This window comes from Lonchura striata, chromosome 6 (genome assembly GCF_046129695.1).
Source record: "Lonchura striata isolate bLonStr1 chromosome 6, bLonStr1.mat, whole genome shotgun sequence".
Taxonomy (NCBI): Eukaryota; Metazoa; Chordata; class Aves; order Passeriformes; family Estrildidae; genus Lonchura; species Lonchura striata.
In genome coordinates this window covers 36484759-36722290 of record NC_134608.1, presented here as the reverse complement: position 1 = coordinate 36722290, position 237532 = coordinate 36484759, and the positions used below count along the sequence as shown (strand labels likewise).

Genomic DNA, 237532 nt, shown 5'->3' with positions numbered 1-237532 from the left:
AACCAATAACAACAGTGAACCAGCAACGGCAGCCACTGTAAAGGGGAAAGCCCTTACCTGATAGGTTTCCATGCTCTGATTAGTACTAAAAACACTTGCTATTTTACAATATTAAGAGATGTGGAAAGTGCAGAAGCAGTGACTTCTTTCTGCATTTTTTTTTATATTTCTTTTTGGGGCAGATATTTCTTAACCCTCAGAGCCTGACTTCCTCAGAACAGGGACAGCAGTGAAGTCTGGTGGTTCAGCAACCACACAGGGAATGGTTATAACTGTAGATGAAAGCCTAATGAAAAGAAAAATTTAGCAAAATCTGAAATGGGATTATGGAGAACATTCTCTCTACATTTTCTTATCTTGTGGGCTAGTTCAGCACTGCCTACTTTCTCCATTTGAAGAGCAGATATTCAAAGAATTGCCTTTCCCTGCTGGAGAGGTGATATTAACTCTCTCCCATGTAATAACCCATCTCATAATGCCATTTCTGAGTTTGCCAAATGCTTCTTAGAACACCTGCAGGCTTCTTTTTTTTTTTTTTTTTTTACGGATTCCTATCCAAACACTGCAGACACCCTGAATAATGACAGAACTGGTTTCATTTAAGTACAAAGGAAGATTATTTGTTGAGCTACTGCCTCACGTAACAGCTCATCTGTTTCATCAAGTTAGAAATGCTCTCTGGATGGGTAGACGGTTATCTAAAGACACATCTATTATAGATTACCTGCACTTGCAGAATGCATAAACAGTGCTAGGAACAAAAACTAGTCATAGTGGTACATTACAAGAAAAGAAAATATCAAAGAACATGAAAAAAATGGACTTACCCAGTTTTGGAGGAAGTCCTTTCTGACATCCAGCAGCTGGTTTTCCTGAAGAATGACTTCCACTGGATCCACTCTTACATTCACCTCATTGCTTTAATGCAGTGACCTTTGCTTTCAGGAACAGAGATCGAGTATTTATGATCTACCTATGAACCTCTCACCTGATCTGAAAGAAATTAACCCATCAGGACACAATGGGAAAAGGTTGTCACTAGCCTTGTCCAATTCTTATGCTAAAAAATAATATATGAAAGTCACCAAAATTGCTATAAACCAGTTGAAAAGTCATACATAGTTCTGAGGCTCAGGTAAATAGCATCTTGCACAATTAAACTGGAGGTTCTGACCTTCTAAAGAAATTCTTACCTTGAAAATTGAACCTGACAATGGACTCAGGAAATAAAGCATAGCAGAGAGTACAAAGATTATACTCTCAAAGATTGTAAAGAGAGTACAAAGATCAGAGCAGTAGCCAAGTGGTTAAACTGGGACACAGCAAATTAGAAGGTGAAACTGTGAAGTGTTAGGAATTTGCTCAGCACTGCTTTGAGGACACTTTTGTGCACAGATACCTGCTGCTGGCAGGGCAACTGGAGTCAAGCTGGCAGTGCCAGCTGATTCCAAAGTTTACTATCCATGGGCTTCTCATTAATAACAAAAGGGAAAATAATTCTGGTGACATATAGATAGCAGTGAGTCCCTTCTGGCCTTTACAAGGTCACAAGTGCACAGGTCACATTTACCTGGCATCATTGCCAGGAATCAGAAAGCTGCTGCTGGGAAGATGGGCAAGCATCTGAAATCAGAGGCTGTAAGGAAAGACATCAAGCTCAGAGATGAGGTAAGGGAATAGCAGTGTTTTCCCTTTAAGCAAGTGTAGTGTATCTAGCCTCCAAAAGACACAGGTGGAAACAGAAGAAGAAATTAGGAATCCACCCAAGCTCAGGATAGATAAAACTTTATCAGTAGATTCTGTGTCTTCATATACACATTAGAAAAATATCATACATAATGTGCACATAAAACATAAAACTACTAAAAATAAAAGAGTTGCACATTTATATTACAGGTATTTCTCAAAATATTCCTTCCAAATTCCTGGACTTGTGTCCTGGACTAGCCAGCTAATACTGTTGTGTCCTGACTAGCCAACTAAGGTGTTGGTTTAAATTTGGCACAGGTTGGCACGGTTGTGTGTGTTGAGAATATGTCCTTGCTCCTTTCAAATAGAAGGCAGAGGACCAGTGGGTGAATGGGCCCTGGATGCAGGTATTTATCCCTATTGCAAGTTAATTATTATCTATATAGTTAAATGTGCAAATCACTGTCTTTGCTTTTTATGATAACACAAGGCAATCAAAGATATGGTATAAAATTTTGCTAAATCCTGAATATCTATCTAAAGTTCAAAGTTAAATGGTGGACACTTATCTGACAGTGATAAATAAAGCCATTTCCTCAGTTATTTATATCCTAACAAAGCAAGAGGAAGGGCACAACAATATTTGCGTGCAGTTTCCTGGAGGGATCAGGAAAAAATCGCCCATCTAGGCTAATTATGGGCCCTCTCTTGCTGCCTTTGTAGAGAAGGAAAGCCTTTCCACCGACCTCAGGAAGAAGGGCCCAGAGTACCCTTCCCTTGCCTTGTTTCCAGCCTGAAGTGGTTTTCCATGATGGCAACGTGTTTCTTTGTTTCTTAACAGGAAGGATTCTGCTGCCAGATATCCCTCTACAAAATAGCCACCAGTAAGACATGTTAGGATTTCTTACCACCCTTTCTTATCTGCCCACATCTTGTCCTGCTTAAGAGGAAAATGGAGACTATGGAGATCAAACAGACCTAATGCACAAGCAGCCTGTCCCCAAAACTCCACAGTTCCCAGCCCATCCCCCACTGCTCCTCCCCTCCTGGCAACACCACATAAATCAAAGAAGGACATGACACTTATTTCTACTTGAATTCTTTTTCTTATATGTCATCATTGTCCTCCTCTCATAACAAGCATGTGAATTCTCATCTCCTCTCTCAGATGGGAAGAAATGTTTCATTCCCTTGCCATAAAAAACATAGAAGTGGCAGTCACAGGGACGCAGGTGCTGAATTTCCTGCTACCACTCCCACCCCTGATCTCAAGAGAGGGCTGATCACCATGAGCTTCCCCAGGGCAGCAGAGGCTGTGCTCTCCAGGCAGCAGCACTGCCTTCCCCTCCTCATTGCCCTTGCCCACGGGGATGGAGGAGTCTGCCAGAGAGGAACACACATACACGGTTGGATGCAGATGCCTTCCTGGGCTAAAGCATCCCCATCAAGGTCATTTGTAGCTGACAAAAGTCCTGTAACTTAATGAGCCTCTCATTGTACCAAGCTCCTACAGCCAAGCTCTGTGCTGCCACTGAGCAAAGCCAGCTCCGATTTCACAGCCGTGTGACCACACGCATGCCTGGGGAGCCCAGTCTATTCACAGGGCTCAGGTGAAAGGTTTGCCACAATCCATCACCCTCCAGTTACGTAGGCTGGGCTTATGCACCTTTCTGAAGGTACAAGAAAATCCTGTCTGATCCCTGCTAAGTTGAGGGTTCCCCAAATCTCAAAGAAAATAAGCATGTTAAATGAAAATACGTTCATGACAGCTTGGCCCTTTATCCCCCGCTGTGTCTACAGTCATGTTAGTTCCACAAGTAAGAGTCTCAGGACATTGGACTCCATGGGGTATAAAGGCAGCCCCCTCCCAGGGCTACAGTCTTGTAGCTCACAGTGTGCCAAGCAAGCAGAGAAATTATCCTGCTGCCTGGGGCCAGCAATCTCAGTCCCACAGGTGGTCCTTTCCCTCTGCCACCCTCCCCAGCACCAGCAAACAGCTGATGTTCAGTTTCATCAACATAGTGTGGACACAGGCGAGCTCAACCATGATCCCAGAATGTTTCTCAACCCCATCTAAGCACATTCCTAACCACCCACTACATGTAACTTTAGACCTCATTGCGGCACAGTGGAACTATACTTTGGATATCGAGAACACCGGAGAGGAGCAGACAGCAAGTTATTGCAAGAAGCTGTTCACTCATTTGGGAATGGAATACTGGAGCTGAAGAAAAGTTGGGAGGAGTTAGTCAAAAGCAGCTGAGGAGAGGCATGACAACCTCCAGCTCAGTCTGCAGAGACTCCCTGCTTTCAGAGGCCTCTCAGCTGAACTTCTGTCCCAAAATAGCCATGTATTTCTCTCAGCTTCTTTCCCCGAAGGACCTCAGCACACCACCCCCAGACACCCCCCTTGCCCTGGCCCCTACATACCTGCTGTGCCAGCACTGCTGTCACCAGCCACCCTGGGGTGCCACCCACCTGCAGGCAGGGGGGTCCACAGTGGATGAAGCCTCTCTTAAAGCTGGGCTCTGCCTGGGAGGATCTAACCCGGCATGCTGGGTGATGCTGGGTTGTTATAAACCTCAGCCTCCTCGTGCTCTAGTCTAAACTAGAAGTTGCTTTTCTCTTTGAATAGTTGGCTAGCAGCGACATGACATCAACAGGGAGCAGAACTCAAGCAGAACAGTTGAATTACATCATCCAAAGGAACTGGAGCCCCTCATTGCATTTGAAAAAGAGGACAGCTTAAAGCAAAATCAGATGGATTTATTTTTCCTGGCATGAAAAAGTTCAGTCATCTTTTTGAAACGGAAAATATATGTTTGCTTGTTTAGTCATGAGTTAAAGACATTTTCTGCTTGGAGCTGTTTATATTATCTGGAAATTTCCCTTCTGTTTCTGAACTTCAAATAGTTAACATAAGAGCTTCAAAGGCTTTTTGAGATGAACACATGGGACAAAGGACTTTCAGTCTCTTTCCACTTCATACAAACATAGATAAAAGGTTTCAAGTGACAGAATAGCCTTAATATTTTGAACATGAAACTGAAACTGGGCCTTAGAAATCACCATGTTGGCACTGCCAGATCCAACTAGCCGTTTTTATAATTTAATCAGGTATTTCCATTTTTTTCATTGCTAGTAATGAAGACTGTTGCATGAGAGTGAAACTTCTTATTCATAGCTGTATTTTCTGGAGTTGTTAAAGCACTCAGCTCCATTTGTTGATGGAAGAAAACTGTGGGATTCATATATGGAAGTGGCTCCCAGCACCCTTAGTGGCAGAGCACTGCACCTCCCCCCAGGGACAGTGCACACCATGGTGTGCTCTCAGGTTTTGGTCCCTCACTGCCCTGACCAGCAGATTACTGACTACAAACCAGCCCAGCAATCTCCATTTCCTTGTGAAGGTGTCCAGCCATGTGGAATGGTTGAAGGTCATTGGCAAAAACACTGTATAAAGGTTTAACAAAAGTGTATAAACAGTTAACATTAAAGGTCCAAATTTTAGCAGATGCGAGCTAAGACACGGTAATACAACATGAATAAAAATGGCAATTACTCTCCACTGTAGGCAAAAATTGCCAAACCTTGAGCTTACTGGTTATACTTACAGTTTGTTAAATTCTTACTTTCAGACTAGACACAAAATAATGCATTTTGAGAGAAAAAACTCACAGACTTGTCAGAAAAGAGAATCACTAAGTATGAACAGCATGTTTCAGCAGTTCCTTGTTTAAAAAAATTGAAAAATGGTGAATATAGAAATCTTACAGAATATCTGAAATACAGCACCTGGTGAGTGATACATACCATTCATGAGCTATTTTCACTACAATGAAATCTTCAGAGCTCCAGACTGAGGTGGAATATGGGTTGCTGAGCTAGCAAGACTTTGGAAAGATCATGGACAAACTCCATCTCAGAGAAAAGAATAGGTGGGAAAACAAGTTAGATGTGGCATTAGTGAGCTTCCAGTATTCACTGGACCAGAAACTGAGTCCATAGTCTATCAGCAGGTACAAATCTGTGCTAGCATGAAGTCCTCCAATGGGAAAAGGGAGAGGAATCTGCCTCAAAACTATGGCTTCCATCCATATTTCCCCCATAGGTCAGAAAAGCTGCATAGATCAAGAACTTCTGAACATACCTGTGAAAAACCACTTCATCTTCCTGATTGTGTTTTGATCACAACAGCTGTTTATTTGGTATGGATATTTATTTCCAGCTCATTGCTGTGATCCCTGAGTGAAGGAAGGCACTTTTAAGAGATGCATTTGTTCAACTGTCTGAGCAGGGCAGGGCAGCCAACCTTTTCTCCTGTGTTTTCCTTGCCAAGTCAGGCAGGCAAGCCCAGGGGCCAAGCTTTCAAAAGGTCCTCTGCACTCACAGTTAGTACTTGCAGCATGGCAAAATCAGAGAAACACAGAGCAGTGTCTGCTCCAAAGGCCCTACAAACGCATCAAACATGGGAGCAAATAAGGTTTGGAGAAACTAAGTGGCACCCCAGTACTCTTATTTTTCAAGGTTAGTACTACCACAGGAGTTAAAACAGAAATGTTTCACAGTTTAAGAGTGCAAAATATTAGAAGCAACAATTACTGCAAAACTTACAAACTGGTAGCATGGACAGTTGCCTACTTTTCCTATTATCCAAGTACAAATTGTGGATTAGAGAGAACAACTGCTGAAGTGTACTGTAAATTTTTCAAAGTCTGAAATGTATTATATGCGGAGCATGTAAAACAACATTCTATTAAAAATAAAACCCCAAAGAACAACCCTCCCACCTTTAAACACCACTAAAACCTCCCCTTCTTCAGATTATTTTTTATTTTTGTAAGGAGCAGATCTAGCAAGTCACCGCAGTTTAAGCTCTACGGAGCCTCCAGTCAAACATGTTGTTTGCATGTGAAACATTTGCTTTCATGTGACATATGGCACCAACACTGCTACACAGGAACTTCACAGCAGCTGAAACCTGACCACAGCAGGAGCAATGGCTAAACAGTAGCATCCTGATGGCACAGATATACCTTTGGAAATGTCTCAAGATGTGCACATAGAGGAGAAAGAAGGGGCTGGAGGATTAATTTCAGCACAATGATACAATGAATGTTCTATTGATGCCATGGGTTATTCTCAAGTAGTAGGCAGCATGGTGTGGACGATGTCTTTGGATTTTTTAGGACAAACACATTAAAGTGATAAGCTGCTATTCAATCAACTCTTACTTTTCAAGGTCAGTACTCCCACTGAAGTTAAAAGTACCACCTTTCAGATCAAGTTTAAAACTTTCAATCCACACAGGAAGTTTTAGATTTATGTTCCACACTTGGACTTTTCAGAACTTCCACATTTAGACATTAGGAAGTTCCAAAATTACATTCTGCTATAACATGCTAATTACAGAGAGGTTCTGAAGGTTTGTGGAAGTTTTTAAAATTTTTTACACATAAATTTAATTCTGGAACCAAGCAGTAATTTCAGCAACAAGTTCAAGGGCACAGAAAAGAAATAACCAAAATCTATTATGCATACATAAACTGAGGTGGGAAAATCAGCAGCTTGCCAAATAGCTACTCTGCCTATGAGCCTTAAGTAGAAGGATTACAAAATATGAGTCACTGAAAGATTATCTTCCAGAAAGAAGCATACAAACCAGAATCTCAGGTAATTCCATATTAGTTTATTAAATCAGCAATTTTTATCACTGCTTTCTAAAAATGATTACAAAGCATATTAAAATATATTACAGTATCTGCAAAGAATTTACTGTGTAATAAAAGTGCAACAATAATGAACTTACAACTTTGTTTGCCTAGTTGGACAAACTGAAGCACACTGCACAGATCAAGCCTTTCCTCAAAAGTCAGAGTGCCTTTTAAGTGAAAACAGTGTTTAACAAAAATATTAGAAAAGGTGAGCATGTGAAATAGAAAATGAAGTTTATGATCATTCCTCAGTGCTAAGTTACACATATCCATCAAACCATACACTTCAAACTCTGCTTGAGATCCAACAATTTAAAGAGCCACTAAAATGAGTGCACATATTGAAGGGAAGGAAGTGATGGAAAGAAAAAGAGGGTGCATTTCAAGTGCTGGCAATCAACAATGTTGAAAGCCAGGGACCACATACCTGCTGCTTTGAGACCAGGTCCCACAAAAATCCACACCACACTCAACTGACAAATGGGACCTCACCCTGACTTAAAATTTGGAAACTCTCCAATTTCAAGCTGCCACAGCTTTTAAGCCTCTCAGTGTCCTCACAGTGTACTGTGGTTATGAACCATAGCCCCACATTTTCTGTTCCAATCTACAACAAAAACTGGTAATTTCTGAAGGAACAGAACTAGACTTGCAAATTAAAACAGCAATGTGGAATAGTTGGAGAAAAGGTAAAAGCAGCAGTTTCTACTTTAGTTTAAGACAGTAGGCTACATCAGTGGGCACAGATTTCACAGACAGCTTTGGATGATCTTGCAGAAAGTGTTATCAAAATCCTAGGCATAAAATATCGAACCAACTCAACATCTTCACCTTTCTTCAGCAGACATTAGTAACAAACTGAACACCGAAGATTGCCTCGTACTGCAGTTATGAATAACTACATAGAGCATACTATCCAGAGAGAAGGCAAGCCTGCTCACTTCTCATGCTTCTAACACACAGATTCACTAACTCCACAGAACATTACCCAAACACTTGTGTGGGGCTGGTTTAACTGAACAGATTTGCAGACAGCCAGCAAGGCAAATGGGGGAGGCCCATGGACCTGTGAGGATGTAGTGAGAAGAGAACCCCTCCCCTGAGCAACAGCAACCTACTCCATCACTTTAGTTGTGCAAGAAACTGCTGTTTAAAGCTCCCATGAAATGTATTTTACTCCTATCATCTAAGTGTGATGCTAGTTCACTGTACCACATACCTAGAAATAGATTTATGTAGCTGTGGATGCCAACCATTAAACACTTCTATTTCTCCAGACAGCCTGAGAAAATCCACCTCTACTCCTATACATGCTTCATGCATTCAACTTCCAAATTCTACAGGAACACAAAGAAAAATACTACAACCCCATCTAGGCAAAACGTTTTAACATCTCAAAAGGATGTATTTAAATTTGTCTGCCTTAAGACAAAGCTTGTATATTGTCACAAAGACTGAAGAAAAGGCTGTGTTCTCCCTTTTACTACCAACAAAACTAGAAAAACAGAATAAAACCACTGAAACTATCCTGCTCTTCTCACTGAAGGAGGATATTTCTAATGGCACGGGATCACATGGCTCCAGTATGTCTGGAGCATCACCCCTGGAAGCTCCATGTGGTGGGAACTCAAGCAGGAGTCCACTGCTGCAGCCCTGCGCTGCTGAAAAGCGAGGTAAGGCAGAGTCGGAAAATCAGCAGCTTTCCACATCCTCTCAGCTTTGCCTACACTCCAGTAGTCACAATACACAAACTTGCATTCTTTCTCCTGGTGGCTTTCCTGATTAAGCTAGTCACTAGTACTAAGATGGTCAGTAGTGTATAAGTGGTACTGACTGCAGACACTACCCACAAACAAACACACATTACTACTTCTGCAGCCTTTTTCTTTTTCTTAAAACCTGCAATGTCTATAGACCACTTTTTTTTCAATCAAAAATAAATTACATAGAAAATAGTTACTCTGCAGATGTAGAGTCACACAGGTCGACTCAGCGTCAAGTTTCATAGCTCTACTACAGTGCACAAAGATGCACTAAAGTTAATTTGGCTCCTAATTTAGGTCTAACAGAAATAAAGTTGGTATGCTTGAATGATAGGAAAAACACCTAAAAATTAAAAAAAAAAATAAAAAAAAAAATAAAGTCCTCAGAATAATTCAATTATGCCAGGACATCCTTGCTACAGGCCCAGAAACCTGGCAAGGTAAAGGTGGTGTTCTGCCATTACTTAAAATAGCATCATTGTTTTCCCATGGAAGAGCCCTGACAAAGTTCATGGAAATTGCACCTCAGAATAGAACGGATGCAGAAAGATGAGAGGTCCAGACAGATGTGAAACCTGACAACTGACAAATACATGACTTGAAGAAAGAAGCTGAGGCTTTTCTTAGATCACCCACAAAACTGAACATGGAAGTGTGACTAAAATCTTAACTGGGAGACAATATCCAAAGTATTCCTCTCCCCACCCCTACTGCAAGGACTTTAAAGCACTTTTTGGCTTGCTCTGTCCCAGAGGGCATTAGTGCTGCCACTTACTGAGACTTAACAAGAAAGTGCTCAAAACTACAATACCTTGCATGTGTAGGGTCTTTCTTATTACAAATGGAATACAAGTCAATTCCTGTTCATACACATAGACCAGAACTGACTGCCAAATTTGATTTTATGAAAGAACTGGCCCTCCTTGAAAGACTCAAGCTCCCAGGGCCAAAGACTTGCCTTCTTTTAAGGTACTGATAAAAATCAGTTGTAAGGAGACATTATGTTCAACTTTGATTGTGTGTTGTTGGAAAATAAATGTTTATTAAGCATCCATTCCTTTCATGGATTATTTTCAATAAAGGAGTAATATTTGGAGGGATGAGTCTATAATTTATTACAGTCAATATAACAGTTCCTGTTAGCCTCCCCATCCTTCAAATCTGAGAATTGAATCTCTCTTTTGTGGTTGTCAGCTACCTGTTGGCAAAAGAGTTAAAAACTTCTCTTAAATATATTATATATTAAAAAATACACAGACATAACTGTATAATTAGCTGTAAATATAAATTAAATACCAATGAAAATATCCCGAGACAATCTGATGTGCTTTGAGGAGGCTGAATTTGAGCAATACACCTTTTCTGAACAGAAAGTGAGGCTTAATTTCAATGCAAACATGGTTTTTTCAGCTTAAGAAACCATTCTGCTGTCACTTTGAACCATTCAGAAATTCATTGTCTGCAGAGAAGCTAAGCTTCAACTGCAAAGAAAACTATAAATCCAAGGAACAAAGGAGATCTCAGTTCTTCTAATGATAATACTGAATATATAGAATCTGAAGTTTTAAAACAAGTTTGCTCATATACTGAGCACTTACAAGACTCTCCTCATCATTCTTCTATCTTTTTCTAACTCCAACTAAACAATAAAAATAAAGGATTTCCTTTTATATCAGCCTGTTCTTAGACTATAGAAATGCTTATATTCACTCAACGTCTTAAATATGTTTTTAGCATCTAAATATTCCTTGCATATGCAGGTGAATTTAACATTTTGAGCTTCAGCGTGCTATTTAGAATAGTTTTGAGACAGGGTTGGTAAGTATTTAGGTTTGACGAAGGTCAGCAATTTTTATGCATGGTCTTTTCTGCTTTATGGTTGTAAAGGCAGCAAGACACGGACACAGGACTACAAGAATATTTTCACCTTATGACAGAGCTATAATAAGGCACTTGTGATAAGCATGTCTGAGTGAAGGTCAGCAGGGACAGTGACACAAATGTTTCCCTGCTGCCATGCTTATAACTTCAGTAGCTTGCGTGAAATGTGCTGTGAGGTTTAAGTATTTAAGCTTAACTTCAAATTTTGGTATTTTCAACACATTTCCTGTGGGAATTTCAAAATCTTCACTCTTCTCCTTGTATTGTTCATTCTGCTGTCTGGAAAAGTTTCCTGTGAGATGGTGGCACCAGGTGGGAAGGTAGCGTGCCAGGCAGTTCATATCCATCCAGTTTAATCTTGATGAGATGTTTTGCTAATGCAAACTCTTCATCATCCAACATCCCATCGCCATCACAGTCTGCAAGTTTCCAGATCTTCCCCAAGACGCTATTGGGTAGTTTAGAAGTCACCATCTCCTTCTTTGCACTAATCCCAGATATTTTGCCATTGATTGGTGACAGAGTGTAGAAAATCTCATCATAAGCAGGTTTATCTTTGGCAACAACCCACTCCTCTTCATCAGCTCCTTCCTTAGCACCTTCCCCGTATCCATGGCCAAAAGGTCCTGCCATGGTGCCATCAAATGCTCCACCATGTACCATCTCTGTGGGCATGTTGCTCTCTTCCTGTCTGATAAGGTTCATCAGGGAGGCAATTTTGTTGGCCAGCATGTTATCCACAGTTTCAATTAGCTTTGGTTTCAAAGAATGAAATTTAGTGAAATCACAATTCTCCAACTGCTCCTGTGAATGACACAGAGAAAGTAGTTAAAAACAATTCCAATACATTGAAAAGTTTAAAGAACGGGCTTAAAATAAAAATAAGTATCTTTTGAAGCTGTTTCTATAGCTGAAACTCCTCTTGATAGAGAAACAAAACACATGTACTATACAGCCAATATATCTGATCAAATACACTAAGACAATTTTGCAACAGTGTATGAGTTTATTTATTAAATTACATTTACAATACAAATTTCAAAGTGCAGTGGATAAAACCACAGCAGTTGATTAATGTTACCCAGCAACTTTCCATTTGATGATTTTTTTCCGGGCATCAAAGAAAGCATGCAAGTAAGTCTTCAGTCCTGCTAGCATTTAGGCAAGTGTTTAGAGTTAAAAATAAAACCAAATATTTTGCAGGACTGATCTGATTTTATAGATTAGATTTCTTGGCTGTGGTTAGGTCAGGAAAAGGTGTCCTTTTAGCAATAAAAAAAAAGCTGAATTGAGATAACAGCAGCAGTGTTTTATAGCAGTGCTGCCAGAACTCATGAAGTCAGATGCTCCCTGCAGAATTTGTGGAGTTTTCATCCTACACAAGCCCAAGCATGTTTTACACCACAGCATCAGAAAATTAAAAATGCTTTAGGCAATTATTAAATTTTTTCTACATGCAAAATGCTTGCCGGGAAGAGAAAGTTACAGTGGAAAAGGTTAAAAAACTCAAATATCACCATCACCAACACCTCCCACCTTCTGTAAAATGATGTTAAACTGCTTTAACAAATCCCATCTATCACCTCAAGGAGCTGCTCCTATACATATCAAAATGATCATGACATAAACCCAAGAAACCTGAAACACGGGGTAAAAACAGCCAACCAAAAAACTCTGTTCAGGTGACATTTATACACAGTCACCTGATTTACAGTACCTGATCAGAATATATGTATGTAGCACAACAAATATCAAGCAGCAAAGATCAACTTGCTATCGGTTTTGGCACAATTTTGTTTTCACAAAATTCTGTTCCTCATTACAGAAGTGACTGATCTCCTGTACATATTTGCTGCCATCTGCTGCTGAGGCCTAACTGACATGTACTGTAAGTTTGAAAGAGTTTCATTCAAATTTTTTGTTTCAATATTCAGATCTCTCACTCTCTTACTCTGCATCACAAGCAAAAGCAGCAAGGGAAGAGTCAACTTTTGCCACAAAATCCCCTTTCAAAGCCTTAACTCATGAAACCCTTCCAACAATCCTGCCTGTGAAAACTTAGCTAAAATACATCTTGTGTTTCATCTGTGATTTGCTATCTCATGCCGATAGCTGACTCCCAGGTGAAATACTTTAGTTTATGAAAGAAACTTGTGCCTTCCTATAGACAATCAGCCAACCATCACTCCTGATGATGGCTGTGCAAGTGCACCACACGTACTGTCAGAATGATACATCTGGAAAACATCCTCCATCATACTCATTACTAGCCCACGGTCAGAACAAACTGCAGGCTCTTGATCTCTTGTTCTTCAGCTTTCAAGCTGAATTATCCTCTAATTCAAAGGTCATTTAAGAAGCCTATGATCCGAGATACAAAAATTGCCAATTGATGCTTGAAATCACTACTAACACAACATTAGCTGTTTTTCCCTGGGATATTTTCTAACTCATCTCAAATCAGAGAACAGAAATAAATAGGCAAGAAAGTGACAGAAAATTGGTTGAAATAATGCAGAAAGCCCAAAAGAGGAAGAGACAAGAGGTATTTAAAAATAAACTGTGAGCATAAACCAAGAACTTCTCTCTCTCTCCTTCACAGAATACAATCTTAACAGGACAGGAAAGGAGCCAAAGACTATTTTCAGAAGCAAGAGGTTTTAAGCTGGACTTTTCAAGTAACACACTGCCTTTATTACTCACTGGGAAAACAGTACCAGTAAGAACAGGTAGAGTAAAAATGAACTTATGACTAAAGATATCTTCACTTACACATATATTTGATACCATCACAAAAATGATAAATATAACCATATTTAGGATTCAAAAGAAGCCCCTTAACCTGAGAGTGTCCACTGCCATTTTATAGACAAAGCCTTTAGTACTTCCTGCAGTAGAGATCAAGTACTGACTAAAAGGACAGAAGGTCAGTCATATTCTTTATTCTTTATTTTCTTAGTCTTTATATAGTTCTGTATCAGTGAATGCACACTAAACAAGTTACCATTATTTTTTGGTCTGTACCACTTCCAAGTCACTCTAATATAATATCAGTCAAATGACTTATTTCAACTGCTCTACTGCCAAATGCTGACATACTCTGTTCTAACTTTTTCAATTTGGAAATTCTGCTACAAAGTTAAGAGATATTTCACTGGAATGGTGATCTACCATCTTACCTGCATTTTCTTGACTTCAGGGAAGTCCCCTGCTGAAATATGGTATTCCCTTTGCAGCTGGATGTAGATCTCAGGCAACTTGTTGATCAGTTCTTTCTTCTTATTCTCTTTCCCAAAGACAGAGGGCATCTCTTTTTTCAGATAGCTGATGATATAAGCATGAACCTAAAAAGAAGCAAAACTTAAATCAAAACTACTGTTTACTGACACTTAGTAGCGTTCCTCACCTTGGTCATAAAAATAAACAGAAATACGTTTCCCTAAGGAAAGATATTATCAACTACTGTTTCTGGAACTTTGTGTTTACATGAACAGTTAGCTATCTGTTAGTTATTATTAGCTTTTGCTGCTTTCAGCATTCCTTTGAGGGGCAGAGAGAAAGTAAACAAATTTCAAAGAAATACAGATACACACTTGCTCTTTTAAGGAGAAGCCTAGTACAGCATTCTATGAGTACCAACAGCAAGAGAAAAGGCAAGACCCCAAACCCCACGTCCTGACACTATACACAGAGCTCCAGCCATACTGGTCCATCTGTATGATTTGTAGCTCAATTGCCAGAACAGCCATTGTGGGCATCAATTATCAATGTGATAATTCCTCCAGTAATTCAAGTATGCTAAGTGGTAGGGCTATCTATTTGAAGTGACACTGCTTTCCTACCTATTTTCTCACAGAAAAGTGAGTACCTATTACCTATATTTATGCAGCAACCTATGCAGGTGACAGAGCAGCCAGTGCCAAGAGGAGCAGCATGCCATGGCTGCCTTGTGAAGCCCTAGGGAGAGAAGTAGAGCCTTTCCAGCTTATAAGGAAAGACATTAATTTAGGGTGTCTTTAAACACATTGATTCTTGCATTGCTGTCAAAATATCCATCCTGCCCACCTTCTTTATGCCTTTATTCTGAACTATTAATCTCTTCCCCCTTGCCACTCTCCCCACTACCTTTCCCCACCGAAAGGATCTACTTGGCCACAGAACAAGTGATCAGATCCGGAACAGAAACAGCGGCTGCACTGCCCAACTGAGGTGAGCTCACCTATCCAGGACATTGATACTCACTTTGCACACAAGAGGGAAGGCACCAGGGCAGAGCCTTCTTTTAGAAGTAATGCTGCCCTAAGCTCTGAGCTGGCCATGACCACGGCAGACAAATGACCTCCACAACAGGATGTCTTTACAGAACTCAGGTCTGAGTTCATTTAAAAAGAACCTAGCTGTCCACAAATCAGAAATTAGTTATAATTTTCACACACACACACACAAAAAAGAGTTAAAAATTAGGTATGTCTAACAAACTGTTGAGCAATAAACAGATGAAATTTTGAAGACTGGGGGAAGACAAACTGCCACTAAAAAGCATCAGTAAAACAAGTGATTGCCTTGGTGTTGTGCAAGTATAATATTTAATACCTACCAAACCATGACAGAATGTGTATTATAGCATTCTACACAGACCTTACACAATCTGCAGAGGGCAACTACCCATTCATTTCCTTACTTGTCAAGGAAGAAAAAGAAAAAAAAAATATTTGCTTTTAAAAGAAAAATTATGTAGCCAATTTTTACGTGCATATCTTAAGTTCGTGAATTTCACATAACAACACTTCCTTCTATCTAGAAAGAGTATATGCATTTTAATGGTAAATAAATTTACATTTTTGTAGAGGAGGAAAAAACTCCAGTATAAAGAAGCATAAACCCATAAACCCATTACATTTTCTAAGAGTACAGATACAAGTATTTCTCCAGAATTACAAAATTGATTCAGTAAGGGTATTTTTAAGAGCATTCCTAAATAATTGTGAGTAATTTTATGTATCTTGTGTCTAAAATAACATTTCTATTAAACTCAGAAAAGTATGTTTATAATTCATAAGTACTAACATTTTCACATGCGTATTTTAAGTGGTTTAAGGTCTGCCAGTATGCACATGTGTTTTGTGTAGATAAGAACAGTCCTCATCTTCAAAACGGGATAGTGAGTCACAGGACTTAGGGAAAAAAAAAAGAAAAAGAAAAAAGCCTAATGCCCAAATCTGACAGCATGTTAAGAGTTCGCTTTTGTTTCTATTTACTGTAAACGTGTTAGAAAACATAAAGAAGAGAGTAGCACAGAAATAGGGTAAAAGAAAACCCACACTCAATGCTGTAAAAAGCAAATTTTGACTGTCAATACTTCGAGAGCAGCTTGGAAGGCAGAAAAATGACACTGGATTACACTGCTGCTTTCCTGCAGATATACAGTTTATTCCCCTTCCAGGACTGTCTAACATATCCCTAAGACCACTATGTACTGTGTTTACCTTTATCAATTTTTATTTTACATCTCATAGAGATATCTAAAAATTACCCAACTGACACTCCTTCAATGCCAAAATGATTGTAACAAATGAAAACAAAATGCTGCCAACATTAACAAAACAGACTGGATCTGTTTTGTAAATGTTGGCAGTTTGTAAAAGTTGCTCTGGGATCAGAGAAACTTTAAACACAACATCATTGCAATTTTAAATGGAATTTTCAAAGAAGCAACTTCTACAGGGTGTCTAAAGCTCAGGCCACAAAACCCCCCCAAACCAAAAGCCCCCCTCATTCCCTCTTCCAACCCCCCAAAATAACCCCACCAAAAACTCCTGAAAGTCTATCTTCATATTCAGAAATTTAAATTAGCCAACACAGGAAGTGGTACACATCCCCAAACAACTATTCATATACTGATGGGCTTGCTAGGCCTCTTCATTTTTGATTAGTAGTTCACATTAAAATGAGTTTGAAGGAAAATGCATTTGGTTTGATAACTGCACAGGAAATTAGAGTTCCCGTCTTCTACCAATAGCTTTCTCCTCAAGTAACTATCTTTTCCTTGAAAAAGTGACAATTCAATCCAAGATTAAAAACTGCGCTAAAAAGACACATTTTATAGCAAGAGAAAAACTGGCAAGGTTGAGAAAGGACACACTGACAGCAGCCGAGACTGCTCATTCAATTTTGTTTTCTTCTCTTTTCTTACCTTTGCAAGTCTTGCCCTTTTAATGAGATCATTGAGTTTCCTCACAGCAGCCTTCTGCGGGAGACTCTGGATATCCTTGAAAAGATCCTGTGCCTCGGCTTCAAAGAGTTTTCGATTGTCCGTGTTTCGGAGAGGATGGGCCCAGAAGGAGCCAATGTAGACCCGCAGGACCTCTGGCGTGTCGATCACCTTTCCCAGGGACCACATGAGTGCACCATAGACCCTCATCAGCTGCTGGGTGTCCACTTGGTCAGCCTTATTAAGCACCACTCGGATCTTGTCATCCTGGCCCCGGAATGACTTAATGGCCTCTGAAAACTCATCAGATATATCCAGCTTATGGGCATCAAAAAGAAGGATGATTCGATCAACCCTCTCAGCAAACCACTGGAGGACTTGGCAGAAGTCATAGCCTGGAGGAAGAACACAGTTAGAGTCTTACCATTCAGAAAAGCGAGTCTTGAAGAACATAAGGCTGGGGATAGAGAACAAGAGGATAACAGCCTCTACCCAGGGGCAAAAATGAGATTTATTACTCAAGAGGACAGTATCTGTGGACAGTGAGGTCAGGACAACTGTATCCTGCATTTCCTTGAACCAGTCTCACTATTACCACCTTTTGCTTTCATCACTGCCCTTTTTTCTGTCTAATACCCACATTTGCCTCTTTCCAGGAGTCTGGTTCCAGCACAGCATCCAAGCTAAACAAGACTGTAAGGCTCTGATCACAATATTTCTTCATCACTGCCAATACTGGTCACTTTGGTAGCACTGCTTATCTGAATTAACAATGGAAAATGGTTCAAACGCAGCATTTAAAGCCATTTTCAAACTCATCTCTCCTTACCTTGTAACACTTGGTTGTTATTTTTACCACAGCAGCCTAAAAAGTACAATTTACAAGTAACATGATTACATTGCTGATGGCTTTGAGGACATGACAGGTTACAGAACGTGAGCAGTGACCTTACTGATAACCTGAAACAAGCTTTATCATGTTCTGAAGGAAAGTCTATTCATAGTACCTGCCTAAATGCTTTTAAAGGTTCAGCTGGTACCTAATCTACACAATAAACAGTATTCAGGAACTCCTTATTCAGAAGTGACACATCTAATCCTCCGAGTCACCACTGGTGATGCGGGTTTGGGTTTGGCATGGACGTGACTCATCTAGTATGAGTAAGGAACAGCTAAGTATGTACTGGGAGCTTCTTGCTTTTTTAAAAAACCAGTGTATGTTTTCCCCTGAACTCTTTCCCCATACTCTTTGAAACACTTGCCTTCACACCACTCAGTCATGAACGAAGCACCCCCTCCCTTCCTAAAAGGGGTTCCTCCCTACATCTTGCCAGACACTCATTTTTCCTTCCAAATCTTGCAGCCCACACAGACATTTCTGTCTGCAAGGGCGTGAACATCAGCAGCAACGCCGCGGGAGCAGCACAGGGACGGGCATTGTCTGCCCAGAGGACAATGCTGGCAGGCATCTGCACATTCTCCTCCAGCCACTTACACTGCCCCTGAACTGACAGGCAGGAAGCTTCTGGCACATCCTCCTGCTGACAACAGGAGTGGGAAAGGTGTGTCTTGAGACATCTTTGAAAGTTGCCCTCTGTTGACCCTTCAAGAAATCAGCTCCTTTATCTGTGGCCTGGATGCTTTCCAGACTTAAAAATGGAGCATACTGGGAAATAGTACATGTCCTCTAATTTTACATAGTCCCTTTACTGTTTTCCTGCATGTTAAAATGAAAGCTAATATTTGAGTCCTCTCTTAGTCTCAGAAGACTTCAACTTATTCCTAGTAATATCTGTGAAATTTTAATATTATACAGATGTTACATTCATTCATAGGTAAATAGTTAGGCAGTAGCTAGTGAGATGGGAAAAAAACACCAACAGCAAAGAGACACTGTGGCCCTGTAATGTTATTCTTCCATCAAATATTTTAAATAACAAAAGCTGCAGCTTACCAACCTTAGACACTAGCTAAACTTCTAGAAAGCAGAACCCTCTCTGACAGAGACACATTCAGGGATAGCAGAAAACACCTTGTACAACCCTGCTTACATTTACACACAATAATTTAGAAAGTCAACAAAGCAACTCAAACTTCAAAATGTTCTAAAGTAGACTTATAAATATATTCAAGTCCGACCAACTCCTTCAGGAAGCAGGTCAGACAAACTTTGCTATGTGCAGCATCACAGGACAAGTCAAGTTTGTGCTTGACTATATGCAAACTGCATAAGCAGCCCAAAAGCCATTTACAGGAAACAGATTTGACTGTGCAGTACTTCAGCCAAGGTTGAGTGTAATAATTTCTGATCATGATAGTGTGGAATATGCGCATGCAATAAATGCAGAGGCACTTTTAGATAACTTATTTTATGGTGATGCCTAAGTGTATGAAACCTTTATTTAACCTGCCCTCAAAGCCTGGGAGACTGAGAGAACAGTGCTCTAAAACCAACTCCCAAAACCTCGTATTTGGTACAACCACACTTTAAACATGATTAAATCTAACAGCATAGAGGAGAACCACACTTTGATAAAAGAACTATGACAAGGGACGCATTCAGGACAATCTTTATCACATGTAAAAAAAATTAATGGAATGCAATCTAATCAAGTTAAAGCCTGTGAAGCAGGTTAAGAGTTTGAGGTAATTACTGAACTACGTCAAATTAGGTGGAAGTCTTTCATATCAAAGGGCAGGCCAGCTAGGCTGTAACAATTGATAAGACACCATCAAGACAAGGAGTTTCTGAACAATAAGGGAACAAGAGCCATGTTTTGTTAAATCACAGGAGCAATTCCAAATGGTAGTGAAGAATCATGGTCCTTCAGGCAACACAGGACTACCAGTGAAACACAACTCTGTCCTGCACTTGGAAGTCTGGGACTTCCAAGCATTACCTAATGGTCTTAAATTTGGTTACACAGTTGCTCACTTTTCCAGTGGCATATATTAATATAACACTCTAGTTTTCTGCTTATTTCATGTTCCCTTCCATACTACTACAAAAGTGGCAACAGATACTTCAATGATGCCAAACAAAATTTTCTACTGATTTAACAAGCAAAGAAGGGGTAAGATGCAGTTTAACTTGAGCATTTAAGATACTAGTCTTAACTTGAGGAGGAAAAAGGGAGCTGGAATCTGCAATGGAAAAGCAGACCACTGCTGATTTTATCAGACTGTCTAAACTGGGATCTAAATATTTTGTGGACATTTTATAAGAAGTTTTTTTTCAGGACTAAAAAGCATTAGACAGAAAAAAAAAATTGTGTGTATAACTAAAGTAAGAGTGCCAACATGCAGTATTTGTTTTATTTCTGGTTTCACAACATTCAAGTCTTTGCTTGCAGAGATGTAGAGCTCTCATGCTCTTCATCATTATCTCACTAACATATCACATAAACGAAAGTCCAGCACTCTCCCCATGATGAATGCTTTACATGACTATGAGTAATAAAGAGGACAAAACATCACTGAACAAAAAAATCCAGAAGTATCTGGTAGATTGGTTTATTAGGTAAGCATAATTTAGTTTATAGTCCTAAGAAGTTAGTCCCTTATTCTGTCAGTTTATTATAACAACAAGACTATTGTTGCACAGCTCCATATATTGTGGTTGCTCCAGGATTTCCTCGAAAAATCCCAGGTGCAATACGTTAAATATTTGTTTATTTCCCCTGACAGAGACATGAAACACAAGTTTCCATCTCTTAGCAAAGGCCTGAAAACAGAGGGCAGCGTAAGCCACACCCTGCATCACTACCATTTACAATTCCACAGAAAAGGGACAGGCAGCTGAAGAATGCAAGGAAGAAAGTTGTTTACATTATGCAGTTCTGTTTAAATACTTTCTCAAGACAGGCTAATGTTTAAAACAGATTGGTAAACAGTGTCCAGTTCTCTGCAGAATTTTCATATTACTAAAAATATTCTCATTTGCTCTTTCTCCTTCTACCATTTGACTTCCTCTTTTGACTGTATTATATTATGGCATGACTGAGCAACCTTAAGAAGCACCTCTAGCAGCTGTGCCCATAAAAATCCACCTTATTTATAGCCCCACCCCTGAATTTTTCAGACATGACCAACCTACAGCTATTTCTGTAAACATTTCTTCAGTCATGAACTTCAATAGTGTGTATATATAAGAGTCATTATTACTTCATGGAAAGCAATTTAAATGATCAAAATAAGGCTTTTTCTTGGAAGTGACAAAGCACTAATTAGTTAACAGACCATGCAACTGTAGCCATTTGCAGCTATAGCAGCAGCATAACAGAAATACCAACCCCCACCAGCTTTCAAGAGAAAAAAATTCCAAAGCCAACATCCAGCCTTAAAATATGGGTTGTACAGGGCTTGCAGTACAAAAGTATGGGACAGACCACCATACAGTACCACTAAAACAGGCTCCCCAGAGATTAGGATGCTGATTTGTCCAGTAGAGCAGAAAAAAATTAGTGAGCTTGGTGCCTAAAAAGCTCTGCGACTCACCTCTGCTGATGCGCTGCTTCTCTCCAGAGAGAATGCCAGGGCTGTCAATGATACTGATGCTCTTCAGGACCTCATTGGGTAGTTGAGAACACATGAACCTGCAGGAAAGGAGGGGAAAAAACCATTAACAATAGCTGTAGCTCACATACAGATTGTTTCTTGAGAGCTCTCCATGATATATCTGATTTTAGAAAGACTCAAGCGAGACTGAAAACAGTTTCTGAATCCTGGCAAACCTCTATGTTTCACAGTCATACATGTTTAAGAAAAAATATGAAGAGAGCTTCTCCAAAGAAACCTGACAGGAAAACCTTGTTAAACTATATGTCTAAGTGCTGGTAAGACTTCAAATTTTGCAACAGCTAACAACCTGGGCTGTAAATGCAACATCAGAAAGACTCCATCAAACCCATTTTGCTAGGACCAAATTAGTACACACAAGAGAAAATTCTTCCATGTTCTCCAGCTTATGCCCAGACTCAAAGACTGAAAAGGGGAGCAAGCAGGAAGCCATACTGACAATATGTTTATGGTCCAGTCCCTGCCACATCTCCCCCTTGCCTGATTTAGCAAATGTTCGAGTGATCCCTACTCCTTAACCCACTGCTCTCCCCAGCTGGGGCTCCAGTGAAAAACACCAGTATTTCTCCCACAAACTCCCAGCCAAAACTATCACACTGTCAGAAGCAGGAGTTCAAATTACACACAGTATACTCTAAACAATAACCTCCTGCCTCTGCAACAGGAGGCAAATTCAATGGTGGTATTACAGAAGAATAAATAATTGACAAGGACTCTGAGAGCTGTGCAGAACACTTGGTGCATTACTTGCAAGCTACAGTGATGCTTCTGTGATAGTTAATGACTGAAGAACTTCACTGCCCTTCATCATAACCTGCCTTAAAGAGATTTGCATAAGAGTTTAATCTTCTTATCAGGGAGCAGCTGAAGATGCTAACAAGCACACAGAGTAACCCACCCTCCTCCCATGAGGCTGCCACACACAGGGTTAAGCTGCAGCCTCAGGCTCCAAGATGGGGCTGCCCTGCATCCACCTATGGCTTCACAAAGCACGCTGCCTCAAAAAACAGGGCACCACAGACAGGAAATTGTAGCTGTGCTGAGGTCAAACAAGACCTTTAAGGCCTTAGCTAATCTGAGTTAGGAAGAGTTCAACCAGTCAATATCAGATACAAAATGTAAATTATAGCAAAGTCTAGATGGTATTTTATACAATACAAATTCTTCAAAGGAAATTGGAAAGAAAAGAAGTCCTAACACCTCACTTCACCTTGCTCTGCAAGAGACCTTCTAGCAATGAACCTTTAACAAAAGCACACAGTGTGCCTTCTTGGATAAAACAGAAATGACAGCATCACCTGTACCTCCCCCTGAAACCCAAAAGGGCATGAGGAAACAGCAGCCATCTAAGCCTGATAAAACCTGAGGGTATGTAAACATAATGCAAAATGAATTGTTTGTTTTAGTGGGACACCAGGTATAAAAAATACCTCATACCTGAAGCAAACTCTTGCATTAGAAAGTTTTCTACTAGCTTAATAAATATTTTTGAAAGTGCAGAGAGGTACTATTTGGGAAAATTACATTTGAACTTGCCAAAATCTAAAGGCAGTGCTATGCCAAAGCAAACACATTATGTGGAAGCATAATGGATGTGCATAAGTGACAAAGAAAACATATTTAATCATGTGAACCATTACAAAAATACATATATCACTAGTATGTACAGCATGAAGTAGCTTTCATATATATTTGAAGACTGAATTTGCAAGTATATTTCATCCAACCTCAGAAACGCCAGTGCTTGGTATCATCAAGATGTTTCTAGACCTATCTTATGGGAAGAAAGGCACTGTTATGCCAGCTGAACAATACAGCAGTGTCTTGACTCAGGCACCACCCAAACTGGGACAGCTGTAAAAGACCATGCAATAAAATAGAGAATTACAGGCCTCAGAAATGCAGACACTGCCATCTTTGCAGCAATGGGAGGAGAAAAGTAAATACATGGGTAAACACATATGAAATAGAAGCATGAACTCAGAATGAACTGCTTGTTAGCTTTTACAGTATGTCCATAAGATAAAGATAAAAGATGGGTTAAAAGTCTTGCCTCAAACTAGCATTTTAGACGACTTAAAACTGTAATGATAGTGGTACTTGAGTATCTCTTTTCAACACTGAGACTTATTTCTTCACATAGGTCATTTAAGTGCTACATCATAAAAAACAGAACTACATACTATCCACCTGAATGAGAGATTTAAAAAAGAAGTGTTACAAAAACAACTGTATGAATGAGATGATTGTAATTTCTTATGACACATCAAAATAGACCCGGACCATGCATTTCTTCTCAGCAGCACTAATTTATTTACATGCTTTTCTGGTATAATGCAGTATTTTTCCCTCACCAGCTTCTAAGGGTACACTTGGTCCTGTCCCTCTTTGGTTTCTGACCCAGCTTTTCTTAAAAGTATACAGGATAAGTAAGAGATTAATAGAAGAACATCTCCTACAAGTAGTGAGTTTCAGGGGACAATTAGAAGAGGTCATGGAAAAAGACAAAAGCAAGGTAACATCAATAAATGAATGCAGCTGATTACCAAGTACAAGCCTTGATTGTGATACTGTGTTCTTGTTTGCTTCATTTTTTCCATTACCTCAGTCCCTGTTTCCTGTTATTTGGATTGTTAGACTTGAATGAAAAGGATACTCAACTTCATAGTCAAGTGTTCATAGCCTTAAGTTCCTCCATAAAACAAAACACTAGGGTTGGGAAAGCATTTAAAAAATAAAATTGGGGGGGATGGGACAGGGTGGGGGGAAGTAGAGAGAAGTCTATTAAGGCAGCTGTGAAAAATGTAATATCAGATAAAAAGAACTGTCAGCATGGCAAATGAGAGAAGGCAAAGTAAAATATGTGCTACGATTACAGGTAACCTGGTAGGGATTCAAAGACACTGAGGCCTAAGACAATTTCATCTAAGTGAAGTCATAAAGAGAAAGGAATTGGTGAGTTTTGAAAAATGCTAGGGAAAGATAAGCGCCTAGATCTCTGCTGAATTACTAATGAGTAAGTGTAACTGTTGGGGAAGATGAGTGCTCACAGCACTTCAATACTACAATATCACATTCACCAAAATAACTGGAATAATTCAGTTACTTTTAAAGTACATCTTTTTAACTAGCCAATAATTTTGCTTGCACAACAGTCAGAGCCTGACATAACTAGTTAGATGATTTAGGCAAAAAATTACATTGCCACTCATCTGAAAAAACACATACCATTATTAAATGTTCTGTGTAAATATTTAAATGTTATGCAAAATACTAGTTATATAATTTTTATTATAAGCATATTCATTTTTTGCAGAGAGAGCACAATGAGGAAAGAGAGAAACAGAATAGTGATCTGGAAGACAGAATTTAGCCAATCATCTCAAAATTGTTATTCAAAATGGGACTTGACTACGGTTTCCCACAGCACATATTCTTATCTCTGCAAAGTGATAACCAAGCCAACTGTAAGCAGCTACAAACTTTCTTCTTTGAATAAGCACAGCAATAGATAAAATTGTACATGATGAACTTTTAACACGCATGCCAATATTTATCAGCCAAACAGGAAAGTTTATTGTTAAAAAGAACCAATTTAGATTAATTGGCCTGCAAAGTGAGGTCTCTATGTCAAGCTACCATCAAATACAGGAAGAAAACAAGGTGATTGCTCAGACAATAAGAACGGAGTTATTAGTAACTAACTTTCAACTGGAAATACTCAGCATGCTACTTAAGTTTACTATCAAAATGTTCTCAGCCCCAGAACAACTCTCCCCTTTTTACAAATACACAGCAGAAGCTAACACTATATCCCTGGTCTATGGAAATACCTGAACACCCAGGTAGTTAATATTAAACACTTAACAGCTTGAGTTTTTATTTTATCCATGGAGTACATGGTAATCTTTTCCTTTTTGTATGTCTTTTTACATATCCCAGCAATTCACAATTTTAAATTGCTATATCCAGTGATATCAGTGGAAAGGGACAAGACAGGACCAAAGGGAAAATATTTTTTTAATGGTAGTTTTAAAAAATAGTACTAACCTATTAGTTTTATTGAGTAGAATTTTTCCATAAACTTATCCCGAGTTCCACCTAGTGTCATGCCTCACAAACAAGTCACCCAGTGGATAATTTCTACAGTTTTCTGTGAACTGGCTTTAACAACAATTTTCTATTCAGATAACTGAATATCTCTATTGTAATGCCACCCTACCTAGTGCTGCCTTTTTCCATTTAATTCACCTGAAATGCCACCACTCCTGCTTGTATTTCAGTATTTATTCCATGCTGTTCAAAACAGAACATGGCAAAATTTAAATGTAATCATCAGAAGACAGAAAGCAAGATGATCTCACCTGTTCAGGAACGCATTTCCAAAACGGCCGAGTTTCCGGAATGGCTTCTTAGGATCAACAACTAGGGCATTTCCAGGAACGTTTCCTTCTGTTTCTCCATACATTACAGCAATAAAGGAATCTGTGGTAGGCTCTGGACCAATCCTCATGCCTGGAAAGTCTTGCTCAAGCAGGTATCTGGAGGTGGAGAACATATAAATACAAAATAGCTATATTTGTACTTAAATATTCAAAGAAAATGAATGATTGGGATCCATGGCAAAAGCAAATACCTACAATTTGTTTGAAAATTCCAAAGGATATGCATATTCTATAAGAATACTATTACATTTTTCCTGCATTTCATTATTTCTGTTAACTGGGGAAGGAGGACAAGAACTGAATTAGTTTTTCACAATATCTAGGTAGAAGGATAAAGTAAATTCCTTTACAAAGAGTGTGGAAAGCACTTCCTCAACTGCAACACCTCAACCATTTAAGTGGATGTTTCTACCAAAGATCTGAGTGCTGTAGGCTGGCTGCTTTTCTGAGTGTTTCCAAGCCTATACCAGTGCTGCTGGTACAAAAAGGGAATGGTTTGAAGCTGCATGTGAGCAGATTCAGTTGGCTGACAGATCCAGCCCTTTAATCAACTCGGTATGATCTCACTAACTTTAACTCATCCTATCAGAAGCAAAGAGAACCATTACGAGACAATAAAATTTTATCTCTTTGGGAATTAGCAAATTTTTATTTTCTTTTGACCTGCATATCAAAAATTAATTGTTAACTAAGTGAGATCTGCAGATATTTAAGCCTAACACTAAAGTACTTCCAAAAGGCACCAAATCAGGCAGTGCTCTACCACCAGAAACCATTGTGCACCTCCCTTTGAGTAGTCCACTGACAGAAGACACAGCACATACTCCAAGGGCCTTGACTTTCCAGACAACAAGGTATGAAATAAATTAAGTGTGTATTTAAGTATTAAAACTTAATGGAACCAGGGAGTTTATTTACATAAAAAGCCTGTCTGCATCCCTTCATGGAAGGCAAGTGTGAAGTAAAAGCAGCCCCAAGTCCTTTGAGCAAATCTCCCTCTAGCACACGTTCTTTGACAACTGCCATCCTTCTCAGAGACACAGACAACACTGCTTAACTTTAAAGCAAGAGTGTTATTGTCCTCAGTCACAACAGCACCATCTTGGCGCTCAAGACTAAAACAAAATGTCTTCAATGTCACCCTGCAGTTCTTAAAAAAAAAAAAAACAAAAACAAAAAAAAAAACCACCACAATTTTAATCAACTACACTTCAACTATTTATACAATCAAAATTGGATTTACATGAGAATTCTTCTTCAGGCACGGCTGGTAGTCTTGCATGCAACAACAGCACTAGTTATGCTTTAGTGCATCTATATTAATGCTGCTCTTTTAATAAAGGTTTATTCTGGATTTAATCCAACAGTGCTATGCCTATTCTGCTATAGCTTCCTAAATCAATAGTGACTTGAGAGGACTTGATGGCTGCTTTTTCTGCAAAAAACATTTTACTTGCTGAACAATCTCTGTCTTCAAATAAAGTACCCAAGCATTCAAAAACTATAGATCAGTGGACAGAAGCTGAATTTAAGGAACTAAATATATGTTACATATTTCAAGGACTGTTTTCCACTAGCCTTAGCAAACTGGCTCCAATTAGCTCAACCTATGACAGGGAGCATGGAACAGTTATTTACATGAGATTTTCTGTAGCTTTCTGCTTCCAAAAAAAGAAATTTAAAAAATGCCAATACTAAAACTTGTGAGGAAGAAGGAACGTAAGAACAATCATGCCATAACACACAAATCTGTTTTATCTCTAGAATAAGCTGTACCTAACTCACAGTAACAGCAAAATAAAACTGACCCCTCTCCAAAAGCAAATGAAACACTCAAACCTCTCTGGCCACACAGGTTTTTAAAATGGAGCAGATTCCCCACAGTACAAATTAAATCATGACATTTTCTAAATGAAGTGAAGACAAAACTCCTTTAATTGCTCACCAGTTGAAGCCCTCATGGAAATCGAGGATTTTCAAGCATTGTGGCAAACAGCGGAACACCTGAAACACGAAAGTGTGTTGCCAGCTCTTCACAGAACATACACCATGCACACCAGAGTTCTTTAAAACAGGATGCCAAGGCTAACTCACAAGAGTCACTAAAATTTTCCAGATTGGACTTATCCATGGATTTGATTTTGAAAGATCAATTATACTTTTGTCTTCTAAAATAAAGTTTTTAACTTGCCATGATAAAATGTTTGATTTGAAACACTGCTCTTCCTCATTGTCCGTCTTTCAAAAGACAAAGGGTCTCTAATAGACTTGTAAATAAGCTTTTCTCTTGATACAAAGGGTCATTCCCAGGCTTCTGCTGACAGAGGTAGCAACTCATAAGGTGACAGACAACATATCCAAGAAGATGTTCCAAGAGCAGCAGTAAAGAACATACATATATGGAATCAAATGCACAGGAATGAAGTCCCACACCCCAGGTCAAGGAAATCTACATGGTGGGATCTAAATGCAGCAGAAGATGCCTCCAGGATAACAGGATAATTGCCATCTATCATAAGCTCATAAATGACAGCATGATTACAGAAATTCAGTGGTGACAATCTTTTAGATGCATAAAGAAGTAATTTCATGTCCTGTTCATGAATTTGTTGCACGTTTAAAGAGTTAAAAGCATAGAATACCTTTCATGATTTCCAACATCTCTTTTTGCTGCTCTGAACTTGATAGTGCAAATTCCAATTAGCAGTTTATTGAAATGACCAAACCAGAATAAAGTGCTGCTGAATTGCAATGATACTCCCAAGTTAATATTATAATGGCAGCTCTAAAAAACAGGCTCTTATAGCGATAACAATCCAGGAAGGCAAGACCTCCTTCCAAATACCAAACCCCACCCAACAGTCACAATGCTCTGCCTGGTACAACTATTAACAGACACAGAAATCACTTTGCAGCACAGGTATTTTCCATTAAGATTGGCTCATAATTGCAGATCGAGAATTAGTACAGACTAAAATAAACCTCTTCTTGAGCACTGTCTGTGCTCAAGTGTGATGGGTTTGGCTTGGACAACAACTACTATGTGACTGTGTTTTAGATCAGTGCTGAAAAGTGTTGACAATACAGGAATGTCTTCATTACTGCTGAGTAGCACTTACACTCAAGGCCTTAAGAATGAAGGCTTTTTCTGCTTCTCACCCCATCCTGTGAACAAAGAGTTAAGAGGGGACACAGCTGGGATAGCTGGTCCCACTGACCCAAGGGATGTCCTGTACCATATGGCATCATGCTAAGCATATAAAGCTAGGGGAAGAAGCAGACACTTGGAATGATAGCATTTTCTCTTCCCAACTCACTGTTATGTATGATAGAGCCCTGCTTTCCTGGGAATACCTGAACATCTGCCTGCCGATGGAAAGTAGTGAATGAATTCCTTGCTTTGCCTTGCTTGTGATGTTTTTACTGTACCTACTAAGCAGTCTTTATCTTAAGCCATGAGTTTTCTCAGTTTTACCATTCTGATTCTCTCCCCCATCCCACTGTGCAGGGTGTGAGTGGCTGTGTGGTGCTTGGTCACAAGCTGGAGCTGTGGGGTGGGCTAAGCCACAACACACTTATCACACTTCTCAGTTGAAAGAACAGTTTTATTTACCCACACAAAATGTAAGAGCAGTCTCCTGTAAATTGAAGAGCTACCAATGCTTCTGTACCAAATGCTTCATTAGCAAAGGAAAATACCTGCATTTTCAGCATCTGCAACTACATGCTCTTCTCATAAATTTTCAGCAGAGAAGCAGTTCAAAAAGGTTCACAGGAAGAATACTTAAAATAGCCAATGCCCCAAAGACAGTCTAGATCAAACAACAGACATCCTGTTGATTCTTCTCTCTTTGTTTTTACCTGGGCTATAACCTTTCAGCTTTGCCAATAAACATTCATCTAGGTTCCTCTGCAAGATGTATAGCCACACTATGGGGAACTAGTTTATAAAGTTCCCAGAGATAGAAAAGATTAATCACAGTTGCAGATACCCATTGTCATCTGAAGTCTAAATGCATTAGCTAGGCCACACTAATGCACAAAAGCAAGTGAGCTGGACAGAGCAGCACTGAACAGGGATACCCTGTGATGCACTGCAAATAAACTCATGGCTCCTTTATAGGGTTGCTCACCTCCATACCACATACTGCACAAAGCATTCCACTTTTCTTTTTTAACACAGAAAAACTAGCAGATATTTACTTTTGTGTAAGAATTCTACTCTAAATAATCCAAAGTTTTCATGTCAAGCTAGTGAAGAAATCCAAAGAAATTAAGAGGGACCTTCCTCCCATTTAATCCCCAAAGAAATAGATCCAGCTGCACAAGTTGCAGACTCCAGACATTATTCATACAAAAAGGTCCTTTCACAAAAGTCAGCTCTGGCTAAGTTAGATAGCAGGAAGTTTACAATTTTTAACCTCTGAGTAATACCTGTGAGCAAAGTAAAAGCACAGCCTGGCAATCTGAGGAATTTACTTCTGGTTTGTCTCATGTTGATAAGTTCTTTAAAAAAAAAAACAACAAAAAAAAAACAGTCTCCTACACTTCTAAAACAGAATGAAAGAAACTACCTATTTGCATTGACCACCTCTTATCTCTTTTTCATACAAGTCTCCTCTCCTGTCCCCACTTTCCCCACATTTTTTTTCCTAAAACAGGCACGAGAAATTGAGACAATTACAGAAACTGCAAGGCCAAGAGCTCACATGTAAGAACAACTGGCTCTCCCCATACTCCCACTTCATTAAACACAACTGGACAAGTATTAACATTTTGACATATTTGTTTGAATTGTCAGCATTGTCTAATATGTGAATAAAACTATCACCACACTACACTTTAGACAGCAAAACTGACTGGTTTCACTGCATTGTTCCAAGTGCCAAAGCGGATAAACAGCACTGAGTGAAAAAACACAAGAGCTGTTAGAAACCTGGAAGTGTTTGTTTCCATATCTTAATCCCCAGGGACATTCAGTCACTGGTACATCAGTGTTTTCCATAAAGACTAAGTGGAAGGAACTGGGTGGATATGGATGTGTCAGAGGTATGAAAATGTGAAGTTCTCACGATAACGTCTCACTCAAAGTAAATCCCAAATGTGTATTTGACAGCTAAACAGAAGTGTTATGTTCACTCCTAAACCCAACAGTAAACACTTAGGTAGACCTAATATGCCTTCCTGGCTATGAAGTCAAGAAATATGAACAAAAACTAGTTTTAATTTTTTTAAGCAATTTTAAATTATTTATTTAAAATTTAAAATAATGTTTGCTTATTAAAGGTTTGGAGGAAAAAATCCCCTATAATGCTACTTCATCATAGAACAAATAAAGGATTATAACAATCTTGAGAGGGTATGACATTTTTTCATGGGAGATTCAGCCTATAAGAGGCTGAATTTATTTCTGGCTGACCTGGACACTATAATACTTTCTCAAGTCTTCTTCTAAGTCTTGCACACAGCAGACAAAAACTTCTTTTTTTTTTTTTTTCCCTTCTTTTTCTTCTCTAAATTGGATTTTGAGTAACAGTCACTGTGACAGTATGGTCTAAGTTACTGCCCATATTCAGAGGACCATTTTTTCATGCTGAGTCAGCCAATCACTATCTGCTATAGAAAACACTGAGGTAATGAATGCTGGTCATAGTGAGAGCCTTTAGAAGCAATAAAAGACATTATGCTACAGATTTGGACTCTGCAGTCAATGCCTGTCTTCTCCAATACCTTGTAGAAGATTAAACTGCACTGCAAGCTACCTAAAACGGGCACAGCAGAAAGGGGTAAGAGAATAAAAAGAAGGATCACAGTAGAAGCCACCTCTTGCATCAAGTCAGGATTTTAATAAAACACATAAGAAACCATCTTTGAAAACTTCATCTCTGTCAAAATTGTCTAGGCATCTTCATCTAGCACTGACAAATGCTGAAAAAAGCTGGCAAGAGCTATAATAAAGCATAGGTCTTTTCTCATTCAGACTGTACATTAGTATCAATCAATCCTTTTGCTCAGCATTTTATTGTTACAGTGATAACAAGTTACTCACAAAGTAACTTGTTATCAGTAGCAAAAACACACATAGTAACTTGTTAACAGTAGCAAAAATACACATAAGGCACTGCAAGGAATACTAATGTTTCTAAGCACAATACTGACTTGCACTTCAGTCGAATATGGGCAGCTATAAAGGACAGAAAAGCTGAATGTCCATAAACCAAGAACCTGTGTTCTCAGCCAAGACAAACTTACAGGAGGGTAGACACAGAATTTTCCATGCATTGCAAATAACAGAACAATGCTGCTGACAGGCAGCAAGTTCTGGTATGCACATATCTGTGACAATTCTGCCTCCTTCTCTATTACCTGTGCTCTCCCCATCCCTTGTCCATAAGCCAAGTAACAACACTTACCTGGAAATATATACAGACTAACGAAGCAACTGTAATTTTAAAGAAGAAAATGAATTAATATGCCGAGAGAAACATTGGAAAAAATTCATCTCAACAACCCTTCCCCCCACTCACAACCTGTGACTGTCTGTGGAGATCCTGAAACAAAGTTTTTCTTTTAATTACAGACCTATTTCTATTTTTAAAATATTCCTCCGAGCAGCATTTCTTTCTGTGTTTGTGGGAGTTCAGTAACAATCAATAAAGAAACCATGTTCGACTTCAAGCTTTCAATTAGCTAGTTGTAAGATCTGAAAAGACATATTATTAGTTCTGTAAACATATGAAAAGCTCTCAGGTGATTAAAGGTAAACATTGATCTTCAGCGGAGAGGGGAGATAGGTATTTTGCCGTGGAAAAAGAAAACAGTGTTATGGAAAGGCTGCCTGTAATCTTTGGAACTAAAAGATAAATACTTGTAAATTTTACAGAAGGACTATAATGAACTTCAGATACAAGCAGGTCAAAATGTGACCCCTCAGTGTCTCTTGCAGAGTTGGGCAAAACATTAGACGGATTTTTAAGGGGCATGTGAGAGGGACAAACATATGCAAAATAGTTACAGATTCATAGCATTGTGCTTATCTGAGATATGCTCCAGCTTCCTAAAAATGAGTCACTAAGAAACCTAGAAATAAGGATACAGGAAAGACAGAAAATACTACAACATGAACAACACTGTTAAGCTGCCTTAGTAGTGATACTGCTTCTTCAATGTAATCGATCAAAATAAACACACATGGAAGGGAAGACTTTCCAGATACCACGTGATTTTTGCCCAAAACTCTTGTCACCTTACTCCTCTATGATCACATCCGATTTGTGCATTAAACTACTTTTGGGAAAGAAAGGGGAGGAGATAAAGTTAAGTGATCCTCATGGCCAGCGCAGTCATACAGTTTTACCACGAAGTCCCTGGTTTTCCTTTGAAATAACTTAGGGATTAAAAGAACTACGAGGAAGTAGACAACGGGGTTGCACTTTCTCAGCAGAACACGAACTAGGGATAATATTCTCGAACAGGAAGCAAGCAGCGAGCTAGAGAGCGTGTAACAGGGTCGGCAGCGGCGCCACCCTCGCCAGAGCACGGAGGCTCTCGGTAAGCCCCGCTCGTTGCGGGGTCACCGGCCGCGGGCAGGCGCCAGCGCTGCCGTGTCACCGCACGGCGCTGCCCGGCCTCGGCCCGCAGCCGCGGGGTGCTCGGCCAGGGCGTGGGAGGGATTGACCGCCGGCAGCACCACCCGGGCAGGGTGAGCCAGGATGACCGAGCGGCCGGCGGCGGCCGCGCACGCCGGGGGTCACCTACCGGATGAAGGTGGTCTTGCCGGTGCTGTACTGCCCCACCAGCAGCACCATGGGCTTGTTCTCGAAGTCGGCCTCCTCCAGGGCGGGCGAGTGGAACTCATGGAAGCGGTAGTGCTCCTCCAGCGGCAGCAGCTTGCGCAGGTAGAGGTCCCGCAGCCCGCCGGTCACCGTCTGCACCACGTCGGTGCCGCCGCCGCGCTCCCGCCCGCCGCCCTGCTTCCCCAGCCAGCTGAACATCCCGCCGCTGCCGTCCCGCCGCGCTGCCGCTGCCGCTGCCGCCGCCGCCGCCGCCGCCGCGCCTCCCGCGCACGCAGCCGCCGCCGCGGACCCGCCCGGCCCCGGCGGAGGCGGTGCCACGGCACTGCGCGCTCCGCTCCGCGGCGCGGCCGGGCGGGGCCCCTCTCCCTGCAGCACACACCCTGGGAACCGGGGGGGTTTGGGGTGCTACTGAAGGGGAAGTTCGTCTGGTGGGTTTTTTTTTAACCCTATTTTTTTTTTTTTTTTTTTGCCAAAAGTACCCCTCTGGATGTTAATTGTGCCTGCTGCTCTTCTGCGCTAAACTCTCAGCCCCTTGCGATGAAATCCGGAAACGCTTTGACAGCTCCGATCTGGACGTAGAATCGCCCAAATGCTTTTCGTGTTTTTCTGATGATGGTTGCTGTCTTTGGATGCAAAAGAAATGTGTGACTAAGGGCCGTGGTGTTTAGCTACGACATCGGGCAACTGCTTTAAGCACAGTGAAAAATCTTAGTATAAAATTGAAATCTTTCTGTGAGACGTGTGTAGAAGATACGGCCATTAGTTCTAACTTAGGTCCTGTTGTGTCAAGCTACCTTGCCCATTGATTTTACAGGAGATTTTAGTGGAGTAACACCAGATTCACTACAACGTTGGGGAAATCAATAAGACAAGTACTTTTTGTCCTTTGACATTAAAGTTTGTGCTCAGTAAATAAAATAAAACAACCAACAAACAAACAAACAAACAAAAAAAAGAAACCAACAAAAAACCCCCCACAAATAAAAAAAAAACCAAAAAAACCCCAAACAAACAAACAAAAGAAAACCAACTTGGGATCTCAGTTAAAAGAAAAGGAGTGGAAATTTTTGCTGAAACAGTGTTTAAACACTCTATTACAACTATGCCTTTTGTGTGACAACTTATGGCTCCTTCAGAGCATCCATATAATTTAAATCCCCTTTTGCTGGTCCAGTACATCTACCGTTTCACATTTTTATCCATGTACCTTTCCTCATCCTCATTTCCATATTGAATGCTGTGTTTACTCGATATGCTCTGGGATATGCTTTATCACATCAGCAGGTTTAGATAAGCTCTTTTCATCTCCTTCCTCTCTATCCTGTTCCTCAAAGAGCAGATGTTAGACTTTAGCAATGCTCAGTTCTAGGCATTTAACCACTTTGCTTTTTTTTGGTTCCTTGATTTGCATTTTATTTAGGGCTGTGCATATATTTTGCAATTCTCTTGTTGCAATTTCCATGCTGAGTCAAAAGATTTTATACCATTTCACACAGGGTCTTGCTGACTGGTTTCCTCAGTTTTTAAAATTTCCTTTTCATAATTTATTTTTGCATTCCTTTAATTGCCATTCATTTTCTCTATGGCTTAATTAATATGTAATTAAGTTATCCTTGTAGTTACTTACACCTTCTCTATTTTACTTCAGTAATTTCTTTTAAATTAGTCTTGTATCAGCACATCTTTAGAGGTCTGACTGCTCCTAATTATTCAGTATCTGAAAAAAATATCTGAGCTGTGGAAAACCTAAGTACTGCAGTATGGAGTGAGGTTCCTTTCCCCCTCATCTGTGGTGCTAAATCCAGTATTTAGTGACTGGAGAAGCTTACATAGCTCACATAGCTCACAGGGCAGGTATGATACTGCCTCAGACTATCATCCAAGTCTCTGGGAATTCATGATTCAGTGCAGGACTGAGGCAGTTGCAGAGCCATTGTATTTTTCAGCCCCTAAAATTTTTCTAGTGAATGCCTCAATCAGTTTTTTGAATGCATAATATTTTATCAATGAGAAAACTTTAATTGCATGTGTGCAGAACCACCTCACTTTGTTTAAACCTGCTGTTTGCTAGTTTTGTCTGATCCTCTCTAGGTCATGTGGTAGAAGAGACGTGCACAGACTTTGTACCTCTCTCTTCTCTGCGCTTCACTCCTCCAGTTTTTTCTAGGTTGCAGATTCCTCAGCTATTTGTACCTCGTGTGGAAGCAGTTCCACCTCCTCGATCAGGCCTGACATTTCCCTCTGTATTCTTGTTGCACATATAGTAATTATTCCACATGAGATTTCTGAAATGGGGTAAGTGCTCATTGTTCTCCATGACCATTTCATGTCTGCTGGAAAGCAGCAGGAAGGGCAGGGAAGTGTCTGCACTCACACACCTCATTCTGCTTGTCTTCAGACTTCCTGCCTAGATGCTTCCTGCTCTTGGTGAAATAATTTTTGCCCTTCAGACAATAAAGCTCTAACTGTATATGGGAACCTGGGAGTGCTTCCAAATTCCCAGGTCTGGCTGTGCCCTCTGGCTACATCCCATCCCACACTATGATGAGATCCAGCATTCATCAGCATGACTGCTGTCTTTGCTCTCTCGTTTCCATGGGAGATAAACTCTGGGCATACCCCCCAGGAGCTGTATGGGCTCCTGTAGCATGCTCACCAGGTAAGTGTTCATTGACCTAAGTGGCAAACAGAGGGGTTACATCTCTGTGCACCACCTAGGAGGAGACCCTCGACCTTGAGAGCAAAGGAACCTGTAAGACTTCCATTTCTGGCCCACAATAACAGGATTTCTTGACAAAGAGTACTACTGCAGAATTCAGGAGTGGAGAAGCCTGTAGGAAACATGGGCTTGTGGATACAAGATGTCTAATAAATAAAATCATAGCATTGAATTTAAAAAATTTGAAGAAGAATGAATGTAGACTTTTACAGATTCCATCGTCAAAAACCCAGACTGCTTGCTGGAAAAGAGGCATATTAGTCTCACAACCAAAGCATCAGAAAATTGAAAGTTGATTCTCTGTTAACTTCACTTGCTATACTCTAAAGCAAGTTTAAAAAATCACATTCGCATGAGTGATATTAGGTACACAATTTCTGTTTTGCTTTGTCTGTGTTTCTTGTGTTTTTGATGTAATAGTCTCAAACATTTTAATATTATCAATATTAAAAGACATTTGTTATTATCAATAGCATTTAAATTCAGCTTGCTAAAACAAATGAATATGAATTGATTCTTGTATAGATGGGTCTTAGTTGTAATCCTAAACTCAAGGGGTCCCAGAACCTTGAACTAGCTTACATCTAGGTCTGGAGCAGGTATACATTCTTCTTCAATGATTTTTTCAGCAGCTATGAAATATCTGTATGTTTTCTTTGTCTTGCTAGTTGAGGAAGAAGCACCTAAAATAAATGGCTGAAACGTGTATTTGATAGGAAAACTATTTATTTGCTGTAACTCCTACTCAGAAGTAGTGGTTTATTATATAAATTTAATATTTATTTACATTCACATAAAGATTTCTTAGTTCACAAATGGCTTCCTTGATATTTTTTTTTCGAGACAATGCGTTTTGTTCTCTGCTGCATTTCTGGCCCGGCAATCCTTGGTTTCTATAGCACAGCTAGAGCACAAACAGTCAGTGTAAACTTCCTCACACTTCCTTGTGCACGCAGTTTGGCCCTGGCCTGGAAGGTCGCTTCTGCAAGTATGGTGGAGCAGAGCTTCATCTAGCCATGCTTCTGAGGTTGTCAATGAGGGAAGCAAATGAGTTCATTAAGGAAAAGCTGTTTTTTTGAGTTTATTCCCTCCACTGACAGACAGGCTTAACATTTTTTGATGACAAATGAAGTGCTATTCTTAGCGTTCATTGGCTTTTCTTCACTTCCTAATAAAATTCCTTTTCTTCTTCACCAACAGGATGATGGTTTATTTCGTATGCCCTGGTGCTGGGCAGTCAGCCAAGTGCTGGGTTCCCTCTCTGGCAGGCACACGCGTGCTGCAGCCACCGGGTGGTTTTTGCAGCGCTTGCTCTTTCTTATGCTGCTTTTTCCGCTCCACAGCGGTACGCAAGGCCTGAAGAATCAAATCTTTGTTGTTCTGGACATTGTAGTAACTTAGATTCACCAGTTTGTCGAAATTTTCCTCTGAATAGCTCAGATTGTTTATGTAATATGGGCCACAGGCATTGTCCACATCAACCTCACCCTCTGCCATCTCTGAGGGACTACGCTTCACACCTAACAGACAAGCAATGGCTTGGTTAATTTGCAAAAAACAATTAGGGTCTGGGTGTTTCTCAGGCATGCACAAACAATGGATCACAAACCTAAACTAAATCAGTTTTTTGCTCGGCCCTGCACCGATGGGACATGGCATAGGAGCAGGCTGAGCTTCTATCTATCCACTAATACATGGAATAAATAGGTTCTTGGAAGGGAAGAGGTAAATTAATTTTGTTGGATTTTGAAGATTACTGGATTTCAGTACGTGCCTTTGACTGCTAAAGGACAGCTGAAGATCCCACCCATGGGCAGAGACTTGAGGAGGTGGAGATCCACTGCTGTGTCCTGTAATCTCACGCCATGGATTCACCCCAGCCAGCTCCTAAGCAACACAGCTGCTTGCTCAGTACCCCCTGACCACTGGGGGAGGAGAGAATCAGAAGAGCAAAGGGAGAAAATGTGGGTGGAGATAAAGGCGGTTTAATGGGACAGAAAAGGAAGAGCAACACAATTCTCATTCCAGATCCCAAACAAGCACTATACCAGCTGCTGGGAGGAAAATTAACTCTTTCCCAGATCAAACCAGGTTCACATATGTTTTTATGCTTCCTCATCACTTCCACAGACCCTTTTGTTTTCTGACAGCTGGCGTGAGGGAAAGAGAGCATTGGCAACCCAGAAATGGTAGGTAATACTGTCAGAGAGAGTATCAGAAACATAAGAATTTTTCTGTCAGCGTCCAGTGAGACCATCACATTGCCAAGAGGGCATTACTGTAGGAAACAAGCACCCTCCACAGTCACAATACCTGTGCACCTGAGCCATGGCAGGGGAGTAGGCACTGGGAAAAGTCAGCATCTCCCTGACAGGACCTCATGCATTTGGGGAATCTTCTCATGTATCTAACAACATCAGTCAAAGGGTTCTGATTTTCTTTGAGGGGCTTGTTGGAGTCCAATAGATGTACTCCTCTCAGCTTTGCAGACAGAGTTACAGTGAACTGGTGCCACTCAGCTGAAACAGTCTAAGGTCTCACACAGAGACCCTTTATACTTGATTATGGAATAGACTAATAGTAAGAAGTTAACCAGTTTGAATATGTCTGGTTTACTTGTTTACTACCCAGACTCTAAATTCCCCTTCAGAACAAGGTGATGGATGAACTGCCTATGGAAAAACTGCCTGTTCATGTGATTGTACTAAAACCTTGCATGTTGTACAATTTAGATCTGGGCTAGGGCATGCTACTGAAGCCCTATAAGTTACACTGATCTCTGCCTGTCACTAACAAAAGGCAGACATCCTTTTCCAGCCTCACAGAACCATCTGCAACATCCATCCTGCTGCTATGGAGGTCAAGTCTCAGGTGCAAGGTGTCAGTCCTCCCAAAAAAAATCTGCCTGCACAGAGCCCTTTCATGCCAGCTCAGCTGACATTCTGCTCAAGGGAGCATGAGAGGACCTCTTCTTTCTCTTCCTGTTTAGTCTCATCTTGCAGCTACCAGCTGAACCGGTTGGGCAACACAAGCTTGCCTCAAGTGTATGCAATATATAGATATTGTGCAGGTCTTCAAATTCATTTTCTTCATACCTAGAAACACCCCTTTTTAGACTCACTGATGATATATGTTGACATTTAACATCTGCACATCATCAGATGTACACCGGATAGTAGATAACTGACTTAGGCTAGACATCCCTCATTTCTGGAAATTATTGAGGGGAAGAAGGTAAGCAAACCCTGTCACAGAGAAATATAAAAGAGCAGTTCAGTATAGAAGAGCAGTACAGAAATCAAATCTCAGCTCTCCTTCTACTTCTTTCTTCATTTTCCCTCTCTTTAGTTCTGTCTACAAAAGGCAACTGCAGAAACCAACCTTTGGGCTATCTCATCTTTGGTGAGAGCTGGAGTAGAATGGTGTGTGTACAAGCATAAATGTCTTTAGTCTATTTGAATCCTGTTTAAAACCCCGGTTGTACACCTCGAATGTGCAATGAACTCAATTGACAAAACAAAAGTACCATATTATTTTTTACAACTTACTTAATATAAAAGGATAAGGATTGATACAGCTGGGCCAATAGTTTCTGCATTTGTTTTGGTTTTAAATTGAATGTACCATGTACTAACCTAGAACTTCTGGCTTTCAAGTATACTGTGGGGCTTTGAAGTGAACTCACAATCTGAGTTAGGAATTTTAGCATCTGGAGAAGGAGTAACCAAGGCTTTGGTAGCAAGAGAATATTATGGCATGTGGGATATGGTACCAGAACTTAGAATTCATCAGTTTAAAAGTCTGGCAATGTTGCTATTGAAACTCTTTCCATTTCAAAGGGAACAGACACTGTTGGAATGGCTCAGTGTTGTACTTTCATCATGTCATTATGCTTCACTGTTACATTTTCATCACTTTGCTAGCTCATAGTTTTGTTTTCAAGGTTATCTGCCTAACTGTAAGCCTAGAAATTATATTAAACAATGAAATCCTTGGACTCCTTGGAGCATTCTCTAACAGAAGAGGATGACAAGTATGAGAGGAAATTACCCCTGGTAATTTCTGCTACTGCAGATAAACAAAATATTGTTTTCCTCAAATAACTGCAATCTGCTTATGAAAAGCCAAAAAAATCTGAAGAGGAAAATATGTGCCAAAGGCTAATGCCACATGCTTCTCTACTTGTCCTGTAAAAATCACATATTTTAAGTTTCTTGATATGGTTCAGATCTAAGCAAAGAGAGTTCAAGTTTATTATTACAGTGTGATCTGAAAAAAGATATTATACAGTAAAAAAGAGGAAGAAAGTGGCCACTGGCTGTAATGTGATGGGTAACTGTTAACTTACCAGGTGCTTTGTATTCCCTGAAGGTGTCATTTACTAGAGGGAAAAATATCACAATAGGTGTTTCTGGGCTCTCTTTATCACCAACTATGTAGCATTCCTTCAGATGTGGAGTTTCCTGATCGTCTGGCACCTTTGTAGGGAAAGGAATTCCCTGTTTCGCAAAGTATTTAGAGGCATCTTTCAGGGGCTTGTTGCCACAATAGGAAAACAAAACAAAAGAAAACATCAGAACATATGGGAAGAACTTTAGATTTGACCAAAATCTAATCTCACTGGGAATATTTGTGGGGCAAGGGATAGGTCCTGACAGATTATGGTACATATCCAATTTAGGTGTTGGCTGTTTATGGAACCAAGCCTTGGAAGGCCAGAGTTAAGTGAGATGGATCTGAGTCCACATGCCTGTATCTGAAAATCTACATTGGCTGTGTTTCACATTTGGCTATGAAAAAATTGCCTTTAAACAACTTTTTATTCCTAAGGAATTTAACATTCCTAAATGCAAACTGTTCTTGCATTTATTTGCATATCTTGTCTTCTACATCAAACCCTTCTATTGTTGCAGTTATATTGTCCTGATGGTACATGTATCCTTGTATAGGAATATGTATGGTTGCATTGAGAAATATTAGAAAATGTTTAAAGGCAATTAGCTTTATTCATTCTACTTTTGACAGCCTTCAAACCATCTAAAACCACTTACATGTAATAAGGGGCAGGTACAGTTTACTAAATTATTACTTTCTGATAACATTTTTACTGTTCCATAAAGATAGGTGACCCTCAGTTAACAGTAAACTGTTAAGTTATCAACACTTCCCAGATGTGGGGAAAACCAAAAGTTTCTATGAGTAGAGGATCAGCCATTCTGGGGACTCAGTGATGAAACAGAGAAAACAGTGAAGAACAATCTGCAAGACTCACCCCTGTCTGTGAGCCTGAGCTGTAGTTGAAATGCAAAATGACATCCACTTTCCTTTCTGGCCTCATAAGGGGTGGGTAACTGGTAGCAAAGGCAAATGCAGTATCAATCAGGATGAGGTAGTCTGTTGCTGTTGTCAGGTGGTTGGGCTGGGAGTCCAGCTCACAGTCTAGGAAATGAGCATGTTTTTTCAGAGAAGGTGCCCAATGCAAGGGAAGTGCTGAGGGAATTCTACTGTTGACAAAAAGGGCCTTCAACTTTTCTTGGGTCCTAGACCTGCTTATATAGCTGGTGGCTGCAGTTCAGTAATTTCTCAGTTCCTCATATGGCTTCCTGTTTTCACTCTTTACTCTGCAATTTCTTTGGTTTTCCTCTGACTACAAGGCATTAACTTAGGGCCCAGGAGAATAGACTTAATTCACCTTGTGTGTGTGACTCTGATCAGGTTCGTGTGGTTTTTTGTTTCCTTTTTTTTTCTTTTCTGTTAATCTGAAACAAATTAAAATGGCACCTTGCTCTCTCAACACAGTAAAAAGACTAAATATGTTGGCTGCCTTGCTCACTATGAGAAGCAGCACACAGCTACAATGAATATTTAGTGCCAGACTGAACAAAAAAATTCCCTACCTGGATGACAGGGAATACTGTGATAAAGATTATATCTTACTTAGAAGTAAAATTGTAACAGGAAACTAAGCTTTCTGCCACATCCCTTGAGCATGGGTGACTTGGGATTCTTCTCACCTATCAGTCGTGAGACTTTATGAATTTTTTAAAAGAACTTATTTTGAAGCCTCTCCTGCTACATATTCTTAGCTTTCAGTGACAGCTTCAAATTCTATCAGAACAAAACAAAAAAGCAGCTTGATAACTTTTAAAGGATTGTTTCTTTTTCACAAGGATGGTTTAAACTATAACTCAAAGCAGGGTGTTGTTACCATACCTTTCCACTTGGAAAACTCGCTCTCTAGGTAGTTGTTGTTTATCTGGAGGCCTTTCAGGAAGTTATGGATTTCTGAGGCTGCTGGACGTAACATTGCAACATCTCGGAATATTTCTGAAAAGCTGTCAGGAGGACAAACCACTCGAGTATCCAGCTCATTTGGTCTTGTGGGGAATATGGCTTCATCATCTGCAGAATAAAGAATAACAGATTATATATGTGGTTCCACTGTTGAAGTCAATCTATGCAGTCATCCTTTGGTTTAATATATTTGGAAAACTTGGACTTCTTTATCTGTTTACTTCCAGGATTTTCACAAATCTCTCTCTTTTTTTTTTTAACTAAGCTTTGAAAAATCCCTTTCTTCTTTTCATATCACAGTGATAAATTCTTTATTTGTACTGCAAAAGACTCCATCTCACCTACTAGAAATTTCTTTCCTTTGCTATGATTTTATCCATTAAATATCTTGTACTTTGTCTTCCTTTGCTACCCCATGCCACATTTTCTCTCTCAGACACATAAAAGGCCACACAATAACAATCTCTCAGCCAAACAAACATAATTAATGTTTCTCACTAGCAAATACAGAATCCTTGATTTAACAACCAGAAATTACTCCCTTACAAGTACTAGAAGATAAAATATGTAAGCCTTTTTGAAATTCTTCTCTTCCTTGTAATCTTTTCTTTGTAATGTGTTTATCTTGTGTATTTGTCCTTGAAATCTGATCCTGCAGATATTTCTTAATTTTGTATCATGTTTTGCAAATCTTATCCATATGCTAGTTTGGAATGACTGCCAATAATACTGAAGTTTGTGTCAATGTTTTGTAGAATTCAGAGATGCAAGGATGTTGTTTACTCTCATTTCTCTGATGCTTCAGCTTCTGAGAGACGAGCTGGAAGGTTGTGGAATGCTATGTGAACATCTCCCATCTACAGGGATATTTTCCTCTAGGTGTACCCTCGTGCTGAGAAAACATAAGAGGGCCATTGTCTCTCTTATTTTTCTGTGATGGATCCTATGGGTACTTTTCACATACAACTGAAATAATTGCTATACATGGCATGAATTTCCTTCTGGTTTGCATGTGGATAATTGAAATTCCTGAAGAGAACATTCTAAAAGGGATTTGAAAAATTCAGGAAGAGAGTAGCAGCACAGAGGGGAAAAGAAAGATAAAACAAGAGTCACATAAGAATAACCCACCTATGTCAGTAATTTTGTCTCGTGTCCATTTGTGCCAGAAGTCTTCTGAATTAACAGATATATACCAAGCATCCATGAGATTCAAGGAAAATACACTGCTCCAGATCCCTGTGGCACAGGATGTATTTGACAGAAAATAAATGGAGTGCAAAGAAATTTGATGTAAACCTTTCAAATAACTGTGTCACTAGACACTTCAGGAAACTGGGGCAGAAATGTCCCCGCATCATTCTAGAGAAGGTAGGAAGAAAGGTGTAGAAAGGGGTTGGTGACCTGAGAGCATTTCTGATCACAGAAGGGAAGACCTGGGTCCTTACCAGAAACTGCAGCCAGGGACAGAGAGATTCTAAGTTGCTTCCTTACACCTCACCATTAGCTGTAGTGAAATCTCCACACAAGCAAAAAGTTTCAGCTTCTCAAAAAAACCCCTGAAACTTCCTTTTTCCTTTATGCAATAGGTGGAAGTAGAAAGAACAATGAGGCAAGAGATTGCTTTTGCAAAGGGAAGAAAGATTTCCTTACTGCTTTCACTTTTTTATGCAAGAGGGGAAAAAAGATAAATATTATGACCTATTTGCACTCTGAAATGAAAATTTTTATCTTAAGAATTAATCAGAGCTAGATGTGGCAGGAACTTTGTAGATATAAAGGTATATTTTAGAGACTCAGGCTGCAGGAAAAAACAATTATTTTATTTAGCAGCAATGATGCATAACTTTTGTTGCTGACAAATATATATAGGTGAAGGTCTCCTGTCAGTAAGCATAACTAATGATTAAATCAATAAATCTGTTAAGATGAATAAGATCACAGAGAAAATGAAAAATCCTGCAGATTGTGACCTGTTATGAGTTCTGGTATTTTACCACATCTGCTATTTATATCTGCTATTTATCTGCTCCTGGCAGATAAAAACGCACTAATTGTTTAATTTCAGAAGAGAGGTTTGTGCATTAGCAGATTATATTATACTAATTTTCCCCAGAACAACAAATCACCTTCCAAAAAGCAGATTCTGGATTCTGGGACTTTCTTCATCAGGCGGCCCATGAAGAACTCGCTGCCAAAATCTTCTGCAGGAATGAAGGCGCCATATTTTGGAAATCCTACCTCATAAGGGGTGAATTCCACCCATTCTAAAAGAAAAGGCATAAGACAGACTTATTACAACAGCAGAGACACAATTATTTGAATAAAACATTATATTGGCCATGTTAAGGCAGACTGGTTTCTAATTAATGCCCTTTGCAAGCAGGCATGTATTCACTGTACATTTCACAGTGGTGAGCATGCAGAACAAATTGTCCTCTTACATCTGTATGTCTTTAGAAACTTTTTTATAGTTTCTACAGAAGGGCATAATGTCTTCTATTGTCCTGCTTTTGATCCTGAATACTGAATTATACTAAGGTCTTCAAAATATTAACTATTAAATTGCTCCTCTGAGGTGTATTCGCCTGTTAGAGTATTTGTGCATTGAATTGATATCCTTATCTAATCCTAAATTGACCCCAATTGGGATTAAATGTTGAATGCAATTCTGGAGTATTGTTACCTCTAAAATCCTGGTCGCTGATTTTATCTTTCACATTGAGAGAGAGGTAGATGGGCAGGGGGTTTTGACCCTGATTTAGTGCCTGCTGCTGATCTGTGAGCTTATGGCAGTCCTCCTGTTTGGAAGAATGACAGTAGCTGAGGACAATTGGATGACATAAAGAGCCTCTCACTTCATCTAAAACTGGTTTCTGACAATGAAGTGCATATATGACTCCAACAAGGATGCTCCCTGGTTTCTTAGTTCAGAAGGGTGATGTCAACCCTATCCCTGCCCCAACGCTTCTGCACACAAATAATCCTAAATTCATATGTTGAAAGAATATTGTAAGGAGAAAATGCTGTTACCCACATTTTTTATTTCAGAAAAATGTCTGGGAATATTTGGAAAGCACTCTTGACAGGAAATATTTCATTATGAAAGAGTAAAGCACTCTGTGACTGCCCAGAAAAACACCTTTTCCTCAGACCTGTGACAGAGACAAGGCTCATGCAGAGTTAGTGTTCCACAAGCCTTAGCCCTTCTGCTGCAGAGCTCAGGCAGGGTGGAAAGGGTGGGATGGTTTGGGAGCAGAACCAAGGTTTCTGAGTGTGCTCCTACAAGCAGAGCTGCAGGTGCTCCCCCTCAGTAGAGCAGCCCATGGAAGGATGGCTGTGTCACCAATGCCACCAGGCTTCCCTTGGGCTATAGTTGGTCAGGGGACAGGGCTGGGGGGACACTCTCAGCTCCCTGCTGAACACAATCCCAGGGAGTCTCTACCACTGTGCTGTGACCAGGCAGTAGAAATGTGGATGTGTGTGGAGTTAATCATATTACAGGGGGAATGTTTTCTCATTCTAAAGTATAAATGGCCTAGTGGGAAAGAAATATTAATGAAGATTAAAATAGAGCCTGAACACAGCTCTTGATGGAAATGTTTGCAGGGTGATGTCTTACTAACAGCTCAGAGATACTGTCTTCAGACTTGTGAATTTCCTTTGCCTTGCCTTATTGTGCAGCTCTTTTAAAAGAACGGCAGGATTTTCATTCAAATATTTACATGTGAATTCACAAAATCACAGAATAGTTGGGGTTGGAAGGGCCCTTAAAAGTCACTTAGCTCCAATCCTATGGCCATAGGCAGGGACACCTTCCACAAGACCAGTTTTTTATTCATCCAACCTGATCTTAAAGACTTCCAGGGATGGGGGTCCACAACCTCTCTGGGAACCTGTTCCAGTGCCTCACTACCCTCATAGTGATGAATTCTTCATAATACCTAATCTAAATCTACCCTCCTTGACCTTAAGGCCATTTCTCCCTTGTTCTATCACTACATGCCCTTGTGAATTGTCCCTTTTAGATTCTGTGAGGAATAAATTAAAAGATGTTCATACTGTAAGTTTCCTGTTATTTCTTTTCATTCCCATCCTTTCTGTACCAGAAGAGGTACCTTCTGTGAGGTTAAGATCTGTATAATACAGCTAACAAACATAATGAATGCCAAGGCACATGCTTTAGGCATCTATATGAAAAACAAACAAACAAGCAAAAAAACCTATTTTGAATAAGAGTGAAAAAACATTGGCATGTCTTGCCGAGAGAATTTGTGGAGTCTTCAGCTGTGGAGTTATCAAAAGCCCATAGTTCAGGGTAGCTGTCCCTTCCTAACCCTGCTTGGACAAGATGAACTCCAGAGGTTACTTCCAACCTCAACTAGCTTTTATTTACTGTCTTTCCCCACTGCTGTATTCACTAGACATTCAAATCTGAAAAGTGTTGTTACTGTACCTTATCATGTAACATGGTTTCAATGATGAGTCCCCATAGATCCGTGAAACACAGCTGATGTCCTTCCTGTTTCCTCTGGCGCAATTCTTCCAAATAGTATTTCAGACGATCAGGGGCAAAACAAGTAACAAACTTATTTTTAAGTACATGCATTCGGGCGTCATTGAGGGTTTCCTTGAGATCCTTTTGGGACCAGTCAGGATCTTCATACAAGTTTGACATGGTCCTAAAAAACAAACAAAAAACCCACAAGGAAAAGTATGAATTGTGAAGCAGAGCTTTGGGAAGTTATGGATGTTTGTGTATTATGTCTTCACTTATATGAAAAAACAACATGTGTTTGGTACTATCCACATATTTAATTAATTGCAAATGTTGTAAAATATCCACTGAAAAAAACAACAACAAAAAAGCCACAGCAGAAAAAGAAAGCCTTTTCTTGATAGTCAATCTCATATAATTCAATATCACTCCTTTATGTCAATTATGGAAAATTCCTGTGTTCTTATCTTGGTCTTACCATGTTGTTCCAGACAGACCAGTGATATATGAGACACAGTTCAAGACATTCATTTCCTGCACACTGAGGAGGTGAGCATACAGGGCTGTCAGAGCTCTGGTTCCACCTCCTGTTGTCATGATTGCCACCACAGGTACCTGTTCAATCCCAAAATACACACGTTTAGTGACAGATATGAGAAGGGGCAGAGACATCTCTGATTAGAAGGAGAAATTTACAGCACTGATAAAAGTAGTGAAACCATGCCGCCAGTCCAACATGAAGAAAAACCTGAATTAATAATGAGGCATGAAAGGAGTAAGAAATACTTCATATTTTCTTCTATCAAGCAGCTATGCAATGGAACATGAAATCCATTATCACATTATTAGTGCTCTGTTTGAAAGCCCTTAACACAGAGCAGCAAAAAATTAGAGGAAGTGGTACCTTCTTTCATCTGAATTAGATTATTATCAGACCAGAATATATCAGTGGTGTCTCACAGATTCCATGTCAGCAATAATAATTTCTCTTTCCCTGAAGTTTGCTGAAATTATTGTACAGTTATTCCACAGGCCATACTAGAAATGTCATGATTGATGGATTTAAGAGCACAGGCAGTTCAGAACCCCTGAAACCAGGGGCTGGTGACACCATTCCCTTTTAAAGTTTCTGGAGGGACAGAGAAACCATGCTCACTCCACCTACCACATATGTATATACAGTACTAGATATGCAATGAGCTGCAATTACTTGCTTCTGTGATTATACAGAAATCCATGGACTGGCAGTCTTAGAAACAGAATTGATTAATAAACATGAATTGGCTTCTTTAACAGTAAAGACAGCTAATGTGCGTTGGAGTGAATGAATGTCGCATACAAATCAGAAGAATATAGAGAGATTGCATGTTCTGCAGGGAAGAATGGGCTTTACATCTGAGGGGACTGGAATGGCCCATATGTCTTAGTGCTGGCATTGAAGGGCAGAGTCTTGTGTCTGAAAGGTCCAGCTGTGCAAGAAAAGCTGAACTCAGTTTAGGTCAAAACAAGAAAAATATATCATGTCTGCATTTGAGTTTAGGCTTCACACTCCAGTCATTTGTGCATAATTAAAAAGAAGAGAAACATGATTTTTCCCTGCCTTAAAATTTCTGTTAACAATCCTGTTTGCTGAGCAAGAACATGCTGAGCAGATGAAGTCAGACTGGCTGCGTGCTATGTTCACACAACAGGAACCTAAATGGTGGCACAAAGGATACACAAAATAAAATCCAGTTTTAACTATGAGGGAATGAAGTGCTGACTCCACTGTTCAGATTTGGCCAAAAAAAAGAAACTTTGGCCTTGGTTCTGAGAGCAGCAAGCCCTTCTCTACAGTTGTGGGGCAGACTGCTACTGAACACAAGGCTAGATTCTCTAGCTTCAGGGCTAAGCTTTTTATTCTTGTTTATGATGAGTACTCATTTCTTCCCTAGAACAGAGAAAAGAAGTCAGCCACTGAGAAAAGAACTCAGCTGTAGCTTGTACATGAAACTACAGGGTTTCCAAATAAATGTGCTCATCAATGCTATGTTTTGACACTTATCTGTGCAGAAAGCAGAGAACAATTATGTCTCAGATACCTCATCATCCTGCAAGTCCTCCTCCAGGTGGAGAATGTCCTTCAAAGCAGCTGCAACCACCTTCTTCCTCTTGCAGATGAAATCCTGTTCCTGGGCACACAGATCAAACCCCAGGCGTACGTCTAGGTCTTCCTGGCTGGAGCAAGGATCAGGTATCATACATCACATTTGGAGTCTAAGCCAGCATTTTAATTGCTTTACTTCAAAAATAGACATGCCTTCACTACAGGTCTATATAAAGCAAAGGAGGACGATATTAAATTTTCTGTTTTTTTCTTGGAGAAAAACAGTCCATCTGCCTTTGAACTGAAAGGATTTTTTTTTTCTCTCTGACAAAGATGCCTGGAATTAAATATAGCTATAAATAACAGGCGTTTCTTTTCAGACATAAATCCAGAAACCTGAAGAGGGCAGTGTTACGAAGGTGGCTTTTAAAAGTTGTGCGAACTTCCACTGATATCTGTGGAAGTGTTCTACTGAACTTGTATATTTGCATGACCAGATGTTATTTTGATACTTATAAGCACTACAATTGTGCTTTGAAAGCTGCTATGAAAATCCTTAGTCTTCTAAGGAAGAAGTTTTTAAATGATACCTGTAAAGTGCATTTATTATTTCATAGCATATTTACTGAAAATTAACAGCATGATGGAAAAAGCATATGCTTTTCTGGAAGTTCTCATCTATTACAATATGGATCATAATGTAACAAATCCATCTTATAGATTTTACTAAGGCCTGAACAATATTCCAAAACACACAGTGTGTTTCCTTGGTTTAGAAATAAGCAATCACTTCACTGAATTTATTTGCACTTATCTCATTGAGTAGACATTAAAACAATAAACACAGGTACATTTATTATTTCAATTTTTTTCCACATCTTAGAGTACATGTATGTATACCATATACCTGTATATACATAATACACAGTATGAATAGAAAATTGGTGTGTTCTTTATAAAACCTTTTCTTGGCTCCCTGTCCCACTACAAAATCTCCATTGCTAAAAATCTTTGCATTCTGTACTGAGTGTATTTTATTTAATAGTCTGAAATGAGGATGGACCAGCATCCAGGACAAAGGCAATAACAAAGGGATTGGAACTTGATTTACAACTATCTAAATACAAAGAACCAAGGGGAAAACCACAGGTGTCTTACCATTTTTTCACCTTAAGGAGCAAATCAAATTTTCTGTGCTGAAAATTGAAAAGGTAAAATGATGAAAATTGATCTTTTGTTTAAAAGAGTTCATTTCCCCCACTCAGACTGAGACATAGATATTTTGAGTCATCATTATACCTACAAAAGTCTGAATCCTAAATAACCCAGATCTCTTGTCAATTTTTCAATAGTAACCAGAGATGTGCACTGATTTAATACACTGTCATCTGTCATCCACATGTTATCTCTCTCATAAAACTCAGTGTAGCTTGCCTGGTACTGGTCAGCTACACAAATGAATACTAGAGGAGCTGCAGTGCTACAGCTCACCTCCCTGGAAGGATCCCCCACTGAAGATGGGTGTTGAAACCAGAGCTTCTCACATAACAATGTCAGATACAAGGGGAAGCCCAAGAGGCTGAGCATCCCACATTTGTGGCTCAGGTTTGCTTCCTGGGGCAGTGAGCCTGGCTGCAGCCTTGCCACTCTGCCCCAGTGGCACCCAGTCACCTCCAGCTTGGTGAAGTACATGGACAGTATAAGGAGCATGTACAACAGCTTAGATATTTTTCTTCTTCCTCCTTTTCCCATGGATTTTCCATTTTATTTTGTTCCAAATAATTCACTTCACTATGCATTGCCCTAGGTTTGGAGGGAGGTTACAAAACAACTGTCTCTGTAAGAAGAGAACTGGCCCTTGGTTTCTGCTTCATGCAAATCAGAAAGAATTCTAAAAAGCTTGCAAAGGATTTTCCATGGCCAGCAGACACTCACCTCACCAACTACTTCCTGCTCGGAGGGGAGTGACTTCAGAGGGATTGTCAAGGGGACACTTCTCCTTGGTCCACATGACATGCAAGCACACTGAAAAGGAACATGGAGTGCTTGTTGGTTAAAAGAGAAATTTTCCTCTTGCTTTCTCTTTACTCACACATAAATGTCAGGTCATAGAACTGTGTCTACCATGTTCTGGGGTAACGTACAAAGGTGGGAAGCTTCCTCTTCTTTCTGAGTGCAACATCCAAGGAGGGTTGCTTGTATCTGGCATAGTGGAAGAAAGTGGGATCTAGGAGAGGGGAGCGAGAGTCACAGCCCACTGAAACTGTCTGAGTTTCTTCAAAGGATCCTCTCACTGTAAATGTTAGCTCATTCTCTAAAACAATGAGATAAAATGCATAGACAAAGTTACTTATAATTGTAAATTAAAGAGAGAGGAGAAAAAAAGAAGCAAAATGTAGCTTTGAACAAATTCCTTCTCCTCTTCCTTTGTATTTGGAAAACTATCTTCTAAAAGTGATCCAAACCCCAAACATTTCAGGTGACTGTATCATTATAAGGTGCTGAGCAAGAAGTCAGATGGGAACGTGACATGAATAGCACTGAAATTTAGATTGCTGCTTTTCTGTTGCAGTTTCATCAAGACACAGTGAGTACAACCAGGTACTTTGCATAGTAAATCATCCTCATCCCAGGTGAAATAATGAGCTGAAGAAGTTCTCAGTCCCCTAAAATAAGATCTGACTCTTATGAGCAGCAGATGACCCTATTTATATGAATAGTTCAGCTAATCCTGCCAGTGTGCATTATGCATGCTCTGAGATTGCCTACCAGATCCAGCCCCTCAGGAGATGTGGGCAGAGGAGCTTCTAGATTCTGAATCTTGACCAGGGTCAGGCAGGAGCCAGCTGCTGAGTGGCTAACGCCTGCAAAAAATGAGGTGTTTCTGTGCACATGTGTAAGTTGAAGTGACAGAGATCCTGAGCACAGTTAATGCTATAATATAACCATAACACTTTAAAAAGGAATTAAGCTTCTTCAGGGTTTAGCAGTAATGCAGCAGAGGTTTGCAGAATCTCAACTTGGGTTTTAGATGCCTTCTATATAATCATCTGATTCTAGTTGTTTCTAGTCTGGCACAAGACTCCCCATTAAGTCAGAACCTTGAACCTATACCTGCTGCAGGACTGGTGACATTCCCTATTGCACATTTTGCACAGATCACCTTAAATGATCAATTGAAGCCTTAGTATTTTGCTGATGTAATGTCCAGGCCTTGTTAAGAGGCAGTAATATCACCAATATTTATTTTAAGATGTAATAATCTTACCTGAAAAACGCTTCTTTTGCCTCCTGCTGTCCAAGTGAACTTCTAAACAGGCTTCTTCACGACACTGCGGTAGGTGTGATGAGGACAGAGAATTAGGTAATTCATCCAGCTATCTCACCACCAGTACTGGTAGATGTTGAAAGGATCATTGTAGGAAAGGTCATTGTTTGAATGGGGCAGAGGCAGCTGTGTTGGACACTTTTGCCAGACACAGTGAATGTGAGAATTAATTTATTGTCACATGGGAAGATGGTGCTATGCTAAACACATTGTCATTTTCAATGACAATGCAGACAATGGATGCAGACAAAATTAGGGAAAATTATAATAGTCAGAAGACTCCTCTAAGATCATGCTGTTCTCCTTAAAGATAAAACTCCTAAGAGAAAATATCACTAAAGAATGAAGACTTGCAATGTTTCCCTCACTGACATTATAGCCAGCTATAGTAAGGAATGATGTGGGAAAGAAGACAAAAAACCAAAACATTATTTTACCACTATTGCCCCATTTGTGATGATGGTTTCAGGAGGACCCTGTCTGGAAAACAAGAACAAATAATATATATTTATAAACAATACATTCTGGATACTGTCCTGAATAGGACACATTAGTTTCTCTGAATTTTTTATTACTATTATTTTATTTGCTCCTTGTTATTTCTGTAAGTATACTCCCTTGACACTAGATGCCACATAATGACCCAGCAGAAATTATTACATTCCTGTAGGGCACCTGGAAAATACTTGCAACAGCCTTAGTAGCACAGGCATGACACAAGTTGGGTAGCAACATTCTTCTCACCCAGGATTTTCTCAGAGAACACTGTCCAGTAAATCTGCAGACTTACTGCAGTGGGGCTTGCCAGCCAACTGTGAACTACATAAGTCAAAAATCTTAAGAGAAAGCCACAGAACTAAAAATTCTCAACTCTTCTCCACATCATGGAATTTTCCCTTTCATATAATGATTTTTTTAATGCACATGTTAAGTCTGGAAAAACTTGTATCTGGCTATTAAGGTGGTACTGGATCTATGGAAGGTTTCCCTGCACTAATGCATAACTCCAAGCTACCAACAGTAATGGGGTTTTACTCACATGGTCTCCAATACAAACTCAACTTCCAGCTTCTCCTTCCCCTGAAAATAAAAAAAAAGAGAAGCTGTCTCAAGTAGCATGTATAGAGATTTTCAAAGTGACTTTAATTTTTGCAGGCACCGTGTCCTTTAAATTTAATAAGTAAAAATATCCTGTTTTGTACTTGCTATTATCAGCATAAAAGGACAGAGGCAGCTTTTTCTTCCCCAAGGAGCTCAACTGTACTTGAAGAACAAAGGGTGTTTGATGCTTAAAATCTCCCTTACAAATGTATTTCACACTTTTTTCTCTGCCAGCTTCCATGTGCTGAACATGGTATTCTAAGGCTTAGTGTTTAGAAAAATATTGTGGAAACAGGCCATTTCCCTGTGCTTGCATTCTTTTTGTTTTTATAGTCTTCGTGATTATTATTTTCTATCAGATTATTGAAAGTGCAAAGCTTCCCTAAAATTGCATCTACTCTGCAGCTTGCAAATTTGGCTGTGACCTGTGCCAAAGGAAACTAACAGGAATTTGAGAAGGCCATCTATTTTGCACTGATGTGCAGTTTCCAGGATGCTAATAAATTTTGCTACATCTTTACCACCAAGCTGTTCCTGGTGGTAAAACCAGAAGAGAGAGTGCATCTCTTTAACAGAGGGGACAGAATGGACATCAAGCTGTACTAAATGTCTCACCAAGCTCTTACCTCTGGGGTTAGTGGGAATGCTGTAAAAACTCTTTCCCCAAGGGGGATTTTAGCTACATCAAAAAGCACAATTGCTCGGTCATCATCATGAATGATATCATCATCAGAAACAGTAATTTCCAGAACATTCTAGGAAAAGAAATTAAAAATATCCAATTCACTAGCATGTATGACATACAAGAAATATGACAATCTGCAGCTCTTCCAGGCTTAGTGTCTGCTTTACATAGAGGAAATAGAGAAGAATTAATGAAAAGGTGTGAGAAGGAAGAGTAAGAAAGCAAGTAGAAAGAACCAGATCTTAGTCTTATCAATTAAAGCTGAACTGACATCTTGTTTGGGTCAGCTGTTATGCTTTTAAGTAGATTTCATAAAAAATGCAATCTTCTAGGGAAGAATATGGATGACCAGAAGTCCTATATTGCTTCATATCAGCAGGGGCAGCAGAGATTAATTATTTCATATCAATAATCACTCTTCTAGGTACTTGGACATTCTGCTTTCAGCCACCTGTTCACAGGTATTTGAATGTAGTTCAATTATCAGGAGCAAACTGAGTAAAGATTTTAATCATACTAGAATTTGGCATCATCCCCTGCCATTACTTTATGTCCTTTCAGAAGAACATGTGGTTTTCTGTTACAGTGTAATTTTATATTTTAATTTCAGTTTCTCTGTGTTGTCACAGTCATGGGTCCCATCAGCCTTCCCCAAGGAGGTCAGACTATCATTACCCATACATAAATAACAACTATCTGTTAGGAGTAAATTGGATTCCAGCAAAGCCAGAATTGCTTTGCTTCAGCTTGTATGGGGAATTTTAAGTAAATTCAGAAATGCACTAGAAGATATTTCTAGTTTAGGGGTTTTGGGATAAACTGAGAGACATTGTGCAGAGATTAGATAAAAAAGAGAGGTTTTGGGTTGTTTACCTTGACTTTTCTCTGTATCCGGAAGTAGAAAGTTTCGTTCCACACAGGATTTCTGCAGTTTTTGATGGTTTTGGTGTGGAATATTTCATCTGAAGCTGTTGGCAACCAGAGCCTCACATAGCAATCAGATTGGCTCACTGCAGAAACACAAGCACAAAGTATCAGGCAGAGGAGGCACGATACAAGCAGTGGAGACATTGAAGCGGTCTATAGCTCAAACATGGGTGAGAGATGACCAGCTCTTTCTGATAAACATTGGCCAAACCAATAGTAGATGTCTGACATACCTGGTTATTAACTCCTTATGACAGAAAATTAATTACTCCAGTGACCTTGATCCTGGTCTCCCTAGGCGGGGTAGGGAGGGAGAGGCCTACCAGCAATTCAAGAGCCCAGCAGGAGCTGGGACCATTTCCTGGTGTTTGCTGATGCTTGAAGGACCAAGAGTCTAATTCCTACTTCACATCTCTTCCCAGGAAAAGTGAAGTGGCAGAAAGGATTTGCATCTTGTGGATGGAGGGAGTGGAGTAAGGCTGTGCTTGCTCTCTGTTGCCATCTCCCACAGATCCTGAACCAAGTGAGCACCAAGGAGATTCTCAGACCTTGGGCATGAACTTTTCCAGTGGCAGCTAGAAGGGCTGATCCATCCTGCTCTGTAAACACAGGCTTTTGCCAGAAAAGAGGAGGAGCCTGGTGTCGTGGCAGTCAACAGAGAGGGCCACCTCCTGAAGAAGAAGAAGAGGAGAGCACCTACTATCTGTAAGCATGGTACAGGTCTTGAGTCAGCTCCTCAGGGCTAGAAGTGAGCTCATCCCTATGTCCTTCTTCAGGATACATTGCTTTGGGATATTTTGCCTAAAAATAAGGTGTTGCCTGAAATCTAGAGACCCTGTGACATTCTTAGGGGAGGGTGCCTGTCAATTAGGGAGATCCCCATGTAACACTTTGTGCTGAATTTTGAAGGAATTTCTTGACACTGCCAGGAGTTTTATCTCTAGAAAGCAGTAAATTGCCTGTCTTTGAAATTATTTCCACTGACAATATTTCAGAGTCTCAGAATTTACATAATGATGCTGACAGGATAATATGTTGACTTTGGCAATTACCAGTACAATACTTAATTTACTAGGAGTGGGAGGGCTATGCTTGCTGATCTCTCTGATAACTGAAAGTCCTGCTCTCACTGTGCTGCCTGACAGCCTGCTGAGCTGTGGTGTACTTATCCTGATAAATGGTATCACTGCCTCTGATCTAGAGCCAAGAACTAAATGTAGCTTCAGGGCATCTGGACCATCCCTCCTCTCATTAATGCTCACACAACTGCCAATCTCAAGTGTACCAAAAACATGAATCCAGCATCTCCAAAGATGCCAAAGTGGATGAGGGGGGATGTAATTCAGAAATTAACATTTCTGAACTGATTCAAGACATAATTTCTCTCCCTTTAATTTCTAGATGTCATAGAGTACAGAAAGGTCACATTTCTATATTTTTGCTGCACTTCCAAAGGCACATTCTTTTCCTTTCTCTTTCTTCCAGAAAACCAAAATGGTCTTGAAAACCAAAATATTATTATTTTATTTTAAATCTCATTTTTTCATCACACACTGTATAAAATAAGATTTGTGATAGAACTGAGAAAGCTGGCAGTACAAAAGCTCTGAGACAACCATGAATGGACAGCTGCAGGATTTATTAATGTCATTTGTTACTGTTTTATCTGGAATTTACTGATTTTCTGGAGTGTTTTCTTTGGCAAAATATCTTCATGATGCTACTCCCTAAAATTACTGTTCAGTATGTGTCTTGATTTCATAAATATTTATGTCAAATCAGCAATTGAAAATTCTTTGTCAAACTGATGAAGTACAGGATAGATACATAAAAAGTGAGGTGGATTAAAAACTGGTTTAACCAGCAGGGTCACGTAATTGTGGTTGGCAGCACAAAGTACAGTTGGAGGCCAGTGTCTGCTGGTGCACCCCAGAGGCTGATAGTGGAGCCAGGGCTGTTTAACATCTGTATTAACAATGTGAGCGATGAGACAGAGGTCAGCTTCAGCACATCTGCAGGTGGAACAACACCTGGGGGAGCAGCTGACACCCCAGAAGGCTGTGCTGCCATTCAGAAGGACCTGTGCAGGTGGGAGGCCAGGCCAACATGAGCCTCATGAAGTCCACTGAGGGAAATGCAAAGTCCTTCACAGGAGGAAGCAAAACCCCAGCACCAGGATGGGCTGGGGCTGAGCACCTGCACAGCAGCTCTGCAGAGAGGCATCTGTGCGTGTTAGTGGACAGCAGACTCAACATAGAGTCTGAGCTGTCCCTGGGGCAAGTGAGGCCAAGTGTTGCCAGCATCTGGAAAGGTGGGCCTTCCTCTCTGCTCAGCACTGACAAGGCCACATCTCTGGGTTCCCCAGTACAAGAGAGGTAAGGATGTGCTGAAGTGAGCTGAAGAAAGAAGTCCATAAAGAGAATGGGGGAATGGATCATCTGCTCTGTGGGGAGAAGCTGAGAGAGCTGAGACTCTTCAGCCTGACACAGAGAAGGCTTATGGGGTCTTATCAATTTCTGTAAATACCTGATCAGGGGAGAGGAAAATAAATAAGTCTGAGTCAGACCCTCTCCGTGGTGCCCAGTGAAAGGTAAAAGGACACAAACCAATATGCAGGGAATCCCACTGAAACATAAGTAAAATTTTGATTTTTACCTTGACATTGTAAACACCAACACACACTGTCACAGACTGCCCAGAAAGGTTGTGAAATCTCTGCCCTTGGAAATGTTCAAAACCCAAATGAATATGGCTCTGAACAACCTACTGAAGACAAACCTGTTTATGGCAGCAGTCTGGACTACACAATCTCCAGAAGTGCCTTCACACCTCAGCCACTTTGTGTGATTCTGCTGTAACAAGGCTAGTTGGTCACAGACAAATATATTACATAATAGTGTTAGTAACTCCTATATAGAAAATTTGACCTTGAAGGTGGGGTGAGATGATACCACTAGGACAAAGTACATTCTCTTCCTGTGAAGAAAGGGGACTATGACACAACTGGTTTTGCCACAATTCATCAACAGTCCCTACCAATGTGGAGAGGTTATTGTTTTCCATAGGATTCCTGTGATTTTCTATGTTTTCCTTTAATTTTACAGACAGTATTCCCATGCTATGGTTCTGACTGAGCTTATGTATTTCTGTAAAAGTGGCAGTTCACTAGAACTGAGGCTAAACTATGAGGCAAACAGTGAGATAAAAAATTACTGGATAGTTGAATGACTGCTGAATACTATGATGATCATGATACCATTATTTTATAGGAGCTCTTGAAATTACTAATCATCTTACATTGCTCTCTCTTATCCCTGAAAAAAGTGTACAGGAGAGCTACTGAAAATGTTCCAGTTTATTCATTGCTACCTGAGAGCTAATGCTTAAAAATTCTATTTACATTTTCTTCATGTTCCAGTTATAATGCAGTTGCTGGGCTTCATTAGAAGTTTCATGCCATGCCAGGCCCTTACTTCAGTGCACGTGTTGCAACTTCCCTGATGACATAATGTCACCTCATGTGAATGCTGAGACATCTGAACTTACAGTCTCTTTGAAAGTCAGCACTATGACCCTGGTGTCCTTTTCCAATTTGTAGCTTCTGATTCAATTTTTATGATTATGAGACCGCTTCTGAACTCTGTCTTAGAGCTAAAGATCAGTTAAAAATACAAGACCAGAAGAAGTAGTTCAGAACTGCACTATGTGTGCTGCTCTGTGAGAGTACAGTCCTGTGAGCTGTACTTGAGATGAACCATCACGTGCTAAAATCACTCATCTCCATCACAGGTAAGGAGAAAATTACAGCACTGAAAAGCAAAGCATATAAGAAAAACAAGTCTCATAGGAGCAATGAATGTAAACTACTAAATCCCATCTGTCCTGTTACTGCATTTTGCAACACCAAAACAAAGAAATCATTTTCTTCTAGTGAAATATTCTTCACCTGCACAGACAGGTTCTCCTTGAATTCTAGTTTACTACAGTTCACCTAAGAGGAGGAGGAGGAGAACTGCTCCCATTTCTCAATTGCTGGACATGGTCTTTGGGAACATTTTCTCAGTACAATACAAAAAGGATTAAGGATTTACCTCCCACTGCTATCTGAGAGGAGATTTGGGCATGGCTAAGAGCTCTACCACTATCCTGGTGCAACATTCTTTTGTAAGCACAATATTGCTCTCTGTGGCTTACTTATGGAAATAACAAAAGCTCATTGATGAACTGTGCTTAATCAGTGATGTCTTTGACCAGGGATGAGCAGAGTCCCTAAGTGAATGAGCCCTTTACCCAGTCTAGCCACTTAAGTCAAGTGGCAAAGTAGGATTTTCTCCCTGGAGCAGATTCAGTGGGTGCAGTCCCAGCTCAAAGTTTCATACCCTGGGTCACCTCTCCCTCCTGCACCACTGTGCTCCCACTTGGCACCCTGCTTTCCTGGGACAGGGCCATTAGTACCACCTGTACTAGCTGTAATCTCTCTAATTTTTTTTTGCACTTATTTTCTGTAGCAAAAACAACCCTTAATATCACTGGAGAATGACTGATTTGCAAAGGTTCCAAGTGTACTGTTGCAGAACTGACTCATTTCTTCTGAAGTGATAATATAAAAGCTTCCACAAAATAATTTCATAAGGACATAATTTCTTAGAGGACAAAGTCTCTGAGCTCCTCTTTTATAAATATGCAAGGTCTCTTCATTCAAGGATGAAAACCCAAAAGAAGATCTGAAAACAGAAGGAAAGTTGAGGAAGAGGACTGATTGTTCTGATATTCCAGCTAAGACTAACAGGTTTGTTTCCACAAGCTGAGAAGGTTTCCACATATGTCAGTTTTCTACAGTAGAAAATATACCAGAGTGCAGTCACATTTTGACCCAAGAATAACTTTCCTACCTCATTTCCAACAGCCCCTTGATCTGGCAAGACTTCTCTCAGAAAAGTTACTGTGTCCCAGAAAAAAAGCACCTGTCAACCTGAAGCTCACTCCAGGTAACTTCTTATTGGGGCACAGAGCTCAAATTCACCTCTGCAGTCCAGGAAAAGCGTCGCAAACACTCAGTACCAGTGAGGTTAAATGTGTCAAGCCAGACCTGACACCACCACTCTTCACCTCATCTGTGTTAATGAGCCAGAATGTGCACTCCAGCAGGAAAGGTCATCTCCTGGAGTGTGGAATCAGCTGGTACCCATGGAGGCTGCCACAGTTTCAGAGAGCAGTACTGTCACAGAGACCTCTTTACTCAGATCTTCAGGATTAGGTGAGATCCAGTGGAGTTTTGCTCTTTCACATGGCACTAAGTAGGGGGGCAGAAATGATGTAACTGCAAGTCTGTTCACCTGCTAAGAATCTGGAAGAGGTTTGCTTCCACTTCTGTTGCCTCAGCACAAGTCCCCTCCCTTGGTGCCTGAACTTCAGGCATGCCACATGAGGCAGATCCCTCACTCATCCTCTGTTTGTCTGTGGAGCAGGCACAGGATGCCAACTTCAGCCACGGGGTTTAGGGGCTGCCATAAAATGAGTAAGCACTAATGATGGTGAAAATGGGCCAGGCTGGGAGCTTGGTGCAGCTCTGTATGGCCACCTAATAACTCACTTGTTTAAGGAGAGCTGCCAGAAGGCATCGGAGAGTCTGTGCCACCATGGTCCTCCTCTCCCATCACCCAGCTCCTTTTCCATTCTTTTGAGAAATGCTGGGTGTCATTAGCAAGAAAAGAAGCTAATACACCATTTCCCTGCCATCTCATCCTGACCAGATATTCCTCCCAGACATGGGGAGTTCTGTAGAAGAAGTGACACCATTAACAAAGTTAAGAAACGTGAGTTTTTGTAAAAGCACCAGCACTGACTTTCAGCTGAGAAGGAGCAAATGAACACACCAATGACCTAAAAAGTCATTCTTTTACCAAAGTCTGCACTCACTCTTGGACTGAGGAGGGGAATACCACTGCAAAATAGGCACCAGACTGCAAGAGACTCAAACTTTAATGGAATTTATTCCTTTCTAGTCCCCCCACAACCTTCACAGCCAAGCTGCATAGAGCACCGGAGCCGGTGATGACACAGTTCCTGCAGGGCAGCAGGATGAGTGCAAGTGATCTTATCTGGGTGCCTTTCTCTCCCTTGCCCACAGTGAGATCAGGGAGTGCCAGAAATGTTTGAGTCTGACCCATGATTAGTAATTGGCATAAAGGTTAGTTAGGAGTACAGTGCAAAATAATTAGCCCAGGTCTGTCAAGAGCATTTGCATGCTAAGATAAGACAGAAACCAATTATATGTAGCATGAAGCAGATGTTGGAAAGGAACATCACTCAAGTATAGAGGACACTGCAAAAAAGGTGAGGGGACAGCAGGGATATGAAAGGGGCCGATTGACCCATTCAGGAGGAGTGAACTTGCGGTGGTGTGTTTTTCTTTCATTTGATATTTGTTTAATATCTGTTTCCCCCCCCCAACCCCCCTTTCCCTGCCCCTTTCCCTAGAACCTTCCCTGTCATTCATTCTAGCCCCCTCCTCAGCTTCCAGATGTTAGTTCTGCCCTAAACTCCTCCCCTGCTATTCCCTCATTGGTTACTGTTCCTACACCCGTCCTCCTGAGTTCTGTATAAAACCTTTGCCCCCCCGCCCGCCGGGGTCTTGGGGCTCATGGAATAAAACCATCTCGTTTCCCCCCAAGTCCCGTGTCGCCTTCGTCTGTCCCTGCGCGCCACGAACTGAAACTGCAGAGCTTGCGGGGGAAAGCGGCCGCCCGTTCTCTTCCCTCACCGCCCAGCACGGCTCGGAGTGCCGCGGCGAGGAGCGCATGCCGCGCCTCAACATATGGTAGCAGAGGATGGTTCCCTCCTTCGTCTTGTAAAAAAAACGGGCAAATTTGTGGGGGCGCCCGCCTCACAGAAGAAGAAGGAAGGAAGAGGAACATCTACGGCCGTAAAAGCTCTGCCTGATGCTATGAGGAGCTGAGCGCCGAGCGAAAAAGATTGAGGCTCCGGGACCTCTTTGTTCTCGCCATCTTCCCGCCCGGGAGCAGCCGCGCTGCACGGGCAGCCGGGCTGCAGAGCTTTTTGGCGGGCAGACTTACCCGAGAACACAGAGGGCGGTTTTGGCAGCGGCTCGGGGGAGCCTGAAGAGGGGCTGACCGAGAAGAGGTTCATTCCTCGGTCAGCATCTGCAGCGAGACCACCGGAGGCTGATAGTGGCCGAAACCAAGGCTTCGGGGACGAGTCTTGGTTTAACGGGAACACCCAGGCTTCCGGAAGGGCCAAACCGAAAGAGAAGGAACATCCCCAGTTTTCAGCGCGACTTTTCCATCGAGTCGAGGAGAAGATTCAAGCCATCTCCGTCCGAGCCTGCAAGGTAAGGTAGGCTACACGGGGTGGGGGTCGCCCCGACGGGCGGCTGGGTCTGTCACTTTTTTTTTCTCGCGTTTTAACCCCCGTCTGCGCCCAGACTGGGGCTGTAGCCGTGCATGTCCCTGGCAAGCGGGTGGGTTTTCTTTTTCTGGGAGAAGCTAGCACTGAGTGCTATCCTTCGCCTAGTCTTCTGTGGGGACCTAGATTAGATCGCTTTTTCTTCTCCTCGAAAAAGTTGTCTTCTCTATCCTCCCCTCCCCATTCTGGGCTGGACGGAGGGGGTAGAAAAGACACCAGTAGGGATCAGCTAAGAAGACGACACGTTAGCTATAGGAGAGTTGTTAAAAGGGGCCCTTTACACCCACGCATTGCGCCGACATCCAGCTGCGTCGGGCGGCCCCCCCCCCCTCCTATAAATTTCCCCTTTTTGCTTCTGTGAAGCTCCCTATGCCCCCATCCCCTCGGACTTTCCTAAAACCCTTTCCTATCCTCCCTTGGGGATTGCTGTGGCCGAGCCGCCCCAAGTGCCCTGCCGGACACCGCTCAGGCCAAGTGCAGTGTGCCCGGCACCCCTCTCAAGATGGCGCTGGCCACGCCGCTCGGGACCCATTTCCCGCCTTGACCCTTCTTTTCCGCCCCTGGTTTCCCGCCAGTCCCATCTCTCCCCCAATAGCCCTGCACCGTCCCTGCACGAGGCTAGTCCCTGTTGGGGGAGGCGGGGTTGGATATTCCCCATCCTTCTTCGGGCTCGTCCTCCGGGGGGAGGGTCGGGAGGGATCTTCTCCCGAGGAAATGGAGCCGAAACCCGGGACTGAGGATCCGTCATTTTGTCTTCCCCCTGAAATGGCGGCGCCCCGGTCCACCCCTTACCGATACCCCCTGTTAATCATGGCAATCACTAATTAAGTGATTGTCTGATTCCCCTATCCTATTCCTTAATGTACCCTACCCAATACTCCTTTTTATTTAACTACGAATTCCTCTTTTTGCTTTTGATTATTTTTGAATAATCTGTTTGTTGAGTTATATTTTATAGAAAAAAAAAAAAATCATCCCAGTTAATTATTACTCAAGATATTATGCCCACCTCTCAAACGGACATTCAAATTGAACAAACCACATCGCTATCCGCTGACTCTGCTTTAAAACAAGCGCCGTTATCCGCTGACTCTGCTTTAAGAATTTAAGAAGCTGAACATCGCAAACGCCGCGACGCAGCAAATTCTAAATCAGATGAAGTCACAAATCCTGCTGTGCTTTGTACCCTTAATTTAGACTCTCATTTAGGACAATTTTATATATTCCAGATGAAGTTTTTATATGTTTCATATGTTATAATCACAATTAGTTTATCATTTTTTAATGTCTTTCAATTTATGTTTTTTTAATAATATATAATGTTACAATTTGATTTTATATTAAGTTGTTTTGTTATAATTATAATTAATTCAGTCTTTTCTGATATTTTTTAACTTAAAGGCTGTGTTTAACCATTATTGCTACAGGAATCACTCAGCTACTATATCGCTTCAGGCTTGCTGCATTGCTGCGAAATTTAAAAATTTATTAGTTATATTTAGTTGATCTTTTATTATATTTAATTCCAATAATTCCATTTAATTATTTTATTCAAATTAGATAGTTATAATTTTAATCATTCTAATTAAATTTTTTAGTTTAATTTCTGTCAATTATTTCATTCTATTTCAATTATTTACATTATTTACATTATTTTAAATTGTTACTCAGAACAGCAAAACAGCAAGTTTTGTGCAGTCTTGTGTCTAATTTAAGCTGTTACTACTCTTCCTGCCCTATAAATGCAATAATGTGTCTTTCATGTCCTTTAAGTAATTTACAATGTTATCATATGATTTTATATTATTTGCATGTTTTATTAATTTGCTTAAACCACAAAATTCTCCTTCTTTTTGTAAAGTAAAAGAGGGAGATGCGGTGGTGTGTTTTTCTTTCATTTGATATTTGTTTAATATCTGTTTCCCCCCCCCAACCCCCCTTTCCCTGCCCCTTTCCCTAGAACCTTCCCTGTCATTCATTCTAGCCCCCTCCTCAGCTTCCAGATGTTAGTTCTGCCCTAAACTCCTCCCCTGCTATTCCCTCATTGGTTACTGTTCCTACACCCGTCCTCCTGAGTTCTGTATAAAACCTTTGCCCCCCCGCCCGCCGGGGTCTTGGGGCTCATGGAATAAAACCATCTCGTTTCCCCCCAAGTCCCGTGTCGCCTTCGTCTGTCCCTGCGCCACGAACTGAAACTGCAGAGCTTGCGGGGGAAAGCGGCCGCCCGTTCTCTTCCCTCACCGCCCAGCACGGCTCGGAGTGCCGCGGCGAGGAGCGCATGCCGCGCCTCAACATGAACTGTCTTCGTTTCAGTTTAATTTTTTCTGTGCCAAACTCCATCAGCATGTGTTGTCTACAGGCAAAGGTGTAACATCAGATTTCAGGATAAAGTTGGATTTCATCCCAGGCTTTTGAAACACACATCCCATGGATCTTGAGGTGCGTATTTTAAGAAAACAGCCAAGATTAAGTTGGGTGCATGTGTCAGTGAGGACTATCAGTGGAAATATACAGAAGTCAGGATCTGGCAAGTAAGCCAAATTAAAATGTAGAAACTCTATGACCAAACGACCTGATGTGACTGCACTTGCAACAAACAGAGAAAAATCATGGAATGGAGCACTGCACATGCTGAAAAAGATGGGAAGATAGCATGCAGGTAGAAAAAACAAGTCAGAAGTCGTTGCTCTTGATTGAAAAGGCGGATTGATACAGGGAAACTGAAAATCTAGGGAAATTTGAGAAATGTTATTACAAAAATTGTCAGTCTTCTACAGATATCTCACAGTCAGATAGCATCTGACTGTACCAGATGCTTCTGATGACTTTTCCAGGGGAAAGATCATATTGCTGAGAAAAGGCTAGGTAAATATAATTTTATTATTCACACACAATAGCATGTGTAGTTATTTTAGTTTTCTGATACTTCACACACATTCAAATGTTAAAATAAAAACCCTAAGCTGAAAGAACATCAATAGCAGTGCAAAATCAAGCACTTGAAAGCTACAATATATATTTTTTGAATTGTACTTAAGTTTTAAAATTCCAGAGTATCATGTTATTTTTCCTGTGAGATTTCAATTTCTTTGAAAGTAGAGATAGCTCTTTGTTGTCTAAGTAACAGCCTATCTGATGTTTGTTTATCTTCCTTGTTCAACAGCATCCTGGTCTACAGTGCTTCATTCTACAACACCCTTAAGAAACTGGCTCAGTCTCGCAGAGTAGCTGGGGAATTACTGACAGAAAGAAATGACAATTTTCTTCACCAACTGGTCCCCAAGCCTAATTTACTGACAATTAGCAAAAGAATCTTAAAATACTTCCCACTGTCTCTAGTTACCTAACATCTTAAATTAAAATCTCTCTACAATAGTAGGAGATCCAAAATGAGCATGTTGCCTAAATAGATAAGAGACAAACAAAATGTGTTGGAGAAGATACTCTATATTTTGTAGACAGGGCAACAGAGTCACAGAATGTTTTGATATGTAAATTTATCTAAACTTCTTATGCAACAAGTCCGTGAACAGACCTAAGAACTGAGCCCACATGTTTTGAGCTCTACTACAGCAGTGTACATGTTGGTGATAACAGGAATTTTCAAAATTCCTAAGTGACACCTCTCAGAAATCTCCCTGTCCTCAGGATGGAGGACAAGGTCACAACTTTAACACTGTTTTCTGAGAATGCAGCATCATTTTACTTTGTGCAATTCCTTTGCATAAGCAGCTGAATCATGGTTCTTATCTGGTTCAATTTTCATTCTAGGTCAAAGGTGGTATTAAGAGAAATTAAATCAACAGTTCAAAGGAATGAAGGTGAAGTCTTGCACATACATGCAGTGTTTCATAGCTCTCAAAAGGAATAAAAAATTAATTTGACCTTTTCTTCTATACCATAATATTTCTTCTATTTTCTGCAGCCTGATATTACAGACAATGTGAACAGAGCACTTCTCTTCACTTGATTGGAAAATTGACAAGGGTGACATCCATGCTCTTAAAACACTGAAGTGAGTGAAATACAAAGAGATGGTGAGAAATTTTATCTCTAGGATTTTATGGCTTCAGCAACCTTCATCATGATCTCCCAAAAAGGAAAGAAAATGCAAAACAAGTGAAGGAAGAACAGTATGGTAAAGGGATATGTAAAACTGTGATATTAGTGGTGTGCCAAGTTCATGAGACACATGTAGGAATGGCAGGACAAAATTCTCAGAGAAAAATCTGGGAATGTGAACCACAGGCAAAGGCTGTCCAAATGTCACACATTTTCAAAACACTTTGCATGACAGATGAAATGTACCATGTACCACAGTCCCCAAAATATTTCTGTCCAACATCTTTCACTGGGGGGCAAGAGTCAGCTGATGTCATGATGCTCAGGATAACCCAAGACTGAAGAGAGACTGGTGTGTAAGTATTTCAGCTCTATAATCTATGCATTTTTCATGAACATGTTATATAAACATCTGTGTGTTAAAACTGGTGTTAAGGCATTTTCAAGCCCCTGAAACAGCCAACTTGTTAAATAAATAATATGGTAAAAAACCCAATAACCAAATAAATCTCTGAGATTGCAAATAGATATTCTGTGGCATAAATTACCTTCAACTGTGTTTTCTTAGCTAGTATGACTTTAGTGTTTTGCATTTGCGCAATATCTAGCAGAAGCAGGGGCTGATACAGTAATTTGAGAATGATGTAACATCAATAAAACAATCTGGTACTTACAAAAATCTGCCTGATGAGCATTTTTCAACTTTATGATTCTTACAGTAAGCAAGGAGTAAGGTGTCATTTCCTCCTGCTGAAAAAAATAACAAAGGAGATGTATCTTAAAGTTTTTAATATATGTATTGACTGTAAAACAACCAAACAATGAAAAGAACCAAGGTTCTGCTAAAGTTGTCTCTTCCAGTTGGCATCACAGCAAAAATATAATAGGCAGCAAATTCACTTTCTTCACAAACTTCATTGACTCCTAAATCCTGTAGCTATCTAAGCAAGAAGAAAAAGTGTGGAAAGAGAGGATGAATAGGAAAGTTAAGATGGTATAAATAAGCTGAAAAAGTTCATTTAGCTAGTAATGTTAAATTGTACACAGGACCATCAGCAGCCAATATGAAGAAAAAATTCAGTGAATCCGGAAATCAGAGACGCTTCAAATTTGGCTTGCTATTGACCAACAGCCTGTGTTGTGCTGTAGGTAGAATCAAGGCCTATGCAAAAAATTTCTTCTTTTAATGCAGTGCTTGGATAATTGGAGAGAAGGTGTGTGGGGGGGGTCTTTTTATGTTTTCTTGCTTGTTTTTAAAGCAATCATTTTCATGAGAGAGGGATGACTGAGTGTTAGCACCTTAGGGAATGTCTCAGGACTACGCAACACATGGCTTTGGACAAACTCTCCTAGTCTGCTTTGTGGGAACAGAGGTTTTCCTTTCCAAGGATGGTTATCTGATTGATAGACATGGAATAGTTTTGACTACAGTCCTTAATTTCAAAGAAGGCTATCTGCAATTCCTTGTTGAAGGTGCCAGGCCTGGTCATCTGAGTCTATAAAAGTTGTGACAATCATGTATGCCTGATGGATTTTACACCTTCAGAGAACATTCTCATCATGTCCCCTAGCAGCAGCTAGAGCAAGCAGGATACCAGCAAAAAGAAGGAGAAAACAGACAATGCTTACTATGGCTGCAGCACAGGTGGTTGCATTGATTTTTCTTACTGTGGGAACAGTTGGGGAATATTTATCAAAACAGCTCAAGTTTATAGAAAGCAAAGAGAGTAGAATCATGATTGTACTAAAGAGACTGAATGCAAAGGGTAAATCAGCACTGGGGATGGCTCCCTCTCTCACTGTTTAGGAACTGAAGCAGAAGAAAAGAAGGAATTTCAGATTTTATTGAGTAGCCAGTTCTGCAGTTGATGTCTCATTATAATAGTAACAGGTCTTATTATATAGAAGTAACATAAAATGACTGCAGTGAATGTCTGAGGATGAGGCTTTGCAGGGGAAAGAAAATGCAAACAGTCAAATCCTGAGGTCTGACTGCTACTGCTACATGAAGAGCTTTAATCTGCATACAAATATGTTATCAGCAGATCCTGAATTGGGTATCTCCAACAAAAGGGGAGGTATAAATAGTATATCTATATATAATATGCATTTTAAAAAGTCACCTTGAGTTAGTCAGGCTATGAAATAATAAAGAATGTTTTAAGGACTTCTGAGCAAAGCATTAGTGAAATAAAATACTATAGCATTAAAATGAGGCAGATTTAGGAGCAGGGCAGTGCAGTTCTAGTAGCATGGATCTGTGTAAGTTATAAAATGGCTAAACTTATTATGATGCCACTTGTATATTTGCAAAAAGACAAATAATACTGAAGGCACAGGATATAGTAGGTCAAGGAATAGGTGGCAACTTCAGTGACCAGTAGGTAGGTGGCCACTGATATTCAGAAAGAGCTCAAGGAGAAGTTCAGATAATGGCAGAAGACTAATAGATCAGTAATTCTTAGTAAAGTCACAACCTGAAACATCATCAACAAGAAGGGGTGGCCAAAGAAAGAAGCTATTATGAAAGCTAATGACCAAAATTTGGAAAAGACAATCTGAAGTGAAATAGAGCAGAGCTGGTTGAAGATTATGAAATAATTAGGATATGTTATCTATTTTATGAGACTTCAATTAAAATAACAGGGAGTAACTCTTGAGTGAAATAAGAGTAAGAACATACAAACATGCTGCTACTGTGACAAAAGTCAAAGACTGATAAAAAGGTCAAAGTATAAGAAATTAGTAAGACAAGACAGTACATCAGATGAAGTGTGCAAAGCATTGGACCACAGGGAATCCATCATGATACAATTTAGCTTAACCTCTCAAATAATTTCCATCTCTATAAGAATGAAAGACATGAAGGTTATCAAGGGAAATTGCCCAAAAAATGCAGTAATTTCCAGGCTATGAAGTTGTCCCAAAAAATGGCAAGATTGATATCTTTATAAAACACTGGGTAATTGAAAGGCATGTTAAATAGAAGCCAGTGCCTGATATAACCATCAGGTTTGCCCATGAGCTCAAGCTTATGACCAGGAATCATACCAGAATGTCTTCAGTGAGCTGACTGGTTAAAATGCTAACACTTTTTGCTGTGAGCAGCATATCCAAAACAACAAATGGGCTAAGTTCCAAAAAATACATTATCTTCATCAGACTACAGAGAATAGAACTGAAAAATAAATCAATCTTCGTTGTCAAAGTCATATGTAAGGCACATGATATTTTATGTGGCTGTGTTCTAAACAGGGGAGGTAAGATCTCAGCATTACCAGAACACAGGCTGAGCCAGCTCCACACAATTGTGAATTGTTGTTTCATTTTCCTGAAAATTTAGCAGTGGAGTATATTTGACTTTGCACTACAGGTAGGGAATAGCTAAATTCCATGCACAGCCCCAGGCATGTTTTCCTAACCAAATCCAGTAATTATTTGGTTTATCACACAGCTGTGTAAAGTCTTCTCAAATTGAAACAAGTGCTTAGGCAAATATTTGAGCTTTTGTATTAAGGAAAGTTTATACTTGTTTACATCTCTTAGAAGTCAAGGTCTGCTACAAGAATGTAATCCTTTCTAATAACTCTCTACTAATGATTATCCTCCTGCTGAGGATGGCAAGCTATGACTTACAAAAATTGAGGCAATTACCGAAAGCTACCCAGGAAACTCAATACCTGTAGGAGGCAGAAACTGGCCAGTTTAGACAAGTCTGTGCCTTTAGTGCCAGTTTTTTGCTAAGATTAATTACAGAGAAGACATTAAAAATCAGGAGGTAAATAAAGAATGTCTGAGAATGCCTTTGTTGTTAAATGCCTGTACACAGTAAACAGAACTTTCAGAAGTTCATTTGGCAGGAAGAAATTATGGCATGAATAATGAATTGAAGCTTTGGGAAGGGTCCCATATCCCCCTATACACTGGAGATTATGGCCACAGGATCACCTTTTTGTATTACTTCATGTATTTTCTAAAGTGCATGCTGGATTCTTACAGTCTTTATGTAAATGTAACTATGTTACTGGTAAAGAGGAGTTGGTTGCTTTTAGCTATGGATATTCTAAACCAAAACAGAACTTCACTATGAATACATTAAATCATTACAAAACTGCTAAGGTGATTGGGTCATCATTTCCCCCAACAGCTGCTTTTCCTGCTTTAGTACATTCTGTTGCTGAGCTTCAGCACACACACACACAGAACAAATTAGGAACACCTAAATGCCATGTCAGTTTTGGTTATGCTGCTTTGTCCTTTACAGCAAGTTTCACTCCCTACTGGTAGTTTGTACCTTTTGTACACTCATACTCATCTGTAGGAGCTGCCAGCATGCTGTTAACAAGAGATCAGTTTGATCAATCAGTTTGATATGGTTATGACATACACAGGCAAAACAATGTTTGTAGTTTTCTGTTCATTTGGTAGTTTGGTTACACGAAAAAAAACCAATCAAACATATATAACCTATATATGTTTGAATCACACATCATTTAAAATGTCATCAAAAGTAAGTTTTCTTTTCATTTGGAGCCCCCATGTTTTACTTTGAGGCAGCTTGGCACAATGCCAGCAGCAAAAATCATCACTGATCAAGCTGCTATGTGTTTGATGCTACTCTATCTCTGCCAGAGGCCCTGCAAACATGCCCAGAGCTGTTCTTTCATTGTGAGTAAGTGCACAGGGATCAAAGTGGGCATTTGTTCTGAAAATTTGCAATAATGACCAAACCCCAAAGGTTAACCAACAACTATGCTCTGACTTTCTGACTCTGACAGCATTCTCCATTCATTCTGGGCCAAAGCTCCATGAAGTCAATAGATAGCATTAGAAGAAAGCCAAAGTCAGTCTCATTTTAACAGCAAATCAAGTGCATTTTCACCAAGAGATTTCTGTAAGGAAAAAAACCATGGAAATAACACATTCTATGTTATTAATGCTATGCAGATACTGCATCTAAAGAAAATTTTCTTTCATTAAATATTCCTATTTCTACATAACCATGTGAATTTTTACTAACCAAATTGGGGGATGGGGGGGGAATACCCTACCCTCCTCAAAAAAGTATTGGTTTAGTCCCCCATATTTTTAGTTTGTAGAAATATGATACCTTAGCATCATCACTTGGGGCTACATAGTGCATCATCCATTTTCTTTCTTCATTTTCCAAGTGGCTTGATTTTCTGCTTGAATGCTGCTGAGGGAAGAAGAACAGGGGATGAAGAAGAGAATAAAGATCAGATTTTTAATTAATTCAAACCCCCACTGTAACATTCCAATATGGAACAGGCAATTTGCACCTCCTCATTGTGGCAAATAAAATGAACATACCAGTTTTGTGCTATATGGAATGATTCTGACTCCAGGTCCTGGTAACTGCAAGTACCCAAGAAAGAATAATCTTTTTTCCTGGAAATTTATGTCCTATAGATAACAGGGGACTAGACCTGTTGTAGTTCAGGGACAAATCTGAATCAAAAATCCAAGATTCCTGCCAGGGTTGTTCTGTTTTCCACTTACCTGGGATAAGGCAGAGGTTGATGCCATTGAGATCGCTGCTACATTAAAAGCAGCTGCTGTGAGTGGCACCTTAGTACTGGGCTCCACAGGTGCCAGTGCCTCCTGAAACAAATTTACAATCTTGACGGAGTCTCAGAAGTTGCTGAACGGGTGTTTTATTGCACTGAGTCAGAGCTCCACGCCTCCAGCTTTCTGAAACAGGGAAATTTCCCACCCACATTATTTGTCAGAGAGCAGCTGCTGTAAGGTGTGAACCTTCCCATCTGCAGGTCTTGTGGCTGAGTGTGCTGAGGGACCAAAATCATTCCCACCTGGGGCTCAAGGAAATGCAGTAGCTGCTGTAACCTGGCTGATGATATGATAGAGATCATCCATGCGAGACAGCCTTACAGTGATATTCTAAAAGTGAGGACAGCAATAGCCTAGTAAACACATCAACATATTTTCTCCATGCAAACACCTGAATTCAATACATTATTATATCCATAATAAAAAATAAATTTAAAAACAGCTATGGAGATGATTGTTAGAATGAAGACATTTACATAGGAAGATAATAAGAATTCTTTTGAAGGAATATTTTTCCCTGAAAAGTGCTGTTGCATCATGATTTCTGTGTACATGCTCATTTTTCTTGTAGTGTTCTATCTCAAAAGAAATAAAAAAGTTATGATGAACAACATTTCTCTGCATCCTAAACCACATTGTATAATTTTTCCATTTGAAATGTCTTTCTTATTTCTGGGCTTCACATTTAATACAGCATGCAACTTAACAAATTTAAATGAGATTCGAACATTTCACCTTGAAAAATCATTAAATGTTTCTACAAACTACATTATCAATTTCTGCTGCAAAAAAGCTCCAGATTCTTAGCAATTGTATTGAAATTGTCACCCGGCTGGATGCTATTAGCAGATTATTGGAATTTAATGGACTGATCCAACAATTTTTTTGTTGGAATTCTTTTAATCTAATGAGGATCTGCATGTGTTCAGCACACCTCTAGGAAGCTCAGTCATTACATTTTCTAAGACATTATGCAAGCATTATTAGGCACACATACATTTGCACTGAAAGTCCTCCTGAATGATTAAACGTAATGCTTATGAAAGAATTTGAGATTAATAGGATGACAAAGCATCCTGCTTCCTCTTAGAGATGGGCATACGTGTGAAATCACTGCCACTCTGACTGTGGATATGAGTTTGTACTAGGACCTTGACTAACAGAAAATAGAAACAAACCCAATGACTTCTAGAAGTCTCATTACATACTTTTCTCATGTGAACACAGGAAACAATATGAAAAGTTGTTCTTACAAGAAGAACAAGTTGAGACAATCTGATCATCTTACATGGAGTATTCCATCCTTCCAAAAGTTCAACTTATTAGGTTTAATTTTATATCTACATTATCTTTTTTTTGTTCCGCTTCTTGAAATAAGCACACTTATTTTATCATGAAATGCAAGTGCTAAGTTTGCTTTCAACTTCCTTTCTCACCTTCAATGTATTGAAACTTTCTGGAACTGCTTAACTGAAGCCAGAATTAGAAAACCTACCCAGTAGGTAAAGGAGAGTCACAAGTCTCTCCCAATCCTTGGCTGATACTATAATTAATGTGAGTACCTGCATTTCTGTAAAAAATTTGGAATATTTTTTCTGTGAGAATGGTGACAAGAAACAATTTAGACAAAAGTAACTATGCACAAAAGCACACACATGTTCTCTTTCTTCTGCTACAATCTCCAATCTACCTGTGTCCCTGGCTGAAGTGCCTAGAAGAGTTTCAATACCTCAACCGAGGAATGGGAACATTTGTTACAACTTCTTTGTAATTGTGCCACACAAAGGCTGTCAGATAGAGGTAATGTTTCTGAAATGTATGGAAGCTAATGGGTGTGATATTTTTGCATGGGATCCTGTTTTCATTTACCTTCTCATATGGCACCTTTGCTTTTAAGACAAAAGGAAATGAGGTGGGGAAGAAGCCTACAGCATCTCTTAGGAAGCTGACTGAGCTGCTTGTTGTCTGACAACTAACTTTTCTTTCCTGAATTAAGCCTTCCCTATATGAAGTATCTGTTCTTTAAGCTCAAGCCAGAGGTAGCCAAAAGTACCTTTGACTCAAAGCTGGCACTGGTATTAAATTTCCTAAATTAGTTCAAAGTTCAAATCTGCTTTTTACTATGAAGCGCTGTTCCTTTTGAGACAAACTCATCCTTTTCACAAGGTGTGTACTTAGGATACGCTTGACCATTAAGTCATCTGAAAGTTAAATTCATAGTAGAAGCTGGTTGTGTTTTCTTTGTATTAAGTGTATGAAAAAAAGAGTGGCAACTGCAAGTAGTGACTAAACACCTCTACCCTGGATTCTTCTGGAGAAGCCTAAACGTCCAGATGACACTTGACACCTAACTCTGAATGTCTGAAAGTAGCTGAGATGGATCTCACCCTGGGTAATCAGCATGTCTTCTTTAGTAATTTATTTCTGAAGTTACTGATGCTGAGGGAACCTGACATTGAGGAACCTGGTTTTGTTGTTAGCACGTGATTCACCCTGTTGCAAAACACCCTTGGGCAAAAGCTCTATTAGCATATAAATGAAAAATCCTCTCTGGTATCCAGTCAAATAACAAAGAAGAGGTTTTGTGATTACCAAAGTGGCAGAGAATGCAAAATTCAACGAGGCTAATACCAATACAAACTTCCAGCCATATTCAGGTTAAGGATCACCAAAGCCCCCCCGTGGTGGTAAAGCAGACAGCCTGACTTGGGAATGCTGTCCATAAAGCACAGGCTGTGCAGTGGTAGTTTATGGTCTCTTATTGCATTAAGGGAGCAATATCAAGCTGGGTTTTCTGTGAAACCTCAGGCTGCAATCTGCAGAAGTTCAGCAGCAGCTTTATAAGCATCTGGGACAAGTTTGGGACAAATAGGAAATGTCAGAGGGAAAGACCGACAGGAGAGGGCTGTGACAACTCTGAAGAAATGCACTTCTGACTTGTGGGGCAGAGCCCCAGTGGCCAAATGATACATTCAGTGCAGCTCAAGGAACAGAGGAACATGATGGACCATCCCAAGATACTACACTTATGGCAATTTTGGGGTCTCTCTGCTGATGAGCAGTGGTGGGATGCAGTTCACCCAAAATTGCTGCGCCTTGAAACTATTTTCATTTCAGGTTTTTTTCTGCAATGATTTTTTTCCCCCTGACTAGTCTGATGGTGTCTAAGACCACAATAAACACATCCTAAAACTACAACTGCAACTAAGTTAGGAATTCAATATTAATGCTCAAAGACATGCCTTGGATCAGATTTAATTATTAAAAGATTCATTAAAGTGACTGCTTAGGACAAATAAAAGATCAGATAGATTTTGTGTTTTCTTTCCACTTTTGTCAATCATTCTTCATGATTGCTCTCTTCAGACTTTCCCATCCTTTACAGCTTCTCTGCAGCCTACAGAACTCTTCATTATGTCTCATCCCTATACCATGGGCTTTTGATATTAGATGCTTCAGCACATGTTTGTCTCAGATTTTTCAGACCACCTTTCTGAACACAGGAGAAAGAAAGCTTCACTGAAATCCCTTCTGGTTTATTCCTGATTACTATCTTTACTAGAAACAGCCATGTTCTATTCATGGATATAAGTAAATGCAACTGATGTACATCAGTGTGATGCTTCAGACATTCAAAGTATTATTACATTGTGGCCCATCTGAATAAAAGCAAAAATGTTCAAGTCCAAGTCAGAAATCAAGAGATCATAAGAATCTCCATGAGTGCAAAGCTGAATATCACTCACAAAAATCAGGCTTTAATAGGGTAGTTCAGTGAAACTGTGCTTAATCCACACAACAGCTTCCATATGGTGACCCATATGGTCTTTATTTGAATAAGATAAATATATATATGTCATAATGAGAAAGGTATACATAAATACATTTATCTGTAATTCAAATATAGATTAAGAGAATCTTTTAGGTTGGAAAAGACCTCTAAGACCATTGAGACCAACTGTTAATCTAACACTGCTGAGTCTACCACTAAACCATGAAGGCATTAGGATAGAAAAACTGAAATGGCTTGAGAAAATTTGAACCATAAGGTAAAAATCAGCAGAAAAAGAAGTGTTTCTATCTACTAGAAATATTAACTTGTTTTTAAAAGGTCTCTGTATGCTCCTTCCCATGACAAATAGGGAGTATCGATATGCTACATATATGCTAACTTTATTCAGACTCAGAAAAAAATGTGTATTCAGAAAAGATTTCAGAAACTCTCTAAGAAGTACCTAATGTCCTGGGCAAATACTCATAGTACCTCATGGTTGCAGGGTTATTTGGTCTGTTTATTCTTTCATAGAACATAATCTCTCTTCTGATTTGACTCATAGAAGACCTGTACATATGCACCTCTTTATTGTAGAGCTTATATGTCTATTTCTTAAATTAGTCTTTCTTTGTAAGGCACTCCCTGCCTCAAGTATTATAGTTCTTGCCAGCATCACTGCAATATCCCATCAAACACTAAAAGACATTGGGACTTCTAAAGCAACTTATCCAGAAATAACTGGCCTCTAAATCTTTTCAGCTGTAGTAGGTTAATGGTATCTTCTTGTTTCAATAAAATCAGCAAATGCTGGAGAGCTATGCCTTTGGGTTTACTATCCTTGTCTAACATATGTGGCATCATATGCTAACATCAGCTTTAAATTTCCAGTGTTCATTGCAGTTAGCTCCAAGGGATAAAGTACATTACAAAAAACTAGTTGATGCATAAATCTGTTGGTTACCAGAGTGCATTTCCTGACTATAGAGAGAAAAATGCCATTTCCCATGAGAACTTGAGAGTTCCAGGCAAGATCAAGGGAAACTCAATGCAGGCGACAGGTTCAGCCCTGATTCTGGCAGTTCCTCCAAGCCTTCCCCATTATTAAGCAGAATCTCTTTTACCTCCTCAGTGTAAAACTAGCCACAGCACCTTTCTGAGTGCATTGCCTTTCCAGCCAAAAGATGTATAGCCAGCGTGTTTCAGCACACATCAGGACACTGCTTTTCTCAACACGGCAATGACTCAGGATTTGGTATAATGAAATTCATATTTTTTTTGTCGTTTTCTATGTTACAGAAGATACTAGAACGTTGCATTATGAGACCACAGCTCACATCTGATGCAGATGTCTCCAGTGTGAGAGCCCTGGTGAGGAAACACAAGCTATGGGAAGAGGACATCCTTAGGAAGGCATACCCAGATGAGGACAGGCTGCCAGCCACTGTGGGCATTTCCCACCCCATTTGCCAGCTGAAGAGGAAAAGGAAGCACAGGGTTAGGTGATGTACTCAGTCCAGCTCATCTTGCAGTGCTGAAATTCCTTGTGCCTCTTCCTTGTATGAGAAAGGCCTGGCTGTTGCAGAAGCTCTCATATCCAGTATCTCCCTGTGTGCTGTTCATTCATTGAGCAATTTGAGCTGGTGTGCATGGCAGCCAATCTTGCCCCATATACAACATGTTGTCACTGGGAAGATGGAATGATAGCCTTTCCAGGGCACCTGGTAGGTCATGTAAGCAGTGCTTAACAAACCCAGGCTCTGTTGTTCCATCTGAGCTATCACCGTGCCTTGTGCCAGCTGCCCATGGGTTGGAGTCTCAGTGATGCTACAGCACATGGGTATTAACAAAACAATGCCATTTCTCTGAGACTCCACATGGCTTCACAGTTGTCTGTGGAGCCAAGTATGGGAGAATTTGGGACTAGTAAGCAAAGGAGTCTCACCATCATTTCAAATGCTCCAGCTGAATAAAATACAAAACTGTGCAGGAATCTAGTGTGGCCACTTACTCACAAAAGGGCTGATCACAAAGATTAAACTATGTCGACAGCTCTGTATGGAACAACTTTAAAGAAACCATTGCAAAACATCTTAAGGAAGTGTTTCAGAAATGCGTAAGGAAAGAAACATTCTCCAGATCGAGATAGGCAACTTTGTAAGTACATCCTATTACATGTGAAATTAGATCAGCATTACAACATTAGACAATGCTAAAACTCGTAGACATCAAAGTCAAGCATGACTCCTAGGTCAGGTCAAGAAAACAGATTAAAGAAGAGCAAATTCTTAGTGGCAAACATTGCTGAATATCCATTATAAGAAATGCAAGGGAGCTAAACGTTACTAAAGCATGTGGAAACCTGTCTAAATAGCTCTTGCATAAACTATCACATGTGTTTGATATTTTGACCCTATGTGATGTAACAACTAAAACCTACTCATTTAGATCACATTGCACAGATACGACACAAAAGGAAAATTAATTATTTGCTGTATTTCCACAAGTCCAAGAAAATAATAAGTTCATATGTGCAAATAAAAAGGAAATGTTTCTGAAAAGAAAGCAAAATGCTATCAAAAGTATGGACTTATTACTTCACATAAAAAGCTAAATAGTTACTAATTATGCAGCTAAATCGGGAATGATAATAAAACACTTGTATTCTCTGTTCAAAAAGAAGACACTTTACTTGTTTCATCAGTGAATAATGAAAATTATCACATAGTCATACAACACATAATAAGACAGAACAGAGATCTTTCTTACCAATTAGTTTCTAAAACATAGTCTAGGACTCTTGACTACCTATGCTTCAGCTATTTTAATTCTTGGTATTGCAGAACTACCAAACAAATGTGAATATTGTACAAATTCTAAAAAGTATCAAGGGGGATGTAGTAATGTGCCAGTAGTTTGTTTACCCTGGCTGCCATTGCCATAATGAACACAATATCTAACAAATTGAAAATCAATTTTCATATATTACCATTCTGGGTTCTCTTGCTATTCCTCAAAATGTGGGATAGTAGTCGTGCATGCCAAATGCTCCATCATCCCTAAAGTAGTTGATAGAAATACCTGTGTTAAATGGAGAGTTGGTTTCAAGTTGCTTACATTCCGTACATTTATGCTTCATACATTTTGTACAGCATTTGTTAATGTATGCATGTTTATATGATATATAACTTTCAGCATACAAAGCAATTATACGCTGAATACTGCACTCCACCACACAAGGGAGTGTTTCACCAAAAAAAGATTGTTGATGGGTAATTAGGTGGCCTTAGGACAGTCATTAACTAGCACAATTTGCTGTCTGGACAGCAGATGGTTCCACCCAATCAAATTCCATATATATGTGTGTGTGCGTGTGTGTGTGTGTATAAAAACACCAGGGGAGATTTGGAGTAAAAAATTATCTCTGGAGCACTTTGCATGAAAACAGAAGCAAGAGACCTACCTCCCTTGCATGTGAACTGAATGCCTAGCCATATGGTTCAGTAAAGAGCTTAAGAACCATGTAGCTGTGAAATAAAAGAACAGGGTAAAAGTGTAGGAAAGATGGTGGAAATTGATACTAATAAAGAGATAGAGCTGTCCTTTTCCTTTTCCTTTTTCCTTGTTAAAATTTGCAGTATTACTTATATTTGGACTATGTACAGAAATTCTTCTTTAATGTATTTATTTTAGGTATGTTATAGAGGTGATGCCACTGTGAGACCAAAACACGTGCTGTCCTATGTGTCTTGCAAGGCAGGTTACTGAAGCTGTCTTTAAGTGACCAGAGTGCACCAAGGCCACAAAGGATGTCAAAGCTATTACAGGATGTCCTCCCAGAAAAGTTCATGGCATAGCAAAATGGCGATGCCAGGTAATGGCATGGAAAAGAGATCCTTCTGGGGTTAGCATTAGCCAGAAGTTCCCCGTAAGGTGATGAGCAGTTTTGGTAAGCCCTGAGCTGCCTCTGGTAGCCAGTCAGTAGGAAATAGTGTTTTTCAATAAATCTGAAGAAACAGATTTTATTCTATCCTGAAATATCACTTTTTTTTAGTCTATTGTGCAAAGATATTTTAATGCAAAGACTAATGAAAAGAAAGTATATATTAGGAAGGTAAAGAATATTTTGTCTGATTTCAGAAGTAGTCCTCGATGACAAATATCACTGAAAAGTTTTCTTTTGAGGAATTTTTAAGAGTTTAACAGTTTCAAACTCTATTGAACATTTTCACGAGTGCTTTGGAAGTAAACAAGGCACCCTGACTGGCCAGATTTGCAGAAGAACAAAGATCGAGGGAGTAATACTAAGGACAGGGCAATCAAAAAGAATGATCTGACCTGCTTGATAGACTGGCCTGTTTAACCATGGTAAAATCTAATACACTGGAGTGTGAGCTATGATTAAAGAACTGCTGAATGTATGGTTCAGTTTACACCCCCATGCAAAAGAGAAGACTGGAGTGTGGAAAAATCTAAGTGATCAGCTTATGGAAGACAAACAACTGGTGAGAAGCCTTTAAAGGCAAATGAGGACAACTGGATTCTATATATAGGAATTGGGAACTCATCTACATATAAGAATATAAGAATAACAAAGCAATGTTAATGTCTCAATGTCTAGCAGAAGTGGGGAGGGTACTGGAGTCTGCTTTTGATAAAGGGACAATGAAGAATTGGAGGGAGTGCAAGAGCAGAGAAACAGCTGGATACATCAAATAAAGGGGGTTTTATAATCAGAATCTGAAGGGTTGCATCTACTGGTTTGACAAAAAGAAGGCTGTGATGGAAACTATTTATAAAATTGATCCTAATAAAGAAACAGTGGTTATGTAATGTGCTAGTATCTGGGCTCTGGCCAAAATAAATGAGGCTGGAAATAAGGTGCATAACCATTGCTGGAAGATGATCAGTGACCACAACATAGCTCCATGAAATGTGGTGACTTCATCGTTCCTGATACCTATAATAGAAGAGGGATCATTTTATTTCAAGACAGACTTTGGTCAGCCACAGGTCATCAAGACTGACATTTCAGTATGCATGGTTTCAACTGCATGGTTGGTAACAGTCTGACATCTATCAGGTCCAACAAGATGATCTGATGACACTTCTGGCTTTTATAAGCCATGGAAAATAAATCAGATTATTAATCTAGTACAATATAAAGCTCATTTGTTATTTTACTTGTTCTTCCACAGCCTAATAGCAATTCACCAGAGTTACACAATTGAATACCTCTGTACAGTGCTATAAAATGGACTTACCAAAGAAGTGCAAGCTGGTAGGACCATTTAGCAAGCAAAAGTGGGAAGGCCCAGAAAACTGTCCCCCAACATGCTGCTAAAGGCTTATTATATACTTGCAAACAAGGATTGCAAAGGCAAAGCATGCAATCAAGCTAGGTATCCCTCCAGGTTTTGCTTTAACATCCATCTACCAGACTGATGATACTGCTTTGAAGCTTCAGAGTAACACAATTCAGCCAAGCACACTGAATATATTTATCTACTTGTTTGGAAAGCAGAGATAAAATCCTCCACATTAGCCTTGAAATGCACCTGGCAGACAGAGGCCACCCCAGCAGCAGCCCACCCTGCTACCAGCACTTTGCCAATGGTGTAAACCCAATCCAGGAAGACACACGATACTTCAGAGACAAGTATAAATCAGGAGGGGAGTGGCTGGAGAGCAGCCCTGTAGAACAGGGATCTGGGAGTGCTGGTCAGCAACAGGCTCAGTATGCCCTGGCATCCTGGAATGCATCAAGCATGGCATTTCTTATTCTAGTCTGTATAATCTGCATTCCCAACAATTTTAAATGTTACCACAGGTGGTTTCAGTAGGCAACAAATTGTAGATAGCCTACTGTAACATACAATGAGAAACTCAACTCAACCTAAGTTTAACCTTTCAATGAAACCCCCAAAATCCACAAACCCACCAAAAAAAAAAAAAAAAAAAAAAAAAAAAATCCAACCAAACAAAAAAAACCAACCCAAAACCTGACAAACCAACAAGACATTAAGACATTTACACTGCAGACCGCAATGAGGTCTCCATTCAGCTTCCTCTTCTCCAGGCTGAACAGACCAAGTGACCTCAGTCACTCTCACTCAGCTTCCCCTCAAGGCTTTTCATGGTTTCAATGCCCTTGTTTGGACACTTTCTTACAGCTTAATATCTTTCTCGTCACTGTAGTATCAAAAACCACACAGAGGACTAGAGATGAGGTTGCCCCAGCGCAGAGCTGAGTGGGACAATCCCCTCCCTTGCCTGGCTGGTGATGCTGGGCCCAATGTACCCCAGGACAAGCTTGGCCCTCCTGGCTGCCAGAGCACTGCTGACTCACATTCAACTTGCCACAGACCCACAGGTCGCTTTGTCCCTTTCCACAGTGCTATTCTCCATACTACATGTGCTTTTCTCTAAGTATGCAGTGTGCCATGATCCCAGTCACAAACCTGTCCCAAAGGTTGCTGCTTATCTGAACATCACCTTGGAAATACAAAACACAAGCCAAGTTAATAAAATATGCTTTTAATATGGTCTGCCCTGTCAGGCTTAAACACTCAACGCTCTCAGTGCAACAAGCACCATATTTATTATCATTTTAGCACCTTTTTCTTTGTGGCTGCCCATCCTCTGTACCATACAATGATTCATACTCCATGGTTGTAACTGAATTACAATGATTTCTGCAGTGAAATTCTTTGGAGAAAAAGTTTTTCTTCAGTCTTTTTTGTTCACCTGAGATGACTATTTAGTGGGATTGAGCAGAAATGTTTGAAGCCTGCTGGCTAATAGTAAGAGACCTTCAGATTCTTAGCAGGTTAAGGGACTTAAAAGCACCCTCTCTTGTCTGACATTATTTCTTCATCTGCCTTTTCCGTGCCACTGCTGTGCGCAAGGCCTGTATAATGAGGTCTTCATTATTGAGGATGTTGTATTCAGCCAGCTGAACCAGGCAGTCATACGCCTTCTCAGTGTACTGAAGGGAATATGTTGAATATGGGGAACAGCAGCCATAGAGATCAACTTTGCCATCTTCCATCTCTGCCTCTGAGCGCTTCTGACCTACAAGGAAGGGTGAGAAATCACTGCTGAGAGAAATCACTCTGGTCATAAACAAGCAAGCTCTTAAGAGAGGAAGGAAAAGAGGTGTCTCTCCACAAAGTGAGTTCACAATGTAAATTACTTGTTTAGCTTTAATTAAAAAAAAAAAATCAAAAAACCAAATAATTGTTATTCAAACTGGCAGTTCAGTCCTTGGCTCAAGTGCATACCAGTGGCTTCACAGGATGAGGGGACAAAAAAGGGTGATTATTCTTACATGGGTCTGTATTCTAGTTCTTATCTGTACCTGAAGGTACCTACAGTATGTATCTATGGATGTACACATTAGTAGATACATCAAAGTTAACTAAAAGCTAATTATCTGCAAGATAATTAGCTTTGGGATTGAAACAGCACAGCCCTGGCACCAAATCTCACGGTTAAAAAAAAAAAATTTCATTACTAAAATAATTAACTTTAAACAACAAACATTTGATGTACTGGAAAGAGTCAACAGTGAAGTTCAAGTGTTGAAATATTAAATACATTCATTTTAATAGGCTGTCCATGATGTAAACCTTCTTTTTAATATATTTGAGTACTTGCCTGGTGCTTTGTATTTTTGGAAGGTATCATTAACTAGTGGGAAAAACAGCAGTACTGGTGCTCCTGGAGTCTCAGCACCATCAAAGAGGTAACACTCCTTCAGATTTTTCCTGTCTTCTTCGCTCAAGTCCACCCTGGGAAAAACGATTCCCTGCTCAGAGCAGTACTTGCAGGTCTGGTCCAAAGCCTGGATAATGGAACAGAGCAGTACTAAGACTTCAAATAGGATTTTAAGGCTCAGGATTTCTTGGAGTCCAGTAATAAAGTAGATGCTTTCTAAGTTGCTTGTGCAAAAGCTCTTAACCCCTAATCAAATGCACTGTGACACTGGACAGTGGTTTTGTGTTTTTCTTTTGTTTGCTTTCCTGAGTCTTAGCACAATACAGTTTATCATACAAGAAAAACAAATGAGACTATGTGCAGCTTATAAAAGATGTACTGCACTTCATCATTAAGCTAAAAATGCTAAAAATTAAGACTTTTAGTAGGGCCAATATAAAAAGCACCTAAGTGTTAAAAAATTATAGTTATACACATATTGAAGAAGACATAAAGACTTTTTCAATTACTCTCACCTGGACCTGGGATCCTGCACTGTAATTTAAATGCAGGATGACGTCCACCTTTCTCTCTGGTTTTAAAAGTGGCATGATGCTTGTATTGATGAAAAATCCAGTGTCTACCAGAGACAGGAATTCATCTGATTGTGTCAGCTGGTTGGGGAATGTGTCTAACACAGTATCTGGAAGAAAAAAAAATTCTTGCTGTAAGTGCAATACCATAAAACTTGGCCTGGTTTTCCACCCTTACACCATGTCCACGGAGCCTTAACTGGTTACAGTCCTTGGGGAAGGGAGATTTGCCATATCCCTTCTCCGTCTCAGCTGCAGTCATATGCAGTTTCGGACCTGCAGTAAGAACATTGATGAAGGGGGTTTACCGTGCCTCCCCACCGAGTGTGTCTGGGAAGAGAGGCAGGACCCAGCGGCCCAGAGATGAGTGCCACTGACACCGCTCAGCACCACGCCATGCTACATCCTGCAGCATGATCAATTATAGCCTGATCTAATAGAGATTCTGCCCAAACCTGCCCCCCAGTCCCAGTACCATCAAAGTGGGGGTTTGTTTTGTTCCGCTTGTTATTGTCCCCCAGGCCCACAGGTGCCGTGTTACCTTTCCACCTGCAGAAGTGGGCGTTCTCCAGGTAGCGGCAGTGCAGCTGGAGGCCCCTGAGGAAGCTGTGCTCGCGGGCGATGCAGGCGCGCTCGGTGAGCGCGGCGCGCAGGGCGCAGCCGAGCGGCCCGGGCGGGGCGAGCAGCCGCGTCCGCAGCTCCCGCGGCGTGCCGCGCAGCGCCGGCTCCTCCTCTGCCGGGGAAAAGATGATAAATTCCAGCGCCCAGAGCAGCGCCAGCCCTCAAGAAGTCAAGGTAAGTGATAAACTCTGATGCTTCTCTTTTTTAAAGGACCGACAAGCGTTAAGTGACCAAACAAAATAGAAAATGAGAAGCTACTCTCACTAGACAAATACCATCCTTACACAGTCTGGGCTTGGATAAAAGCCCCCAAAATACAGTGTCAAACAGCAATAAAACTCTACTCCAGACACACGCATTTGTTGAACAGACTGAATGCAGGCTTTGGGAAAGGACAGATGTTGAGCTTCTTTGTATTACTGTAGCTCCCACTTGAAGCAGTCAAAATAATTTTGCTTTATTAATAATTTACAGATCAATCTTATTACTTCTGAACATTTTAATAATCTACCAGCATCAGTGTTGACCCCTGATAGATCACAGGACCAGAGATTTTTTAATTATTTATTTGTACTTTGCAGCATGAAACATATAAATCCATTTAACAATAAATACACAGAGAAAAAGAAGTATGGCCGTTTACCTATATTGTCAATATGGTCCCGGGTCCACCTGTGCCAGAAATCTTCTGATGAATGGGACAAATTCCAGATATATAACACATTGAATGAAAATAAACTACTCCACATGCCTGTAAAAGAAAAGTCAAACATTCACATATCATGAATCTCAAACTGTTATGATGAGATTAAATTTATGAAGTTTGTTTTTGCTACTTTGTTTTAAAAGCATGACATGTCATTTTTATTTGGCTGCTGGTTTTTAGACCTTATTTTTGGTATCCACTTTTTGTCTTATAGGTATTTAGGGATGGAGATCTTTGTGAATTAATATGGAGTTTGTATTTTTAAGGGTAAAAAACCTCAAGTACCATGAAGCTTGTATAAAAAGAAAATATTAAAGTTTGCAATCCAAGAGATTTGACGTGGAATTACATTGATAAGAGCATAACTACAACATAATCTTACAGTCTCTGCTTTTGTAGGATTCCCTTTTGAGAATAAGCCTGTTAACACACCAAGGATTCAGTTTTGACCATGAATTTTTGAGCTTGAAAAGCAATTTCTTTGGTTATCCATTAGGGCACAAGTTCTCACTTTTTTTCATTCAGGGAGTGCAAATATGTGACAATCCAGCACAGTCGGAGGCTGAAATTGTACAGTGTCTCCTTCCTGCTCAGTGAGATTGCCAGTCAAATAGAAGTTTGCTTGTGAAATCAGCCACAAGCTGACAGCTTGTCTATTTGTCAGGAGAACACACAGCCATGCTCTGCTGCAGTCAACAGCAAAAAGGTTTCAAGGATGGCTGTGTTGTTTTCCCCCCAGCCTTGCCCAGGCAGTTTGGAAATTGGAGCCAGTGACATGTGGCCTGCTCCTCTGGAGCAGGAGGGTCTGGCATGCTCAAATGCATGTTCAAATGCTCCCTGATGTACTGGAGAATCAGCATGAAGGCTCATGTAAAATGTTTATAGGGAGCAGACAAAATACTGACTACCCGTGAGTCAGGCAATAAGCTCGGAAGTTCATCCTTCTGGGGTAGCATGGGCTGAACCACGGATTCCCAGGGACTTCAATGTTATTGTTTTACTGGAGCCATACTATATTTTAATTCAAAACTAGGTTTAAAAGTGTAAATAACTATTTGATGGTCCCTTTGAATTTTCTTCTTTACTGTAAACTGAATCCATTATAATAAATATTAATTCAGCAAAGAGATATTTATTCTCTCTGGTGAAACTGCCATGTTAGTCCTGCATCAATATTTTATTAGAGTGTCGTTTATATAGCTCATATTAAAAAAAAAACAAACAAACAAAAAAAAAAAAACCCAAACAACCAAAATAAAAAAAACACCCAAACCAAAAACCCCAAAACAAAACAAGCAATAAAATAATGTTTTGTTTTTAATATCTTACCTTCCAAGAAGCAAATCCTGGATTCAGGGACCTTCTTCATCAATCGTCCCATGAAGAACTCACTGCCAAAATCCTCAGTGCGAACAAAAACTCCGTATTTTTGCAATCCCACCTCATATGGGGTGAACTCCACCCATTCTGCAAAAAAGAACCCAGAGAACAATGTTATTATAGCCCTCAAAATAATTTTTGGGTCTAATATTTTGGACTAATAAGAATGAGTTATAAGCATGCCATAACTGAAAGCTCATGAACATGGAAAGGCTTTGGAATATTTTTGAGTCTGTTGCATAGACAAACAAATTTTTACCTGACCACAAAGATATTGTATGAATACACATTAGCTGGTCTTCAAATAAGAGGAGGTTTTTAGGCTGTCTAAAAAGACTGTTCCACCTTAAATATATTTACCACCTTAAATATCAAGATAAATGACTCTCAGAAGTCTCATAATTACCTTTGAAATCCAGAGTGCTGTAGTTGTTCTTGACATTGATTGCAGTGTATATAGGAAGTGGGTTCTGACCACGATCAATAGCCCGTTGCTGATCAGAGAGTCTGTGGTTGTCTTTCTGTGATTCCAGAAATATGGTTACTGAGACAAAAATTAGCATGGCAATATTCTCTGCATCTAAGCTTACAGGGCAGAAAAATTCCTGTCTCTAATGTATGATGTGTGCTCAACTTATCTTCTGAAATGTTCCATATTTTTCAAAATTCCCATAAGTGTTCTGTTACTGAAATACCTGCAGCCATCCAATCTGATGCCAGATTATTTGATGATGCATTAAGATGAAAATGGAAATAAATAAAGAAGAGCAGAAAGCAGTACTTTTGATATAAAACACATTACTGCATTGTGCTGCAGCTTTATGGAAGACCTCACAGCTTTCAAAAGTCTGCAGGTCCTTTTGTTAACATCTCTCATGGGAATGCATAATGTCTGCAGTTTTATTATTTCTAAACAAGTAACTTGCAGAATATGAAAAACAATTCTTAAACTGCAATAATGTTTCAAAATATTAGTCTTGAAGTTTTCTCAGAAAAATATATTCAAAATCTCACAAGCAAACTGCTGATTTTCACCATGGATGAGTATCTATAAGGCTGGCACCGCATGTTTTGGAAATGGTTGTGCATTTGCTTGCACAGTCTTGTAACAAACTGCTTTTCTCAGAGCCAACAGAAAAATATCCTCTCCAGAAATAAATGTTCAGAAAATGATAAGCCACAGTAAATGCTGCTTTATGATATACTGTACCCCATCATGCAAAAAAGATTCCAGGACAAGCCCCCAGAGATCTATAAAAGACGTTTTGCGGCCCTCTCTTTTCCGCTGGCACAGCTGCTTTTTGTAATACTTCAAATATTCCAAAGAAAAGGAATTTATTTTGCATTTTGTCATATGTTTTCGAGCCTCACTGATTTGCTTGTCGAGATCCTTTCGTGACCAGTCAGCATCTCTGTATAAGTTTGACATGGTCCTAGAAAGAGGAAGTACATATTGAAGAGGGATAAAAAGCACACCAAATCTTGAGATAGGCAATAGCTACATTTAATGTTTCTGGTTTAAGTTCTAGATTAATGTTTCCTTTCTTTAATTCCCTATGAAACTGTCATGTTCCCTTTGAAGTCACAGTCATTATCCCTGTCAAAACAGCTCCAACAACTTTCCATACACCATTCTTAGAAAAACACTTGTTTTCATGTAGTTGCAAATTATGTGACTTTCCTCCATGAAAAGACTTTATTCTGTCAATTTTGGAAAAAGATTGAGAAGTAGGACTGCTGAGAAGTCGTTATAGGTAAACTAGAGTACATCAGCCCCAGCCTCCTTCAGCACTTTGGTGTCATGAGGGAGCTGCAGCCAAGGGCTGCCCAGTCCCACTCACCATGTAGTACCAGACAAGCCAGTCAGGTAGGTGGCACAGTCCAAGACATTGAGCTTCTTGAGCCCCCTCAGGCTGCCATACAGTGCAGTCAAGGATCTCATCCCTCCTCCTGTGGTCATGATGGCCACCACCGGGGTCTGTGCAGGGACAGAAAGGGCCAGCGTCATATGGCGGCTGCACCTGACCGCAGAGTTATACAAAAAAGCCTGGCACCACCATGTGTGCCCAGCCACAGACTCCTTTCTAAATGATTTCTACTCAAATATAACCTACCATATATTTTATAAAGAAGAACAAGAATAGAAGCAATGACTGTTTTTGCTTAGATATCTGACACTTGTCTCCAATGTGTTCAACAGAGATGTTCGGTATGAAACAAATAAAAGTGCAGTAATTCAAACTAAAAGAGACAGTAAGAGAGAAAAAGATAAGTTGTAAAATCAGGAATTAAAAAGAAAACTCACAGGCTGAAGAGAGGAGGGACTATCAAAAAGGATAACAATAGTAGAATAAAGAGTGTGGAAGAAGCCATTCCTATATAAGGAATATCTGGTCTGTCTTCCAGGAAAGGTGTAGCAAGAAAAGTGTTAAACTCAGAATAGCAACTGCAAAGGACAAAAACAGCAGGGTGAATTTAGAGGTATGGGGCAGTACTGGAGTTATATATAAGTTTTAAGATGAAGAAAGATCAGAAAACATTTTAACGATGAAGAAAAATAGGTTGTATTATACCATTAAGCTCTCACTGCTAGGTACTGGTGAGATGTTTTAAATATTTTCCCTACAGACCTCATGGTCCAGCAGATCCTGTTCCAGCTGCAGAACCTTCTTCAGAGCAGGAATAACATAATTCTTCCTTTTGCAGAGAAAGTCTTGCTCCTGTATACAGAGGTCAAATCCTAAACGCACATCAAGGCGGTCTGGGCTGAAGCAGAGATCAGGAAAAAAGAATATTCCATTTTATTGTTGGTAGAGAAACTCAGAGTTTCCAATGCAATAAAATGAACTGGATCCACAAAATACTACATTTACAGGAGATCCCTTTCCTACACTTCCAAGCAAGTATACAATGCTGCATGAAAGAAGGACAGAAAAAAGTCCTGATAATTTCTAAGCAGCTATCAAAATAAAACCTAAGGAAAGACATTCCTGCAGCTAATTTCTGAGATATATTCTGTCTGGATTCTCTCATATTTTAGTGAACTGAGAGCTATAGGAAAAACTGCTCATACTTTCTTGAATTAGGGAGAAATTTTTCTTACTTCATTATAAACAATGCCATGTGATTGGCTGTGTTTTAGCCTAAGGCTAAAGAAAAGGTAAAAGACTGTGCTGAGCATAACACTGGGTAGCATAATCAACATGCAATACTATTTTTTTCTATTCATGTCTCAGTATATGTTATCACCATGCATTACACTACACTACATGCAGTTGCCTCCAGCTCATGTGAATGCCACATGACCTGGTGACACCACCTACACTTCTGCTGTGAGTGCCTCCTCCCCAGTAAAGAGCCTAGGGTAAAATGATTTCAGCTTAGTAAAAATTAACCTCCAAGAGTGGCCAAGTCTCTTACCAGTCTTCTGCCTTCACATATAAATCGAATCTTTTATCCTGGAAAGCAAGAATGTGAACAATGTGAGTGCTGACAACGTGCTTCTTCCCTGCAGCCTGAGGAGGAATTTTATCTTGTGCTGTCCTAGCAATGTGGGTACAAATCAGGAGCTCCAAATAATGAATAACAAGCTCGAATAATCCAGCAGCCTATGCAAATTGACTGTAGTGTTTTACTGAAAGGGAAGGTGTTCAATAATTTTTAATGTTGTCTAGTAAATGTAACATCTGAGCATAACTGCTGTTTACAGAATCATGACAATGTACACCCTACCCATCTCTACTACTCTTAGGCAGACAGCTGGACTATGATTCTATACAGCATTTTCTTTCTGTGGCTTATACCCCACAACAGTCATGATCCTTTCATTCTACGTGGATTTTTTAAACCATGGATCTAAAAGTGCTTTGTAAAGCACTGTCAGCATCAGCAGGAGTCTGACGCTACCTCAGCCAGTTCAGGTGCCCCGCTGGTATGTGAGAAGGGGAAGTGCAACATTAATGTGAAGTAAGATCAAGATGGAGTAGCAAGATACCCTATATCTATTCAAACAGAACAAGACACAACCTGGCCTAATTGCTGAAAGACCTACCACTGTTAGGCTGTGGTATTTTTGTCTGCAGGCTTTCATTGTCAGAAAGTACCATGGTAATCATCAGAGTGATGCAGACTTCCACATCCAGGTTTCTCAGCCTCTCCCACTAAAAAAGGAGGCACTCACCTCTGCTAAAATCATGTTTTTTCCACTTGGAATGTAATGAAGTTCCACATTTGGAAAGCCTGTATTACACACACGTGAATTCTGAAAAAATACAAATAAACGGAGGTTTATATTGTAAGGACTGTTACTCTCTGCCCATAATGCAAATTAATCTTACTATTTATGGTGTCTAGTATTTTACATGCCATTATTATGTTTTTTAAAGCTGACTTATAACATACTGAAGAGGAAGGCAGTTTCTTCCCTGGTAGTGTAACATCCAGCATTGGCTGCTTGTATCTGGCATAATGGAATTTGGCAGGAGACGAGGAACTGAAGACCAGATTAGATCCCAGCACAATGTCCTGGGTGCCTTCATAAGAGCCTTGCACTTTAAAGGAGAATTCTTTTTCTAAAGAAATGACACAAAAGCAGACACAGATTAGTTTTCTCATCAAAACTGCTAACAAAAATTCTTACAGTCTATCACAAGGCTGTTCTCATATTTTATATTTGTTGGGTTTTTTTAATTCTTACATTAAGCCAATTGTGATCAATATTAGCACATCAGTTAAAAATAGCTGATGGAGAAATAACCTTACTTGACTTCTTTTCTTTTTTCTTCTTTTTCTTCTCAACCACCTGAACTTCTAAGCAGCAGATTTTGCGAGACTGTAAGATGTGAACAGTAAAATACATCATGGCAGGTAATTTTCCAATATGACATTCTGTTTGCTAATCTAAATGGGACACAACCGGGGCAAGGCAGGAGTGCAGTGTGGATGAACAGGGTTTGCAGAAGGGAGAAGATGACAAAGTGAAAAACAGTACTTTCAGGATCCCAGAGATGCGAGCATGAACAAGCAAAGATAATTTTCTCAAAGCAGAGAAAATTTCAGGGATGGGAAGCCCCGGCATAAAAAGCACAGTTATGAATGTGGAAAATTATATGTGCATGGGACAGGACAAACTCTCTCACTTCAGCAATATGGGAATTTGGAAGGAGTGATGTCTAAGGAAGAATTCACTACTGCACTGATGTCTCAGACCTAAACCACTTCCATGAATTGGGCTGGGGGTCCCCATGCTGTTCCATCTACAGCATCTCCAGAGGTGCCATCCACAAAGATGTGTCATAATGAAGTGGGAAATGACAATGTTTCAGTGCTAGCTGTCTCAGTCAAGGGGTATGTTGTCCTATGACCGTGAGTCAAGTGAAACAAGTGTGGCAACAGGACAAGAAAGATGATGAAATACAACACTTACCACTAGCACTCCATTAGTAATTATGGTTTCAGGAGGGCCTGAACTAGGAAACAGAAAGACAAATGCATTTACAATAACAGTATAGTTAATGAGCCCCACCCTTCTCCTGATTTTCCTCCTGCATATTGGATTTGAAATAAAAGTACCAGGAGACTTGTTGTACAAGTTTCCTCACTCTACTGTGTCAAGGCACAATTGTCATCCTACTGGCTCATCCAATCCTGGAGCTCAGCAAAAAAAAAAAAAAAAAGCCAAAGGTGCTCTGAGGTCAAACCATACAGCAATTTTATGCTGAATCCCAAGCTGAGGCCAAGGATGGTTTAATGGAATCCACTTTTTTTAAAAAAAAGAAATCATACTTTGTTGAATGATGGAGCAATAAAGGCTCTGGATCAGAAATCCAGTGTGCGTTATTCCATGTTGTGTTTTGAAGGGAGGTGGACCCTGTTGCTGATCTTAAACACAAGTGCATAACAAGTCAGCAATATTCTGGTCTTAAAAAATGTTCACTACATTAGACAAAGAAAATGTTTTCGGGTGTTCTCCCTGTTTGCCTGAAGTTCATGGGAGGTCATGCTGGCATTCACCCATTTGTCGACACAGCTCATAGCACAGATTCCTTGGGAATGATGCACTCTGAACAATCAGACTAGATTATTACATGCCTCTGAATTGCTGTTTCTTTTTGTTCCAGGTAATGTTGCATTTCATATTTACTCACATATTATCCAAGGCAAATCCCACCTCCAACTCCTCTTGTCTCTGGAAAATTAAGAAACAAAAATTATTTTGGTATTAATTTACTGACAGTTCTCATTCTCACAATCTGGCTATGCATGCACTGTTTGTGACCAGCAGAGCATTTAAAATAGAGGCACACACCACCTCACATCTGTGTGCCTTGAGCCTCAAGATTCTCTACTGATAGGAAATTTGTGAATGGCTGTCATAGCAGTTTTTAACACAGACATTGATTGGCTTGCCTGCTTCTGCTGGGGCCTATGGGACAGACCTAGGAAGAGATGTTGTCTCATTCTGAGTCTGCCAGCAGAAGGAAAGGAGATCTGCTGAAGGGGAGAGCCAAAGCCTTCTGGTGTTGGGAAGAGAAATGGTGACATGCAAAGAGGTAAATCTGACATTAAGGCCTGGTCTGTGAAGTGGTGAAAAGAGTATAATCCTCAGGGAAAAGAAAGCACAGGCAAGAGAAAAACAAAAGTGGAGACAGAAGGGATGATGAACAGCAAAGTGAGATCATGCTGTAGGCTACTTAGTTGCTCAAATTACCCACTGAATTAAAGACACCAAGAAGTTAATAATATAGGACAAAAAGGTTTACAAAGGCTTGAAGACTATGAGCTCTAACTGATGTAGCTGTGCAAACACAAAAAGAGACTGCTTGGATATGGCATCTGTAAGCACTCAAAGTGATCAGCTGGGTACAACTACCCAAAGTTTTAATTTCATCACCTGTGGTATTTTGCAAGGAACAAAATCGTCATTTAAAGACAAAGAAGTGCACTGTGGAGCTCAGGTGTGTGTAGATAAGGTAATTCCTCAACTGAGTGGCACACAACAGATGCACCAGAAACTGGAAGGGAACTGGAAAAGGAGAATGATAGACAGAACATACTGGGAGATAGGATGTACAACTTTCAGTTTCCCTGAACATTCAAGATAGGATTATTTCTTGCTGCCAAGCTGGGTGGCATGACTTAGACTTTATTTAAATGCCCATGCCACATTCCATAATTAGCAACTAGCCTGGTTTGACATTTACCTCTGATCACAGAGTTTTTACTTCCTAATTATTAGGCTAATCAATAGGTTATGACAAAATCATCAGCTACTGGCATGGACACCCTCCTTGGCCCTTGATGGGGACAGGCTCAGAAAAATGACAATTTTGCCAAATATACCTGAAATTGGTGAGTCTCTGTGGCTAACACCAAACCTTTCCATGTGCCTACATATCCAGGTGTAAAGAGGTTTTCCCACATCAGAGTGAAAACCAACCTATTTTTATGTGGCTATGTAGCTGACACACAACAAAGAAAAAAGGCAAAATTTTACAAATAATATTTTAGACAGAAAAGCTAACAAACACATTCTTGCAAAGCTATTTCATTTCTTATTTCTGACCTCACCTGTGAATCACACTTGAAGTGCATGAAGACTTCCTCTCCCAGGGAAAGTTTGGCTATGTCAAAGTACACTGTGAAGAGGTGGTCATCCTGAGTAACCACATCCTTATCGTAGAGTGCCAGCTCCAGCACATTCTGGGAAAGGAAGGAAAGGACTTTAGAAATGTGTCAGGTTTTATTCAAAACAAGAGATCCTAGGGATAACTGTTTTGAGCAGCTTTTGTGAGCAATGGGAGGACAAAAAGAAAAAGAACAGGAAGGGAAGGAAGTGGAGAGGAAATAAAGTCCATGTCAGCACCTATGAGGTGGAATGAGAGGAAATCACAGAAATTTCAAATGCCATATTCTACCTATGGCTGAGAGAGACAAACATCTTTTATGGCATGGAAACCATCATGAGGATATGAGTTATTCTCACACCTTTCTGCTTATTTCCTTGCCTCTTGAGAAAATTGCTTATGTCCCTTTACAAAAGTATAAAAATTCTCAGTAACTCCTTTGGTCAGTTACCAGAAAAGTCCCAGTTCAGTACCTTGACCTGACTCTGGATCCTGAAGTAGAAGGTTTCATTCCAGACTGGATCTTTGCAATTCTTGATGGCTTTAGTTTGAAATTTGTCGTTGGAAGAAGTTGGCAGCCACAGGCTCACGTAGCAATCAGTTTGGCTCACTGTATTAAAAACACAAACACATCTGTCACGGTTTGATGCTGGCATGATGCCAGTGTCCCCATGAAAATACACCTTCCCAAATAAGTGCTGTGAGATGTGATCAGGAACAGAGCAGAGCAGGCCCAGCTTAGAAATAAAGGAAAAAGAATTTCATTAAGCTACTACTATGATAAAAGACACACTAAATCCAGAATTAAAACCTTCCAAAACATTTCTCCTTCCCCCACCCCAACTCCAACAAACCACAATGAGACACAACTTGGACCCTCAATCAAGTCATCACCCTTCAGATACTCAATACTCAGTCCATCAAGGGAGAGAGGAGTCTCTCTTGCACCACAGACCCGCAGGAAACACAATTGACACTTCTTGTGTTTCCATGTCACACATGGCACTGCCTGGAGAAAATCTGCCAGTGTGACACTCTCCTTTCCATGTCACAGTGCTCTCACCACTGTGCATGGACAGACTGCTCATAGGGCTCTTTAAGGATGGTTTGCCAAGGACTAAGAGAAACAACAGTTCAGTTTCTCATTTTGGGACCACAGTCTCCCCCATTTTCCTCCTCCCCTGGGGCCGAGGGTGCAAACAGAGATCTTCATCTTCCTGAAGACAGAGGGCACCAACACACCCTCCTCAGCTTTTCTCTGTTCATTCCATTCCTGCACTGGTAGTTGCTGAAGCAGGTCTCTTGTCTCACCATTGCATCCCCCTAAAAATGCAGTCTCTGTTGCAGGAGAAATTGGTTCAGTCTATGGCTAACAAGAAAAGTCCAGCCAAAAGCCACTCCATCATCTCCTCCCACATAGGATTCTTTCCGTAACATCTCAGGCCCCAGACTGTCTCTCTTTCAAATCGAGGAGGAGTAATATTTCATAAAGCTTTCATTCCCCAGGAAAGGGTTAAAAGTCCTGGACTCCCCGGACAGCTAAAATCTCGGCCCAGGACTCCACCTCCCACGCTGGATACCTTCCCCCACTTCTCCTCCTCTACCAAATTTCCAGGTGTCTGCAGGCTCTCTGTCTCTTTCCCTCTGGGTGGTGGTGGGGTGAACAAGGACATCTCAGATGTCCTCCACCCTTCTGTCCACAGAAGCTGGCTCGGCTCCAGACCCTTCACCCCCTGGCCTACCTCTCCAGGCCGCATGGCTGGGCAGAAGAGGTCTGCACCCTCCAATGACCAGAACCAAAGAGACAGTTCTCCTGGGAGTTCTTGCTTTTAACCCCCTGTGTTCTCAGAGGTGTGTCCAGCCTTCAGTGGTCACTTCAGGTGCCAATATCCAAACCTGTCTGCTGACTGGTTTGACCCCAACTTCCTGAGAAAATTCCCTTCTGTGTCAAACCACGACACTATCAAACATGAGCATTTGCTCTAGAAGAAAGAATTAATTGAAGAATAGGAAGTTCTGCTTTCAAAGAGAGACATTATGATACAAAATAGTGTATTTGTTCAACCTAAACAGTACCATTTAGATAGGAGGAATGAAGAAAAAGGAAGGGTGACATGACTCTTTTCTAAATAAATGTGATTAGAAATATAAAAAATACATTCAACATGAAGGGTTTTATTCTCCTTCTATGTCATCAAACAGTAAGTTTAGCCAAGGATAAAAAAATCCAGGACAAATGAAGCAAGCATTAAGGAGACAAAGTGATATCTTCTCATTTATCCAAACAGAACATTAAGAAAAAGCTTTCTGCATAAGTAAAGATACAATCTTCTATTATATTTTGTTTCCAGGCCAGCAGAAGCCAGAGGAGCTACAAAATGTAACAACACTTCATGGACTTTTATCTGAGAATGCTGGCACACAGAGAATTAGGGTATGGTACTTTGGATTACTTAGCATTGAGAAAACTTTGAATACAATCTAAATTTGAGACAAGTCTTCTCATCTTTCAGTATTTACTCAATTAATGCAATAATTTTGTGTTCTTTGTCACAAAAATATACTACAGAGGAAAACATGGGCGGTCTTTCCACATTTTTTTTTGCTTTCAACAGATGGCAGAGCTTTTATTGCTCTTTCTGGGGATACAAGGAAATGTGTGTGATAGGCACAGCTGTGACCTTATGGAGTTACCTCAGCTCAGAACAAGGGCTGTTGGAAAGAAGAGCAACACACTGTATGTTCACTGCTGGAACCAGCACACAAACAACAGAACTGTCTCCATTCATGGAAAACATCTAGAAAGCACCTTTTCTTGGAGCAGGACAGCTCTTAGCCCACGGAGGTGAGAGTGACCTCCATGAGCTCCTCTACAGAGCACTACAGATACTTACAGACATCTGCCTGGTGGATATTTCTTGCTCTTATGATTCTCACAGTCAGTAAGTAACACAGAGAGGATTCTATCTACAAGGAAAAAAAACCAAATATACAGAAGACAGAAATGAATATTAAAGTTATAATAGAATATTTAGAAGACAGAAGTGATCAAGAGAGATAAACTCCCAACTCAGGAACAATTTAGTTAAATTTTCTATTTGATTATGAAACAGCCAATACATTTGTTTTCCTGCTAACATCTAAATCAAGTACTAGACTGAAATACTTCTTTTCTTCTGTAGCATGAGATGAGGATTTATCTTATTAGAGCATTTATTTGTTTCTTATCTAAAATATGGCTGCACAAAGTGCTAAGATTCAGTCCCAGCTTGGGAGAAGATTTCTTTTTTAAATTTCCAAGGTAGAAAAGACATGCTTTATACCTTCTTCAAGTGATAGAACTACTATTGTGGTGGTTACCTTCTATCTAGTCATTACATATATTCAGTGTCCTGGGCTATGAGATTGGATTTTCTCATATTCCTGCTCTTTTAAATGCTGACGTCTGATCTCCAAACTGATTTTAAGATCTGAGAAAGAGATTGCTGCTTTGCACTTCCAGCATGCTACTTACTATACATGAGTTTTTCATTTACAGGGATATAGCTGCCCTCTTGAGCTAAGGTCAACTCTGAGTTCTTGTGAGAAATTTCTCTCTAATTTTGAAGTATGTAAACTCTTCACATCTGGAGCTTCTTTGCACTGTTTTGCTTAAGAAATGTAAGCAGTGTTTCACACCTGATAAGAAACTCTTGTTTTTTTCTTGCGGCTTCTCTCTTTTGTATTAGACCATGTTTCTGACCTCATGAATGACTTCTTACCCTCTCACATAGCTATTCTGGTCTCATATTGGAGATATGAGTTCATATCTTCTCCCCCTTTACCATAAAATAAACAAATAAATACCTACCACATAATTTATTATTTCTACTGTCATGGAGGATGGGGGGAAAGACACCACATACCAGAATATAATTCCACAGGAAAATTTTGCTCCAAAATACCTGGAAGGCATTTAGCACAACTATGGGGCCATGGACAGGTGAGACTTCACCTATACTGCAAAATGATTATAAAAGACCATTGCCAGCCCTGAAGTGGCATCAGCATGACTCTGACCTCATTAGACCCACTGAGAAAGAAGGGTGACGCAGTGCAGGAAAGGAGAGCAAGACTTTTAGCTGGACTGTCTGAGCAGAACAATTTGTTATGTGCTCTGTTAATAATGTCCATTCACAAAAAGGGAAGTACATCAGTGTTCATGGGCTTAATGGAATATACATCCATGAGAAGTCTCTCCGAATGTTTAGCCTGAGTGTATTAATGCAGGCAGCCAGGGCTAATGAATACAATGATGTTGAGATTGGGGTCAGTTAGCAAGTATTCCAATGAAGAAACAGGTAAAATCAGCCTTCAAGTAACCAACGTATTCTGCTCTGGGAAAAGACACCAAAAATATTTGTGCTATGCATCTGCACACCAGGTCACTGGGTGTGCAACCCAAGGGTGTCAAACCACTGCTAAAGGTCCCAAGAGTAGCTGTGGATCAGACTACCAAGGGCACTTGAATTCATGTTTAAAACCTAACTCCTCAAGGCACAGAAATGAGGCAGGTACAGAAAATGCTCAGTAGTTACAGAACCAATAAGTGATGCTGCCAGTGGCTGGCTTTGGAGAAGGCAATTCCTGGAAAGGCTCAACTCAGTTTCATGGATCAGATCCCCTGGAGCCTCCTTCATGGTAATCCCAATGTGTCAAGAAAGCAATGCAGATTGATTAAAATATTCAGGCATGTCGATGTGCCTGTCATGACCAAGGAGCTTTGGCTTAGACATTACAGAGCTATAAATAACAAATAACCAATATCCTGTCAGCTTTGTGAGTTTTGCCTAAAAAAATTTGAGGTGTTTGGTGTGTTCTTCTGAAACTGCTGCAACCCCTGAAGTGTAGAGAGTTGTATTGTAGGGTGTATTTTCTCATCTTTGGGTTTTCCATTCAGCTAATCAAGAAAAGGTTAGCTGTTCCTTAAACTGTGAGCACAGCACCTGCTGCTCAGCAACTTTACTCATCACAAAACAGAACAAGGAAGAGTTCCTAATTATTACTAAATGGCCTCAAACTAGAGAGAGCAAAGGTAAAAATCTTTTCTAGCACATCTATACATCTAGTCCTCTCATTTCCTAGAGGAGAGATTTCATGTCTGAAAGCTCCTGGAAATCTATTAGTTTTTACTAAAGGCCAGAAGAGGGGTTAATTCAGGAAATTAGGTGTTGAAAATCCAGTTTAAGATTCTGCCATACTATTATTAGAATAAATGGCAAATTTTCCAGCTCTTGCTATCTACACTGTCAGGAAACTTGCCCTTGTGCTTTAGCAAGATATGTAGAAAAAGCCTCTTGAAACCCATCCTTTTAAAGATATTAAACAGGCATTGATTGTCTAAACAGGCATTGATCCCCATGTACCAAGGACAAGAAGCCACACTAGGAATTTAACATGAAGCAAGACTATGTAAGTGGAATGATCAAAGCGATAAGTGGGACAGTGTCTCATTGAGGGAACTGAACGGGTTACAGTAGCTAATTACATTGTTTGGCATATGCTGAACACTGTCTGTTTTCACCCAGCCTCCACCCAGCAGGAAAGTCCCCTTTACAGTTTTCTTTTGAAATTCTTCTTTGTAGTACCTTTGTAAGAGAAGTCCACTGTTTCTCATCAGGATTCAGCTGCATAGTTCTGTCTCCTTGTTGACAGGTTTGAGTGATCAGCTCCTGGAACAAGAAGAGCCAACATTATCCCTGAAAAAAACATCATTTCTCTTAAAGGCAATCCTCTTTGGGAATTGAGAACTTCAGAGCCACAGGGACATGGAGCCCATGGTCAGTGCTGGCTGTAGAGCCTTGGCAGGCACTGGGGTTTCCTGTGGCGCCCGGTGCCACTGCCTGGGCTGTGCTTGCCCCACTAAGCCCGAGGAGAGGCGTAGCAGCCAGGTAAGGTCCGCCCTTCATGACACACGGGGAGGGGAAGCAGCTCCTGGCCCTGGCTGTTAAAGGAACAGCAAATCTGCCTCACACAAACACACCCTATTATTAATCTTTCATCTTGAAGTACACCTCTGTGTTACTTAATACTTCTTCTAAAATTGCATGTATGGTGTCTCTCAAACTAATAAAACCATAAATATTTAAAATGCTCCCCTTGTAAACAAGCTCTTACTCTGCAAGTAGCTTTGTTTTTCTTTCTGTGGTTTACTATAACTTTAAAAGTTTTTACATTAAGGTCTTGAAGCCTTGTCTTTCTTCACCCTGCCTAGAGTCATTACAGTCAATGGTAGGTCAGGACAGTAGTATCATCTTTGCACTACATGCAGCACAAGCACTTCAGATCCCAGATGTCTTGCTTTGCTCTGCACCCTTCTTACCTGAGACAAAATGCCATCTTGGTCCATTGTAGTCACGTTCACACACACGTCCAGTGTTATCTGTGGCAATGCAATCTCACATCTCCCAGCTTCTACAGACACCAATTCTTAAAATGTCCCAGGTGCAGGTGAGCAACTATTTTATAAACTGACTCAGAGGCCCCACCTCTGACTGGTTTCTTAAAACCAGTCACTCTCCTCCCATCCCATTTTCTTATGGTAGGAAGCTGAATCCTGTGATCAAATAAGTAGGAAAAAATACCTTTGCCTATATAACAGGTGGAAGTTTTGTGTTTGAGTCACTTTGCTCTATACTGGCCAATAGCAAGTTTAAAACTAAACATAAGAGAAGGATGCCCTCTTACCTGAGCACTGAACTTTCAACTTAGCAAGACCTCAAAGCCCACAGAAATATATACTGTGCAATAAGATATAGTAAGAATACATACATTGAATTTAGGTTATTTGTGACAGTAAGCAGATACAAAAAAAACAGTTAATGAGAAAAAAAAAAAAAAAAAAGAGAACACTTGCTCTCAGACTAAAAAAAAAAAAAAAACAGTTTAAGGCTTTCTGAACCACATGTCCCTACAATCCCAGGTCTAGGCATACAAAGAAGCACACTCATATAGTGGTTTATATCTACTCAGCCAAGGTCCAGCAGAGCTGGTTCTCTCCTCGAGTCACTGTATTCCTTCCCTTTCCTTTTCTATGGCTTGTCGTTATTATTTTTGTGCTTAGATATAGAGTCCTGAAGCAATGACTTTCCTTAGCTTAGCTCCACACCCATGAATACTTCTGCACTGTTTTCTAGCTCAGACTGACTCTGGCTGCAAACTAACTGCATTTAAGTGCCTGTGTCTGATCCAATGAAACCTGCCAGCCAGATGCAAAATTCAGCCCTGACCCCACACTGCCCTCCCCAAAGTCCTTGACACAACTGTGACACCACTGGTGGGGCAGGACACCTGCCCCTGCCCACACACAGCTGATCCTTTGCCATTGAAACTGGCATGGCTCACAGTTCACTGGCAGAGGATTAGAAAAGGCAGCCAAAGACTGTTGCATCATCAGTGGATCATAACATATCAAACTTTCTGGGGAAAGGGATTCTCTTGGCTTCCCTGCTTCCCCAGTACATCATCTCTGAGCAAAAAGATGCTCATTTCCTGAGCATTCTTGAGCTTACTGGTCAAACATTGCCACCAGCCAGCACAGGTCCCCTTTGCACATTCCCATGCAAAATAATATCAACAGTCATCACAGCCCACTTGGTAGAATACATTTTTGCCATAGGGTACAGTATTTTGTGATGCCATGAAGGATTGTTGTGCCTACACACATGGCATGTTTCCTTCTGGGTGCCAGCTCAATGCTGTAGCTTGATGAAATGCATTTTTCATTAGGTCACAGAAAACTGGCAGCATTAGCATGTCAGTCATGTTTAAAGACAGTGCTTTACTATAACATCTCCATGGAGGGTAAAACTATTAATCAGATTGTTTAGCAGGACTGGACTTCTGAGGCTTTCACTCCCATTGTGCCAGTGGCCAAAAAACTCTAATTTTCATGAACAGCATTTGCAATCCACATCAAAGATAGCCCTTGCACAAGGGAGGTGCCATGGTTCACTCCATAATCCTGCAATCTGTCTCTAAAGGAGACATTCCTTTATCCATGATGCTCAAAGCAAGTATTTGGTGTCCTCTTTGCAGAGACAAAACCAGTTTTGTTTTCCAGGAACAAGGAATGTTCACACTCTGAACCTGAAGCATATTAATGAAATGCCTGAATATGTGCAGCAAGGCAGAATTTTCATTTTGCAAACAAGCCTTTATTGTCTTGTACTGTATACACAAAATTTTTGCATGTAAATAACATTTGTTCAGAACTGGAGGCAGGAAGAGTTTACAGCTAAAACCTGTGTTTACTTTTTCACAACAGGGTTTTCAGGTAAAAATGGAGACAATTCCCATTATTATATGCAGAGCACATAGCATTGTATTTTTGTATTTCTGAAGTGCGTATTTGTTCAAAACCTGACAAGTTTCAAATGTTAATATTTATGCTGTGATCTTTAGGCTGGCAATATTAGGCTACAGTTGCACAAAAATGTAAGTTTTGTTTTGACATAATAGATGACTAAAATGTTGGAAAAGTAATTGTGAACCAATTTGTAAAGATAATTTGTCATCACTCCTTGCTAAAATGAAACTCCTCAGAGTGTCATTTTGTAACAAGCCAAACATGTGAATGAGCCCTGTTATTTTCAGGTTGGGTTCCCTGGGCTGATGAGGTAGGCAGTCTATTAAAAAGAAGTTATGTTTCAAAACAAAGATGTTTTGTAAAATATTAACATGAAATGTTTCAACTTACCCAAGCATTTTCCCTGGTTTATTTTAGTCCAACATTATAATATGTAGTTGATAAGATTTTTTTTCTGACTGAATAGACTCTTTGTTCAAAAGCTTCCCAGCTGTCTTTAGGACACAAAACTTATTAATAAAGTGTATTTTCAATTTGACTTGCTCCTGCAATGCAAAAGTTGTTATGGATTTGTAATTTTTACAGCTCACCCTCAGCACAGTTTAAAACAGTTTAAAAAAAGCACTTTCAATAAAAGGGAAAAGGAAGGAAGTTTAAAAATGTAAGCCCACAACAAATGGAATTGTTGGTTTTGTGCTAGATCCCATGCATGGTCTTCAGATTGTTTTAAGATGGTCTTAGTTGTTTCAGACTTCTGACTCCTACTCAGTATGTACAGGCAGAACTAAACAAATAAGAGGTTTTTTTAATAGACATATGACCTAAACTGCTACATTGAGTAACACGGCAAAGTTTTCATTGTCTATTGGAAGTAAAATATTTTCAAGTACTTTCTCTTTTTAATTTAAGAATGGTATTTTATTATGAGAAGTAACTCAATAGGGAAAACAAGATCCAGGGTGTTTTATTTTGAAAGCTTCAAATTGAAGTGTTAAGGTTTTATATATAGTCTCAATACAAACCAATTAAAACTGACATAAATCAACAGGGAATTTTGATGTGCCCAAATTACACCCTTTGCTTTAAAAAAAAACTATGTGAAAAGTCGTACGCCACTTCCTCTAAGTTGCTCCTTCCCATCACTTATGATTCATTCACCGCCCAAGAGAACCCAGGATGTGGATGCAAATCATGGGGCTGGTTGTGTACACACACTTGTCCCTCTTTGTGTTTCCAGCCTCTGTGGCTGCTCTTTGGGATACTTGTAATACAGAGTTGACCCAGGGATCAAATACCAGCTTCCAGTTGTGTCCCAGGTTCTCCTTGTTTTCCAGAGCTGGTCGCACCTTGTGTTCCGCAGAGCAGAATTGTGGGAGCAGAAGTTCATACTCCCTTCTTACGGCCTGTAGGTGTGTTGCCTGTGTTGTATAGCTGTAGCACTGTGGCGATAAAAAATTATTTTCCTTTATGTCATATATTATAATAAGTTAGGCTTAAAATCACACTATTTAAAAAATCTAAAAAGTATTTTAGGCTAAGAGTGTTCTACAGACAACCTTAATTTATGGAACAAAATGTAAGTAAAAATTCCCCACACAATGTCTTTGCTTATATAGACCACTTCTTGGGAATGGAAAAATCCCAGCAAACCATTGCACCAGCTGGGGTGGTTTCTGTAGTGCAGAACTGCCAGTGTTTGAAAAAGCTATGTCCCTTCTGGGTCCTAGAGCATGAAAAACTCCTCTGAGAAGATAAGGGCAGTTGAACAGGCAATCAGCACATTTTCTGCCTTCTCCTTTGCATCGCTGTCTGCAAGGCCTGCATAATCATCTGAGAGTTGTTGAGGATGTTGTACTCGCTGAGATTCAGCAGCTTGCGGTAGTTCTCATCGGTGTATCTGACCGAGAACATGCAGTAGGGGGAGCAGGAGCTGGTCAAATCAAGCTGGCCCTCCTCCATCTCTGAGCAACAGCGCTTGACACCTGGAGAGAAAGAGTTGTTGTTGCTGTGACATGATGTTTATCTTAACCAGTGTCAAACTGTCCATAAAATGTCAAAGAGCAAGACTCTTCTCCTGAAGAAAATTCATAGGGTTTAAATGCAAACAATGCAGGTCACGTATCGCCACCCTAGTCAAGAGAACATTGTGAGTCTGAAGTAAGGATGGGCACAAGGGAGAAGGGAGGGATGGCACCACAATGTTCAGCTACAGCTTACACATCTGTCTCATTAAAGCCATGGATCAGGCAAGGATGTCAGCCTGAAACGGCACTCCAAAAGCCCCTGTCCATGCACTGCAGCTGGGATTTCTATGAACCTCAGTCGAGGAAGATTAATTACTAGTAAAATAATAGAATTTAAGTGAGAAAGGAGCAATAGAAACATGTGGAAACTGAGAGCTCCTGCAATGCTGAATAAGGTCCAGGGCACCTGCCACCAGAATCTATCTCTGCCTCTGATTTTTATGTCACAAAAATTCCACAACAGTAGTATTTTGGGTTTAACCACCCTGCTACCAAGGAGCAGAGCAAATGCACCCTAGTAACCTGCAGTAAAGAAGAGGAGTACAGAACATATGACCTGACAGAAAATGAGTGGCAGGCCCTGAATACAGCAGAGTCAGTAAAATGATCCCTGGACTGATCTTAAAATTACCGGAATTCAGCCTGAAAGTCAGGTTCTTTCTCCCCCACCACTCATATGTGACACTATAGTTGCTCAAGTGTAGAATTAAAACCTGAACAATAGGCAATATATGCAGTGTGAAATAATCTGAGAGCTGTACCTTTCACAGAAAAAAGCTTTTGCAATTAGGTAGGACTACTTCAAGTAACAAATGGGAGAGAGGTGAAGGTAGACACCATCCAGAAGACACAGGCTGTGTTGATTCTCTTAAGGCCGCAATGAAGACATGAGTGAATATAATAGCTTTGACAGGGATAGGGAAGACAAATTTAATTACCTAAAGTGCTCCCCCATGAACCCGGTGAGCAAAGACAGCCAGCAGTAAAGAAGTCTGAGTCAGGGAAGCAGTGGTGTCTTTTGTTTAATGCTTTGCCACTACTTGTAACTTACCAGGTGCTTTGTACTCTCGGAAGGTATCATTCACAAGGGGAAGAAAAATCACAATTGGACATCCTGGCAAATCTGAATCTTGGAAGATGTAGCACTCCTTCAGATTTTTCTTATCTTCATCAGTCAAAGAAATTGTTGGGAATGGGATTTTCTGCTCTGAGTAGTATTTACATGCCTTATCTAGAGCCTGGAAAATCACAAAAATGGTCAGCACTGGAAGTCAACTTCATTGTCCAAAGGCCCCAGTTTCTCATCTACTATTAAGGTTTAGTGACTCAGATCCATAGGGCAAGTTCTGTCTTATCAAGGGTTACTCTATATATAATTACCACACATAGTGACCACATTGCTAATCACAAGCTGTAAACACAATTTCAGAATTAAAGAATTCACCCAGCACACTGCTTTTTTTAAAAAATAATTGAAGCAATTTGCAGAAGTTGAGGGTAAAGCATTAGTTTTAGCAAATGAAAGAGCCTGTGTTAATACATTGTATTGAATTAACTAGAGAAGGAAATCCCAGCAAAAAATATTTAAGGTATCTTATGTGCTTTGAAGCCAGGAGATAAGAAAGTTAAGTTTGAATGTGTGAATATATCTCTGCCTGTGCAGTCATTATGGCACAGTGTTAATGGAGATTAATATTTTACTGAGAAAATCTGAAGTGTTAGGCTATGCTACATCTTTTCCCTGAAATGTTTAATAAAATATCATGTACTAATATGCACTGTATTACTTACTCTGCACCATCTAATAGCAAACACTGTCAAGCAGAAAAAGGTAGGTTTCTACTAAAGTACATAAAAATTTTTGTAAGTTTTATCTAGGTAATGAATGAGGCTGAAATAAAACTTCATTGCATCCAACATACAGATTATTAGCAGTAGCACAGCTGTTCTTGCTCTCAAAATGAAATTCTACTTAGGAAGGCCAAAGTGCTTAACAGTGAGTTTTTAACTAACCTCAGTTTCTGACATAAGAAGATCCAAACTTCTTTTCTACCAGCTCTTATAGACAGCTGATTAGCTTTATCTCCACAAAATGGGTTTTCTGCAGGAAGATGCTCATCACTGAATTTTACTCGTAGCGTCTTATTTGTCAGCCCAGAAACTATCTGCTGCCAATATTCAATTAACTCTTTTTAAATTCTGTCTTAAGTCAGAAGAAATAACTTCCTCATCTTTATGAATATTCTTGTACACGGTCTGGAAGCCTGCTTGATTCAGCATAAACCAGAAGAGGCTCCTCCCATTATTGTGGAAAAGACTATGCTGATACCCTCTTGAATAATTCAACATGTTCATAAACCAGTAAGAAAGAGTCCAGGAATGGCAGGAAGAAATAGGAACAGTATTGATTACTACAGTGAAAAATATAGGGCAATGCAGATAAAGTGAACAGCTGATAAAACCAGCAGTTCTGGATGCTACAGGCTGAGCATTTACAAATAAAAGGAGACACTACACATGGTAACAAGAACATCCTCACCGATGTATGTGATCCAGTAGTATAACTTAGATAGATGATGACATCCACTTCCCTCTGTGGCCTTAAAAGTGGTGCACTGCTGGTATTGATGAAAAACCCAGCATCTATCATGCCCAACTGATCAGGATTTTGCATCAGCTGGTTGGGACGTGAGTCTAACACAGTGTCTAAAAGGAAAACATTTTTTTAATAAGAATAGGTCTGTGGGTATTTTGACTAGAAAAAGAAGTGTAAGGTGCAACCGACAATTCCAGAGGCCTGGCCTTTAATTGCCACACTACAAAATTATCAAACATGCATGAGAAGGACTGCAAAACATCTAAGTTCTTGTTCTGAAATGACTGTGTTGAGTTTCCAGGCAATATACAGCATTGTCATGGCACACCTATTAGTGCCAAGAAGCTATGTCTAATAATTAACTTAAATCTGCCTTGCTTCATTTCAGTCATTGTTTCATCTTTTATCTGTCACTGTTTGGAGAAAAAAGTATTATCAATCCTTTATATGTTTGGACTTATGCTTCCTACTCAGTCTCCTCTCCTTTGGACTAGAAAGCCCCATTCCTTTCCAGTTTACTCTTATAGGCAAAATTTTCATGGCTATTTCAGTTGCATCTGACATTAGAGCTATAATCTTGCCAAATTAAGCTTTCTCCCATGTTCACTCTGCTCTCTGCCATTTTAAATTTTGTTCTGCGAGCTTTGAGTCTACCCTCTCAGTCTGAACTGCAGAGGTCTCAGCTGAAGCAAACAAATACAAAGATGAAATCCTCAATACCTGGCAACACTGAGGTCTTAGTGTTTTCTCTCTCTTTAGAAAATAAATGTTCTCTTGGGAGGTTTTTATGCCCTGCCAAGTCTGACAGGTTTCTTTCCTAAATTCCCCACCCCAAAACTCCCTGAAACAATGCCAGTTAAATATTAGTTGCCATCACCTTTCCACCGACAGAAGTGCTCGTTCTCCATGTAGTTGTTATGCAGCTGGTAGCCCTTCAGGAAATTGTGGTGCTGGGCAACAGAGAAGCGGTCAGTCAGTGCTCCCCGAAGGGCGCTGGACAGGGGGCCAGGGGGGGTGTACATGCGAGTCCTCAGCTCGTGGGGTCTTGTGGGCAACACCGGGTCTTCATCTAGAGGAGGGGAGAAAAACTGGTGAACTGCTTGGTACCTTATGTAGCTTTCTGGCTGCCCTGGTGCAAAGAAGCTCTCAGGGGCTCTTCTGGGATGGTTCACTTAACATGCAAAAGCTCTTCTGAGAGAACAAGAGATGGCTGCTAGACAAAGCTCTGCTGATGGTCTTAAGCTTTGGCCTGAAGACAGTTCATCAGAAGCAATCTTTAGTCATGGAAAAAGGACACCTTAAGGAAATTAAGCAATTCAGAAAATGTTCTGTCAGAACTTAAATATCCTTATAGGAAGATAACATGAAACAGAGGCAAGCATGGAGAAAATGGGGCTGATGAATATGCTACTGCTCAGTCAGATGGGCAGCAACAGCAATCACGGGGTCCATTGCAACAGTGATAGCTGCTACCCAATAATCACTCATGGCTACATGAGCACATGCTTAATCAGCAGAGTGAGAGCACCCCAGGAAAACCTGGGGCATACATTCATATTCAGAAACTATGGCTATTTTAGGGGGTGGGTAGATGGCATATGGGTGAAAAGCAGAAATATGGCACAAAGTGTGGTTTCTAGAAATGACAGTGTACTTTGCCAGCCCGAGAGGCTGACAGTGAAGCAGGAGAGACTTGGTGGTTTCCACAATTACACATTGTATTTCTGTGTTTTTCAGGATGTCTGCAATAATAGTTACAATCATATCAAGTGATTTAGCAATAAAATTACAGTTTCTGTATTGCTTCAGAAAATACCCTCTGGGCTTCATTTATCTTTGTGTCAGTATGAATAAATGCAGTAATTACTGTACTGAGTAATTAAATAAAAACCCAAGAAACATTGATTAACCAGTTGATATTAAGGTGCATTCTCCTCATAGGCAGTAAAAAGTACCATACTCTCTGCTGTTGGTTCTTGGTTTTGTATGGCTAAGTGAGAGCGGTAATGCCAGAACGCTTCCTGAGAAATGTCTGACCCCTCTAAAACTTCCTCTGAAGGAACCAGTAGAGTTTTAGTAAATGTTGTAATTATAGCAGCTTTTCCCTGATTACCCACTTCCTCTTACTCTATTCAGTGTGAGAAGTCACTATCTCTTAGTAAGATCCTATAATGCCAGCTTCAGCAAAGTTGACAAGATTATGCCAAAAGTCACATAGGAAAAGAAATAAGCATAAATGAAAGGCTTAGTAATTTCTCACCAACTTCATCTATTCTGTCTTGTGTCCATCTCTTCCAGAAGTCCTCTGAACTGTGGGACAGTCCCCATATTTGTAAAAGATTCACAGAAAATATACTGCTCCACATACCTGTAAAAGGAGTTAGTGAACAGAAGGACGTATTTTAATAAGCAAATGCCCTTTTCCTTCTATCTCGACCTCCTGGCTTAATTTTTAAATGGGTTTAATGCAAATATTTCTAAACTTCCATGCTGTTAAATTCCTCTTAACACTCTATGTCATTGATTCAAGTAATGCTACTATCAACTTTGTGCTTAAACTACTACATGGCTCTGCCACATGGCAAAGAGAGCAAAGAATGTGAAACAAGGAGAAAAAAGCCACACTTGTTCAAGAGGCAAAATAAAGAATTCAGGTAACATATACACCACAAACACATAATTTCCATCCACATCGTCCTTTCTCCAGCTTGTCTTTTTCTGCACTTACTCTGATCAGTAACTCTTTCAAACACCTTGAATTGTTTCACAAGGGGATGACCTGGCTTTTCAGGTGTTTGTTTGTAAGACAAGATCTCACATCACAGCTAGTAAAGGCTCACACATGCAGTGGGCTCCAGCTCCACTGTGCACTTTTTCTCCATCCAGGATTACCCCTCTCTGCCTCACCACAGGGGCACTGGTGACTTTGTTGACAAAACAGAATGCCACTATATCACCAGTCATTGTAAATTTAAATCTGACTATCTCAATTGGACTTAGGCTGGAGTGCATTCAGAGAGGAATCAGAAGAATAATCAAAAAAGTGGGAGCTATTGCTTACAATGAAAGAATTAAGGATCTTCATCTATTCCATCTCTAAGATACAGACAACTCATCTACCAAGACAGTGATAAGAAACTGAAAAAATATGTGTGTTTTTTTACTGTATTCTTTTGGATAAACTACCACTCCCATTTCCCAGCAGGGTGTATTCAGTATGTTAGGACAGAACTATCTACCCACTGTTTAACAGCATTACACACTCCAAAGTGCCTCTGTGCCAGGACAACACTATACATCACCTTGAAGGTAGCAGATGCGGGATTCAGGGAGCTTTTTTAACATGCGGCCCATGAAGAACTCGCTTCCGAAATGCTCCGTGCGGACAAACGCGCCGTACTTCAGCAGTCCCACCTCATAGGGAGTGAACTCCACCCACTCTGCAAAACAGCCACAGGAGGACACTTAGAGGGCTCCCAGAGAGGTGTGGGGAGAGAGGAAATTAGAGCATACATTGGTCTGAGTTATGTTTAATATGTTGCCTTTGCAAAGCCTCACTCTTAAACGCAGATTTCCAGGGAGGTGTCTGAGCTTGGGCATGGTGGTGATAAGGAGGCAGGAGCGGTTGTGCTGGTCATGGCAGTGCTGCTGGTGGCACAAGTGGCACACTGGGGACATGGCAAGGCTCCAGGCCTTGCACACCCCATGTGCACACACCAGCCCAGGGTTTTCCAGCACCTATGTAGTTTTGTTCTGCCCTTCCATACACCATGGCCAGGTGACCAGTACTTCACCAATACAGTTAATTTATCTTCCCTAAATAATTGTTTATGTACAAAGATGGGTACTCAGCTCCTCAGAAATTATTTTTTATAGTCTCTCTGTGTGGTACTAATGGAAACAGAACCAGTTCTTAACTTTCTTGGATATCCTATCAAAGTGAAGTGCAGTTGTCTGATGTAACTGCAGCATGAGTGAAAATTGGGGCAGAAATGTCATGGATTGTAATTTCATTTTCATTTCAGAAAGGGTTCATTTTCTTGCCTCAACAATAAAAAATTTGATCTGAATTTTTCTCTTCCCCTTCTCCTCCTTCTGATCCTCCATAGGAAAGAAACACAAACAAACAAAACAATGAGAAAAGCAACAGATTCAGTTGGGAGCCTTCCCAAACTCTACCATAACTATGTGGTCATTCTTCATACTGAAACAATAACTAGCCATTAAGAAAAAGCAATTATTGGATAATTCCAATATTTCTCAAAATGGCCTCTCTGGCAGAATTTCTACTGTATATGTTGAGAGAGCAAAATGCTGCTCCCCAAAACCCTTGTACTAAAATGGTAAGGCATGGAGGTGACGGTTATTTCTCCAAAAAGCAATTAACACATTGGATTGTTTTCTCCAAGTGGTACCAAGAAGAGTGATGACAGGAATTCAGCTGCCAATTTTAGCCTCAGAAGGTTCGATACAACATCCTTACCTTTGAAATCATTGGTGCTGTAGCTGTCCCGGACGCAGACTGACACATAGATGGGCAGTGGGTTCTGGCCATCACATAGTGCTTCTTGCTGATCTGAAAGCCTGTGGGGATCTTTCTAGTTTTGAAGAAAAAGTGTTACATGAGAGGAGATGGACAGGGCACATGGTGAATTCATTGTCCCTGACATGGGAAGAGCCAGGCGGCTCCATCCCCAGTACACAGGATGTGCCCCAGCAACTCCACCACACAGAGCACTGCAGGTACCCCCACCAACCATCACAGACCAGGCTCTCAGACTCAGCCTGGCTTTGTGCATGGATTCACAAAAAGATAAAGAGGGAGACAACTATTTCTGCACACGTCTATGATTGGGTGAACCAAAACCATTACAATATGTTCTTTTGTTAACACAGAGAATACCCCTCTGCTTCGAGATACATTCTCTGAAATGATGGACTAGTTTCCCTCTAGGGAAAAACATATGGTTCTTTAAGATACGGAATAGACATCATACCCCATCATTTAATAAGTACTCAATCATGAGACCCCAAAGATCTATAAATGATGTCCTGTATCCCTCTTCTTTCCGCTGGCAAAGCTGCTTGTTGTAGTATTTCATGCGATCCATAGAGAAACAGCCCATCTTGCATTTTGTTGCTTGTTTTTGGGCTTCACCAATATGTGAGTCCAGGTCCCTCTGTGACCAGTAGGCATCTCTGTATAAGTTGGCCATGGTCCTGGAAAAAGACAATACAGACAGCAAAAGTTAAAAGGAGCAAAAAAAGACTGGAAATTTTGTGTTTTCAGAACAGAGGTTTACATTTAAGGATTCCCTTCTGCTCACACATACTTTGGTTTAGTTGCTCCATCCAGCAGAATGAACACTTTGAGTGCCTATGACTGTTTTAAAAAATGGCCCTGAAGAATGAGGTTGGGTTTTTATGTTCTTAACCTTTTTTATATTTTTTTTAAGCAGAACAGGCATAAGCTTAAGAGGTAAAACTGCAGGTGTGAACATAGATATATTTGTGAATCACAAATTAGGCAGTAAATGATAATAAATTTCCTTTGTTTTTCAGAACCTTAAATTCATTCATATTAGTTGCTGTCTCTTGCCTTGATTCACCTATTGTTAATCTTATGATATCACTATGTTTTATTTTAACATCAGCCTCTATTTTACCAACCTCCTCTGCATGGGACAATCAGATGTTAGGCAGCTGTAGGTCCTGTGAGCAGGGAATAACACTGCCCAGGGAAACGCAAAGCTGGCAGGTTGCAGGGGTCAGTGTGCACTGTCCAGCAGTTTTTTCCAGCTAGAAATCACAGCCAGTATCAGAAGCTAATGGGACCACAATAGCTGGGATTCAGTGGAGAAAGGAAGAGGGATGATGCTATGGGCATCCACAGTTACATCCACAGTAACTGCTTACCTAGAAAGCATCTTGATGAGTGAAATTGTCATATGAACACTTAACTGCTGCACATGTGGAGCTGATAAGCACAGTAAAACACTGCTTATAGAAAAAGTGTGCACCAAATCAAGCTAGTATTTAATGGCCTGTTACTGAGAAACTTTGGTATATGATGTTTGAAGAAAATTTCCTGATCTTGTCTGCTTTTAGAAGCTACTCTCTGCAGCAGTGTGACCCTCAGAAGGCCTGGTCAGGCCTCCTGCTCAAGCTGGCTTACCACGTGGTGCCAGACAGCCCGCTGATGTACGTTATACAGTCCAGGAGATTTAACTTCTTGAGTCCCATGAGGCTGCCATACAACCCTGTCATTGACTTCAGTCCTCCGCCTGTTGTGATGATAGCCACAACGGGGACCTGTTGGGCAGAGGGAGGATGGGACATTCACAATGACAGCATTCAACATTTCGTCCCACATTGCAATGGGGTCTGGTCACCACAGCCAGCCCAAGTCCTGACCTCAGATCCAAGGTCTCTTTTTAGAAGGAAAGACTCCAAAACCCAGCAACAACTGCTACTGCCACTTATTTCCCTTTGGATAGACATGGGCTCAGAGATTAACCCAAACTTGGATTCTTGCCCATCTCTAGGGCAAATACAGGCACAGATGAACAAGAAGAAACCTTCCGTGGAAGCAACAATGTATTTTCTATGCATTTCTCACTCCACCATTCCTTTTATTTCATTACTTCTGTATGAAAACCTGCATGCCAATCCTATGAAGAAATATACTCATTTCATAGCTACTGGTAAGCTAGCCTCAGCTGCTATTCTTCAGTATCTTGAGGTTATCTTAAAATAAATTTCATCTACTTTAAGGAATTTCAAAACCACAAGAAACAGAATATGTAAGAAATACTCAAAGATGTTTGTCCTAAACTCTCACAAAGTAGTGAAACTGAAATAAGGGAAAAAAAAAACTTTACTGTGTAATGTATTCAGTATTTCTGAACCAAGGCAGTGACAGCTCAGCCTGGCAGGAATGAACAAACCTCAGCTATGAAAAATTCCAAATTGATAGTAATGAAAGATGGTGACTGCAACTAGTGTTTTCAATAACAAACCTTGGCAGCAGAAGCAAATGTAGTTGAGACACATGGACCAGCTGGTACCTGCACAACAGATAGGTGTGGCCTATTTTGCTGACCACTCATTTACAGGAGTACATAAAAGCACTAGAGATTCAAGTCCTATCCCCTCAGCACACACGTACTTCTTGATCCTGCAGATCATGTGGTAGGTGAAAAACATTTTTGAGAGCACTTGCTACATATCTCTTTCTTTTCCCCAGGAAAGTCATCTCTTCAGAACATAAGTTAAAGCCAAAGCGCATGTCCAGGTCTTGGTGGCATGAACAATTACTAAGATAAAAACAGACACATATATTAACACACCGATATCAATTTTAGGATGTTGATCTACATCCTAAGATAATCTACAGCACCCTTCCCTGATGCAACATGACAGGAGCAAGAAAATAATTTTACTATTTTTAAAAGTATGAAACTTATCTCAGTTAGTAATACTAACTAGTGGCATTATTCCTAATTATTGCTAATTGGAAGAAATAATGTACAGTATTTACAAATAAAAATATTTAAATAAATATTCTACAATTAAAAGATTGACAAGTTTAGAAAATCCATGGAAATGGTCAAAAGTGAAAGTATTGATTCCTATTTCACAAGTTATTTTCTCATTCAAAATCTGAAGTAACACCCAATTTTCAAAGGCTGGCATATTCAATGTGGCTGAAAACTCTCCCTTGGAGCAACTGGAGTGGGAAAGCATCCCCCTCTAGCGGTGAGCACCGCCAGGGAGGGTGGCCGTGGAACCCAGCTTGCTGGAGGGACCTCGGTGACATCCAGCCCCTGGAGGGGCAGAATGGGTCACCGGGCAGGATTCCAGCCCTGCTGCTCTGTTGTGTCTACACGTGCACAGGCTGTTTCAGGGCTCAACGCTGGAAGTTCTATTCCACATCAGTCTTGACTCAAAAATTGTAAGGCACATCTTCTCCCAGAGGAAGATTTCACTGGAGTCTACTTTGAAATTGAGTAAGCCTTTGCTTAGTTTATTTCCCTGGGCATTTTTGCTCTTCTGCTCACTAATCTCCCTCCTGGTTCTTCCTGCCCTGCTCCTACAAGACATCAATAGGCAAGAGATGGTCATGGTCAGGTCAGAGCTACATTGCTAAATGCCAGGGGTTTGCTTTTTCTTCCAGTGACAAAACCTCTCTCTTCTACTGGTTCATAATTTCTATGAAACCAGAAAATAAATGTAATTATGAGCTTTCTCCACCACCAAATTTGGATAAACTATTATTACCTGATTTGTAAATGAATTCACACAATGGAATCGAATTAGATGGAGCTGAAAAAGCCTGTTTCTATTGTAAATCAAGATCCAAACAAACTGTTTCTAAAGTTCTCTGGAAGTAAAATAAATAAGTAGGAAGTGTTTTTCCTGTTGTGGAATAACACTGATTTTCCTGTTATCATTGACCACTTGATGTTTTGAAATGAATTACAGAAAACTCCATTTAAATTCAAAATTATTCTTTTCCTTTTATTTCTTAGCCAGACACACACACAAATGCCAGTTTGCCCAGTTCTGTGTAGTCCATATAGCTATGGATAACCTGAAGTATCTCCATGTTTACTGATGAGTATTAAGGAGCATGTCTACAGATGTCAAACAACAAGTTTACTTGTTTACCTTAGTTTCTATTCAATATATAGTGTAACTGGACTTAACAGAATACAAGGTTCATCACCACTGAATATTGAAAGTAACACAAAAGATAATGCTTAATTCCTTTTTAAACAAAATGTTTACATTTTTTAAAACTACTGACTACTCTTTTTTTGTCATTGTCAGCTAGCTTTGTTCTTCTTGTGAATTTCAGGGACTGACATTGACCAAAGAAAATATTCTGTGGTCTGAAGGAAAGGGATAATGCTGAAATAAACACATGTTTATTTTAATGCTTTATCAACTGATTAAAGCCAAATCTTCCTAAGGCTAATTATGTATTATATATTATGCATGTATTTTATGTTTTATTATAAGCATATTATAGTTTTCTGACTGAGAATGCTTGCTTGTGTCATTTTCATGTGGCTACAACAATATAAAAATCAATGAATCAAGTATAAAGGAACAGAAGAAAGTCTCTTACCAAGTTTTTGCTGTCACATTCAAGTCAAATCTTTTCTCCTGGAAAACAAGAATATGTAATTTTTAAATTTTAAATTTTCTATTTTCCCTTTCTGTGTTGGGATCAGAGCTTTGATTTATAACCCAGCAAGGTCTGGCAATCAAAAACTTAAATGTCTGAGATCTTGGCATATATTTCCAAAAGCATTCACTTATTATTAGTGGAACATCCCTACCTAAATCCTTCCAGGCTGCAGAAATCATTAAGCATCCTGGTATAAGAGGTTTCTGAGACTCACACAGTAGATCCCATTTCCTGTATGACTCATAAGCTTCCTGCAGCATCCTGAATTACCATTTTTGTGTGTTTTCCATTCTTTACACTCTAGTACACAGCACATCTTTGACATCCTGGCCACAATCTCAGTGAAGAGACTGCAAAGTCTGCATTTGCTTCTGCCCACACTTTATCCTCTCTTAAAAATCATTATTTCAATCTTCATATTAAGTTACAAAATGTGCTTTGTTCTGAGAGGCTATCTTAATGGTTCTTTTAAATCAATATTCTCATTATATTATTTAAAATACATACCCTATGACTAATATTTTCAGCATATTTCAATATATTGTCCTCTAAAATATATGATTGACTAAGGACAGGTTTATTGATGTTTTCCTTTTCTGTGTTCGAGGAGCAACTTTCAATTTGTACCCTAAGCAAAGAGAGAGTCAGAGTCTTTGGGTAAACAGGGGGAGATGTTCTGAAGGAAGTATTTCTTAAATCCTTGTAGGTCTCTGTCTCCACTACTGGCATATAATGGAGATTAACACAGGGACAACCTGCCTCTGTGGAGAAAACATCTGGAGGAACAAAGGTCCTGTTTTTTCTCAAAGTGTATTAGAAAATCAGAACACTTCTGACTCTCTTAGCGGCCATCTGGGACAACCTTATGAGGAATGGTTTCTATTTGAGCAACCCTTTACTACCAACGCCTGGAATGGATGCTTACCTCTGCAATGGTCGTCTTCCTTCCCATGGGCAGTGAGTTCAGCATCACGACTGGGGAGCCCGTCTCTGTACTGTACCTACAGGACCACTGGGAAAACAACATGCTTTAGGACACAACCAGGAACAGGTTTACCCTCTCTTCTTCCTTCCACTCCCTCTCTTTCTTGAGAGCCACTCAAAATCCCTCCATCACTGAGGCCACCCCAACATACAGGGTGGTAGCGCCTCTTCTTCGGCAGCATGACATCCAGCGTTGGCTCTGCGTACTTGATGTAGTGGAACTCGGTGGGACATGATGGGCTGACAACTCCATTGGGGCCCAGCACGATATCCTGTGTCCCCTCAAAGGAGCCCTTCACAGTGAGGGAAAGCTCTTTCTCTAAAGCAGCAAAACAAAGATCATGACAAATGTTAATATCATTAACCAGAAAAATATGCTAGCTTGATTAAAACGGGGTGCAGGTGGTATAGCTTTGCCCAGGACAAAGTGCTGGCACTTCAATGAAAAGAGCAAAGTGGATGCTTTTCTGATAGAAAGGGGACTCTGAATATTTCTGTTGTGATATAGAACTGGGATTTCAACTTTATTGTGCATTTAATAGGCCTTATTAACATACATCTACATGAGGTCATTGGAGTCTATAACAACCTGATGTGTTTAGCTGACATTAACTTCACTGAATACTGTAACACATTATATGGAAGGGGAATCTTCTCATAAGTGAGCATGCAATTACTGGTAAATCAACGATGAAACAGTAACCTTACTTGATTTTTGCTTCGTCTTCTCTGCCACTTCAACTTCCAAGCAGCAAAGTTCACGACACTGTCAAAGACAGATTGCAGGATTTTGTGAGAAAGATCATCACATCCCATCCCCATTATAGGAAGCTGTGGACCCCTCAGCTTGGAGTCACTTGGAGTTCTGAATTCCCTGGCATCTCTGGGCTTTTTCCCATTAGCTTCTGACTAAAGAAAAGGATAAGCTTTAGAGGGAGTTGTAGGGATCACATGTGTGACAATGACTTAAAATTGAGTACAGTGAGAAGAATATACAAAGGAAGAAACTCAGGACCATTTTCATGATAGTAGCATAAACACAAAGGGTTAGACTAGGAAATAAATGAAGATACGTCACTGAGAGATCAAGAATCAGTAGTAGGAAGGGTTTTGTGAAAAAGCATTGCTTTTAGCATTTGGGGGGTTGATTTTTTTTTTTTTTTTTAATGGTGCTAACTCTTCTTCAACATAACGTTTTTGACAAGTCAGTATTTCATACAGAACTCACCCACAGAGCATGGCTCATCTCCAGGGGAAGGAAAGGGCTGGGTAGATTACAATGTGAGTTCTCAGCCTTTTTATATTTTTGTCTTCTATAAACAGCAGTACACTTCTTTAAGTACTAATACCAGAAAAAAATTCTCTGTGTGTGTGTGAGTGTGGTGTGGTGAACTATAGGAAAAATCAGAAATAGGGAAGTATAGGATAAATGGGATATCTCCAATGAACAGGTAAATAAAATATCCCGTTCTGAATGTATCTAAATAGGAAAGGTAGATAGGAAAGAAAGATAAAGAACTGGCCTACTGGCTTCTTTAACCCCTACCCTCCCTTTCCCTTTACATTAAGGAATCACTTATAGAAAATATCTCGGGAAAGACACATACCACCAGCACGCCATTGCTAGCAATCGTTTCATGAGGACCAGGTCTGGGAAAAAATTAAAAACATGGATTTTTTTAAAGTTAAACAAATCCTACTCATCTGTACCTAGGATGTTGCCCTTTCTTTCCACTTAAAAAAGACCACAGTCTGAGGGGACCCCAGCAAGCATGTTTCCTTTCATTGCTTGCATGGATTGAGCACTGCTCTGAGGAGCCTCATCTTTGTACCAAAGCTGAGCAACGTGTAACATGGTTATTTTTTTACAGTGCAATTTCATGATCATCTAAAATGGAATCATCTGTTAGACAGTCAAATTGTTCTCACTGTAACATGTGAAATAAATGTATTTCAGCTGATACACCAGCATGTCCTTTTTGGGAAAACAATTATATGTATTTGCTGGCATGCAAATATTATGAGTTGTAAGGGACCCATGAGGATCACTAAGTCCAACTCCTGGCCTGGCACAGGAGTACCCCAAGAATCACACCACGTGCCCAAGAGCATTGTCCAAATGCTTCCTGAACTCTGGCAGTCTTGGTGCTGTAACCACTTCCCTGGGGAGCCCATTTCAAAGTGGCACAGGGCAGCCAGTACCAATTATATGGGAGAAAAACCCAAAAGCTTTCCAGATCATTCAGGTGAAGTCAGGAGATGGTGTGGAGTGACTTGACTTCTGGCCTTGGCTCTCCAATAGCATGAGAGCTGGCCTCAGACTAGTCGCTTTATTTCTGTCATGCCTTAGTTACCTTGTGGCAACACAGAAACAAAAATGGTGATTCATGAGTTCCCATCCCATTGTGATTGTGTTAGGCAGAAAGAAAACACAATTACTAGGATTCAAAGAATACTGCAAGGGAAAACTGAAGGAATTGGAGATACACTGAAAACCTAGCTAGTATGTTTCAACACTAAAACTGTGTCCAATACATAACCTGAAACAGGCAAGGAAAAATTGATAGGCAGGAATGCTTGCACACTCAGCATTCTAGAATGTCCCCAGGTAGATAAATCATAGAACAGTTTTGGTTGGAAGGGATCTTAAAGGTAATCTAGTTGCAATCCCCTGCCATGGGTAGGAACGACTTCCTTTACACAGGTTGCTCAAAGCTCCATCCAGCATGACCTTGAACAGTTCCAGGGATGGGGCACCCACACAATTCTCTGTGTAACTGGTAGCTCTCTTGTTGAGAGCAGCTAAGCTAGAGAACAAGCTAATCCATCAGGTGTTGGGGACTGCAGCAATAATGTAGGAGAAGGCTGTAACTTTTTTTACAGAAATACCCAAAGCATGACTTCTAATACTGTTTTTTTTGTTTCATCATTAATGCTTTTAGCGTTTTTAAAATAATCTCTGTATCACTTACGCAACCTCCAATTTGAATTCAACCTCTAGCTCTTCCTTGGCCTGAAAGCAAGAAGAAGATATTAAATTAAGTAACTACATAATGCTTTATTCCTAGTCTAAACCCAAGTCCCTGATAGGCAATATTGAAGTTATTGGTTACAATGAGTACCCTGTGAAAAATACTTCAGGCTGGGTGGTCTGAATCAACACTTCAGCCAGATGATTAAATGATTCCTTCCTCATCTCCTTCTGACTTCATAATATCACCAAAACAACCTATACTTAGAGTGAAGCTGCTGCAGAAAAATGATTTGTAACTTCCTTTATTTTCTGAATTACACCCTTTTCTTCCAAGTATTCCTGGCACTGTCCCGCCATGACTTACTGTACTGGCTAATATCTTGGAAATTAAACATACTTTACACCCATTACTATAATAGACAGAGAACAGTACAAATGAGTGATTCAGAATTCGTGTTATGCAACCCTGAGTAAGGAAGTGTTGATGTGTACAAGCTGATTGTGAACGACCTAGTTTGGATACCAGAATCTGTCCCTGGCAGCAAGAAGCTGTATGTGAGCTATTTGGCTGATCTCATCCTTAGATCTCAAATGGAATCAAGATTATTTTTCCCATTTTATAGATGGGAAACAGAAACAGAGTGAATAGTCATCCATTCATAGTGGGATACACACAGGGTCAACTTGATCTTTGCCTTTTGGGGTGAAAGTAGACACAAGCAAAGGAGCAGGGGTTTATGAATTATGGAAATTACTCAGGATATGAATTACATGGAGAAAAAAAAATGTAGATTATTCACCCTGCAACAGCTGTATGGCCTTGGTGTTGCTCAGAGGTAGCTCACAATTAGATCCCTCCCCTACTTACTGCACTGTTTCAGTCCTATGGTCTTTAATAATTTATAAAATATTGCAAAGAAGAGTTCAGACTCTCAAATTCAGATTATAACCACATTTTTGTGGTTATAATTTGAATAGCAATTAATGTACTCATTATTGGGATAAGTAATCCATGGCAGGTTCTGAAAGATTTTGAAACTGTTCTGTAACTCTCCACTAGTTTCTTAGCTGCTTTAGTTGCTTAGTTGCTCTTACATCTGCACTAGGCTTGAAGCACAGGATCACTGTTCTTTCAAGTGGAAGTTTAGCAGTATCAAAGAGAGCACAGAGGAGATGGTCATCTGGAGTAGCAAAATCCTCATCATACACTGTGAGCTCCAGCACATTCTGGAAAAAGAGAGAGAAGAATTTGTTATAGTTTCTCAGGCTGGACATCATTAGCTCCAGGCAAAAAGTATTGCTGAGGATGAGCTTGAGAAGAAAAGCTGAGAAATTAAACATCATCCCCCTTTAGAAAAACATACTTGAACTGCATATTAATTCTTGCCTAGTTCATTTTAATTGCTGTGAAAAAATATATTTGCTATAGGTATACAACAGCTTGGGTAACTCCCAGATTCTGTATCCATCTTGTAAGAGTCTCTTGTTTCCTTAAAACTTCAAAACTCAGCTCGTTTTCTGGCCCGCTGGCACCACTGAACAGACACAAGAACTCTGTCATCTCTGCTGTTAAATGCTTTGAGCAGTCCTTTATCATGTGCCACCTCTTAAACAATTCCTGGGCACAATTCAGGAGACACATACACAAAATCTTTAGGCTGCTTCAAGCAGAAAACTTTGGCTCCTTACCTTGACCTGACTCTGGATCCTGAAGTAGAAGGTTTCGTTCCACACCGGATTGTCAGAGTTTCTCACAGTTTTAGTACGTGACCTCTCACACGTTGCAGTCGGCAGCCACAAGGACACATAGCAATCAGCCTGGCTTACTGGGCAGGGGAGAGGCAAAACAATTGCTAATTGGCAAAGGCAGCAGAGCTGCAGGACACTGGGGAGGCTACTGCAGCAACTGGTACCAAAACCAAGACTAAGTTATTTAAAGATAGAAAAGTCTGATGCAGTGTAACTATTCAAGATTCCCTTCTGAGAGGGATAAAGCACTGGCCACAAGATGACCTAGAAGAGGAGGTGGCTTCTGTTCTTCCTTGCATGAGTTACAGACAACAGTGATCTTGTGTATTAAAAAAAAGGTTGAGAATTTTTTCTTCTAGTCAGCCACTTCAGTTTCTCAGCCAACAAGTTTTCCTGTGCTCATCTGTGCATGCACACACGCACACACACGCACACAAATCCTGAGCTGCTGTCTGATAAGAGGGGTTGGGATCCTCCACCACTTTTTGAGAACAACTGCAAAAGGTCTTCATCTCTGCCTTGACCTCAGTGATGTTCTTTGCGAGAGTTTGTGAAAGGAGCTGCAGAGCTACACCTGCTGTATGAGATGGCAGCAACTTCCTGCAGAAGGAGCTCACTGAATTAGACACTGAAATTTAAATAATTGCCACCTACAGGAAGAGAGGGACCAAGCTTCTCTCCCAAAAGGTACCAGGAGAAAGTTAGTGAAGGACTTTACATCTCCTTTCTCACAGGCACCTAAATTAAGGTATATCTCAAACAGCTACAGACAAAAAATGCCATTTACTGTGTTTCTTCTTGGAGGTTATACAAGGTACTTTGGCACCTTGAAAACCTCTCTGATGCAGTTCTCAACAATAAAATGATCAGCTATTATGTAATGCAAAAGGTAACTAGCTTTGAGAATGGATGTCCTGTGACATATTCCTACTCAGTAAAAAAAAAAAAAAATCTTCTGATGGAAAAGCTTGTTTGGAAAATATTGAGGAGGCCCTAGCCTTCTGCTGGCCTGCTCTATTTCACATTTCATATCTTAGTTTGGATTTAAAAATTAGATTCTGCAATTTCACTGTCCTTGTCTAGACTCATATCATCTGCTTTAATTCTATCTTCCCACCACTCTTGTTTCTTAGCCTCCTTGTGAAAAATGACTCCTTATTCAACTTCTTTGCCTCTTCCTTTTTGTAGCAAAATCTTCCATGTCCTCCCCAAAAATTTCACTTTCACTCTTAATGACTGTAGCCTATTCAGTCCCTCTGGATGCAAAAATTATTTCAAGTTATTCTGATTCCTCGAGTGTTTTTATTCATTTATTTTAATCTGGGAAATTTCATGCAGATAATAATGTTTTGATTAATTTTGAAACTGCAAAAATATGTATTTGAATATATTTGGATAATCTAGAAGTAATGCTACTATTTTAAAATGCATTAAAAGTGATTTTTTGTAACTACTATATGACTTTGGTTTTATCATTTGAGATCAATGACTGATGGCTGGCTGGCAAGTACTTTATTCTGCTGATGTTATTCATCATTCCTGTATATCTTAACTGTACTTTGAGATACAAACATATCAAGCAATCCTTAATTATATGAGTAGATGCAGTCAAATTAGTCAGCTGTGTATTTAATGCAAAATGTTGCCTCAGTTCTGCTTGCACAATCTCTTTCTACAACCTCATTATTTACCTTGTTGCCTGACACGCAGAAGATGAGTCTCTGATGAGACCTCTTTGTATTCTTGCTTCACCACACATGTGCCACAGCCATGGACCAGGTGGGAGGTGCAGAGCGTGCAGCCCAGTGATGTGACCTAGGATACAGCTGCTGTCTCCCTAACTCAGAGCTGTGACACAGGGAAGTCCTCTGATACATCTTCCAGAAAAACATGTGACAAGCACAAGGTAAGTCCAGATCTTTGTGTCTCAGAAGATCTTTCCTGACTCTTCATGTGCAAGACATTATAGAGCAAATCACTGCTGCTCACAGGAAAACAGGAGAATCAAGAGAATCATGAGGGCTACATATCAAACTAATTTCAGCATCCTTTCACATAGCTCCATTTACTCAAACAAAATAAACTGTTAACTTGTCTGTTTTGTGTGGAACACCTGTCCACAGTGCACATGCTCTTTTAAGAAGAACATAGTCCATGTTCTTTTATGAAACAGCGGTGTTTTCCTTTCTAACTTACTCCCTTTCCACCACTTTCCTGCCATGTGATTCACACTCTTGCTCAACTGCAAGACTGCTGCAGAAGCCTTAGAAAGGATCAAGCATCCAGCCCTCAGTTAGTGTTTTTTTAACTGTCCTCAGGGTAATTAATGATGGCATTAGCCTGGTCATAATGATTGTAGAAAGCTTTTTCCTGTTCAGTTCCTCTTTGTCAAAACCAAGACTGAGGATGTTGAAAAGGTTTACTCCTCCCAGCCACATTTCCCAAGGTGCTACAACCCATCTGCAGAATTACTGCTTGTTTTTGAAAACATGGAATGGAGTCTTTCAACTACCTCTGTCAGAAACTCTCCTTTCTTTGACAGAAAGTACTTATTCCCAAAAACACATTCAAGTCTTGAAACCAGTCAAGACAGAAAGCACAGGGAGAACAATGAAACAGCAGCAAGGACTGATCTGGTTCATAACAATTAATTTACATAAAGAATGGGTTATTTCAGAAACACTAAGAAAAAGTTGTTAAAAAATTATAAAAGACATAATTTGCCCGTTTCCTGAGTTACCATTAAGAATGGGGATACTTACAGGCATCCACTCTCTGGAGATTTCTCATCCGGATGATTCTTACAGTCAACAGAAAGCAAGGAGAGGATTCTATCTAGAGAGGAACAGTAAAACGGGGTTCTGAATAAGCTTTTGGTGGGAAAAAATTTCAAACGTTCAAACTAACTGGGTGCCACAAAGCACAAATACAGTTAGTAAAGCTTAGGTCAATTATCTCACTATTTTGCAGAATGAGCTTCTGCTGTTAAAAATGTCTTAACCTTTTATATATTTCACTCTATTTGCTTTATTACTTTGACATTCCAGATTGCTCATCAGAGCAGAAAAGACTCTGAATTCCAAACAGGAATAAATTCCTGACAATTTACACAGCCTATGGGATGCTTGCAAAACCTTTCACTCTGGAATTGCTGAATATTGTCTACAACAAAACTACAGTAAGTCTCTGGAACAGATTAAATGCACTGGTGGGCACCATGATGAAGTTGCCAAAATGCCATCAGTCTTAATCAGAGTTACAGTCAATCCCCCTAGTAACCACCCATATGATCCTGCAGCATTGAAAAAAATGCTGTGGAGAATATCTGTTGTTGTGGACTCCCATGGGATAAACCCAAAGTACCACTTTTTAAGAGGTGTTTTTCCACTTTAAAAACATAGATTTATTGCAATTTACAATTGTACAAGAAAAAGAGTAATAGTAATGTAAGCTTTTGTAAATCACAACTATGAGATAAGCCAATGACTGCAAATTATTTCCAGAGGATTTAGGATCCAAAGATTTAGGTATGGGTTGCCTTTGGATAAAAATAAAGCATACTACCTTCCTCCAAAAAAAACCCCTGAAGACTGAAAGTGCTAAACTTCCTTTGTTCCCTTTAAATATCTTGGCCTTAATCTTCTATAAAACAAGTCTCTCCAGGTTTCGTGGCAGGGACCTCTTCCTATTTATTATTAGAAGATAAATGTGAATTCCTTCTTCTATGGAACACAATTTCCTGCTGGCTCATTCCATAAACCTGTCTCTGGCTCAGAGCTATCTGCAAAAGGTTATTTTGACCAAGCCAATAAATAAATCAGCATTTCCTGTGGCTATGACACATGGTTATTTCCTCACACTCCTAGAAAGATTTCCACCTGCATAAGTGGTTACAGCCCCACAAATCATTCTTTTTGACAATTGCTATTTTTATCAAAGGGTTTCCTCTAATTTAGGAGCATTCTTGTATTTCTATAGCCCTTGAGAGACTTCCTATGACCATTATAAACAACCAGACAAAATAGATGTTAAGACAGAAGCTGGAAGAATCTCACTTAAACCAATTTTTTTTCTCAAGAGAACAGAGCAAAAGTATCTTATTTACAGATAGAAAGATAATTATGCCTCTTTCATCACAAGAAATAACTTTTCCAATATGTGATTAGAATCCTCTATTCTCTCCTCTAACGTATCATGTTATACTAAAATCTTATTACAGTGTTCTTAAAAACCATTGCTGTTTCCACCCCTTTTATATGCATCTCAAGAAATTGATGGCTTTTTTTCTTTTTTTTAGTACTTCTTCTTGAAATTCAACCTACAAAATCTGTTTACCTTCTATTTCAATTGTTCTCAAAAGAGAATTACAGAAGCTGCAAAATTTGCAGACAATAGGTGGAAGGATATGTCCTCACAGCTACCCCATGCAAAGACACTGGTCCAGATTTTAGAAACAGTATAGCCCTGCTAATATAGTTCTACACCCTGTTAATTTACCCTTCTCCTCAGCTGGGTAATTAGCAAAGTGGATTACCACACTCACATGTTAGGAATGAGCTTAGGCACCTCAGCATATGCCCTAGAAGGCAGAAACTCATTGTTCATTAGGTTCTGCATAAACATGGGGGAATTGTAGCAGGCATTTATCTCCAAATATTGTGTAAGGTGCTGCCAGCTCCTGGATCAGCTCTGGCAACACTTCCTCTGACAAGTGGAATTGCTTGAGTGAGAACTTTGCAAAGCAATTTGTGATTTTTATATAGGAGAAAACTTGTGGTTTTTTTTTTTCTTTAAGGAACATTAGATGCTTTCTGCCATCTGATCACCTTCTTCCTGGTTCCCATGCAATGGCTTTCTAACAGGTTAGCCAGGTTTCCCCTATCTAGCATGGGGAAATAATTCTCTGAGATTCACAAAAGGATTTACTGAAATTTGACTGAAAAAAAAACTCAAAAAAAAAAACCCAGTTGCTTAACAGAAGCTACAGAAATCAGGGCCTATCTGCGGGGAGGCAGATACCACCAGCCAGGTACCCGAGGAAAAGGCAGGAGCCAGGCACCAATCCTGGCAGCCCTGGTACCTGCCAGTGGAGTAGCAAAGAGAATAGGGAGGGTACAACTGACCCAGTGATCAGGTCTTGCCAGTTCTTCTGCTCCCAGGAGGATTTGATATTTTAATTAATTCTGGTAACATCTTAAACAAAAGAAATGTATTTAAATAGCAGCTGTGACAACTATAACATTATGTACCAGGGACCAGGGTCTAGTTATAGAGACAAAGAAAACAGCAGTCATGCATGTATAAAACAAAAGATAGAGATTCTGTTATTCTGTTTACTTAACCAACAGAATATCAAACAGTTATTCTGTTTACTTTAACCAACAGGTATCTTTACCAAAAAAAACCAAAAAACAAACTACTGCTTAGTAATGAGGTTCCATATACAGAGAAGTTTCCACCACAGCAGATTATCAACTTGTCCAACTTGTCTTCAATTTGGTGTTTCCCAACTTGTGCTCATGCATGTGTAGCACAGCTGCATGCAGTACAGCACTCTGATGTGCTAGTGAATGAGTAAGGTGTACAGTGCTAGTTTCTCTGAAGTCCAGGGAAATGAAGTTTTACTGGGATTCTCCAAATAGCAGCTCCATGTAATGCAAAACAGACCTCATAGTCTCTTCTTCCAATTGTATTGCTCTTCTCATGAAAAAAAACAACGTGGTATGATACTTGGCACTAAGTTACTACATTTGTGTAAGTAAGGGACTTTCTGTCATGTGAATGATGCCCACTTTCTCCCAGCTGAGGAGTAAGGATTTGAAAACAGAAATTTCTCTGTCATAAGCACACTGGTGATGCAGGCTGTCTGCATTCCTGGAACATTTGTGCCTCTGCAGCCCTCTTTAAAGTCATGCTTATATTCAGATGTAGGTATGTGTGGCATCTCAAGAAGCACTGCTGTAGATTACTCCACTAGTTTAGCTGTGTAATACATCCTGTCACAAGTGGCTGTGGAGCTCTAAAATGGCAGGACACCTTAATGAGGCAAGATTCCATGAGGCCAGAGGACGACTCTACTTCTTTACCTTTTTTTTTTTAAACTTGCTTTTCTCTCAGTAGCTTTCTTTCTTCAGCCTTTAGGCTTCTTTATCGAACAGCGTCTGTCAGCACGACTGCTAGCTACCTCTTTCCAGCTTGTGATATCAATAGTATGAACATTCATCCCTTCCCTTATTGTAACTACACCAGTCACACAATTCCATAACAATACAGTCAAATGTGTGCTGAGTGAATGCTTTTAAGGTTTTTTTAGTGTTGGGTGCTTGATTTAGCATAGATGTTCCATTAGATAGCAGAATATTGTAGCTGCCTTCCCAGAACAAAGATCAGTCACCCAACAACACTGATCCAGAGAAAAGAATTTACTTTTGAACCTTAGGAGCAGTCACATTCTCAGACTTGATTGTTGCTCTTTTTAGATTGGTATTTCTTCCAAAGCAGTTATAAACTAACAGAAGAATAATGCAGAGATCCTGAAATTCATATTCAGTTTGTGTGTGTGAAAACTGTATCATCATCAATAAGCAGATAGCTTCCAACTAGATATTCAGCTGCTGATTTTCTACATGAAATGTGGAATGTGCTCCGCCTGGTCTCATGAATAGGTGGTCTTTGTCATGCTAGGTGCAAAACTGTGATGAGGAAGCAAAGAAAACTGTGTGCAACAGTGTGGTGGTACTATTACCTATTCCAGTGAAACTGCACTGCACACTATTCCAACAACCATCCTGCAAAGATCAGACAAGATTTAAAAATACCTCTAGCACAATCAATTTACTTTTACAATGGTTGAAAAAGCCATTTTTACACACCAATCTGAAAAAACAGGTGTCATCTATGGAACCCATGAAAAAAGACTTTCCTCTCTATCCACACATAGTTCCTGCAATCACCCAGTAATAATCCCTCTATGTGTTTCTATGTCATCTACTAGCTCAGCAGCCTTTCCTGGCAAAGATCAATTCATTGCCTTGTCTAAGGTATTCCTGCATTACTGGCCCGGAGAAGCATTCTGCTGAGATGAAATCATTCCCAGGATGTTGCAGGGCACTCCTTTCTTCATCTCCAAGTGCTTATTTAACTAGATGGTAGCCAGGGACCAAATCATTCCTTGCTGATGGTGCACCTAGAGCTGGTGGTGTGTGAAAGTCTATCTTGAGCTGTCTGAGAGTCAGATCTCCTCTAAGAGAGTGTGTGAGTTTTTTACACTTGCAGTCAGGATGCTTCAGGCTGTGAACATCACTCACTAATCCCTGCCCCAGCTTGCTACAGCCATGGCATGCTGTGGGATGTGCTGGGATCCCCCATGGCATGCTGCCCAGACCTGCTGCTCTTGGCCACCTCTCTGAAGTTCTTCCTCATTCTTGACAAAATCAGGCTCCACAATGGAAAGATGATCTAATTGCTTCCTTCCTTCACCTCCTCCAGGCTGGGGAGGACACTTCAGCTGAGGGCTATGGGGCTGTGCATGGGCATGCTGGTGATGCTGATGATCACTGCTGCCACAGCAGTGCTTTTCACAAGCTGTGTGTTTCATGGGTTTAATTAGTAACATTTCTTCTTCTTCTGATCAGACCACCTTTTCATCAGGAGTAGCAGAAGTCTTGGCTGGATACCAGTGAATTTAAAATGTCAGCACCCAGATGGAAAAGTCCCTTTCAGGCATACAGTCACAGTAACCCTGGTTCCAGCAGGAAAATTTTTTTCACATCCACAGGAGCATGACAGGTATATGCAAGGTCATAAGAATTGTATCCTTCAGATGATTGCTTCCTCAAACATATATCCATCATGGTAGTCAGAAAACTTTGGAGGAATGAGACTATGTACATTATACTATGCTTGAAAGACATTTCCAAAAACCAGAACTTCAAATACTGATCAACACAAGATGGATACTCTCACTGCAAATTGATCCCATAAATACAGAGATGCATAATTATATTTAATAAATATAAGCATTATTTATTATTTCTGTTCCTTATTATATAAATCTGCAGAGATGTTTTATTTGATTGATAACTCAGGCGAGTTGCATAGTCCTTTCAGTACTGTTAACATTACCTTCACCTTTTAGTGTTTGCAGATGTTTAACAATCAGCCTCCTTCAGATTTGAAAAATAGGTCTATTTGAAAACTTCAACTGTTCAACTGCATGTTCAAAATTATTTCCATATGTAAAATCATATCCAGAGCAGTAGAATAGTGTATCCATAAAAAAAAAAAAAAGCCAGTGTCCTTCTACAGTGCTCTGCCCTCCCTAAGTAGAACAAATATGACAGAAAGAAACTAGGCTGAGCATGAACCATCTCAGGGTTAAGACTCTTTACACCTAATTCCAGATAGTTGTAAAATTAGTGTTTACGTCTCACAGTTGTTGAACATCTCTGGATTCCCATCCTAAGGTAGACATTACCACAGGACATGCCTCACACTCTGAAAATCTCTTTCTGACTACCGATTCTCAAGGGCTTTTATAGGGCTATCTCAGGTACAGATGTTTTACATTTTTAGATGTCAAATATGGATTAGACAAACAATATTTCAAAGTTTTGAGCTGTGGGAAGTGGCTCCATTTGATTCTGTGGGGTTCAGTTTTGAAGTGGGAGGTGTGCTGGAATGTGTAATTTCAGCAGTCTGCATTTTAGGCAAGCCCACACCAACACTTAGGGAGGCAGAGGAGGCACCTGGGCTCAGACCAGCTTCTGCAGCTGAGCAGAGCTGCTGCTGGACCCATGGTGCTGCAAGCACTGTGGCTCAGGAGCAGACTTCTGCCTTTCCAGTTGATGCTGAGCCTGGGGCTGGAGCTGCTCCTGACAGCAGGGTCTGACCCCTGTGGGAATGGAGGAGCCCATGCCAAGGAGCCTGGTCCCAGCCCTCCTGCCTGCCGCAGCTCCTGTTCACATTTCCAAGCCCAACCTGCACCAGAAGTAGATGTCACAACTTGCTCCACATCTTACTCTGCAGTGTGGCAGCTCCCCATTCTTCCCATGATCTCAAGATCTGCTTCCAACTTCCAAAACCCAGCAGGAACCAGAGCTCCTGCTTTGCACAAGGGTGAGAGCTTAACCTAACCCTCTTCTGTTTAAGGGCTGCAGCTGTCCCAGCTGCACAGCCCTGAAAGAACAAGTAGCCCATGTCTGGCAGGGAAATGAGGTATGACTTGATCTGAGATATGATACATCTTAGCCTTATTAAAACATAGCTCATGGTGAATTTAGAACTATGCATCCAATTGTTCCCCTCCCCTTCCCTCACACACACTATTATATGACATCTGCTGCAATCTTCAAATATTTTGGTATAAACGCTGATGTCTGAACTACCAGAGGTGGCTCTGCCTGTTACTTTAGCATGGGTCTAAGTACCAGCCAAAGCCCAAATTGATTTCTTAATGCAGATTAAAATCAGCATGTTGGTATAAAGAAACATGCAGTTGCTGGCAAATGCTGTCATAGGTTTCTCACAGACAATCCCTCTTGAGCAGGCAGAGACCCTCATATTTAAGTTTTCTGGTAGTTTCAGTGTTGGAAAATTAATACTTGAGAAAAAATTAGGCCAAGAGAAAAATATATATGCATCCTTTACATGAACAAATGGTTGTTGGTGTAGCCATTGTAGCATGCAAGTGCATAGGATGGAGTGAGGAATTCTGAATACAAGCGAAAACAGTGCCTCTGTAACCACATGCAAAAACAACTCAGTCCATCACCAATGCATTGGCATGAATTTTATAATTTGATAATGTAATTCAGTGTGAGACAGGACCAATATAGTGGTCTAGAAGAAGGTTATGAATATATCAGATGATTCTTTTCGTCTGCCACTGTCACATCTGTCCTTGAAATTTCATGACCCTTAAATGTCTTTGATGTAAGTCTATATCCTGAGCATTCAATGGAAAAACAAACACATCACTGTGTGGGATTAAGAAATGGAGACAAGAAGTTACTTGTCCTATGTATAATTATCGTAAGTAATTATAACCCAGGAGCTCAAATCTTTTTATTTCTCTCACTGTGCTTTTAAGTTCCTAACCCCTTGTAAGGAACACGTATTATACCAAAAATTGATCAATAATTTTTGAATTTTTTACACCTGTTTTTACTATCTACAGAATTCTTCATCCTAGATATGGTCCAGAATATTAGTATCTCCCCAGGCTGGAGATACCAGACATTGTAACCTAAATATTTGCAAGATGAAATGCCACAAAGACCCTAGACTTATTATATAATATATTCTGTGAAAATACAGTATAATCTTTTAACATCACTGTTTTTTTTAATAGTAATAATCCTAATACTGGGAAAACACGATAGCTAGATTTTGAAGAGTGCATGTGAAAAAAAAACAAAAAATACTGTGAATATGAATAAGAATTTGTTTAAATTTGTGAGCACCCAAATTGCAGCAGAACCACACAGCTTATCACAAAGCTCACCTGTCTGCTCGTTCACTGTATGATTTCAACTTTCAGACAAAGTTCCTTTTCAGCTTCATTTTGCCTCAGTAGAACTTGTCTGCATGGACAATAGTGCAAATTTTCACAGCATTATCTGCCTCAGAAGCAGACACTTCATAAAACAAAATTGTTATGTGAATCACTCAAACTTCTCCATTGACAGATGGAAAATAATGTCCAGACTCACCTCACAGTAGCAGAATGAGAACTCCCATCAAAACCAGTAATTTCTAACTGAAAAAAAGTCTTTGACTGACACTCATGCCCAAGAAATAGTCCTAGCACATTCAAGCATCATTCCTTTTACAGAATCCCTCTAGTTTCTTTCCCAATGGAGCACAGAAGTTGTGAAATTTCAGCGTTCAGTATCCAGGACTCCCTCATAAATTACAAGGATGGACATAATGCTACCAAAGCCATTGCAGCAGAGCACATTTCACTGTTATTTTTGGTCCTTTCAGTTACAAAAAGTATTGTGGAACAGAAAGCTCACCAGTAGATTTCTTGTACAAGTAAGTGAGACATTTAAATACTAAATATTCAGCCTGCTTTAAAGAAAATGTAACAGAGGAATAAAACAAGCAATTATGGAAATTGAGCCACTTGGTCTACTTGAAGGTGTCTCTGCTCATTGCAGGAATTTGGAACAAGATGACTTTTAAAGGTGCCTTCAGCCCAAACCATTCTATATTCTATGGAAATTATAAACATAAGAGGAATAAAATGGTTTAAGCAATAAATTTAGGGGCATTTTCCTTGTAACACTCAAGCTGTTGCCATCACTCTTTATCTACCTGAGCCTTCTCCCTTTTTGAGAAAAACAAAATTATTAGCACTCTTTGATTCTAACTTCTCCTATTCTTAATACCTTGAAATCACCTTGGTCTGGCCCAGTACCATCATCTTTCCATTTTTGCCATTCACCATCTCCCAAGGAACCGAGGCCTGAGTTTCCATCCTGAAGAAAGGAAGAAAGAAACAATTAATTACAATGTTAAAACAACAGCAGCAGTATTATCAGGATAGATAATTAATTTCTATTTGCAACTGTTTATGATGAAACCTTGATTAGAAGGGCTGTTGGTTACACCCAGCTGTGTTAATTGGACTCAAATTAATGAACAAACCACCACATATTTTGGTGCACACTGGCACAAAAATCCATCACAGCTGTAAGATACCTAAAAGGTGTCTCTATCCAGTAAAAAAGGTTTGCTTCTTGTTTTGAATGTGATCTTTTGGCAATCTACTCTTACCAATATTAAACTTCAGCTTAAAATATCCCAGAATATCTTCTGTGATTTTGAAGAGAGAATGTGAAACACTGCTGTTGCAAAATTTTAAGTCTAATGTTTCAATATTTTTCAGGAAAAAGAACTTCCAAGATACTTCTACAATGTAGGGTGCCCCCTTTTAAAGCACACTTTATGAGCACCATTAAAGGACAGTTTCTACTAAAAAAATGTTGAAAATATTCTGCTTCTATTTCCAAAACTCTAAGTGATGTGCCATCATCCAGTCAAGGAGCACACAGAACAATGCATAAGGTACTACAGTTAAAATTAAATGCAAATCTTGAAACAATGCAGAGAACGCAAAGCAAAATGAAAAGAAATCAGAACCAAAAATGCAATGTGTAAGTGAAATTCAATTCTCTATTCATGGTCTCTAGCCTGTCCTTAACCCATTTTCAACAACAAAAACATGGGTTTGACACATTATTATACATGTTAAAATCTTGTTATTTATACAGAAATACGAGCTTTTTAATAAAAGTAGCATTTAATTGTAGAAGAAAAAAGGCTGACAATTCAGTCCCCTGAAGAAAGTTTCTCCCCCTATTCATTTTTTCCCACTTCTTATCTTTTTCTGTCCCTATACTTCTCTGGCTTCTCTCATTTTGTCTATGAAGATGAGATCTTTGGCTCCAGTGGATTCAGAAGTTTTTCCACTGACAGCATTGAATAGAAAATTTCACCTTGAACATCTTCAGGCAGAGGAACTACTGTATAGTCCCATCAGACAGCAAATCTACACACTAGCTTGAATACACTCACAAAGCAGGATTTTGTTTTCTGTCAAATGCAGAGGACCTTAAGTGAAACTTTAAAGCTGTTCTCTTACCTCTAGTGCATTTGATGGTATCCTGGTCCTCCCTTTATTCATGTAATAGAGTGTTTCTGGCACCTCCATGGGCTGCAGTTCTTGAGACATATTTTCAGGATATACTCCTGGCTCCTCCATAGGCAGGAATCCTTTAGACATATTTTCAGGATATAGTCCTGGCTCCTCCATGGGCAGCAATCCTTTACACATGTTTTCAGGATATAGTCCTGGCTCCTCCATGGGTAGGAATCCTTTACACATGTTTTCAGGATGTAGTCCTGGCTCCTCCATGGGCAGGAATCCTTTAGACATGTTTTCAGGATATAGTCTTGGTTCCTCCAGGGGCTGGAAGCCTTTAGACATGTTTTCAGGATACACTCCTGGCTTCTCCATGGTCAAGAATCCTTTAGACATGTTTTCAGGATCTACCCCTGGCACCTCCACAGGCAGCAATTCGAGAGATATATTTTCAGGTTCAACTCCTGGCACCTCCGTGGGCAGTGGTTCTAGAGACATATTTTCAGGATTTACTCCTGGCACCTCTGTGGGCAGTGGCTCTAGAGACAAGTTTTCAATATCTACTTCTGGTACCTCCACTGGCAGCACTTCCCAAGACATGTTTGCAGGATGTACTCCTGTGGGAGTCAATGACTTGTTATTTTATAAAATTACCTGAGGCCCCACCCATCTCATCTAAGTAAAGGGCTCCCCTCCCACTTCGAAGGCAGTGGAGCACCAAGGATAGACTGCTCCAGGGAAGGACCTTACAGCCCAAGCACCACAGCCAAAAGGAATGTGGTACCTTCCTCTGGCTGGGAACCTCTCCCAGCCTGCGCCTGCCCCACAGGTCCTGACTGCTGCCACCCTTTTGTGTGTGAGCAGAGACCCAGCATGGAGGGTGCTGCCACCGAGGCCTGCTCCTTCAAACCCACTTCTTCCCTGAGCAGAGACGCCTTCTGTGTGGGGGAAGCTGGACCCTGGAGAAGGCCCGTGCATCTAAGTAGCTGCCAGTGGCTTCCCTGCATGCTGGCACAGCCCTGTGCCTTTGGTCCGTGTCTCCCCACAGGTGGGGACCCGAGTCAGTGCCTGCAGAGGGGCAGAGCCCTGTGCCACAGGCAGCCCCTGGAGGTTCCCCACCGCTGGCAGATCCCTGCGCAGGCACACAGCTCCCAGCTCCTCCTGGGCTGCTCCCGTTCCTTCTTCCCAGAGGCCATGGGGTGGGTGCAGGGCCTCGGCTTCATTTTGCAGAGGTGAGCTGTAAGTTGAGGAGGTGATTAACAGACTGGGAGCACCACACTGGGGTGTGACAGGACAGCAGGGGAGAAGGACACTTGCAGGGCATAGCAGAGATCTTGAAGTCAATGCCTATGGCTTCAGGCATGACCCAGGACCCCTGCTGAACCCAGCAGTACCTTAAATATAGCAAAAAAGGCACCAGGAAATATGTAATAGCTGTGCAAAGCAGATAAGAGTCATGCTTTTCTACTACATTTTCCAGAGAAAGGCAGTTGAACTTTACAACTGTGGGAAACTCATGTCAAGATGAATGGAATACAGTATCCAGTGGTTAAGTTTTATCACTTTTATTTTACAGAGATTTGTTCAATCAAAGAACATGAACAAAAGAGCAGATGAACATCTCCAGGCCTACCCAATGGAAATTACCATTTTCAAATACAGAAAAACAAATGAATAACAAACTAGAAGCTCCAGTAACAGTAGGCTGTGTCATAGCATCTGCATTCCCAGCATGAAAAGTAGCTCTGCCCACACTGGAAGTACAAGAGCATCTTTTGGCCTCAGGTCACAGACACTCTGAGCTGCATCCTGGAGAACTCCTTTTGCAGCTTAATTTAGAGAACAACAGTAATTTGGCGGGGTTTTTGGTGTTTGTTGGTTTTTTGTTTGTTTGGGGGTTTTTGTTGTTCTTGTTTTAGTTGTTTTGTTTGATCTTTTTTTTTTGTTGTTGTTGTTGTTGTTTTTTAATCTGGCCAGAAACAAAAACCTGGTTGACCTTGGAAAACCTGCCATGGGATACTAAAAATACCAGGATACCCATTATAGCATAACAACTTTCCCAAGGCTGGTTAGTTCAGAGAACCATTAGCATAACTGATGATAGGTGATAGAAATCCCTCTAAAGTTGGTGAACCTTAAGAAAGCTGAGATTCTCTGTCCTCAAGGAAGCCTGTGGAGAAGAAAGATGGATTCTATGTACAGACTTCCATGTCTGCAGAGTGAATTCCCCATTACAGGCACACTTGGCTATCTATAATGATCTGGACAGCCTTCAGCTAAATCAAGGTACTCTACTCCTATCTGAGTCACTCCATAGGGAGCAACATAAAGAAAGAAAACTGCAAGGTTCTCATTAACAACTGAACCAGTGCCATCTCATTTAAAATCTGAATGTACAAAGCTGGATGGTTTTCAACTTGGAGAATGAAAAGCAGACGCTTCAAGTGGAAATGTTTTATGTCTTTACATTGCATATTTCAGTAATTTAAGGATAGATGAAGGAAAATAACCCACCTGTTTCAAAGATCTAAATGTAGTCGCCCTGGCAGCAAATTGCACACTACTCTTTTAGCATAGTGATATCACAGCCTTATCTGTTTATCACACAATGTGCCAAACCCAGAACAAGCTTGTACTTCCTCTACTGCTTAGGTTTCTTATTCATCCTGCAATGCATTTTGCAGAAGTGTCACTCACTTGGCAAAGGTACCTGTACTACATCCGACTGCAGAGACAAGCTGTGGAGAAATGGAACTACATGAAAAATTTTCAACAAGTTCAAATGTAGCTTTGCAATTCCTTTTAATCACAGTCTTGGACTGGACCAAAACCACAGACAGTCAGTGTCCTCCTAAATGCCTTGCAACAATATCTGCTTGCCCAGCCTCAAACAGGCCAGGCAAAATGAGACTGAGATTATTCTAACAAGACAGAAGCACAACCAGGACTGGCTGTGTCCACCTCACCACTCTCAGATATACAAATACTTCTATACAAAAAAACAGTACCGGAGAGCAGAGCCAGACAGGAGGTCTGGCTCAGCTACATGCTCTTCATGCAGGAGAGAAGGGGTGTCTTAGGCCATCACTTGTGCAGTTAGTGAAGGAAGGAGATTCGGAATAGAAGAGAAAATTCACAGTGGCATTACTGCTGTTTGCTATCTTACCATTGCAACAGGTTAAAATTAATCTTCTGGGAAATAAATTTTAAACTAAAAAGTTTAAATGTACTAGAATGCATTCTTATTAAGATCATAACTGAGAAAAGTATGGCACCTTGTATCCACTGTATAGATGCATCAGCATTTGTATGCAACTAGCATATAACTAGAACAAACCTCTGATACTGAGAGGTATTCCTTTCCCAGTAGAGAGGCTACCATCATTAATGACTCTGTATATCACTGCACTTACAGTTAAATACCTGTATACATTACTTTCATGTTACAGTTACTGATGCACTGAATAAAGCTCAAAACTTACCATACCAGTCTTTGAGCTGCCTAATTGAAGTGTAAATTTGTACTCTGTTCTATCTCTCTCAGATTTTATGCATGTTACAAATGCACAATCCTCAGTTGTTACCTGTAAAGTGAGTAAGTCATCTGTGCCTGGAGTTCTCTTACTTTGGCATGACTTACTTTCTGTACTTGAAGAAAGTTTTCAGGACATCAGTTCTATGAGAGCAGTTCCCAAAGTTTTTTGAATCACTGTTAATTCTCCACATTTCTGCAGACTACATGCAAGTTTATCATATGCCCATGAGCTGAAAACCAGCACAAGTGCAGTATGACCAGCACAGTTCTTCCTCCCTGTGCCCAAACCCAGCAGTGGGTTACAGGCCATCAACTCCTGCATCAGCAGAGATCATGGACTAGAGATTATGAGTGATCAGAAAAGGTGCTTGTTAAACACCTGTGAAGGATTTTCTGAATTATTTTCTGTATATGGGACCAAAGCATTTAATCTTAAACAATTTCTAGACTATCATATAGTCTGTTAAATGTCAAAATTGAGTTATAGTCTATATTTACAAAGTAGCTATTAAGTTAAAAAACATGCAACTCAATGAGGAATTTGGAGCTTGAATTGCTTTTAAGGCTGGCTGTCATCGAGCTGAATAGCAGAAATTGCAAAATTGAAGAAACAACTTGCTCAAGGTTTAAAAGTACATATTAATATGTGTAGAAGCTTGCAGCTCCTTATCTGATAGGTATCAGTCTCTAAGGATGCTCCATTTCTTCAGCAGAAGAAAGGAAATAGGGAGGGAGCAAACTAATAAACAAATTATTAGCTGTGAGAGAGGAGGCTGCAATAAGCACTGGTTGGCAGGAAAAGTCAGACTGCTAGGGGCCAAGGAACCATCTTTTCCCAGTGTTTAAGGACAGGAAAAAGTAAGAGAGCTGGGAGAACTCAAAGGGTGCGTATCAGGTGAGCCCAGATGGTCAGAACCTCATCAGTAAGATTTAGTCCCATGAAATTTTCCAGATTAGAGATATTTAGTTGCTTTTCTTTTTAAAGGACCAGACTATTGAGACTGCTTTGAAAAAAACAGAAGAGTGGTATACCTTTATCTCTGTTTTAAATGTTTGTATCCACCACCTTCTAATTTCTGATTTCCTCTTTCTTTTCCTCTTTCCATTCCCTGCCATATTTTCTTTACAATTGACTTCTTGGATTGCAAAGTATGTGTTTTCTTTCTTCGTCCATCTCAATACTTCATAGCTAAAATGACATTTTTTCAATTTTTGTTGGGTATTATAATTTGCTTTTTCTTCTATCCTCCCTCCTCATATTTTATACCATCATAACCGTACTTAATCATTCTTAATCTGTCCCCTTTGTCTCATATCTCCTCTGTACTGTAATTGTTTCTCCAGAAGCTTCAGGTTTGAGTGATGGAGGTTTGGTCATGTTTGGAACAAGCATGAATACTACAAGCATTAGGGCAGCTGAGATCAGGCTGTGACATCAGGATGAGATGTACAGCTGCATGGAGAAAAAGAGATAAAGGAGAACAGGTTGGAGGGAGTGCAAAGACCTCAAGATGTGGCATTCACATTCTCTGGACAGACAGACTGACATAATTCTGTCTCTCAGGAGAAGCACAGAGAGAAGAAGAGAAAAGAGTTTTTACCTCTGCTCCTTTGTTTTCCCCATGTGGAATTTGGTATGGAGATTGTTTACCTGAAGTGATTGCATGGTTGGATTCTGGTGAAGGTTGTTTGGGTTCAATGACCAATTGGATCCAGCTGTGTCTTGGACTCTCAGCAGAGAAGTCACAAGTTGTTAGCTGATAGATAGGTAAGTAAGATGTATGTAGAACAGGAAAGTATCTCTTTAAATAGTGTATTACTGTATTATAGTATAGTTTTAATAAAGCAGATCCTTTAGCCTTCTGATCTGGAGCCAGACATCATAATTTCTTCCCATCAGGGGTGCCCCGATTTCCAATACTCGGGACCCAAGGAGGAAAAAACATGAGATATTACAAGATGTCACATCACAGAATTTTGATATAATGAGCTGGAGGTGTGGGAGGAGTGCTGGAGAAGTACTTTATGAAGACTGCAGGAATGATGGGCTTCAGCAGGAGCCCTACAAGGGAGAGATTTTCAGGAGAATTCAAAGCTACAAAGCTTCAGTGGCATGAATGACACAGCCATTTTAACTGTCGACCAGCATAGCATGACCAGGGTATGAGGAAATAAGGCCCTGATGGCCTCCTCTGCAGTGTTATCATTCTAGTGGGATATTGCACACACACAGCAGAGCTTTAAGTGGGAGCAGGTTTTAGCACCAGTTTTCTAAGACGGGAGTCCTGTCCTGCCACCCACATTCTCCTACATCTGCTATGGCAAACACATTTGCCATCACTCACCTGGTGCAACCTGTAAGTCTCACAAATTACTTGTTCACTCAGAATGTTTGCAATAACCTCTTGTTTGATCACTCCTTGCACTACAGAACAGCACAAAATCCTGCTGCAAACCATCCCATTAGGTCCTATTTCTACAGTAGCACTCACCAAGTAGGACTGCCCAAGTTTTCACTTGCCTTGTGAGGAGTTAGAAGAATCCCATTGCTGTTTTCCTTAGGTTCCTGTGGTCTGAGTCACCTCACTGAGCTGCCCAGTTCTTCATGCACCTTTGTGATAATCAGAAGGGCTGGGGCACAGCTGCAATTGCATGCTAATCCCTTCACTTACTATAGATAATGAATAGGTAAGAATTAAAAGGCAGACACAGAAAAGATTCAAAACATATTAATTACAACTAAGGAGGTCAGCGTGTTAGTGTTTGTAGTTCCTATACCCACATATACCAAGAGCTCTACCTATTAAAACATTTAGGAAAAATCAAGTTAACTCCTGCTGGTATTAACTATGATACAGCATGGGCCTAGATTTTTGCAGCGCTTCTCTCCCCTCTAGTTAGTTTTCTTCCTCAAAGGGATAATTCCATGAAGTCATTCCTCTTTCCTGTATAAAGGAACACCCCCAAACTGCAAAACCAAAAAGTGCTTTTAAATGCCCACATCTGCAGCTGTTACCTACATTCCTGTAATGCTTCAGTACAGCCCAGACTCAGAGCATAGGAAACCTACCCCATTAATTGCAGAACCAGAACAAAACAATGCCAGTAGACAAAGTCACACAAAACCTCCCTGCTGGCCTGCAAGGACAGATGACAAGCATCTTCTGCAGGTGTTCTGCTGGGAGGTGGAGCAAACCCACCCTGGCAGGTGCAGCAGAGAGTACCTCAGTGACACACTGAGAGTAAATGGGGCTTCCCACTGTTAAACCAGCAAACAAGAGAACATCAAGGGAAGCAAAGGGGTATAGTTAAAGGCAGGAATGGGAAGAGAGAAGCAGGGTTCTTGAAATTTGGTGTCATCAGAGACTTGGATGGCAGGGGTAGGAACTCCATTTGCAGCTCTTGAAGGTGCCTGAAACCTCAGCTGTAAGATGGGCAGCTGGGAGAAGTAGCAAACACATGTGTCACACCAAATGGGGTTGTCATAATGATAACCAGGGAAGCCTGGGAGGGAAGTAGAGCTGGGACAGAGGAGAGGCAATGCCGAGAGGGACCAGATGATTCAGCAACAGAGATCACAAAGAGGGGAGCCCTTGATGAGCACCAACAAGTAAACAGCCATTTCAGCACACCAGAGGTTTGAACCCAGGCTGCAAATTGGATGAAGGTGTGAGGGCCTGGAAAAGCAGCTGGGGTAAGGACACAGCACCCCTAAGGGGGGTGAGGTCATCAGAGGTGAGCATGTGAGACTTAAGACAGCAAAAGATAAGAGGAAAGACAAGCCATAAAGGAATGATTGAAGGAAGAGAGATAGATCATGATAACGAGAAGGAGGAGAAATTTTCAGCCTTTTAGAAGTTCATATTTCATTTTAAATTAAAAAATAATTTTCTGGTTTTGCTATGATACATTATTCATAGCTCTGGGTTTGCCAATTACTTCAGTGCACAGACAAGCTGCTGCATTTTATTTAAATTTTAAGTAATTAAGGGCAACTGATACTGACTGAATCATTATATCTTTTTATTTTAGATTAGTATCTTTGTTATAATGAAATCAGGTTTACAATGTATTTGTCATATAAAATTTTTCCTAAAGCAAATAATTGTTTTGGTCTTCATCTCAAAAATAAGCAGTTTCAACAAATTACTTTGTGCTATTTATAGTAGTCACATATATCCTAACTTTTAGACAAGCAGGGACTCACAAAGTTATGTGATTACCCATGAATTATGCATGGATATCAGGGTAAAACACTTAGCTTGCCTCTGACTGCAAAACCTCTCAGTTTGTGATATTTTAATTCTCAGAGCATCCCATCTTATAATAACAAGAAACACTATGAAAATTGCTGAAATTAACAGGATGTGGCTGCTGAGCTGGATCATCTAAATACCATGAAAGTTCAGTGGAAAGTAGAACTGTGGATTAAATAGCTATAACTGCACTGGAAGAGGTGATCCTGACTTACAAAATGGTTTGAAAGAGTAGTTTCCAAGAGATTTTCAAAAGCTGAATACTACTGGTGTAATAAAACTTATAAATTCAAAAGTATAGAAAATGTGTATTTTTTACGTGAAGTCCCAGATAATCTTTTATGTTTAGCTTGGCATGTTATTTCTAGCAAAAATTCCTTGCTGACATTATAGGAAAATATAGTTTTCATGTTCTTTGAAATTGTCCACATTTATCACGTATTTTTCTGTTGCACTAGATTTGGAATAAATTAAATATCCATAGCTCATTTGTGTTCACATACAATTTCCATCAGTATAACAAATTTTGAAAGAATTTTCACTGACATCCCAGATTCATGTATTTCAAAAACTTTTCAATAAATCAAATATTTTTTGACCTTCAATTTACTGCATATACATATATATGCAGGAAAAAGAAGTTCAGCCGCAGTGAAATCCAACATAAATAAAGCGCAAGTCTAATCATTATTTTGTTTGATTGGTTGATCTAAGATCACCATGTGGTAGAGAGGAACCACAGCCTGAGACAAGTCCTTACTTTCCAAAGTCTACTATGCTCATTTGAAGACAGTTCTTGATTCCTCTCCAGAGAAAAATTTAAAAAAAAAAAAAAAATCATGCAGATATCTTCCTGAAACTCGGGCGAGTGCTTATTTTTTGTGCTGTCGTTTCTGCTCTATAGCTGAATTCAAAGCCTGAAGGATCAGATGTTGGTTGTTCTGAATGTTGTAGCTGGTCAGGTCTATCAGCTTGTCAAACTCCTCCCCTGTGTAGGTAAAGCTGTTTAAGCAGTAGGGGGAAGAAATGGTGGAAACATCGACGTTGCCGTGAGCCATCTCAGCAGGGCTGCGCTCCACACCTGGCAAATAAAGAAACGTCATCAGTGGGGTAGAGAGATGGTTCCAGTGGGGCACAACATTACTCTTTGCCCCTTGGAATTTGTGTTTCTCTCCCATAGGAGGCACAGCAGGGGAGGGAGGAGACCATGCTACACCATGTCTCCCATTCCACAGCCAAAGCGCTGCCAGGTGGTGGGAGAGCCATCCCATGGCTTACCAGGCTCTTTGTATTTTCTGAAGGAGTCATTCACCAGAGGGAAAAACACCACGGTCGGTGCCTCTGGGGTCTCTGTATCTTCAAAGATGTAGCACTCCTTTAGATTTTTCTTCTCTTCTTCACTCATTTGGATTTTGGGAAATGGGATTCCCTGCTTTTGAAAGTATTTTGATGCTTCTTCCAAAGGCTGAATTCAGACAGAAAAGAGGAAAATGTCAGAAATTCTGCCACAATCTACCACTTTTCCTAATGCAACCATCAAATGACCTTCACAAAGATTTAGGAGAAGGGTTTGTTGCTAATATTTCTTCTGTCTTTGTCTCTTACATGAGATATTAATTACTACTAACAGAACAATTCAACACTCGGCCTCCAATTTGCACTCCTGATTGGTGTTCTACCTTCTCCTTCTCCTCATTAGCCTTTATCTCTACAAGATAGGAAAAATTTACATGACTATGGGAAGGGTGGCCTAGCAGCTTAGGTTACAGAAAGATGCCTCTTCTGGAGAAGTTCCTGAAACAAGTAGAATGGGCAAATAGAATCTGAAATAGTACAGTTTTAAAATGCAAAATTACAAATTTTTTTGACTTAGCATAAAGTATTTAAAAGCCTCTGTCTTAGATGCCTTATGATGGTTCTAAAAAGGGATTTAAGTAAACAGGGATCTGGGAGCAAATATGATCTTAACTAAAATGTTATTCTCGCAGGTGTGTTAGCAATTTTTGAAAGTAGCATTTTGCTTCCCGAGTCCGGCTGACATGTATGAAAATTTTAGTCCTCAAGAATTTCTATCTTATCCATATCTAGTAACAAGAATTATTACCAGGTTATTAGATGATATTTGAAAGAGCATATGTTGTTAAAGGACAACTATTTTCCACAATCTCCAGCAACAACAACAAAAAAATCCAGTTATTGTTCCAAAGACAACTGGACAAAATATTTCTAATTATACTGCATGTGGGTAACTTTATATAAACATCACAACACAACCATGAGTCCATCAGTGGTGGTAACTAGTACCAGATAAACACTCCATGTGAGTGAAATCTAGATAGCCAAAGGGAGATTACAGGGCTAGGTAGCTACTAGAGGGTAAATTCAAATAAAATATGCAGAAATCTGATATTAATCCTGTTTTCAGAGGCTTTACCAGCATCACTTTGAAGACCTAAGCATCTGCACAGGGAACTGTAGACCAAGGATTCTTTTCTCCCAGAATTAGTTTATTCTACATAAATTATTCTGAAACTTTAGGAGTTAAGGAGTTGTTTATCAAAGAAAAGAGAGCATTTTCCACACCAAGGTCTGTGATCCAGAAGAATAGTTTAAGTGCAGGACAACATCCACTTTCCTCTCTGGCCTCATGAGTGGTGGGTAGCTAATGTCAATGTATCCCGCCGTGTCTGCCAGGCACATGAACTCTGCTGTTTCTGTCAGCTGGTTGGGGAAATGCTCTAGTACAGTATCTAAAAGGAAATATTTGTTATGATGAGTGATTCACTGAAGAAAAAGTACATCTGTTGTTTGACTAATAAGGAAAAATTGGGGTAAATGCCCCTTGGCTATCCATTATATTTACTTTTTCCAAACGACCCTGAAACACTACAGATGTTCAGCCTTCACACGTGAAAGAAAGACCTGTTCAAGGTAAAAAGAGAGTTCTTTCACCTCTCATGTTGCTGTTCTTCCACACCAGACAAGCAGTAATTTTCTTTCCCTGGAGTCAAGAAAATTTCTGAAATTGATTTGACTGTATGAAACTTAAATAGTTATCTAGAATATTCATTTCCAAATGTTCATCATCTGCCTTCTCTTCACTGATGAAAACACCAACTATCTAAGAAGGTAAATAATATTCAAGGATGTTTACCTTTCCATATACAGAAGTTTTTGTTCCAAAGGTATTCATTGTGCAGCTGGAATCCCTTCAGGAAGTTGTAGAACTTTGAAACCATCACCCGCTCTGTCAGGATCCGCCGAATGATGCCCATGATGCCACATTCAGGGGTGACCAAGTAAGTCTCCAACTCATGTCTTATGTCTGATGGAGAAGGTTCTCCTCCTGAAAGATAGAGGAGATGAACAAATTGTTGCTTTGATACAGTTCTTTTCAATACTTAAAATAATAGAAGGCATCTCATATTAGGTAGGGAAAAGCAGATCCTAATAAGATATTGCAACATACAAATAAATCAATGTCAAAACAGGAATAAGAAGAAAATCAGTCTTCAGTAAAGCCTATTGCATGAGAAAGAGAATGGCAACAAACTTGCTAAAACTGGAAAAAGTGATCCATTCTTTAACAGAACTCACAGATTGATTCCCTGTGTGAAGGTGAGAGTAGGTTCAGAATCTGGACCTGTTTCTTTCAAAATGAAAAAAATGCATGAAAAAATGCATGAAAAAATGCATGAAAAAAAAAAAAGCTATCCGGAGACTGAGATATCCACAAGAGAAATAGGGTTGTGCTAAACAGTACCTCATGAGATTGGTAAGAGAGCCAATCACTTTCTATCATGTGCATTTATTGATTTATTGAGCTTAGGTCTTTGCAACACTTCCATGGAGAAAGTGATAGAAACCCATAAACTAAACTCACTAACTGCCTTAAACACAGGAAGGACAAACAAGGCCTCTTGGAAAAACACAGGTTTATATCAAGATCAAAGAACATTGAAATGGACTTGCATGCAATTGAAGTCTTCAAGAACGTGTGAAAAGCACCAGCTGCTGAGGCAGACAGAGAACACAGAAGAGGTGTTTGTTACAACATGGAGGTTCACCAAAGGGCCCCTGGCAAAGACAATCTTTAATCTTTAAACCTTCAGTAGTTTTATATTTGCATAAATTCAGTATAAGGGAGATTAATGGAAATAATATTGCTATGAATAAATTCAGAGACGAAACCTAGTTAGATATAGCTGACAACATGAAGCCTCTGGATTTATGAGGCACCAGGTAAAACAGAAACATAACTAACCAATATCAACAGTGCTGTGTTGGGTACACCTCAGTGAGCGTCTCTGTGTAGGATTCGACGAATGCCAGGCATCCAAAAGGTTGTATGAAAAGACATTGCTCCATAGGCCTGTGCAATGGTAGAGAACACGGAATCTTCTTCAGAAACATTCTAATAGAAAGTATCCCTTTAAAAAAAAATCTCTCAGCTTTGCAAGGAGTATTGGAAAGCCTCGAGGTTTCAAATTATCACCAAAAACTATATTAAGTTTTTTTCAGCAATTAGGATTCTGTCATCAAGGAGAAGCCTAAATAGTTTAAAACATTGTGTGAGGCCTTCAGCCACTCTAACTCCTTGCCACATACAAACCAACATTTTCCATCCTATAAGCAACTGTTGTAAGTGAGCAAAACCATGCCATTTCCTATAAAATAGGAGTGTCTGCTCTACAAAATATGTCATATACAAGTGGATACTCAGTTAAATGTTTGGAAGCTACTTCTGGATAATCAAGAATCAAATGGTTAGAGCACAGTCTGGGATAGTCTGCAGAAAAGTCCTCTAAATAAAAGATAGCATTGCTGTCCCTCTAGAATTCCTCTGCACAAAGTCTTTTGAGGGAGATACTTCTCCTTCTATTTGTTATTCTCATTCCCATACTGCTTCTCCCACTTTTGCCATCCCATGTAAAAGAACATCTGAAAGTGTCTTCACAGTGCAGAAATCTCCAAAAGTCTCTTGGATTTTAAAAAGTATCTCTTCCTCCACAGCTCTGTCACAGGCCCCAAGAGAAACTCTACCAGAGAAGGCAGGGCTGTGCTTTGCCTTGAAAATCTCTACCAGTGAAAGCTTTGCAAAAGCCATACATTGTACAGGATGCAATAACTTCAGTTGCGCAATAAAATTATTATTCTTCCCATAAATTATTAGCAAAAATACAATTCCCTTTAAAACATGGCTTGTTTCTGGACTGGGACAGAAATCCAAGAGCCTTCTGTTTTAAAGGAAGTCCTTGTAAGAATAGACTCACTTAGGAAATACTAGAAATGCATAATCGAGAAATCAGATTTGGCCTCTCTGGAGCTACACTTAGCTGTCAAGCAGAGTTCATTTGCACATAATTACTGGCCAGTTTCTGTCGAGACAGCCTCATCTCCCAGCAGCTTGAGAAGCTTTTGTCCAACCCTGCTAGGAGAAGACAACTCCTCTGGTTTGTCCTGTCTTAATGTTTTCTCACTGTGTAACTCTTCTGGTTCCCTTACCCTTGGAGTTACAAACTGTTCCTGCATTTTAATGACTTTCAAACAGCTGTCTCCTTCAAACTTGTTTGTAATTACATGGCAAAGTTGCTCTAACCTCTTGCACTGAATTTTCTTTGTACCTGTATTGGCTGAAGTGAGAACTGTGAAGAGGGATGGTATCTTTTCCTAGGCCAACAGAGTTGAAAAGAGTGAACAAGCTCTTATGCACCTCAACCTTTCTTCTGGAAACATGAGGGTCTTGTATCCCTGTAAGCTCATCCAGTCTTTCCAGCTCTTAGGAAAGGCCTTTCCTCTCCCTGTAAATGACACCTTGCTTTTTTTAAATTATCACGCTGTAACTAATAGCACATTAAATAGTTACCCAAGAGGGCATTGCATGTGGTATCACTAGATGGCAACATTGCTTTAACTCTCTACCTTATCCTTTAGAAAGGTACACAGGCGGCTGTGGGACCACCAGGCTCAGGTGCTAAGGCTGAGAACAGAGCTCAGCCCAGGCTAGATGTGTTGGGTTTGCTTGCTACCTGGCCCCCTCGGGTATGAACACACTACCCCACTGCTATTGAGGAACTGTACTAGAGGCATAACATGCTCAGAAGAAGGTTCTGTAGTCCCACCTAGCTCTGTGACCTACCTCCTACCTCTAACAGTCAGCACAGAGTGGTTAATGGAAGAGTAAAAGAAGAAGGGAAGAATGAAGGGATTTCTCCAGCATACTCCCCATCATCTTACACTCCTGGATTTAGGATTTCTAGTACTAGAGGCTGCATCTGAACTCCTGGATTTCAGAGGTACCAATGGGATTTACTCTGCATTAATTTCTCCTGCCCTTTTCAGATCTATTCATTCTCTTGGATCCCGTGTTTTCTTCTGAGTCTTTTCCCTCAACTCTTTTCTTAACTCATTACATAACTGAAAGCTCTTAGCATAGCTAATAAAGCTGTAAGATTTAGTGCTTGTGTGACTGAGCACCATCTTTTCTTTCTTATGGCCAGCTATTGTCTCATGTTTAGAATAACGATTCTAGACTCCTACTGCATAATACAGCTTCTCTGAATACCAAATAAGGAATACCATGTGGTGTTGCTGGTTGTATGGATTTTCCACTTTACAAGTTAACAATTTTTTACCTGTGTCCTTGGTGTCCTGTTGTGTCTTGTGCTTACTTACATGTAAAGTATCTATTTAAGAGCAGATGGACTTGTCTGCAGACAGCTTTATGCCAATGAGAACCAATGTACAAAGGGGCATAGTAGAGAGTTTCAGTATTAAGCAGAATTAAAACAAGAATTGCATAAAACCTGCAAAACTGTTTTTCATATATTACTGGGTGCTACCCAGTTTACTGAATTAAGAATGAAAAATTTGAATTATTTATAATGGTATCAAAATTACAGAGTATTTAGAATACTATTAAACTTGTAAAAGTATCAGTAGCAGTTCACAAAACTACTCTAAATTGCTGTATTTTATAATAAACTCGGTAACGACATTGCTTTGGCATCTAAGATCATGCCATTCATTGACAAATTTGACTTTTAAGAGTTCCTTTTCAAAATACAAATGTTTTTCATGTGGCACTCTGCTGCTGGTTGGTTCAAAATGAACCTAGCCTCTTCAACCAGCCCTGAAACTTCAGGCATGTACATCACTATTAAAAACAAGAGCAACAGTGAAGAGTGCAGTTTGAAATTTCATCTCAGTACTTTTAGCCCATCTCCATTGTCTAAGGAACTCAGTCAGAGGTGAGAACAACATGGTGTACAATTGATTTCAGCCCTGCATGATGCAGGACACTGGTTATAATATGCAGAGTTTGCATTATATTAAAAATAAAGTACATATTTATGCAATTCAATTTTTTTCAATAGACCACATCACCTTTCATGAAGCAGATTCGGGACTCGGGAAGCTTCTTCATCAGGCGACCCATGAAGAACTCGCTGCCAAAATCCTCCGCACGAATGAAGGCACCGTATTTTAAGAACCCAACCTCATAAGGGGTGAACTCCACCCATTCTGCAGAAACATAAAACAAACTTTTAAATCTTAATCTTTTCCCTACTTCCCTGCTGGAAGGGAAATGAAAAGGCAAAAAGGCAGCTGTTGAATAAACCCTATTTGCAGGGTAACTACAGACTGGCCTTCCTCAGGGTAAAGAGTTATCATTCAGCTGGTGTCAGCCACTCAGTCAACAATGTTTCATGGTGCTGTTCATTCAGAACTTTCCAATTACCCTCTCCAGAGAGAGCATAAGGGAAGTTTATACTAAGAGGGGTCAGCCTGAGTTACCCCACATGTGGAGCTAAGGCTTGTCCTTAAACACCTCTCCAAGATTTCTCCTGCCCTGCAGAAGAGAAGTTCCTCCCATAGCCTAGGCATAAAGTCTGGAAATGGAAAAGGAAGTTAAGGAAGAAAAGAAACTCTTTATAAATGTTATGGGTCAGCTGTAGAAGAGGTTGAAATACTGATAATGCAGATAGTTCGAACACCAAATAAACCCATTTTTGCCATTACCTTTGAACTCTGAAAGGCTGTAATCTTCTTTGATGTTGAGGATCATGTAGATAGGTAGGGGATTTTGACCCTGACTCAATGCCTCTTGCTCATCTGAGAGTTTGTGGTTATTTTTCTGTGAATTGATGAAAGACAGACCACAATCAAGGGACCTTCTTGGTATAGTTCATGGGCTTCCAAGAGTACAGCAAAATACATAGCTGTTTCCCTCTTAATTTTGCTATTCTCTCGATTCATTTTGTGTCCAAACATTTTTTTAACCAAGGAATGATCTAAACATTTACACAACCACAAAGGCTTATTTAATTACTGGTACAGTTGTAGGCTGCTTTTTTTTTTAAAATTGTCATTTATTTAGTAAATACATCCACTTCACATGGAAATTAGTTCTCACAGGGATGAACAGAGGAAAATAAACCAAGAGCAAGACTCTTTAGTTAGATACTCAGGTAGTCATGCCTGTAGAAGGAGACATAGGGTTTCTTTTCTACAGAAGCCCCTTGGGCTCCTAATTATGCAATAAAGGTACATGGGGACAAAGCTCTCAACAAGTTGGCAGACAACACTAAGCTGGGTGGGAGTTTTTGATCTTCTGGAGGGCAGGAAGGTTCTGCAGGATCAAGCTGGATCAATGGGCCAAGGCCAATCATATGAGGTGCAACAAGGCCAAGTGCCAGGTCCTGTACTTGGGTCATAACAACCCCATGCAGCACTACAGGCTGGGGAACGGGGGTGTGGAAAGCTTCCCAGCAGAAAAGGACCTGGGGGTGCTGGATGACAGGAGCTGAACATGAACAGTGTGTGTGTGTGTGTGTCCAGGTGGCCAAGAAGGCCAATGGAATCCTGGCCTGTGTCAGCAGTAGTAGCAGGACCAGGGCAGTGATTGTCGCCCTGTACTCAGCACTGGTGAGGCCACATCTCATGTGCTCTGTCCAGTTTTGGGCCCCTCAGTATAAGAAAGACATTGAGGTGCTGGAGCATGTCCAGAGAACAACATGGAGCAAAGGCAATGGAGCTGGGAAAGGGTCTAGAGAAAAAGTCTTACAAGGAGCAGCTGAAGGAGCTGTGTAGCCTGGAGAAAAGGAGGCTCAAGGGTGACCTTGTCACTCTACAACTTCCTGAAAGGAAGTAGTAGATAAGTGGGGATTGCTCTCTTCTTCCAAGTAACAAGTGAAAAGACAAGAGGAAATGAACTTAAGTTGTGGCAGAGGAGGTTTAAATTAAATATTAGGAAAAACTTTCTTCTCCGAAAAGCTAGTCAGCATTGGAATAGGTTCCCCAAGGAAGTGGTGGAATCACCATCTGTGAAAGTGTTTGAAACTCGTGTAGATGTGGCACCTGGGGACATGGATTAGTGGTGAATATGATAATATTAGGTTAATGGTTGGACACAGAGGCCTTTCCAATTTTAACAATTCTAAAACCCCTTTGTTAATCAGCAGAAATCATCTGCAGGATAATGCTGGCATGCTCTCAAGCATCTATCCCTGGAGTTTCATTTTCCATGCAATAGTATTCAGTAGCTGTAAGAAAAAACATAGGGAAAACACTACCCCATTGTCTAATGCTTTTTCCAGCAGAAGCCCCCAAAAATCAACACTAGAGATCTGGTATCCCTCTTGCTTCCGCAGTTTCAGCTCCTTTGCATAGTATTTCAAGCTCTCCAGGGAAAAGCAGCTTAGCTTGCACTTGGTCATATGTCTGCGGACTTCACCAATTGGTGTTGATAGATCCTTGTGTGACCAGTCAGCACTCTGATACAAATGTGACAAAGTCCTGGAGAAAAGAAAGGGAGTGTGCATTTTCATATGCAGAGAAACTTTCATTTTTTAGACTTAGATTTAAGGTCCACATCAAATGAACTACCTGAGTTTCTTTAAAAGCATCTTTTGAGCTTAGTATATTATTGAAAAGATTTTTTTTTGATTTAGAGGAATTCCCCAATTCACTAGTGAAACTTGAGGACTTGAAAAAAGCCCTTTCTTGCTACTAAGGTTTATGCACGAGGCTGTGATTTGTGCCCCAGTGACTCAGTAGAATAGATCTAGAGTTGAAAGAAAGCAGCACCTAGGCCATTCACTGGCTTGGACAATGTGATCCTAAAGCAGCAATAAAAAAATCTCAGGAATGAAACTCATGCCTTTCTTTACAAAAATGAAGAGAATAAATATCTCACAGTGGACTAGAGAGGTGATGAGTGATGTCTTTGTTCAGGATCTCCTTACCACGTTGAACCAGATGACCCAGTGATGTATGAAATAGCATCCAAGAGACCCAGCTTCTGAAGACCCAACAGGTTGCCTAACAGAGATGTCAGTGCCCGTGTGCCACCTCCTGTTGTCATCACGGCTACAACTGGTACCTGTTTAATCATCAACACAGCAGTGGTAAGCAACACTTTGTTTATCAGCACAAGTGAAATGTAGCATGTCAGTACCACAAAAAATTCCAACATTCCACCATTTCCCCAAGCAGGGACAAAAAAAAAAAAAAAGAAAACTGCATATTTTGCACAGAAAAAAAAAAACCCAAAAAAAAAAAAAAAAAAAAAAAAACCACAACAACAACAAAAAAAAAAACCAACTAACTAATTTTGAGGATTTTGATCAAAATCAATCAATTTTGATTGTAAATTATCAAAACCCATAGTTTCAAGGCATTTCAATATTAGACTGCATTTTCCTTAGCAAAACATCTTTTCTTAAGAGGTCTGTTTTGATAACAAGCAGAGTTCATCTTCTCTGTAAGTCACACATAACAGCTAATTAAATTTTCTACAAAGTACTTAGAGTATATAATTGCAGTGATGAAGCCTAATTGTATGGAAATCTAAATTCTGTTACATGAAGACAAATTTCTCTAAGAAACACACTTAAAGAAGAGGAGCCCATTGACATTTTCCACACACATATCCAGGCAATTGCATCAAAGAAATACTCAATATTTTCCTGATTCAAATCAAACATTTCAGGTAAAAGCTAAGTATTCTGATTTGCATTTACCTGACTATAAGGAAATATTCACTTGCTGGAAAATCTGAAAATAATAGTTGGAAATACTTCTCCTAAAAATTCTTCTACTTAAGAAACTGCTGGGGTTTTTTGATTGAAACTACTGTGCCATTGAGAAACAATGTACTAATATGATCAATTTGTGAGGGGGGCATAATTTATAATGTCTAAAACCATGCTGTCATATATTAGCTACTATGCCTTTGGTCTGCCTGTCCTGAAAAAAGGAGAAAACACAGCTGAAAACAAATTAACCAGCTCTCAAGCTGGTTCTTCATTTCTCAAGTTCCTGATCACAGACCATACTCCTTCCCTAAAGCACTAACCATCCCCACACTAGTGAGGATATTAACAAACACAAACATTACTCAGACAAGCAGATTAGAGAAAAAATGTGGAATGTCTTTGTTCTATTTGAGGAACTACAGCTGAGATGATGAGCATCAGATGAGAGAGTCTAAAATAAGACACCTTCTCATCAGCCAATATTATGCATCACTTTAACTGTTAGATTTTTCTCCCTCCAAAAATCTGATAAAATATGAGGTCTTGGTGACTGAATGATCAGATAAAACAGTCATACCATCTAGGTTAATAATGCACAAATGAAAAATAAATATAGAAAAAAAAATCTGATTTATGGCATTATGTTTCCTGGGAAAATGTGTATCAAGAGGATTTGATGCTAGCCTGGCTCTTCAACTAAAATAGAAAATCATTCCTCAGTGCTTTACATGGTGTAGTGAATGTATCAGAGCTACTTAAGGAACAACATGCAAAAGGCTAGGAGCATAACATATTCCTGTTACAGTCCCTGTGATACTCCCCATACCTCATGATCTTGTAGGTCTTGTTCTAATTGTAGTGCTTTTTTCAGAGCAGAAGCCACAAACTTCTTCCTTTTCTGTAGGAAATTTTTCTCCCCTGTACATAGATCAAACTCCAAGCGAACATCTAAGTTTCTGGACCTCAAACAAAGTCCAGGGTTAAACAGGGTGTGCAAAATCACTTAAAATTAATATCTGGATGCTTACTTACAAGTTGCAACGTTTTTATGAGGCTTAGAAAAGCTGCTGCTGTGGCCCCACAAAAGCACATCACAGATGGCATAGATAAGGTAGAGAAAAGGCTGATGAACTGCAAAGTAGCAAAATCTTACAGAAAGAAATATTCTTTATTACTACACTGATTTTCAGGAAGCATTGGACATAAATATTGCAATCCATATAAGGATACTAAAAACAATGGAATATTTAGGGCTTCTTGCCTCAGGACTGCCAGATTTTATAAATACAAATACTCTATATTTTTCACAAGGAAGGAAATGAAAGTAAACACATCTTTTTCTAAATGTATAGCTGTACAGATGTTGCAACGAGAAAACATTGTTCTTCCCATCTAAACTGAACTTCCATATAGCAGCATAACAGGAAAATTCACCTGCCACAGTTAGCCACCTTCTGGACACAGGCAATGAACATAGGTGAATAGGTAAATATAATCATTGACTCAATACTTTCTCTCTTACAGAAATAGGTAAGAAGGCAAAAAAGCATATTTTTTTCACAACCACAAAACCCAAAGACAGAATTTCTTACCAGTCATTTGATTTCACATGTAAATTGACTGTCTCATCCTAGGAAAAAAAAAAAAAACAAAACAGCACAATATAAACACTGGAGATCATTCTGTGTTCTTTCTTTACCATCCGCTCTTAAGCACTTCTCTTTTTCTAAAAGCACCATTGAGCCACAAAGCCATAATAATCAGAAAATCCATCTAAATATTAAAACTTCTCCAAGACCACTTTATTTTCCCTATATTGTTTAATACGAAAGATAAGGAGAGCAATATACAATAAAAATCAGCTCTGCCAATGTGCTCCATCCTGCCTCATCATTTGCATTTACTCTGATCTGCACTAGTCCCTGAGGTGGTCACAGAAATCCCTTTGTCATGTGTTTGGCTGTAATTTTTTTTGTTCTGTTAGGTTCATATGAAAATGTACAGATCCATGATGTTAGGAATTGTTAGGAAGCTAAGGGCACTAAGAGTTACATATCTAAACCCCTGCTTCACACTGATCTAATTAACTCATACCCATTTGGTCTATAGTTTAACATTGTTGGTATCAATTACCTTTGCTACTGCCACTTTCTCACTGAATGGAAGTGAATCCAGAGGAATAGTGAGGGATGCATGACAGTCTTTTTTGTCTTCACCTGAAGTACACTGAAAAATAAATTATAATGTAGAGAAATATTTTATGTATGCAGCATACAAAAGCACTGTCTCCAATTTACTTTTTTTAAATGGGGTCCCTATCCAGCAGTTTTCAAGTTGGTATCTAATATTTCTATGTCTTAGGGGTTACAATGCTGTTTCAGAGCTGAAGTTCATGAAAGATAGCTCTTTAATAAAAACAAAAACTCTTTCCATTTGCCTCAGTCAAGTGTAGAAAACCATGAGTTTACTGTGCTTACTCAAGCTAATGGTCACATACCGAGCAGAAATGAGGTTTCTTCTCTGCTAGAGCCATGCACAGCTCTGACAGGCTGTACTTGATGTAATGGAAGTTCAGAGGCTTGAGAGGTTGCCAGAAAGAGCCTAGTGACAGGGTCTGGCTCTTCTCATATGATCCCTTCACTGAAAACAAGAAGTCTTTTTCTAAAAAAAAAAATAATTCAAACATTAAAAGTATACAGAGAGTTAATAACTATGATCCCAGAAATGGAACATTAAATGGTCTTTCAGAAGCTTATATATAAATGCTTCAACAATGCTTACAAGCTTCAAAACTCTATTTATACAGCAAGGGAACAGTACAAGAAATATGAGAAAAAGAAAAGCAAAGAAGCAAATTAAAAACAAACCACAAAAGCTTATAAAGCTTCAGTAGATGTTTTTAAAACTTCAACAAACAAGCAAATTGGATAAAATCTAAGTTGAGATAGAAACATGTATTTTCTTTTACTTTACAGCATTTATAAGATTCTTTCCTTTATTTTCGAAGTCCAGTTTCTATAGTTAGCACAGACTGTAACTATTGGATCTGTGAACCTGCATATACACTCTGAACGATCCAGTTCCTATGCTCTAATTGTAAGAACAAAGCAGGAAAATGACAAAACAAAACAAATAACACAGAGACAATAATCCAAACAAGCAAACCCCAAACAAACTAAACAAACTAAAACAAAAATATTTTTAAAAACCAACAAACAAAAAACAAACAAACAAAAAACCCCAAAGCAAGCAGGCAACCAAGAAAAGTCAGTTAACCATAAAATAAGGGGGTTTTGCTTCTAGTTTGAAGTCTAACCTGAAGGTTCTTTTTTTGTCCATCTGTTGTCCACTAGGACTTCCAAGCAGGAAATTTCACGAGACTGTAGCAGGGATGAAAAATGAGAGGTTAAAGTATATAAGACATGTCATATCTGAGTCACTTCATTGCTATCTGGCTTTGGTCACCTGAGTCCCTGGGGTCTGGAAAACAGTCCACCCCGTGTTTGTTAGGCTGATAGGAGAAAATGTGACAGGTTTCAACTTGCTGTGGTGGTTTTGGACAGGACTGGGAAGAGAAGGGAAATGGCAGGGGAAGTATGCTGACATCTCCTGGGGATAAACTGATGGGTTGGCCAAATCACAGGGATGCCCTTGCTGCCCTGCTTTGGTGAAGCTGGACAGTCAAGTGCTACCTCCTCTAAGTAATGAGTTACAGGCAGCTGAGAAAGCAATTCCATATCATCCTGTGGAAGTGGGGAGAACAGGATGGCCATAAGGGCCACAAAAGAAGTTTCCCAAAAAAGTGACAGAGCAGCAGTAAGTCAGTGAAAGACCACGTCAGGCTTTGCCAATAGGCTTGATATCAGCCTGTGGGGGTGAACAGGTCTCTGGGTATCCCAAATGACTGTGCACATTCTTTCCTAACATATCCTCCTGCAGGGAGAAGCATAACAGTATGGCTACTGTGTTTAACCCCAGACCCCTCCCCTTCAGCCTTGCTGCAGTGAGGTGCTGGGGCACCTGCCAGATTCACCATTCCTATCACTATGATGAAAACAAAGACAGAAGAACAATAGTTTTAAATTACCACTAATACACCATTAGTCACAAGCTTTTCAGGAGGGACTGGACTGAAAGAGAAAAAAAATGCAATCAGAAGAAGTATCACCTAAATACATCCTTAAATGAACATTTAGGAATAATACCTTTCTTGAAGTTCGTCTTGTCCAGCATGGTCTCAAACATTTCTTTGATTTTTAATTTAGGGACACATCTGAAAAGTGTTTTTCTTTTTTTTTTTTTTTTAATCGTAATGGTAAACAATAATTTTAATAAGTATGATGACTGCAATTATTATCCTCCCTCATTCAGCAAGTAATAGAATAAATTAATAACTAGGATGATTCTTGGTGGGTAAGGAGTACAGAGTTTTAGCCAATATGCAACTAACTTCATCAACACCAGCCATTACTTTCATGCTGAGTATTTTATATTATATTATACTAAATGCTAGCATATGTTTGACTGCTTGCAAAGGGACACTTCTGTGGTTCCCTGTGGATGTTACTCACATGCTCTCCAATGTAAACTCAACCTCTAGCATCTCCTGCGTCTGTAAAAAAATAATTTATTATAAGCATCTGAATTAATTTTCTTTCTCATTAGCTATGGCTGTCAATTACTATTCTGGCTTCTGAAAGAGTTCTTCAATCAAATCAAATTTCCCTCCTGCTCCAGGTTATAGTGCAAACAGCAAAAGCATTTGAGTTAGAATGATTTTGAAAATGTTCTCCTTCCTTTGTTAACCATCAGTCCTTAGGCCAAGCTGCCCTTTTCTGTTTGGTGGTGAGGCAGAGTAGAAGGGCAAGCAGTCCTGCAGCAGTAACTGTTAGCTTAAAACTGTCCAAAGGCTTGGCTTATTATTGTGTAATGTTATCTGAAGAGGGATACTGCTGTATAGAAGAGGACATTCTCAATTATTCTGATCAAAAGGACCTACAACATGGACAACACATTGACAAGTGCCCAGACAAGTTAAGGCAGATTGCCTGCTGAAATCACTGTGGAGCTGAATACCCATATGTAACCTATAAGGAAAGTCAGTGAAATAGTAAATCTATAGAAGTATCTAAATTGAATACCCACATCTCATGTTGAAGTCATCATGTAAGTGTTCAGGCAAACTGAAACAATGAAATAGTTTGAGCAACTGACCATCAGCTGGGTTTAGTACTTAATATGGATCTTTGGATTATTTTTGGGTATATTCAAAAGAATTATAGGGCAAGGAATCAGTTTTTAAGGGAGTACTGCAGTATCTGTGTCACATTATGCCCAAACTCACACATGCTTGTGCCAGGAAAATAAATTCTAACAAAGAAACTTTGTGCAATGGTGATAAAGTTTTGTATTTCCAACAAAACCTATTTGAGCAACAGAGTCAAGAAAGAGGAAAAAAAGGGAATGCTGCTGTCAGAAAAAAAACACCTGCTAAGTGGTTTGATGAGCTAGCAAAAGCCTGCAGGATCATGTCCTTGTCTACTTTGCTGATTAAGGTTTGGAAGGTTTGTCACAGAGTATATGAAGTGCATACCAAGAGGAAACAAGCTCTCCTACCTACAATTGCTTTAAAAAATTGACTTAGGAGGTAATATCAAAAAATTAATTTTCTTCCTGGGACAAAGGCAGTTTTATCACTCACCTTTGGATTTAGTTGAAATGTCAGATGAACAGTTTCTCCAAGCTGGATTTTAGCAACATCAAAGAGAACAGTGAAGAGGAGGTCATCTTTAGTGACTGCATTTTCATCATAGACTTTCATCTCAAGAATATTCTGTGAACAGAGATACAGAATGAGGATCCTATATTGAGACCTTACAGAGACACAAAATTATGTTCTCAGCATGTTAAGGAAAACAGAGAAAGCATGGGGAGAAGTGAGAGAGCATGCACAACTTTTGCATCCACACAGAGATGAAAAAGGATATTCTGAACCTAACATAAAGTCAGGTTTGTTGTTTAGTTTTCCTGCAGAGTAATTTAAATGACAAAAGCTAGTAGAATTACTGAATAATGAAAACCATGTTTGGCCTCCAGTTTGGTATGAGGTGACTTTTTCCTGAATTGTAAGAAACCAACTAGTTGTTGAACTTTGTTGCTATCGGTAGAATAAAATACCTTGGATATAAGCAGCAATTAAAATACATTAAAGATGTACCATACAATTACTTCATGGTTGCATAATTTTATCCTGTAAATTATTAAATGGATCACATGCAGATAATTACAATGGAATCTACAGAAAGCTATATGCTTTTCTTAAATTGCATATATACCATTGTATAAATCTCCCCTGTCACCTGGCTGTTTGGATGGACAGGAGAGGGTAACAACCTGTCCTGTGCCTGATTCGTAGCTAGACATGGGCTGGCTCAGAGATGCCTCCCAGAGTGCTGAGCAAGTGAACCTTAACTGCTGTTTTCTCAGTGGGGCAATAATTCAGGCCTCCCTCAATATATTCAGCAGCTCATTTTCATGCAAATTACAGGGAGTGCTTATCTCAGATTCTTACTTATGCATCAGATTTAACTGTAACTTGCTAAGAGGCTTGATGCTTATTAAAGACACACAGGCTTATGGTCACACACACAAATGCATGGATAAAAGAGAGTGATCATGTGAACTTTGTTGTCTTAGAAGTTCATAATGTATCTCAGAAAGGTCCATACCTAAATGTGATAAGTGATTGACTAGACAGATACACTGAAAGGAAGCCACTCCAGAGCCCAAGCATTCGATTTTGACATCTATCATCCTGCAAGAAACCACCAAGGGAGAGATGGCAAAAAACCTTGAGTTTGCAATTCACTGTCAGAAGACAGAAATGCTGTTGACCTTCAAGGCCACCTATCTAAAAGTATTGCACTGTGGTCAGCCCTGTCCCTGACACTTGCTAATAGAAACATACTGTCACAAGGCAGAGACGAGCAGCCACAGCACCTAGGTTTATAGGCCAGCCATAAATAGCCTGTAAAAGTTTATGGAAGGTGATGAAGGTGATGTGCTTAAAAGCAATAGTCTGCAGTTAATAGAAGGCAGGCTTGCACTGAGGAGCAGATCAGTTTTCCTAGCTGTGATACTGCAATAAAATATACTTATCCGGCTTAAATTACTGACTTATTTTCTGAGTGACCAACTGATTTGCAGTCCCAGCTACTCCCAGCTGGCCAGGAGAGGCATGCACAGGGTGCTGGCTGGCCAAGGGAGGTCTCTGGCTGTGCCCCTGGGATGCTGTATGGGAAGCAGCCAGGCGTGTCTGAGCAGTTCACTGTTCCTATCTCACCTGACAGAGAATATTAGAGCAGCATCACTAGGAACCAGGTAATGAGCAGAGACAGCCCTTTGCAGGGCTGTGTGCCACTAGCTCTGGGAAGGGCCACCCTCCTGAAGCTGTGAGAATTGTGCCAACAGCACAAGCCTGGGAAGCCCTTTTTAGGCAACTGTTTGTCAGACATTCATCAGAACAAATATCAAAACAGATGCCCATCCATAAACACTGCTGTTCCTGGGAAAAACCAGCACAAACATGCCCAGTCACTTTTCTTCCACAGTGACAATGTATTATATGTTTTTGCTGAGCTCTGGCCAGCATAATTTGGGAAGATAAATACCTCAGCAAAACACAAGACAGGAAAGAAGAAAATAACCAGAGCAGCAAACTCTGATCTTGCTCAGAGGGTAATGAGCACAGGAATTACAGCATGTACAGAGAAACCAGCAAGAGCCTTAACTGCTGAGCTGTGGTTGTCCCAGATCCCCTGGGTACATTTTTGCAGCCTACACTCAAGGCACAGCCACGCCACCATGCTGCTGTTGCCACACACTGAAAATTACTCTAGCTAATGTCACATGTGTTGTCTCCTGCTGCAAATTTACAGAAAGTAAACATGAGGTCTTCCCAAACACTACTCCTGAAGAACTAGTTCAAGCAGTTTCCATGGCCAAGGTATTTTTTAGCTGTTCTGTGGCATTGCAGTTTTGAAAAACCTTTCAGGAAGAGCAGGTGCTCGTGTGCAGATCAGTGGGTGTTTTTTTTTTCCCAAGCTGCAATGTTTGTCCCTTGCCTCTCTGATAACCTGCAGGGCTTTCATGAAATTGTACCTCACTGGCATTTTGAAAGAAGTTGGAATTTTTTAAGTTTGAAGGGTAAGCACCAGCTGTAGGCTACAGATGGGCAGACATCTGAAAGCTGCCAAACTGGGCCAGTACCACCTGAGTGTGGAAGAAAGGAGTTTATCAATTCTTGAGAGAGCCAGGGGACTGGCCTGCTGATTTCCCTCTTTAGAGAGTCCTGATCTGGCACCAGTATTAGGAAATGAACAGTGCATGCTGTAAAGCAGAGATTGATTGCCCCTGGTGTGAAGTAAGCTTGGTTTACTTAGCCTACCACTGATCTTGAAGTAAGCTTGGTTTACTTAGCCTACCACTGATCTTTGTGAACTTCTAGACCCTGATGTTCATGCTCTCTTTTGGAGGGAGAAGACAGTTGGACTTGCAAATCTTCTTAAGCTTTAACATATATTATCATAGTAAAAGTTGATCAAGTTCTCTTTTGCAAATTTCAACTGTTGCTTTGTGACTTTTTTTTTTATTTCTAGTCATTACAAAGGAATAGTAAAAAAGTACAACTCTGTGATGCTTTCACTAACTAATTCATATATATCTTTTACACTATTCAATTTACTCTGAAATTTTCACATTTATTCATGAAAAGCAGTGATTTAAAAAGGAAAAGAAAAAGTGAAAAGTGATAGAACACTATAGGAATGGTTATGAAATATCTTGGTTAATTTTTACATATCAGAAAATTAAATTTAATTTTGCTGCTACATTCTATTCCAAATCCCCTTGCCCATATCCTTGTAGTCCTTCACACATATTTATATCTGGTTTTATTTTGCCCTACATATTGATCACAACATGATCTCTCTAACCCAAAATAAAAACACATGAACTCTGCATCTTACCTTTACTTGGCTCTGGATCCTGAAGCAAAATGTTTCATTCCACACTGGATCTTTGCAGTTCTTAATAGTTTTGGTCCGGACAGTCTCCGGGGAAGCAGTGGGCAAGGACAGGCTGATGTAGCAATCGGTTTGGCTAACTGTATTTGAAAATATATGTTGTACAAACATCTTCAATCATAGCCTCATAGCACTGAACGTATACAGCAAATTGCAAAAAGGAGATGTTTCAACAACTTTTCTGGCAGCTCTTTATTCAAAACTATTCACTATTCTTTGTTAGCTCTGGCAAGTGGGAGCTCAGTTCATGAATGGAGATTCAAAGAAACCACTGCAATAAAGACAACTGGTAAGAAAAGAGTAGAGCTGTATGGGAAGAGCTAGTTGGACTTAATAAACAAGTTATTGGTACATGCCCTGTTGGTTGCAAATCAAGAGATTTCTGTGATGGAGAAGAAAAATACCTACACATTCTAAGAGAAACTTTTTTCAATAGTCAAATACTTTTTCAACCACCTTCCCCTGGTCTGCTGTCCTCACATATCTGTAATCCAGTCCATGTAATGAGCTGTCTCACTCAATATGTGACCACATACCTTCACCATGAAAAATAATATGCAAAAGTAGCAGCACTTTTGTCTTACTGTGATTTGAGCCCTGATAGAGAAGAAAATTCTAATTTCTGAGAGAGGTGGCAATGTCACAGAAGGTGGCACAGTGAGCTACAAATACAACATTAAATATTAGTACACAGCAGTTGCTTTGGGTTTGTTTTGTCTCCAGACTTGTCTGGGTGGGCACAGCTATCACAGAATCGCAGAATTCCCTGGGTTGGAAGGGACCTTACAGACCATCTAGTCCCAGTCCCCAGCTGTGGGCAGGGGCACCTCCCATTAGACCAGGCTGCTCTGTGTGCTGGGCACTACTGTATGGTGTGGGTGAATTGTCTCCTGTGGGTTGCCAGGGTTCTCAAGTGAGAGGTGAGTTGGGTACTTGTGTATCTGTGCAACTTTGTGTGTCAGTCTGATATATGCGGAGTATTTGGTGGTGGTTAGGAAATCTCTCTGATACTACTAAGGAGATAATTGATTTTTTGCCGGGAGCAATGCAGGGCATTTGCTCCTAAAAGTATAAATGAGTTGATGCCTCATGAAGCCATGGTAGCAAACTGAGACCCTGATAATGTAGTGAAGAATACTGGGACTCAGTTTCTCTATGCTGTCATCTACCCTTTCCAGCACTCCCATTTTGAGCAAATCTGCTGTCCTTTCTAGGGAGTTGACATTTCTTTTGTCTGCTGGGCAGCTACAGCTGTCTCCAATGTCTCCAGCTCTAAAAACTTGTTTTGTGTTCACAGTATAGCTCAGATTGGGTATAATAACAGGCAGTTTGGTACTGTAGGATACATGATGAGAGGTATGAGTAACCTGCTGGAAAAGGTCTCATGACATTGGTCATTGGACTGGTTTCAGTCCCAGCTCTGTCACAAACTGCTAAGTCACTGAGGGCAATTGGTTTAATTTAAACTTATCTTGCTTCTCCGTCTGCATTTCCCCACCAATAACAGTGATAACTATCCTTTCCGCTTTTGTAATCTGCTTGAATGTGACCCAGGAAGAGAGTCTGATCAGTAATTATATTATTCTTTCTCTACCAGTGTCTTGGTTCTCCTTCTACATTTTCTTTAAACTTGTGGAGTAAGCCATGCTGCAATGAATAGGTGTTGCTTAAAACAATTTGTGCAATTAGGGTATGTATGATTTGTCTTTCAAGTCTTCTGATGCTGTCTGAACATGAAACATCGTCCAGTTTTTCAGCATGCACTTGTTTTCCCCTTACTGCCCATACCAGGTAAGAGATTACTTTAACATTGCAATAATGTTTAAAAATACCCCAATATTACACACAATGAAAGACATCTGCATTTGCAATTTTAAAATGCAGAATATAGGCAATATATCTGTTGATAACAACTTACTAGTAATAAAACTACTTGTTTAGCTGTCTCCCACACACTATTTTCAAAAACCCTTTCATTAATTTTTAACATTTGAAAAAGATCCTCGAAAAAGATCTTTGCATAGTTAGTGGCACCAGATGAGAAGGCTGTTTCTTCAGCAACTGCAAGTTATGCACTAATGCTGTATGTGTGTTTTAGAGAATTTGTTCATTTATGGTCTAGGATATCTCTTTGTTGTACACATGAGCTATGACTCCTGATTTAGAAGAAAGGCATTCATTATTTTCAGAGTATCAAAGAAGTGTTAAACTTGTGACTTACACTTGCTTCTAGATAGAGTTGTGGAAGGTTCAGTTCTTCATCATCTCTGAATACAAAAGACCTACACCAACCTGAGAGGTTAGTACAGTCTTTAGCAAGGCTGCTCACCCTTAATAAGTGCAAAAACAGAGTCCCACATTCTGATGATCCCCATTTAACACCAACTAAGTTGGCAACCAGTGAGGTCTCAGTCTCAGCATAGCCTAAGACAAGAATGCAGCTAAAGACAAAGATATTTGACTCTGAAAACAAGCAATTAAAGGCAGGACACTGCACCAAGAATAACAAATTATACCCCAAACTAAAATGTTGCAGGATGCATCTGACAACTTACATAAACAACACAAATTTAATTACATTTTGGACCAGATCCCAAATACACAATGTTAAACATAAGTGCAGGTGATGAGATTTAGCACTGAGATCCTTTTGCATACACTTTTAGGTCTGGAGAGGAACATGTGGATGCCCAATCAGTGTCTTCCATGTTGCATTCTCTTTCACTCTTTTCCTCCCTCCACCATAAAATTGTTTAACTCTTACCAGCTATTAAACATACCCAAATTGAAGAGGCTTGATTAGGCAGCCTGGCATATGAGAAAGAGCTGAAAGACTTGAGTTTGCTAATCAAACAATAACAACATTTTTGTTAAATAATCAGTTCTGTAATGTCCAAATGATTGATACAAAGAGGATAATGATCTCTTTCTCTGTGTGAACAGAGGCAAAAATTAGAAGGCTGTTCCAGCTCCTAGAGGATTAGCACTGACAGGAGAGATTTTATAAATTTTTTAGGTAACTCACTCCAGACTGTTCTAGTACTTAGACATGTATGAAACAGTGATAGACAAGCTAAATTTCATCCTGCTTCAAGAGATGAGGCCAGCCCAGGTGAACCTATAAGGTGTCATATGGAAATGCTGCCATGTAATTTCCATGTTTATGCTGGAAGGCAGAAAACAGGATAATCATGTCACATCAGTTATAGTGCATGGAAAACAGCTCAGCCACTTCCCTGCCAGGGTTGACAATATGGGAAAGAAGTGATAGGACAGCTTTAAATTGTACACCAACCCAAGGGATCAATTACCACATAGCTGGGTGCTGTCTCCAAAACAACTCCAAACCTCCTTCTTTGACACATATGAAATAAGACTCTAAGTAACTTGGAAGACTTGCCACCTTTTCATTCTAAACAGGTACAGTGTCTGAGGAACAAGGCCTAAATCCATACACAGAGTCTCCAGGTACTATCACAGTACAATCATCAAAACAAAACAACACAAAAAGCAACACAATATAATGCAGAGAATCTTATGCACAGCTTAACTACAAATCATGCATTTCCATAGGCTTATCCTTTTTTAAAAGCATTGCTACTCTTTCACTGATAATCCCACTGACAATTTCACTAATCCCATCCTCAGACAATCAGCCAGTAAGACTCAAAATATTGTATATTGTATATTTGTATATTTTTTGGAAAATAGGTCAATCAGTCAGATTTTCTTTGTTCCACCTTAGACCATCTTGGGGTGATAATTTGGTGCAATCTCAGCTAGCTAAGATTCCTAAGAAGGTTCTTGCATTCCCTTTTAAAAATAACTAGCCAAAACTAAGTCTTGGTCAGACATCAACACTGTTGATGCAGATACAGAGGGTAGTTAGCACATCTAAAGAAACCACTATGAGAACAAAACATCATAGAAACAGATTTGGAAACAGGCTGCAAGCAGTACACAAAAATGCTTTGGATTTCAAAGAAAACAGGAGTGGGAACAAAATCAATACCAGAAAGAGCTGAATGACCAAATCAACACTCACAAATTTTCATTCTTCAGAAAGTGATCACAAGAATGTTGTTTACCCAAGAAGGGAATAGAAACAAAATTGTTTTAAAAGTTTAGCTAAAATTTTTGTTTCCTTAAGAATCATTATTTTGACTCAGAAATGCCCCGACAAGGCATTCTTGGTCAACATTGGTCCTAAATAAGTAAGAAAAGATGAACACCTTTGTCAGGAAAATATTCTGAACTATTGTCAATTTAACTGCAGAATATGCTGCAAACAATAGCATCAAAGTTTGGGAGTGAATCTTACTTTTAACCTTCACTGGCTATTTACTGCAGCACTACTTTATTGTCTCCTGCTGAGAGTACAGCCATAGAAAGTGCCCAAGAGAAGCACCATAGTCCCATGGGGACATTCTCATGTATCTTATCAGCAGTGCAAACTATTACAGCCATGTCAAATGTAGCCTCTGTACTTTGCACTGGCCTCCTACAAATAGCAAATCACATCTGGGTTCTTCGTCCTTATCTACAATGTCCTCTGTTCAGCAAAAAGGTTGTCCAAAGCTCCAGAGAGGATCACTGATGGAGGACCTCAAGCTCTGAGAATCTTGCCTGTGGGCAAGGCTTTCCCTGGCATTACTCCAGGTGTTCAAAATCTCCACAGTGACCAAGACATACCACAAGCCTTATAGTGCTTTTATCATACCAATCATCACCTCAGCAGTGTTCATCCACGTCCATTGGTAAGGATACTAAGAGAGACAGATGCATAAACCAAAATATGTCCCTGCTCAGAGGGCAGAGAAAGAATGATTCCCTAATGACAGGTATCAGTCACACTCCATAATGCATAACTGGTTGAACTGCAAATGCTGCTGTTCTTGTTGAAACTGGAACAACCAAGACAGGTACTGAGGTGGAAAAAATCTATTTGGATTCAATTAACAAAAATGTATTTAAATACATTTTTTATAACAAAATATCAAAGCTGTACCTTTGCTCCAAGTCTTAGTTCCAGCCAGAACAGGGTTAATTTTTGCAGCAGAAGAGGGGGCATGGCCAGGACCCAGAGATTATTGCTTGGAGATATGGGAAGGGAGTCTCTTCATTAATATTGTTATTGTAACTGCTTCCTTTCTTATCTCATTGTTGTTCCCAATAAATCGTTCTTATCTCAACCCATAATCTTTACCATTTTTGACTCCAGGTCTCCTCTCCAGACTACCCAGTGGGAGAAACAAATGGCACTTTATTGAGAGAGTCTTAGTGGGAGCACTAAATTGGGAAGAACAATTTCTAAACCACAACAGCCCATCAAACAAATACCTCAAAAAATCCTTAAGCAATTCCTGTAATGAGTAAACTTTTGTTATAAATCTTCTCTTATTTATGAATTATCAATAGATATAATAATTGAATAATTGAATTATCAATATCTGTTATTTATCAATTCTTTGAATGTCCAAATAGCAAGTAATAGTACTGTCAACACAGGCTTGTTGATATTCAATTTGTGGTTAATGTTTAGTGTCAAGCAAAGTATATTTTGATCCGAAACTCAATACACAATTGTGCAACAGTAAGCAGGATACAGAGTAAAATATGTCCCTTAAAGAGGATGATAAAAAATTCCAAGGTACAAAAATTTCAAAGAAGATATGGGAGACTATAAGCATGGGAAAAGGCAATGCTCAGCTCATTTTCTTAAATGGTGAGAAGGAGTTACTCAGCTCAGACCAAAGAAATGTGTAAACAGAAACCCTATTCAGAAATCAAAGAACACACTTCTTCATAATTATGTTTTCTGAGTGCAAACTAGAGTGGTACTTCCTGAGCAGAGTCTGCCACTGACTTTTAACTCTGAAAGCCAAATGGCAGAGGAAGAATAAAGGATCTTGAATCGCCACACAGACCTGTGTCCTCTCAAAGCACCATGTGGTTCTACATTGCTGCCATCACCACCTACTCATTCCAGCCTCTCTTCTCCACCCAAGCTTCTCCCTTGTTCATTTCCATTGCCTCCACCCTTTTCAAACCTGTTTTAAAACAGGTTTTGACATTTTAAAATATTATAACATTTTGAAAGCTGTTTCAACCACTTGTTAACTAGAAGCCCCCACTAAAGGTGATAATGAAGCCTACTAGGAACACATAGTAACATCACAACAGTCTTTAAAGTTCATACCTGTTCAAGGAAGGACAAGATGCAATGCCATCTGCACTGGCACAGTATTAGACCACAGTAGCTGTTTTCACCTCTCCTTTTCAGACAGAGATGAGCATACCATTTACCTAAGGTTCTTTATTTTCATTAGTTTCTCAGTCAGTAAATCAGTTCAACTTCCTAATGCCTCTATGAGACTCCTGGTGTCCTCACTGAAGCCCTGGCTTTGAAAATTATGAACTATGGTTTTGAGAAACTCTTCTGCTTTGACTACACCAAGAATCTAAAGGAAGCCATGAAGGAGCATCATACACAATACCTTTGACCACCAGAACAGCTTTCTGATCTTGCACACAGAAACATGCAGAAGCCAGCATGGCTGCAAGAAGATGTGTATACACCTACATACAACCCACTGATACTTAGCAGAAGAGAAGCAAGTATTTCCACAGCTGTAAGGAGATGTGCAGAGCAAGTAAGGATCTCCTTGATTATAAATAGCATTGTCCTTTTTAGTGTCAGCTTATGCTACTATCAAGGCACAGAGGAGGCTTTTTGTCTCCACACTATTTACCATTAATACAGTCCAGTGAAATTGTATATAATACAATATACACTACACTTCATCATGGCTATCAAAGACTTGAAAAAAGGAATGAATCTTCTAGATTAGAGAATACAAAACAGTTAACCTGAATAAAACTAGGTTTATGTATGTATTTGGTAACAATGAACTGAGGAAGAGCATGAGCAGTCTTGGTTTGCATGAGTGGATGAAACCAAAGAGAAGACTGAACAGAAAGGAACACAGTTATTAAGAAATACAGCTATGAAACTGATTAATGTAATATGCACTGAATATCCATTTGTTACTTCTACTATTAACTGTGGTTATGACTTTATTACAAACATCAGTCAAGACCAGGCCTCCATTTCAACAGGTACCTCGGTAGTTATGCAATTAGTTCTTGCACTTGATCTAATCAGCTTACAATTACAGTAAAAAAGCCCCGCTCCAGGATATGACATCACAGGGAGGATCTTCTTGTGATTACTGGCTGGTTTTATACCCGTTTCAGTTTCTTAACCAGTTAGGAAATCCCTGTTTACAGGATTTGTTGTAACTTGGCAGTTATCCACATAATGACTTCTCTGTCCTTGTGCAGATTATTCTTGCCAAGCATTTGTCTTGGGCTCTTTTAATCTTTCCCTCCACTAATGCAAAATCAGCCTGTCTGAGGAGGCAGTGACATCAGGAACCTAAATGAGGTGCCCCAAAAAGACACTAATCCTCTTTTTAAAAGGACTACATCCCAGGATTATTCTTAACCATTGCAAACATCAATGACCACAGGATGCAATTTCACCGTAAAGTGAGTGTGCCATTAGTAGCGAGTGGGCCAGATCAGGCAGCTGCCTGTTGGCACTGCCCATGTTGCCTGAGTGCCCTCTTTGCACAAAGACTGCTGCTACCCTCTCACACTGGTGCGACAGTAAGAGGTAAAGTAAAAGGAAATATACACAGCACAGCTTCAATCAGTCCATTCCACTGAGATCATGGCATTGAAAGGGGTTTTGTTATTTTGATGATGTTACACAGGGTTTAGGTGATATAAGGAAAACATTAGTACTACTACCTTCCAACTTTTAAAATCAATAGGCCGAGTAGCATTGTGAGCTTGCTAGGAAATTACATAGCAACATGCTCAGATTTAATACTATAGCTAAAGAGAAGCCTAAAGCTTTATCTATTGAGAATGCTGATTGAGATTATCTTTTCATAGTAAAGAAAAAAAAAAAAAAAAGTAGCTGTAGACTATTCCAGGAAAAACATTTTGTAGCCTTAGACTTTTCTAAATACAAATTAGGATGTGTCACCAATTCTAAAGACATTTTTTGTCTTCTGAATAGAGTATTTCTGTTAAATACAGATATGTAGAAAATGTTACAATTATATTTTACTTGTAGCCCATGAAGCAAACAGGTTTCTCTTCCATAGATGCCAATTTGCAATGTAGAAGATATTTTATCTCCTGGAAGATCAGTGAACCCAGCTACTGAAGGCCCACATGAAACCAGATTCGCCAGCTGTGCCAGCCCATGGCCTGCTGTGACTGCAGTGGCAGCCTCTGGGATCAGTGAGTGCTGGGTGTGCTCCAGTGGGACAGTACACAACAAGGCAGGTCTGGGCAGCCACGCTGAAAACAAGATCTGCTCTGGGGAATCTACACAACACCCATCCAGCTCTTGTCATAACCAGCACATGTGGTACTTGGCTGGCAGACAAGTCTCTACAGAAAGTAACTGTGCCATGGTTAAATGGTGGAAATGCAGGGCCTGGCATAAAGTTGGCTTCTGTGAAATAACTGTGGGACATGAACATAAAAACTATGCCCTCTTCCAGTGGTCCTGTCTGGTGGACAAGCTTTTGGAAAACAAGAATTTGGAGAGCCCAGGCACCTCAGCTTGTGACTTTTGCTCCTGATGCTGTCAGTGACTCCTCATTCTGCTGGTGCCACAGGTAGGCTCTGTTGGACAGTTGAAAAGAAATTGCATCATCCAAGCAGCTTTTGCAGAAATGCTGGATATATTTATGAAGATTTGTGACAGCCACAAAGCTGTCTCAGTTTTAAAGCCAGAAATAGAGGCAGTCATAGAACGATTAGCATTCTGCAATTCTTGAGATAAAAACAAGAGAGCAGTTGCTTTGGTGTAAGGGCTAATATAACTAATATGCAAAAAAGTCCATTTCACACCAGCCTGAAAAGGACCAGGTTTTCTCATGCATGCATTTCTGCTGCCCATGTAAGGCAAAGAGAAAAAAGAAATATCTGTAACTATTTAGTTAGCAATATAACTCTATAGATGTCCCCAAAGAATAACATCCTGAAACTGGGAATGGTGTTTTCCTGTGAAACTGAGTTCCTGTCCAGAGCAAAGTGAGATGACAAGTATCAAAATCAGATCCCTTAATGGCCTCCAGAAACAAATAATTTGAGGTATGACAATTAAATGCAAACACTACTGTTAACTCAGAAGCCAGATCTCTCAGCCACAGACCTCAAGAATGACAGACTTCTTGGAAAAGTGGGGCAGGACAGAGCACGGTTCAGTGTTTGTCATACCCCAAAGCATTTATTATAAGCCAGTTCTGGGGACATGTTCTCAATTCAAATGAGACTTTGGACTGATCTGGTATCACTATTCTTTTAAATTTTCACAAGGAAAATTTAGCCAAACTCAAAAAGAAGTTGCAACAGCTATGTCTTCATAGTATGTACTACTTAGATTACAGTTACCTGATAACCTTCATAATTAACCAGAAGCAATTCCTTCTGGTTCATAAGCAAGCTTTGTTCGTAACAGACTTTAACGCATGTTAGTAGCCTAATCCTTATTATTACACTTACACCATGTACAAACACAACCTTTTGTCTGATACACAGGGAAAAGGTCAATAGTGTGATTATAGGTGATTGCCACAGCTAACCCATAATAAAAAATTAAATCCTATGTTATAAGTCCATGTACAAGACATGAATGCTGCAGGTAGCAGTCTCTCTGCACAAAGAGGGCTCATTAGGTGTGCAGTGCCACAGCTGAAGGAAAGCAAAGTGTAGTCATGCTTGACAGGCAGTCTTCCCAAACCAGATTCTGACTCCAGCAGAGCACCAATGGCTCTTTTTAGCTAAAATTATTTCTGTGCCATCTTTCAACTATCTGTACTCATCTCTGTCTCTCTTAACAACTTTAAATTGTACAGAAATAGTAATTAAAACAAATATAAAACAAATATACTGGTTTTCTCATTCAATGTAATGCTTTTTAACAGTCTCATTTCTGGTGCATGGTGTATCATACCATGTGGCATGGCTCCACTAACAAAATTATTTGTTCTGAGAGAGTGTACATGCACAGGAGAGATAAAAACTCACTGAGTCTCTGCTGTGACACTGGTAACTGGGTCCTGATTCTCAGAGAGAAAATAAAATGTGGTGCTCTCTTGCATACAATAAAGAAGGGTAACTGGACTGGGGAATGGATGAAGCAGACCCTGTCATCTAGGACTGCTTCTCCTGACTCTTTCTAGCAAAGACTTTCTTCCACATCTGGTTTTGGAAGCAAATCTCCAGTGTTACAGCTTCAAACCTGAAGTCAGGTAATCAATCATCTGCTCAAAATTAAGATACAGGATAAAGATTAATAAAAGATAAGCAGCTAAGATAAATAGCTATGGATTTCTGGAAGTTCTATTGTACATAAGAATGTAAATATCACCATTTCCAACCATTATAAAATGCTGATAAAGAAAGAAACATCCCTGATTTTAAGGCCAGAGGTACATGTTTGGTTATAAGCTCAGCAGGTGGTTGTCTTGATCCTACTGCCTGCCAGTGCAGCTTAAAAATTCCCTTGGGGTGGTAACATACCAGAAAACTGTTCAGCTGACATAGAAATGACAGAGGGGGAATTGAAACATCCTTTCACTTTTTTCTAAAGATTTACTGTTTTCAAGAAAAGATCCCTGTGCTGGACACAATGGCAGAAGTGCAAGAATTTAATAGGAATCTCCATGGAGGCAAATATACTTGCTGGTCTTATTTGATATTCAAAGGTTTAGATTCACTTCCTTTCAATTTCTTCCTGACTTTTTCTTTCTAAGTCAGATATTTGAGATATTGAGCTTTGTTTCTTCTACCTGAGTAACAGCTGAGATTTTTCTCTCTTCCACTTTTACCCATTCCACATCCTCAGAAACATTTCAATGGTACTTGTTTATATAAAAAAGTCTACTTCAAATACATTTCAGTGCAATTTTGACAAAAAAATAAGTTGTTTGACAATAAGATATATAATGCTCCTTCTACCTTTTATTTTCTTTGAAGTAAAAAGAAATTCAAAAAACTGCAACTGAAAATTAACACCTGAATTTGTTCATCAGTCTGTCTCTGAACCTTATTAGCAGTTAAGGTACTTTACAGTACACCACAGTAGATATTTGCTATTTCCACTAATAATAGTAACATGCTATAAACCAAAAGGTATTGTTTATATAAAACTGTATTCAAAGCATAGTCCAAATTCAACTATGCATCAATATTTGAAACCATGGTGTCACTTCATACACAGACACCAGTTACAGTGCCAGTAGCAAACACATGTTCTCTGCTTTCAGAACAGAACTAGTAAAAAGTACAAAGAAAAACTGTGATACTCACATATATCTGCTTTTCTCAGATTTTTCATTCTTATGATTTTCACAAAGAATGAACAACAGGGACATTCATCACTCTGCAGAAAAATGAAAATGTTTATTACCTGCATTAATGTTAAATTGTTTATGCCTCATAAAACATGCTCTCCCACAAATTCCTGTTGCAATTTTCAAAGCCATGCAGCAAAATTGAAAGATTAACTGCTTGCATTCCTTTGGAGGCTAAAATCATGTCTGTATAGAGTTTAAAAAAGTTTTAAAATTGAGGGAATAGTCTTCTGTGTATATATGTCATTGACAGAAGAAATAATTTTTTGGGGCACTGTTTGGAGAGTGAGGCACCATCAGCACAGTGCAGCACAACATGAAAAAAAAGCAGATGCCAGAAAACAGCTTTGGAAGAAATGTTAACAAAACTTCCCAACTCAAACCAGATACTAGATATTTTCAGAAGGATCATTAGCTGAAAAGTCAAATGCAGAAGGAAAGGCAAATAACAGACCTGACTCAAAACAGTTATTAATTCTTGCAGATTTTAGTACCTGAAACTTTAGCTATTGCTTCACTGGAAGCATTTTCTAGTTCCTCTCCCATTCTCTGCTTGCAAAATGACTCCACCACATTCCTTAAGGGAGTTATGTCACTCTCCTTTTTCCAGTCCAGTTAGGAATTGATCCAGGTGACAAGTTACAAACTCTCCTATCACTCTTAAATTATGATAAGCTGATCTTGGTCTGTTTTTTATGTCTAACTCCAAAAGAGAAGGCATGTTTTAATGTCATCTGTCTGGGTTTAGGTTCCCCTCACCCCCCTACCTCTAAGAAGCCTCTACTTTTACTCTTGATGCTGTTTCAGTGGTTAAGGGAAAGAGCAGAGAGGACAGTCTCTTTCCTTGCTTTCTATGCATACTTTCCACACAAAGACCATTGCCAGGTTTTGGTCAAAAAAGATTAATTTGTAGATGCTTAGTGTTTCTTTGACCAGACTGGTTAGACATTCACATGTGTTATTTCTTAAGCCATTAAGATGCCCCATTTGAGATCTGCAAGCATCAATGCACGTTTATCTCAACATATATCCATGTATATGGGGAGAAGCTCTATAATCTTCATTATACAACCAGCGAAGTAGGGCACAGAATAATCAAATAACTTGTTCATAGCAAACTGAAGGTGAATTTCAGAATTGAGGAGGAGACATAGTATGTTCATTCCCTGGAACCCAACAGACAGTTTTAGGGCTTTCCTTCACACTTATGTTCCATCAAACAAACAAACAAAAAAAGAGCCCCCCACAACTTCTGAGAGAGATCAAGATTTTTTTGTGCATCAGTCATGGACAAATATAAAACTAAGACCATCACTATTAATCACTGTTTTTAGGCAGTGACCCCCCCTCCGTGTGCATCACTACCAGGTGGCTTCTAGCACAGCTACCTGGACACCATATATGTTTATAGTCCCAGCTGGCAGATGCTGCACTGTGAAAGAGCACAGCTGACATAATGCTTGAGTCAAGCCACAGATTTATCCCAAATTCACAGAAAGCTACTGTGAGGCACTTCAGAATGGTTCCCAGCCTCCATGAGAATCACTCACTGTGGGTGAACTTCACTAGCAAGAGTGTCTCCACAAGGCAACTAACACCAGCAAAGGTATAAGTCATTCTTACATAAATAAGTAAATATATATAAGAAATTAGAATAAAAGCTCACAAGTCATCTTCTCCCCACCAGAACCCCAGCCACAGTCCCATCCCAGGCCATGTTCAGCTCCTAGAGTTTTCACATCCTTACCTCACAAGCACTCCAGTATGAGCCCATCCTGCTCACAGCTGCATACAAGTCAGAGATGGATTATCACTTCACTGTCAGAGGCAACAGCTGTGATTCACAAACTACCTCTGCAAAATTTAAGGAGACACCTGCTGAGGAGCAAGTGGTTTATCCAAGCCCCACCTTCCTCACTGCATGAAAGGGAAAGTATGAGAAGAAAAGGGGAGGGAGTTTGCTGGGTTTATTTGATAGCTAAATACCAAAGGTATGTGTTTGGGGGAGGCTGTACACAACAAGGTGCCAAGAGTTATCAGCCATTCGAGATAAGGGGGTGATAACACACAGCAGTAATGCATGGATATCTGTTCTAGAAGCCTCAGCAATTAACAAACCAGAGAACATAATAGTAGCTACGTGAAGGCACACAGCACCTAAATCAGCAAACAAAATTACCGTAAATGAAATAACTTTAGAAGGCCTTTTCTTCAACAAAATTGCATTTATTTTCCTTTTCTTGGAGATAGAGGGGCTAAAGATGCTTACTGGTAGATGTTTCCCCAGTTTGTATATTTATTAGTGAGATATAAATTTCCTACTTTCAGAAGACTTCCACAAACACAAAACATCAAGGCACATATTGATTCATCTTAAATGTTAACATCTTGATATTTCAAACCTAATGCAGTGTCATCCAATTATGATGTAAAAATGACACCAAAGTCTTCAAATTTCTGGAAGAAGATTGTGCAGCAGCAGATCAATAGCCATTGTATGGGTCCAGCTACTAACATTCCCAGACATCTGGTATGAAACCACCTCTTCAGAACTGCAGGAGGTGATACGATATGCTCAGAGCTGCCACAGCCTGTCTTCCCCTTCTACCCTCACACATCAGGAAAATACACAATAGAGTAATTTCTGGCCTTACAACTTTTCCCTGAGTGAAAATTACTTAAGTAAGCCACATATTTAGGATTAGGAATCTACCCTCAATAACCTTTCAATTAAAGAGATATGAAAGCTTCTAATGAATTGTGGCCAATAGGTTGAAGGAGGGGATTCTGCCCCTCTGGTCTTGTGAGACCCCACCTACAGTGCTGTGCCCAGCTCTGGACCCCCAGCACTGAAAAGATATGGACCTGTTGAAGCAAGTCCAGAGGAAGGACATGATGACGATGAGAGGGCAGGAGCACCTGTTAATAGCCAGACTATGGAAAAATATGTTTTCTCCTTGGGTGAACCCTTCTACTCAATACCCCCCCCCCCAAAAAAAAAAAAAAACAAAAAAAAAAAAACCACACACACACATACAAAGCAACACAAAACCAAAAAAGCACAAAAAAAAAGCCACAACCAAAAAAACCAAAACCCTCAATAAAACACAACCAAGCAACACTGAGAAGCTTTTGGCTGGATAGCAGGTGCCCACCAAAGTCACTTTATCATGGATCCATTTCAGCTGGACACGGGAGGGAAAACTTAATGAAAGGCAAGTGGATTGAGATAAGGGCAGGGGGAGATGACTCACCAATTACTATCAAGTCAAAACAGACTCAATTTGGGAAAATCAGCCAAATTTATTACAGATCAAATCAGAGTAGGATAATGAGAAATAAAACTTAAATAATGAGATATCTTTTCCCTACCCCACCCCAGCTGCTTCCCTTTCTTCATTGTGGGGTGTCTCCCACAGAAAACAGTCCTCCATGAGCTTCTCCAGCCCGAGTCCTTCCCAGAAGCAGCAGTTCATCACAAACTGCTCCACTGTGGGTCCTTCCCATTGGGGTGCAGTCCCATAGAAACACCCCTCCAGCATGGGTCCCTGCCAGCACACCTGTTCCAGTGTGGACTCCTTCTTCCATGGGCCCACAGGTCCTGCCGGAACCTGCTCCATCACAGCCTTCCCACAGTGTCACATCCTGCTTCAGCCATCCACTTGCTCCATGTGGGGTTCTCCAGGGACTGCAGGAGAATATCTGCTCCACCATGGGCCAGCAAGGGCTGAGAAGGACAGCCTGCCTCACTGTGGTCATTGAGCAGCCAGTTACATAGTTATTTATCAATAGTTTACCACAGGCATCAGGAGAATCTCAACTCCAAAGTTAGAGCACCTCCTCCTTCACTGACCTTCCTATCTGCAGGCCTGTTTCTCACGTTCTCACTCCTCTCTCCCCCTGCAATTGATGTTGCACAGGGCTTTTTCCCATTTTAAATGCATTATCCTGGAGGCAGTACAGCTGCCACGGATGGGCCCGGCCCTGGCCAGAGGTGGGTGAGGCTTGGGGCCAGCCGGCACTGACCCTGCTGGATTTGGGGAAGCTTCTGCAGCTTCTCACCCTGGCCACCCTTGTAGTTCTCTGCTACAGGACACTGCCACGCAGAGCTAACACTGCAGCGTTCAGCTGAGGCAGGGAATGACTGCTGGTGGGGTAGCACCAGCCAGCAATCAAACCCCAAATAAACACCCCCTCTCCCCCCCGCATCCAGTAAGGCAGGGACAAAAGAAGAGATTTATGGGTTGAGATAACAATTTACTGAAAGCAAATAACAGTGGGATAAGAAACACACGGTAACAGCAGAAATATTAATAACAAAAGTATACAAAAAGAGGTGTTTTAGCCAACAAAAAATGTGTTCACTAGCTCAACTTAGTACAAGGAAGGAAAAGGATGGGCCAATCTCTAGGCCTCTGTCGCCTCTCCTATCCAAGGGTTCTCTCTGCAGGAATTCCCTCCACAGAAGTGCTGCAGGGCATGGAGCAGGAGAGAGCCCGTCCCAGACATTGGCTGTCAAGTGCCTCTGCTTGAAGAAAATCTAATAGTAGTGCCAGAACTGGCACTTGGGACAAAAGTAATGCGAACATATGAGACACCATGCCAGTGGCTGGAAAGCTACCTTTTCTGGTTTCCTTCAGATCATCTGAGATTTTAGGGTGCATCACAGATTCTGAGATGGGACATACAAAAGGTAAAGCGGGCTGTACAAGACATCTACAGAGAGCTGTTTCCATTGTCTCAGGAATACTTGTTTTCTAACCAGTATGAGGCTGGTAAAATCAGGAAGGAGCAGGTGTTCACCACCACTGAAAAAGCTCACAGGCAAAATCAGAGTATCTAATCCTGACAAAAATATTTCCAACAAAGAAAAACAGTTGAGAATTGAAACTGCACCAGAGTTCCTCAGAGCCTGCAGAATTTACAAAGCTGCTGAAATGCCCAGAACTTTGCAGTCATGGGAAGACTTTGACAAATATAATTATATCCTCCTTGGCAGGCATTAAGGAGTCTGTCACAATACCCATTTTGACAGTTCAGGAACCTTAGTTTGAGTTCATGAGTGGCTGCTCAAACAAAACAATGAGCAGGATTTTAGAATATAAGGCAGAAATTACCTATGTATCTTGTTGGAAAATTTGCGGAAAGAAGATACTCTTATATAGCTCTTGCCTACTTATTTAGGCTCTGAGGGACTCCTGTAAGGCTCATCTTGGCTGACCCTTGACATACTCCTAGATGCCAGCATCTGCCCTTCCTTCACAATGCTTTTTTATGTAAAACCAGTAAAAACCATCTTCTTAACCAGCTCCAGATCTCTCTCTCCAGTTACCACTAAGGAAGAATTCACCAGAAACACTCTCTCTCCTGGACCTTTCTTGGCCTTAAGTGTATTTCTGTTCTGTTCATTGTGATGCAGTGAACAGAAAATTGGCATCTTACTGCATGTCTCCAGTGCTCAATTACCATACCTCCTGCAATTCCCTTCACATGCTCTCTGATTCTGTAATAGTTCAATACACTGTACTGAACAAGTTCCAGATGATGCTGGAGCAAAATTGCATTTCAGGGAGATAACTGCAGAACATATATGTGATCTGGGACAGGACACAGTCTACTGTGAGGAAATAGCAGTAGTCCTTCAAAACAAATTTTTAAAGTTTGATTTAATTTCTCAGAATAGACGATCAAAGACCTAAATGGCCACTGATCCATATCTCTGTTGTCCAACACAAATTTGAAAAATTAACCATCCTTCATAAAATATTTATTTCACAACAATTCATGACCAAAAAGAAGCACCTGGGAAAAAACCCTTTAAAGCTAGAAGGCAATTTCATTCAGCTTATTAAAACTAAGTAAAATGTTTTAAATTTATATGGACAACCTTTGGTGTCTGAAGAGGGCTTTATGGTTTTACTATTAATAGTCCAATAAAATGCTAAAATATTTTGTGTATGAAAAATATTAGCAACTAGCCACCAAGAGTTTGCAGACAAGGAGAGCTAATGCTATTTCCCTATCACACACAGCTGAATCTTCATCTTTTGAACATCACAGTGAGATGGTATTAACAACAGAAACTGCTGAGTTTAATACCACAATTCTGGATAAGATTGAGAAGGTTACTTAGAAAGCTATGGCCCCTGTCAAAATAGTGAAGTATTTATCACATGTATGCTGTCTCAGTAAATGCTTAGTAAGGAACAGGGAAAAGCTGTTCAAGCAGAGGGCTGTGCCTGTGAGGGCTGGTTCAGGGCTTGTTTCTTCCGTGCCACAGCCATGCGCAAGGCCTGAAGAATCATGTTCTCATTGTTCATTATGTTGTAATTAGCCAGCTTCAGAAGCTTGTTGAAATCTTCTGTTTTCAGCGAGACCTCCCTGGTTGAGTATGGAGAGGAGAAACTGGAGATATCAACTTTGCCCTGTTCCATTTCAGCAGCAGTACGTAACATGCCTGTCAAGGGAAAAGAAGGAATGTGTTTGAATAGTCCCACAGAAATACCATACTTTGATAGGTCAATAATAACTTGGAGAGATCATAAATGCAATTACTATGAAGCTAAGTGCAGTGCTGTGATCTCTGAGACGTCTGGGCAAAGCCTATTGGAATAAAACAAGTGTCATTTCCTCTGCAATCAGCACCATCTACTGGCCAGCTCATGGCGCATCATTTTGTGTGGTCACCACCGCTCAAGGCTGACCAGAACACCAAAGGAATAAAGGTATGCGGGACAGGAGGAAGCAGAATATTAGTTGGCTTGGAAATAATTTTAAAAGGAAACTCTCCATCTCAAATACTAATCCATAAGGACACTTTATATATGATTGCTTTGATATTCCAGCATATTTAATGGCCTAAATAGAAGGCACCATGGCCCTTCACAGAACCATTCTATACTGTGATTCTCACCTAGATCGAAGTGTCATAAAACCACACATAATTTGAAAAATATACTTTGTTCTATTCACTAAAGTAAACTCTCAGAAATTACAAGAGATCAGTTTCCATTCCTCTAACTGAGGAACACATTTCTTCTATTTCCTGAATTCCACCAAGACACAAATAAAAATATGCACAAGATTTCATCAGATTTTGAAAACAGTTTGAATCATCCCATTTTGCAATCTATTCACTAGTTTGAACAAGCAAACAGAGGGAGGCTCTATTGGGTTGAGGGAAAAACACCCAGGGAGTGGGAATTTTTCTTGAGTCAATAAAGTTACCTGGGTACTGTTAACTTACCAGGTGCTACATATCTCTGAAAAGTGTCATTCACTAATGGAAAATAAAGCAGCAGAGGAGCTCCTGGGGTGTCTGCACCATCGAACATGTAGCACTCTTTCAGGTTATTCTCATCATCCGTCAGTCCAATGCAGGGAAATGGAATTTCCTGCTCTGCAAAGTATTTGCAAGCCTGTTCCAGGGGCTGGTCAACAGCAGCAGCACAAGGAATAGAAAAGATAGCAAAGATCAGACTGCTGCCAAAGCCCAGCAGTTCATGCAAAGTGACACAAAACAGACTGAGGGTCAGACAGCAGAAATAATGTGGACACCTGCAGCCCCAAAGACTGCTTTCCAGTTGCCTGAGGAACCATTTGGAAATAGTCTTCCAGGAAAATACCTAATATCAAGATGGCAAAGAGAGTTTAAACCTGTACATCTCTAAAATGAGAATATAATGTAGAAACAGAACAGATAAATTAAAATCATGTTATAGACCATTAATTAAATGAGAACTGAGTGAGATAAAATGTGGCTCTTAGCAAAACTAAATTTGCAGTCTAATACAGTAGGATTCTCAGTCCCATTATCTATTTATATAGCAGGATAATTTGTGAGTTGACCTCAGTAAACTTTAGCAGGTTTTTAAGACCAATATACCCATATCTATAACTTTGAATTTTAGAAATAACATGAGATTTTCAAATAACATGCTCTAGGTTTCAAAATACAGCACTACATTCATCAGAAAACCCAATTGTGGTGACCAACTTTGTTAAAATATCTAACAAAAGAGTACCACCTCATTTTGAATTATATCCAAAAGATTTCAGACTACAAGAAAGATATATAGTTTAAGATATCATTTCCGCTGCAGCACAAATACAAGTATTTTTCATGTGAAATTGCATCATTGAAATGTCTTCCCTTGAAAAACTGACAGAGCCTTAACCACTGAACTTTGTGCTTTTTGGTGTGTCCCTCAGGGACAGGTTTCCAATTACAAGTCTGGTTTATATTTTGAAGTCTAAAACTGTCTATTTATGTGGTAAATACTACTTTCAAAATGTATAGAACCATCTTAACCAAATTAGATACCTGCAGGAGCAGTAAATGCATTTGATACCTCACTTCAAGTCCACTATTTAGGGAGAAAAAATGCATTTATTAAAAGAGATAAAAATAGATATGAAGAAACCTATTTCTCATTAGGCTGTTCTTCCTAGAAAATCAACATTAAAATAATTTTTAAAGCATACATTTATAAGCAAAATGCAGATTGAATCACAAAAGTTTCCCAATGATATTTGTGCTGTTAAATATTATATATAAGACTATAATAGACATTGTAGCTAGACTTTCTTAACTTCACTTTGTCTGTCTGTATTTTACTGGTGAAGAACTTAGGGATATTTCAAAAGTAATTTGAGAAAAATGCACATATTTTCCTCTCTAGAAATTTCCATTCTTCTTCTAAGGTTTGAAAACAGCATGTTACTAAATTCCATTAAGTTCCATGCTTCACGACACCTGTTTTAAAGTAGTGGAAAGCAAAGCGAAAGCTGTTGGGAAAGAAAATCATTTTTGAGACTTCTTACCAATGTCTGTGATCCACCTGTGTAATTTAAGTGTATGATGACATCCACTTTCCGCTCTGGTCTCATAACGGGTGGGTAACTGGTTTCAAAGAAGAAAGCTGCATCCACCAGCTCCAGGTGTTCTGAGTTGCCTCTCAGGTCATTGGGAGAGGTGTCTAGCAAGGTGTCTAAAGAGTGGAAGATTCAGAGCTATTAGCAAACTGCAAAAAGACATATGTCAAGTTAGAAGGCAAAAGGAAGGTGAGCTTCCCTCCCATCCAGGAATTTCCCTTTGCTTTAGGGTAGGTATCATACAGAAATCCTAAAGATCCTTCAGCTCGTCTACTCACATTTTGTTGTATTTCTAAACCCATGAACTGCACCTAAACTTACACAGATGTTGCATTATATGCAGGGCCCCACCCTAGCAATTTTTATTCCTGTGAGAACTTTGAGTACCCAACAGCTAAATAATTGAACTTTGTCTTACTGAAAAGTGTGAGGAGATCCTTCATTCTCCCTCCTCTCAGTGAGCATGAACAGGTAACCACAAAACCCACACAGTTCTCTTCAGGACATGCAAACATCCCTCGCTAATTCCCAGCTCCTGTGCCTGCCCCAAGGAGATACATAGGCAGGAGAGCCATCCACACCTTTCCATTTTGTGAAATGTTCATCCTGGATGTACTCGTTGTGCATCTGGAAGCCCCTTAGGAAGTTGTGGTACTTGGAGACAGCAGGGCGATCCGTCAGGATGTCCCGGAGCGTTGTGGAGAGGCCGCTCGTAGGAGTGAAAACGCATGTAGCCATCTCATACGGCTTCTCAGGCAGGTCTGGTTGTTCCTCTGGAGAGATACAACATAATTGGCATGAAATTTAATTATAACCAGAATTAAACAGAGGCAAGACACAAAGAGGAACAATGGTCAATGGGTCTTCTATAATCGTGTTGACAGCTCAGCATTGCATTGTTTTCCTTATGATCTGCTGTGAGATCCAGTTAATTTCACGACAAAAGTATAAACTCATGTTTTCTAAACTCTGTTGGTTACCCATGATGAAAAGAATATTTTTCTCATAAAACAGCATGATTTTGATACACACTGAAGTAATTCACTTTTCCAAGCAAACACCAAACAGGGAAAATAATTTTGCTATTACATTTTAAGGAATTACTGCTTTTAGATTCCATGTAGGTTAAATATTACATTTAAAGCTGATTTTGAAAACCAAAGAAAAATTTCAGCATTTTACTTTCAAATTAAATACTTTACTTTTAAAAAGCTAGGTTGGTTCAGTTGTGGACACCTGAATTCCACAAATCTTGCAAATTATTTATATAAACTCTAACATAAGACTTTGGGGTTTTTTTATGAAAATACAGTTCACAGAAATGTGGCCCAAGTCTGTTTACTGGTTTTGCTTGAATTTTGCTATGAAGATGCTCATGAGTATTTCCAAGGAATGGTCTTTCAGTATGGAGCTGCTTTTCTAAGCTGGTAAAAGCTCCAACACATTGACCTTGTTTGACACCTACTAAGTTTCAATTTAGCCAGATTTTGAGGGAGGGATGTTCTATGCAGGGGAAGGAGTATTGAAACAAACAATCAAGCTTTTCCTGGCTAACAAATAGATGACATGAGCCTTTGGCACAAGTATTTCCCTGCCTTTTAAGGACAACTCTTCAGACCACCATATGTGTCCATCCCTATCTCCTTTATATCAAGGCCTGTCTGATGGTGCCTTTCCTTCTTGTCACAGTCTCACTGTTTAAGCAAAGCACTGACTATTCAGTAAAATCAAATAACTTCATTTTTCTGGTATGTCCCATACCCAGAGACTGAGACAAACAGGATGACAGAAAAGCTCAACAAATGGGAAATGTGAGTGCAGTTACCATAGCAGAGAGGTCTGCAAGAAGGTATTTTCATTTACCTATTTTGGTCACTTTGTCTTGGGTCCACCTGTTCCAGAAGTCTTCTGAATTGTCAGCTGCATGCCAGGCATCCAAGAGATTTTTGGAGAAGATACTACTCCACATTCCTAGAAAGTGGGAGAGGTATAATAAGCAATGCAGACGTAAACACAAGTTCTTTTAAAGCTGCCTTCTGCTCCTTTCCCAACTCTTCTCTAACTTGTTCAAATTTATATCCAATTTTTGCATGAGCTCAGACATCTATTTCAGTAGTAGACTCCAAAGACAAACCTATCTAGGCAAACTTATTTCAGAAAAAAATTCCAAGTCTTTTCCCTCTCACCATGTTTTACCTGGAACATTTTTTTTTTAAATTTTGTAGTCAGTTTTCATATTTCTATTTTCATTTCCTTTTTCCAATAAATATTTTCAGCCAGCTCCTTCTCTGATTCTCCTCTTTCTCACTCCACTGATTTCTTTTCAATATTTTATTTGGCTTCCAGAGAGTATCATTGATTTCCAGCTTTGAAAAGTTTTTGCAAGGTACAGGAAATAATGATGCCTCAAAAGCACTCACAAAGGTACATGACAACTTATTTGCCATTTTAGTTTATTTTTATCTTAGACCAAATGATAAAACCACCTTTGCTGGCAAGGGCAGTTGAATGAGTCTCAGGATACATAGAATCATAGAATATCCTGGGTTTGAAGAGATATGCAAGGATCATCAAGCCAACTCCTATCCTTGCCCAGGACAACTCCAAGAATCACATCTTGTGCCTGAAAACATTGTCCAAACTCTTTTTGAGCTCAGGCAGGCTTCGTGCTGTAACCACTTCCCTGGGGAGCATGTCAGCTGACTCACTCTGTGCCTCTGCTGCCTCATGCTAACAGGTTCCTGGGCACAAATTCCTGAATCATTAATGTTTCTATTAAAATCTTGTCACTCCCCCAGGTTGCTGAGTTACCTTGCATGAAGCAGATTCGTGACTCAGGGAGTTTCTTCATCAGGCGACCCATGAAGAACTCGCTGCCAAAATCCTCCGCACGAATGAAGGCGCCATATTTCAGGAAGCCCACCTCGTATGGTGTGAACTCCACCCACTCTGCCAACACATGCACCAAGGTTAGCTTTACTATAGAAAACAGCCCAGTTGCCAGGTTTGGAATAAGCCTCTCAGACATTGGCTCTCACAAGAAAACTGGCTTAGCATGTGTCCTGAGCAAACCCTGTCAACAGCCACTGCTGAACCAGCTATCACACTGTCCCCAGGTTTGTGAAAGAACTATGTCAGGGCTGGAGAAAATTCAAATTCTTCTTTTTATTTAGTGTGTGCAAAGTTTTCTCATGGAAGGTGGACTAGAACTCGCATTGACTTCTATTGCCTTTAGCCAGCTATGAGAAACAGAGTAACAGAATGGTTTGGATGGGAAGGGACTTTAAAGATCATCTAGTTCCCATCATGGACCAAAACATATACTCAGCAAACTCAAAGCTCTAGTGAATCACTGTCTTGAAGAATTCATATAATTTCTGAGACTTTGTCACAGAATTATGTTGTGTTATTAGTCTTAAGTTAATACCTGAAAATACACATGCCAAGAGAGCTTACAAAATACTCAACTCTTGACGCATATCATGTGCCTGCTCAGTTACTCTTTATATTTGTGAACGCTGCTTTTCAGGGCTTGGAGTGAGAATTTAAAACAATTCATGATTGTTTACTGTATCCCCACAGTGTATCTCCCTGGGTGAAAATATAGCTCTTTTTCACAACTGAAACATTACCTCTGAAATCTTTGGTGGCAACTTTGTCCTTGACATTAAGGGCAAGGTAGATGGGCAGTGGGTTCTGACCTTGGTTCACTGCCTGACGTTGATCAGAAAGTCTGTGGTGGCTTTTCTGGATTTGAAAAAGAAAAAAAAAAAAAAGCAGAGTTAGCTTATAACTAGTTCCTTAAAAACATCAGCTTATAAAGACTAAGACATCATTTTCCTGAATTTGCTCCTAAATTTATTTCCATGTGCTTGATAACAGAGGACAAGAAAGCAGGAACAATTTCTGTTAAACTAACTGGCCATGTTCAGCTTTGAGTATACCATGACAGCAGTGAATAATTTCACATTCTGTTCTAGCTTTGTATGGTTAAATGTAATTTAGAATATACAGCATATCTGAGTAATTAAGAGTTCTTCAAGGCAGCATGTTAATGATCCATCTAATCAAGATTTCTTTTTTTAAATACTATATTGAAAGTTAAAATCCACAGAGGAAAAGTTCTTGAGCTGTACAATACTATCAACTTATACACAAAATAGAGGTTTTGAATATACTTCAGCCAAATTAAATTCTAACGAATTTTGCTATGTAGCACTTAGGCTGGAAACACTGTGTGAAATATGTTATGAAATGAGAGTATTTATCTGTTTTGTCTAGACAAAAATAAACCATGTTTACAGAATTTGGAAATAAAATAGCTTTTTTTCCAGCTATCATCTGCCTGGAGAAAGTTCAGAAAGTTTTTGCTTGTAACATTACAATAAAATTAGAAATTGAAGATCCTGAGAGATCAAATTCAAAGTAGCTGAAGGGCACCCACTGCAGCTAATATATCACATCAGCTCTGGATCTATATACTTGCTTATTACTAAGTCACAAACTGCTGAACATAATGGATACATCTGCAGTACATTTAAATTAAGAGTGCAGCTTGTGCAAACATTGCAGTAGAGGAGAGATAAATGCAAAGGGCCATAAAAAACACCTAAGGACCTTAAAAATTTCTTGCACAGCTGTAGTGTTAATCAGCATTTTGCTTACTTTAGAGCTAGTCTGAGCATTTCTGGTACATTCAATCACACTTCAGGTTCCAATAGTAGACATACTACTGTCTCCAAGTTATTAATGTAAATAAGTGGTGTTCTGCCTATGCACCAAGTACAGTGTTACTGACCAGGTGCCTCTTCCTAGGGCTCTAGTTTCTTGTAATGGTTGTAAATATTAAGTCAAGAACTTTATGAGAAAAAAGATATATAGACATTACCCCATCATTTAACATGGCTTCAATCATGAGCCCCCACAGATCAATAAAAGATGTTTTATGTCCTGCTTGGGTCCTTTGGCTCAGCTCTCTGTAATAATTCCTCAGACTTTTCAAGGAAAAAGCCCCCATCTTGCACTTGGCTGCTTGCTTCCGTGCTTCAATAATTACTTCCCCAAGATCTTTACGTGACCAATCAGCATCTTCATATAGCTTTGTCATTGTCCTGCAAACAGGAAACATGATGGAACAAGGAGAAATTAACAAGATGCTTTTGAAACTCAGAAACCCTGTAGTTTTGGATGCATATCATTTTATGTTTTAGTTACTCTTCTCTTTGAATTTACTTTGAGCAGAAATGAAATCTAAAGGCAGATAGGCAAAAATCACAATCTGAGATGCAACACAACAGCTGTCAATGTTGTTTCTGTCAAACAGTAAATAACAATAAAAGAATATTTTTCATAGGATTAAGGATGTTTACATTTCAAAAAAAGTCTCTTCTCTTGGTTAGGGATAGGTCATGATGCACAATAATTTTTTCATAGAAGACTCAGCCCAAAGATGGAAGCAATAACTCCATTAATCACCTTTACCCTTTCTGAATTCGAGAGAGAACAGAGGCTTTTCTTAACACAGCAAGATCCAAACAGTATAAAAATGACTTCTCACCATGTTGTGCCAGATGAACCACTAATGTATGAAACACAATCCAGAACACGCAACTTTTGGAGACCCAAAATGCTGCCATACATGGCAGTGAGTGCTCTTATGCCACACCCTGCTGTTGTCACAGCCACTATAGGCACCTGTTTGACACAAAAAAGAGCAGAAAGCATAGATAAAAGAGTGGCATTAAGGCACAGATAATGTCAAAATATTACAGAAATGCAAAAGCAGCATCCAGACACTAGTAAGATGAAACACAGAAACTAAGAGATGAAGAAACATTTTTCTATATGTATATCCCAGTGGAACATACTAGGTCTTGGCACTTCAGACAGGATTTTTAAGAAACAAAGACCAAATTATTGGTTTGAAATGCCTTCAAATAATTCACTTGTAAGCTGAATGAAAACACAGATTTTTCTCATCTAAATAAGACAGTTGAACTCTCCAGCTGAGATCACACTGGTGGCAAAGTGCCCTGGAGGATGAGCTGATGTTAATACTCACTCCTTATCCAGATGGAGGTAAAAAAATCATCCCTCATCTCCAGGCTTGAGGGAAAAGAGAGAGAAAAATCCCCCAAAAGTGCCCTTAACTAGTTACCTCATGCTCTTGCAGATCTTCCTCCAGATGAAGAACATCCTTTAGTGCAGCAGCAACTACCTTCCTTCGGTTTTGCAGGAAATTCTGTTCATCTGTGCAGAGGTCAAACCCCAGGCGGGCATCAAGGTTTCTTGGTCTGAAACACAGACCCTGAGTCCTGAGACCAGGACACAGGTATTGTTGTACTATTAGTCGCTGTGGACAGCTCCAGCTGTGCTTGTGTGTGTTTACAGACAGGTTTGTAGACAGTATAATAAATGGGGAAAAAACAACACCACAGACAGGCCTCTGCTAATTTCTGTAGCTGGAAATGAGAATGCAAATAGGAAGGCAGAGCAAATCATGACACACTGTCCATTATTGTATCTACTACAGACTTCTGATTTTATTTGCTCATATAATTAATTTTTAAAGTTTCAGTAGTGCTGCCATGCATCCTGTAACTAGATAACCACTGTCAACAGGCACTGCAGCTGTGAGATTAGGGAAACAGCTACTTATACCTTGAAGCTATTTTGTTTGTATAATTAAGAAATGTGATTTCTTTGTGGAGCTGCCTTCTCAATTTCTGTTCATAACAGTGCACACAAATCATGACCTGTTGCTGAGATGCACTAGCAGCTTGGAAATTTGCAGGACAGGGGACCCATGATTTAATATGCCATCAATTAAAAAGGAGAACCTCACAAATAAAATCCTACAACCCATAATGAACTCACATATCTGCTCCCATCTGAGCCTGCATTAACCCCTGCTGATTTCAAATGAGCTGTGTGTAGGAGCAGATGCCTCACAGTTACAGAATCAGGTCCTCACTTACCATTCATTTGCCTTTGTGTACAAGTCAATTGTCCTGTCCTGAAAATTGCAATACAAACAGTGTAAGCATGCTGAGGTTGTTACTCCTGCACCTCCCTCCCCCACTCCATCTAGGGCCTGAGTTTCACTATCTTTGAATTCAGCAATGTGGCTGGATAATCTGGGCAGCAATGATCTGGACTGGGAGAGACCTTCACAAGTTCCAGCACAGTCTGGGTTGAATAAAAGTAAGCCATTCACCCAAGTTAGATGGGCTTAGGGCCCCTCAGCTTCTCATAGTTTAACATTTATTATTTGGGAAGGTTATTGAAAGTTGGGCATCTAAACCATATCTACTTTATCTTCTACTTCAGGCATTTGCTTTGCAAATATAAGTCCTAATTGTCATACTGTTAGGGTGCATACTATGTTGATGAACAGACATATTTGATATGTCCTGAGGAAGCTAGTTTAAACTCAGAACAGGGTTTCACAGGGCATGCCTGGATCCACTGGAAAACAAAAGAAAAAGTAACTATTGTATAGTTGCAGAGCAACTGTCATTCATATCTTACGCCACAGCGTAAATGTCTCATATTTGACAAGAACTGAATCACTAGCTCTAAGACTAATCATCCACCGTACTGAATGCCTGTTGAGCTGTTTTCTGTTAAGAAAGACTTGTTCTCACCTCTCCTATTGCTATTTTCTCTTGTATAGGAAGCGAGTTCAGAGGTATAGTCACAGATTCGTTCATATCCCTTTCATTTTGACTTGATATAGACTGGAAAAAGGGGTAAGACAAAAAATAAACAAGTTACCAATTCTACAGAAAAAAAATAAAAGGAGAGAAAAAAGGTAAAAGCAGTCTCCCCTGTCTCGCATACATGCACTAACCAATTCCCGGCACACACAGATCTGCACACACAGATCTGCACACACACTCAGGTCTTAGAGGTCCCCAGTGGAAGAGCTACGTGTTAGTGGTGCTCACATACCCTGCTGAGCCGCCTGCGCCGCGGCAGAGCCACAGTGAGCGCTGACTGGTTGTACTTGATGTAGTGGAACCTGGCCGGGGACGTCGGGCACAGGCAGGAGCTCAGCGTGTGCAGCTGGGTTCCTTCATACGACCCGTCCACAGTTAGTGCAAACTTTCTCTCTGAAACAAAGGTGTTCAAACTTAAGCTCTTAAAAAAATGTGGATAATTTGTTTACACAGTAATGTAATATGTTTTCCTGAAGTAACAACATCAATTTGATACCCAAGTTATAGGAATAATAAATAGACTGATTTGTCTGAGGGTTTCAGTTTTAGAGATGGTGTACAGAACGTGTCATATATTGACTGTTGCTATAGCACCACTGCACTTAGAAATATACATGATGGCAGAGGCTGCAGCTCTGTTCATTAGGTGATGATTCACAGCCAATATTGGTTTGGGGGGACACTCTCTTCTGAAAGTCTGAAATGTGCAAAATACCTTATTATTACACCAGAATAATATTTGAGTATTACATACTGTCTTATTGCTGAGATACTTTGGAAATTTTGGAAATTTGGGAGAAACACTTTTGTATGAGACCACAATTCTCTTTGGTATCAGTTAAATCTCAGTCCCTCTATCATGCTTCTCTTTCCTTCAACCTGTAATATTTCTTTTGAAATATGTCTAGCACTTAAAAAATATTATCTGGTGGTTTTTTCCTTTCATGTAAAAAGCATCTGATATGTCTGTTGAAGTAATAAAATATGGCCTTTATGTTAGAAGATATCAACCCACAAGGTTCAAGGTGAAATATATTCTGTAAAGCTACACACTCCAAAGGTTATAGTCAGCCTTCAAATGAATTATCTCACTTAAACATTCTCAGTCACATCTGGCAAACTTTTTCTCTGAGCTCAACTGGATCATCCAGGTGCTTAAGCAGTGTGCTGGATTGGGGTCAACATGAGATGTCAGAAGAAGGTACTTTAAAAATTGCGTAGGAGGCACACAGTTCTGCAAGTAGGGGCTTGACATGGCAGCGATACGCTGCTTTAAGTGTGCAGCAAATGTCTTTGTGTCTTGTGTTTCACCCAGTGGCAAGTCTTATATGGTTGTACCTAAAGAAATTCTATGAAGTTAGGTGGTAAAAGAGGCCCAATTCTCATTCTGCCCATTACTCTGTCCCAGAATCCAGAGACTACAGGAGTTATCTTCAAGTTTAGGACCCAAAAAACCTCAGTTCCTTGCACAACTGCTTTGGAAATTTGTAAATATCTGACAAGACGTCACTGCAGAGGAAAATACTTTGTGGGGAAATTAGACTATGTGCTCATGTCACCAAATTCAGGAAAAATCTGTGTATTTTTTATCAACTACAACCACCTCCACAGGCCACTGGCATCAGTGAGATTTAGTCTTGCATCCTAATTAATTTTAAAAGCAGCATGCTCAAGTGTAAAATACTGAGTACTTCTGCCATTAAGTGGCAACCTGATTTGCTCCCTAAGTCAGTGAAAGGCTCACCCATAGTGTCCTTCCTCAGCCTCCCGTCGTTCACCTGCACATCCAAACAGGAAACCTCACGAGACTGTAAGAGACAACCAGGGCAAGAGACAAAGGTGTTCACTGTCAGCAGAGCTTGACCTCATCCACTGGACACATGCCCGCAGGGCCATGGGAGAGATGGTGCCAGCCTGTAAACCCACTACCAGGTCTAGGGAGATGGGATTGGACTTCCCCATGGGAAACAGCAGAATGCATAGAGATGAGGAAAGAGAAGGGATCTGCTCGCTCTGCCTGCAGGAGCGGCCCTGCAAGGGCCTGAGGGAGGATCAGCCACAGGAGAAGGCTCTCCAAACAGGGTGCCCAGATCTCCCCAGGTAGAGGGAGGGATGCCATACCCCTGAGCCCAGCTCACTTAAGGCAGAGGTGAGTGCTGGCAGCAGGTCAGTGTCTTCACCACATTAACCTCTCCCAGCACTAGTCACTAGCTGGGACCATGTGAATAAGCCAATGCCAGCACCAGCTTTAGGCTGTGTGTGTTGGTCTTGGTCAATGCCTCCATGCCACCACAATGGCCTGGTACCTTTAACACCAGCTTTGCAACAAGCATTCCTATACAGAAGGGGAAAGTATTATGAAATAAAAATTACCACTAGAACTCCATTAGTAATAATGTTTTCAGGAGGATCTGAACTGAAAGACAAAATGCAAAACAATCAATTCAAAACCAGGACACTCTTATTTTTCTTTTTTTATGACTCTTCTTTAAGCATTATTTCATTTTCTTTTAAAGATAAAGTCCATCTTTGGACAGGCAACATAGATAAACAGAATCAGAAATTCCACATGCATATTCAATCCAGTTTGCTTCTCACAGGTTAGAGTCTGAAATTTGCAACATTTGTGGACATCCAAACAGAGGAATTCCTCACTGTATTAGAGAGAATAATTTTCTGACACACTGAAGACAATTTACACAGAGATGGCATAATGACGCTGTTGGCCAAAATTGTTCAGTTCAAACCTGTAGTAGAATTAGAGCTAAAAAGCTGCTGAATTCATCCAACACGCCATAAAAAAAAAAGGGGGGGGGGGGAATTGTCATTTGTCTTAAAAATCACCAGCACTAGGACTGATCTACATGTTTTTCTCTCCATTAACCATACAGTCAGCAAAGAAACACAGAAAAAAACAGAGCAAACATCTAGAACCCCACAGTAAAGAACAAGAGGAGAAACTTAAATCTTCCTCCTATGTAGAATGTGCTTTTCAGCTTGATGAACAGCTGCCATCAGGGCAGCTTGCTTCTATGTGTGTCTGGATGCCCAGCGTAGATGCATGCCATGCACCATCATGCATTCTTTCCACATTAAACATTCTACCCAAAGTTACCTTCTGTTTTATGCAGATGTTGGCAGTGTTAGGGGACTCCAAGTGTGAACTGATTTGTAGCAGTACCCTTGTGTTTCCATTTTACCCCTCCAGCTATTTCATCTTACACACCTGCTCTCCATTGTGAATTCAACCTCCAACTCCTCTTTTCCCTGCAAAAGAAAATTAATTCAGTCACCACATCTTGGTCTCCTGGAGAGAGATATCCTACAGGAATCTATTCCCTTCAGGGGTCTCTATAAACCAGTTTCCACCTGTTGTTTCACATGCCACAAACCTAATTTTCTTCATGTTTTATCTGTTATACTTCTAGTATCACATACTCCTAGCATCTTCTCTACTAATTTAGCAGACTCCTAACGTAGACCTTGCAGGACACGTGGAATCCATACTGCAGGGCCTCTTGGTGGCTGCTCCCCCCTGCTCCCTCTTGGCATGCTCTCCACACAAGCAGGTGAGAACCTGACCACACCCTCTTTGCTTTGTCCTTGAATCCTTGAATTTTATTCATACCTGTGGATTCAGCTGGAAACTTAGCTGAATGTTTTCTCCAAGCTGGATTTTGGAGACATCAAAGAAAACAGTGAGGAGATGGTCATCTTCAGTTACTTTGTCCTCATCACAAACTTTAAGCTCCAGAATGTTCTGGGAAAAAAAAATAAATATGAAAGGTTTAACAAATGTAACATGCTACAAATATTTCATTTTAGGAGAAGAACCTTGGGGAAGAATGACAAAATGGAAATATTGCAGTTGCTCTCTGTGTATTCTATTGACTATGCAGGCAGATACACAGTCTTATCAAACCATCAAACCTAAATAAGTACAGTAAGAGTGTGAATACTTCACAAGGGATCTCAGAAGGACTTGCAGAGTTGAAGGACTATACAGTATGCTTGATATCTGCTAAGAATAGCTGTTGAAGGTGTCTGCACGCTTACCTTAACCTGGCTCTGAATCGTGAAGTGGAAGGTCTCATTCCATGTCGGATTCTTGCTGTTCTGGACAGTCTTGGTGCGGAAATGCTGCACTGAAGCTGTTGGCAGGCTCAGGCTCACATAGCAATCAGATTGACTTACTGTTGAAGACAAGGAAAGCAGGAAAGCAATGGTCCAATGCAACAATCTAGTCCCCTGTAAGGTGGGCATTTTTAAGCTCTGTACATAAAGCACTACACAGAATTCTGGCCTGGCACTAGCTAAGGTACCATCAAGCTGCTGCTAGAAAACCATCTTGCTTTACTATTGTAAAACACTGTCAGGGTGGCGTTCTTGAGAACTACTTTTTTACAAGTCCTGGGGGAAAAAAAATCAAAATACTCAACTGTGTTGCTGAAGAGCTATCCATACACATAGGGGCACATACAGATTGTGGCCTCACAGGGCTGGCCACCATGGACATTAGCAGCTGTGACAGGGGCTGCACATGGACAGAGCCCAGCTCCTACACACTGGACTTCCACATGTAAGCATGAACATGCCTTTATATGTCTAGAGTAGGTCTGGCTGTAAGTTCTGTCTTTTCTACTTTATGAGTATCCTTTCCTAGGACCTCTGGCTGCAGAGGAGGAAAGAGCTTGTTGCATTCAAGGTTCCCATGAAGACAAATTTCTGTCACAGAAGGCACATCTTCTACCAAGGCACATGATTTCAGTTTGCTTTCTTCCCTTATGAAAGTCACAAAAGGAAACAGCAACAGAGATTTTCAAGAAAATATAAGAAAAAAAATCTAAGAAAAGAAGATTTCTTAAGCAACAGGTATTGCTTAATGTCACTATTTTCACCTGCATCTTTGTGCCTCAGCCATAGTGACAAAGATATTTGCAATACTTCATGTACAGGTGGAAGCTTGTCTGTTCTTCACAGCATGGAGCAAGCTGACATTGCTTCTTTGTACAAAATTGTATTGCTCTGCTGTTTCCATTTGAGGCATGTACAGTTTGTAAATTTCACCCATTTATTTTAATGTTTCCAGATGTAGGGAAGACAGATTTAGTGTTTTTTTCTTTTCTCAACTGAAGTGGCCAGTTGTAAATTGTGACTTCCCACCTGAACTCCATGTAGGAGCTTTTAGTAGGAAGGAGTGGTTAGTAGCAGTCTGCAGAGCTTGCATCACAACAAGCACTTTTTTTCTGAGGTCAGAATAATCTACTGGCAAATATATTTGTCATCATTATTAGGAAATAAAAAAGTAAGCATGAATCACTAGAGTAACGATCTTGTGGACCCACACTCAAAAGTCAGGGATGGTCACCCTACAGAACATGATCTCTTAGTTAGGGATGACAACTTATGCAAGTGCCAAAGAATAGCATGGGGAGCATTGCCATAAATGCCAATCCCATTAGTAGAATTATTTCCTCTCTTTGTGATGCCACATACTCAAGCATTCCTGCCATCACACAGCAGACACACCTTCATCTGAATAGGCCTAAGTCTTGTCACACTTAGTTTTAGTGGCAGACTTGACTTTGGGAAACACAAAATAATTTATTTGACCCGTTATTGACTCCCCACGTGTAACTCAAGAATTAAAAAAATTGGCCTTTTTCTTCCCTTGATTTCTCTGAGGCTTAAGTAATCTTTTCTGTGTAAGTCTGAATGAAAGAAGAGTTCTTTGACTGAAGAAGAGTGATAAAATGGTTTTCATATATATTAAGCTATATGATTTCTTAAAAAAAAATTAAAATACATAGAAATCAGCTGAGCTTCTAACAATTCTAACAGCTCCAAAAATTCTATGTGTGTAAGGAAATGTCCTTACAAAAATCTTTTTTGGTTTTTGGGAAGCCCAGACTGATATTAGCACAGATTGCTATTGGCTCTTGTCACCACTAGGAGAAGGATCAGAAGAATCCAAATGGGAAAGTCTATGGGCGAACCAAAGTTTATTTTGTTGACATTTCCCAATTAGTAACACATGCTCTGACTTAGTAACACACGCTCTGACTTCATCTGTTGCAAAGAACACAGCAGTATTTTGAAACTCCATCAATTATTTTTTGTCTGTAAGCAGTCACTGTCTGCTACTGCACTGTATCATCCACCTTTGAGAAATAAGTACCTGTCAGATAGCAGAGCTGTGACTTCTCATTTAGATCTCTGACTTTCTCTGGGAGACTTCTGACAGCCACTAGACAAGCGTGCTTCCCTCTTCCCATCTGCAAAATGTGTTTGGTGATGCCCTTTGCACTTCAGAATTGTCCTCTGTAACCTAATTCCCTTTTGTTTTTAAATTATTTTCCAGATGTTAAGAGGGAGGCATTTAAAAGACCCAGGAACCTTTCTTACACATCTTGGATACCTCAGGCTGGTGTTCTGCCTGACCACTTCCAGGTGTAACCAGGTGTGTGAGAAATGGCACTCCACAGCCTATCCTGTGCCCTGCCTGGTGGGTCTCACTGCAATATCCCTCTGCCTTTGCATGCACACACACAAGGCTGGCACTGCCAGCCACATGTGAGCAAACCCCCACCACCCTGTAAGTCAGCCTAACCAACGCCCAACTACAGCAGCTAGGCTGTCACAGGACACACACAGCACAGCATCACACCAGTCACCTCTTTGGTCCCTCCCCTCCACCATGACATGGTAACAGCTGTCAAACATGCTTGGGATGGCAGCCATGGTATTCCTGTGGGGCAATATCCGGCCAAAAGCAGGTGTGGCAGCAGGTATTTATGAAACCACAGTCTCCTCGTCCAGTTATTACACTAAGTGTCTAATTATCTTCCAGGATAATAGCAGGCAGGACTGGATCTTAATTGTGCTTTACAATTAGGAAGCATTACAACAACATGACCCATTCTAAAAAACACCATAGCCACAGCCACATGCTGCATCCCAAACAGGAGGACACCTACACATCTGGATCGAGCTGAAATCTCACCTGCCTCATAGAGAGCTCAACTTTAAGCAGGGCTCAACCAAACGTTTTCATTTTAATTTCGTCTAATTTTTTTAATGTTAACAGCTGCAAGCTTCAGCCCACCTGTGATCTGGGCAGAAGCCTCAAACATCCTTCTCTTCATGGACTGCCTTTAGCTCCTCACTCTTTCTGAGAGGTAGATTTTTTTCATGATACTTAAAGTATAGTTTTTTCTCATTGTGCTGAAAAGACCTGAACCGAGAATGCAGTCTCAAACACTGTTTGCCCAGAGCATCTCCTTGACCTGGTCTCCCTGCACATGGATCCAGCCAAGTCACAAAATATAAGCTATCAACACCAGCTGAGAGGAACATTTTTCTTCTTTTTCTTCCATTTCATAGCTGAGTAGGTATCTGGCTGAGGGCAGAGGGACACTGCAGGACAAAATACTAGATAATTTATGTAATTGAAACTTTTAATGCTATCTTTTAAATAAGAATGCAGGCTACTTCTGTTGTCTTCTAGAAGGCAATTTATAGGCAGACTCTCAGAATTTGTTCTGTCCAAGGAGATCAGTTCCTGTCCCCAGGGAGCATTCAGTATTCATCTTCTAATAGGTAAACTTCAAGAAAAAGCTTTCATCTCCCACCCCCCCCCTTAAGTCTGGGTGGACACCCAACAAGTATCCCTAAAACTGTATTTATGTAATCTCATTTACATCCGTCTTTATAACACTCCTTTACTGAGATGTTGCTAAACAACCTTCCTTGTTTCTTTATCAGTCCACATCCTCTGATTTTATAATCATATTTCACGCAGCCACCTAGAACAATAGGCTGCTGGTGTGTAGTTGCAACTGTTTAAATGGTGAAGTAATAAATAACAATGAAATAATAACAACAGTGCAAGAACAGAACACCAGAGGAAGTCTGCATGTTCCTGCAATAAGTATTGTGGTGGAACACAGTTCCTCAAACAATAATGTATTTTACTGACTATTTTTTTTCCTGGATCTCAAGGGACTTTCACATTAATTGATCTCATATGTGGCAGAATTGCTACTGCAATTCTGTAAAAAAAGTTTTCGTGAAAATATAAAACATACTTAATCATTTTATAAAATATAATACCCAAATTTGTCTTATATAAAAAAATCCAAAACTTGAAGTTTCCAAAATTAAAAAACATAATATAAAAAAAATCTGTAAAAGGTTGAAAAATGTCATTTTCTTACTAAGAAAATGATGAAGAATATTTTTGACTCTATAGTGGTCAAGGTCCATTTAGCCAAGGGCCCACATCCATTGTTCACTGAGCAGTCTTGGGCATTTTCAGGAAGCAGAGAATGATGGCTTAAAATTTCTGAACTTAATATCCCCATAAAGTAGCCTGCTTTCACATTGTTTAACCCGTAACACTCTGCTTCCTTGCTTTTCTATTCGTTAATTCCACTTAAAGATTTCTCTGCAGCATCTTGGTTTTTAGTCCCTTTGTCCACTTTTTTTTTTGTGAAAGACCTTTGGTCTTATCAAGGATGGATATCATGCCTCACATTTATAAATGGGTGTCTAAGGAGAGTATAAGAGAGAAAACATCATTTAATGTACTCTCAGTATTTAAGATACAGAGTCTTCCTGAGCCTACTTTAACTGGAATTTTTTATTTTTTTTTTTCCTACGAACTTGTCCAGATTCTGCCTGCAACCTGCACAAACTTTGGCATTCATGATCTCCTGCTATGGGGAACTCCCAAGCAGTAAAAGCCATGTCCTTCTGTTTGTCCCAGGGATATAGTGGTTGACCAGTTGATCTTGAAATTTGCAAAATCTCAGGAGACAAAGCTGTGTACTTAAGGGTGGGTTGGATTGATGCACATGCAGCCTTACCCCATGAGGGAATCAGGATGCTTGTGGAGGACACACCCGAATCTGGGAACTGGCAAGCTATCACAAGTCCAGGAATATCAAGAGGCCCAATGGGCCTGATGAGCCTGTGGGTGTGTTCAGTGAGAAAGGGGAATGTGAAGAGCACAAACAAGGCACTAAATTTACATGTGTTATTAATGATATCAGATATACATTAGTACACAAGTGGAAATTTGTGTTATAAATTACACACTGAGAGATCAGTGGGAAGGGTGCACTAAAATGATTCAGGGTTTATAAAGCAGAAAAAAACTATTTAAATTATCTTAGTTAAAAATACTCCCTTATGCACTGAACTCCTATTTAAGGTCTTTTGCTATCTATTCCATAAGAGATGTTAGTGAAATTTTAAGATTCTCTTGTTATGGATCAATTTCCCATCTCTATTACTTGAAAAACAGAGCAGATAGACCAAAAATAGAGTTAACCTGCAGCACCAGGTTGGGAGACATTTTAAGCACTAGATGAGTATTTAACAAAGGGATTTGAAAACTCTACAGAAACCTAGTGCAAGTTTGGGCACAATTAGCAAGAGATAGAAGAAACCAATTTAAAACATCAAAAATCAGTAATGTGAATCAAAAATAGGTGACACAATCTTGTTCTATCTATAAAATTTTGCAAGAAAGAGAAAGTAATAAAAACAGGGCTGAGAAAAGGAAGAATGAGAAAAAAAACAGTGTTAGGAAAATGATCCAAGTCTACTTTGCTGATGATGGAGGATATGTGCCTCTGAGTTTGTAAGCCTATGTCATGCTAATCTCTAGAGAGCTGTAAAGATGACTGAATAAACTCCACAATAATCCCCTGGTTTTACACAAACCAGCAAAATTTTCTTTGCATTTTTTATCTCAAGACTCCTATTTTGTTGCTTCTCAGTGGAAATCCTATAAAGTTATGGACATTCAATTTGCACTAGCTTTACACTATCAGAAAAGCTAAGCAGAGGTTAAATTAATTTATTTAAACTTTTGAAATATTTTATATGATAAAAAGCCTGTCATTGAACTCTGTGACTTCTGAAAGTCTGGCTGCATAGAAAAATATGTCCTCAAACAGCTTAAAAGCAAATCTTTCTGATAAATACAACTGAAAATTTCCACACTCAGTAAAATTAAATGTTACAGGAAATAAGCAGATGTCAGTCAAAACTAGATTCAACATTTAAATATATAAGCAAGGCAGTGCTCCTTGACTGGTATGATTTTCTTTTCCTACACAATGAACATCCACAACAAATAAAGCATTCACCTTTTGCAAGTGTCTGTCCTGGGCTTGTTGTGCAAAATTTTTTCCCCTCCAAAATCACCTCTGTCAAACAAATTGCTCCTTTAGAAAGCTCTGTGGGGTGGTGGGACATGGCTTGGACTGGGAAGCAGAAAAGGCTGAGCATTTCACTCCCTGTCTCATGCCCTAGAAACTTTCTAGTATTGAATAAGACAGCATCAAAACATAATAAAACTCATCAAGAAAAAAAAAGCCTAAAGATGAAAATGAAAAGCATTGATCTAGATGAGAAAAAGGATGAGAGGAATTTTGATATGCTCATTGTTATACAGATATTTTAATAGAACACAATGATCTAGGGAAATATCTAAGGGTTGCAATTTTTCCACACCTCTTTTTTTCAGCTCAGTGTGCATGTTTGTACATTCAAATGGATTTTAGTTGTAGGAAGGGATTTCTCTCCAGACTATAACTGAGCTTCAAATATTCTTTCCATGCTGTACAAGTAATCTAGTGACAAGGTTTGTATAGATTATTCTTCCCCATACATTCATCAACAATAAAGCATCTTACTGCTCTAGACTAAAAATCAGTGAAAAACTCTTCTTCACATTCCTTTTGGTCTCCTGACAAGCTGTTGCAGAACTTGAAGCAAATAATGTTAGAAAGGTACAAAAATATCTTGTCCTGGATCTTTTTAAGTGAACAACTTCAGTTTGGCCCTGCTCATAGAAACTTTCTGCATTCAGATCTCTCTATGTGTATAAATGAACAGATGAAAGACAATCAGCCCTCTTCTCAGATAGGAGGAGGTGGTTTTCATTCAAGCCATTTTTATAATGTTTTGGAGCTCAGATATTTATGGACCATTAATAAATATTTGCATTACTGTAATTCCTGAACAGTTTGTAAAATAATTTAAGAATACAAAAAGCTGTGAGCCATGCCTATTGCTGAATGAAATTTGATAATCTGTAAGAGATGCCAAGTGTGCAGTCCTGAGCTTACATCAAATATTTTTGAGAGGCCCAGAGTTACATGGGGTGGACATTACTGTAAGAAGGAACAATGGAAAGAAAGTTGTTATTGCAATCTTTCCTGTGAATAAAAGAACATTTATTTGCCGATTCAGATCTGAAATATTTTATGCAATCTGTGCAAACATGTTCTGCATTACAACTGGTGGCTACCCTTCACTGCTATATGGACAAATATATAGGAAAAACAATGTCTTCTAACTGTGTTATCTCATCTTCAGCATAGCAGGATTATACATTTTCTATCTCTCTCCTTTTAAATATAGTCTGTAGTGTTTGTGACACTTGATATATTCAGAGTAGTTTTACAAGCACAAGGATGCTCCAGGGATATAGCAAAGATACTCACACAAGTCTGCTTTCCTGGCATTTTTCATCTGTATGATTTTTACAGTGAGCAAGTTGCATGGAGACGGTTCTGTCTGTTGAACAGCACACAAAATTCATGGGATGAGAATGCAAAAAGGAAGAACAGAAGCATAGTCAGAGATAGAATTGAACTAGTGTTTCAGTTCCAAACAACAAAAACATTTCTGAACTGAGGTTCCTTATTGTGCATTGACTTCTTCCCAGGTTTGTAGCCAGGTATGACCACAGAGCAGACCTCTGACGTCCTCTGTTTTCCATTCTGAGGACACTTGTGGTAAACCTTCAAGCTTGAGGTATCTGACTGTTACAACCCATTCTCACAGAAAGGTGTGATAAAGAACCTTGCTGTGTTATTAATATAGCTGACACACATCTTGGTCTGAGAAAACTCACAGGATGTCATATATATCCATTGTATTTCACAACAAACAGCAAACAATCTAGCAGGGCAGGAATTCGTAATGATATCAGGGTGTAATGATGCTGTGCATCAGTTGATTAATAGCTACATAACTATATTCTTATGTCTGATATAGAGCAGTGCTGGCTTTTAAATAAACGAGGCCCTGGAGAGGGCCTTCTAGAGACCTATCCCAAACTTCTCAGGAGGAGTGAGTGAAAGGCACAATTCTGTAGTTAATTGCCTCTCTGTGAATAATTCAGCTCACTCAATCTTCCTTAAAGCAAAGCTCTGATGAATGTATCAAAGGAAATATTTGCAGCTTCCTAGTACTTAAAGGGGGCTTATAAACAAGAGGGAGAGTGACTTTTTACACAGCTGGATGACAAGGAGTGGTTTTAAACTAAAAAAGAAGAGATTCAAATCAGATATTAGAAAGAAATTCTTTACTCAAAGGGTGCTGAGGCACTGGAACACGCTGCCTAGAGGAGTTGTGGGTGCCCCATCCCTGGAAGTGGTTCAAGGCCAGGTTGGACGGGGTCTTGAGCAACCTGGGATAGTGGGTGATATCCCTGCTTCTGGGGATGGAGTTGGAGCTGGATGATTTTTAAGATTCCTTCCAACCCAAGCCTTTTTATGATTTTGGAAAACCACCTAAATCTAAAAGTGGTTACCAAAGGACATTTAAGAAACTTGTGAGGAAACAGCTTTGATTTAGTCATCCTCTCATCTTAAACAAGGATAGAAAAAATGTGATAATTAATATGTAGGGACTGAAATTGAGGTACTTTTTTCTCTAGATAATTGTCCTTCTTAAAGGAATAAATGGAGGGAAAATTGCACACTTAATGCTCTAAATTACAAAAAAAACCAAACCAATCAACAAATAAAAAAAAATCCAAAAACCCCAACCAAATAACAACAAAACCCCATCAAAAATCCCACCAACAATGGAAACACCAGCCCCAAAAATCCTCCAACAAAACCACACCAAAAACCAAGAGGAGAGAGCAAAATTGAGTAGTGATGCATCAAGCACATGTAAGAGACAGTTTATGCACACTACCTACAGAGCAGGGAGTATCACTGCAACAAATACATAGATCAGTATATATAACAGTACATTACCATTCATTCCCTTATGCCCCAAAACTGCCACCATTTTTGCATGCTATCTTTAACATCCCACATAATATTAGTTTCCTTACTTTCCCTACGCATTCATTGACATGAATGATAACTCCTTATTTTTCCTCAGTGTGTTGTTTTGCCTTGCCCAGTTGGGTGGAAGCAAAAAGGTATCTTCTCTTATAAACTGGGAATTTTCAAAATACTAAATTATTACACCAATAAATTTTTTACATTCTGGAGGCCAAAACACAAAGTAGTCACAAAACCCAGTCAGAAAGGAACCCTGCTTTGCTCAGGACAGTTCTCAGAGCTGAAGATAGAAGAGGTGAACCATCCCCTCCTGGAGCAGGTCCCCTCTGCCCCAGGGCAGCCCGCTCAGCTCGTTGCAGAGCCTCCTCTTGCCTTTTCTCACCTGGCTCTTGCTGTAGAACAGCCCCATGGTGGTCCTTTCCCCGTCTGAGCCAGGTGTGAAACGTGCTAGTGGATGTGTCCGAAGGCGTCTCAGGCAGGCAGCTCCGTGCGCTTTAAGCGGCCAGGCGCCGGCAGGCAGGAGTGTGAGCGCCTGACTCAGCGCAGCCTCACCCCGCCACCAGCACCTGAGCAATCCCAGCTCCTCCTCCTCTTCCTCCTCCTCTCTGCCCGCCAGCTGAGTGCGCACCTGCACCGAAGCACCTGGCTCCGGCACTGCAGAAGGAGGGTCTCTGCGGAGTTACAGGGAGATGAAGACTGAAAAGTGATTTTTCCCCTTCATGGTTATAGGCACTGAACAAATGCTTTACTCTTTTAAGCATCCTCATCACTTTTTGAGGAGGCCACAATGATCTTGCCCACAGGTGAGCTGTCAACCTGCAGTCACGTGTGTGGAAGTGACTGGCAGCAGCCAGGGACCATCTGTCCAGGACTTCTTTGGCCAAGGGCATACAAATAGACCAATGTGCATACAAAAAAAAAGCCTTTTAGTAGCTTTCATTGCTTTTTTGTAGTTTTTCATTGTGTTCTTTGCTTAAAGACACAACTGAAAAAAATTTCGTCATATCCATCTCACCTTCCATTTTGCTCTGTTCAAGTAGCAAATTGTCTTTCAGCTAAGCAGATATTTCAGTGACAAATATTGTATGAAACAATTCCCAAATCACCTGTGCAACCTGTGTTTCCCTTGTAAAGAAAAAGCTTTAAAAGCTCACTTATTTTCTCAAAAATTTTGTTACTTTGTGCATCTGAATTAATATGTTCCTGTGAGCAACCTCTAAGAGGATATATTTGGGAGGATGAAATAAATGTTGAAATCAATGTTAATTACTCCTCATGTTTGCACATACTCTTTATGTCATCACATTTCTAAGACTTCACTGCACAGGACATTATACAGCATGTGAGGTGGTCCCTGCCTCACTGAGGGAATAGACAAAATTACTACACAAGAAATAAAAAAAATTTGTTTCAATTTTGTCTTTTTAAAATCATCCTTGCTATTATAAAAGTTAACAGATCAACCAATTTCAAAATAATCCCATTTCACTTTGCAATTAATTGAGAACCCATTGTTAAAGGTAACTTCAATGACATTATATAATTTGATTTCCTAAAATAGAATATAATTTCCTAAAATAAAACTTTAATACATTCTAACCTAAGAACTAGATCCAACAAATGTCACCCAGGCAAATTTTTAACACATTAAGGATGGGTAACTAGCAGATCACAGAAGCAGCAGTAAAAAGAAGGCAACCCAAAAGGAAAATATTCCTAGAGACGGCAAAAGCTCAGTTACAAGCCTACATGTTTTTATCAGTCATCCAGAATATCTTGAAATTAAAAATAATATATATATAATATTTATATACCTATATATATATAAAACAATCACCATTGGTACTTTGTTTCAAAAAGACAATATTGAAACACTGAGGAAACTGAAGTTTCAGAGTAGTAGGAGCTCTTAGAGAGGGAAAGGCAGATTTTGTGTCAGCCAGCAGGACACAAAGAAAAGCAGCATTAATCAGTCTCAGGGTACATATTGCACCTACCTGGCTTTTTTCCAACCTACTGTTGAGCAAGATTCCCCTGTAAAACAGACTGAAACATCCTCCATCCTACTTTGTTTCATTTCCAGCAAAAAGGTCTAGGAAACCATGACAGTAAACAGAAAGATATCTCTTGAAAGGACCCAGAAGCATCCCATGAACTAGCTATTCTAGTGTACAGAAGCAGAACTACAATTATAGCTGCCTCATACATTGAGGGACAATAATCTAGATTTAAATATACAATATTGTAGCTGAAAGCAGGGTTACACTGTGCTCTTTCAAGAGTTTCGGATATATGAACACAATGAACGTGCTCATAAGTGAAAAACTTTATCCTCTCCTTCTCCTCCTGCACCCAAAGTGCTCTTAGATGCCCCATCAGCTGGTTATTTTTTTTAGAAATAAATCAAATAATCCTTTTCTACCATCCATTACCTAAAACTTCATTCCATTAAAAAAAATTGTTGTTTCTGAAGATAGTCAAGACTATCCTGATCTCAACACTAACTTTGCCCTGGTGACTGTCTTAATTTCCTTGCAACAGTGGAAGTCTTTTATTAACAAAAGGAAGATAATCAAAAACATTTTCTGAGCTCCTGTGACTAATCTCTTCATAAATCACAACTCCACAGTACAAGGCTGATGTTGTGAAAGACTTGTGCTTGTGATCTGCCCATTAGAGAGTGGTGAGAGGAGTCTTTGGCAACTACTGTCCCCCAAAAGACCCCTAGGATTTTTGATAATGAGAAACCAGAATCTCAGAACAATCCCTGCAAAGACCATTTTCCTGTAAGTGTTGAACAAGTGTGAAAGGTATATCTGGAAAGGATCCCAAAAGGGTCTCTTGTATTGCCTATTCTACACAAACAGCTACCAGCCACTTCCCATCTTATGAAACACTGGAAGAAATTACAAGGTCATCCTTCAGGAACAGTAAAGGCAGGTAAAGATGCGTGAGACAGGACACTTAGCAGAAACTCCAAGAGAAAAGTGAAGGAAAGTTGGGCAATACGTCTACTGCTTAGGCTGAACATGAGTGGTTCTGGGAGCAGCAGCTCAGAGAGCACATGTTTCATCTGAAACAATGATCTAATTCAGGGGTAGTTTTTTATTGCTGTTGAAAACTGTACACTGATACTAACTTCAGAAACTTTTTTTCAAAGACTTGTGAAGACAGTTAAATAAAAATCTCATAGTGGACAGACAATCAAATCAGAGATGACAACCTTCAATAATTAAATAAGCAAGACTAGCACAATGAATTATTTACCAAAAAAAATCCAGTTCAAGGGATTGTTGTTCTGTCACACAGAAAATACAGCATATAAAGACTATTTTGATACAAATTTTAATGTGCCACATAATTCATTATTATCTTCCACAACATTATAATAACTTATATTGAATATATATAACAATTAGTAAAGTAACTTGGTCACAAAACTAAAAACAAATTTACTGCATTGAAGTTTGTTTTGGATTAAACCACTGGTAAATTCCAATCTGTCTGAAGAGCCATGTAAATAGAGTCGAGTCTAGAATGTCCTCAGGATGATGTGATTTCCACTGCAAGTATCACTGATAAGAATCAAGCATCTTGACCTCACCAAACCATATGCAACCCAAGAAATCCCACATGAAAGACTGAAAATAGTGTGTGGTGGTTAATAATTCCGCTGCTTCCTCCGTGCCACTGCCAAGCGCAAGGCCTGAATAATCAACTTCTCATTGTTCAGGACATTGTAATCCGTCAGTTTCACCAGTTTGTCAAAATTCTCTTCACTGAAACACACCTCTCTTGTTGTAAATGGAGAGAGGATGCTGGAGACATCAACTTTGCCTTCAGCCATCTCTTCAGGACTCCTTTCCGCACCTAAGGGGACAAACCACAGGGAGATGCACCAATAAGGTTTTTATTGCTGTATGTGGCTCCTATCAGTATTTACATAATTATAGGTACAAAAGGGAGACTTGGAAGGAAAGATATAATTTGCCAGAGGCAAGTAAAAATACTGTGCTAGTAGCACTGTATTCTTCAGCACCTGGATCAAGCCTCTGTCCAAATATGATTTTACATCATTTGATATTTACATCTCTCAAACAGCTTGAAGTCAGAAGAACATTAGCAGCAGCCATGCTAGACCACTGCTGGGACAACACAGTCTTTTTTACCCCACTAGAAAAGCACAAGCAAAAAGGAAACCAGACACTCTTGTACTAGACAAAATAATAGCCACCTCACTGAAAGTTCAGGAGAAATAATTGCACTCAGAGGACATAATTCAATTAAAACCAAAGATCTTTGTCCACTCAAGCCTCAGTATGGGAGATTACTTTTAAATATGTGAAAAAATCTTGAATGAATGGGCTTCACACCAAAACCACCAGAAGGTTTTTCCTCATCTTTGTTTGCAAGCAGCAGTGCATGACAAGTCCATGTCTGTAGAGCAAAACATCTTGTGTTGAGAACCAACCCTTCAAGGTATAGAAGTATCAGAAGTTTTGCTTTCATACTAACTCTAGTTGTTCTTGTAAAATAAGTGCCTGTGCTTTAAGAATCTCAAGTGCTTTAAGAAAGACTCTGGAGTTCATATAGTTCAGATGTACTGACACAGAAGATTTTTTTTTCAGTGATGAGACCCATGCTGGCATTGGAAAGGTCAGAGATGACAGTAACAAATACATCAGATATGAAATGGAAAGAATTCACTAGGAAAACAACTTTTTATTAAAATTGTTATCACAGATGACTCACCAGGAGCTTTATATTTCTTGAAGGTGTCATTTACTAGGGGAAAGAAAAGCACTGTTGGAGCTTGTGGACTGTCAGCATCTTCAAACACATAGCACTCCTTCAAGTTTTCCCTGTCTTCCTCACTTATCTCAATTTTGGGAAATGGAATTTCTTGCTCTGAGAAGTACTTTGCAATCTGATCCAGAGGCTGGATGAAAGAAAAAAAAATATATATATAATTATTACAAACAATCAAAACTAATACAGAGACCTGAATATTTTAAACTGTAGCAGCTAACAGGAATATTCTAAGGTTTGAATCTCCCTCTGGCAAGATATTAAATTTCAGCTGGAAACAATCATAACCATACCAGACACTACAGTTTATCTTATTTTCCACATTGCTTTAGGCAAAACAAGAAAACAGTCACTTTCTCTGAACTTGGAAATTAATCCAAAACCCACAGGTCAGATTTTATTATTCCATTGAAAGAAGTTCATAAGGGGAAGGCAAAGAAATTACAAGAATTGAGAAGGGACACATCAGTCCAGATTACTCTGCATCATTGTCTTGACTTCATTTTTTACCATTTTCTCAGTCTTTGTCTGCTGCATAATTGGTGTTCCTTGATAATGAATCCCTATTAATAAACACACTTATCAACATATCTTGTGACCTCATAAAAAACTTTAATAGCTATATTTACTATAAACCTATGGTTTTTGTATTATTATTATATACACAACACTATTATATTATTTCAAATTATGAATCAATCTGGCATTAGCCACTAAATTTCCATAGGATTGGTATGAGATATAAAGGCCAAGACAGGTTTTTCATTTAGTCTGTTAAAGTGTTTTCAGGACTTTCCATTGCCCTTGTAATTTGTTCAGTACAAGGATAACCAAAATCAGTAGCAGAGTTTCAGACCACTCCATTAATTTATAATATAATACATAATATAATCCATCCATTTTTAAAAACTATTGGATCCACTGCAGTGAAGACCTTGATGATTTTGAAATGCCTATACCCATCATCATCCTCTAATATCCTTCTTAGTTACTGAGAAATAAATCACCTAATGATCTAAATAATAAATTAGATAATAATAATGTAATTCACATTCCAGTACTGAAAAGTTAGGTGTTTTACCTGACAATTGGTAGAGACCAAAAGTCCATGAAAGAAAAAGATCTCAGATACCATGGCTTTTCTTACCAGTGTTTGGGACCCTCCACTGTAATTCAAATGGAGGATGACATCGACTTCCCTTTTCGATCTCAAAAGTGGTGGGTAGCTGGTATTAATGAAAAAGCCAGTATCAACCAGGGAGAGCTCATTGTCTGCTGTTTCCATCAGTTTATTTGGAAGGGAGTCTATTACTGTGTCTGAAACATAATTATTTATCATTACTACAAATAAAACACAAGAATTGATTTCTCCTCTGAAGGAAAGTAAAGAATAAAGAACCAAGAATTTTGCCCTCACTCTAGCTCTAATTAATTAAAGGAGTAAGTGACATGCTACTGCTTTTTCCTTCCCCCTTCCTGGGCACCGCAGGCTGCTTTAGGCCTACAGGGGAGATCTCTCCAGCAGCCTTAGGCTGAGCTCACTTTATCCATAGGAACATAATCCCCAGACAGCCAGATACAATTTCACCCTTCAACACCCCGCACCAAAACTGAAATGCTGTTCAAATCTGGCTTTCATGTTTTCCATTTGTAAAGAGAGAAGTGTATTTCAGAAGTCACTCTCAGCTCCTTCTCTTTGTTGGAAATCCTAAGCAAATTCCAAAACCTAAACCTTCTTAGAATATTACTGAAAAGCATGCTGTTTACTGTGCCTTTCCAGGTAGAAAATCCTTCACTCTCCAGGTACTTGTTATGCAGCTGGAAGCCTCTGATGAAATTGGGATACTGTGCAATGGTTGGACGTCCTGTTAAGACATCTCGCAGAGTGGAGGAGAAGACACTTGAGGGAGTGAATAGACACGTGTCTACTTCATAGGGATTCACAGACAGAAAGGGTTCTTCTGCTGCAAAATGGAAAGAAGAAATTTTAAGTTTAGAATAATTTTCTGAAATGGCCAATATTTTGAAAAATGGAGTGACTAATAACAACAGGTATAATCATCCCCCACCCCAAATTTAATCAAACATAATTATAAGCCTTTAAAGTCTATGCCACCATATAAAATTCATCATTAGACAATGAATTAAATGACCAGCTGACAGGCAGTAAGGCTGACAGGCAGTAAGGACCACCTTTCACTCTAAGCTTCCTCAAATAATGCCCACCACTAATGCAGCATGTGGTGGAGGGTTGAGCAGTCCCAAAATATATGAGAGATCTGTCAACAGGACACCTTCAGAATGCATGTCAGTGTCACCCAGTGTCAAGTAAGTTAGGAGACCAGTCATTACAGATTCCCTGTGCAATTAACAGCAAGAGCAAGCTTTCCCCATGGATGGTTCAGTGGAGAAATCATCCTCTGCAAGATCCATTTTCTCTACCCATGTTATTACTGGCCAAGAAGGACCATATCCTAATTTAGCAATCTTAAGATGCGTTTTTGATACAACATTATTTTTATATGTCTGATGGAGGCTGGTTTTGTGTCTGTATGACCTTCAGGAAAAAGTGCAGCTTTTATAAAGCTTTTTCAAAGAAGTGCAATTTAGTTTTAAATCAGGCAGAAAAAGATTCTTAGTTGACATCTCTGCTTTTCTTTCCTTATCTTTTACTCTCTGACAGCATTTCTTAATACATTAGACATCTTCACAGAACATAAGCAATACATACCAGGGGTGCAAAAAAATTTAAAATCTCACCTATATCTTTTACTCTGTCTCTGGTCCATCTGCACCAGAAATCTTCTGAATCAGCAGCCAAATTCCAGACATACATTGCATCTATGGAAAATATACTACTCCACATGCCTATAACGTGAAAGAGGAATAGAAGCTGATTGATGGAGTGGCCTCAGAAGAATCTTAATTGATACATACCTTCAGTTCTTCCCATTGGATACTTCCTTTCTGTCTGTACAGATGCCTTTGTGGGCATACTTCATGAGTACATCCTTGCTAATGTAAAGTCACACCTGCTCAACCTGTCTGCTGGTGCCTTCCCAGTGGTGCCCACCACAGACCATGTGCTCAACCATACCAGCTGTCTCTCCTCTAGACCACCTTTCCCCAAGTCAACAGTCACCTTGCATATAGCAGATCCGAGTCTCTGAGAGCTTCTTCACCATCCTTCCCATAAAGAATTGACTTCCAAAGTGTTCTGCGCGAATAGATGCTCCATATTTCAGCAGACCAACTTCATAAGGAGTGAACTCCAGCCACTCTATGGTTACAGCAGACAGACCATGAAAAAGCAACATGTTAGACAACTTGTTAGATTATACTAAACAAGGAGTTCCAGGCAGCAAACACAATGAGACAGACACTGGCAAGTTCATGGCATGCCATTCACCAGCCATGGCTGTATCTCTACTGCCAGCAGTGCTGATGCCATGAGGTCCTTCCACACTGTGGCAGGGCAGTTCCAGGCTGTGATACAGCAACCTCCAGCAAAAAAAGCCCTAGTCGGAATGAAACCACAGGCATTCCCTTAATAGAGATAATATTACCCCAAAGTATGTGTTGCTCATGCATAATTTATTTCCTTTAGGGCTCTAGTGACAGAGCTTAGCATTCACTTGGTGTCATGTACTTAGCTGTACACGTTAAACAAATACTGTGAAAATTAATAGTAGAGGAAATAGTGATTTTCCTGACATTGGACCAAAAATTCCAAAGATTTTTCTTTAAGTGATCAAAATAAGACCACATGGAACCCTATAGAATTTGTTTCATTTATTTTTGTGGCAGGATAAACTGTGTTTCCACTTTCAGGAAAATAAAGAACTCAAATTCTAAATATAAAACACATTTGTATTTTTTTTCTAAATTTTGGTCACTATTTAATGAAAACTTAATGACTTATTGGGGGTTTTGTTTGCAATTAGAATGAAAATACTATTGTATTAATAAATCTGTTTATATTCATATCATCTTAGTTTAGTTTAAATTATAAATTTATTAAGAAATCTAAATCATAACCATTACCTCTGAATGCCTGGGCACTATAGTTGGACTTGAGGTTGATGGCCACATAGATGGGCAGTGGATTCTGGCCATTATCCACTGCCTGACGCTGGTCCGAGAGTCTATGCTCATCTTTCTGGTTTTGATTAAAAAGGGTTAATTGAATGAGGTGAAAAACAACTTGCACTTCAAATAATATAATATGAATTATCAGCCCTAGCCAGCTTTATTCAAGTTCTCCTTTCCATTCCCAAGTAACAGGATTGTTCTGAAATATCTGCCATGGGATATTCCAAACTTGTCAAGTATCCCATAAGAAGCAGCTATACCCTATATGAGTTCTCAGATTTTGAGATAAACAGAGAAGTTGATTGTAGATTCAGCCAGAAAAAAATAAACCAAAAAACAGTTCCAGGGAAAATCATGCAGCTAAGTGAAAGGTAAAGTTCTTTCCTTGGCTGGGTCTTAGCAAAGAATTGATCATATTTTAAGGTATTTTACAAATATATGCATATTCAAGAATATATTCTATTGCACATGACAATTTAAAACTTCATTGTACAAACTTAAACCAGAAGGAAACTGTTTAAGATACACTACTTTTAAATTAAGAAAATTTCTTAAAACTTGGTATCATATTTAGAAAATGGGTTTTGTCACCATGTGAACCATATGCAGTCTATACCTACATCATTTTATAAATGCATATCTTCATTTATGCTAGAGAAGCAAATTATTTCAAATTTAAGTGCCACTTCTAGCCAGAATATTTTATGTCCAAAATTATCCAAAATTACTTAAAATTCAAAACTTTTTTTTTTTCAGGGAGATTTTCTTTCTTTAGGGAGAAAGAACACTTAACTGTTATGACATGGCTCCTTCAGTTCAAGGTCAACCTCTCTTTACATCTAGAGCAGTGTTTTAATAATGGATCTAAATATTTAATATTTAATCAAATCCTAAACTAATTATTTGCATCAATATTAGTGAATGGCATCCAGGATTTATTTTCTTCTCCACTGCAGCTATAGCAGCTCAGCAGTTATGTGGGAAAAGGGAGCAGTACCTTATCGTGTAGCATGGATTCAATGACAAGTCCCCAAAGGTCTATGAAAGAAGTGTTATGTCCTTCTTTAGTCCTCTCCATCAGGTCATTGTAATAGTACTTCAGACAATCCAAAGAAAAACAGCAGATCTTGGATTTGGTTACTTGCTTGCGAGCTTCCTTGATTGCATCCTCTAGATATTTTTGTGACCAATTAGCATCTTCATATAAGTTTGCCATGGTCCTGAAGAAATGTTAGTAGAAAATAATGAAAGAAGCGTAATGCTGTGGTTTATTTTCAGAAAACAGATGTGCAACATGTTTGCCTGTTTCTTAATTCTTATGGGTTTCACAATTAAAATACTCTCATTTCAGGAGCAAACAAAACCTCCAAGATTTCCTGGTTTGAATATGTTAAAATGGGTTCAAAAATCATCTTGAAATTCAAGGAAGAAAAGAAACCAAGACCCAAGGCTATTAAATTCAAAGGTTCCAGGGAGCAGTCACTACTACTCTGCTCTAGTCCTGCATCTGTTCCCATATATCTGCTGCAAATGGCTTGTGTCAGCGAGAAAGCTGGGCAGTTTTGGGCATGTCCTCATATGACCATTCTTACTTGTCCCCTTAAAATCATAACAGGTACAGACAGCTACATTCAGATCTCCACATATATACAGAGAAGTTAAAAGAAAGTTTGGACTTACATTGAAGTTTGGACTTACATAAAGTGACACAAAATTCAGTGAAAAAAATTTCTCCACTTCCAAACAGGAGTAGGAGGGGTACCTAGAACCTACTTGATTAAATACTTCAGTTATTTCAGTATGACATCATCTGCTCTATGCCCACTGGGAGAACAGAGCACGTCACAACAAGCCACCATATCTGCAGTCTCTCCAAGGTCAGTGACTTGATATCATTTGTTGGCCTTTTGTGACAGACAATATTAATTCCTCTAGCACCAAACACATCTTTTACCAGAGGGAGATGCACTGTAAATCCAAAATGGAAGTGAGAATAACCAGCAAATGGCAGGCATAAATTCTTCTTCCCATCTTCAATTTCCAGTCTAAAGACAAATTAATTGTATTTAGTCTAAGGTATAACTGATAAAATATGAAAAGGGAATCGAGCATTTAGATGAAGATATGAGGCATAAACTGAGTCAGTGTGGTGACAAAAGCAGTTGATGAGTGTGGCGATTGATCTCTTACTCAGTATGTTTTGTTTCTTTGCTCCAGGTGGACAGAGGGTAGCTTGTGGGGAGAATGGAAATGCTTTTGCTTTGCTAAGTGCCATATAAGCTAATAGTATTGTACAGAGTCAACAGCAGTGAGCAAAGAACACATAAAGCTTGTTAGGGTCATTCTCACCATGTGGTACCCGATAAACCCCCGATGTAGGAAATGCAGTCTAAGAGGTTGAGTTTCTGGAGGCCCAGCAGGCTGCCGTACATCGCTGTGAGCGATCTCGTTCCTCCCCCCGTTGTCGTAATGGCCACCACTGGCACCTGGTCAACACATCAAGGCAGAAGGAGCAAAAGCTGTGCATAAATTAGACACAAACAGCCCTTACTGCAGAAATCAGATAACAGGTGGAAGGCATTGATACACGCAGGGATGCTACTTGGCATGAAAAGGATGTGATTGCTGCAGAAGGCTCATTTGCCACTGCCTTGCGAGAAGGAAGGCTCTCAGACTGGGTGGGAAGGTGTTTACTTAACATACAACTGGAAATGTACCTCATCGCCCTGGAATTTTTCTCAAAGTGTATTATTAGAAGCCGTCACAGAAAATACAGGATTTTCCACAGTGGAGCAGGTTAGGGATCCATGATTCTGCCTCTAACAATGACCAGTGTCACACAGGAATGCACAGCACCCTGTAATCAGCCAGACCACACAATAGTCAAAGCCTTCCTGGCCCCAGGCCATTAATTACTTTATGTCCTGAAGCACAGTCATTGATATGGTTTCCCCCTCCGGGATCCAAGTGTAATTGAAAAGATAGACTATTCTTCTCCTTATCTTTTCCTGATCTAGTACACCTTTTGCTTCCATTAACATCCGGAGTGTGGATGCTTACACACCCCATGGAAAATGTCTATTTATACCTTTCAAGTATTAGCTTCTAATTTCTTAAAGGAATCTGTGCTCCAAAGCCAATGAACAGAGCATGAAGGAAATATTTCTCCTGCTCTGTGAAAAAAACAAAAGCTCAGAAAAATGAGAAAACAGATGTTCTTCATACTGTAAACTCTTTAAGATCTTAAATTTAGGAAATTTTATAAAATAATAATGAGGAAAATCTCATAATCTTAACTAAAGTCAGAATAAACTCCAAAAATTATATTCTGGGGTTTACACTTTCTAACCTATTTTTTAATAAGTTAAAACTCTAATGACCTTTTTCAGTTCAAATATAAGTCAGTAAATAAGGTAGAGGCAATATTTTCCCATATTTCTGAAATTAAACACGTGGATAGGAGAGCCACAATAATTAGATCTTTCAGAAAACAGTTTTCTATGTATAAGGAAACTCTCAACTTGTAAAAATGGTTAAAAATGTTCTTTTCAACTTTGTTGAAAACTTTGTTTCCTGTATTATTCTCTGTTCTGAAATCCAAACTAATATTTTTGAATCATATTTTCCACAACACTTCTTTTTTAACTGTCAGCTAAAATGGTTCTTGCTGTTGGTATGTTTGTAATTTTTTGTGTGTCAGCAGCCCAGTTAGGCATCAGCGGTTGCAAAGCTCATGACTCAATTACAGAGGCAGGAGCAGGGCCTAGAGTGATACAGCTAAACTTACAATCAGATATTTCTTCTACAACTCAGTGATGCTGTAAGATCCACTCATCTTTGTCAGATTTATGGTTTTATTCTACTCCTCATTTTTCCAACAATACAGCTATTTTGCTGCAGAAACCACTCCAAGAATTTTTATTCAGACATCTGTGTGGAAACGTCTGTTTCTCCCTCTCAAAACCCTTTACACAAGTGCCGTGGCCTCCACCTTATCTCTGCAGGCAGCATCCCCCAGTTGTTCCATGTCTGCTCACTATGAATTTTCCTCCTGAGATGCATGAGCAATACCCAGAATAAACAGGAATGGACTGTTCAAGGAGCAGTTGAGAAGTTTTTGGATCCATAAAGACATTATCCTGCCCCCTCCACTCTGCTGCATGAACAGACCACAGCTTCTCTTGCTCATTCCTGGCCCTAGGTGCCCAGGCCTGGCCCACACCAGCAGGACTAATTAAGCTGGGAATTTATTTGCTGTTTGAATTTGTTTGCCCAAGAGCAGTTGCTATCAGGAACTGTATTGCCTTGCCTCATGCTCTTTCAGATCCTCTTCCAAATTAAGAATCTTTTTCAGAGCAGCAGCAACATATTTTTTCCTTTTCCGCAGGAAGTTCTGCTCCTCCGTGCACAGGCTAAACCCCAGGCGCACATCCAGGTCTCCTGAGCTGGAACAGACAATGAGATAAATCAATGCACACATCATTTATGGCTGATTTCAAGATCTGTAGGGCAGGTAATAAAAAAAAAAAATCTGTAAAACAAGTTATTTCCAAGTCTGCATATTGATAAACAAAAGAAGGAAAAAAAAACAAAAAACATTTCTACTGCCAGCAAGAAATAGCAGTGTGGATGAAGAGGAGTTTCCAAGGTAAACATGGACAAAAAGACAAGACACACAAGTCAGGGAAAGATCACCAAAAAGACCAATTTCAGAAGTATTTTTTATGTACCCATTCCTGTTTATCACTATGGCATGCTGGAAAATTCAAGTGATGACATCATCACTTGTTCTCAGGTTTTGACAATCCTCTAACAGCATTTAAAGTGAAGGTTCTAACGAGTTATGTGATGAAGCTTGAACTGCAGAGCAAGCATCACCCCCTGCTCTACCTCTTGGGAATTCCAGCCTTTCACCTGTGTCCTGAACATATTCCTAGATAAATATTCACAAGCTTTGTCCTGCAATATACAAGAATATCCATCACTTTTTTTTTTCACGTGTGCAGACACATGGAATTTTGTCCCTTGAGAAATGTGAAGCACAAGCAAAAGAAAATTCAGGAAAAAAAGGTATAAACCAAATCAAATTGCAGCTAATGTCATGTGCCTACAGCAACATAAATACACTTGCTACTGAGAATAACACTAAATATTGACCAAATCTTCTGGGTCACATCACCCTCTGGTGGCTGCAAACTCTGTCCTGAAAACAATTTTCACCAATATTTCACAAATATGAATGTTTCAAGGATCAATGCTACTAACCTCTCTTCTCCAGCAAATTTGATTTATCACACAGTGTAATTTTCAAAACAGAATAAAATTAAATTATTTACCTTACAAAAACAAACTATTTTTTAAGCAGTAGATTAACATTTTTCTTGCTTTCTTTCTATATTTGTGTCTGTTAAATTTAGAGGTCAATATATTTTGTTATGGGCTGAGGTTGTACAGGGACCTCTCCATTGACACAAAGTTTTCTCATGCTATGAAAATCCACCCTGTTTTCCTTTTGTAAATCATCTCATAGTGGGGGTGCTGTGAACCACAGGCAGTTTTCAGCTCTACCATAAAATATCACTGTCTTCAGTTTTATCTATCACTGATGCAATTCTGTCCCTGCAAGTGGATTGGCAGAGGTGCAGCTGGTCAGGTCTCAGCTCCCATTCTGCTCAGTGAAGCAGAAGGGGCAGAAGGCAGGCTACCCTATGTTTCTTTTGGTGATTTGGCAAAGTTAAAGACTGATAGAGGTTATATCACTGCTTGTGCAGATCTGACAACTTGCATAAATGGGGAATAAAAGAATACGTGAATAGAGTTTTATCAATGTGTGAGAACAACAGGCATAAAGCCAACTAATTTATATGAATGAAGGCTCACAGACTCTGGCTGAACTGCACAATGCTGTAAGTGCAGCAGACTTGCACTTACCTCAGGCACCACGTGAGCACAGCACTCACGCAGTACGTGTTCACCTCTGCTCCTATCCCAGAAAAAGCCTACATAACTAGTTTACAGCAGTCCTGGGTGACAGGACAAAAAGAGGCTATCTTACCATTTTCTTGCTGTCAGGCACAAGTGAAATGAATTATCCTGGAAAATGAGAAAGGTAAAGGTAATTACTCCAAAATTTTACAACATTTCTTTCCTTCAAGCTCGGGCAATGCTCAGATTAAGAGAACTGGTCCTCAAATAAAAAAATCATTTGGCTAAGGACATTATTTTTATACAATTAACCAAAGCCTCACTCCTTGCCCCGAAATCAAATTTTTTCTTCTCTAATAAGCCTGTGTGTTTGGGACAGGTAGAGTGCCACAAGCTTGCATGCTTACACCACTTCCTATTTGCACATTTAGAAGGGACAGTAAGAATGAGAAAAGTTACCTTATTATTTTTTTTTTTTTTTAACACACACAAAAGCACCCCCAATATAAATATTTAGACAAACTAAAGTCTGAATTAAGCCCATAATCTGGATGGGTCTTTTTTCAGTTCTTAGCCAGTATCACCCCAATATATTAAAAAAAAAAAGGTTTTGAATGGATGTGCATTTTACAGTCATTTCTTGTTCCTTGAAACCACTTAATTCTAACTGTAGGATGCAGGTTTGCAATGACTGTTGTATTATTAAAATAATTGTTAATATGTTCTTCCTTAAAGTTAAATATGGAAACCTTAATTTTTTTTAGCACTTCTAATTAATAGCTGTACAATTTTATACAGTGATTTTGTTTACCTGGTAACTTTATTTCTAGCAGAACAATATTAAGCACATTTTAAAATACATATTTCAAAAGGTTCACAGCACTCACCTCTTCTAATATTATTTCTTTCTGCAAAGGGAGTGAATTCAGGGGGAAAGAAAGGACCCCAGATTTCTCTGTTTCATTTCCACCAGCCAACTGAAAAATGTGAAAAAGCAATTGGGTATGAACACATGAAAGGCTTATCATGTCTAGAACTTCTCCACTCAGAAGGCTAGTTCAATTTGTTGGTTATATTAATTTCTCATTCTTATTTAATTTAAATTAATAATAACAGACAGAAGGAGAACTTACCTCTTCTGGTAATAGGACATCCAGCCTTGTCTGGTCATTTATGATGCAGTGAAATATGATTATATGAAGGCTGGGGCCAGATGCCAGCAAAATCTTCTGGCTTCCTTCATGTGATCCTTTCACTGTAAATGTAAGCTCTGGGTCTAAACAGAGAGACCAGGAACAAGCAGAATTTTAGCTATTACAAGCAAACACACATAACTAATTAAAAACCCCAATCTTCACTATTTGTTGAATTTTTCTTACACCACAATGACTAAGTTGAATTCAGGTGGCAAAAATAGGCTGAAAACTGATCTAAAATATCTTGGTGGATCTATATAAATTATCAATGTACAGAATTCACAGATTTTTAAAATAATGTAGCTTGCTATTTGTCAGATGCTTTCCATGAATAAATTAAACCAAGATTTGGATTTAGAGGGGTGTCAGTTTAAAGGCATTTTGAATTATTCATGTTGCATAAAAGTAATTTATTTTATGTCGGTCTGTTCTGGTTCATAGTATACATTTTATAATATTAAGACTAATAAATAATTCTATAAACTCAAAACTCAGACTACTTGGCATGTGCTCTCATGTCACCAAACTTAGACAACCTGCAGGCTGTGTTTCTTGTACAGAAAAGCCTTTATGTTTACAGAGAGATCATATGCTGTTCTCCTGCAAGATCACAGCCAAGAGACATACATATAATTTTAGATCAACCTTTCCTCCCCTGTTACATCTCAGTCTGAAACTTCCTATAATGCAACTCAGTCATTGCTACCGTTTTCTTCATAGTCAATTTTTCATCCACAAATTAACTCAGAACTGTCATGAGTCTTTGAGATTTGCCCCATGAACAGCATTACACAAGCTACTGGTCATTTAAATAAACTTAAAAACTAGTGAGGAATCCTGCTGTATTTGTTAGATTTATATTTTATAGACAAAGTACTGTTTTGGTGATTCTATGGTAGCAGAGGGCTTCCCTCCAATTTGAGAAGACCCATTTGATACAACTTTGCATTTAAACTTAGATTTTTTACTTTTATTAAGGAACCAAAAAAAATCTAAATATGCACAAACTTTACACATACTCAAACCCTAATCAAACACATGGGATAAGATTTCTACATATTAGTTATAAGATAATGTTAAAAGATCTCACTTAGAAAAAAATGCTTTGAACAAACAATAAACAAAGAGAACAGACCTCATCTTTCCAAGTTTCTCAGTCTAGTATATGTGACTATTTTTGCATAGGTTTAAGATTTGCCTCATAACTAAGCTCTTGACAAACTTGAATTTTGACAGATACAATCTTCCTGCAAGGTGGGGCATGGCAAAACTAAGTATTATATGACACAGATAGAGCAATGCACACAACAGATTATTAATTTTTTCAACATCTGTTACAATCACTGAATCACAACACAAGAACAATAGGCTAATGAAGCAATAACCTCACTTGTGGATTGCTGCTTCATCTTCCCTGTATCCACTCTAACCTCCAAACAGGAAACCTCACGTGCCTGCAACAAGAGAGGATGAATGATGATTGAGAGAAGTGTAAATGTCATTGCAAGTGATTCATACTGTTCCCAACCAACTCCTCTGGCTGATCAATAAGCAAGACAATCATTATCTATTACTATGACTTCAGATAACACAAGGGCAACAGTGATACAGTATTTCTTTCCAAAACTGAAATAAAGAGGAGCCACTCATGATTTGCTTGAACTTGGAGAGACAATTAAACAAAGCAGGTGAGCCCTATTCAAAATAATTAGTGTGTTAACATATGGGACTATTTTTATGAGCATTGTAACACTTTCTTCATTATCTCCCGATAGTTCTGAGCCTATCATTTATAGAAGTAAGTAGGTGGCAGTACTGGGTTTGGAACACAGCTCAAAGTTTCCAGGGTTAGAAACATGAACACTTGTTATTCAGACACAAGAAAGATCATAATAAAGATGTACTTTACCACTAGTACTCCATTTGTAATAATGCCATCAGGAAAGTCCAGACTGGAGAGAAAAAAAAAAAAAAAAGGAAGATAATGTCATGGGTGGGAAAACTCAGACAAATATTTAAGTCTATGGTTAACACATTAGTTCTTACATGACCTTTGACATTTCTGACTTTAACAGTCTCACAAAAATACTTTAAAGCTTAGGATTAGATGACGAGCTGAGTTGCAGTTTTTTTCCATCCACTCATGATAGAATATGAAGCTGGATTTATACTCCTGTGATCTTACACATTTGCTTCAGTAAACCATGCAATTATACTGGTATGAGACATATTGACTTTGGGGACAGCTGCAGCTGATTCCTTTGAGCATTATACAGTTTTACTCAGGTTTTTGTACTTCAAAAACTAATACAACTGCCTAGCTTTCACAATTTATAAAAAAATTACCCTAATGGCAGGAAAAATGGTACTTGCCTCTGTGAAGTGACTGCAAAGCACACATGAGATTGTAATAGTCACTGTATGTATAGATGTGTTTCTACATCTAGGGGCAGGGTGAATTCATATACTGCAGCCAACAATTTCTACATTCTAAAATATTTTTCCATCAGAAAAATCAGGCAGTGTCTTATTAAGGATATCTCATAATTTACCATATCATTAAATTACAGTTGTAAATTCATATAATGTCTCAAGAACTGAGATTACTCCAAAGTGTACATATGTATGCAACTTGTCAAGGACTGAGCACTGACTCCCCAACCTGCTGCAGAGAATATGAGCTGTTTATTCAGACTTTGCAAGCCATGGATTACACACTTTGAGGTCTCATATAGTTCTGTACTTGATGTATGTATTTTAGCTCAGCTGAAACTAAACAATACAATTCCTTTAAGATTAGATTAATGACATCGTTTTTATCAGGTTAAAGTGAAAATTGACCACAATTAGATTTCAGTATAAACACATATGATAGCATTTACTCAAAATTGCAAAGCTCATAAACAGTTTGAAGTTTTGTTTCCAAGTCAGTACTTTCCTTTAAGAGAAAAATATGAACAGACTAAACACAGTGAAGACAGAGCATTCTGGAAAAACTTTCTGTTATAAGAAAACATCAACAACAAAACTCAAGCAAACACCTCTGGTCAAAACCCCCCAGTTATAAACTTAGAAATTCTGTGATTTTGGGGGTTTTTTTTGGAAATGTATTTCTAAAGAGTTCAAAGAACATTGGTCAGGAATTGGTAAAAATATACTCAGTGTTTCCATCTGCATACATGTAAATGTGTGCAAGCATCACTCCAGTTTTGTTTCAGACACAAATTTTTCTACTTAATTACTATTTTGTAGTCAAATAGTTGTAACATTACATGACATATGGTGTCATCATCCTCAAATAACTCATTAAAACATCAAGTAAAGTAAGAAACAGATGATAGATATTAGAAGACTTCAGCTAGCATACCCTGGTGAAATGAAAGTGCAAAGACAGGTAAAGATATTTGTTCATGAAGGTAAACATCCAGTAAAGTGTAGTATTATTTGAGTTGCTGGTATCAGCAAAGTGTAAAGTTCGGTTCAAAGTTAGGAGGTCCAAGGCAAACCCCAACCTTCAAACAGGGTGGGAGAACCTGCACTGTTGTACAGAACAGAGCAGAGCTTGGAAGATCCCCGGGAAGAACCAGGGCACCTCAGACATGAAGGACCAATAGCTGAGATGTCTCTATTGGGCTGTCACCTCTGCTACCAACACTGTAAGGAAGCCCAGCTGCTGCCACTTGTTAGTTACTCCCCACACTGCTCTTTTAACTTTTATATCCCAAATTTCAAGGCTTCTACTAGCCACAGCATAAGAGAGATGCTTTTTTTTTTTTTTTTTTTTTAACCTGGTGGTCCACACCTTTGTTTTAAGAAGAGCAAGGGCACTCATCTGTCTCTGAATCTTAGGAAATCAGCTGGGGCTAGAAACATAGCTGAGCTGGGTGCAGAAGAGCTCAGGTTGGCAGGGATCTTTGAATATTTTGCCTACCTTTGGAGCACTGAATAAATTCCACTAGTTGGGATTAACTGGTAATTTCTCTGGAAACCAACCTGCTATTAGACAGCTCTCATCACACAGACTTATGCTCCTGTTCTCTTCTCCATCACAGTTTGTGATTTGTGGGCTTTTTTATTGCAGACCTCAGATTCACTAGGAGAATTGGGAGACTATTATGGCCTGTAGCAGGGAAAGGCAAAAACAGAGACTCTGGGCATCCTTCACAAAAAGTCTGTTGCAGGAATGCCTAAGACTGTAGTGGATCTGTAAATCCAGGGATCATCTCCTGGTATAATTTAAGCTTCTGCCTTCTCATTTTTGGATTATGACTGACTTATAATGGAATGAGTAATTCTGAACAGGAACTTACTATTCTTATATTGTAGTTCTCATTTAGAACAGGCTACTATGCTCAATTTCACCAGAGAATCTGGATTTTTTTGATACCTGTCTAAAAAATTTGAATTCTTTCATGTCAGATCCAGCTTTCCCTTTCTTTAGTAGCTTACATAATAATGCAGGCTACTTTTCTGAGCTTTCTGACAGCCCAAGAGAAGCATGGGGGATGATGCTGTTTCAGTAAGAAAGCTGTATTCACCTCAAGTGTTCTTTCTTAACATAAAGCTTTTACCTTCAGTGCTCCTCTGAAGGCAAAATAAAGACACATAAATTCGAACAGTACATTTGGCCCCCAACTAATGGAGACTCAGCCTGAGGGTTTTCTCAGCAGTGCCCAAGCCAAGTGACTTGCATGATCTGCTGGTTCCCCCTTCACATGAGGAGGATTTCTCAAAATAACACAGCAGAACTACAGAAAGAAAAAAAATACTTTTATTTTCTAAAAATTCTGCTTTTGCCATATTTCAGTAATTAATATTTAACTTATACAGCTTTTTGTACACCTATTTACATTTATTTGTGTTAATTGGGCTTTGTTTTAAACACAGTCTTTCACATTTGAAAAAAATCAAAAGGGAGAGGGAACAGAGATGAAAGGTTGCATAAGAGTGGTCCTTCATTCTTCTAAGAGTTGTTAGAGATGCACTTCCTCAGCTTGAGACATCTGAAAGATAAAAGATGCCAGAAAGAAGATCAGCAGGTACAGCAAATACCCTGGGGCTCTTAGACCTTTCCTTGGAAACTCAAATCACCTTGCAGTTCACCAGAAGCCTTTTTGTGCCCCCTCAGTGTCAGGCGTGGCCTTCAGTAGAAGTCGGAGGGGAGGGGGATGTTGAGCGAGCGCAGCCAGCGGCTCCAGCGGGACCCCGTCCCTGTAGCAACACGGATGGGCTCGTTCTGGTGCTGCACCCTGCCAGTGGAGACACGGGAGAAAGCCCAGGTTACCCCTGATAATCCCCAGAGAACAGCACAGAAAGCACTAAAGCACACGAACCAGCAACCTGTGTACAACAGCCTTACCTTTTCTGTCACTGCTGCCCAAGTGCAGCAGCTCTCACGCCAGCTGGGCTCGTGTAACAGGCCCAGAAAACATTGGGCAGGCATTTGCAATCCCTTGGCTTGGTTGCTGGTGAAAAGGCACTTGGAGGAAGGAGCATGCCTTCCTCTCTGTGTTGTTAGGATCAAACATCTGGCCCTCAGTGCCTGCCACTCTGCAGCAGAGGTGAGCGTTTGCTGGTACTGCAGCAGTGGTGTAAGAGTGAGGCAAAACTAGAGAGGGTGTCCATCTTCCTGTTGTGGAAACTCGCTAACAAAATGAAGCTTTTCTTCCATTTTAAATAAAATATAACAGGAGTGGATGCAGGAACAAATTATCATACAGCCCTCTAATGTAACATGAGGTAATTTTTATAATGTTCTTTTTTGGTAAAGTAACACAAAATAAACCTTTGCAGTGAGGTTATAGGCAAACAAAAATAGGAGCGGCACAGCCACTATCATAGGTGCAACCCAGGAAACATTCTTGGCCTGGGGTTACACTTCATGTATGGTATTATTCATCTGAAGTGCTGGAAAGAAAGAACAAGCTAATGTAATAAACCTTGCAATTAGTAAAATCTAGAATGAAGATGGGGAAGAAATCAAAAATTGAGGATAAAGAGCATCAGGAAAAATTGATGGTGGGAACAGCTATTAATTTCAGAAAAAAATTGCCATATTACTCCCCCAAAAGTATGTTCTTATTGTTCCCATCACAATACAGGATTTCTAGAAACTATCCCACATGCTTAGCTGTACTCCTTGTTATCAGAAGGCTCTCTCCCACTGAAAATTATCTCTAATCTCTGTCAACACTTCTCCCATCCAGCAGTGACAAAAAATCTTGGTAAAACCTGCTGAGCTTGTTCAACATAGAAGAGGTTGGTTTGAGTCCATAGCTTTCTGGTGACCCATCTCACCTTCTTCTTTTCAGTTGTTCAGACCTTTCCAGGGCTCTCTGGTTTACCTATGCAATCCATTGCCCACAATTTCAGGGGTCGAATCCCTTCATTAATTACTCCTGACATCACAAATTCCAAAGCAAAGGGAAAAAACCACCCTCTCAATAGCCTACCCACTTCTTTAATCAATCCTGATGTGCTTAGACCTTTATTCCAGACTCAACTGATGGGCAGAACAGCATTGACCACCACACAAATGTAAGAAATGAGGGATAGTAGGGGAAAGGCTATCTGCCTTCTGGCATGAAGCCCATTTTCTCAATCCTACTGTGAGCTCACAGGGACATTCCCTCACTTATAATGCAGCACCTTCTTGCCTTTGCATGTAGAGCTCTTCAGGCCACAACTCTTACATTGGTCACTCAGAAACCACACTATGGATGAGAAATAGTAGATCAGATGCCTTCTTGCTGAAGCAACTGAGCCATGACTATAATGCTTTTTAAAACCTCTCCTTTGAGACCCCAGAGGATCATTTTTAATGGTACAATTCCAACTATCATCTTCCAACCAGTAGAATTCCTACTCAGGCATCACTTGTAAAAATTGTCCTGTTTCTGACTTTACTGAATACAACACCAGGAAAAGGCAATCAGCTGCAAGGTCAGAAGAGTTTGCCACAGTGCAAACACATACTTCAAGACAAGTCCCAGCCTCTGTTCCCATACATAAACCCACTTGTGCACAACATCCAAGCCACACAACCTACTCAGACCTCCCCTATTAAAGGCAGGCTTATGAAGAGTGTGATTCTCTGTACCAACTCTAGAACCCATCCTGTAACTTGCAAAAGAAGGAGGACCCTAGACAGAATATTTGCGATGCCTACTGGAGCTTCCCCATTGCCTTACTGATGTTGTGACACTCCTGCGATGTGACAGGCACCATTTGTCTTGATATTGCCGGGCCTTTTGCCAAGTCTGGTGCACAGTAAACAATAAACAATCCACCCTCATGCATCTCCATGAGTTGTAAAGAGAGATTTTGAGACTCTCTTCAGCTCCGATAGCTTTTTTGTGTGTGAACACTGAGATCTTTCCTTTGCTATTCTCAATACTGAGCTACTGTCCTTCCACCAGCACGTTCTTATTTCCCCTGCTGTCAGGAATTCACAGTATCCACCCAAGTATTATCCTTCTAGGCCTCCTGAAGTGCCCCAAATGGCTTGAGAAGGTTCCAGCAGTACCATCTAAGAGCAGTATCTTCTCTAAGTACATCCTCTAAATAGTGAAACTCCACCAATGTCTTTCAAGCCTACCAAGTGAAGCTGCTGCTGCCCCTCCAGCTTTCCTGGTTCCTCAGTCCTCAGGCTCCCACAGTGGTCTTTGGACCTTACTTTAATGCAGAATATTTGGCTCCTTTCTCTACCCCAGCTCCCCATGTGTAGCCAGATGAATTGAATAGATCAACTTATGGAAGTGCATTTTATGATGTTGTGGATTTGAAAAACCAGATTCTCCAAGAAGGGGGTAATTAGGGCATTTAGGCTTGGCACTCCTAAGGGTCAAGACTTCCTGAATATTGTCATTGTCCTCATACTTCCTTGTGTATCTCATTGACTCAATGAGAAAAAAAGAGAACAAGAAGTTGCTACCCAAGAGGCAGAATTCAAACAGGGGAAAAAAATAACATTTCAGATATTTGAAATATAAAAGTATGTATTCAAAAATTCCATTTTACTGTATTTGAATGAACACATCTAGCTGCTGCTTTTAGAGACTGCAGTTTAAGAAGCACCATCACATATGAACCAGATTTTCAAACTATTCTTATACCAAATATAACACTTTATTAAAAATTTAGGACTCTACTCACGTGTTCTGCAATGTGAACTCCACCTCCAGCTCCTCCCGTGCCTGAAGAAAGGAGATAAAAAAAAGAAACACTGATTACTTGCTTTTCTTCACAGCTTTCATCATACCATTTACATATAAATTTTTTAAATATGTATTTAGAACAGAATTTAGGAAAATTCCCAGAATACAAGAAAACTGTAGTTTTGACTGAAGATATTGAATTTTTAGATATTGAAAAAGCAGTTGCTAAAATGAATTTTTTTAAATAAACACTTCATAAGCACATTTTCATGATTAAGAACTGCTATTCTGCTGAAATCTGTTCAGATTTTGATTCCCAACACAAAAATAATTAGCCTCTTTAATACTATTACAGTTAAAAGGAGCTGGAAATTCAAAATTTACATTAAGAGTCAACAAACATCCCAGAAATATTGAGATTGAAGACTGGATAACTAGCTGTAGCTGGTTCCATCCTATATTTGCATAGATATTTGTTCTAAACAAAAGCTAGCAAGAAGCACTCATTGAAGTCTTTCTTAGAATTGCAGCAAAATATAGTTTAAATGGATGTTTCCTAAAATGAAACACTCTAAAAGGACTTGTTGAGATGGAAGGAGAAAATTTACTTTTGTTCTCACCAATTCCATTGCTCACCTGTGGATTCAGCTGAAACTTCACACGGACAGTACGTCCCACAGTGAGCTTATCTATGTCGAAGAGAACTGTGCAGAGTTCATCATCCCTGGTGACCGTGTCTTCATCACAGACCTTCAGCTCCAGCACGTTCTGCACAAAGAGGTTAAAAACATAATGGAGTTACAACCACATCTAAGAGCTCCATAAGGCAGGAAAATCTCTAGACTATGTTTCCTTTCCTTGCTCCTCCAGTTTTATGGGAAGGATAAAAAAAAAGGGAAAAAGGAAGAGAGACTTGGGTTTATTAAATGTCAGATCACTGATAACTCTTCATAAAAAAAGAAGCAAGCTTGTTTCATTTCCTCAGGCAAACAAGACAAACGGGTCATGCAGAACATGAGTTTGTGGTAAATAATTTCATTAAATGTTTCTAAAGGCCATTTATTTTATGGCCTTTGGCTGTAAGTGTATAAAACAGTCACAGGTCCATAAAGATGGTTTAAAGGATTTTCACAATATCCAGAGCTGAGTGATTTTGCTATTATTTTTATGCAATCTTTTTCTTGGGTTTTGCTTGTTTATGTCAAGATTGGAGATAGAATAGTAAGGCTGTATTCTGAAGAGCATTTACTTTGTTCTTATTGCACTATAGTAAATGTTTAAGTTACAAATAAGGGGAATAGAACAACACAAAAGAGAATGTAAGCAACAGGGTTTTGTTTTTGGTTTTTTTTCCCCAAGGAATCTTTAACATCTTCCTTGTTTGGAACTAGCTATGCGCGTATTGGTTTGGTGCAGTTCTGTGTAATCTAAAGGCTGACTGCAGACACCAAATGGTGAACAGAGCCGATGTCAGTTACCTTGACACGGCGGTCAATCTTGTAGCAGAACGCTTCGTTCCAAACGGGGTTTTTGCTGTTCCTGATGGTCCTGGTCCGAACCTTCTCCGCTGAGGCAGTAGGCAGCCACAGTGTCACATAGCAATCTGAAAGGGTGACTGTACAAGGAGAAGATGAGCACAGTTAAAATGTATCCAGAGATAGAATTCCTGCACAGTGCCTAATAGGACAAAGATAGCACAGCTGGGGCTTTCTTGCTAAAATATACAGGATTAGGTGTAAATAATCCAATTAAGCACTAACAGGAAAACAGATATCCTCACATATTTGCAATGCCATTTCCACCTTTTTACTCTTAGTTAGACATACTTTTTTTTTTTTAATGTTACTTTATACTTGAAATTGCACTATCCTCCATAGACAGTACATGTTGCATTTAGCTTTATCTTCATGATTATCCAAATGGCTGGGACAGGCAACACCCTCACAGCCTTCAATCTGGGCAATAGAGAAACTTAGTTTCTCTAATTTCTTCCCCAGATTTTGTACCTTAGCTTAATGAAAGCCTTTATTATCATGCTAGCTTAACTGAAGGACATATTTTTTGATGAAATATGTTCTCCCATTCAATATGTTCTCCCATTTATTTTTTAATTTCTTTATCACAAATCAGATTGTGCCTATTACTTATTCATTCATATATTTGACAAAGTTTTTAGATGTTGTGTGCTTCTCAGCAGTTCTATCAGAAAACAAAATCCATTTAATCACCATAATTAAATTACTGTGTGTTCAATTCCTTCCTACTACTCTGCCTGAAGACTGGAAAGACGCTGCTACCACTCATGTTTGGGGAGGGAAGCCATGAGTCCAATGAAGAAATCAGCTTCTCTTATATTCTGAGTCCTCAAACTGAACTGAGGGGAGAACTCCAGGGAGTGAGACTAAAGAAGCGTGATACAGGTGCAGAGGGCCTTTCTCTCACACGTGTAATGCAATCTCCCTATTTCACATCAGCAATGCTCAACCAGTCACCTGGTTCTTACAGCAACCTTGTGAGTCAGAGGAGGCCAAATAATTCAGCTCATAGTCAATCCCTGCATCATGCTCAAAATGTGTAACAGTGTTATTACATTATATTAAGAGCAATTACTTCATGTATTTCCTCTTTATCTTTCCATAACTATCACAGATTTAGGTTTTCCTAAAAGCCAAGCCGTGCCTTTACTGTGTTGTTAACCATGCTATCACAATCAGCAAAACCTGTATTGTGACTGTGGGAAGGAGAGCATTTCCAGAAAGAGACCTAAGCCACACCTGATCAGAAGGCTGTGACTGATCAGATGTTCAGCAGAGGCACAAATGTAAGCAGATGAAAATGCAAATGGTTAATGATTATTAAGTGCTACAGTTTCCATTTTCAAAGAGGATGATACACTCTGATTACTTCACAGTAGCAATATAAGGATTATGCAAATAAGAACACTAAGAAAACTTGAATTTCTTGAACTGTTCAAGACCATTCCCCACCCCAGATAGAGCTTTGATCCATCTGATCTAGTGGAATGTGTCCCTACTCATGGCAAGGGGGTTGTTTTAAGGTCCCTTCCAAACCAAACCATTCTATGATGCTATGCTTTGCCCAAGACCCCATAATGCAGGCAATGTCTGTGTCCAAAACATAGTCTAGATTTTCAGGCCTCTACTCAAATCTGTTAAAATTATCTTGTTCTGAAACATCAGTAGGGAGGAATACTTCTAAAGTATTTTTATATTTCACTAGTAAAGTAAATAGGAACATGACAGTCAATGAACAACAAGAAATGTTTACTTTAACAAATAAAGCACAAACACTCCAATCATGAGAAAATATATGTAAGATAAATAAATAGTCATAGGGAGCACCAAGATTTAACCGGTAAAATTGGAAAGCTAAAGTGGAGGAAATAAATCCTGACTCAGAATTGTAACAAGCATCATAGTTTTACTATTAGACACAGGTGGAAAAGGGACATTTTCCTACAGTTGAAAATACTGAGGTTCCAAGGAAAACTAGCTGAAATATTTGCCTTATTGATGTCTCGGAAAAAGTAAACACTGCCTGAAATACCCTTCCCACTGCAGACAAAGAAATGGACAAGGTTTTTTCCCAATAATATAGTTTCTTCAGACAATAAATTTTCTGTTAAGAAAATACTCTTGCTGAAAAGCTTACAAATCTCTCTGCCAGATACACTTTAAACAAGTGCTTGGGATGCCCAAGTTTTGAATTTAGGGCATCTCAAGGGGATCAAGATATGGTATTCATCTGCTCTTCAGACCAGGACACCAAGTAAGAAAGCCATATGGCGTGGCAGACATACCAACAGGTTTAGCCAAAAAAATAACCCAATGATTCACTGTGATAAGGAGTGACTGTGAGCAAGTTGCTCTGACAAGGACAGCCAGAAGGAAATGAAACACAAGCAGGCAGTACAGATGTACAGGAATACAGAAATGCACACTCAGTTGTTCATGTGGGTTTGTAGATGCAATTGCAGTGGTGGCATAGTCAGATCATGTATTTGGTTGGTGCAAAACACCATTTAGGCAGTTTAAAATTTGGATTTTGATAAATAAAAAGTTGTGCATACAACTATAAGCTCATGGAATGTGTGCTTCTACACATAAAAATAGAATTGTAGGAAACCCCTAACTTTACACCTTATAAAGGTGTTCTCACTTTGTCTAATGAGCCAAAGGAAAAAAGAGAAACAAGCAGTAATACATGTAATGTAATACAATAGTATTACATTGGGGAAGATGCTTAAGTAACCCAGAACACTACATATAAGTGCAGCAGAGATTTCTTCCCTGATCGTGATCCGTCATTCAAAAATACTGTTGTTAAGCACAAGTTCCATGTGATCTAACCACATCCCTCCTGCCAGAAACCACCAAATCCAACCTCTGGTAAGTTTTCCCTCTACTGTTTACCCATCACACAAGTTAAAATCTATATCAAAATATAGACTACATTAACTAAAATTTATGTTCAGCATGTTGCTATGTTCAGCAAGATTCTGGGAAACAGTGTGGACTTTTTCTCTTTGTTTTATATCTTTCAGATTTACTCATGTGGTTTTTAGACTTGAATTTTGTTATTTTCTTTGTCTTTATTTCACCTTTTTCTTTTGAAGTCTCTATTCTAGATATCCTTTTTTCACTTCCCCTCACTATTCCTCACTCAAACTCCTGTCAAGTGCTCAGAGTATTGCTCTGTTAATTTTTTCCTGACTTTTAAATGGTTCCATTCTGTATGTTAAATAAATTCCAAGACACACTGGATTTTATAATCACTTCCTGGATATGTACAAATTCTGCAGAAGTAATAGAATGTTTTTGCTTGTAAATCTTTTCTTTTCATGGGCTTTCCTACTACTGCTGATTTTACATCTCCATTGCCAGCTCTCTCCTTTCTTCCATTCAGAAATTCAGTAGGAAATATTCAGTTTCCTTACTTAAAAATATGAGGATTTTCATTGTTTCCAGAGCAGATCTCAGATCAACAGTTAAGTCTAATGTCAGAAGGGTAGCAAATATATCTCACACAATAAGATATGGAAAAAAAACATAAAATGCATCACCTTGCTTGAGTCAGTCCCTTTAAATTTAAAAGGAGAAAGCAGTGCTTCAGTATTATAATATAAATAATCCTTTCAAACATAGAGCAATACATGCTTTTATTCATATACAATTTGAGAACAATAACATTTTCCAAATATTTTCTTTAAAAAGTTTTAAGAACCATCCAACAATACTAGAAGTACTCACGCAAGTCTGCCTTCCGGGCATTCCTCACTCTTAGTATTTTTACAGTGAGCAAGTTGAAGGGAGATACTGGTGCCTGCACAAAAATTCAGAAAAGGAAAAAAGGGGAAAAAAGATGACATTATTATTATAGCCTGTAGTCACAGACTACTGTAACCCTGAAATTCTAAGGATGTAGATAGAACAAGGTTTTCAAGGTTGAGACAATTCAATTCATCAAACCAAGTGGAGCAGTGAAAAATCTGTACAGATTTTTGGCACAGAACTCTCTTCAGGCTTGAAGTAGAAGTAATATATTTCAAAATCACTTAATGATAGGTGCCAAGAGTTTGATTCAATAAAGATCATGTCTTCCTATCATTGCTCCCTTATTAGGACAATAAGCACCCCTAGAGCAACCTCAGGGGTGTCCTCATCTCTCACACACCACTGCCTGCAGTGGAACAGATTGTCTCTGGGACACCAAATACTGCCACAGGAGCTGTGAAAGTAGGACTGTCTACCATGCACGAGCACAAGCCCCCACACCAGCCCAAACTTCTGCACATAGCCAAAAATAGAAATGCAGCTGACAATGATGAGTTACTTCTCTTGAAGTCTCTGGTGAATCTCTGATCTTCAGCTTTGCCCCTCAGCAGAAAGCTACAAAAATCATCTCAGAGTTGACCTTGGGAATTAACTCACAGCCCCACTAGATATCAGAAACCTTGAGCTCAGAGATATTAAGCCTATAATAACTCATAACCTCCATGGCTCATACTAATGAATCTTCATATTCCTCAGGCTATAAATTAACCCTTTCCCCATTTCACCTTTAAGATAACTGCTTAACTTCTGACTCTCTCTCACATCCTATCTCCTCTTTCATATTATACCATCTTTCATTTAAAAACCAATTTATGTAAAGATACCATTTCTCTCAACACTTGCTCAAATTGATACTAGCTTTCCGCTTACTGATTCTATTTTAGAACAGAACCAGGTTTTAATGTGCCCAAAAATTTATATAATCTTTCTATCTGTACCAGCTGGTAAGAACAAAACACTAATACAACCTGGGGAACAAGATGCTGGAAAGCAGTGCCACAGGAAAGCTATGTGGGGGTCCAGCACACAAGCTGGATGTGTGTCAGCAGTGCCCTGGCAGCCAGGAAGGCCAAAGGGGGCATCAGGCACAGCATGGCCAGGCAAGGGGGGGGATTGTCCCACTCTGCTCTGGGGTGGGCTCACCTCAAGTTCTGGGGGCACTTTCAGTTTTATGCACATATGGTGGCATATTTAGCCACAATACAAGAAAGACATGAAACTATCAGTGAGTGTCCAAAGAGGGCAACAAAGATGGTGAAGGATCTTGAGGAGAAGCCATATGAGGAGTGGCTGAGATCACTTGGTCTGTTCAGCCTGGTGGAGACTGAGGGGAGACCTCATTGCAGTCTGCAACACCCTCACGAGGGGAAAAGGAGCGGCAGGCACTGATTTCTCCTCTGTGGTAACCAGTGACAGAACCCATGGGAATGAAATGAAGTTGGGTCAGGGGAGGTTTAGGTTGCGTATTAGGAAGGGTTTTTCACCCAGAGGGTGGTTGGGCACTGGAACAGGCTCCCCAGGGAAATGGTCACAGCACCAGCCTGACAGAGTTCAGGAAAAGTTTGGACAATGCTCTCAGGCATTCGGTGTGACTCCTGGGGATGGTGGAGGTCCAGGACTCAATAGAACTTGTGGGTCCCTTCGTACTCAGAATATTCTGTGATTCTACCTCTACCCATAAGCCCTCTCTCTCTTATTTTCTTAGGTATATTCTAACCTCACAAAGGTAATACAGTGTCCTAACACAAACACATGGGCTTTATTGCTTAATGCAGGCATCAGAAGTGCCTGCCTTAATCATAAAGCAGCAAATGCAAAAATTATACACTGATGTTAACTAATAAAATGTACCTTGCTATTATTTCCTTCATAAAGGCCATACATTTTGCCAAATTATGTCTTTTCAGTGGTATCACAGGACTTACCCTGAAGTGCTTCACAATGCTTTGCCAGAGTGTCAAGCAACTGGGACCATAACATTACATTGGACAGTAAGCCAATGTAATGAAGGAGGTCCTAGTCCTCACCAATGAAAACCTCAGCACCTCTGAAAAGTCAGCAGAGAACACAAACTGTCTCCAAGAAATAACCTGAATAATGCCTAAAGTGTTGCCTTTCACTTCCCTTTGAGTTGACAAAGGGCCTGATGATGCAGAGCTGAGGGGCAGTGAGACAGCAGCAGGAGGGTCAGAGCAGTCACCAACATGGGCACATTTGTTCTACATTATCTGACCTGTCCAGTCTCTCACTCAGGGCAGGTTTGTGGAGCGCAGTTTGCAAGCCTGGCATTGTCAGGTGTGGGGCATTTCAGTTGTCACAAAGACTGTATCACACCTCTATCTGTTCCAAACATGTCCACAGAGGATAACTATTGTAAAATGCTGGCAAACCCAGCGGGAAAAAATGATGATGTCCAACTCCAGTTCAGAAGGCTGAATGATTTCTTTATTATAACTATGCTATAATACATTAAAATAAAGGAAGATACTAAAACTACAAACCTACTTGTCTAACTACCATATCTAACTCACAATCCGTGACCCTCTGTCGAGAGTCCAGGCAGATCTGATTTGCCATTAGGCTCAAACAATCCTCACCAGAATCCAATCAAGCAATCACCCCAGGTAAACAATTCTCCAAGCACATTCCACATGTGAAAAACAAGGAGCAGTAATAGAAATTGTTTTCTTTCTTTCCTCTGTGCTGCTCTATGAAAAATCCTGAGAAAGAAATGTGCTTTCCACAGATAACTTGGACAGACTTGAAAGAAAAAGTTCTTTGGGGGAAAAAAAACGAACAAACAAAAAAGGATTACAGTCTCCAATCAAAAGCAACCAAAAAATATCAGGCCCAGACAATACAGCTGAAGTGCTACAACTACTTTTTTATATTAATAAAATAGCAACGGGTAAAAGAGAGAAGCCCTCATAGACACAGAGACCAGCAGCCAAGGCTTGTCTATCCCTGACATCTACTGGCATGGTTTTTACATTTATGTTTGGTCCCTGCTTTTGGGACTAAACATAAATGCTTTCCCCTGCTTTGGCTCCCCATCCAATAAATTGTAAGTGGTTTTGACCTCAGAAATGTTATTTCAGAAGATGTGGAGCATATCTCTTATCCAGAGAGAAGGAGGCTTGCATTCCTTGATTACAGAAAAATGGACTTGGGCAGAATTCCCCATTCCATGGAAGTTCTATTAATTACTAGGCTGAACAGCATTTTAAAGGAATATCCTTGGCTCAG

General features: G+C 39.7%; 7 protein-coding genes across 7 annotated transcripts; all 7 read right to left on the bottom strand.

The window, feature by feature from the left end:
- Positions 1-10049: 10049 nt before the first annotated feature.
- EHD4 (EH domain containing 4) lies at positions 10050-34299 on the bottom strand. The gene is made up of 6 exons (XM_021533626.2): positions 34040-34299; positions 26201-26377; positions 21756-21853; positions 17241-17653; positions 14227-14391; positions 10050-11851 (listed from the first exon to the last, which is right to left on the bottom strand). Exons 1-6 carry the CDS (start codon positions 34273-34275, stop codon positions 11315-11317), a joined length of 1626 nt encoding a protein of 541 aa, XP_021389301.1. The 5' UTR covers positions 34276-34299; the 3' UTR covers positions 10050-11314.
- Positions 34300-38005: 3706 nt separating this feature from the next.
- Positions 38006-73093, bottom strand: LOC110472153 (cytosolic phospholipase A2 epsilon). The gene is made up of 22 exons (XM_077784413.1): positions 73034-73093; positions 72723-72842; positions 72313-72396; positions 67877-67952; positions 55662-55798; positions 54730-54858; positions 54042-54082; positions 53440-53482; positions 52943-53006; positions 51819-51988; positions 51610-51699; positions 50833-50870; positions 49670-49805; positions 48067-48203; positions 47547-47772; positions 45777-45891; positions 45220-45357; positions 44222-44329; positions 43010-43198; positions 42069-42235; positions 41145-41331; positions 38006-38316 (listed from the first exon to the last, which is right to left on the bottom strand). Exons 1-22 carry the CDS (start codon positions 73091-73093, stop codon positions 38006-38008), a joined length of 2766 nt encoding a protein of 921 aa, XP_077640539.1.
- A 9997-nt stretch (positions 73094-83090) lies between these two features.
- On the bottom strand, positions 83091-100858 carry LOC110472154 (cytosolic phospholipase A2 epsilon-like). The gene is made up of 20 exons (XM_077784149.1): positions 100814-100858; positions 98081-98153; positions 95660-95796; positions 95131-95262; positions 93708-93748; positions 92987-93029; positions 92323-92392; positions 91963-92132; positions 91742-91822; positions 90982-91019; positions 90192-90327; positions 89403-89539; positions 88772-88994; positions 87968-88082; positions 87511-87648; positions 86119-86226; positions 85396-85587; positions 84798-84964; positions 84223-84409; positions 83091-83637 (listed from the first exon to the last, which is right to left on the bottom strand). The coding sequence occupies exons 1-20, from the start codon at positions 100856-100858 to the stop codon at positions 83429-83431; spliced, it is 2442 nt and encodes an 813-aa protein (XP_077640275.1). The 3' UTR covers positions 83091-83428.
- Positions 100859-105306: 4448 nt separating this feature from the next.
- On the bottom strand, positions 105307-136305 carry LOC110472155 (cytosolic phospholipase A2 epsilon-like). Its single transcript, XM_021533607.2, has 21 exons — positions 135706-136305; positions 134450-134539; positions 125819-125891; positions 122997-123133; positions 122403-122534; positions 121306-121346; positions 119941-119983; positions 119042-119099; positions 118486-118652; positions 118275-118361; positions 117287-117324; positions 115322-115469; positions 114329-114465; positions 113151-113373; positions 112637-112751; positions 111456-111593; positions 110414-110521; positions 109031-109222; positions 108097-108263; positions 106609-106795; positions 105307-105515 (listed from the first exon to the last, which is right to left on the bottom strand). Exons 1-21 carry the CDS (start codon positions 136303-136305, stop codon positions 105307-105309), a joined length of 3090 nt encoding a protein of 1029 aa, XP_021389282.2.
- Positions 136306-144368: 8063 nt separating this feature from the next.
- LOC110472156 (cytosolic phospholipase A2 epsilon) lies at positions 144369-176833 on the bottom strand. Its single transcript, XM_077784150.1, has 20 exons — positions 176807-176833; positions 175016-175088; positions 163562-163698; positions 160237-160368; positions 159107-159147; positions 158623-158665; positions 157852-157915; positions 157033-157196; positions 156669-156761; positions 156128-156165; positions 155362-155497; positions 153744-153880; positions 153072-153294; positions 151519-151633; positions 150883-151020; positions 147761-147868; positions 146651-146836; positions 146080-146246; positions 144775-144961; positions 144369-144577 (listed from the first exon to the last, which is right to left on the bottom strand). The coding sequence occupies exons 1-20, from the start codon at positions 176831-176833 to the stop codon at positions 144369-144371; spliced, it is 2418 nt and encodes an 805-aa protein (XP_077640276.1).
- A 4447-nt stretch (positions 176834-181280) lies between these two features.
- Positions 181281-205395, bottom strand: LOC110472157 (cytosolic phospholipase A2 epsilon). The gene is made up of 20 exons (XM_031505017.2): positions 205137-205395; positions 203174-203246; positions 195711-195847; positions 195283-195414; positions 194881-194921; positions 194028-194070; positions 193399-193462; positions 191887-192047; positions 191580-191672; positions 190911-190948; positions 190091-190247; positions 189491-189627; positions 188822-189044; positions 187566-187680; positions 186745-186882; positions 185797-185904; positions 184515-184706; positions 183883-184049; positions 182306-182489; positions 181281-181516 (listed from the first exon to the last, which is right to left on the bottom strand). The coding sequence occupies exons 1-20, from the start codon at positions 205161-205163 to the stop codon at positions 181281-181283; spliced, it is 2466 nt and encodes an 821-aa protein (XP_031360877.2). The 5' UTR covers positions 205164-205395.
- A 3020-nt stretch (positions 205396-208415) lies between these two features.
- Positions 208416-236863, bottom strand: LOC110472158 (cytosolic phospholipase A2 epsilon). Its single transcript, XM_031504931.2, has 20 exons — positions 236804-236863; positions 234203-234275; positions 230411-230547; positions 229569-229700; positions 228931-228971; positions 222686-222728; positions 222167-222230; positions 220714-220856; positions 220468-220557; positions 219711-219748; positions 217965-218100; positions 216005-216141; positions 214653-214875; positions 213608-213722; positions 212706-212843; positions 212324-212431; positions 211336-211527; positions 210711-210880; positions 209507-209693; positions 208416-208624 (listed from the first exon to the last, which is right to left on the bottom strand). The coding sequence occupies exons 1-20, from the start codon at positions 236861-236863 to the stop codon at positions 208416-208418; spliced, it is 2436 nt and encodes an 811-aa protein (XP_031360791.2).
- Between the last annotated feature and the right edge of the window lie 669 nt (positions 236864-237532).

Bases quoted from the DNA above. Each gene is read 5' to 3' on its own strand.
- EHD4 (XM_021533626.2), bottom strand. From the start codon at position 34,275: ATGTTCAGCTGGCTGGGGAAGCAGGGCGGCGGGCGGGAGCGCGGCGGC. The intron at 26,378-34,039 runs GTAGGTGACCCC...CTCCACCTCCAG, and splicing joins GGCAAGACCACCTTCATCCG to ATACCTGCTTGAGCAAGACT. The intron at 14,392-17,240 runs GTAAGAAAAGAG...GCTTCTTTTTAG, and splicing joins AAAGGGCAAGACTTGCAAAG to GTTCATGCTTATATCATCAG.
- LOC110472153 (XM_077784413.1), bottom strand. From the start codon at position 73,093: ATGATCTCTATCATATCATCAGCCAGGTTACAGCAGCTACTGCATTTC. The intron at 72,843-73,033 runs GTGGGAATGATT...GACTCCGTCAAG, and splicing joins TGCATTTCCTTGAGCCCCAG to ATTGTAAATTTGTTTCAGGA. The intron at 54,083-54,729 runs GTAAGAGCTTGG...TTTTATTTTCAG, and splicing joins CATTCCCACTAACCCCAGAG to GGGAAGGAGAAGCTGGAAGT.
- LOC110472154 (XM_077784149.1), bottom strand. From the start codon at position 100,858: ATGCAGCTGAATCCTGATGAGAAACAGTGGACTTCTCTTACAAAG. The intron at 88,995-89,402 runs GTGAGTGGGACT...TCCTCTTTCTAG, and splicing joins GGCTTGTCTGGTACTACATG to GACCATGTCAAACTTATACA. The intron at 85,588-86,118 runs GTAAACGGCCAT...TTTCCCCGGCAG, and splicing joins GGACCATATTGACAATATAG to AGGAGGAGCCGGCGCTGCGC.
- LOC110472155 (XM_021533607.2), bottom strand. From the start codon at position 136,305: ATGTCTTGGGAAGTGCTGCCAGTGGAGGTACCAGAAGTAGATATTGAA. The intron at 118,653-119,041 runs GTAAGGTTACTG...TTGCTGCTTTAG, and splicing joins GAAGACGAAGCAAAAATCAA to AGAAAGAGCTTTCCCTCACT. The intron at 113,374-114,328 runs GTAAGCCAGCTT...GTCTTTTTCCAG, and splicing joins GGGCTGTCTGGCACCACGTG to GACCATGGCCAACTTATACA.
- LOC110472156 (XM_077784150.1), bottom strand. From the start codon at position 176,833: ATGGGCTCATACTGGAGTGCTTGTGAG. The intron at 163,699-175,015 runs GTGAGTATCACA...TTTCAAATACAG, and splicing joins TCTGAGAAAAGCAGATATAT to TTAGCCAAACCGATTGCTAC. The intron at 146,837-147,760 runs GTTAGTTATGTT...TTTCAGGAGGAG, and splicing joins ACACAGCACTGTTGATATTG to AACCTTCTCCATCAGACATA.
- LOC110472157 (XM_031505017.2), bottom strand. From the start codon at position 205,163: ATGGGGCTGTTCTACAGCAAGAGCCAG. The intron at 195,415-195,710 runs GTAAGCGTGCAG...TTTTTTTCCCAG, and splicing joins CGATTCAGAGCCAGGTTAAG to AACATTCTGGAGCTTAAAGT. The intron at 194,071-194,880 runs GTGTGTAAGATG...TTTGTCTTTCAG, and splicing joins GAATTCACAATGGAGAGCAG to TTCAGATCCTCCTGAAAACA.
- LOC110472158 (XM_031504931.2), bottom strand. From the start codon at position 236,863: ATGGCAAATCAGATCTGCCTGGACTCTCGACAGAGGGTCACGGATTGT. The intron at 218,101-219,710 runs GTAAGATAGCCT...TGTCTGTTCCAG, and splicing joins TGCCTGACAGCAAGAAAATG to CTCAGGAGACCTGGATGTGC. The intron at 210,881-211,335 runs GCACAGTAAACA...ATTATGTTTCAG, and splicing joins AGGATTTTCTACCTGGAAAG to ACACAGTAATAGACTCCCTT.